The following is a 278729-nucleotide window of genomic DNA, read 5'->3' as shown; positions in this document are numbered from 1 at the left end:
CAAGACAGAAAGAAAGAAAGAAAGAAAGAAAGAAAGAAAGAAAGAAAGAAAGAAAGAAAGAAAGAAAGAAGATACAAAAAGAGGGAGAAACAAGAGAGGAAACATAAGGGTCAGAGAAAGGAGAACAAGGTTCCCCATGGCAGAGCAGATCCTTCCTGCAGCCTGCAGAGAGGAACACACCAGAGCAGATGGATGTTCCTAAAGGAAGTACCACCTGTGGAGAGTCTATGCTGGAGCAGATTTTCCTGACAGGACTGCTGTCTGTGGAGAAGCCCACACTAGAGCTGAGGAAAACTGAGGAGGAAGGAGATGTAAAGCAGATGGGTTTTGTATCCCCCCATTCCCATCCCTCCTGCAGTGCTCAGGAGGTGTGGGGGTAGGTAGAGGAGCCTGGAGTGAATTTGACCATGGGAACCAAGGCAGAAAAGATCCTTGTGCAATAGTTTTTTGTCTTTTTGCTTCCCATTACCTACATTAGTAATTATTTTAATTGGAAAAAAATTAGCCTTATCTTTCCCAAGTCAAGCCTACTCTACCCACAATAGTTGGTAAGCAAGGTTCTTATTTCCACCCAATCTTTCTTATTCCTGTTCTTCCTTTTTTCTCCCCATGTCCTGCTGAGGAGTGACTGAGCAAGCAGTTGTGTGGGAGTTTGGCTGTTGCCTAAGGCTAAAACACCACCTAGCTAAGCTTAAAATTCCCAACTGGGTATTTCTAAGCACTTAGAACTTCAAATGAAATTGCACGTGTGTTCAGTTATGCTTTTGAGTTATCATAACATTTAAAAAAAATGCAGGGTTTGAACACCCTGCCTTTGCAGAAACTAACTCTAAGCCCATTTTCCATCATTCTTTCATTTAGCTGTCTATTCCTTGCCTTTATTTTAGAAAAATCCATAACACTTCTGAACTAATCAAACTGATCTGCACATGGTCTCTCTCTGCATGTATCAGACACCCTGTTGAGAAGGTGGTGTCTGGTTAGATGAAAGAAATCTTTGGGTGAGCTCTCAAGTCAGCCTTACTTAGCCACAGTTTAACAAAAACTCTCACAGCCTCAAATTACGTGATGCCAAACTATGGATAAACCCAAAACATGACACAGACCTTCCAGATATGATCTGTGATAACCAAGGACAAGGCAGTCAGATTAGCTGTATATGCAGCAATTCTTATCAAAGAAATTCTTCTTCAGTACCCTTCTATGTCAGCATCCAAGTTGCTCTCAAATGAATTTCTCTGACAAAAAAACTAGTGACAGCACAGATGAGTTTGTGCCATCTGACAGGCTAAAGCTCAGCCTCTTTTAACTCGACTGCAGGCAGCTGAAAGTCATGCTGCCTGCACATTTCCCCTTTGACTTTTGCTAATCTTCTGTGTTCTTTAAAATGTCTCTCTTTCAAAAGTTTGCAAAACATAAATGTTAAGGATTCATACCTACACTCCCAGGCAGCTCCTTTGGCTAATAGTTGTACAGTATCTGATGTAAGGTAGTTTATTAAATTGGTTCTGATCTGTGTGGACAAATAGGGTCAAACTTACCAGAAAGGCCTGAAAAAGAATTAAATGCTTCAGGTACTTCATGCCACAGGATCTAGATCACAATAAACTATTAACATACTGAATTTAGAAGGAACACTGCTGCAGGCAAGTGATGCCATCTGCTGTTGACCATTCACAGGACACTAAAACAGATGTTCTCTTAAATTTATGACACTTCTTTTTTTCATGGCTCTAGTATCTTCTCTGAATACAAATTTCAATGTACATTTTTTTCTAAAAGGCATTTCATAAAGAATTTTTGTGATCTAGATACCTGTTACCTGTTTGTAACTTAGATTTCTAGTTTGCCATATATGAAAATGAGAAAACCACAGCAGATGTAAAGAGATGTTAGAATGAGAAATAGTAAGGAAGAATGTAATTGCTTTTCCTCAAAAAATGTTACATACCATGTCGGTATAGGGGATATTTAAGCTAAAGGGAAAATGTTCTGTAAGTTGTACTGGGATTTGGATAAGAATTTTATTGCACTAACCATTACATTTTTATAAACCTGGGGGGTTTTTCTGTTAGTCAAACACTGCTGCAATTCTAAACTGAAAGGGAAACAATCCACCAAGCAGATCATTAGTAGGATACTCAGAATAAGGTACTGTCTGGGATTCGGGATGTATCAAATGCTTCTAGGAGTGCTTTGAGTATGTCATTCTTATGCTCCAAACTATTTTTTACCTTTTTGAAAAACTTCTAATATCCAAATACCTCCACTTAGAAGTATTCCTGGTGAGAAAGAAATTGTGGTATAGAGCCAGTAGAAGCTCCATCAGATACTTCACAGATTCAATCTGTATGAGTAGTTAAGTTAAAAATCACAGCTGCGAGACTGTGAGAAAATGTGAATGTGTAAAAAAAAAAATAGCTTCCTGAATTTGAATTCATATAAGGAGAAAGACTTTATTTTAAACCATATGTTGATAAAATGTGTTCAGGAAGCAGTATTCTACCATAAAGAGCTTGGCATTTTTTTCACTTCAGATTTTTGAAACCTGCTTTAGTCTTCCCTTGACTTTGTGAACTGGTATTGCTTTTGGTCTTTGGCTCTTAAATGCTCTTTTTCTGCTTGGGAAACAAGGATTCCTCCACAAAGTCTTCCTTGGGTATCCAGTATCCTGTATTAGCAGCTGCACAGACATGCTACTCATTTCTGAGTCTTGATAGATGTGAAACGAATACGAAGGCTGTACTCATGCAGCTTCGAGTAGGTCTGCAGCTAAATTATATTCCCAGACTTTGGAATATCTACTTTGACTTTGGGGCACTGGTGCTCTTCATCCTGCATGAAGGGACTGCTTCCTCAGGACAGAGCCTCACATCACTCGGCCCCATGTACTGTGGTTCAGTTGTCATCCTACTCCAAAACACCAGTCTCTGCTTTGTTGGTGCTTTTTCGGGGAAGACGTATAAGTGCATATGGCTGGATAGTTGTGTTTCACCCCAGTAACAGCTCCAGAACTGTTGGAAATAATTGAAGGCTGTGGTATAATCACAACATGTTTAAATACTTTGCCACTTAACCATTTGCTGTGCTGCCTAGGTTACTAACAGTACATTCGCAACAATGGTCCTGCTGACATAATAAATGTTGTTTTCTTCTACAATGGGAAAGCAGTTTCTTCAACAACTTTGAGCACATAATTTCATATAACATGGAAGTATTAGAATTCTTACACCAAATCTGCTGACAGGAAATGTTCATGCAGAAAGTATTCATATTAAAGATAAGAACAGCAAGTTAAAAAATTGAGAGAAAAGAATGACCTTCCATGAATAATTGCTTACATACAAATAACTAAGTATTTCTCTGAGAGTTAAAAATGTAGATGTGCAAAGGTATACAGCAGGAGAAAATGCTATTCAATAACAGTCAGTACTTCAGGATATGTTTAATTTTCAAACATGAATTTAAACATAAACTAACTTATAATACTGAAAGAATTCTGGATTAAGGAATGTTTGATTTAATGCTTTGTTCAGATGAGACCTTAATGCACAGATAATGTCTACAAATATTTAATTAGTTGTTCTGAAACAGAACTATAAAGAAGGTAGAAACATTACAAGAGATTTTGTACATCTTAACTGATTTGGTTGAAATTTTCCCTGTGTAAGCCTGACAGAACTGGTATCTCCCTTGGCTGGGAACTGATCTTGCAAGTTACTGATGATGCTGTTGGGAGGAGTTACCATTTGGTACTTAATATCTTACTATAGCAAACCTCTGTCTACCACAGCTCATGATAAATGTGAAGTCTTTGATTGTGCAGGAAGTCTTACCACTTGGAGAAGGATAAGAGAATGAGACGTGAGAAGGACATGCACTTAAATTGCGTGGCCCTGCACAATTAACTTGGCCCACAGGCTGATTTCATGAGGGACATAGAATCAAAATGGTTCCTTTCTAACTCGAGAGAGTGTTTCAGAATGTTCAGAAATACCGAGAATTAGTAAAAATATTTCCATTAGCAGCCAATTTTCAGTCTAAAACTTTAAAAGGAGTTAAGAAATCAGAATCAAAATCCCAGTATATGCGGAATTGCAAGAGCCCATGTTGAAATACTTTTCCAATGCGTAACATCATTATATAACATTTTTACTTCTCCTAAGAAATATGAACATATTGCTAACACAGTCTGGATTTGTAAGATTCAGAGAGAATCAGAAACAATTTTCTGACAACAATAAAAGCAAAGCTAAACAGAAGCAAGACAGAATGTTGAGCATGAAAAATTGCACCCACATGATATTTCTTAATTAAACAGTATTTAGGAAAATGATCAGGAAAGAAGCACTTAAAACACATGAGTAAATTCTCAGCTTTGGCCTCAGCAGTAAGCTTCAGCAGAAACCTGCAGAAGAAAATTACTGAAATATGCTGTTGAAACTGATGTCAAAGCAATGGGTCTACTGGAGACACAAAGATGCTCTTCTTGCCCATCTTGACTGTAGATAGCACAACTGCAACTTTAATTATTTCAAAGGAAATATTTTAGGAAAGTAACATGATAAAAATGTAATATTCACATGCTTTATTTAGGAAACACTATAGCAATAACAAAATAGAATATTTGAAACTGTGCTTTCCCTTGAAAGACTGAAATATTATGTAAAATCACTAAATATTTTTCAGAGATAATAAGTACTGGTACACCTGTTTAATGACTGATTCACCTGAAACATCTGTCAGAGGTTAAATGAGATTTTCAAGACTTTTGAAAGTTTGAAAAAATTATTATTTTTGGTAATCATGTGTACTACACTAATGCTGCAGAATTAAAGATAAGTGGATTCCAGTTACAGGTACATTCAGGACTCTGCCTTGAAGAGATCCCAAATAGTTAATGTGACAGCAGTAAATTAGATGTTAATTTCATTACTGTTTGGAGATGGCCTATGAGGATAAAAAGCCAGAAATAGAAACACATTTTTAAAGAAAAGGGATGACAAGGGAAAAAAGGGTATGAGAAGATCTGGAGTTAAGTGAAGGTAACAGCAACTGTCAAAACAGAGTTCACACTTGCGTTCTGGGGGCTTTTCGAAATCCCTACAGTTCCTGCTTCTAGAGATGCCTAACTGCTGGATCCTCTGGCTGGTTTCTCCTGGAGAAAATTCTTTCTTAGAAAAAATGTGAAAAAATCTTTCTGTACAAAAGTGAGATCAGGTCTTTCGAAACTAAGACAAAATGGGGCAAGGGCATGAAATTATAAGAACACCTGCAGAAACGCTGAATTTTCTGAACAGGGTCAGCTCTGATTCTGCAGCATTTCTAAAGTGGCCCTGCCCATCTAATTCCATCCCCAGATCTCTCTGGCTACATATGTTCTTAATTCACTTCCTCAAGTAAAGGTTTGTATACTTCAAACTAGGAGTGTAAAGCAGTGTTTACTTCAGCTATTGCTAAACAGGCTCACTCATGGCTGGAATACTCCATTATTCACAAGATAGCTTTAGACAAATAGCCCCTCTAAACTCTAATTGTAGTAGAATGCTGCTTGTGCATAGCAGAGAAGAGTATTCCATTGAAGGACTTGATATACACCAAGACCTCACTTTTTGGTATACTCTTCCAGGCTGCAGTGTGGGACCCACACTGAAGTGATGAATGCAGAACACATGTCAAATGGAAAGCCAATCCACTCTTAATCTGCAGGCTACTCCAACTCTACAACAAGGTACTGTGTAGATGGATTCACAGTGCACCAGGCTAAAGATGCAGAATACTGGAGAATATTCAGCATTTATATGAGTTCTGACTCTCTGCTTCCCTAGGTCTTTATGTGTTTTATCTGCTTAAGAAATAGAAAAAAATACAGAAGGAAGGATTACAATACCACAAAGGAAGATCCTTAACAGTTTTTAATGTTAACCTGCAACGACACTGTTTGAAACACAAGTACAGCTTAGACCTTGACACCATTTTGCTCCCCTGAGCACAGCAGTCTTTCCACTGGGTCAGATGATGGGAATGTGCTCCTTACTTCCCCAGTCACCTCACAGCTTCAGATCACACCACAGAGGAAAAGCTACACTGCTTTATGCCTGCCAGAGAGAATATTACTGTTTGTGGTGATTCACAAGCGTGGGCAATGTCCCTGGATGCTGGGCTGCCACACAGCTTCTCTTCTGTTGGAGGACCCTTCATCCAAGTGGCAGGCTTACCTGTCTGGCTTACACTGCATGTGCATTTCAGTGTCTCAGCAGTGGCAGCACTGCACTGGAAGGGGCTGTGAATGTGCTAGTTGGGTGTGAGATGGAAAAAAGGAGCAAATAAGTGACTGACACACATAATATCCATTCTACTTTAGCACCCACTTCCCCCTTTTCTCCCTTTCCTCCCTTTTCTGGGAAGTAGGTGCAAGCGGTCTAGAAATTAAGTTGACTCACCTTCAGCTTTCACAAAAAGAAAGTGGCAGGTGACACTGTATTCTGTGAGGAGTCCAAAACTGTCAGTATGTGTCAGGCTCTGAGGATGCTCTGACAGCACCTCTGGGATCATGCTTGACAGAGCATGGACAAGCAAAAATGCTTGTCCTTCTGCCTGCTGATGAGGTTTACCATTAAGCAAAGGTGCTAAGCTCTTCCACTTTGTCAAAACTAAGCTATGCTGTGTTACTGCAGATGTAGAGCTTCTAGGATTTTCAGAATTGCTGTTTTTAACATAGACGGACAAATTCACTTTCAGGTATGTTTGCACTTTACTCTGGCCTCCAGTTATGAAAGACAGATCTATAAAAGGAGACATTAATGCCTTGTATCTTCAAGTCCCAAACACCTATTAAAGCACAGTTCCAAACACAATGGTGCAAAGAAAAAGTCAGTCTGTAGAGGTCAGCTATTATGAGAATTAGCCTTAGTAAATAACCTTGTTTTCTCCTCCATTATTTGCTTTCTGAATTCATGTATCACAACTTGAGGTATCTGATTTAAACAATTTTTTAACTTGCAACTTAAATTTAGTAAACAGATTTTATTCTTAACAAGAGAACCCATTTCAACTGACTTCTCCAGAAAACAGTCTTATCTTTTCAATGTCCCTTTCCATCATTTTGGATATACGTGACTTTATAATTAAGAGAATTTTTTTCCAAAGAAATCTACTGAGAACCATGTAAGTGCATCTTACACTCTTGTGAAAGCAGTAAGCTATAGTATACTTTCTGCATTATTATACACTCGTTGGTCTTTATTAAGTCTGGAGTCACTTCATGACTTAGAAATCAGTGAAGATAATCCAAAAAAGTAAAACAAACACTCTCAGAATTCACCCCTAGATTGTGATATGCTAGAAATCACATGAAAATTCTAAGCATTTAAGAAAGTTACAGTAAATGTTTACAGAAGCTGAATGTAAAGACTGAGGGGAAATGCACTATGACAAGAATACTTAAAATGAACATCCTGAAAGCTCTTTAGAGGGAGACAAAGATCTCCCTGACTTTACTCATTTTGGACAGTCACAGTTAAATCATCAGGACAACTTGCTGAGTAACGTACTATTAAATGACCGTAAGAATTGTGGGATCTAGTCTGCCACATTGAAGTAACTTACTGAGATGATTTTAGGAAGGAAAGTTTTGTATTTCCAACGGTTTTCAGAAGTGGAGAATCTCAACATTTTCTACTTTATAGAATTCTCAAGGTGTTACTGTTTAAAATATCTGTAACATTTTAGCAAAAAACCTGAAAACTCTTGTATGGATTCAGAGGGGATTATAATGTGTAGCAGTATTGATTCTTGCAGTGAATATTGACTGTTTTTAATTTTCTTACACGTCATAACATTATTTTTGATATTTAATTATAATTTTTCCAGGCCACCTTCTGGTTATCAAGACACAATCTCTGTGAAGCACTTACCTTAGTTCCTAACTTTCATCTGGCACTTGGAAATATGCTAACTCTAACAGAGGCAGGATCCAGCGGCAGTGCCTGAGATTCAGAACTCCAGGACTAACATTCATATCACTCTCCCCGCCTCAGACACATACACCTAGAGGAGCACCATGGCAGTGACTGCAAAGACATCTAGGGAGGACAGAGACCAGCATAAATGCTGCTCAACTGGGCAGCTGTGCTGGGGCACAGCTCTAGTTTGTTGCTCTATCTGCTGGCGTAACACTGGTTTTGAATCATGGTTATAAAAATTCTTCCCTGTTGAACTGAGCGTTGCTGTGTTTTGTCTCTGCTCAGCTATACAGACTCCCAACAGTGTTTCATTTAATATCTGAAGTTAAATAGTTAATATGGTTTGTCTTATACCCATCTTAGTGCAGCTTTCATTAACTTGTAAGATTGAAGTCTCCTTTTTGCTTAAGTCAGAAAATATTTTGAAGAAGACTTTTTTTGGTTGTTCGTGTGCTTCTGAAAGCAGGTAATAATTTTCAAGGGTCATAATTCCGGGAAAATTCAGATAGTTCAATAAAAAGTTGGCCATGACTGGGTGTCAATAGAATGGTTTAACACAACCTTAGAAAAAGATCTAATATTAATTAGCCTCTAGTGCTTATTAAAAACAGCAGAAATCCTATTATAGACAGCAAAGGAAAACAAAATTAGAAATTATATAAAATTTAAAAAGCAACATGATGGTAACATTTTTGTGCATAAGGAATGCAATCAGGATGTGATTCTGAGGTCTACTTCCTCAACTTGAACTCAAGGGAACTTAAATGAACTATCTTATAAAAGTAACAGATGCACATCAGTGTCAAATAAAGAAACTTTAACTTTGAATTTTCCCAAGAAGATTTACAGTGACTTTTGTCACAAGCTGGAAAGGACATCTAGAACTAATCTAGTCCAAACCTCTGGCTCAAAGCAGAGTCAGCTAGAGAAGGTTACTGAGGGCCTTTTCCAATTGAGTTCTGAGTATCTCCAAGGTTGGACACTCCGTAATCTCTCAGTGCTCCTGTTCCAATATTCTCCCAGTCTCACAGTAAAAATGCAGTTTGAAAAATGCTTAAATCAATTTTTTCTTCTATTTCAGTTTGTACCTGCTGTTCTATCAGTGGATACCATCCAAGTCTTTTCTTCACCAGGTCAAACAATTTCACTTCTGTCAGCCTCTCCTTATATGCCGATGCTCCTTGTTCCTAACCAACCACTATTAGTGGTGCCTCTTAGTACAAGGGCACAGCACTGGCTCATGTTCAACTTGATGCTCACCAGAACCCCTGAGGTCCTTTTCTGCAAAGATGCTTTCCAACTGTCTGGCCCCAGCCTGTACTGGTGTAGGGGGTTAGGGGTTTTATTCCTCCTTAGATTCCAAACCTTGCAACACCAGAATGAACCACAGAGAAAAATAATTTTCAAAGTTATGCTCACACAGATGTACATTGCTATGCACCCTTGAGCTCTTCACACAGTTTTGTTTCATGCAAAAAAGCCACTGCCAACATATATATCAGACTGTCACAGAGACACTGCCAGTTCTGCTTTCAGTGTGCCAAGTGCACACATTATGTAACCATATCAAGTGCTTGGGAATTTGAAAGGACATTTATAAAAGTGTGTGCACAGTTGTGCAGACTTGTATCTTAAAATACAGTTCTGAGTTATCTTTCTGTTGACAACCCAGGCTTAGCAGACTTTACCTAAAAAGGTGGCTCTCTATTTGATGAATTCTAAAATATTACCACTCTTTATCATACTATAAAGCAGATCCTCTTACAGCTTTGCAACTTTTCTCCATCCCATCATCTTGTTGTTACAAGGACCTTCCCTTTCTTTTCTCTTAGGAAAAATCATGCTGATTAATTTTCTTGCTGCTGTACTTTCTCCAGTTTTGACCATGAAAACTAATACTGCAAGAGTGCACAGTGTAGATAATTTGAGATATTTAATTTTAGATACATTGATACAGCAGAAAACGTGATAAAAGGACAAAACCTTACTCACCTTCTTCAGAAGACAATTCATTAAAAATCACTACGACATTTTACAATGAGAGCAGGAACTGACCTGAAGTCCTGAGAAAACTAACACCGAAAGAGGAGTTTACTTTGATTTGTCTTCCTAAAAGAACATGAACTAAAATAGAGTATTTCAATTTAGATTATTTTTATTTCTAATCTTTATTTGCCTTTGATACAATTTCACTATTTCTATCAGAAAAATATACGAGAGTGCAAGTTAAGAAGAGGATATAGTAATTATGAGGCCTTATTCACTTGGAGAGTTAATTTTAAGTTTCCTTTATAATGAAATCTCTGATATGGGCAGCTGTCAGATTTGAGCTAGATGGGGGTGATCCAGTGTGGACTTTCTAAGGTTTTACATTTCCTTGCTACTTTCTGATCTTTTTCATAATCTCCTTTATTTCTCTGCTTTTAAAATATAAGTGTGGCTTTCATATCCTCCACTTCTGCAGCTGAGTCTTCTTTTGTGGGATATGTGTGTATACGTTTTCTACAGGTACATCTGCAACTTTCTCTTCTTGTTCAGTGTCCTACTCTCATGTCTGCCAAATATCCCAGAACTGATATGCCTATGATCAAAGGTTTTTTTCCTCATGACATCTATCCTGTTCTGTTTCTAAGGCATTATCTCTACCTCAGCAATTCTTTCCTTTCCCACAATTCCCAAATTTTTCCTCAGAGCTGCCCTTCTCAGCACTAGTGGAATCTGTTCTTTTTACTTTCTTTCGAAGTCTTTGCACCTTTACTCTTTGCTACTTTCCGTAGCCTAGTAGAACAGGTGAGGTAGGAAGGGAAATAAGTGCCTCTTCTAACTGCCTGAGTCAGTAGCGCATTTAAGAGTCTCAAATGCACTAGTCCCTATAGTGGTTAGACAAGGTGATCTCCAAATCATCTCCAGAGGTCTTCTCCAAGCCTAAGGATTCTGGGATTCTGTGAAGCCCTAATATGTTCAAACAGAAATTCAGCTGTCCACTCAGGTAGGTAACTTGAAGACTAACTGAACATTACTGATTACCTTAACAGTGCTGTTATGCCATGAAATGTTATGGTCTAGTAGCATAAACAGCTATTTGCTATTACTCTCTTGGAAAGCAATAGGCGTTCTATAAAAACTTTTGAAAGACAGAATTGGTTGTGCTACCCAGAAGTTTGCACAGTGCAGGGCTGTGCATTTTGAATGAAAGCAGTGACCTAAATGAGCTTTTGTTTCATCTGCTGACTACCAGTGGTTTCTGAGAAATACACTACCCTCCTGACTATTTAATACCGAGGATGATTTAATACATTCCTCTCCCTAAGCATTTTTCTTCCTGATACTTTTTCTTCCTATCCAATTAGGTTCCCATTTCAGATCCTGTGCCATATGCACTACATCACTCTTCCTGCTGAATTAAAGACTGAATCTCTGAGACTATTTATTACCCCTCTTCTATTTCTTTTCTACACTGAATCCTTGCTGTACCTTCATCTCCCACCTTTCCTCATAAATATACCAAAAAAGTTGTCTCAAATGGCTTTCCTCAGCTGCAGGAGGGTGGGGATGCGAAGCACATCTTGTAAAATGTCTGTCAAGCCAAACAAATAATTTCCAGGGAGTTTCTAACACCTACCAGTTGTTATGAATATCACATTATTATCACAGTTATTTAGAACAGTTTTAGATTAGCTAAATGTCAATCTCACAGCAACTGCACAACCTTCAGGACATCTTTGTGTATATGGCAGACTCCCAGCTGCAAAATGATTATTTAAAAAAGCTCTGTACTTCTAAATAAGCATGAATCAGTTGTTTTCTTTATGGGGAAAAAAAAGATTAAAAAATTACAAAATAGGTTAAGCTTCTCAGATGTATTACTTTGGTTTGTATTAGTTTTTCTTTTAAGTCTGAAAGCACACAAGATAAATTTTCAGTGCATGGGGTAAAAGGAACCATGTCTACACTTTGGTGTTTTTTAAAAAAATTCTTACAAACTTTAGTATTTTAAAAGTATGCATTTTGTTTGAGGAACAAATTAGAGGTGACAAGAACAACTTCAAAGAGTTTGCACAAAGTTTTACTCGAAAATATTGACAGTTCTACTAAAACAATTGACTAGTACCTTCTTCTGTTTAGTTTGTCAGTGTGGTCTTCCCTTATATACTAAACTTACGACAGATTTCTCATATATGTATTAAAGTGATGAAAGACATTCAGCAGGGGGTTAGGTAGAGGTGCAAAAAAGAGTCTTTTTTCCAGTAGTACACAATGGCTTATGGTTGAAAAGGCAGATGCAGAAAGTTCTGAAAAAGTGTAGTCAGAAAAACACGACTCAGGAGGTACATGTGTAAATACAAATGCCCCAGTCACCATACTGTGAAGAACCCACATGTAATTAGCAGCACAAATTCCCACTTTATAACACACAGCTATTTATGCTGGTTTACCTTGTACTGAGGCATAGTCTCAAGTATGTGATAATATATTCTGTCACCATGGAAAGGCATGTATATAATGTAATACCAAAGAATAAATTAAAATATTATATGCCAGCAAAGCTTCCATTCTTATTTCAACACAAATAAGAATTTAAAAATGTACATGTAGAATGTAAACACAGGTTTTCAGACTAGTATTTGTATTCCCCTCACTCAATTTTGACATAATTATTTTTGGGCTCATTTTGTTCAGTCTCTAGTAGAGCTAGCCGGTTGTCTCTAATGTTCAATTAGGTACACTCAATGCAAGATTGGGCAGAAAGGTATTGCTCTTTCACCCTTGAAAGGCATGGTTTCTGCCCTGATCTTTATAAACTGTGCAGTGTTACACAGTTAAATCCTTTTCACCTTACACAGAAGCATCCAATGAAATCAGTGGAATACCATCTTGGTAAGGGGACCAGGATTTGATCCAAAATGGTGCTATCACAAGGATATGAGTATTCTGTAGAATTTGTGGTCATACACCTCTCTGCCTAAAACAGAAACACAAGTCAACGCTTCTGCTGAAAGTTTCCATAACGCAATACCTAACAAAAATTTGCACACGAATACAGCTATAATTAAACAGAAGTTGATTCCTACCCAGAAATTGCTGCTAGTTTTTGATGGGCCTGATAGGCCATCTCACATCCCCGTGTTCGAGTTTTGTGCAATTCCGCATGCAGAGACGGACAGGTCACTGCGACATCCCCAATAGAAATGACAAGCTCCCGATAGAGAGCCACCTGGGTATTGAACTCCTGGACAAGCTGAAAAACAAAGAGGATTTACAGACATGAGAATTTTTAACTATGCTGGCAAAAACAATCAAGTTTTTTAAAAACATGACCAGTCTAGGGCTTGTTCTTCCTGCTCACAAATTTCAGGGCATACACAATGAAGAAGCTAAGATTTCGTAAGTGACTAGGCCTCCATGGCAGCTGTTTTACTGTGAGCTATAAGTGTTCATCTGTAGGAAAGTAGCATTTCTGCTTTTAATATCTTAAAGTATTTAAGCTATTGGTATTAAATATTAAGCAGACAAAAAAACATGTTTCACTAGTAGCATGAGTTTATTTTTTGCTACCATAAAAGACAAAAATATCTGCAGCAATTATTGCCTTTGCTCCTCCTGCTTCCTGATTAACAGCACATTTAGGGATTGGAATGTAGCATTTGCTTTTACATTGGCAATTTTGCTAATTTATTTTGTAATGATTTCTATTCTGTCACTTGCATCCAACCCAGATTTCAGATTAAAACTGATCTGCAGTTATTAGCTGAGAAGGTGTACCATACGAGCACTTCCCTGTTAAAATTCCAGACAGCACTCTTTCTAAAAGTGTGTGTGGGAAAAAGAAACAAGTAAATAAACACTTCAGCCTTTACAGAAATCCAGTATCCAGCAGATACATATAGAAGCTCCTGGATAAATGGGTAAATTCACATTGATGGAAGACCATTACTGTTTAGTTTCACTGATCACGTACACAGGATTGTATTTTAAGGAAATGAAGCATTTGCTGTCTTCTGAAAGAAAGCACATAAGAGCATTTGCTCCACATGGTGGCGGGGGTGGAAGGCATGGAGTAATAGAACAGAATATTTATTTATCTGTGTTTTGACCTCAATTTCCAAACTACATAAAAACAGACAAGAGTAATTGCTCATAATTCTGCAGTCATCATTACTATCGTAAGTTCAACTTACCCCAATCTACAAGCATGCTAAGAACCTGGAGTCTCTGAGAGCTACCAATATTTACAGTCAAAACCTCAAATTCTTATGCTCAGGAAATAAGTCGCTTCTCCTGCAGTATTACATTCTGACTCTTCTTGTATCCCATGGCAATTACCCTATATAGCTGAGAACTGGTATCAGGACATGGTCTCGGCGATGCTCTCTTAAATGTCATTGTAAGAATAGCAAATAGGTTTCTCTGCTTCTGAAGTAAAAAAATCAATCCAAGGTCACTTCAGTACACCTGCCCCCAGACCCTAAACAAACACCTAGGCAAATATCTGCTGAAGAGGTTTTCGACTCTCTCATTCCATAGCTTAAGAGTGCATAAAGGCAATGGAGAGGAAAAAAACTTTACCAAGTTGTACTATGTTATATCATAGCGTGATTATTCTCCATGAGGAAAAGCAGAAAAGCATTGCACCCTGCAACTGGTAACTGGTTGCATGTCTTATATTCTCACCTTACATCCCTTGTCTACACAGATTCATTCAGCAACCTCAGCATTGCCCAGGAAAAGAAAACCACACAGATGTTGCTGAATCAAGACAGAGAACAAGAAAGAAACATACTGCTTTTTACCTCCTGAATCTTACTGCAACTCGACAACTCATCTGTAAATAGTTTTTTATTGTATATTCTACAAAGGTAGCACTTCTCTGTAACTAACCAGATTATGCTGTCGGGAATGAGAAAAAAGGCAGAACCCAGTAAGATCCACTTGTTGGGTGTATTTATAGAGCTACTGTGGCAGCTTTTGTTCTGTGCACTGGGAATTGCTCCCAATTTTGAAGTATCAGAGTGGATAATCTGCCAGCACATTTTTCAGTACTAGAGGAAAAATATTGGCAGAATCCTGCAGAACAGAAGCAGCAGCTCCATTTCCAATGCTACTGGACAGAGCTTTAGCAAGGTCCAGATTTTTCAAATAAAGTAACAGCAACTTCAATTATTTTCTACTTCTGTCACTGGTAGAGAGGAGCAATTTTGGCGTCACATGTCATGCCAACTGTAGCTCAAGGAGCCATAAAGGGTGCTGGTTTGGAGGAAAGTGTGAAGATCCAAGAATTTTAACACGAATGGGGAAAAATCCCATATCGTAACGTGACAGTCCAAAGTAACATGGATGCAGGTGTTTGATGTGAGGTTTTACAATTGCAACCACCTATTTCGGGAAGACCAGTAACAGGTATCACGGATGTCAGGGGCAGAATTTCAGGGCCTCAAATTCTGAATCCTATTTTAGAAGGATTTTAGGGCGGGAGTGTAGTTGCTGAATAAGACCGCAAGCAGAGGGCAGTGATTCACTGGAGGCAAGTATTTACCAATTTAGGCTTCAGTGAGCGCAAGTCTGGGGGACAGATTTGGACGGTTCTAGCAAAAAGCAACTCCAGCTGCTTTGCAGTGTGTGTACCGAGGCTGGGGTTCCAAGGCTCCCGGCTCCGGCCCCGCACCGCCCGTCCCGCCGCACCCAGACCGATTCCGCAGGTCTCGCCCTCCCTCGCGGCTCCCGCCTCCGAACCGACGCGAGCTGAGGTGCACGGCAGCACCCGCCGGGGATTGCGGCTTTCCAATCAGTGCAACTGCACGTGATGGGAATAGTCAAGGTGGCGGCAGGAGGGGCACCGCCGCCCGCGCCGGGGGAGCTAGGAAAAGGTAAAGCTACGGCGAGCCCTGCGCTGCGGTACCCACCATCTTACAGTCGTCCAGGGCTCTCTGGGTCTGGTAGGCGCTTTCGGAGCCGCTGCCGCGGCGGTCGCTGTTGCGGCCGTGCGGCGAGGTCTTGCTGCCCTGGAAGATGGAGGCGGCGGAGCGGGGGCGCTTCCTGCGCCCGCTCGCTGCAGCGCTCATGCACACGCATCCGCCGCGCGGAGCCGCCCGCGGGTGCGGGCAGCGCCTTCCCTACCGCTACCGCCGCCGCCGCCGCCGCCGCCGCCGCCCCGCGCACGGAGCGAGTCCGCGCCGGTCGTCGCCAGACCCGGCCGGAGCTCACGGCAGCGAGCGCAGCCGCTGTGGGCGATAGCCTGGCGCCTGCGGGAGAGCCCGGGAAGCGCCCTGCAGCATCGCCTCCGCTACCGGGCGGAGAGGCGGAGGGGCTGGCGCCTGCCCTCCTTCAGCGGCATGTCAGTCCCCGCGGAACCGCCCCGCCGGTGGCATGCTCCGCCGTCCTCCTTCCCGCAGCCGGCGTGGGAGGGCGAGCGCGGCAGTGCCCGGCGGGGAAGGGCTCCCATCCAGCGGCCGCCGACACGCGCCCGGTGCTCCCGGCGGGAAGCCCGACCCGGCGCGCGGAGTCTCGCCGGCGGCCGCCGGGAGCCGCTCGGAGGGGCCGGTGCGGCCCGGAGGGTGACGCCCGCACAGTGCCCGCCCCGCGGGGCCGCAGCGCCGCCCCCAGCCCGCCCGGAGCCGCGTGGGGAGGGACGGCGGAGCTGGAGTCGGGGGGAGCCGCGGCCCCCGGGGGGAGCCGGAGATATGGGGCTGCCGGAGCCGGGGGACAGCCGCAGCCGGAGATTTGGGGGCCGCAGCCTTGCCTGGCTGGACCTGCCCCAGGGCGCGGTGGGGCACCGCTCTTCCAGCTGATAGTGATCTTCTGTGCTTAGAAATCACTTACCTGTTTAACAAAGGCTTGGTTCGCTGCTCAAATTTTATCAAATTTAATCAACTGCTAGAGAGTGTCCAAAGGAGGGCCACGGGGATGGTGAAGGGTCCGGAGATAAAGCCATATGAGGAGCGGCTGAGGGCACTTGGTCAGTTCAGCCTGGAGAGGAGGATACTGAGAGGAGACCTCATCGCAGTTACAACTTCGTGTGACGGGAAGACAATGAGTAGGCACTGATCTCTTCATTCCTGTGATCAATGACAGGACTTGAGGAGACGGCATGAAGTTGCGTGGGGAGAGGTTTAGGTTGGGTGTCAGGAAAAAGTTATTCCCCCAGAAGCTGGTTGTGCACTGGAACAGGCTTACCAGGAAATGGTCACAGCACTGAGCCTGTCTGAGTTCCAGAAGTGTTTGGACATCGCTCTCAGGCACATGGTGTGATTCTTGGGGGTGTCCAGATCCCGATGAGTCCCTTCCAGTTCAGCATATTCTGTGGTGCCATGATTTACTTTCTGTCATTAAAAATCATCATATTTTGGGACTATACGAAAATGTTTGGTGTATGTGTGTGTGATAGGACAAGATTGTATTTCTTCATTGTAGAAAAGATTAAATTATAATCAAGTGGATAAATGGTTTCCTCTGTGCGCCAGCATGACAGAGTCGTTGCAGTTCACCAGGCTGGTGCTCTCTGTCTGCCCAGATCTTGAGCACCAGTCCTGATGCAGAGGGCTGGGGGGCTGTGCCCATGCTGTGACTACAGCTCCCTTCCCTAGGGTCATGCAGGGACCGCACTGCCGAGGAGCGAGCTACTGCCTGAGCCAGTTTCAGCTCCAGGCCTGGTCCTCTTCCTCTCTACAGCCAGGTACCTATATAGCTGCTTAGCCAGCTTCTGGTAAAATTATGTTCCTCCAGGCCATTGAAAAAAACGGGGGTTGTGTTTTGTCATTGTTTTTGAATACAAACCCACATAAAATGCATCACACAGGGTAACCTAGTCTTGCCAAGAAGCTTGAATATGCCAGTGATGGTATTCTGGCAGGTTGAGGGACTCTTTTCAGGCTATGCTGAGAATTATGGTAACATAAATAGCCTTGTAGCTACCTTAGTCAGGACATTGCCTATTAATCTACTTTGAAATTCTTTTTAGACATTTCCTGCTATTTTCACAGACATGGAAGCTACTGGATGTGAGGTAATGTTGATGGATTTACATCACTTACAAGCACTGTTAAAATTTTAGTTAAAACTAAAATGACCTAATTGTAGTGTTACCTTTGTAAACATATTACTAGATTTTCAGCATTCAGAGCAGCAAGAACTAGTACTTTGGAAGTGCTATTTCAAGGACATCACTTTTTTTTTCATAGTTAACTTAATTCTATTCCTCACAGGAAATAAATTTGTGAGCACAAGCTTTGAGCCAGGACATCACATTGCTACAATATTCAGAAAAACTATTTGCCAGTGACAAGAAAAATATTTTTAATACTGCTGAAAACCAAAATGAACACATCCTCTCCTAATATCTATAAGAACATATATATTTGTAAATGGAAATTAAACTGTAGTACTATGCCATATCAATGCTAGTGTTTTTATTCATGTTCATGTACCATTTTAGTCATATGTTCTAGACTTATTTTATTCTCTTTCTAGTCTTATTAAGAGCTACTGCAATAGTAATAAGGAAATAATGCTAATACTAAACCCAACAACAATAATAATAAATCTACCTAAGAGTGCAGCATGTTTGCAGTTACATTACCCACCTTGGCTGAAGTTCTTGTCCCTCAAAGTCAATGCCAAAGTCCCACTGGCCTTTAAAAAAGATTAGAAATTAGTTGCTGGTGATATAGCTGGCCTGTATGAAGCTGAGTCACAGCTCAGTTTTGCCCTGCTGCCAACATCTGGAGCAATTTTGAAGTCCCAGTTCACTCCCCATTGTTTGTATATTCAGTATGCCCACATCTGGAAGTGGAGCTGGTGATTCAGTAATTTGCAAGACTGCACATTTTCATAATTGTTCAAGCTGGCCTCTGAAGTCATTATGGAACGTGGTTAATTTGATGGCACCCCAGGACTATATTGGAGAAGTGGGAATGATAGGGAGCAACTCTGTCTGAGATGCATAAGAAACAATGATTTTTGTAGGCATCCCTATTCTTGGGATGGGGAAAAGAGCTCCAGGCTAAGGCACCACATGCTGTTGCTGGGTGGGCAGTGGAAGTAATAAGACTTTGCTTGAAAATATTTATTACCACAAAACAACTACTCTCTTGAGAAAACAGAGGTATGTAGTTGCAACACTTTCTTGAAAACAGAGAGACATGTAGAGTTTCTGTCAGCTTTTCTTTATTTTAACCTCATCTCCTGGTGTTTATTGTGTTGCTAGAAACAGGGGCTTGTTGCTCCCTCCCATGGCATCCTCTCAAGGCAGAAGGTAAGTTCAGAAAGTACATGACCCATTACATAGTCAAATTCTTTGCAACTCTACAACTCATAATGAACTAAAACCGTGCATGTAGGCTTTCCTCTGCCTAGCCTATATAATAATTCTAAAAAATGAACTCAGATGAACTTATTTTTTTCACTTGTGAGTTTGTCTTGTTTCATTTTGTTGTAAACTTTGTCTAATCCATTTATTGCTGTGGTTGTTGACTTCTGGTAATATTTCCCAAGGGTGAGTAGACTGTAACAGACTAGATAAGTTATGAAAGAGACATTGATTATCTGAGAAATGTGAAGAGATGCCTTTTGTGGGGAGGAGACAAAAGGGAAAAAGGCATAAAATATAGGAGGAAAAAAGGCCATTTCTGTAGACAGAGAGAAGAGGAAACTGAGAAAACAGGTGCTGAAGAAAATAAAGTTATTCTGCACAATCTCCTTGGAACATGCAATAAAATATAAGTTTAAAAGTTATAATTAAAAACAACACAGACTTTTTCACATATCTTTAAAATATTTTTTAATGGAAATCAACTGACTGTCCTTCTAAGTAGGGTGCATTTTAAACAGAGCACAGATTTATTCCCTGGAAATGTCGTGTCAGATCAGCATCTGAAGGTAAAGTACTTGATTTTTGTACCAGTGGAGTAAAACTGTTTTGTACCAGTGATTTTTTTCCTGTGGAGTAAAACTGTTTAACTATCACAAATAACAACATATAATGCATCTGAGAATCACAGCTTTAATGACCATTTCTTTTTTATTAATAATTTCTTATAGGCTGGGAAGTTAGGGAAAGGAGTGCCATAGGAGGAACTATTCTGTATGGATTCCTTAAATAAGTATTCCCATATCCAAAGTGTTAGCCTTCCTGGCTTCAGAGATCCTCCAGTGGTGACAGCTCTCTTCATCATGTGCTACTTGCACAGCTTACCACGTCAAATTACTTGTAACAAAGATTTGACATTAATGTATTTTAAGTGTCTACCAGTCTAATACCACAGCATAGAAAAATATCATATTTAGTTTCTTTAAACTTCAATACAGGTTTTTTACCTCAAGTACTCTTCAAATGTCTAAAAATACATAGATACCCTTCAAATAAAAAAAGACATATCTGTCCTGTGAAATATGTAGCCACAGTTTAACAAACACAGGCACTACATTAGCTGAGATTGTACAGAAAACAGAAACATGTTCCCAAGTTCTGTTCCCTTGGAAGTCTCAATAATTTACAAGTTCACTTAGGAAACTAATGTCCAGGCAGTGTGTTAGAAGAGGAGATGCTGAGGAAGAGGGTTATTTTGCTTGTCATCACTGGAAGTTTTTTTCAATGCAGTCATTAGGGAGTCTGTAACTGTCAGCCCGGGGCAGACATGTAGCTCTTGGTTCTGAATGCATGAAGCAACATGCTTAAGCTAGCAAAAAATGTAAAAATGGCCAAGTCTGCTTTACTTGCCTTTCTGTAAGTATTGCAAAAAATTGTTTGTGACATTTAAGTCATGTCTTGAGGATTCTAGAAGTTACTATTATAAGATTTTTTGCCTTTAAAAACTATTGTGTTTGTTAAATCAGAGAATGAAAGAAATTCTAAATGAGATAGTCCAGGATACATTCCCACCTCCTATATTTCTTTTATGACATATATTACATATGCAAGTTCAACAGGAATTTATATGGAAATACCCATGGGAGTATTTAGGTAGCTAACCAGCTCACTGTTTGAAATTTAGCTGGATTTTCCCAACATAATATAAGATTTAATGACAAGGAAGTCCAAGAATATGCTCCTCAGCACCAGATATTTTTTGCTTTCACCTCTGTAATTTTTAAAAACATAATATCATTACTAATATAATGTTAATGCCATCAGCACTTCTGTTATTAAGACAAAAAAAGGCCTACTTCAAAAAGCCAAACATTAGCAAAACAAATCCTTAAACTGAAGAAATTAAGAATTATTTCTGAAATGAACAAGTCTAATATGAGTTTCTCATTATGAAAGTATCAATAGGATAATTTACTTTTAGCTCTAGTGTAGTCAATACAACAGAAAATGAATGCAATGAATAATATAAATTTCCCTTAATATTGTATTTGTTTTACTATCATTTTAGAAAATCTAGCATAAAATTAAGTAATCCAAGAAATAGAAGATAAAAAAGATCACTGATAAATCTTCCTGTAAATGTCTGTAAAAAAGTCAAGAAAAATACCTTTAAGGTCATAAACCACAAAGCCCAAAATGATTAAACCCCCGCTCATAATAACTAATAATTAAAAGCTAAGTTTTATGATATTATTTTCCTATGAAAATTTAATCATGATTCCCATGACAAATCTAATAAATGACTGTGTAGTAAAATATTAGAATAAAGTCTTAAAATAAATCTGTACATTATTGATGCACTGATGAAGATTAAGCTCTCAAAGATTGCTGTTTTTCAAGTAGAATAGGAACAACCGTGAAAAAAAGCCTCTCATGGATTTGTGAGGAGCTGTTAGACAGAGGACTAAGAGAATAGAGCTCTAGCCAAATGGATGTTTAAGTACTTAAAGTCTATAGATGTATTAATGCTTTGCTACTTTAAAAATGTAATGTTCAGCATATAGTGGTTCAGAGACTGCTTGATGGCTGCATAAGAGAAATACGTGGGGTTTGTGTCCTTATATTAAATATATAAATTGCAGCAATTTATGTATCCAAGGAACATATATTTAATTCAAAAAAACAGGGGTTTTTTTTTGAGACTCTGAGAGTGATGCATAAATGCAAGCCCAAGTACTCTCTATCCTATTTTTTTTTCTACAGGAGAAAAACCTGAACTTATACAGATGCACTTCACTACATCTTCAGGAACATTTTAAAAAGTCATGTCCTTTAGAGAACTGGAAGAGATGGCAAAATTTGCAGTCACTGTCAAGTTGATGGCTGTTTTGTAGTGGTTATTAGAAATAAAGGGCCTATACAAAATCTATGGTTTATTCAGTATGGTTTATTGCTGTCTATGCTGTCTCCTGGTCACACAGTCCCAGTGCTCAGAAATGGAATAGCAAGCAGCATAAATTATACCAACAAGAGGAATCTTGCTGGTCGGCAACATGTTCACATTTTTAACATGAATAGTATTTTTATAAAATTTTGACTGTTCTCTTTCAAGATTTTACAAAGCAAAAGTCAAATAAAATTTAAAGAAGCACAAATATTTTCAGATGACAAAGGCAAGTGAAGGATAGTAAACCTTCAGTGCTCTATCTAATGTAAATATAGCACAAGAATTATGTTACAAGGAATAATCCAAATTTATGTCTCAGAGCAAGTGACCTTATTAAAGTCTGGAAATTAAAATCAGACTGGACATTCAGGCTTAGTCTGTGTTATAAGAAGATGAAAATACAACTCAAAATTAGTAAACTCTTTGGAAGCATCAGTTCTCTGAAACTGCTATTTGCCATCTGAATTTGGCCTTGGAAAATACGCCTTTACTGGCTACTTCCTATCTCTGCTTCACTGCTGCCCCTGATAACCTAATTCACTAGCTTTGTGTTTGAAAGACATATTGTAGCCCTAGAAAGTGATTTTTGACATCACTTTCAGTTATTCTTTTGCACGTATCTCTTAACTGGTGGAAGAGATTTTTGAAATTATCATTACTCCACTTATGCATTAATGTTCTATTGAAATGAACAAAAATGGATCACATCCTCTTAAGAACTATCATATGGTCTGTTGCATTGCATGTTAAATACATTTTACTGTTGAAAGATTATTTTTAATAAGCACATTTTCCTATTTTCTTTAAATTAAAGCTTAAATCTCATGGGAAATGATGTGGTTTCCATGTCGGTGTCATTACATCACACCACAGTGGCTTAATCTACTTTTGGTACATGGTAAGTGAGCAAAATTCATTTTTGTATTAAACAGCAGTTTGCGTTGAATCAAATGATCAGTTGGGATTTCAGGGAGAAACCTGAGCACTTATTTTACCATTCATGATTTTCAGCTGTGTTGCTCTGAGTAACTGCACTGAAATCACGACATTCTTCATAGAGACAAATACTGCCAAGTGCCTTTGTTGTACTTGTCCTTAATCAGTTATCACCCTGCTTTCATTAACATCATCAACCTACTAAATTCCCTTTTTGGTTTTTATTTGTTGTTGGGTTTGGGTTTGGTTTTTTGTTTGTTTGTTTTGTTTTGTTTTAATTTTGTGGGTATATTTTTCAACTCAAAACAGGCAGACAAAATCTGTAATTGTTCTTGATGAACACTGTGTACTTCTGAGAATCTGGCTGTACATGTATGATATACAAGGACAGTAATGAAGACCTTCCCTTTTTTTTTGCATAACTTTTAAGTATTACATTATCCTTTTAAAAATCTAGAAAAAAAATTGAAAGAGAATGATGGTACTGCTTGGTGTTTTTCCAAGAACATTCACTGAAAGCAAGGAGAGTTTTAAGGAAACTAGAAATGGAATAAACTAGGGCATTTCAGAATATGATCAACCAAAAAAAAAAAACAACCAACAACAAACAACCTTCAAAAAGACCTCAAATCCCCCCCCCCAAAAAAAAAAAAACAAACAAAAAAACCCCAAAAAATCCAAACCCCAAAATAAACAACCAACAACAACAAAAGCCCAAACAAAACATGCTTATTATCCAGGTGAAAGCAAGTGAAAGTTTCCCCCCGTTGTCCCTCCCCTGTGTTATTTTAGAATGGTAGAATAGTGGCTCCTCAGATGATAACTCTACACAATTTCTAGGTTTGTTGTTTTATTATATGCACAATTCTGAAAACTATAGTGAGTTGAAGAGTGCCCTAATTTTATCTCTTTATCTGTGTGGAAAGTTTGGTAATCATAATTACCATGTGAGTTTCCTGGTTTGTTGCTGTAGGCTTCCAGTTTTACCTTGTTGGTTGGTTATTGAGGTAATGGAGAAATTCATAACAAAAGAAGTGTCATTCCACTTAGGATGACAACTGCATTGCTTGCAACCTGAGGAAACATTCAGATGAAGGCTCTGCCTGGCAACTTTCTTCTCCTCCAGTTCTTTCTCCTTGTTTCTTCTTTGTGGGTGACAGAAACAATAATCCTTTCTTTATATTTCTTCCTTGAGCTTTGTATGATAATGAAATAAATAGCTCTGTAACAGTCAAAAATGATTAAACACAACCATGAATTCTGAAGAGGAAGGATTTAGGGAGACATATTCACTGAGATCAGTGTTTCTGACAATGTATTTCAAAGGAAAAACAAAAAAAGAAAATCATCTCAAGTTTTAATGACTCTTATTTAGATTGAGAAAAGGACACATCATGTGGGAGGACCTGAAGAGATCCAGAAAGACATAGCACATCCTTGCCTTGAGATATGTTTTTAAAATCCTAAATGAGGCTATTGTGCTGCCAGTAAAGATCTAAAGATCTGAGAATGTATGACTACTCACCTAAAAATACAGGACTGAATTATTTTATAGAGGCAAAGAAATAATTGCTTGGTTTCAGTGTTGGTTTATGGATTTGCATTTTTGTTCTTGTCTTATTTTATTTTTCTTTTTAACTTTGTTCTATTGTTTCTTTGCTTTACATTCTTCACAGTTTATGCCATATGTTTTTAATTGGCCTGTTTTCATCCTCTGTTTGTTCTTTCAGTCTCATATTATCCTTCTACTCAATATTTTGCCCTTATTTTTCCTGTTTTCCTTCTCACTCATTTCTCTGTTGTCCACAGTCCCATCTGTTTTTCCTGTGTGATCAAAGAACAGTTTTGTATTTCGTTCCTCTAAATGACAAGTGAAATTACAGTTTTGAGGTTTAGCATCTCAAACCTCCAAATATGAGCAAAAATCAAAGCTTACCCTGCATGGGCTAAAACTCCTAAGGGATGAAGATTTATTATACAAAGAGGCTTTAAAAATTACATAAAAATTCATATATAGACACCAACTACACTACATGACAGACTTACAGGACCAGAGTCCTGATCCTGTTCTTTGTTCACAAGTAACCACAGGGGACTGGAGAAATCCTATGGAATATATGTTACATATACATAGGAGATATATACTGTGGATTAGTATTTGCTTATAATCCATTTCTTCCCCTTCTCTCTGGGGAGTGCCAAAGTTAAGGGAGGACTTAAAAGTTTGAACAATAACTCCATATTTAATCAATGGGTTACTCTTAACACTGGGCTAATGTGAATGGGACTCAGCAGATGCCTCAGAGTCCAGCCCTATTCAGTGTTTTTCATGTTCCCCAGAAGGTGGTATTGGGAACATGATTATTAATTTAGATGGCACAAATAGGAAAGGAACAGCTGCTGGGACTCAGTTGAGAATTCTTTGTGGTCCTCACAAATTGTAGATACCGTCTTTAAAAATGTTGTGAAATCATATAAGGAAATTGCAAAATACTGCACTTTGGTAGAAGTTATCCACCATATGAGCATTTAAAGTGCTGCAGAACAGGAGCTAGGCATTTTCATTGCTGACATGAAGATGAAGCTATTAAAAAAGAAAAAAAACCCAACCAACCATCCAACGAAAAAACCAGAAAGCAAATAAGCAAAACCTACAAACAACAACCCTATTATACCACGAGGTAGAATTAGTGTTACCACTAGCAAGATATGTCAAAAAATAATTCCACTTAACACTTACTCAATTTTGGGTTAGCAGTTAGTAAAGACCTATACAGTCTGATACCTTGCACTTCAAGCAGGATGTGGGCTGCTTGGAGAGAAGGGGGTTGGAGAATAAACTGTAAGCTGTGATGAAAAAGATGAACTCAGTAGAGACTGAAAAACTGGAGCTAGAGGACTGAAGGGAAACAGCAGTTCCCAAGTACACAAACTGCTACAGGATAAGGGCAGGAATAATATTTATTTTTCTTTCCTGGCATCATAGAAATATATAATAAATTTCAGGAAGTTAAATTGAAAATTCTTTTTAATGTTAAGGTAAGTGAACAGCTAGATTAATTTTCCAAGAAGAATTTAATTGACGGGTTTTAAGAAAAGTATGGTCAGTTTTATTCTAGAAGAACATATTTTTAGACAACTCCCTGTTCTTCTAGGATTTTAGAATTACAAAGTAACACAATAACTTTTTAAGAAATATTAACTTATAAATGTTCCTACAGAAGGCAAAAACTCCTACTTCCCCATCCTTTCCTGGTGTTATGAAAGGTTTTGTCAATTCCTGGATGTTTATTTGTCAATTCATGAGACAGAGACTTTATTCCACTGTGTTTGCCACTACTTCAGCATCTTTTCCATTTCTCAAAGTCAGTGTTGCTGGAAGCAAAATTTCTTAACATTCAGCTACTGGAGATAGTCTTCCCAATAGATCACTAGGGAAGTAATTTAATGATGGCAGTATCAGTGCTGTTTAGTATTCCATAAGTTTGTACAGCTTTTAAAGACAAGGGTAAAGAAGAAATGGGGAAGAAATAAGGGACCGAAAGGGAGAAACATAATGAAGAAACATGGTAATAAAAGCTCAACAGCAACAGGGAATGCTCATGAATTGTTGAAATAAAACAAAGTGGAAAGCAGTAAGAGAGCAGTTATTTAGGAGTGAAGGTCGAGTGACAAAACACTAGTTCATGGGACAAAGAAGAAAAGCAAATCCACATTTTACCTGTAGCCTTCGTGTATTTCTTCTTCCTTTTCTATTCAGAGAAACCTGCTATTCACATTTGAAATAATGTAGCATTCTAAACATGGTTTATCTGTCTTATTGTAAATATTTTTAGTTATTTTGAGGAAATGCCTCTATCAAAACACCAGTGCAAAGGAACCTACAAATATGGATGAAGAGCATGATAAGTAAGACAGTTCAGCCTGTGGCTTTTCCTATTTTTTCCTTTGTTTTTTTTCTTGTAGACTTGCAAGAGATATAAGAAGTTTGATTCCCTGAATCCACTTACTGTTTTCAGACGACACTGCTTAAATCCATCAGCTTTATGTGTAGCAATAGCACATGATTCCTAAAGATGTGCTGCCCATTTGAAATCTTTGATAAAGAAATCTAAGATAAGTTGAATTTCATAATACCTGTGGTTTGCTGGTTTATTACAGCTGCATGTGTTTATCTGTGGCTTTCTGATTATAAATTATCTCAGGCAGGACTTTGTGTTCTTACCTTTAATGCAGTCTGAGGTATTTGCATTGTCAATGCTGCATAAATTCTGAATGTGATGGGTAGAAACATACTGTTTTGATCCAGTGGTTAAAGTAGTGCTTTACAAGCCTCAGAATAGCCCTTGTCACAGCAGGCAAGTTTTTATAGTGACAGCATGTTTATGGCTCTTTCAGTCCCCAGTAACCATTACTTTGAGGGAAAAGTAAATCCAAGACCATTTAAGGCTATGTAAGATTTTTGGTTGCCCTACAATCAGCTTCAAAACTATCATGTAAACCATATAAAGTACATTTTTTAAAGAAATCTTTTTTAATAAACAAAGTAATTGAATCTAAGTTGAAACAGACTTTGTTTTGTTGTGGGTAGCAAGCGTTCAGATTCCCAAATGAGATTGTGACAAATAGTTTCAGAACTAGTAGACAACAAAACTGGCTATTGAGAACAGCAGTGCAGTAACCCAGGGACTGATAAAGCACAAGTTAATTAATTTGGCAACTACTCATAAAAGTAAAGCAAAGGTTTGCTAAACCAGCACAAAACTTCTTATGAGCCAAAAAGGGAAAGCAGAAATGTGTCAAGTATTTGTCTTATTGGGTTATTTTGTTTGTTTCTCTTTGTCTCCAAACGTATTTGTCCTTTCACCTATGAATTTAGTTGGGTGGAAGAATGACATCAGTTAGTCGTTTTTCAGTCCCTACTATTTCTGGTTACTCTTTTTCAAAGCTCAGAGGAAAGTTAATTTTTAGGATGTAAATTTAATTCCTCATAATACATTTGTTTTTGTATTCTTGTTTTACCCATACTCCAAAGCAATGGTGTATATGCATGATACAGAAAAACATATTTTTCAAAGAAAAGTACCGTAGGTGGTTGTGTCCATAAAAATCTGCCTGTATACTTACTAATAGTCACTTTCATCTTACATAGACCTTCTGCTAATACTAGTGCTGTTGCAAATTTAATATGTATGTTGGATTTTTGCCCTTATATCCTCTACTGAAGCAGCTTAGCATCCAGAATCCTCTGGGAAAATACACCAAAGAGGGGCCTTTTCAGGTGCTACACCAGTACCTTAGTATTTGAGTCAAAAAGCCCCTTAGTGCTGTCTTAATGTAGGATTCTGTAACATACACAGATCTGAGAATATTGTGGCCAGTATTGTTATGCCTACTGATGTCCAGTTTTATGGGGTTTTTGTAGGTTGCTGAGAATGATTTTTCTTCTCCATATTATTTAATGCTCAGTGCAGAAAATAAGAACATACTAGGCTGGTTTTTTTACCTCAGTTATCTGTCTGAGCATTAAATATAAGCTTTTTTCTTAATTTCTTAATAAAAAACGCTCCCATAAAGATGATTTATGAATGTTTTAACTTAGATAACTTGTGAATTAAAATAGATGCAGTTGTGTGTCTAGAATAGATGCAAAAATGTATTAAATTGATCCAGCTTTTTTTGTTTGTTTGTTTGTTTGTAATGGATAGATTGACTAAACCTTCCTATCGAGTTTATTTTAAGGACAAAGTGAAGTGTATGTTTCCTCAATCGCTATCTCATGGTAAATGATACATAAATATAACATTTGGCTAAAATGTACAGTTACTGTCTGAACTTAAATTTAGGAAGCCATGAATTTGGTTTCAGCATTGGATATTCTGGAAGAATATGTACAACAAATGCAGTTTTCCAGGCTTTCTCTGCAATTCATGCAACAGATTAACTTTGAAACTATTAGGTCATGGTACAGTTGGAAAAAACCAACTCAAACCTCAAACATAAATGGAATTCTACAAAAACTGGGTTAACAGGTTAGATACCATTGCTACTATAAAAAAATTAACCTAGACTACACAGAAGATAACAAAGATATCTTCAAAATTTAAAGCAAAAGGGATAAACCATATCACAGTTTATGACACAAACACTGTCAGACTTGCGAATATCTGAGGAATTGATCTGATGCTAGTTGGCTATGAAAATGATAATGAAATAAAAATAATTAATGGGGCATGCATTATGGAAATAGTCTGTGTTTAGAAATTTAGAAGAAACCCCCCAAAAACAAAAACAAAAAAACCCCAACCAAAAAAACCTCAACCCCCAAAAAAACCCTCAACCCAACTATGCTTCATTCTTTCAGTATGATTTTCAAATTACTGGGATTCTGGAAAATTCAGAAAAAGATAAAGATTTATGTATAAAATCAGTGATCACTGAGTATACTCTCAACCTTCAAGAGGCTGTGATTTTCTTAATAATTTGTTCAAAAAATGAACAGCTAATAAGAATTAGATTAAAATTATTAAACCCAGCTGTTTTCAATGTGCATATCAATAATACTGGAACAGGCTCCCCGGGGAAGTGATTATAGCACCAAGCATTTCGGTAACACTCAGACACATAGTGTAGTTCTTGGAGTGTCCTGTGCAGGGCCAGGATATGCATTCAATGATCCTTGTGCGTCCCTTCCAACTTAGCATATTCTGTGATTCTGTATTCCTGGATGTATAGTTCTACTATGACTGCATTGTGACTTCAAATCTGAGTAAGAATTTAGGTTGTGGGAAGCTCTAAGTACCCTGTGTCCTACATTCTGTATTATTCTAGATGTGATTAACTATATTGTGTTTACATTGCAGCCATGGGATGTTCATGCTTTTGTAAATGCAGTCTAGATTAATTTTCAGTAAGCATTTTTCAATTAGTTTGCTTTTCTATCTTGAAATGAGATCCATACTTTTTCCTGACCCATCTTGACTTCAAACTTAAGATTACACAGGGATATGGACTATTTTTTATATATTTGTTTTGGTTTATTTTTTAATGGAATTGATCACTATTAAAAAACATAGAATCATATAATATTTTGAGTTGTAAGGGACCCACGAGGTCCCACAGGGATTATCAAGTCCAGCTCCTGGCCCTGTGCAGGATACACCAAGAATCACACCGTGTGTGACCATACCTGGGAGCATTGTCCAAGTGCTTCTTCCACTCTGTCAGGCTTGGTGTTGTTACCACTGCCCTGGGGACGCTGTTCCAGTGCCCAACCACCCTCTGGGTGAAGAACCCTTTTCTAATATCCACGTTAAACCTCCCCTGACGCAACTTCAGGCCATTCCCTCGAGCCCTGTCACTGGTCACCACAGAGAAGAGGTCATTGTCTGCCTCTCCTCTTCCTCTCACAAGGAAGTTGTAACTGCAATGAGGTCTCTCCTCAATCTCCTCTTCTCCAGGCTGAACAGACCAAGTGCCCTCAGCTGCTCCTCATATGGCTTCCCCTCAAGGCCCTTCACCCTCTTCATTGCCATCCTTTGGACACTCTCTAACAGCTTAGTATCTTTCTTATATTGTGGCACCCCAAACTGCACACAATATTCAAGGTGAGGCTGCCCCAGTGCAGAGCAGAGCAGGATAATCCTCTCCCTTGACCAGCTGGTGATGCTGTGCCTGATGTCCCCCAGGACACAGTTACCCTCCCGGCTGCCAGGGCACTGCTGACTGTTAGAAACAATGGGAGAGTGAAAGACTGCAGCATTTAATAACATTCTGTTTTATGGATGCTGGGACATTCTAACTGAAAGATGACTATTTGTAAGGATTTCCTTTATTATAGTTATGTATCAGTGATACATACTCCAATGCCTAGAACTTTATATTTAGATCTCCTATGTGGTTATTGCTACACTGTGCATTCTTACTGTGAGTAAAATATTTCTTACATAGTATTACATTTAAGTAAGCTTTTTTCTCTGATATGCAGCACTCAAACACACGTACGCTCCCATAAAGCAGTCTTTAACATGCTGTAGAGGCCCCTGCTATAGTCTCTGCTCCTGAGGGAACTCTGGAGAACACAAGATGATTTTAACTAGATAACTGTTATTCACAAGAGATGCTAAAAACCAGCAAGCATTACAGTAAAACTTTGAGATCCTTAGATTGACTGTGAAGTTGTTTCCAGTCCCTGATCTTAAACCCAGATCTTGTTGACCGCAGATGAATTTGTTTTGAACATTTCGCTGAGAGAATTGTTAAGAAAATTGCTCACGAAATGCTGATTGGCAATGGTGGTTCTAAGAACAGATTTAAGCACCCAGCTACAGCCTGTTGATTTGATGCACATGGTTATCAGCTGTTTTCATGTATTCTAAAGTTCTGTCTAAATTCTTCTCCATCTTTTTCTAGGATTTATTACCGTAATTTGAATTCTTTTACCTTTCTTTTGAAGAGGGAACATTAAATAAAAAAAGGGTAATTTTGACTTTTCAAAATTCACAAGTAAAATTCCTGATATACTTTGTGTTGCAGAACTGATTCTCTGCATGAGAATAAACTCTTCTGGTTCACTCACCTGTAGAGTCATCTCTTGCTGTCCAAACAAGCTTCCTTCCTAAGAACAATGATGGATAGAACTGTATTTATTACTCTTGTGGAAATGTCTTGGGTTTAGCAACTTACAGCAGGTCTCAATCACTTCTACTACCCATTATTTTTATCTGCAAATCGTTTATATCAGATACAGTAAGAAGAAATGCTAGACTGGAATTCCCCCTGGTTAGATAAACTTGAGTGATGTATTTTGTAGTTTTGTTGCTATTCATAAACTTCTCATAAGCATGGGCATAGAGCATAAGTTAGATGCATTCAGAAGTGTTGGTATTAATTAATGACAAAAATTGTGCTTTATAGCTTAAATTAGATTTATAGGACTGAAGGGATAATACAGATTCTTCCTATTTTTCTGCTGAAACTTATAAAACAAATTTGGGTTTTGAAACGGATTTTTATAATTAAGGAATGTTCATAGTAAATAACTATATTAGAAATATTATTCAGCATCTTTTGGAAGTAGTTCATTGCCTAGTTGATAGAGAACTAGATGGTTTTATAAATGCTGTAGGAGGAGAAAGCAGTCTAGGAAATTCTCTAGCCGATGCAATACTAGAAGCTGCTTATGCTGATGTAGAAGTAGCTGCTTCAAGTCATCATTTAAAATGTTTTTGGAAACTCAGAATCTTCTGAATATAATAATATTTAACCTTAGAAATGTGTTTTAATTATTTCGTTTGGAGTAGTCCTTCCAAAATATCTGAGTAAGAATAATTCCAGAAGTTGGGGGTTTGTCATACAAAAGGAAGGATTCAAATATATTAAAAGGAAAGAAAGCTCTGAAGAAATTAGGAACTTAAAATTAGCAGAAAAAAAAATACACCTTAACTCTTCATGTATCAATAGACATACTGAATATTAACACGTGAACTAAACACATAAGGTAAGTCCTTAGATATTGTCCTTGTAGAGCAAATAGGGTCAGAGTGAATAATAATACTGTGTTAAAGTACAGCAGTACTGTGTGGGGAACAAACTGGACGATGAAATATGGAAAGAACAAGTTCTGATGCAGACCCACATGGAGAAGAGCACTGGCAAAACAGCCCAGACTGTACTAGCTGCAAATATGAAAGAATTTGGTGGTGGCAGTTTGAAAGTTATGCACTTTACTTGTACGGGTTTTAGTTCAAAAGGTTTTATTGTCACACTCCACCTTGCATGGTTGCCACCTCTTCTGTGTGTTCCCCCTGAGGCTTTGTTTCCAATGAATCATGCACCAATTAGGCGCGGGATTGTCTTCCAGGTCGTGACTGCCCCATCTGGGGGGCCTTCCTGCCCCGGCCTGCGTTGCCAATGCAGTGATCCCACATTGACAGAGCTCACAGGTCCAGGCCAGGGTGGCCCCATCTTTGCGACAGCTCTGCCTTGAGATGCCAGTGTAGCTGCAGGCAGCGCAGCACCCGCCCCTCCTGTCAGTTTCCACCTCTATCCTAACCCCATTGGTTATCTCACTCGTCTATCCCCAGTCCCCAGCTTCTTACTGGGTTTGATTCTTCCCTTTCCCCTATTGGCTAGCCAAGTGCCCAAGTGATTCCTTTCCCCTGAGCCCTTCCCCAGTCCTGTCCAAGTTCCAGCGCCTTCCCCTCAGAAGGCTATAAAAGCCGCGTGATTGTGCAATAAACGGATTTTCGCCGCATGTCCCTCCAAGTGAACACATCTCTCTCTCTCTCTCTCTTGCATGCTCCCCGGCTCAGAGACCTGCAGGAACCATCTCCTCCCCACCCCTGTCCTCCCCCAATGCCCCCGCCAATGCTGCAGAGTACTGTAATGAGACAAAATATCTTGGGTGAAATCCTGGTTCTAGTGTTGCAAGTAAGGTTTTCACTATTAGTTCAATTCCTCAATAAAATAAGAAGTATTTTAAGAACAATTTTCCCACATATAAAATCTTGACATGAACATACACAGCAATTACTTTTGCCAAATATGCAACCAAATTATTTAAAAAGTGAAAGATTCAACAAGTCTTCATATACAATCCATTTTCATGGTACTGCTACCTCTGCTTCCCTCTTCTTCTTAGATAATTACTCTCTTTATACTGTTTTTACTGGGGAAGGGATTGTGATGATTGAGTTTTGGCTTCTCTATCTATCCATCTGTGCAACATTTCAGCAAAACAAAGAACCTTTAAATACAGAAGTCAGTATATCAATATGTTTACCTAGTTTTCCAAGACTCTGTACTGCAAATGAAGTTAAATATGTGTATACATCTTTTCTGTGTTGACTACCACATCATTATTCTTTGAACAACTTTGTAATACACAATGATAACCTTAAACCACAGCTAACTTCAGATCTTTCAACATGATAATGTATTATTTAGCCAAATGTCTATGGAAGAAAAATTTCATTAGCAATTTCATTATTCTCTGTTTTGATTTTGTGTATACCCTTTGTTTAAACTGAGTATACCTTGCAGAAGATTTTACTATGGATGTTCTTTTTGCTATCTTTCATTACTAGATTCGCTGCTAGTAGTTGAAAATCCAGTGAAACAACTACTGAATGTTTTTAAAAAGAATTCTACAGATACCCAGCTTTTGATGAAAAGTCTGTAGTGTGTTCATTCAGTTTGGTCTACCTGTGTATAAAAAAAGTCAGTTGTATTAGATACTTAAAATATTCCTGTAGTTTCAGTTAATGCTGATAATGCTATCAAAAAACTTGTGATACACTTTTACAAAGTATGATGATTACTTCTCTGTAATAAACGTTTCTGTTTCTATATAATGCATATATCAAAACTGTGGTAAAAATGTAGTCATCTTTCATTTAGTAGTGCCTTAACATAAATGATCAGTTCTGGACAGCTGGCAAAAAAAGTAACAGCTGCTGCTTCAAATATCCTTATAATTGTAGGATATCTGGTGCAAGTATGATCATTAATCTTATTTTAAGAGCAATGTCTTTTTTGCTCTGAGTCTGCATTGTTCTGAATGGTTCATTGATTTGACTTATTCCCTTTTCTATCCAGTATTTGTCTTCTTAACTTCCAGATTTCCTCAGGTAGCAGGAATAGAATTTGTATTCCATCCAGACACAGAACCAGGGCACAGAACTGTAGGAGACTCAGTAAAAAATAAAGGACTGGATCTGAAGGAAAACAAGGTCTACCAACTTGCCATTATGAAATATTTGGCTAATGTAAGTTGTGATATGTTTATAGTTACTATTTGTGCTCATGAAGCAAATATAGTCAGATTGAATGTTGAATTATGACAATATATTGGATTATAATTTTTTCTTTGTTTTTCCTCTATGAGTTTCTAAATTTGTTAATTTCCTGATACTCATATGTGCCTTTAGTTTGTTAAATATGCCTGTCATCCTGCAGAAGATCAGAAAACACAAGGTTGTTTTTAAAACTCATACTTGTCTTCTAGTAAAATTCACACATGCAAATACTATTTTTGCATATTCAAATTAAGTATAGCTATTTGTAGTCCCAGTCTATCTTATTTGCATGCAAAATGTACATGTTCAGTCTGGAAGTTATTTAAGAAGGTAGCTCCAAGCAATTTCAACTCATTATTCAAACGAATAAAAAAATTCATATTAAAAATTGAATAGTTTTATTCCTAATGCTTCTGGAACCTTGCAATTCTAAATAATTTTGAAAAGGGCACTTAAATGAGTACATTTAGAAAACTGTCATATATGAGAATGTGACAATCATATTTCTCTCAGAGACTTGGTTCTTATGGTCCTCTTTTAATCATCCAGTGTACTGGGAATTTGAATACAGTAAATAATGCTATATAATACAGAAAGTAGAAAATATTTGGGCATCAGTCTGTGGGAACTTGACACACTCTTCTGGAGTATAGCTGAGAAAAGATCTGTGACAACTTTCAAGTACTTGACTCGCTAATCCACAGATCTGCTACTTTATGAATATGGTAAAAATTCCTCAGAAAAAATCTTCTTCATGGGCTTTTCACAGTTGATCATTTTGGGGTAATCACTCCTGCAGGCATGTAGGGATGGGTTTCTGAAGGGACATTGTAGTGTGACAGACCCATTCAAGGCCTGATGGGTTACGGGAAACGCTCTGGGCACCTGGAGGGGGTGTTCCCAGAAACCACTGTCAGAAGACATTGACTACACAAGAAGGGACAAAGAAACCCCAGTGACTTCCCGTGCTCAAAATGTGCTCAAGACAGATGGATAGGATTAAGGAGAACAAAGTGTTATGGAGATAGCATGGCCTTTCTTTGCCACATCTTATGGAGACACTGGGAGCCAACACTTAGGTCTATGTCATCTGTCTATCACCTCCAAAATTATAATTTACTATAGTCACTCAAACTGCCTAACAAAAAAAAGGTATAAAAAAGGATCAGACATGAGCAAAACTGGGGGAGAAATGCCATCATCTCTGTGGGGGTAACCAATGAGCTGCCCTGTTTCCTCCCACCATATAGGGGTGAGCAACCACGTATTCTGTTTCCCTAAACCTTTATAACTTAGACTCTTACAATGCCCATTACCTTATACTTTACTTTATACCTCTATACCTTATACACTTATAATACCTTATACCTTATGGTTTACTGTCTTTCACTTTTACCCTATAAGCTACCTTATTTACTATTTAATAATCTTACCTTGCTATATCTTTATTTCATAGACACCTTATTTAGTAACTGTCAGTCAGTCAGTCAGTCATGGCTAGGCTTCGCGAACGAAGATTTGAGAAGGGCACTACCCACGCTTGCTGCAAGCGTGCTGGTGGCTAAAAAGGCCGATATGGGATGGGCAGGTCCGGTCACAGAAGGCACAGCGGAACGTCTCCCTAGGTGATATTTGCAAGGAACAGTTCTTTCTGCGTTGTCTTTTCTCCTCAAGACTGACTCTCCGTGCATTCTCAAAGGAAGCAGCAGTGTCGTGACTGGTGTGTCTCCATGAATCCCGACTGGAGGCCAGAGTGGACCATTGGTGGCAGTCAATATGGCCAAGGCTAAGGTGTTGTTTCAGGGAGGCCTTGTATCTCTTCTTTGGGGCTCCTCTCTTGTGGCAGCCGGTGGCGAGTTCACCATAGAGCACAATCTTTGGGAGGTGGTGATCCTCCATCCTGGAGATGTGCCCTGCCCAGCGCAGCTGTGTTCTCATCAGCATGGCCTCGATACTGCTGACCCCTGCCTGTTTAAGAACAGACACATTGGTCACGTAATCAGACCAGTGGATGTTTAGGATTGAACGAAGACAGCGTTAATGGAAGCTTTCGAGAAGCCGCAGGTGGTGGCGGTAGATGACCCATGATTCAGACCCATATAGAAGAGTAGACAGTACAATGGCTCTGTAGACACTGATTAGTAACTGTACTTTTGCTACTAATTTTACCTTTCCTTACACCTTGTAACTCACCAGGTATCCTTATATACCTTATACCTTATGCTTTATAATAGATTAACATCTTTCACCTTTACCCCAAAGAAACATTCTTGACTAATACTTTGCCATTTTGGTAATTATACTTTGACTTATTTTACTTTGCCCTACACTTGGTAACTTTCTGGGTATATATCTCTTACTTTTTATTCATCGTTTTGTTTTTTTACACTGTACTTGTTGTCAGTGGTTTGCTCTAAGGTGTGCAGTCCCTTACCTTAGTGAGTTAAAATGTGTGTTAGTGGGAGCAGCTGTATTCTTTCTTTTTGGTTTTTGCTTTGTGTCATCCAGTGTGTTTAGATTTTGTTCTAGGTTGTTGTGCTTCCAGTTGTTGAATTTTTGTTGTTAGTTTAGTCTGTCATGGGGGTGGTGATGTTAAGCTTGAGTTTTGTATTGAGGTTTAGATTGTTATGCTGTTGTTTCTGAAGCTTGTTTCTGGTTTTTGGGGTTTTGTTATTAGTTCAGTGCAATCATGCAGTAAAATGTTATCACCAACAATGCAACCCATATGGTAATTGTCACACACTTGTATTAATAAAAGTTATTTCGAGAACTGCTAGAGTTAGTTTGTTTGTGGTGCTGGCAGCAACATAACTTGTAAGAGAACTTTACAGAGAAGGTTCTCTTTTGCTATTAAGTGGAGTCACATATCAGAGTATCAAAAGTCCTTCCAGACAGTGAATCTGTCTAGCAAAGAGTCTCTTTAAGTGAGACACAGGCAGATTCATTTGGGCTTTAAAGGGCTTTGATGTTCTGGGGACACTTATAGCTAATAACTTTGCATTTCTGCCCCTCTTTTTCACATGACAGACATGAAAATGGAAGAGGTCAAAAAGGCTCTTAAGGAGGTCAAACCTGGTTTCAAATTTCTAGTCCCCTTGAAGGGAGGTGGGTTAGACGTACAGGTAGGCTTTGGATTCCACACATAAGGCTTTCAAAGGACACAACCTTTCTGACAAAGTTGCCTCTTTACCCTCACAAAGAACCTGTGGTAATTATCCAGGATATGAGTCTATTGATACAGCGTAGCACTGTCACCATCTATCTCTTTTCTTTATTAGCCTCTCAAAAACATTTCATAAACATTCATGAACAACTGCAGAGAGCAAAGATTTATTGCTCTATCTCCTGCAGACACCAGTGGCAGTTTATTATATGGGTTTTCCATGGTTACAAAAGTTGTAATCAATTTAAAATAACTTCAATACCAAAAAGAAGTTTTTAAAAAGGACCAGGACCTTATTGTTATTGGAAGAACTCCTTCAGCTTTGATATACATTAAAGTGGGATATGTAGATTTTAAGGCCTGACTTATTTTGGCAGGTCGAAAAAATCCCACCAAAGATTTTATCCTTTACAGTCATAAATATGATTCTAAAGGATTTTTTTATGTTCTTCTTAGTGATGCTTGAATGAAGTTGATTCTTTCCAAGCACCATTTAATTACAAGAAGGGATTAATATTGATCTAAGGAATTCTTTAGATGACTGCAATACTAACTTAAGAGGTCTTCTCTGTAACAGACATCTATTCATGAGTCTTACAGACTGAAATACTTTCTTCTTCTTATCTACCAATAAACGATGCCTTAGTCTCAAGTTTGACATGCAGAAGCAAAAGCTGAAAAATGGAATTTACTTACAAGCAGTTTAAGGCAATGAGTGAAATACTTTCAATTGTCCATTAAGCATTTCTTTTTCGGTCAAAGACAGATGAAATTTTCAAGAAGTGAGACATTATTCCTTGTTATCTACATTTTTGAATTTAAGTGAACAGTTTATGGCATGTACTAACACTGGCTATTTTACATCTTGATCAATTTTTACCACACAAAAAGTACTGTGAATAAAATGTCATATATCACCTTGCAAATTTGCAGTGATGGCTTTTACTTGGAATATTTTTTGCTTCATTGAGAGAAAATACAGAATATGGTGGTTTTAAAACCTTCTACACACTGTAGAGAGGAACAGAGACATCACTTAGTAGCAGAAGCAATATCAAATCTGTTTTGATCTGTTCTGGAACAGGATGGGGAAGTCTATCAGATACTGTGATAAGTACCTGTTACATAGTTTTGATCCAAAGAAAGGTGTGAAAATTGAGACAGTTGAAATAATTTTCATAGATCTAAATTATTAAGCCAGATGAAAGGTCACATACTCCTATGAATGGTGCTGGAAAACACCATAAAGTCCATCTCAAAGCATTCAAATTAGTTAAAAATTTCTATTTTTAATTTTGCCCAAGTAATGTATAACCCCCATGTCTGTAAATGTTTCAAAACTCCTTTTGGGAGTAGGTGGCTTTGTTTTGAGAAAGTATGATGGAAATCAGGTCAAAGTCACAGAACAAAATCTAGAAACACTATGACAATTTCACAAGTGACAACTGTAGATAATGTAATGATAAATTAATTTCTAATTAAAGTACTTGTCTCAAAACTCAGTGAGAAACTGACATTGCTAATTTTCCTCCTAAACATTTTCTTTTTGCTGCTTTCCCTTAGATTCATTGGCTGTGCATCCTTCTCTGTGTGGTTGTGTGAATTTCTTCATTCTCATCTTTTTTCCCTTTGAAAAGCTAATGAAAGGAATGCTGTAATTTTTTCTGTTGTACATACTTTTAGCAGAAGGATCTTTTGATGGATAATGAGAGTAGCCTTACTTTTCCATACTGATCCTGTTGCAGCAGACATTTTGTGTGCAGGAAAGTCATCCTATTCACAGCCAGTCCAAAGCTAACACAGCCCACATGCAACTTTAAATAGCTCACGAGAACAGTGGGCCTAGTCTCTCTAATGGATGTCCTGATACATGAATACAGAGCAAGCCAGGTTATTTTCTCACTCTGCATCCCATATTGGCTTCCCCCTTACCCCCCCCCCCCCCATAATATTTAAACTCTTTTTCCTGAGACAGAAAATTAAGTAACTTTTTCGCAATCTCTCTCTTGTTGTCAATACTGTTTAAACTCACTGATGACTTTCTTCCATGAAAATAATTGATCACCATATTCACTTTTCACAAGATGTGGACTGTATTCAATCTGTGGATCAGCAGTTTTTAAACTTTGAAAAGCTCCTGGCCACAACATGCTCCTGTCCACCCTATGCATTAGACTTAGCAGGTACCCAGTTCTCTAGTGCACTCACTGCATGGTCTGTTAATGGTATTTCTGAAATATCTTCTTCCAAGCTGTGCATTTGAGGTCCAAAGTCTTAAAACAGCACTGTGTGCAACTGGTTTGTAAGAAAAGCCTAGCAAAAAGTAATAATACTTATGATTAACTTTTAGCTGAAACTCATAGAATGATAGATCCATAGAATGGTTTGGACTGGAATAGACCTTAAAGATCACCTATTTTCAACCCCCCTGCCATGGCCAGGGACACTTTCCACTAGGATCAGGTTGCTCAGAGCTCCATCCAGCCTGGACTTGAACACTTCCAGGGATGGGACACCTGCAACTTCTCTGGGCAACTTTAGTGCCTCACCACCTGCATAGTACCACTTTTTGCCTGTTAGGTCTGGTCCTATCACAACAGGCCCTGCTAAACAGTTTGTCACCATCTTTATATGCTCCTATCAAGTACAGAAAGGCCACAATAAGTCTCTCTGGAGCCTTCTCTACTCCAGGCTGAATAGCCCAGCTCTCTCAGCCTTTCCTCATAGGAGACCTGTTCTATCCATCTGATCATTTATGTGTCCCTCCCCTGGACCTGCTCCAACAGATCAATGTCTTTCCTGTTCTGGAAACTCCACAGCTGGATGCAGCACTCCAGGTGGGGTCTCACCAGAGCAGAGTAGGGGGCAAAATCCCCTCCCTCACCCTGCTGGCCATGCTGCTTCTGATGAAGCCCAGGATAGAACTGGCTTTCTGGGCTGTGACTGCACATTGCTGGGCCATGTCCAATCCAGCCTCTCATCCACCAGCACACCCAAGTCCTTCTTGGCACGGTTGCTCTCAATTCATTTATCTCATCAATATTTTTCCTTATGACAATTTAAAAGAGAAGTATCTCCAGGATTTTAATCAGGTGTTCTATTCAATGTACTCTGGTTTTGAAATGCTTAGTACTGTAACTATACGTTCCTGCTATATACAGCAACATATACATAGACCTAGTAAGCACCTCATATATAATATTGCAATAATTAAATATTATGAGGTTTTAAATAGACAGTGTATTAGCTGCATTTATTTAATTTTTAAAGCACCTCAGAATATACTGAAAGTAATCTCATCAAATTGTTACTGCTTTTTGAACAAGGAAAAGTTTTTCCTAAGAAGTCCTAATAGTTTTCTAGGAGCTGGATTCATAGAGGATCATCATTAAACCAGCTGAAAACATACTCAGATCTTCAGGTTTTTTGAGGGAACTGAAATTCAAAATAGGATTTACCTTCTACCCAGAAGAAAGAAAATGACATGGGGAAGAATGGAATTCACAATAGGCTACGGTGACTTTGGGAAACAGCCCCTGGAATGTAAAAGAGTATCATTTACCTCTTTTCCCCTTCTGTCATATACCCCTGAGTAAAGCATGTAACTTCAGATTAAATTTCTGTGAAACTGGAACTTAGAAACTCCAGCTTTTGCACTTAATAATGTATTTAAATTCTGAGGTTGGAAATGACCCTTGAGGTCATGAAGTCTAACGATAATACAGAACCTTTCCTTCACCTGACAAAGAAAATGTTGCTGCTCTCTGACATGCCTAAGTATTTATCTAGTGCTTAGAGCATTTGCTATGGACAATGGAAATTTTGATTGTAGGAGGATATGTTTAAACCCTTTTCCTGAAAGTGCTCTGGCCACTAAACTGCAAAAAAACGATTACTGTTACCAGTGAATAGTACATACATCATTATTCATCATTATTCATCACAGATAGTGCTATTCTTAGGCGTCCATTATCTTTGGAACATACAGACCTTGTTCACTGTATGTTACAGTTCTTTCCTGGGAGTAAATGAGAAATATTTAGAGAGATGCAGACAGTCAGTATCTACTTTTTAGCAGCCGCCTAGAGCCTGTTCTGGCAGTGCATGGGCAGTTTGCATTGTCATCTGACCATGCTGCCAGCCATCTGTATGATTTCCTAATGCCAAGTGCTACTGCACACAGCCAGCTATGCTGGCTCTAGTCCATGTGAGGATTCCTGCACCAAAAGTGGGGAAATGCACAGCAATTTCAGGGCTAGTGTGTCTGTTGCAGAAGTACAGAAAATGGACTAGTGAGATACTAGATTTTTCTGTAACCGTAGGTTAAAAGCAAGGGGCTAGCAGACAGTGTTCATTGCTGAATCAGGACTTCATTCATATCTGTTTGGAAGACTCTTTCCTAGGACTTGACATTTTCTCTTTCAAGTCCTTGATTCTGTCCTTTCACTCTGACTTGGTTATTGTGCACTGGTTCAACATACTGCTTTAAATTTTAGGAGAAAATATAAATTAATCATAGTTGTTGCATTTTGAAGATTAAAAAAAATATAACACAATTCATTATGCTTGAAATATTACTTGGCTTTTGAAACTTACCCGTTTTTAATGTCTAAAAAGCAAATAATTTCAATCCATTTAAAAATATTATTTTTGTATTTGCCATATATAACAATTGCAAAGTTTTTCTAATATAATGCTGAATTAATGCTTCCAATGTTTTTCAAAGAGACAGCTTAACAGTCTTTACAAATGTCCTTTTGAACAAAAGAAGTATAACTGCTACGATCACATTTCTGATCACTGATGATGCTAACAATGGAAATATTTTTTTCACTCTTAGGTTTGTGCAGTAACTACTGGATTGCTTTACTTGTGTTTTTAAAAAGCTTAGATGCAAAATAAACTCATCCTTCTTGCAAGCAAAAACCCAGAAATGTTTACCAAATCTCACTGTGATTTATATTTCCCTGTCTGAAGCAATTTGCTATCTGGACTATTTAAAGGTTTAGACATTTTCTCCTTTTCCTGCTTAAGGGACTCAACTAAGCAGTATGTGTAGGCTAGTTCCTTTCCATTCCATTCCAGAAATGCCTGTTCAACCAGTGGGTCACATGCAATCCTGAAAACCTTTTAATGTTAAACTTTCTGTAAAGCACTAAATGCTAAACCAATTCTAATTTTTTAAGTTAATAAAGAATTTAGTTAGTATCTACATAAGTCATGCATATATAATTTGGCTGTCGTTTGATTTAAATTATGGTAATATGGTAATTTAGTTACTGTTGCCAAAAAAAGGTGTTAACCTGTTACATTCATGCTGTAATACTTGCATTAGGTATCACCTTGTATTTTTAGAAGTGCTTTTCACTTGAGAAGCTCCACATTCTTTGCGCACTGAGCATTGTTGCTATTAGGCTCCACATGAAAAATGAAAGTTCTGAGTGACTTGGTTTTAGATATTAAAAAAATTGAGATTTGACCTGTAAAGCACTCTGAAAATAAAGCATTTCAAGAATAACAGTTAAGGAAAAAGAAGAGTATCTTGATTTATGCTATAGTCACCATTACATTACATTCCTGTTTTAAGCAGAATTAAAGAAAAGATACCAGTACAGCTTGGTAATTTAATACTATTATGTCATTTTTGTAATTTAGAATATACATGACAAATAAAAATGAGTTTATGAGCCTTAATACCTAGGTGTGTATAACAGAAAACTATCAGACAATTTTGTAGGTCCTAGCAATGGCAGTCCATGTAAAATTGCAGTCTATGCAGTCAAAAAATCTGTGACCACACCAGCTAATTATTAACTTCTATGCTCATTTAATTCTCATATCTTAAAAAACATAAAAATGGAGTCCAGTTCTATAAGATGGAACCAGATAGAGCTATAAAGTTACTGAAACATTAAATTCTTGCAAATGTTGTCTACTTGATAGGATGTAGGAGAAAATTAGTATATTCTTCCTTCCCTGAAGTCTAATTACTCTAGAACTATTTTAACTTCTTACAGCTGCAAAGCAGACATCAGCTATCTGAAGCCATCTGCAAGGCAAATACATTCTTTCCTCCTATGTTTCTGGTTGGAATGTGTTGTCTTCAGGCACCATCAGAGGCCATGCTATAACTGGGAATGAATTCTGGAATCATGTACCTCCACAAGAATTTATACTGCATGGATTAAGGACAAGCTTTTGTGAATTTGTTATTTTCACACTAATTGAAAGTCTAAACAATATTTCTTGGCAGCAATCTGATTATACGAAGAGTTAATACCACCAAACCAGTGATTATTTAGGTAGATTGGGATTACATAGGATTTCTTAAAGTATTACTTTTCAATTTTAATTCATCAGGATGGTCAACTAGATTTTTATATCAACATCCTTTATTTCATACAGGTAATACGGTAAGGCTACATGAGATTTCCCATCTGCTCAGTCTGAATTTCATTCTCCAGCTCAGAAACAGTGGAGTACATTACATAATTAGCATTTTAATGCTCATTTTTCAAATGACAGAGTAAAAAGATCTAAATTAATTAATTTTTAATGCTTGCCTCAGCATCAAACTACTTACCACAACCCTTTTATTGGTGGAATTTACATTCTCTGCTTCACTGTCTTGTTTGAGGGTAAAAGATTACATATGGAATATTTTTAAGTGATTGCCTGATTACATTTTAATGCTTTAATGAAAATGTAGAAGTACTTCAACTGAATGTTGAAAATGTGTGATGCAAAATAAAGAAGATATTAATAAGTGATAACTAATAAATTAGCATAAGGATATATATAACTTGTATAACATCAATCTAGAAATCATGGGAACATGTTTTTTTTTCACTTGTAAATTAGTATTGAGGTGTCAAGGGCATGAGGATGAAGGAGTCCTTCCAGATTTTGCAAAGTAGAATGGACAATAAAAATGTGGCTGTGGAAAGGCGTTGCTGCTGAGTACTAGAGAAGTATCTGTAGTTTTACGATCTAGAATATTTTTTAAACTCAAGAACTACTTGGATAAATGCACACAGAACCCTGATTGCTGCTATGATATTAAAGAAGTGCTAACATATATATTTTAAATTTCAAACAATCCTGTGGGGCTCTTTCAGTACTAACATTTTCATGTATCATGAAGAATTATGAATGGAGCAGCATGTTTTCCTGACCAAGGATCAATGTCTAAAGCGCCCTTAGAAGATCATGTCAACGCATGTTGAGCCAGGACTTTGAGCACTTTCATCTTCATTGATTAGATGAACAAACAGATTCATAAGCCAGTCTTCTGTTCCTGTTCCATTTTCTACCAATCTCGAGCAGAGCTGGAGGAACAGTCAGCTGTTTTCTAGGCAGTGGTCAGTAAAATAGCACAAAGCTATTTTACTGTCTTGCTTTCACTAAGCCAGGCTGAAGGGCATCCATCCAGTACCTGCCACTGCTACCCATTACCTCCCTGGAAGAAGCTGCTTTGCTGTCCTTTGCTTATCTGCTACTTTACACCTTCACAGTTGCTTTCTTGCAAGAACCAACCATTCTCTGGCTCCTGATATTGGTTATACAGGGACCCAGAAATCTCTTTGAAAAGACCTTCAGGTTTTGTTTAAATGTAGTACAATAAAGTGTTTTGTTCCTTTGTCATGAGTATATATTTCCCTTCTGTTTATATATACCACAATTTTCATTAAAGGCTGTAGAATAAATTAGGTCACAGGTTCTTACCTGGGTATCAGTTCAGAGTTTCAGAAGTAGGGTTTGTCATGTCATCATGCCTTAGCAAAGTAACTGATTGAAATGGAGGAGCAGCCCCAAAGGGCAAAAAGCAATGAAAATTAATAACACGTCACCTTGCCTTCTCTGGGCAGAGTTCAGCAGTGAACCAAGTACCTTAAGAAAACAGAGAATATTTGGGAATCTTCTAATGAAGCAGAAAGGGAAAAATCAATGTCTGCTATCATATGCCCTATGTAACTCCCAAGGACTTCTATAGGACACCTGTGCAATAGAGGACAGAAGTCAACCCGAAAATGCCAGGGGAGAGACTGTATCTGTAGAGAGTGCCCTGCACAGCATTCAAATGGCAAGAAAAGCCATTTCGTCTCCTTTATAACTGTGTGCTTAATAGAGCCTTTCCTTAAGAACCGAGCACTGAGCTTTTTTCTTTTTTACAGTGTCAATCTGCTGACTTGTCCAGGGAGCATTCCTCTGATCAAATTTGTCAGCTTATTCAGTACATTTTCTGCACTGTACATCAGAGATGACGTTTGTCCTGTAGGATTTGTCTGTAATAAAAGAATTTTGGTGAAATAAAAATATGGGATTATACATACCTTCAGTCTTCTTTTAGGAACATTTTTTTAAAATAAAAAATCTGTAAAGATAACATAGTGAAAAGTGAAATGTCCCAAATTATAGATTACATTTGATGGTTAAACTTCCAGAGTATCACAGTAGAAAGTACTTTCAAATAGGATAACATTTTAATGCCCTACCAGAAAAGCAGAAGTATTTCAACTAAAGAAAATGTTTGGTGCAAAATTAAATGGATAAAGTTATTTTTAACTAAATAATGTTATTAAGCTAATTTTTATGGTATTTATTTTCCAGCTTTATATCACAGCATTAATGAAATCCTAACATATTTAAGGTTCTGTTTGAGCTTCACTTTCAGTCAGAAGTTAATCAAATGTAAGGAAATATAAAATTTAAACTTGCCTATTTCACATGAAATTCTGAAAACTCCAGAAATCCCATCAGAATATGTTGTACAGCAATAGAAAATGTTTGTAAGACAAAAATCCACTTGCAGATATGTATGAGAAACTAGACATTATGATGATGACTCTCATTGATTCTGCCAAGATCTAGATCGCTACTGAAGTCCATCATAAATAGCTATATTTAAGGCTTTGGATCCCAACATAAGAAATCCTAAAGACCCATTTTGGAGAAAGGTGACCTTCAATTCTGTATGAGGTCACTTTAAAAGGAAGGCCTCATTTGGGAATGACAAACTGAGGCAGTTAAAATTAGGAAGTTTGAAACTTGAGTTCAAACCCTGACCTGTAAAAAATCAGATTTTAGACTTCAAAATTTAAATAATAAGTTTAGATTATAAATTATACGTATCTGACAGTAAGATGATTCATACTGGAATATTACAATTAGACTTCCTGTGATTCTTTTCTCGGTACTCTTCTGAACTTTACTATCACAACCACAGATTTCAGCAAGTAGGAAGAAACATAACCCCTTGAAGTCTGAAATAGTTTCCCAGAGAGATTTGTTGTATTGACTCAAGAAAACAGTGAGAGAAAACTACAGTGAATTGTTCCAGTCAGAGAATTACAGTTATGTATAGAAAAGAAATGGACATAAATGAGGGCCAAGTTCTTCCAGCATTGTATTGCCTTTTGTTATTAAGGGAAAACATGATGTTCTGCTCAGACATTTCTGTTTTATTTACCCATTACTGAAGGATCCACTTATTCTAGTCTTCAACCTAACAATTCTTGTGTGATGGCTTCACAGAATTACCCATATAAGAGATTTTTTTCATGTCCTTTGCTGGATTCTCATTAGTAGCTCTGGATCTCTGTTGTACAGTGCAGCCCAGAACTGGACACAGCACTCCAGGTGTGGCCTCCTCAGTGCTGAGCAGAATGGCAGCATCATCTCCTATTATTTGCTGGCCACATTCTGCCTAATACAGCACAGGACACCACTAGCCTTCTGGCCTTCAGTATGCATTGCTGGCCCATACTCAATTTGAAGTCTACCAGGAACCACTAGTTCTTTTCTGTACAGTTGCTTTGCATGGTGATCTCCAGCTTTGCAGTTGCTTTGCTGGTGATCTCCAGCATGTATTGGAGCATGGGGCTCTTTCCAGGTGCAAGACTTTGCACTTCTCCATGTTTAACAGCATGAGGCTCCTTTTAGTCCACTTCTCCAGCCAGCCAAGGTTCCACTGGATGGCAGCACAACCTTCTGGTGTATTAGCCACTCCTTCCATTTTTGTCCTCTGCAAGTTTCTAAGCGTATGCTGTGCTCCAAAATCCAGGTGAACATGATAAACAGCATAGAACTCAGTTTTGATCTCTGGGATACACCACTAGTTAGCTGCCTCCAGCTAGACTTAGTGCCACTGATCAATGCACTCTGAGCTTGTGAACCAGTTTTAAATCCACCTCACTATTACTGTCTGTCTTAGCACTTTCTGCTAAATAAAGAGCATCTCTAAGGAGAGTCTGGTGTCTTGCTCCACACCAGAGCAACCCATGGCATATTTTACCTCCTTGCACTCAGCACCTGCCTGGGTGTGGGGCTGAACACTAGCAGTTTATTTTGATGTCCTACCTTTTCTGTTTGTCTGTGACTACCCTTGTACAAACCTGGAATTCCCTAGAGGACACTGTGCAACGCATAATTATGATGTTGTCAGCATTGCCAAGGAAAAAAAAAGCTGAAAACACATCCACAAAAGTAACACTACACATCATCAAGACAGTTACGTGTCACATGGTAGCTATTCTTATTCCCAAAAGCCAAACTTAAGTCTTGTCCTGGATTTCTGCTGTCTTCAACAGTTAATAGTTCTTGACCAACAACACCAGTACTGAGTATTCTTCTTTATCAGAATGTGTAAAGATCCAGACCTTACCCCAAGATGATTTTTGACAAAAACTACCTGCTTCCTGGAAAGTACTGAAAAAAGTAAGAGGCTGCTAGTATGAAAAGAGTTAGTAACAGTAACTAAACAGTCAACAAATATTAGCTGCATCCCAAGAAGAAACAGAATAGAGAACACACCAAACAAGACAATGATTGAAAAAGAAAGTAAAATTTAATTGCACCAAGCAAAATCTAGGGAAATGACTGCAAAATATTACAAATAACTCAATTTTTATTGCAAACATTTTAATAGTATTGTAGATAAGAAATCCAAACTTGCAGATCAGGATCCATTTAACCAGAAAAGTGCCTACAAAGGGTTTGCTGTTGCTGCCAAAGATATCAACAGCATTTTACAGTAGATTTCAAGGAAAATAAAATTCAAGCCTTTGAATTGTTATTGCATTTTTACAAAAAGTATCTCAAAAAACAAAAAGAGACAAGAAAAGCACCTCCACTCTATACTTTTTAGGTGTTTTCCAATGGAGGATGTCTCTCAAGAGTTAGAGCAGTCTTCATTATGTACATTTTAAAGTTAATTATCCCCTGGAGTTAATAAAAACTTGTATAAAGTAAAATAATATAGCTCAAAACCCAGTTTATTGTTTAGGCCTTGAAGAAAGGTAAAGAGCTAGAAATGCCATATAAAATTGTGCACCCTACTAAATTTAGAAAAAGTAGCCACTCTGTCATCATTTTTCCTGAAAACTTGCAGAAGGGGCCCATATTAGTTTGGATTTTTACTCTGTTGCCTTTTTCAAATAAAAGGATGGCAGCATGTTATTAAAAATGATGTAACTCTTTCTTATATAATTGGTTAGTATTATCTGTATTATGCTTATTTCTCAATATATTTTGGAATACCCATTGAGGGATACTACTTTATCAGACATCCTGGTTAAATAATTTAAAATTACATTACTGCTGAAATTTTAGACTATGTAAGCTAAGTTAAAGTAGTTTTTCATGACATTTTTTCATTTTATTTTTTTTCTGAGATCAAAGGGTAGAAGTAATTTTTTCTTTACAGGTGAATCATTCCCTCTCTTTGCTCAGATATGAGCAGTAATTTCATAAACTTAGAGAAGCAAACAAAAATTGCAGTTAGAATCCCTGTCCTGGAATGGGTGAATAATGTTTAAAATTATTGATAATATTTGAGTATACAGACCTACACATACTACTATACATCTGCATGTAGCAGACTTAACCTTTTAAAAGACTTTCACCAAGTGCTCTACTACAACCTTAAAGCTTTTAAAATATTATGCTTAATGCCACTAGCAATAGGGCCAATTACCTTTAGGTAGAGACAAAGTAACGGGGTAGACTGTTATTATAAAACTGCATTTCTATCACAACCATGACTACATGGTGATGCTGAATTTCAATTATTACAGCTCTTTAAATTTGCATATATTAAAAAAGATGGCAAAACTTATTTAGTCTAACCAGTGTAGTTAGACTTGTAATTTTTATTTCTGTACATATATTCCCAAAGAGATTCTCTTATGCAGCCTGTAAGAAAACTAATTATTAGTAGCTGATTTACTATTGTTGTTCAGATTAAGTGATAGTTTCTGGTCCTGATCACTTTATAGCCTGTAAGAGATTGACCATGTTGTAGCTGTGCCCATAAAGAAATAGAAGCACATGCTTAATAAAACCCCTGACTTCATTCCGTCACATTTGGCAGATGGCACCTTCCACAGCACATTTCTCCTTGTTCTCTGCTAGAATAGGGGAGTACACCACCTACTGTAAAACCACAGGTCTCCCACACAAACCCAGATACTAGAGGGACTACATACCTACACTTACATGCTTTTCTAGATGAAATCATAGTGTGCTTTGCAGAGTCATTTATTGAGAAATAAAAACTTCCTTGTACCTTCCTGAAAAGTAAGACCCTGAACTATCTTGTGTCATTCATTGGCACTTCATACTCACTTTAATTTATAGTATTTTTTTTATAATTTAATAAATGTTCTTTCACTTTTACTTGAAAATACTGTGTAAAGCAGCAAGTCTAGAATGATGGCTGAACTGGCTGCGGTTTGGTACTGTCACTCAGCTATCTATATATAGAATAACTATAAAGTGCTTTAGAATTGTTTCACATGAAACATGCAATTAAACACTGTGTCCTCTTATGTGCTCTCCCTGGAGACATATCCCTCAAATTGTTACAGCAATTTAATAATGATACTGATTTCTTACACTGGAGGACGCTTCCTTCTCCAGTATTTATTTGTGTTGGTATGTCACTACATCAGAGACAGCAGACCTGCTGCTTGCCCTCCTTTACCTGTCCTGCTGGATGCAAACACATTCATCTGGATGGATAAAAAATGTACAGTGCCATGCTGGGAACCTGCACAAAAATGGTCCTCTTATTATGCAGAACTCATGTTTGTTAGTTGATTCCTTTTGATTGCTATTTGCTGAAAAAACAAACCATCAGCACACTGTGCAGTGTACTTCTTTTTTGTTAAAAGGCTCCAAATATCCAGAGTGGAGTGCTGATAGGTCTATCAGTTGTCAAAATTTTCCAGAATTTGGATTATAGCATTGAAATAGCTCTGATGAATGTCTTTATAATGCATGGTGCAGCGCTGCAGTGCTTATAGTCTCCTGTTCCCATAAGATCCGAGTATAAATGGGAAGCATCTTTATTGCTTTTATGCATGAGGAATTGAAGCACCAATGAATGAGCAAAGTATGTGAACATAGTCAAACACCAAAATGACTCTATGGACCATATTCTGTTGTAGTACACAGAAACACCCTAAAATCAAATCATACTATTTATGCAGAATAATTATTTTATAAATTAGGGGTAAATTCCCACCAAAATCAAGGCAAAATTCCCACTGTATGAAGCATGATCTGGACTTCACATATTTGTAACCAAACTCAAGTACTTTGTCACACATATCAGAAGTATCAAATAGTCTCACAGCATGCCTGACACAGTCTATTACGAATGATAAAAACTCAGTAAGAAACATTTTGCCTTTTTCATTTTTTTTTCTATTCACATTACCGTGGTTCACATGACTGTCATTTTCCTTCACTGTGACTTCTACAGCTTAGAAAGGGAAAAAGAAATAACAGAGAAAACAGAAAATAATAAATCCTATTATCCAGTTGACTGAATAAATGTAGACTATCACCATGTCCATATCAATCCTCCATCCACGGCTATCATCCTCGAAGTCTATATAGTCCATCCTGTGAGCAGCATGTGGGAAATGCCTCCTTGTAACAGTATCAGAGCGACTTTGAAAATCTGCTGAAAAACAGACTAGGAGGTAAAAATCTTTTTAAAAGCAAACAGATTGACTAAAAAAAAGTTAACACACTTTTACCCAGTTATCTAAAGGACAAATACAAGCAGGAATCTCACACCTCCTTGCTAAGGTTTCTTACCTTGTTGGACTCAGAGAAGTGCTGGGTGGAATTGATTTTGTAAGTTTTAAAAAGTGACTTTGTGTTCCTTGAAAAGTAACTCTGTATTCCACGTCTAGTAAATAATATATTTGTTTGTTTGAGTTTGGCATTCTCTGCTATAGTAAAATATGGCTATCTGCTAATGCTACCCAGGTCTATGAACACTTCTCTTTGGGTGCCTTCTTCCATTGAGTTTGACTCAGTGATCTAGAAGTGAAAGACTCCATATACTCTAAGCAGTCTCTCCAGTAACCGACAATCTCTAGATTCTCTAAATCTACTCATCTGAATTCTTCAGTAATGAAGATACATCAGATTTGTACGTACATAGTTCAATAACTGAAACACACTTGTATTCCTATTTTTAGAATTTGAGTTTGTTTTCAAAATAGTCTTCAAAATAAATTCTGCTTGCTTTAATGTTATATGCCTGTATGATACATATCAGGTTAAAATTCAGTTTTTAAATCACTATTTGTATGCTGATAACACCTTAAAAATATACAGCCACGTGCAAACACAGCCAACTGGCTGTATATATGTATACACACACACATATATATACATATATATATGTATATATGTATGTATATATATACATGTATGTATATATATGTATATATATGTATATATGTATGTATATATATACGTATGTATATATGTGTATATATATATATACACATATATATGTATACATTTTTATATAGTTCTTATATTTGTATATTTTTGAATAGCTGTGTAAGTTTCTTACATTTAGGAACTAGCCATCTCTACTTTTGTGGTACATTCCTGAATTTCTGTGTTAAGGGCAAGATCTGCCAGAACATCACATTTGGGACCCATGTACTTGGATTACAGTAATAACATACTGTTTTAGTCAAAACAAGGTAGATGAATCGGGGACCTTGGAAAAGCTCCAATGAGGGAAAGTGGCACGAAGATGGTGATGATGGATGAGGAAGGGGTCATGAGACCTCCAACTCAATTCCACGGAGGCGTGCCAAGGGGCAGATCTGGAGGAGGTTCTGGGGGTGGCACCAAGAGGGTTTGAGGGTGGACATTCCTGGGTTGGATGTGGACTTTAGTTATGATAATTAAGTAGTGTTAAAATTAGTAAGCATTCCTATACTGGTGCGTGTCTATAAACTTTGTAAACCTGAAGCGCTTTTCAGTAAAGAGCTATTATCTACCTTATCCAGATAATACTGTTTCAGAAAGGTTTTTTTTTTCCCCGATTTTAGACAACACTGTGACTCTGCGAATGGCCAGTATGGGATCCTGCCAAAAGGTCTTTCCTCTTCATTGCTCCTCTGACTTCTGCTTCCCCAGAAGTGTAGCCAGAGAAGTACTACAGGAGCATAGCTCTTCCATGTGTCAAGACATGAGGTTAGAGAAGTATCCATGCAGCTGTGTTAGACAGCACCTTGTAGCACAGAAAGAGCCTGGGAGTTGTGCTGCAAAGGCAGAAAATCTATCCCGTTCTGATGAAACACAAGGAGAGAATACAGTTGGATTCTAGATTTTTGCTTTGTTTTCATGTAACTAACTCTCAATTGTTATGATGCATTCTGTGATTCTTTAATAAATTCTGACATGAAAAATACCTTCCGATGTCTGTATCTCCAACTAGACTGCAAATAAGTCATGTCTCTGCATCTGATTTTAGTCATCTGCAGATAAAAACTGAGAGCTGTAGAGTTCCTCAAAAACTGTACAGCAACATGGAGTAGGGGTTTGAATTATGAAACTAAAGACCTGAGTCCCCAAATAATGCAATCCTCAAATAATTTCTGCACAGGCATGTATTTGTGAAAAAAAATGTATTTTATTTAACTTCCTTGTGCATGCCTGTTTTGCTATAGTCTGAACAAGAACTTCCACTCAAATCACATGAAATATGCATGTACAGTGCCAGCAGAGTCTGGCAGACTGTTAGTGGGAACCTGTTACTTGATAACAAAAACAATGTTTCATGCAAATCACACTTTTATATGCACCAAACTGTGCAAACAAAAAGGATTTTCACCAGGGCATCAGTAGGCACATCTCTTGCATGTATTTTTGCAACCTCCCATTAAGGTACAAGCAAAACACAAAATAAGACTATAAACTATTTAAAATATTCTCCCAATTTTATAAATTGATTCACCTGATTTTTGTATTAAGTACGAGTAGAAGATATGAGATGGAAAATTTTACTCTAAAATGTGCTCAAATGAATAATATGCAAGTTACAATAAACATTAACATTCCAAGTACTCATGTAAAATTAAATTACGTATGAACAAGGGTTCTTAGGTAATCAGATGTACCAAGGTGCATCATTTTGGCATAGTCCCTTCTTTCCGATTACAAGCTGCAGCAGAGAAGATTAGAGCTATTGAAAGACTGTGAGAAAACAATCCAAGTGCAGACTGACACCTTCCCATATGGGTCCTTGCAGCAACTGGCAGCTTAGGACCTTAGTGCTTGGAAGCAGTTTTCAGAACAACGTGTTAAAACAGCACCAATAGGCTTTTCTTTCCGTACATGTGACTCTGCATGCTTTTGAACAAGATCTCATATCGCCTCCATTTACCGCACTTTGGGTCCCTTGGTGGAGCAAATAAATTGATATCCCTTCAGGTGAAACTAAACCAGAAGATGAGCTCTAAGAGCTCTGATGTGTTCCAGTAATATATTTCAACCACTAATCAGCATTTAGCCCTTGGGATAGCAAGTAAGTTGGCCCACATGCAAATGTGGACATCTGACCCCACAGCACCAATTGCTGTGATCTATGATGACTGTTACAATTGCTAATGCAAGAATGCCTCTGAAAGACAGCGAACAATCTTTCCTAAAAGATCTTTTTGTCATTCATAATTGTACAGATCTCTTGTATCTGTATTCTGTAATATCCTTTCCAAACAAAAGAACGTCTAATTTCCATTCTGTGGAAAAGCTTCTATACTTCATCCTTTCCACATTATGCTTCACACTGCTTTATCCCTCTCTGAGATGATGTAATCTATAATTATATGCAAAAGTGGAGATGTGGGATCACCACAAATTTAGACAATGACATAAGGCTTTCCATTTTGCTATGATTCTAAAAAATCCTGCTTACCTTTGGACTATGGCGGTGCATGGAATGCTTTCAGAAAACTAATCACAGAATTATCCAGATGTCTTTTCTTAAAGGGCAATAGCTAACTGACAGCTTATCATAGTGAATATTATCCATCATGGAGATGCAGAGCCCCTGTAAGCAACTGCCCCACCATCTGACTGTCTTCACAGTGCAAGTCTTTTCCTTACTTGCAATCTGAACTTTTCATATCCAGTAATGCTCATCATCCTGCCATGCACCACTGTGAACAGCTTAGTGGTCTCCTTATAGGTATGATAAGGCTGACTGGAGATCCTCCCCAAAGCCTACCCTTCTCCAGAATGAACAAGCCAGTTTTGTCAGCCTCTTCTTATAAGTCAGGTTCTCCAGGCCCCTAGGCATCCTGATGTCCCTCTGCTAAACCTGCTCCAATCTACTGGCATCTTACCTGCCTGAGGGTGGGAGGCAAACTGCAATGTTTTACATGTATTTTAGTTATGGTGTGCTGAGTAGTAGGGGATAAAAGCTTCATCTACTGCTGTTCATACATCATGCTGCTATTCATAAGGCCAGGATGCTGCTGGCCCTCTTCACTGCCAGGGCACACTTCCAGCTCATGTGCAACTTGCTCTCCATCAGGAGGCCCAGGTCCTTTCCGGAGAGCTGCTCCCCAGGTTGTCGGTGCCCAGCCTGTCTCATTGCCAGGTGCTCTTGCTCTTCCTTCCCAGGTGCAGGTCTCAGCATTTGTGCTTGTTGAATTTCACAAAGTTCCTTTCAGCACATTTCTGCAGCTTGTCTAGGTCTCTCTGAATGGCAGCCCTGTGGTGAGTCTGTCAATCTGTCCCTGACTTTGCTGTCCTCTGCAGGCCTGATGAAAATGTACTCTGTTGCCTCCCTGAGGTCACTGATCAAGAGAACTGTTAGCTGTCAACTTCCTATTTATTATTATCTGTGAAGTGAGTAATTTAATATCAACTAACAAACTTTATCAGCTGAATACGTATCACTTTCCTAAAACACATACGAATGTTCTGAACTATACAGACTGCTGTGGCATTCCAATAACGCAGTTTAGCTTGCTACATGCTCCTTTACATTATATTTTTTATAATTTACTTTGGTCTAGTTTTCTCTTTAGATGGCTGGCAAAAGGGTCTTTGTCTACTGAAGCATGTGCATTTCTGCCACCTGTCTTGTTCTCTCTGAATAGCAGCCCCACCACTGAATCTATCAATGCGTTGTAATCTGCAGACCTGTTGACAGCATGGACAAAACCATCAAAATGTCTCAGCATTCTACAATTTTTCAGGGATACAGGTACTTTTACATTGTTTTCACAAATAAGGTATCATCCCAAACTTCTTGCACAAATGCTAACCTTCTTCCATATGGAAATCAAGCTGCATCATATTCTGATTATGCTAACATAATAGCTAAATTGCAAGATTTGCCAGTTAAAATGAACTATTACATTTGTATTCCCAACTAAGAAAAATCATGTATTGCCAGAGAATTTTATAAGAGGATAATACCCTCTCTGAAGGCCTACAATGATGTCCCATTGACTCCTGATGTCCTCTCCCAAGCTCTTAGTCTCAAGCTCTTCAGTGAACTCAAGTTCTCAAAGCATCCAGTTCCTTTCCCAGATCAAGGCCACTCAAGGTGACCTCTGTACTTCACAGAACCACAGTTTTAGCTTTTCCCCTTCTCCTGCATGAAAAGCTTGAATCTCCCCATTCTCTTGCCTCAGTATTTCAGCTCCACACACTTACTGTCTCAGAAGTCTCTTTTTTCTCAAGAGATAATTTCCAAACACTTCCTGATCCAGGATGCACCCCAGAACCACCAGCTTTCCTATGTTAAAACTTCTACCATCACCTTTCAAGGCCTTTTCCACTGCAAAATCAGCTTTCAAACTTCCCTTCCTATCCTACCCTTACCCTCCTCTCACCTTCTCTCTGCTGTCTTTGAACATTCTCTGCTCTTGCCCTTCTGATTTCACCCATGCGCCTCTCACTGGCTGCCAGCATCTTATATCCATGTGTGACTAAAATGACATGATAGCCTAAACAACTCTCCATTTCTTTTCCATCCCCAAAACCCAAGTCCTACTTTCTGCTAGTATTTGCACTTTAGAAAACCTAGATGTAAAATGTACTTAAAGTGGACATTGATGACAAAATCCACAAAGCTACATTAAATGCAAGAATATTCATTTTCAATTGAGTGGTTTGCATAAGTAAAAATTTCATGTATTTATTAAATATGAAACATATTTAGCAATTGTATGAGAAATATTCAATGACTACTATGTCCAGTCCTTCTCGCAAAATCAAAAAAAAGTAGAACAACTCTCTCTTGGGCTGTTTATTTTCCTGGAAATAAAGGAAACAAGAAACAAGAGGACTGTGGGAGGGCAGAATGAGCTTGGAAAACATAGTCTGTCATTATTATCACAGAAAACATAATCATCTGTGATTAAGCTATAATTATCAATACCCACAAATACAAGCTAATTGGCTAGCTTAATCTAGGATGAATACTAAAACAGGAGTAATTAGTCCACATGTCACAATGTAAAAGTCACTTGACTTTGGAAGACTTGAAGAAATTTTGAAAGCCAGTCTGCAAGCAGATCTGTATTTTAAGTAACTTAGGTGAATTATCTGTTGCTTCTTCTTTCTTCCCCTAACTATAATCCACTAAATACCAAACAGGCAGGAGATATTATTGTTGTAGTTTGGAATTATTATGTAAATTCTCTCCCCTGCCACTAACTGCCCAGGCCATTAGTTAACAGAAAGAGGTAGTTAACTGTGACTTCTACCGTCTTCCTCTTGATTGCTTGGGTGGGGCCAGGTTGTCTCTTTTGTTTTTTGGGGACATTTTTCCATTCTTAGCTCGGGGGAATGCAGGAGGTGGGGGTGTGTGTACTTCGGAGAAGGGAAGCTTCTTCTCCTGCTCCTCGTTGCTACTGCTGCTGCTGCTTCTTGCTGAGCCGTTTCTTTTTCTCCTCGCCACAGCTGTTCTCCTGGTTCCTGCATCTGGGGTCCCGACCTCTGCTCCAGTCTCACCGCTACTTGCAGCATCACGGCCTGCCTGCCCTGGCTGGGGCAGCGACCTGGGAGAGAGAAGTTTGCAGGTGCTTTTCCAGGACATGCAGCAGTTCGTCGCTTACAGTTTTCCTTCTTCATTTGGGACAAGAGACACAGAGAGAGAAACAGAGTTCATCTGGGAGCTCAACCTGCCACCAGCTGGGCTGTGACACTGATACTGCCTCATAAGTATAACTCTTCTCCCAGAGGAAACTTGCCGGTGTGGGGGTTGTTGTTGTGGTTGTTGTTGTTTCTTTTCTGTGGCATTGGGGAAGCGATTTTGCTTCTTGTATCCATTGTCTGATTAAAGTTCCTTTTCTTAAATTTGATAAAGAATGGCGTGATTATTGTGGAGGAAAACCCCCTCCTCCACTTGTGAGTAAACATTTTGGTTTTTGCCCCTCGAACTCAGACAATTATATAGCACCTTTTTAAAATGGTTTATAGAAAAACTCACTCTTCCCCTTTAAAAACACTTCATTTCAAATTTCAGGTAAGCGAGATGAACTAAAATACACAGATTAAATAAAAATAAGAAACAGTAATTGAAATGCACATCCTTGTTTTTCAGGATGCAAACTAGCTCTGTGAACAAATGAAACATTGGCTTCTTTATCTGCCTTCCCCTTCCCCATGCCTGCTCTGATTTCAATCCATGTTGTCTTGATGACTGATATCAGAGGATGAAGCTGCATGGTCTCTGTGTGAGATTATGTCATAGTTCTAAACACACAGTTTGCATACATTTTAGACTATAAAATGCCTTCTTTTCATTGAAAAGGTAAGTTTTGTACATCATTGTCATGGTTAGGCTTCATGAACAAGGATTTGGGAAGGGCTCTACCCATGCTTGCTGCAAGCGTGCTGGTGGCTAAAAAGGCCAATGTGGGAAAGGCAAGCCCAGTTGCAAAAGGCACAGTGGAAAGTTTCCTTCTCCTTAGGCGATATTGGCAAGGAACGGTTCTTTCAGGATTGTCTTTTTTCCTTGAGGCTGATTCTGTGTGCATTCTCAAAGGAAGCAGCAGCGTCGTGAATGGTGTGTCTCCACGAATCCCAACTGGAGGCCAGAGAGGACCATTGATGGCAGTCAGTATGGACAAGGCTGAGGTGTTGTTTCAGGGAGTCATTGTATCTCCTCTTCGGGGCTCCTCTCTTGCGGCAGTCAGTGGTGAGTTTACCACAGAGCACAATCTTCGGAAGGCGGTGATCCTCCATCCTGGAGATGTGCCCTGCCCAGCACAGATGCGTTTTCATCAGCATGGCCTTGATACTGGTGATCCCTGCCTGTTTAAGAACAGACACATTGGTCACGTAATCAGACCAGTGGATGTTTAGGATTGTATGGAGGCAGCGCTGAAGGAAGGGTTCGAGGAGCTGCAGGTGGTGGCGGTAGATGACCCATGATTCAGACCCATATAAAAGAGTAGACAGTACAATGGCTCTGTAGACACTGATCTTTGTACTTTTCTTCAGGTGTTTATTGGACCAGACTCTTTTATGGAGTTTTCTGAAGGCTCTGTATGCCTTTGCTAGTCTGTTGTATCTCTTTGTCAATCTTACTGTCTGAGGAAATGATACTTCCCAGATGGGTGAACTGCTGGACTGACTTAAGCTCTGATTCACCTGTGGTGATGTGGGGATGATGGAAGACTTCCTGAGGTGCAGGTTGGTAGAGAACTTCTGTCTTCTTCAAGATGACTTCCAGCCCGAAAAGCTCAGCAGCCTCTGCAAAGCAGGATGTTAAGTGTTGCAGAGCTGCTTCTGTGTGAGCAACGAGGGCGACATCATCAGCAAAAAGCAGCTCGCGGACAAGGTGATTCAGGGTCTTGTTGTGGGCCTTCAGTCACCTTAGGTTGAAGAGGCTTTCATTGGTACGACATCAGATGTAGATGCCATTTTTTTCATCGAGGTCTGCCGTGGCCCTTTGGAGCATCATGCTGAAGAAGACTGTGAATAGAGTTGGTGCAAGAACGCAACCTTGTTTCACACCATTGGTTATTGGAAAGGGCTCAGAGAGTGCATCGCCATATCTGACTTGCCCGCACTGATCTTCATGTAGCAGGATGATCATTTTGAGGAACTTGGGGGGACATCCTAAATGTTCCAAGATCTGCCACAGGCCTTTTCTGCTCACAGTGTCAAAAGCTTTGGTGAGGTCAACGAAGGTTACATAGAGACCTTTGTTCTGTTCCCTACACTTCTCTTGCAGTTGTCTGAGAACAAACACCATGTCTGTGGTGCTCCTATTGGCTCTGAAACCACACTGGCTTTCAGGTAGAAGTTTTTCTGCAATAGCACATACTAATCTGTTCAAAAGTACTCTTTCAAGGATTTTACCAGCAGTGGAGAGCAAAGTAATAACTCGATTATTTGAACAGTCTGATTTTTCTCCTTTCTTCTTGTACAGGGTAACAATGACTGCATTGTGGAGATCTGGTGGTAGTTTGCCTTGTTCCCAGCAATGCACAACAAGCTTGTGAAATTTAGCATGGAGTGCTTGGCAAATATTCAAGTTTGGAGGCAATGGAGTTTTCAATCATGAAGCCAGCTCTGGAAAGGTGACTCTTGGTTTTGGGTTTGCCTGACCTGTAGAGTGTGTAGCCAGCACCATGTTCTTTAAGGCTGCCTTCCTCATGAAGACGAACTTCACTGAGAGCAGCAATGTCAATGTTGGTCATGACAGTTCGTGCTCAATTAAAGCAGAACTATGCTCAGGACGTCCACAGTATCAAGCATGGTTCTGATGTTCTAACATGCGAGTGTCAATTTGAACACCTTTGTCCCTTTGTCTTTTTGTCTTTGTTTGGCCGCAGCAGAAGACGCCCACTGGACACAGTTAGCCAACCAGGTGAGGGGTGGAGATGAGCTTTGTTTAGGCCACCTTTTCTAGGCCCCTGTCTCGGTTTGAGGGGAAAAAACCAAAATGTTTTACCCACAAGCAGGGGAGGGGCCTCCTCCACGATAATCACACCACTCTTTATCAAATTTAAGAAAAGGAATTTTAATACAAGGATAACTGATATATATATATATATATATATATATATATATATATATATATATATAAACAGACTAGTGCAACCCACTTCCCCAACACCACAAGAGAAAGAAAAAAAACCAAAACAACAACAAAACCCAGCAGGTTTTCCTCCGGGAGGAAAGGTTATACTTAAGTGTCCATGTCACAGCCCGGCTGGCTGCAGAGTGAGTTTCAGTCCCTCTCCAGCAAGACAGACGAGCAGTGAGCTTTCAGATGGACTCAGTCTCTTCCCCCTGTGTTCCCCGTCCAAGAAGCAGAAAGGTACAAGCAACCAGAAGCAAATCCAAGGCAGGCAGCAGCAGCAGCGCGGCACAAAAAGTAGTCCGGGGTAGGCAGCAGCGAGACAGCCAGGAAAACCCCAGCAGTAACCAGCAGGGCAGCCTGCCTCCTTGGAGCCCCCACTCCCGCGTTCCGCCGAGCCAAGACTGGGAAGAATATCCAAAAAAAACCCCAAAAGAGACAAACCTGCCCCCACCCAAGCGATCAACAGTTAACTGCTTCTTTTGTTAACCTGGGCAGTTAAGTGGCAGGGGAGAGAATTTACATAATAATCCCAAACTACAACAGCCCCTGTCCATGTGGAGTAAGCAGTGCTGTCCTTAGAAAAGGCTGCTTCGTCGTTCAGGATGCTGCCTCATGAGACTGTCATCTCCGGAGTCAAGTCTTGAATGACCAGTATCCTGAACCGCCTGCATGCAGGGTTGGGTCTGCGGCTTCCAGGTACCACCTGCCGTTTTGACCCTCACCTGTCACTACAGGGCTTTGCAAGGTGGGTAAACCCTTCCAGCCTGCGCAATGGATTTTTTAGGTGAGGCACAGTGTGTGTGGAACTGGCCCCACCCCTTACTCCTAAGGTTCATCTGCCAGGGCCTAGCAAGCTTCTGCAGTGGCAGCAAAGTCCTCAGGATGTGGGTTTGGTTAGAGTATCCTTCTCTTAGATGGATTGCCTTACAGGGCTAAGTGAGCTCCATCTGCCCAAGTTTGGAGTTAGAGTTGTCCTTCTCCTAGGATGGCTGCCAGAGGGCTAGCGAGCCCATCCTACCTGTGGACACACTTTGACCCTTGAGCTGAGACCTATCTGGCATGGCAGACTCCACTGGAGGCACAAACCACTGCCAGCATAGCACACAACCTCATGAGGACATGCAAGCTTCTTTGCCATGACACGGGGGTGTCCCCGGAGAAAAAGTTTTATACATATAAATTGATAACATACATATTACAGTTAGAGTAATTTTCATAATTTGCCTTTAAGATAGGGAATTGTAATCACTTTTGTTCATGTTTGCATGTATGTAAACTGTATCTTAACAGTGAATTTAACTTGTGGACAACTTCTCTTCTTGCCATGAGAGCACAGACAATGGAAACCAGGAAATCTTAAAAACCAGCAACATGAAGTATTTAACTTTCTGTGGTATCAAATTAATTTTAAGGAGTATTCAGAACATTCTACATCTAGAAATTGTCTTATGTTTTAAAATTTATTTTCTATTTCTCTTCAACTGTCTCTTCATCTAATCTCTACTCATCATGTCTTTGAGCTCACCATTATCAACACTCACCCCTCTTCCGCTGTTCCTAGTTTTATCACTGAACATTTCTAAGCACCAAGTTGCAGGTTTGTGTTTCCTTTGTGTTTGTCATCTCTCTAAGGTGAGCAAATACTACATTTCAGTTGCCAGTAACTCTCACTAAGTTATAATCACAAAAGCCTTTAACCTTTTGTATCATATTGCTGTAATGTCATCTCCTTCCTCTAGTTTCATTCTCCCCTACAACTCCTCCCTACCTACTTACATTCCTTTAGGCTCCATGTGTACAGACTGCTACTATACAATATAAAGAAAGGGAGAAGCTATTGATACTTATTGATACAAGATGACTCAGTAAGTATAAAATAGCATTAAAAATATGATACTGATTCTCATCTCTAATGTGAATGCTCATTGGCATACTGCTTATTTCTCTCTAGATCTTATTTCTTGGCCTGCATGATTGCTGTATTTTGACAAAATTATTAATTTAGTACTAAGGATGATTTAACCAAAACTTTGCAGAGTTTTGTTACAAACTGCTGTTACAACCCTTTCACTGCTTAAGGCTTCAATATTTTAAGCCAGTTTTAGTGAAATATCATAAGGTTACAGTAACATAAATAATTTCTTTAAAATAAATTAATGAATTGGCCCTACTTGTCTTAAGACGGGGACAGTGTGACAACAAAGCTCAGAGAGAATACACAAGGCAGGCATGCCAGGGTCTCACCACACTCCTCTGTAAGACAAGGCTGTGTATATCTACACAAAATATTTATTTCACAAAACATTTAATTTATTTGAAAATCTGGCAACATGCCTCCCTTAATTTCTCCAGAGAAACTGGTGAATGACCTACCTTGGAGCCATACCATTGTCTTTGAATAAAGTCATATTCAGCTATAGTTAATGCCAATGCCCAAAATTCCTATTTCCCATCTGAGCAAACAAAAGAAACATTAATTCCTGCAGAGAATGAAAAATACAAAGCACAAGACTGTATCTTGTGAAAGCTGGCACAGTTTTTCTAAACTGAAAGTTTTCTAATGCTGACAGTACTTAACCAGTTTTTAGGAAATTATCCAAGGTGTTACAGAAAGCGCTGTCTAAAAAGCCTTAAGAGATATTCAACAGAAAATTGAAAATAAATTTTAACAAAGCAGAGTTACTCAAAAAGTTAACAAGAAAGAAGCTATTTGAAATTTAAAAAATGATTATAAACAGTTAAAAAATCATTCCTTTAATCCTTCATTAGATGTGTAATGGTTGCTACTCTGACTTTTTTGTTGCCATTTCAAACATTCATCTTTATCTACTCAGCTAGGATATTCACAAAATGTCTCCTGAATTTAGTCTGTTGTTTGCTTATCTCTTGCTTCTTTGAGAAGGTATGCTCAGTCTGACTCTGATCTAATAAAAATGACATCACCTCTTCTTGCTTATTTTCACACATCACCTTGAGTGCTTTCATGCTTCCTCTTTAGTCCTCAATCCAATTAAAATTTCCACTTTTATTTTCACTTTTAAGGGTCTCCACAACTCTGTGTTGCCCTCAGAAACGTCGCCTAACTTTTCACAATTATGCTATGCAAGCACCATATTCCTCCAGAAATTCTGGCACGCTTCTGCCCAATCGATGCTCCAGGATCAAACTGAACTTGTATTCATGATCAATTTTCATTCTTGAATAGAATTTTCATTTTATCATTAACCTATCCTTGACCATATAGAGCATACTATATACAGAACAATGCCATAAGTAATGTTTATGAAAAAAAAAAAGGGAATTCTGTTAATGACTTTAATTGGGAAAAAATACAGTGTAGTATAAGGACAAACTATTCCAGAACAATTTTCATCAGCCTGAAAGCCCCAAACTGCTCCAGTGCTGAGGTTTCTTACTGTTGGGGTAAGAACTCAAATTTGGAATGGCAGAGATATCTGTGTCACCGGCACAGATATATGAAACAGAAATCACAGACATGTTAAGAAGCAGAAACAATACTTTTGTCCTCCTTTCTTCTCTATTAACTTGTTAATAGTGATGAAGCCAACCAATTCCTCTACAGTCTATTATCAGTCAAAAATTCTATGTTATTCCTATAGTAATCAGGATTTCTGTGAGACATTGAATCAAAGGACTGAATACCAGGCAAGCTTAATTTTCAAGTTAAGATGTGTTTACACCAGCAGAGTTGAGACTCTTTATGGGCTACTTCAGTACAAACTGCTCTCCTAGGCAATGCATTTCAGTGCTAAGTAGATCTGGGGAATGTCCTAGGGAAGAATCTCTAACAGAAACATTACTAAACATAATAGTTCACAGCTAATTAAGAACATAACCAATTTTACTTCATGTTGCTTGGTGACCTCAAATTATCTTTTTGCCATTCTACTTGGCATAGCTGGAAAGGATCATTCCCCACTTCCACTAAAATGCATAAAAAACACTTGCTAATTCCTGCCAGTGATGAAGACAGGTGACATCTTTGCTTCTACTTGTTCACAGAGACCTATCATAACCTGACCTAGCCACAGGAGAATTTTACATAAAGCATAAAAAATTAAGACCAAGGGATATTTTATGCTCTAAACAAATTTTGTGATAAAACTGTCTCAAAAAGCTAGTAATTTAAAATTTACCTGTGGTGGTTTTACTAGGATTATGCATTATTCTCAACTGTCTTTAAAGAACAAATAGTAAATATTTGTGTGATCTTATCTGATAAATAAATAAAATAAAATCCTTTTATGATGCCTAAATTAAAATTGTAATGGAAGACACCATTATCATCAAATTGTAGGACATCGACTAAAGGTATTCCTACCCTATCATTCTTTCTCTGACAAGTCAAATTAAGAGGAACTGGTGAATGACAATGAAAAAAAGTAGGAATACAGCAAGCATATTGCAATACTTTTTCCTATCAGTCCCAGGGACTGGCAGTTCCAGGATCTCTGCAGACAAATGTGGTATCTTTCAGTTTAGTACATTTTACTACATTTTTCTTCCAAGAATCTGTCATTATTTGAACCCATGATTTGGGGTAATGATAATTTTATTTAATGTTCTCTAGTTCTTCTATTATGAGACAGTGAATAACAGCAGCCCATACACTTCTGTCATGCTTTTCATGACTTTAATTACTGCAATCATCCTCCCTCCTTAGTAATTTGCTTTGTGTGAGGCATTCTAGTCTATTTACATATTCCTCATCAGGAAACAATTTAAAACTCACTTCCTCATTTATCTTCTCTGTACCCTTCCAGTTAACTGCCTCATTTTGTGATGAAAGGGAAACAATATTAACATTACTGAAGATCACTCTGTACCAAGACAGTCTTCTGCCTCTGCTTCCACTTGGTTTTATTTTTATTATCCTAAATATTTCAGTACTGTTAGCAAATGTTATCACCTCCATATCTTGTAAAAATTACGCTGGATAGTACAAACAAGTAATATAGACCCATATAGGACCCATAAAATGTCCCTCCAGTGAGAAAAATGAATCATTAATTTCAATTCTTTGTTTGGTACCTTTTAAATGGCTATTAATGCTTGAGAGGACTTTCCTTCTTAACCTGATCACAGCTAGGTTTTCTCAAGTATCTTCAGAACAGGACTTTCTTAAAAGACTTTAGAAATTGTAAGCTGCAGGTTTAAAAACACGATACCTCTAAGTCCTCTACAAGTTCACTTAGGTCCCTCTGGTACAGCTGTTGGACCATGACTGCATAAGAGGTTCAATGTAGCCTTAGTTTGTCTTACTATTTGAACACTTGGTTCTCAAAGCAGAACTAAAGATGCCAATCTAATATCCATTCAGGGACATGTCAAGAAACATACAAGGAAAAGCTTCACTGTGCTTTTTTGCCATGGCCATTCTATCACAAGTCTTGGTGTTGCATAATTACAGTATCAATATCCCTGGTACAGCAATCTTAAGAGTATCACAGCTTAGTGGAAGTAAGCAATCCTGACGACACATACAGATTAGGTAGAGTTTAATTCTTTTCAGTGCACAGATGATACAATACAGACAAATGAGCAACCCTAATTTCTGAGCAGTAAATTACTCTCCTATAAGGCTAGTGCTTCAAGACTGAAAAAACGTTATGGAACATCCTTTCCAATGGGAGTGTGGCTCTGAAGAAATTTCTAAAGAACAATCTCTGCAAAACAGCTTAAAAGATACATCAGGTTATGAATACTTACACAATGATTAGCACTAGCACTGTTGGAAAATAGCAGGGACAGAAAGTGGTAGTCCTGAAGCTGAAGCTTAAGACAGCTCTGTGGCACTGACCTTTGTACCTTAAAGTTCCCTTTCCATTTTATTTTCTTTTCCTTTCAGATTGACTCCTGCTTGGTAAGTGTATCAGGAATTAAAAGTGTTGATATTTTGGTCTGTGCTTTTGCTTATGCCACCTGTGAAAAGATTTATTCTTTTCCTGCCAAGTTCTAGGGAACAAAACTGATAGAGTGAAGGCTTCGTCCTTGAAGACAGAGTTTGCATAAACTCAAGTTATTTGGGTCTCTTCTATTGGTTGACAGCCTTTGGAGGAGAGCTGAAGGAGAGAGAGCAAGGAGGAAGAAAGAGGGCAGAACTGAGACCTCTACCTGGTGGTCCTGGCCACACCTCCGCATCACCAGCAGGCTGAATAAAGGTGAGAGGACTTGTGCTCTGGTGGTTTTTATCCTAAAAAGACAGTGGGGACACCTGCTGTATGCCAACGCCTAGAGGATGTAGTCCCTGCCTTCAGGGGAGTATCCTGAGTTAGTAAGACAACCTTACGTGAGTAACCCCTTGGTGAGTGGGGTGCTTACACGTTTGGGCTTATTGCCTTAGTATCCCTCCTTCTCTCTCCCTCGTTCCTTTACTCAAAACACCCGTTACTTAGCTGCTTCTGGTAATAAAGATACTATTTTGCTAACCTCTCAACAGCGCTTTTGTCTCACTTCCTGGCACCTCTCAGAACCCACCCAGTTACAGTGAGGTGCAGAAGGAAAGGCATAAATGCTATTTACAGCACAGCTGTTCCATGGGACCGAAGAGGGACTTTGGAATCAAGCAACCAGACTTGCATTTCTTACCAGATGGAGCTGAAAGGACTTGCTGGCAAGGAAAATGGGTGCAAAAGTTAGAGACCAAGTGCTGACAAATCACCAAAGTAACAAAGTTGTCATCAGTGCAGCTGACCTACGACACATGGAAACAGCAGTGCTTTTTATTAAGTCCCTGAACAGATGAGATCAGTAAAGAACCCACACAGATTTCATTGTATGCAACACTGGAGAAATGTTTTCTAGATTAAACATGAAGAAAAAAGATAGAAATAATTATTCTATTTTTAAATAGGCTTTCAATTTAATCACCATATGTGAAATAAAAAACTGTAGCAACAATAAAAGTTAGAGGGAATCTCCTATTAGCCTACGAATAATAATAACCTTAAATGGTTACCAATGGTTATACCTCAGAGGTTTCATAACTACCTTTTCCCATTCTGAACACTTATCTATTTACTTATCTTGAGCCATATCTACAATCTTTATATATGGGCAGTCAGGACCCTTCTAGAATGCTACCATCACCAGCTTGACTACTGAATCTTGTAGCTCTTCAATGTATTTGTACATCAGATTTATGCAAAAACTTTTAAAATAACACTTTTAGGCCCACCGCACTGTCTCTGAACTGATTACATCAAAGTCATTGTCAAATTAAGTATTGCCTTTTCAATTTAAATTATATTAATCACTTCTTTTATTCCACATTTCTGGTATTGAATTACTTTTGGAGACTTACCCTTAGTTTGTGAACTTTCTGTGACTGTACAGTGCTTATAGAATGCAATTCCACTTAATGGCACTTATGACGTTATTACACTATGGATATATGGCAACAGGATCCAGTTGAGTGTATTTCCTATTTAACTCACCTATTCAAACTACACTACTCATCTATCTTAAAATCTATATAAGGAAACCATTACTTGAGACGTTATTTCTATTGTGCAATTACGTTGTTGTTGTTTTTTTTTTAATTACCAGTAGTCTAAAGAAAAATATAGTATCTTTGTTTATCTCTCATGAAACAGAAAACATTTAGGAAGAAGAGCCAAAATGAGCTTGTTAACTTTCACATATATTAAAAATCTGAATGGTAAGAGAATAATTGCTTTCATTCTTGAATAGAATTTTCATTTTATCATTAACCTATTTTTGACCAAACAGAACATAATATATACAGAGCAGTGCCACAAATAATGTTTATAAAAAAAAATGAGAATTCTGTTAATGATTTTAATTGGAAAAATAGATAGTGTGGTATAAGGACAAACTATTCCAGAACAATTTTCATCAGCTTGAAAGCCCCAAAATGCTCCAGTCTGAGGCTTATTACTGTTGGTGTAAGAACTCAAAGCTATGGTTCACTGTGTTTTTTATTAGTTAAAAGATAATTTTACATTCCTTGTGGAAAATCTCATAAAAAAGAAGGCTCACATATAGACTGCCAAATACATTTGGCTTAGTGAACCAGTTCAGGAAAAAAAGTAAGAAAAAAGAAAAGATGTTTAATTTATGGAGCAGTCCTAGGATGTTCTGAAAGCCTAAAATAGGTAAACTGATATATCTTGTAAATAATCTAGACTTCTCAAGAGCCATCCTTCTCTCCTCACATCCAGTCTAATTCTGTGCTCTGATTTTATGTATCATCTCTAATGAGTGATTTACTGTTCAAAATTGACATTTTATGTCTAGAGTATTGAGGAAGAGGTTTTGTCACATGGGAAACTGGAATCATATGAAGTTTGGAAAGAGCTGCTGGATTGCCTGTGAACACTGAACCTACTGTATATGAAGGCAAAAGACCCTATGCATTTCTAACAGGGATACAGAATTTCTTCTTTGACAATGCAATATTGTCTTATATAGAGGCAGTTATTTTCACATTCAAACCTGCATGTTTTCAATGCTTTATAAGGACTGTAATATTTTCCCTTTTTAAACCTAGTCCCTCTACTCTATCCCTCTATTCTTCTTTTCATTGTTTATATTTGGACTTCTGCAACTGTAGTATCTTATTAGGCTGTTACCTTTCTAAATAAAAGAAAAGTAATCTAAGTACCCTCTTTATCCTTTCTGCTTTTCAGTGATATTAGAGTTTGCATTTGCAATTGAATCTAATATGATGTCAGAAGATCTTTGCTGACAATGGTGGCACTGTTAGTCTTTTACGCCTGTAAAGTCCCACTCTGAGTAATACCAAAGTTCATCTGCCAGTCCCCAAACTTCTCAAGTTTGCTCCTTTTTATAGACAGGAGCATTTCTTTTTATTTTCAGTGTCAATTCATGACCTTACATGACATAGTTTTATAACTGGGGTACCAGAACTTACTCAACTTCACCTCTAATAAAGGCCAGGGTAGACTCATAAGAGGAATATAAAAATGGATGTTCTGTTTTATTTTTAACACATACTTTTAAAAGCGATCTATATCATTCTTACAGGAAAAATACACCTGCTCAGAAGACTCAGCACCACAGAAATTAACTATGTGAGTAAATGTAGACAAGGCTTGGTGAAGAAAGGCCATTAGACTGAAAACATAGAAATAATGTCAGACAGTGAATCCCAAATTTCAGTGGTCTAACTTAAATGTTTTTCAATTAACAACCAGTTACTAAAAGTATTAAAGTAGCAACAAGAGAACTAAGCTTTCTTCATACAATAAGGAGAAAACAAAATGAAAACACCCATACCATTTATTCCATTTCAAATGTATTAAATAAACCATATGGAACAACTGGTTCTGAGTTTTTTTGAGAGGTCTTTATTGACCACACTAAAAACTAGCAATGTTTTTCCTAGAGTAATTTTCTCTATTCCACTACACAGATACAAATTCTAAACAGGAAGCTACATCCAATTATCCTGAAAATGAGCAAAAAAATAAAGATTTAAGAGTAAATGAAAAGGTACATACACATATTGCCTTTTCACAATTTGTGGTTCACCTTTAGTTTCAGAGTACTCTGTAAGAATCACCAAGGAGAATTAAGCTCAGCTCTACTTTAAGAATCATCCATCTGTTTTCCCATGGCAGGTATTAGCCAGAGACTTATTTCCAAATATTATACTTAAGACTGAATGATATTTAGTCAAAAAACTAAAAAACTTACCTTCAAAAACTCTGAAGGCTTTCTTACAGCTTGGTAGAGGCCATTTTGCAGAATTTGATTTTTGAAAATTTTCTTTTAGCTTCAGATATTCCATAGGGAAAAAAGACCTGGTAGAGGTATTCAGTTCTACAATAATTAAGGGGAAAGAATTTATACATCAATGCTGAAAACAGAGCAAGAATTTGCATAAATTTATACTACAAAATAAAAATGCCTTCTCTACTGTGGAGTCCTTTTCCTGATTATAAATTCTCTCTCTTTTTTTTTTTAATCATATTAATCCATACATTCCCAGATATAGCAAGAGCAAGTCTTTAGCATTCTTTTTTGATTCTGTTACTCTGGGAAAAAAAACCTTTAGAAAAGATGATTTCAAATTCTGGCAAAATAACATATATAATAAATAAAGTTATTTCATTTACAAAAATATGATGACCTCTATGAATAAAAACTACATCTATCAAACTGACTGTAGTATTAATTCTCAGTTCATATTGTTTTATGTTTAACACCACCACTAAGTAACAGTAAGTAATGGAAAAAAAAGGTAAGAGTCAGAAATATTTTTTAAAGATTTTAAAAATGCCCTGGATTAACAGGAATTAAGAACAAATTTGTAGAATGATTCAGGACACATTGCAAGAGTTGACATAATTCACTATTTTCAAAATCAACACCTTCTCAGGATATAATCTGGGGAAATATCCACATGGATTGCAATTCACAACTGCCAAACTAACAATGGAAAACAATTTAAAAATAACAGTATTTTTCTACCATAGAATTGATCTGCTGATAACAAATAGGATTCCTAAGCTAGTAATTAACAGGAATAACTTCAACACCCTGCCCAATTTGGTCATTCAAATCAACAGGACTCCAGATAAATACCAACAGCAGCTGCTACTGTAATCCTTTCAGTATCTTCAAAGAAGAAAAGACATTCAATGGTTTTTGAGAAGCCTTATGTATGACTACTTCATGTGGTCCATTGCAATGCTACATACTTTTTTAATAATAAATATTTGATGAAAGGATAAAATTTTTTCTCCGGCAAATTTGAAAAGGCTACGCTTTTTCTGAGCAGAAAAAGAAGAAAAAATTCAAAATACCCTTTAATTCCATTAGCTTTTTCTATATCAGAGGAAGACATTTGTAGATTTGAAGAAAACCACCTAAAACTATCCTTTATTTCACCGTGTCAAAATGCAGGTGGAATGAGGCTACACAATACAGGAAGAGCACTGAAATCTCAAAATCCTTCTCTCTCATTATGTGAGAACAGAGCTACCACAGACATAAACTGAAGGAAAGAAGACCACTTTTTCTCCTAAATGTAGACGGAACAAACGGTGCATTTTTCACTAGTGTTTTTAGAATTTTTATGTAAGAGCTATGTTACTGATCATATTTGGATTAAGTACTATTCAGATTCAAGCTTCTGATGAGACCCTGCCTCTCACAGCATCGACAGAGAGTATTTTAATTTCCTTCTACAGTCCATAAAAATCAACATACTTCTTTCAACTTTATTGCCGAAATTTAAACCCTGAAACTTCTGATGAAGTATCTAATTCATGTTTTTCGGAAAAGGCAGTGGTGACAACTCTTACTGGCTTTTAGACAGTCAGGCTCTTAATGAAGAATCCCCTTAGGCTGCCCAAGTCACCTGTCCTTCTGTACGTATCTCACCCTTGCCCTGCCACATGCCTGGATGTCCCGTGAACAACCACTACCCTGAATCTGCATTTTGCGAAACCTGTGGATTTATTGTACATGAGTGCCAGATCTGGCCCTTGTTGAAAACAACATAAATTAAACTTTATATGAATGGAAGTGTAGAAGCTCACTCCTCTGATATGAGAGGCATTTTAAAAAGACAGTTATTTGAAATGGGTTGGTGCAATAAGCTCAAAAGCTTCTGTCTTGGGTGTATTCTGGGGACCCTATCATCTGATCAGATGTGAGTTTATCCTGGTGGGAGAAGGGCTTATAAAAAAGTCTTTAAGAAATATGCATTGCGGACACCATCAGAACAACCTCTCTGGACTGGAACTCGTGCTCAAGGGAATTGGTAAAAAGGCTCAGATGATCAAGGCAACAGGCCAGAGGAAGTATACTTGTGGGTCAAATCTGGCTTTGTAGCTCTCAGTTAAACAGTCTCTTTCTTCATAATTGATTGATAATTGACCTGTTAGCCTTCATCTTTTTTTGACATGTTACATACATGGTTCTGTTGCTGTTATGTTCAGTTTGCAAAACTGTACAAGCAAAAAAGTGAAATTCTGAATATGTCCTTGATTTCTTTTTCTTTTTGACATATCCTTGTAAAATGAATGGCAGATATACAAATGGAAAGCTGCAGCAAGTATCCAAAATTTATTAGTGAGGGAAATTAGTCATCTCGACTGAAGCATTAGAGAAATGTGTAAAGAGTACTAGCAACTTTACTGCCTGCACAAACCTATAGCAGCTGTGACTTCAGCACAACTTTTAAAAGCCTTAACAAATCTTTTGCATGAAAAAAATACTACCCTTTACACTGCTGTGGCACCATCCATCTTCTTAATGGTTTGATTTCACTAATTTCTCTGAGGATATGATATCATCATCAATATTTCTTGGTTCATTATGTTCAGTATGTTATGCACTGGGAAGTTTCCAAATATTTTTTTTAGTATAATATACACATAAAATAAAGTTAGTGTATCTATTTGTAAATATATTGCTAAGTAAAACATATACTGCTATATACTGAATCACAATATACAAAGAACTGATTTCTTTCCTCTGAAGCTGTTAATACTAAACATCTCATATACTGTTATGGTTCTCTATTTACAGTAGACTCTATTTACATATTTACAATGCCATAGTTCCTCTTCAGTCACATAAATCCTTTTCCTCAAAAAAACTACATACCTATTTAGTATTTTAACTGAATGGGTTAGTTTGGAAGGGTTGTCTTGAGAACTAGTCCAACCTGCCCTGTTCAAGCAGGGTCAGTGCAGCAAGTTGCCCAGAACCCTCTTTGGTTTGGTTTTGTACCCACTGCCTCTTGTGCTGGCAGTGAGCATCACTCAAGAGTTTGGCTCCCTCTTCTTCATTTGCTATCACCAGGCATTTTTACACACTGTATATTAATTACTTAGGGGTCAAAAATGGTCCTGGTAATAGTTCATTTAAATGTCTGCACTTTAAATGTGTTGAGAAGTTTTGCAAATACATTTTAGGAAGCATCTTTATTGTGCCTTTGTGCTCTCCTGGTAGCATTTTTCTGCAGCAAAACTGTTAGGTATTTTTCTTTAAATTTCAATTACCATAAAACTCCCTAACAGGAACTCTCAATTGGTGAAACACACTTCATCTGTGCATGAATTCCAAAGGGGCATCAAACATTAAGGAAGTGAAATGAGAACAGTTTGAAATCCCTACACACCAGCCAGGCAGCATGCTGAGAGTGCTCAGGCTGCAGCTTTCCATTCATTTGCTCTGCTGCAGTGCAGTCAGTGCAGGGCAGGAAGTCCCTATCCCTCCCCACCAGCAGCTGCCCAGTGAATCTCCTTGTCTGATAAATGCCTCCTTCCCACAAAATGTGGTTTTACATATCCCAGTCATTTCCTCAAACTGGCCTGCCATCAAATTATACAAAGTTATGCCTATGCAGAGAAAGAGTCCATACACAAAGAGAAGGTGGGCAGCTCTGATGAGCAATGTGAAATCATACTTTAGCCTGTATCTCTAACCTGCCATCACCATAGCACTGATAGCAGTTTAGAGAGGACTGCTGTAAGATCTCTGCAGCATGTAAAATGAAACAAACACTCCTCCATGTCTGAGTCATTTCTATCACTTTGTGACCTGTCTATGCACAGTTTTAGGAGCTGTAAATTACCAAGCTCCAGATACCATAGTGCAATTTTATCAATGGTACTTGAATCTACCATTTAAGCTCTGGACATACTGACTCATACTGTTCCAGATATTTCATCTGCAGCACTACTTACCCTCTTCTATTCCTATACCCCATCTGACATGAAACACCCTCTACCCACCATGTCTTCCAGTGCTAAATGTCAGGAGCACTAGAGAAGAGGCCAGAAAGGGAGATTAGTCAAGAGGATTTTGTAATTCTACCAGCCTTTATTTTCATTTTTGTCTAAACTGAAGCTGTAAAATCAAAAAAAGAGCATTTTTTGTGTGCCATTAAGTTAATAACTTAAAAAATACTTTTCTGATAGGGTAATTTGAGAAATGTTTGCTGTGTTTGGAGTTTGTTTAGGAAGAGGAATCCAAAGAAATACAAAATACTAGAATATCACTTTTTAAAATCAAAAGTTTAAAAGTATATATCCCACATAGTTTCTTGCCATTGAAGAGGGCCTGCATAGAATGGACCTAGAAGGAGTTACATGAAGATAAAATCTTACAGTGGATTAACATCAGTAAATTTGCTCTGCATGTACACAGCAACAAAAGCTACAAATATTTTTCTATGTTATATAAAGTTAATTTTTATACCTGTTTGCAAAAAGACTGTGGCAATCACAGTGCGACACAGTGGACATGGAGTGCTGGCTGGATTATCTTTGGCAAGCATCCTTAAGCAAGGTTCACAAAAGATGTGGTGACATGGATAGCACATGTAAGGATTGAAATAAACATCCAGGCACACTGCACAGAGATAGCTTTCTTTATCTCCTCTGAGTTCATGCTCATCATCTGTGTGCAAGTTATCATTTGCAGTCTGCAAGAAAAAAGAGAAAACATCTTTTCACGCTCAGCTTGTAACTATTTTTGATAAATCAATGGGCAGTAAGGTGACTTTAAATAATGCTTAAGAAGTTGCTACACACAAGTGGTATTTTTAAATTTTAATACAGCCTACTTTTAGCAAGATGATGAAACATACTGATAATACAGGAATGTCAGAACAAGTTCTGTGTAGGAAAGGAGAACAAAAATCCTATGAGACAGTAAAAGAAGGAAATAACAAAACCAAAATGGATGAGTAAGACTGTACTATGATCAGATTTCTCTTTTAAAACTAATTTCAACAATTTATATATAACTGTATTACCAAAATCATAAAACCATACAATGGTTTGGGTTAGAAGTGACTATGCTGGAAGATCATCCAGTTGCAACCCCATGTGCACGGACATCTTTCACTAGATCAGGTTGCTCAAAGCTCCATCCAATCTGGCCTTACACACTTCCAGACATGGGGCATCCACAGCTTCTGCGGGCAACCTGCTTCAGTATCTTAGCCACTCTCACAGTAAAGAGTGTTTTCCTAGTATCTAATCTAAACCTGTCCTCTTTCAGCTTGAAGCCATTCCCTTTTGTTCTGTCACTACATGCTCTTGTAAAAAGTCTCTCTCCTTCTTGTAGGCCTCCTCGGGTACTGGAAGGCTGCAAGTACGTCACCCCTAAGCCTTCTCTTTTCCAGTCTGAACAAACTCAGTTCTCTCAGCCTCTCCTTGTAGGAGAAGTGTTCCATCCTTCTGATAATTTTTCTGGCTCTCCTCTCAACTTGCTCGAACAGGTCAATGTCCTTCCTGTGCTGGAGACCCCAGAGCTGGATGCAGCACTCCAAGTGGGGTCCCACCAGAGCAGATTAGCGGAGCAGAATCACCTCCCTTGACCTCCTGGTCATGCTCTTTTGAAGTAGCCCAGGATACATTGTTTCTCAGCTGTTTCTCCTCGGGGCTGAAAAGGCCCAGCTGCCTCAGCCTTTCCTCATAAGGTGCTCCAGTCCCTTTATCATCTTTGTCGCACTCCTGGACCAGCTTCATGAGCTCCATGTCTCTCTTGTCCTGAGGAGCCCAGAACTGAACACAGCCTCCAAGTGAGGCCTTGACAGGGCTGAGTAGAGGGGCAGAATCAGCTTTGTAAACCTGCTGGCAATGCTCTTCCTAATGCACCTCAGGATACCACTGACCCTCCTGGCAACAAGGACACACTGCTAGCTCATTCAGACCCTTTCTGCTTCACTTGGGATCATTAAGTTGCTCAAGGGGAAACAGTCAAAAGACATTTTCTTTATTATTCTTCTAGACAACTTTCTTTTTAGAGCTAACAAACAACAATAAAGAGTGGCAGTTGTTACTTGGATGCTTGGTTATTTGTGTTGGGGATTTTTAATAGGTTTTGTTTGCTTGTTTGATTTTTATTTGATATCATTTATAAGTTGCTTTAGGCAGTGGAGCTCTTCATCAAGTAAAATATAGTTTGGATGGAGCTTTAAGTAACATAGTAACATCACCGCTCATGGACGAGGGATTGGAACTACAAGATCTTTAATGTCTCTTCTAACCCAAAGCATTCTATGATCTTGTGTGACTAAGTTCATTGTAGACCAAGGCTTCTAAGTCAACTACCTATAGGACACCCATACTAGAATACTTTAAGAAAAATAAATTTATATAAAAGGCCTTGATAGATGGCAAGTTAACCAATTTGTCTCACTCAAATATTTTTACTTTATTTGTCAGAAGATAATGGTTTACTTTGTGGAAGAAATGAAAAAGAAAACTCAGAAAAACAGACAAAAGAGACAAAAAGTTTGAATAAATTTCCTTTTATTTCTGTCCACAGTTCACAGAACAATGCCTATTTTAATGTATTGCTTATTCAGGTTGAAACAAACAGTCCACAGAGAACTGAATATCCCTTGTGCTAGATGTTGTACATGAGCATTATGCACTTAGCCCCTTTCTTTCCAAGTATCTTATATAATATACATTTCAATTTCTTATTATGATGGATTTGAAACTATTTAAGCATATTTTGTTATGCAACTTGGTTAACCTCTGCAGTTCTTCCTTCTCTGGAGTAAATGAGAGCCTTTAGGCTTTTGGAATACACATCCAAACTGGCAGCTCTAGATATTATTACTCTCTTTGAAATTTCTCTTAGAAGAATCATATTTATTGTTAATGAACATCTGTAAACACAGCTTTTATGAAAATCTCTTAAAGACCATGGCAACATTCACTTATTGTAAGGTTTTATTACTATTAAAATAATTCATTTATAAAGATGAATTCAGAGACAGGTGTGATAGAATGAAACATTAATGTCTTAAACATTGTCAAGGACTTTTTGTCAAACTGCAAGGAAGCAACTCCCTGTCTATGACCACTGAAGCACACCCTCCCTGCCCCCACCCTGCCCCTATCAATATGCCTCCTGACGAGAATTTGGACTGTGATAGGAACTTGAGATCCAAGACTATTGTCTAATCATCTTGGGTGTGAGAAGAAGTAAACAAGGCTCAGTGGGTGATGGAAGAGAATGGTTTTGGGGGTGTGGTGGTGAAATCTCTCCACACCAAACCAAAGGAGCAAAGCCCCTGCTCTGGAAGACCACATATACAGGGGACATTCATGCAAGAGGCAGCTGAGAAGGGTCATAAGCCATCAAAGAGCCCCAAAGCATCCCCCAGAGTAATTTCTGAGGCCTTTCACCACCAGAGGACTGCACATGATATGATTGATATGATGCGTCAAAGACAGATAAAAGGTTCTGTTGGCCCTTCTGGTGTGAATTCCATGCAGACAAAACATTTTCTTTCTTTTCACAAACTTTTTGGGTTTTCTTAAAGAGAGATTGTAGGGAGAATATTCTTCCTCTTTTTGGTATTACAGATCTCCTTTGCACTTTGGAAACTGAAACAACATACAGCTTGCAGTAACATATGCTAAACATGAGTCTTCCAGACATATTTGAACTAAAGTATTAAATTATAGTCCTGAAGAAGTAAACAAACTGCAAGCACAATTGTTGCTTTTTGTAAGCTAGAGCAAAACAGTTGCTATCTACAGCTGAAGAGTCCTCTCTAGTACAGTGAGAGTACAACTCTCTAGTAGAACCAGGTAGTGGTTCTGGTTCATGGGAAAAAGATAAAGTCCTGTTAATTTACACACATAAAGAAATATAGAATCAATAATATATTTTGGCTTAAATATTAGTGTTATACCTGCAAAACCAGCATATTTTTTAATTTTAGCAAAGAGATTTGCAGCACTGAAATAACAGACAATTGCATGTGTTTCTTTTTCCATTTTGCTTCTTTACATGAATGTAGACACTATTATATTTAGAGAAAATGTGCATAACAAATGTCTGTACAAGAATGTCTGGAACAGTGCTGCTATATTTTGGCAGCTTGGCATAAATACAGTATAGGAAAGAATGCATCTCAAATCCTTCATGTCACTTAGTATAAATCTAAGGCAAATTACAGTGATGCATGACAGTCTGAGTTCATCATCATCATGGCTAGGCTTCACAAACGAAGATTTGAGAAGGGCACTACCCACGCTTGCTGCAAGCGTGCTGGTGGCTAAAAAGGCCGATACGGGATAGGCAGGTCCGGTCACAAAAGGCACAGCGGAACGTCTCTCTAGGGGATATTGGCAAGGAATGTTTCTTTCTGCGTTGTCTTTTCTCCTCCAGACTGACTCTCCGTGCATTCTCAAAGGAAGCAGCAGCGTCGTGAACGGTGTGTCTCCATGAATCCCGATTGGAGGCCAGAGTGGACCATTGGTGGCAGTCAATATGGCCAAGGCTGAGGTGTTGTTTCAGGGAGTCCTTGTCTCTCTTCTTCGGGGCTCCTCTCTTGCGGCAGCCGGTGGCAAGTTCACCATAGAGCACAATCTTTGGAAGGCAGTGATCCTCCATCCTGGAGACATGCCCTGCCCAGCGCAGCTGTGTTCTCATCAGCATGGCCTCGATACTGCTGACCCCTGCCTGTTCAAGAACAGACACATTGGTCACGTAATCAGACCAGTGGATGTTTAGGATTGAACGGAGGCAGCGCTGATGGAAGCGTTCGAGAAGCCGCAGGTTGTGGCGGTAGATGACCCATGATTCAGACCCATATAAAAGAGTAGACAGTACAATGGCTCTGTAGACACTAATCTTTGTACTTTTCTTCAGGAGTTTATTGGGCCAGACTCTTTTATGGAGTTAACATCATGAAAAAGAACATGCACTCATCATTAACACAGGTCTTTTCCTCAGCACTACAGAGCAGAAAGTGGAGCAGACAACTGCTGTCTGGTAGAAGATGGAGGTCCACTCCTGTTCTGAACAGTATTTACACATTGTAACTAAACGTATCTTCACTTGTGGAACACAGCTTTCTAAAATAATGATTGTTGTATAGACTTTAACTTTCTTACCGGTCTTACTGCTCCACGGATTTTCCAGCTCCAGGTTACAGTTCTCTCATACAGTCTATAGAAACTGCAAAGATTTGTCTGCTAACAATTAGCAAAAGATCAACACAGTGAGAATTACACAGAATTTTTGATTGCTAGGTTAGTGTCCTAGTTCAGCAGGAGGGACCAGCTAACCCTGTGTGGGGGTGATCAAAGCTGTGTATTCTACCCCCTCTATTCATTCCCCAAGGTCAATGGGCCATTAACAGCAGCTGCCCAGGGAGCCATTATCACTTCACACCCAGCCTGAGGGGGGCGGAGCTGCTAATGGGCCATCAACAGCTCAACACCCCCTGGCTCCCAGAGTTAATCACCCATTGTGTGAGTCCCCGCCCAGGGGGAGGGACTGAGAGCTCCCTGAGGGTACATAAGGGGTGGGTAAGAAGACCTCGGGAACCTCTCGTCGGATCCGGAGCAGCAGCAGGACCTTGACAGGAGGAGATCACCGCTCTCGCCCAGACCACAGCCCTCGCCTGCACCAACAGGTTTTTCTTTTCCTTTTGCTCTGGACTTGGGGGAACCACAGGGGTCTCAGCACAAGGGCAAACAAACCCCCTTGGGTTTGTGCCCCAGGACACTGGGTTTTACTGCTGAGGTTTTGTGAGTTGAGAGCAATTTCCCTTGTGTGTCAGTGTTGCTATTGTAATATTATTATTAAATTTTAGGTCTGACTTATAATCTCTCTCGTGGTGAGTTCATTTCCCCTGCTGGTTCACCTTCAAACCAGCACATCTTTTGGCGCCCAACGTCGGGCCACGAGAGAGAAGTCAGAATTACAATTTCATTTTGTGTATTTGGATACAGAAACTCCCTGACTACCATGTTGCTTGATGTATTCATGTGGATGGTGTATCTGGGCCTGTTCATATTTCGACACATGGGGAACCATGTGCCTATTTTGATGCTCTCTTTAATACCAGGGAGAAGGATCAAAATTGCTTTATTAATATACTATGTTTATGTTGTCATAACATCAGAAGCAATGAATTTCATTATGAATGTATATTCAGTCTGGTGTGCCTGTCCTGGTTTGGGTTGATACCTCTGGGGTCTCATTAAAAATAGCACCCAGACTGTGGGGAAAACAGGCAGAGATGGTTACTTCCACCTTTTCACCTCTGCTACAACAATCATTGAAAATATTGAGCTTCCTTTTGATGTTAGGGACAGCATAATCCTACTGTTAGTGCTGTTAGTGTTGCTTTGTCTCCTCTGTACTGTATACACCATGTTTAGGGTCAGAACTGGGCTCTCTAAGGAGACTTGCTGGAGGCCTGCCCTGGGAGCGGATGATGTTGAGTGGCACGGGAAGTGGGAAGATATGGGCCAGTATTTGGAGACCTTCTCTCCCCAAATGATCTGGAAATTCACCCCAGAACAACTGCAGGACCCTGCCAAAATGCTAAGCTATGTGAAAGGGAGATGCTCTGGTAGTCCCAGAGATGTGCAGCTCACAGCAACCTGCTGGGCCCTGGCCACTGCCTACCGCACACTGCTTGGTGTGGTACAGCATCATCAGGAGGAGGAGAAAAGGAGCAAATCCACAGGTACCATGTCCACCCAAACCACGGCTGAGCCAGAGAGGAAGAGACACATCAACCAGCATCATGCCCACACAAACCACAGCTGAGCCAGAGAGAAAGGGAAACAAATCAACCAGCACCATGTCCACACAAACCATGGAGGAGCCAGAAGGACAACAGAAACCGAAAGCAGTTGCCCCTGTCCAGAAAAGAAAATCAAAGACCAAATCAGTTCGTATAGCGCATGATGAGGAAGAGTCAGGACCTTCATCTCAAGCAGAAGAAATGGAGCCAGAAATAATCACCCGGTCCCTATCCCTGGGAGAGCTGCGTGAGCTCCGGAGAGAGTTCACACGACAGGCAAATGAGTCCATCTTGACCTGGCTACTTCGAATCTGGGATGCTGCAGCCAATGACACAATTCTAGATGGGAGTGAGGCGAGGCAGCTGGGATCCCTTTCTCGAGATGTTGTCATTGATCAGGGCATTGGAAAGAGACAGGAAACTCTCAGCCTCTGCCAGCGACTGTTGTCAAGCGTGAGGGAGAGATATCTTTGTAAGGAGGACCTCCACGTACAGCAAGGACAGTGGAACACGATGGAACAAGGTATCCGGTGCTTAAGGGAATTAGCTGTACTGGAGATAATCTTTTCAGAGGATGAGAGATTCCCTAAAAATCCAGATGGTGTCCAGTGCACATCCCAGATGTGGTTAAAATTTGCACGACTTGGGCCAGAAATGTATTCTCGCTACCTTGCAACATTGCAGTGGAGAGAGGGAGAAGACAAGGTGGGTGCACTGGTCAGCAAACTCAAGATTTATGAAGACACTGTCACTGCTCCATTACGAGCCCACGTCTCAGCTGTGGAAACAAAACTGGCTGAACTGGAAGAGAAGATTAAGGAAGGACTCTTTCATATCTCTCCAGAACAAACGAGAGTCTCTGCCATCAGAAGCAGGCATCTTCCAGCTAAGGAGAAAGGGTACACTCCACGCGGCAATCTGTGGTTTTACCTCCATGAGCATGGAGAAGATATGAGGAAGTGGGATGGGAAACCCACCTCTTCCTTAGCAGCTCGGGTACGTGAATTGCAAAGAGGCACAACTAACACAGGGAATTCTTCAAGGTTGAAGGCTGCTCCGGTCTCTCGTGGGCAAGGCTCCAGACAGTACAGGAACGATGATTTTATGTCCGATCCTCTTGAAGGAACCTCCCGGTCATATTCACAGGGAGAGCGCAGTGAATACCATGACCAGAACTAGGGGGGCCCTGCCTCTAGCCAGGTAGAGGAGAGGGACAATCGGGTTTATTGGACTGTGTGGATTCGGTGGCCTGGCTCATCAGACCCACAGAAATATAAAGCTTTAGTGGACACTGGTGCACAATGCACATTGATGCCATCAGGACACGTTGGGGCAGAATCCATCTCTATTTCTAGGGTGACAGGGGGATCCCAACAGCTGACTGTACTGGAAGCTGAAGTCAGCTTGACTGGAAAGGAATGGCATAGACACCCCATTGTGACTGGTCCAGAAGCCCCATGTATCCTTGGCATAGACTACCTGAGGAATGGATATTTCAAAGACCCAAAGGGACTGCGTTGGGCCTTTGGCATAGCTGCTGTGGAGACAGAGGAAATCAGACAGCTGAGCACCTTGCCTGGCCTCTCAGAGGACCCTTCTGCTGTGGGACTGCTGAAAGTTGAAGAACAATTGGTACCGCTGGCCACAGCCACAGTGCACCGTCGGCAATACCGTACTGACCGAGACTCTGTGACCCCCGTACACAAGATGATTCGTGAGCTGGAGAGCCAAGGGGTGGTCAGCAAGACTCACTCACCCTTTAATAGCCCCATATGGCCAGTACGAAAGTCCAGTGGAGAGTGGAGGCTGACGGTGGATTACCGTGGCCTCAATGAGGTCACACCCCCCCTGAGTGCCGCTGTGCCGGACATGCTGGAGCTTCAGTATGAGCTGGAGTCCAAGGCAGCCAAGTGGTATGCCACCATCGACATTGCCAATGCCTTTTTCTCCATTCCGTTGGCAGCAGAGTGCAGGCCGCAGTTCGCTTTCACCTGGAAGGGGATGCAGTACACCTGGAATCGACTGCCCCAGGGGTGGAAACACAGTCCCACCATTTGCCATGGACTGATCCAGACTGCATTGGAAAAGGGTGAGGCTCCAGAACATCTACAGTACATCGATGACATCATTGTATGGGGGAACACAGCAGGGGAGGTTTTTGAGAAAGGAAAGAAGATAATCCAGATTCTCCTAAGAGCTGGTTTTGCCATTAAACGAAGTAAGGTCAAGGGACCCGCTCAGGAAATTCAGTTCCTAGGAGTGAAGTGGCAAGACGGGCGTTGTCAGATTCCAACAGAGGTGATCAACAAAATAGCAGCTATGTCCCCACCGACCAGCAAGAAGGAAACTCAGGCTTTCCTAGGTGCCGTGGGCTTTTGGAGGATGCATATCCCTGAGTACAGTCAGATTGTAAGCCCTCTCTACCTTGTGACACGGAAGAAAAATAATTTCCAGTGGGGCCCTGAACAACAACAAGCCTTTGAGCAGATTAAAGAGGAGATTACCCATGCAGTAGCCCTTGGGCCAGTCAGGACAGGACAGGATGTGAAGAATGTGCTCTACACTGCAGCCGGGGAGAATGGCCCATCCTGGAGCCTCTGGCAGAAAGTACCTGAGGAGACTCGAGGACGACCGCTGGGATTCTGGAGTCGAGGATACAAAGGATCTGAGGCCAGCTACACCCCAACTGAGAAAGAGATCCTGGCAGCTTATGAAGGAGTTTGAGCCACCTCAGAAGTGATTGGCACTGAGGCACAGCTCATCCTGGCACCCCGACTACCAGTGTTGGGCTGGATGTTCAAAGGAAAAGCTCCTTCTACCCATCACGCCACTGATGCCACATGGAGTAAGTGGATCGCTCTGATCACGCAGCGAACCCGGATAGGGAATCCTAATCGCCCTGGGATTTTGGAAATCATCACTAACTGGCCGGAAGGTGAGAGTTTCGGATTGTCCTTTGAAGAAGAAGAGGAGCAGGTGACACGAGCTGAGGAGGCCCCACCATATAACCAGCTACCAGAAGAGGAGAAGCGATATGCTCTCTTCACAGATGGCTCTTGCCGCATTGTAGGGACAAGCCGGAAATGGAAAGCAGCTGTATGGAGTCCTACACGTCGAGTTGCAGAAGCGACTGAAGGACAAGGTGGATCAAGTCAGGTTGCAGAGCTGAAAGCTGTTCAGCTGGCTTTGGATATCGCCGAACGAGAGAAGTGGCCAAGACTCTACCTTTACACTGACTCGTGGATGGTGGCCAATGCTCTGTGGGGATGGCTGGAGCGTTGGAGAAAGGCCGGCTGGCAGCGCAAAGGGAAACCCATCTGGGCGGCTGAGATGTGGCAGGACATCGCTGCCCGGGTAGAGAAGCTGAGTGTGAAGGTCCGTCATGTAGATGCTCATGTACCCAAGAGCCGGGCTAATGAGGAGCATCGTAACAACGAGCAGGTGGACCGAGCTGCCAGGATCGAAGTTTCTCAGGTAGATCTGGATTGGCAGCATAAAGGTGAATTGTTTCTAGCCCGATGGGCCCATGATGCCTCTGGTCATCAGGGCAGAGATGCGACATACAGATGGGCTCGTGACCGAGGGGTGGATCTAACCATGGACAGTGTCTCACAGGTTATCCATGACTGTGACACATGTGCTGCCATCAAGCAGGCCAAGCGGGTGAAGCCTCTATGGTATGGTGGACGGTGGTCGAAATACAGGTATGGGGAAGCCTGGCAAGTTGACTACATCACACTTCCCCAAACACGCCAAGGCAAGCGCTATGTGCTGACCATGGTAGAGGCAACCACTGGATGGCTGGAGACATACCCCGTATCTCACGCCACTGCCCGGAATACCATCCTGGGCCTTGAGAAACATGTCCTGTGGAGACACGGCACCCCAGAGAGAATAGAGTCTGACAACGGCACCCACTTCAAGAACGGCCTCATAGACACCTGGGCCAGAGAGCACGGCATTGAGTGGGTGTATCATATCCCCTACCATGCTCCAGCTGCCAGGAAAGTTGAGCGATGTAATGGACTGCTGAAAACAACCTTGAAGGCGTTGGGTGGGGGAACTTTCAAACACTGGGAGCTGCATTTGGCAAAGGCCACCTGGTTGGTCAACACCCGGGGCTCCATCAATCGAGCTGGCCCTGCCCAATCAGAACTCTTGAATACTGTAGATGGAGATAAAGTCCCTGTGGTCCATATGAGAGGTATGTTAGGAAAGACTGTTTGGGTGAGTCCCACCTCAAACAAAGGCAAACCCATCCGAGGGATTGTCTTTGCTCAAGGACCTGGTTGCACTTGGTGGGTAATGCAAAAAGATGGAGAAACACGATGTGTACCACAAGGGGACCTAATTTTGAGCGAGAAGAGTTTGTAATGTTTCATCGTATATATGTGTATATATATGTATAGGTAAAAAGGGGATTAATTTGGGAATGACTAGATGGAGTAGAATAAGGGGTGGATAATGTCCTAGTTCAGCAGGAGGGACCAGCTAACCCTGTGTGGGGGTGATCAAAGCTGTGTATTCTACCCCCTCTATTCATTCCCCAAGGTCAATGGACCATTAACAGCAGCTGCCCAGGGAGCCATTATCACTTCACACCCAGCCTGAGGGGGGCGGAGCTGCTAATGGGCCATCAACAGCTCAACACCCCCTGGCTCCCAGAGTTAATCACCCATTGTGTGAGTCCCCGCCCAGGGGGAGGGACTGAGAGCTCCCTGAGGGTACATAAGGGGTGGGTAAGAAGACCTCGGGAACCTCTCGTCGGATCCGGAGTAGCAGCAGGACCTTGACAGGAGGAGATCACCGCTCTTGCCCAGACCACAGCCCTCGCCTGCACCAACAGGTTTTTCTTTTCCTTTTGCTCTGGACTTGGGGGAACCACAGGGGTCTCAGCACAAGGGCAAACAAACCCCCTTGGGTTTGTGCCCCAGGACACTGGGTTTTACTGCTGGGGTTTTGTGAGTTGAGAGCAATTTCCCTTGTGTGTCAGTGTTGCTATTGTAATATTATTATTAAATTTTAGGTCTGACTTATAATCTCTCTCGTGGTGAGTTCATTTCCCCTGCTGGTTCACCTTCAAACCAGCACAGTTAGTTACAGAAGACTTCTTTCTCTTTTGGACAGAAAGATTAGTTTGCTGAACTGAACTCTCAGAACAGACTTCTTAAAAAATGTCTTTAAATAATTTTAACACAAATTTCTCAGCAGTATTATGTCATCATGACCTTCCATTTAGTCACTAGCTGTGGTGGAAACATCACACAAATTTTAATACCACAATAACACAGGTTTCTAACACAGGCTGGGACAGGAGTCACAAGGTCCTTGCCTTTTGTTCATCAGACAGAAGAGAATTTACTTAGGATTCATAACAACTGACACAAAGGAGGTATTTAATCCAGAGAAATTAACTCTGCCTTTATCTGTATTCACCAGGATGCACATTGTGGTATGCCCAACTACACCTCTTCTGCTGGACACACCTGTGCAATGTGATATCCTTCCGTCAGGCTGGGTGCCCACTGTGTCCCTGACATTGTGCCTATCTCTCACCCCAAAATCAAGTGTTATGAATCTGAAAGTGTCCTATGTTTCCACAAGTCACGTATAGTTTGTGAGATATTACAGTAAAATAAAGATTTACATAGTAAAATGAATTGTTTTAAAATAAGGTGCCCTAAAATTAGGAATCTAGAGCTATATTTAGACTGTCCCAGTTTTCAGAAGTTCCCTGATCTAGATGGAGCAACTGGGTGATCATCTTGCGTAGAACAATCAGGCCACCTATTTAAAGTGTATTGGCTGAATTTCTTAAAATCAATTTAAATATTGATTATTTAAATAGACTCCATCAATAACAGTGTTTAGCATACAGCATTCACTGGCACTGATGTAAAATAAGGAGAAGCAAAAGATTGCAAAGAAGAATATATCTCAGAAACGTAGGATAAGTAATCGGATTGCATCACTGTAACTTAATTTGTCTACTAAGATCACTATAGCTGTACAAAATCAAACTTTTAATTCACTTCTTATGCAGTTCAGGATGACTTGAAAAAATCAAATACAGTTTTTCCTTAAAATGCCAACAAACAAATCATCAAAATACATAAATATCTGCTTCCACTTAAAAAAATCAGGAAAATTATGTTAGATCTTCCATTACTACAAACTTTCAAGGAATCCAGATCTGATTTCCTACAGAACTTGTGTTACCTTCCTGGAGATTTTCTCTAAGTTGTAAATGATACTTTTAAAAGTAAAAAAACTATTGAAGGTTAAGATTCTAGGAGCCATCAACAACAAGAAAAAGCAAGACCTTTGACTCCATTTTGAGAATGTAATTATCTGACTCATTAAAACTTGCAGTTTGTAACCCATCTGTAGTAGATATTGTAATACAATACATTTAAATTAAAACAATAAAACCCCAAAATACAAAAGTGTTTCAGATGTCTTCATGCAGCAATAGAAAAACGTCCTTTTTTTTCTTCTTTTCATGCAAACTTCAGAGACTGACATTAAAATTGGAACCTGAACTGTTTATAATCCAAGTGGACCTGCAATAACAAAATGCAGTCCAAGTGTTCTGTGTATTATTTTTTTCTGACAAATTATATCTAGATGCTTAATTTGATTAACCAATCTCTCCTCAACTCTTTTTCTTTATGCTACTTTATTGAAAATTTATCAGAAATTTTATTATAAAACTATGGTTCTGTATTGGCAGCTGTCAGCAATAAGCACTACATCCTTTCCTTGGTATTTTATTCAGTCATCTTCAAAGTCAACCAAATTGTGTAAAAGTTTTTTTCCTCAAATTTGACTGTTCGATGCCTCAGTCCAGCAAAATCAAACATGGATGGATTCATGCACCTAGTATAACAGTGAAAGAAAAAATGAAAACACTATAAAAACAATCCTACTAGACTTCAGTAAAGAACAGAACTCACATAAGAGCATCCCTCATAATCCAAGGACTCTCAAGTGAGGTCTTGGAAACTTTCTGATGTTAGGTACTAATTTTGATCTCCTTAATGTGGGCAGCTTCCCATGTCCTAGTTCAGCAGAACAAAAAAAGTCTTTTCTAATGAGTAAACATAACAGGCAAAGACAAAAGACTCAGTTCAGTGAAGCTCACAAAGGAAACCAATGCCATTTAATTTGATTTTGCTGGGTTGGTTGCCTCCTTAATGTAAGTTTGTAAGCTGATAAACTGTGAGCATTTTTGGATGTATTATTTATGTCAGTTCTTCAGGCAAAAGCAGGGCATGTTTGGAGCAGCAAAGCTCACTTTTACACCGTTCAAAGACCTGCCTATCTCAAAAAGAATAAACTTGTTTGGCCACAAACTTTTTGTTTTATGACTTACACAATGCACTAAGCAGGAGGCTAGTACTTAATTTTGGACCTTAAAGGACACAAGTTAAAGCCCTCAAGCACAAGATCTGACATAGAGCTTTTGTGAAGAGTACAACCAGCACAAACTCTCAGAGCACACATGACAAATTCAAATCTTCTAGAACCCAGCATTTGATTACTAAAAAGAAGTCTTAGTTCTCATTCTGCAGGTAAACATTCAAAGTTAATAAAATCTAACAGATGCAGGCAATCTAAAAGAAAAACTCAGTGATGCAAACTCTGCCCTGCTTAGCTCTGAAGTCCATCACTGTCAACTTTAGTCACTTAACCACGGATCGCTTAGTGGATATATGGGCATGAAACAGCAATGAAACAGACTCACATGGGAACTGGAGAGGCTGATGGGAAGCAAATGCAAAGAAAAGTAGGAAGGTGTGTCAAAAAACTATGACCAATGCCAGAAATAGGAAAATGTCTTCATACACAGTATGAAGACACATGGCATAGATACACGGCTTCAGTTTTTATTTGCAGCCAAACCAACGTGGGTAACACACCACTGTTTTGTCTGAACAGTCCTTCCTTCCTTCCTTCCTTCCAATGCTTCCTTCCAATGCTTCCTTTCCTACTTCACATAAGCAGGGACTGGGCTTGAGGCTGGGAGCTGATACAGTCAGCAGGACAGGTGACTCACACTACAGGATGTCACACTCAGCAATAAAACCCCAGGGAGATGAGAACCAAGGGATGTTTGTGATTACATTTCTCTATGCAACCAACATGTGCATAGGCACTTCTTCCCAGGAAGCAGTTGGACATCTGCCTGCTGATAGAAAAGAATTAATAAAGTTCTCTTTTTGCTCTGCCTGCACACAGAGCTTTTACCTTCCCTGTTAAACTGTCTCTATCTTGATCCATGAGTGTTCTCACCTTCTATTTCCCCTCCAAACCTGACAGAGAGAGGAGCAAGGGGCTTGGTGGGTGTTTGGCTGCTGTCTGGGCAGCCCATCACAGCCCTGAAGGTATTGAGCAGATATTCCTAAGTAAGTGTTTAATTATTCTTCCAAAGACAGCACCTTGTCAGGAACAAAGAGGCATTCATAAATAATTTTATTTTTAAAATACAGAAAAAAATCTTTAGAGAATACAGTAATTACCTCTGCTCCCCCAGGTTTTGTATACCTGTTTTAACTTCAGTTTTCAGTACAGCAAAACAAATGTATGTTACTATCAGAAACTGTGCTTATAGACAGCTAGTGTTAGGTGTGAATCCATTTTACCCACTAGACAAAGGTTATTTGCCAGTTAAGCCTTCAAATATAATTACTTATTCCAAAGTAATTTGCAAGAGCTAGCCAGCAAACAACTCATCTCTTGAAACTCAAAATCTATTACCTGAACTAGAGCCTCTTAAGCATTTCTGATAGCATGTGTTGTTAGTTTCAGATTATACTTTGTTATTGAGCATACTAATTTATTCATACTCAATATTAGATATTCACTGATGTCTTTCGAAAGCAGGTAATAGCTCTGTTAAAGCATGTATCATTTCTAGCACAATCAATTAAAAAACATTTTACCTGCCAAATGAAACTAAATTAAAAACTCAAACTGCTCCATATTACTGCAATCATTGCAGCACCTTTTAATGCAGCTGAGAAAAACACTACATAAAATTATGATCTTTGAAATCACACATGATTTGTGATTGGCACCAGGCATACATTTTCATATATACATACATATTTATATACATTAGAAAATTCTTGCAACTGGGTAAGATGGTCATGTAAGAAAACAAAAATACTCCAATATATGGGGTTTTCATCATTTTCATTCGATAACACTCCCCTCCCATGCCCCCAGATTCCTAGCTCTCTAGATGAAGTACCTACGCTGTATTCAGTACTCTCAAAATAAAAACTGGAATATGTGGCATGCCTAGTTATGCACTAATTCAAAATTAAATTTGAATTGGCACACCTATTTACATTATCTCACAGCCCCTGGTCTGCCAGTGTTTCTAGCCTCAACACAGCACATTACTTTTCTTACACAAGTCTCTAAAAACTTTTTCTCCCACTGTAACCTCAATAAACTCTCTAGCTAGTGGTCTCCATAGCATCTATTTCAGACACAGTGAGTAAAATACACACCATTTAGTTCTAATTTTTTAAACTAAATTCACTTTGTCATACACTTCTTCATGTGCACAGTATTTTTGAGCACTTAATTTTATTTCTCTAGCTTTTTTGCTTTACTTCATCTGATTTTCACCATTCTGGCTGGTTGTTCTCTCCCACTGAATCATTACTGAAAGTAGACTGCATGGCCCTCAGGCACGGATTATTGACTTCACCTACACTGAAAAATCATCTAACACTTCTTAAGTTCTCTGAAACAAATAAAGAGGCCAGAATACTCACTCACCTAAAGCTTTCACTGGCAATGCTGCAAATTACTTCTACAGAAAAGCTACACATTAAAGTTGTTGCTTACAAATCAAATGGTTTAGTAAAAATTTAGCAATATTTTAAACAAACAGTATTGCAGTTTTTATGCTCTTAAGCACCAGCATTGTGTATTTACTGTGACTGCACACTATACACTGGTACAGTTCTGTATTTAATGTCATTCTGTCCTTCCAGTATGTGATGTTCTTCCTTCCAATTTGTCACTAGCATAAGCAAATTCATGTGTCTCAAGAAGAAATAATATTAGGCTGCAAATAATCTGTGATGATGGCTACTGCTTAGATAGAGATCAGCCTTCTCCAAAACAATACTACCGAAAAAAAAGAGAGACGGTTTTTAAATGCTTTTTAAGGACTGTCTAATGCTGTATCATAAAACTCCTCCTCACAGAGACAATGAATCAAGTGAAAAAATGAACCTGCATGTAATGGCATACCTTTTTGCTTTCATTTGTGCAATTTCTGGTACCCATATATTTGGAATAATTATAGTCATTATTGTTAGAGCAATATTTTATGGCAACTCTGCAGCATGGAAATAAGTTTGCTGTAAAGTTTTTGCTAATTTAGCAGTGTGTTTACTGCATATTTCTGAAATCTATTCCTCAGAAAACAACAGCAGGATAAACACTCTTGTTGCTTGACAGAACTCAGCTAATACGAAATAGAATTTTTACTAATGAGGCAGTGAAATAGTTACATCTATGCTAGACTAGCCTGGAGTATGGTTTTCAGCTCTGGGGTCCCCAGCTTAAGAAGTACATGGATCAGCTGAAGCGACTCTAGAGCTGGGTCGCTGAGATGATCAGAAGGCTGAAGCACTTCTCCTTTAAGAACAGGCTGAGAGGGGTTAGAGTTGTTTAGCCTCAAGAAGATTCCAAGTGGACCTTATAGCACTTTCCGCCTAATGAGGGCCTACAAAAAAGATGGAGAGGCACATTTTACAAGAGCATGTAGTGATAGGGCAAGGGAGAATGGCTTTAAATTGAAAGTAGATCTGGATTAGATATTTGGCAGAAATTTGGCAGTTTGGCCCTGGAATAGTTGCCCAGAGAAGCTGTGGCTGCCCCATCCCTGAAGTGTTCAAGGCCAGGTTGGACAGGGTTCTGAGCAACCTGGTCTAATGGAAGGTGTCCCTGGCCATGGCAAAGGGTTTAGAAACATATAATCTTTAAAGTCTTTTCCAAGCCAAACCCATGATCCCCAGAACACATTCTCTTTTTCAGGGTATATTTTTAATTTTTAGAAATTCAGACATGACATAGAACATTTTTTACAGAGACAAAATTAAAATGTCACTGACTCTTAAGTCATTTAAGTTCTCTAAAATATGGCTGGACAATTTTTCTGCTATCAAGTGATAAAAATATAATAACTCCTGTAATTTCAGTTCAGTTTTAAAATACTTGTAGAAAGTAGTTAATTCTGTAGTTAATATTCTTATGACACGCTGTCAAGTTCACTCGGGCCTAATTTAGTACAAAAGCAAGGAGTCAAACATGAGACTAAAAAACTCTTTCCCAGGAGCAACAGAGGACTAAGTTCAATCTTAAAGTACATCTTCAGACTTTGGTATCCAGTGTTATCAGCATGGAGGTCACCCAGGCACACCTACTAGCTAGGATGCTCCTTTACATTGTTCTTGCACTACTGAGTGGAAATTAAAATGTACCCTGCCTTGACCCTCCGCTTCAGGGTTTCTTAGGAAACACTGGATTCACCAGATACATAGTATGCATTATACTTTTGCCATGTGTTACCATGTCCATTTTTTAACCCAAGAATATGCTCAGTGCCTTGTGGAAGGGGGTTAGTGCATGCCCAAGATAGGCAGGCTGTTCTTGTTGCCTAAGAAGTGCTCTCTAATACAATCACTGTCAATTACCTTTCAAGGTAAAAGTGGAACAAACAGTTGGAACTGGCGTTTCTTTCCACAGTATTAGTCCTCCCCACCCCAGCCTTCCCTGACCTCTCCCCGCACAACCCAGTATTTTAAGATTTCTTATGCAATTTAGGAGGAAATTTACTGTCAGAGTTCTTAATTTTTTTAATAGTGTTTCAAATTCTGTTACTGAAAAGGCAGCTCTTCTTGAGCTACCCCCCTCCCTCTCCAGTAATCCCAGTCATTTCTATAGCAGTATAAAAATGCTATAGAGCCAAAACACAACACTGCAAAACGATGTATTAGTGCACATGCTAGATTAGGATAATTAATGAGTTAAGTATTGCTTATTAAATACATGAAATATGTAAGGCTGCAAAAGCTCAAAAGCAGACACATAGGTCCATCTTCAAAATCTATGGAGTTAAAGTTGGATCAGTTTTTACATTCACACTATAAAGTCAGGGTATCAATACATGGTGATTATGATCTAGCCTGCAACTTAATTCTATTTTCAGCAAATTAGTTCTTGATAATGTGAGAATAATTACATTTTTAAAGCCATCATGAGAAACATCCATCAAGTCAAGATGATTTGCTGAAAGGAAACACTATGACTGCAAATGACCTAAAGTCTAACATAATAACATTTTCCAGTAGGATTGTTAGATATGGAACAAACTAGTAGTTAGCAAAAATTGTAAGTATAAAGCTATGTTTTCATATTATAGCTCAGTCAATCTATCAGCTATTTGTTTACCTCCAATCACACAGTTCTAACTATAATCTTATGCTGGGTACAGCAAACTAGTGAATCCAGCATGATCTAATATGAAAGCATTAGAGAAGTATTTAGTTGTAATTTTTTCTTCCTTTCTGAATTAGGGCACTGCGTAGTCAGATGAGACAAGGCAAGTAGACAGTTCTGACCAGAACTGTATGGGGATTCCTTTTCACCCACTATAAGATGAAACCACCATCTATGTTGCCTACTCATACAGTCATTTAAACAAAAAAAGTAATCAGATACTGGCGTATATTGGCACTGCCATGTGGTTCTGACTATGTGGTATTTTGAACAAAGAACTGTGCAAATTGCCCACTTTTTAATTTTAATTTTAATTCATAAAACTAAGTTGAAATAGTGTATCACTGACACGCTGAGTAATACACTTTTCCTGGATGTTCATTTTTGGCAAATGCAAAACGTAATTCCTGAAAAGTTCTGTTTCAGCCACACTGTGCCCATCCACCATTCTGACAGCTCATGCTGTTCAGTCTAAACAAAGTCACTAGAAGGAACTCTGCAGAAAGACACACAATTCAGCATAGTACAAGTATCATACTTTTTGCTATTTCTTGTGTCAAAAATCTAGTTTCATTGGTAAGCTTTTCAAAAGGACTACCCCATATAGTAGCAGATACCTTGAACTCCTAGTGAGTGGATCATGGAAGACTAATCTTGCACCAACAGACTCTAAATCAGGAAAGGTGAGCTACTGATATTGATAAGAGGGTTGCACTTCAGCCCAAATTTTTGTTGAAACAAAATTTAAACAAAGCACTGGGTTTTTCTGAATAAGTTTGCCACTAACTACAAAAAAATTCATAAACACAAAGAAATTAAACATTATTGCTGTACACTAAATTAGGGAGGTGGGTCCTTAGAAAAACTCTTTAGCTCAAGTTAAAAACAGGTGAAGTTCTTTAGCAAATGATGGAAATGGCAAGACTTTGTTTTTACTAATATGTCTTAACTCACTTCTTTCTTTAAAGTAAAACCAGAGCCAAATGAATAAAAGATCCTCTCCATCCTGTGTATTCTACATACACGCACAAGTCCTGATCTCTTACTTCAACATTGAAATATGTGTAGGTTAACCGTCACCACTCTGTTTTCCACTTAGATCTCACTTGTACGTGTAAAAAGTCATAGCATCCAGAGAGCCTGCTCTATTTCACCCCAGTCCCTTTTCTTCTTTGTATTCCAGGTTAAACCAAAGCACAGTAGAAGCAGGTAAGGTACACGTATTTGCACTCCATTACCCTTTGTTCTTCAACCTTAGCTGTAGTCCTATGCAACACAGTGGGAGCATGTAAAGAGGCAGATAAAGACAAAAACCTGTATTTACATTCTTAGGCTAAATGGTCTCACTCTTGAACTCGAAATGTCGCTGTTTGTCAATCAACTTCCAGGCAATTCTGTCTGTGCTAGGTTTTCTCCCTTTCCACACATAAAGGGCCTCTTACAAACTAGTGCCTGGGACACAAAGGAGAGCAGAAGGTGACATGAGCTATGTTTGGGCGCTAGTTGAGGAATCTTACCTAACCAGATCACTGGAGCTGTTGAGATTCAAAATGCCGAACAAAAAGTGTGCTAAAAGCAAGAGAAAAATCTATCTTTGTATCAGAAAATGATGAAACCAGTGGTATAGATAAAGAGAAACAGAGAATACAGATGCACTGCTAGAGACAAACTTCTGTAAGATATTACATTGCTACTGCCTCAAACATGTTTTACGGAGGTTTCATCTAGAGAAAATCCAGAGAACAACTGGAAGCTCATCTCCACGCTTTGGCTGAGCAACTACTGTCTATTGTATTTCTCCATCATAAAGTAAGATTATAGTTTACTAATAGTTGCTCAAGTTAAGCCCAGGAGATCCTCAAAACATTTCATTCCCACTATGGTGGGTCACATACTGCACTTTTCAGCATATATCCCAAAAATTCAGTACTGCTCACACATTTGCATTAAAACACTTTCCCTGCACTAATCAATGCTACATTTACACTTGAGCTAAAGGGAACTGGGTTACTTTCAGAACAAAACGAATCAAAAAGACAGACATCCTCACAATGGTTAATACCATCCTAAAGATGAGTATATTCCACAGATTAACAGATGTAAATTCAGAAAGATTTACATCTGAAATACTACTAGATTTATCTAATAGTAATTCTAATGCATTATTTGTATCCTAATACAGCTTACTTTTCAAAACCAGATCAGTCAGTTGTGCTGCCCTGCAGATGCAAACAGCAGCATATTGCCCCAGCAAATATAAAAATGGTGTTCCGCCTCTCAGTTTAGTAGTTCCTAGATGAAGTTCTTTACGTATCTATTCCTATAACCTTGTCTGTCTTGTAGAAAGTGAGATGGAGCACCAAACTCAATTAACAACTGAAAAAAATGCTAATAATAAAAACCATATACAATTGTTCATATGCAATGTTACATTTTTCTCTTTACTGTTCTAGAATCCTATTTTCTAATGTTGTCATTAAAATAAACAAAGTTCTCTAAACCATAGGTAAGTGTATTTGGTATGCATCAGACTTGAAGAATAAAAGCAAATCTATCTGACTGAAGAACAGTAGGTCCTATCTAGGACATGCTCTTCTGGATGTGCCAGTGCTGGCTGGTCTGCTGTGGTGTGGCTTAGTTTCTACAAATTGTTGCACTATGACTGATATCTTTTCCTTTTGCAAAGTTCATGTACAGCATTTCACACATTTTTTCCCCTAAAAATTAGCAGTTACCTTAATAAAACTTACCACATCATAAATTGTGGCTCAAATTAACAAAGAGGATTGAAAACATTGAGGAGACACAAAAAGGAAGATTGTAAATTGTTGTAGTTTGGAATTATTATGTAAATTCTCTCCCCTGCCACTAACTGCCCATGCCAGTAGTTAACAAAAAGTAGTTAACTGCTGATCACTTGGGTGGGGACAGGTTGTCTCTTTTGTTTTTGGGTACATTTTTCCATTCTTAGCTCAGCGGAACTCAGGAGTGGTGTGCTTGCTGCTGAGGAGGGAAGCTGTTCTTTTTTTATCTCCTGCTCCTGCTGCTGGCACTGCTGGGGCTTCTTGCTGAGCCGCTGCTTTTCTCCTCACCACGGCTGTTTCTCCTGGTTCCTGCATCTGGGATCCCAGCCTCTGCTCCAGTCTCACCACCACCTGCAGTGTCACGGCCTGCCTGCCCCTGCTGGGGCAGTGACCCGGGAGAGAGAGGTTTGCAGGTGCTTTCCAGGACACACGGCGGTTCCCCAGTTTCAGCTTCCATTTCTTCATTTGGGACAAGAGACACAGAGTTCATCTGGGAACTCACCCTGCTGCCAGCCAGGCTGTGACAGTGATACTGCCATAAGTATAACTCTTCTCCCGAAGGAAACTTGTTGTTGTGGGGGTTGTTGTTGTGGGGTTGTTGTTTTGTTTGTTTTTTCTCCGTGGTGTTGGGGAAGTGGTTTGCTCTGTTCTGTTTATAGTTATACCTAATACCTACATATATATATATATATATATATATATATATATATATATATATATATTCATAGTAGTTAGGGGACAGTTATCCTTCTTGTATTAAAATTCCTTTTCTTAAATTTGATAAAGAGTGGTGTGATTATTGTGGAGAAGGCCCCCTCCCCCGCTTGTGGGTAAACATTTTGTTTTTTCCCCCTCAAACCAAGACATAAATTTATTTCCTTATGAATGACTGGCAGAGAGTTTTTAGTTTTTTTCCAGAATCATACATGCAATGTTTCACTCTATTCATACATGTTTGTTTGTATTTTTTCACAAACATTCTGCTACATACAATTGGAGCACAGTCAGAATGCTTCAAAATCATCTACTCTTACCAATTTAAGGAGCCAACTGAATGTCACACTCGACACTGCATGGTTTCTTTCACTGTTTCATGTGTTTTTCTTCCTTCACCAAGTCACAGCTTTTTAGTGTTTTATGAATGTTCTTTGCTCTGTTTCTTATTAGTTAAATGCTTTCTATGACTTATTTTCTTAATCCATAGATTGTTTGGCATGAAAACTAATATGATAACAAAAACAGCAGAGTAAGCGCACACATGAAGTGTTCTTTTTCCAGTAAGGTGCATTTCACAGTTGCACTGTAATTCTAACTCTCCTCTTCCTGATACATACTAATTTTAACCTCAAAATTGAAGCTGAGATATTCTAAATTGCATCTATTTTCATCTTTGACTTTTAAAAAAGTCCATGGAACTCTCTTTTCTTATTCTTTTTTTGGTTGGACATTTCATTTTCTATACAGCTTTTACCAAAACATAAATTAAAATTTTTGCATTTGTGGACAGAATTGAGAATCATCTTTCTTCACCAGCTGCTTTCTCTTAATCTCCCTTAGGTAAAATCACATTCTAGTTCCTAATCTGCCAGTTAATTATTTGCAATTTGCTTCAGAATTGGTACTAGGAAAGCACTTTAGCAAAAATTCTCAATCAGAATCATAACTCAAAATAGCTTTTAAAAGCTATTGAAGACAATAGAAATGAAATAAGTAATGTAATTAAAAGTTGGGAGAAGCATAAAATTACTTATTTCTTTGAGTGTTCATAACATCGTTTGATTCTATATACTTTATTAATCATACAAAATTGATTAGTCTAAGTAGTGCAAACTCTCCTCACTCTGTACACACACAAAAAAAAGAGATATACAAAACATGAAAAAAGACCACTTAAAAATCAAATTTTTGAGCTGCAAAATATTAGGATTAGATTAACCTTTTGTCAAACTGCTGCATTTCTTTTATAAAGACTATGGGGAGAAAGCAAAGTGTAATGAATATGTTTCTTCTGACAGCATTTTCAAAAATTACTGATAATGGGAACTGACAGATTTCTATCATTCTCACATAAAGCAGACATACTCTTGAAAGCAAATGAAAAAATGAAATGAAAAAAACAACAACAAAACCAACCCCACATTCTATCCCACATACTTCTGAATTGTGGGATTGTGAAGCATATTTTTAGCTAAGTCATCCATAAAGGAAACCTTTCCCTTCTGATGTGTAATCATTTCAATTTAGGTGTTGATATAAAGCATTTGGAAATCATGATATCAGAAAAAGCACTGTACCAAATAAAGTCTTGGCAGTAAATAGCTTTAAAAAATTACGTTGCCACAGCTTGACAGTCACAAGGGTGTTAGGTCATAGCATAGGAATCTTTTGCTTTACCTAACTTACTGGAATAAATTTGTACTTTGAACGTGAAAAAGACATTCACATGCCCAAAAGACTGCCAGTGTCTTCAGCTGTAATAGTAGGTGCTATCTTTCCTTGCTTTTGAAATAATTTCCTTAATTCAGAAACAAAATTACCATTCGTCTCCTCAGTATTTTGCAGTACTTTATACAATAATTCATTTCATTAATCTGCAACTTTAACTTTGCCATTTCCTAACAGAATCACTGATTGCTCATCAACTTCAAAAATAGTAAGTTTGTAGGAAATCTAATCTGTTCTATTTGTGTGACATCTTTTGAATGTGTACAGTGACTTCCCAGTGACTGCCTGCAGTTTTACCTACTATAGTGAAAGAAAATAAAATTCTTTTCAGATAGTATTTTTTTTCTCTCAAAAACAGACGTGAGGAAAAAATGCTGAAGAGTTAGATACCATAAAAGTTAATAGGGGGGTCATAAATACATTGACTACTAGAAAGCCTGATGTTCAAGGCCAGGTTGGATGGGGCTTTGAGCAACCTGGTCTAGTGGAAGGTGTCCCTGCCGGTGACCATGGGGTTGGAACTAGATCATCCTTACTTAAGGTCCCTTCCAATCCCAACCATCCAATAATTGTGATTCTATGAAATAGTAGAGAGCTTTAATTCTCTCAGCTGTTAGGAATTTTATTTTCCTGGAAAAAATGATTTTTTTTAATTTTAAGAACCAAGATCAACACTCAAACTTCCATGCAAGACACACATAATTTATTTCAGTTTATAGGTATTCAGAAAGTTTAGTTCTACAAAAACCAAGCAGAAACACAAAACTTACTCAAATTCTTAGTTACTGAGTCAGTAACAATTTGTAGAAATGAAGAATTAGGGGCACAAAATTTTGTCAAATTTATAACAATGCATTGTTTTCTTTCCTACTATTCTACCTTAAATTCTCTCCTTAATGTGTTTTTGATGTTATTCTTTTGATAATACACAGTAATATGCATAAATATGAAAGTACTCTTGTATTCTTGTTCATACCATTGTTTAACTTTGATTTTCAACTGCCACAAGGTATCTTTACAACTACAATTTACTTGCTCTTCACTCTACCTGTATAATAAAAATCCCTGTTGAAATTATGGGATTCACCTAACTGCACAATACTGCAATGTATCTCCATGAACAGGACATTGTCTTTCTCAGCTAAGGGACTGCAAGTCTCACAAATTCTTATGATCTAATTGTCTGTGAGCTTCTAGAAAACGAAAATAATAGGTTCTAAACCTAACATTTCATAAAAAAGCTTGCTCGGCCGTGGCAAATGGACCTTACGACTTAAACCGTAGGGCCAGTTCTGCACACACTGTGCCTCACCTAAAAAATCCACTGCGCAGGCTGGAAGGGCACACCCATGTTGGGAGAGCCCTTCCCAAATCTGCATTTGTGAAGTGTGGCCATATAGATACACAGTATGGTGCAGCCACTGACAGCAGTTATCCCATGTATAATAAGGTAGTTACATCTCTAATGTAATGACACATTGCAAAGAAATGCAGGTCTGCTGAAGATAGCAGAAGTCTAGAGAAACGGAGACCCAGGATGCAACACAGAGTGTACAAGGATGGGATCACATGAAAAGGGGCACTGGGTTGGCACTGGAGAGTACAACAGCTATGAGAAACTTACCAGAGTGTGTGGGTGACAGTGTGTGTGTGTATCTCTTAAGGTCTGAGGTGATTGATGAATACATCCTTAGGGACCAGAGAAGCACCTGTAGAATGTGGAAGCCTTGTAACCAGTAGAATCTTTCCATGTATGTTAGGTGAACTACTGACCAATAGTGTGCTGCCATGTTATATACAGGAGTAGATAAAAGTGAAGCTGTTACTAAAAATAAAGTCCTTTGTCTTTGGTGAGCCTTCTGATCCCACTGCAGCCTGAGTTGTCTCTGCCTCCTCTGACTGCCGCTAAGCTAATCTACATTACTAAAGGGTGACTCCATTACCAGAGGTCTGTTAAAGAAATGCATACTTGGCCCTGCACACAATTGGTTTTAGGGATAACCAACAGAACAAAGTAACTGTGTCTCACACACATAAATGCTACCACATACAGTAACTGGGATTTAGCATGAAGCTGGAGATCAGTGAACCCACAGTGCAGGTACAGAAGTTTACTACAAAACACACAAAAATGACCACAAATAGATTGTGGAGGAAAAAAAACCAAAACCAACCATCAAATGATCCTGGTGAAGGATTTAAACATAAGAGTGTTCTAAATGTTAAGAGCAGGAGTGTTTTTCAAACACTATTTCTTGTTTTCTTACTAAAGGCAGTTTCTCCAGGTCCTCATATTTCCCTAACAGGTTCTCAATTGAAACTTCATAGTTACTGCTTGCCTACTCTGTGATTTCATTTCAGATTCTTATCTACCTGATCTACTTTCGTGCCAACACTAAACAATGCTTTTAGCCCTTCAGCAGCCAGCTGAGAAAACCATAAGCAGTGTGAGGATAATTCTTGCGAGGAGTATCATCATAGAAGGAGTGACTGAAATCCAAGTGCATAAATGCAAAACTAAACACTTGAGGGATTGACAGTTTCAATACGAACATGACAATGCAAGACAAAGAACTGTAAACCAATTTATACATAAGAAGAGATTTGCACAGATTAAGGGAACTCTGGTCACAAGTTAAACCTTTGAAGCCTAGAACTTTCACTACAAGGCTGTCAGTTGGTAGAAGACATGATTATGGACTGGTGAGGTAGGGGTGAGATAACAGAATCTGACAGTTGTCAATAAACTATGCAGTATCTCACCCATCTTCTGAGTTCAGATTAACACTGGAAGCATGAAAGACAACTCCGTTCTTGGCATCTGAGAGTTTCCAAGAAACCATTAGTCACCTTTGTAAGATAAAACACTGATGTTTTCAAAAAGATACTGGTGAAGTGTCATTAGGATGTGACGCAAAAAAAGGCCAATATTTTTTTCACCCAATGAATCAGGATTATTTCCAGGACGATAACTGCAGTTTTGAAGATGACTACATAGCTTTCCTCTATGTAAAATGACTGTGAGGAGAAAGGAAATATAACTGGAGGAGCCACAAATGCTGTTTCTGTCTGAGATCTTAATTAATTAATACAAGCCTCATGCATTAGCAAACAATGTAAACATGTAACTAGATATACACAAAAAGGAATTTTTAGAATAAATACTTCATCTTCTTAGCTATAGAAACAACAAGAACCATTACTAATACTACCTAGACTCAAGTAACTATTCTCATACCCCAAGAATTTATATAATAATAATGCATTAACAATATAGTTATATCCTAACAGAAACCAAAAAAAATCCACCATGAACACAGAGATGTGCACACACACACAAAATGCAAGCATCCCCTGTAGAACAGACAGAGGAAACTTGGAGCCCTCTGCTGTTAGCTAGCTCAGAGACCTCAGAGACTGCACTAGAGCAAGCCTCTGGAGGCAAATGCAGGTCAGGAGCTCACAGTACTGCTCCTATTTACAATGCAAAGTTTATCTATGTCAATTTAATAACAGAGTGCATTTTGCCACATTTGTAGCCACACTCTGGCTTTCTGAAAGACAGAAAAAACTCCTTTGACAGATAAACTATCTCAAAAAATAAACTTAGAAAAGCAGCCCTCACATTTGCAAAGAAATTCCAAGGTCTGAACAGGTCTGCTTTCTCAGACTGCTCTCCAGAAAAGCTTTAATTAAAGACAGAAATTATTTGCACAATACTTTTAATAGCTTAGAATATATTCACCTCACATCAGTACTTCTTTAAAAAGTGCTTCAACTATATACTTCCATTGTCATTGACCAAAATTCTTTCACTCCGTCCACTCAGAGGTTTACGTTCTTGCCTCTTTGTGAAGTTTTACTGTATTTCTTAAGCATACATGGGTAAGCATGGAGATATCATGGTTACCAAGCACCACAATCAGTTTCCTACTGAAAGTACCACAGCAACAAAATGCACATTTTGACAAGGAGGATTATTAGAATGCTGAATAAAAAGAATGGCAAGTAAAACTTCCAAGAAAAGGGAGGATACCTAGACTGACACCAGAAGCGAGCCACCATAAAACAGAATGTGTGGCAGAGGACCATCCCTGTTAGTGGCATGTCAGACTATACAAAGGATGTGATTTTCTAGATTCATATATTCCTGGGAAGATACTTCAGCAATAGGAAACACAGCTGCACTTATCACACATGCTGCTTGACACAGTCTGAGAAGCAAACCCACTTAAATATTCCATGCCATGATTGCAGACTCTCACCAAGGTTAAAAAAAATCAATGCAAACCCAAAATATGCTCTCAAAACTATTATGAAAAACCAGATCATTTAGTTTACATACTAATTTCAAATTTTTTGGTACTTTTTTGTATGCTTACTGATGAGACTTAATAGATATAACAACTGTTGTAACATGATGTAATATCATGTGAGTAACTAAAATAATGTAGGAATTGGTTAAGCATGTTTTAAAAAGAAAAAGATCTGAAAGTATTTTCTTTCTAAGATATCACAAATTTGGAAATTTGGTATAACATTTTACTCCTGAAAGTAACATCTAACAAAGCTTCAGAGATGCACTCTACAAAATAAGAAGTTTTGTTCAAAAGGCCACAATGCCAATGTAAGTGAGCAAAACAAAACCCCTTCTCAGATAAAGATGAACACCTTTCAGTATGCGCACCATATTGAAAAGTCTAATGGAATGTCCCAGACCCAGTACATTTTCAAGCTGGTTCTTGCATTTAATTGAGAGAGACAGCCTTTAAGTTTATCCGTCTCAATCTTGAATTCACAATGATAAACCTACTCAAACTAGGAATAATTTCTTGAGTAGGTTCAACTTATCTGATTAGAGTTAGTATGTTTGTTCTTGCTGACCATATAGTACTCTGCAGCAGGAAGTCTATGATGAGAAATTTTCTTTTAAAGACATATATATCATTAGTCTTTCTACTAAATTTCAGAGCAAACAACAACGTTAACCATTTGAAAAAATTCCCGGCATTTCTCTCCTGCCCTCCACCAAAAATTGAATGACTATGTACAGCTTCTAATTTTGTTCTGCATTAGATGGTTTGATGAAGGAAACCATGGTTGTATAATTGGTAAGGTAATACTGTACCTTAGATTTTAGACAAAATACTTACCTACTAAACACTAATAATTTTAAACAGTAACAATAAATTTTTTACTCACAGAAAAATATTTGTGCTATGATAAATAATAAATGCAAACATCTTTCAAAACATTCTTAGATATAAAAGTAACTCAAAATGCCGTTAGTTTGAAATTTGGAAACACTGAAATGCTGGGGTTTCTCAATTAGAAGATTTAAATATTTAGGGGTTTTTTAATCACTTAATCTGATTAGATTTCACTGTATTTTTTCCCACTTCAAATTTATTATTACATCATAAACCAGTAAGGCGGCCAACTCACCACTGTTTGACTTTGCACAACAAAAAGGCTGATTGGGTTGAATTAGCAAAAAAAATACATGTAGGAAAAGGTCATAAATCTCTGCAAGATACCTAACTCTAGACAGTTCCATATTATACCAATATTAAGAGACAAAATAAAAAGCATGATTTATAAAAGTGAGTCAAACTTTACCAAAAAAGTAGCATAATTAATTTCAATCACCTACTTGCTTCTGTAGCCATCGTTCTCGCCTTCTTTGTTTTCTCCTCAAGCTTTTCAACTTGTTTATTTCCCTCTTACTCATCTTTTCATTGAAAGAAATACTTGTAGGCTGCACAAGACCAACAGGTGTGACGTACTGTTTGTCTTCAACAGCCCTGCTAGGTGAAGAAAGGTTCATTACAAATGGCGATCCATCAGCAATGACACTCCCAGAAGACTGCCCAGGAGCTCCAAAATCACACTCGCTTTCTGTTCCTCTGTGTAGGAATGTGGTAAAGGAAGGAACTTGAAATCGGTTCTGCAGTTTGTCAGCACTGGAACTATATAGGTCCTGAAAAGAACTATCATCTTTGCTACCAAATTCTAATTGCAAGCCACTTTGTGCGTAAATAGGTGGATTTTCATTTTGGCCATGGTAAATTGTTCCCATACTGCAAGCCTCATATAACACAGGCGACAAAACAAGACTCTCTCTGATATTTAAATCCAAACTATGTGATCTTCTGTGAAAAGGTTTTACAGTCCATGCATCATTCATAGGATAGAGAGAAGAAAGATTTCTGGTTTGATTTAATGCCTTTATGGGAAGTTTTTTACTTTTCATCTCATATCTGGGAGCTCTAACTTCTAGAAAAAGTGCTTCTGTTAATCTTCCAGTACTGTTATTACTTCTGGCCATGTAGGAAGGCCCTTGATTTTTGATTTCCAAAGTTGCAGTCACCACTTCATGGCAGGTGTCCTTGCTAAAACCAAACTGAATTTTGAGGACAGGCAAATGTTTTCCTGATGATTCTGACAACTTAACACAGAAAGATGGTTGATAGTCAGTCCAAGATTTGCAGAAATATACATTTACTAACTGTCCGCAGGAACATTTTTTGTTGCAAACAAAGTTTAAGCCCCCTAAACAGGCTTCACAGAACGGACAGTGCAGCTTTCCAATTGTCCATTGTGCCTATTGACAAGAAAAGAAGAAAAAACACAACACGTTCACTGAAAATAAATAAGAAATAAATATTAGAGTTGTTTTCTCTTGTCAAAGGGTTTACTTCTTGTTTTTCAAACAGAATGAGACAATTCACTGGAGAAAGAAGATCCACCATAATAATGTTCTGATCAAAACTCTGCTGCTACTGTGACAACTAATTCTAAGAAATCTAGAACACACATTTTAAAATACAGGAGCTTGGAAGTATGTTTAAAAAAATTGTCCATAGATAGCATAATGCTGCAGTACTAATGAAAATATTAGATCCTTAAAGCAGTGAAATCAATTTGCCATGTTAATCTGGAATTGGCAAGCACAGTTTCCTAGTTGAGTGTGCTGAGTGCTGATATATTTCTTGCACACTAAGTACAGTGGAAGTAGATTTCTTACATATACAGCTTTTCACTTTGCTCATTCCACAAAAGCTTGAAATGGTACTTGTATTTTGGTGTATGTAGCTTGACAACACAATCTCTGAGCAGAGACCAACACAAATCCTTAATTCTCTATAGGGATATAGTTATTTCCATTATTTGTAATTTTATGAATTGAATTTGTATCCTGAAGCCACTTTTTCAAAAGGAAATATATATCAAAGATCTTTAAACACCTACATAATTACCCAACTATTAGTACTCCCACATATTTACACAACTATTAGTATTTTCAGTAAATACCGTCATCTGTCAGGAGAAACACTGTTGATGAATAAAGTTATGCAAGTGCTTGTAGGACCAAAAACCAGGTAAGAAATATTATCAACTCCAGTCACAGTTTACTCAATAATGTGCCTAAAATGGGGTTGAACCATGAATACAGAAGCTGCCCAGCATTTCTAGTTGAAGCATTGCTTTCAGTTGCAAATGTCTTCCAAGGTAATTTGGGAAGCTGTATCCATGACTGATACTTGCCTGATCGAAAGCTACTGAAAATTTCAGTAAAACCAATTGTGTAGTTTCAGAAAAAAACCCTAATCAACTTATGTGCTAAAAAAAGGTTATTTTTCATACACAATGCTAGAAAAAGTTCTGGAAACACTTATCTGAGAAACTTACTCCTGTCTTGTGGGTTAAAACCTCAAAATTACATAAGGTACCAAAGATACTTATGAGAATCTGTTTAAATCTGGACAGGTCTTTAACTTGGAGAAAAAAAAAATTAGTTTACATATAACCAAAGGCCAGTTTACATACAAACAAAAGCTTTCAAATTCTTGCATATTCCTTGAGCATGCACAATCTCTCAGTTTATGAGGGTGACCAATGTGTGCATAGGCCATCCCCAAAGAAGAACTAAGTTCATTCAGAGATTTAGTCTCAGACTCCCACTCTCCATTTTGAGATCACAGATCGCAGAATCACAGAACATGCTGATTTGGAAGGGACCCACAAGGATTATCGAGTCCAGCCCCCAGCCCTGCACAGGACTATCCCTAAGAGTTGCACCATGTGCCTGAGAGCATCACCCAAACACTTCTTGAACTCTGTCAGGCTTGGTGCTGTGCCCACTGCCCTGGGGATCCTGTTTCAGTGCCCAGCCACCCTCTGGGTGATGCCACAGGCAAGGCACTAAAATTAAGGGGAAAGCAATTCCTGGTGACTTTATTGAGTCTTTCTGACATGGAATAGTATTCTGGATCTCCAAACGGAGAAGAAAAGTGATTCATGAAGATAAGAGAGAAAGGCTAGGAGCCTGGCAAAAATGGGAATGCAAGAGACCGTAGAGAAGAAGAAGGATATGTCTATGATCCATATGCACAGAGACTGAGAGATGAAGTGTAGTACAAAGGAACTTGAGACCAATTTAGCCTGAGTTTGGCAATGGACTGTGGAAGCATTGACTCAGTAAAAGAAGTAACAGCCTACTAGTGGAGGAGGTGGTAGGGGAAAAATTAGCAAGATCTGAAAAGGAACTGAGGGTACACAGATTTAATGATGGACTGCATAAAGAGAAAAAATTCAGAATGGTTACAAAAAGAACCCAAAATAAATGGTAAGTAATGGAGAAAAGAAAATGTGGGTCAATAACAGTCACCAGCAGCACTAGATAGACATATATATAATTATTGAAGATTATCTATACACTAATACGTGCATGAAATTAGAGGAAATTGGTTAAGAACAGGGACAGATGGCAAAAAAGAAACGGCTGGGAAGTAGTGGGTTTTTACAGCCTGCAAATACAGACTTTGCACTTATGTAAAATGATTTAGCCTTTGATTCAGGAGTCACACAGGAGAAAATAACACATGATCACAAAATTATTCAGAGCCCAGAAGGATCTGGAGATAAGTCAGAATTGTTTAAAAACTCTACACATTGATCCATAAAATCATAGGATCTTCCTAGAGAAGCTAGAGTGAATGAGGCAAGAGTTCCCAGGATATTAAATGACAAAATGAACAAAAGACGTTGAAGGTGTTCATAGAGAATTGCATTCTCTGCCTAGTGCACCAGAGGAGCACTGCTCCTCTGCAACCTTGAGCAAATACATCAATCCTTTTCTGGGCAGTCTATAAGTTTTGTATTTCCCAGGACTCCAATCTGACCCTCTAAGTTTTCAAATGAAGAAGCTAGAGGTGAAAAGAATACCTTTACAGCTAAGGATGAGAAGAATAATGTTACTATCAAAACTGAATCCTCTTTTACTGAAATAACAGGTAAAGGACTGTAAAAAACTGCGTACTGATGATTATGGATTCATGATTAGTCAATTTTGTAAAGTGAGGAAATACCTCACAACCCAAAATTTTCACATACACAAATCTCCAATTTAAAGTTTCTAAAACAGATACGCTATTCGGTTATGCTTCTTAGAAGAAAAAAGAATTTAATGAATGTTTAAAGGAATAAAATGTAGACTAATACAATGAAAGAAGCTGAAACAACTTTTAAAAAAAATTTTGAATGCTTAATTGTAAAGTCGTAACATTTCCTTTTTCTTCGTGCACCATTTTCAGTGTGGATTTGCTTAGAACAGAAGTTACTTGCAATATAGTAAAACCTAGACACAAGTCTAAGCAGAAAAGAATGAAGTTATCATTTACTTATCAATATAAATACTTATCAAAGAAAATCTGTAGGGGAAAAGAAAAGCACTGTTTCTGCTTATTACTATCTAAGCAAAAACATTACCTTCTAGACTTAAAACAACTTACAGAAAATACTCAAGTGAAACAATGAGTACAACAGGAAAGTTGAGATGGTCTGTAATTTCAAATGAATGGTTAAAACTCAAAAGCAGTGACACTGACTCATCATCACAACTTTTTCTTTGTATGACAACAGAACATTAAGTATAAAAGACAACATATGACAATGCAAAAATTGATCTTTTAACAAACCCCCAGTCCAGTTTTACGAGGAAACATGCTTCTTGCTGTCCCCGTCAAGATACACATTAGCACTACAATATATATTGAGCAAGACAAAGCAAAACCCAAACCCTAGATATTAAGTATAATATTAAGCATTGACAAGCATGAAGAGGCGCCCATGACAGTTTTTGGACAAATACACTCATCTATAAAAGAGTAGGAAATAGAATTTATCTCTTAAATGTATGCACAATAATGTATGCATTTCTGCATACATTAAAAACAAAACAAAAAACATTTAAGAGGAGAAAACAAGCACCTGTAAATGTTAATGATAGAAGTTAGAGAAGAATTCCCTCAGTTACAAGGTCTCTACAACACATATGGACCTTGGCATAGAAATGCTCTTGAAACTTGTTCCCCTTACTTAATTCACATTTTGACTGAAAAAAATTCAAGAAAAAAAAATCTACCTTTTCAATGACACATTTCACCCACTCTGGAATGGCTTCTAAATTCACATGCCATATGTTGCAAGACTCCTGAGCAGCAGCTGAAGGTTGTGATGTCTGATTTTAAAAAAATTATTGCATTGATATTTAACATTCATGCAAAAACATTTTCTTTGAATATACCCAGAAGGCAGCCTCACAGATTCAGTAAATATTAACAAACGATAAAGCTCAAATATGTTTACAGATTCTTTAAGCTAAAAATCAGGTAGATGCTGTCAATAATTCTCTGTTTCTGAATCTAAGGACATTGTACAGACTCCACGGTGGAGATGTAGGCGTTTGGAGGTGGTTTTGTTTTGTTTAAAAGAACAGAAAGCATGCAATGGCACCCCTTCCAAGAATATTTATACATTGATTTTCAGAAGCACCATCAGCTGGCACAATTATCCAGTAAAGAAATGTAACTTACAATTTATATGAAAACTGTGATCAGTACTGCACAAATGCAACACAGTTTCAAATAATTTTCTAATGCTTTTTAGAAAATTTAGCTGAGAAACCAGATAGTTCTTAGCAGCTTTAATTTTTACTGCAATGATGTGTTCAACTGAAGACAAAAATAAAATCTAAACCCCTGCAGCATTTCACTAACTGATAGTAAAAGAAAAACAATTACTGAACTAAAGTTATAAAGGTGACTAAAAACATAAGGAAACCGGTGAGAAAGGCCTAAAATCAGTTGTTACAATTTATGAATATGGAAAATTGTGGACTCCTATGTTATGAAAGTCAATGAAATCTAAGTTTCATTCTGTTGAAAACTGAAAGTGGGACTATACAAAGAAGATAAAAGCATTTTGAAGTTCTCCAAATATTGACAGCAAACAGATAGGTCAATTTGTCATGTCTATGCTGTTGTTTTTCTCCTATCTGTATAGATTATCTGTACTTCAATTTGGATCTAACTCTAATTTAAAGTGTTTATACTATATTTGTAACTTCCAACATTGGTGTTAAAATTTGTTCTACAATTCCCCTTTTTTACTCATATATTTCAGGTCCATCTTTGAGTGAAGGTCTAAAATTAATCAGGTAAAGTCAACATATTGAAAACATCACTCTTCTCATCAGAGGACTATTTTTGCCTCCCAACTTCTTCAGAGATAGCATTAAAATACACTTTTATCTTCTATCTACATAGCCAGAGAAGGAGATACTTCAGTCTTGTGCACAGTGATGGTGAATCTCCCCTCTAAAAGCTTCACCATGGGGCATGGTCAAAGATATCTCCTTCTTTTCACTACTCATTTTTCATGAAAGGAGTTTAAATTCCCACATCACCCCCTAAAAATCCCTTCAAAACCATTCGCAAATAACACTCTCCAGTACAAAGCATGAAAATTACTCCAGGACCTCAAGCTCTGTAAGCAGAATGATTCAAATGGGGTTTATAAATAATACTAATCTATATCATGATCTTAAAAATGTTTGTTCCTACAGCTGTTGGTTATATCCCTCTACAGTACCAAAAATAATGTTGTCATATTACAAATGTGTTAATAAGAAACATAAATACCTTCCCTTCTACATTGTTTTTCACTGTGATTCAAGATCACAGATGTAAGCACAGCCTTATTGGCATATTTGGAAAGATTCCAGCACTTTATTTTTACTAACTTCCATTATAAAAGAGTAGGAAATACTCTGTCAATTTTATTTTGTATAATTATCTTTCTGTGCATTTTAATAAAAATATAAAAATTACTAAATGGTATTTCAGCCTGGTAGGGCATCTCCCTGCTCAGGGCAGTCTAATCTTCTCAAGTATTTTTGTGCACAGTCTATGGCCCATTTTTTAAACAAGAGGAGCAAAAGTTTCTGATGTAGGAATACTGGACACACAGTTAACTACTGCAGTGGAAATTAGCACCAGTCTTTAAAACATACCTTAGATACAAAGGGGTCTCTGTTAAGTTATATTAAAGCAAAAAAAATACTGCTTTAAAACTCTCAAAAGCAAACTCCATTTTTACATTAAAAATGGTAATGCAACATACTCTACAGAGGCTAGGAGTCCAGTGTCCATGTGTCCTAGTTCAGCAGGTGGGACCAGTTAATCACTGTGTAGGTGTGACCAAATCTGTGTATTCTACATCCTCTATGCATTTCCCAAAGAACTGTTAACAATGGACCATTTGCAGCAGCTGCCTAAGGCACACCTGACCCCTCAGACTGCAAGCTGGGTGTTAAAGAAGACTGAGATAAGAGCTGTGATAACTCCCCTCCAGGAAGTCGTTAGCACCTTCACACCCAGCCTGAGGGGTCATGTCTGCTAATGGGCCATCAACGATTCCAAAAGTACCCCATGACTCACAGGGTCAGATCACCTATTGCGGAACTCCCTGCCCTGGGGGAAGTGCTGGGTGTTCCCATCTGGACCTGAGGGTATATAATCTTGGGGTTTGAAGACCTTGGGAACCACTCATCATCAGATCCAGAGGAGCACCAGAACCTCAACAGGACCATGACCACCACTCTTCACCAGACTGCGACTGCCATCTGCACCAACAGGTTTTTCCCTTCCTTTTACTTTGGACTTGGGGAAACTATGTGGGTCTCAGCAAAGGGGCTAATAAACACTATTGTGCTTGTGCCCCACAGTGCTGGGTTATATTTCTGGGGTTTGTGGGTTAAAATCAATTTCTCTTTGTATCATTGCATTTTTTGTAATACTTTTTACTAAACTGTAACTCTGACTTATAATCTCTCTTGAGCTGGGTTCATTTCTCCTGCTGGTTTACCTTTAAACCAGCACACCATCAGAACATCAGCCTTCATGGAAAACACAAAGATGATAACTTTCTCCTCGGCTTCACTAGCATTACTACTTACACTACTGTCTATGGAATTGTCCATAGACAGGACAAAGGATATTAATTACAAAGTGAGGCTTAGTCTAATACTTCTTCAACTAAAATGTGAGGCACTAGAAGAACTTACAAACATACTTCAGATAGTTCTTTTCCATTACATTTAGCAAGGCAAACAGAATTTGCTATATATTTTCTACATTTCCAGCAACGCAGAATATCAACCTCTTGGTTATTCACTATTTCAGGTTGTGATATTTTGGCTCTGTATGTCAATCTGTAAAGACCGAAAAACATACCATTTGGTGACCTGCTGACACCACTGCTTTTCTCTTGTGACTTTGAAATCTTTAAGATTGTCATCACTGTAGAGGAGACTAATATTTTATTTACAAACTTTCTCTGATCTTGTATAGCATGCCACATAGATATCTTAAATAGTAAAGTGAAACAGTTGGTTTTCTTTCCAGGTTGCATAAAAGAACTAGCAAGCAACAATAAAAACAACTAAAACCAAATGAAACAAACACAAACAAGCAAAAAACTTGTCCAGTATTCAGACAAAAGACAAGGAATCCTCATTTTCTCATAATATGTCCATACAAACAAGTCACTGCTATCCTAAACATTATGTAAACATACACACATATAATACCACGTAACAAAAGTGAATGCCAACATAAACCCATGTAAGACAAAGACTCTTTACAATATGCCCCTGGAGGCTTGTTTGTTTAAATTATTCTGTGTGGAAGGATCAACACCACTGATGCAACAGGGCTTTTCACGGACCTGGATTGACCTTCTTCTGAAACACGGCCGTGAATTCATAGAATCACAGAACCACGGAATATGCCAAGTTGGAAGGGGCCCACAAGTATCATAGAGGACATAACAGATTCTACTTTGTGTCTGGCTGTGTTCTGATGTCTCTCTGGTCTTCTCTAACCTGTTTCCAAAGCTTTTGCTTTTTGTTATGATTTTTTTCAAAGTTCCTTCAATTCTTCTTTCTACCTGCTTCTATTTTTATCCCCTTATTCTGGCTACATTAAAAAAATAAGAAAATCGTTTTTCATCTACATCTCAGCTCAAGCCCTATACTAGAGTCACGCCTATTCACCATGCTAAACTGCATCGTGCTCACTGATGGGGAAGTCAGAGTATAAAACTAAAAATCAGTCTCAAAAGAATCTCTGTTCTTCCACAGTCCAAATATCTGATTTTGCAACTATTTTAATATTTAATTTTTATTTAATTTTCACTAAGGAAGGAAACTTTCAGGTCTTCACTATAGGCTGTCTGAAGAACAGCTTGCCCTATTGAGCCATACAGATTTTTGCACTTTCCTCATTTCTACATTTCCCTTTTCTGTTTTGTTTTCTGAATTAATCAAAGACTATAAAACAAAGAGACAAGTTATTCATTATCTTTCATTTACATCTGAGGTCTACATTCAGCAGATTTTCTACTTTTTCTACAAATGTAAAGAGTCTGGAACACAGTTTGACAAAGATGAACAGAAATGTGTGCATACAATAGACTCCTAGTTCAAGTGTACATGCAGTTTTTAACAACCAGATTCATCCTAGGCTTAAAAAGTGAAATTAAGGCAAACATTAAATATTTTCTTGCAATATCGCAATAAATTACAATGAATTTTTGTTTATAGTCCATTAAGGTATTTTAACATAAGATGGCCAAGCAGATGATCATGGAAGAGACACTTACATAAAAGGTAAGAATTTTTACTAGTAACCCATCTTGCTTATGAAATGTCATGATTCAAATGCCTTAACTTAAGCAGAATCTCTCTCAAGCTTTTACTAACCTACTTATGTCAGGGCTGCTACTTTCTGTACCACATACATTTCAAAAGTGGAATATATAAAATAATTAACATTAACATTAATAATATTAAGGATTTTTTTAAAAGTAAATTCACACTGAAAAATTTTTACAAGTTCTTTGTATCACTTTGGTATGATAACATTAGGCATCATAGGGTAGTAAAAGAATGATTATCAGTTATAAATTTCTTTCTATCACTCAAACATCTTACATCAGTTCTAATTAATTCTTCACAGCTTCTTAAGACACTTCTAGAAATAATTTAATTTTACAATAGCTCAGTGAGATCCTCAAATCTAAGTTCAGCCAGGAAGGACCAAAAGACTTTTTGCACAAGACTAGTTCAGACATTCTTTTTGGGTACAGCTACACCCTCATCTACACAAATACATTCTTGAAATGTACTACAGTTAATGATACACACCTTGCATGTCTTTATATGCTGTATTTGTGTATTGAAATGGTATATTTAAGTCTCTATATGCATTCTGTTCCTCTTAGAGAAAAAGAGGTTTTCCTATGTGTTGAACAGTTGCTTCATTTGAGGCTGATGATGCTCACTGGAGCAGAGTAAAAACCACTTGATGATAGACCTCTCAACATTCAGACAAAGGACTGATGAATAAATGTCCTTGCTATATATAAAAGACCAGGTTAAAGTCATGCAAACAAACGCTGTCTAAGAATGACTGTCATTGCAGTGATCAAAATAAAAGCCTTCGCCCCCCCCGTAATTTATTTATGCACTTTGAAACCTTCTTAGTTCAGCATGTACCTTTTATTTAAAACTACACTTGCATATGGGAAATGAGCGTAAGTGTAATAACACAGCACGAGTTTCATTTTGTGTTAACCAAACATGCCAATAGTGAACTGTATGGAAAAAAAAAACCCACCTCAAGTGGATACTTTTTTAAAAACCCTGTTACAGTAGGCTACAGTGTTTTTCAGGCCTACGAGTATTTCAAAAGGAAACTCCTGCAGGTATATTAAAAGTCTCCATGCATGTGCCTTTTGCAGTTCTTACAAAGGACAGAAGAAACACTACAAATGCACATTAACACATTGCAGAGATTTCTACATGTAAGATGTTAGAAAACAGCAAATGAGATGTTTCTGACTTATCACATCAGCATTCACTTGTATTTTTATTTGCACATAAGTTCAATTGGAAGTCAAATAAAAGCATACAAACAGGATTTTGAAGAGGTTTTGTAGTGAAATCCAGTTTAATTACAGTATTCTGGATATATTTTCCTAAGTTTCATTTGTCTTCGTTTGCATCTATAACTATTAAAGGGCATCTCTTCAGGTTGATTTGCCTTTCAGCAAAAAGTGCCAACATAAAGATAAAACTTTTCAATTTGGAACTCCGAACATAGTGTCATCCTGAGCAGGCTTTTCAGCTTGGCACTGGGGTATGTGTGTGGTTGTACTGCTTTCAGGTCAGTTGATTTGTGCAAGTTCATGTTTGCCTCCAAAATAGAATGCAGTCATACGCGAGTGTTAAAAAGACTGTGCTCCTCCATGGCTTTTGTTTAATGACCTTCAAACTCTTTCCTATGATTCAGTCCCAGTAAAACCAACAGCAGAGTCCTTAGACTTCCTTTCCAAGTTAGTCTCAGTTTCCTTTTTTGAAACTCATTTGTCTAACCTTCTCTTAGAGACCTTTGATGAAGATTTTACAACCTTCCAATATTATCTCATTACTTTATCTTTTATTATTTTAACTTTTTCCCTAGCACCTAAACTGAATTTTCTTGTAATTTCCATTATTTTCTCTGAGTACAGAGAACAAAATTACTTTTTCTTTTGTGCAAGAAAATTTTAAAGCTTTAAATACTTCTTATAAATCTCCCCTTCAAACTTGTCGTTGAGCTAAATAAAAGTTTCTGTCTTTCCTCACAGATCATGCTTTCTTGGTCTCCAACTGTCACTGCTGTTTTGTGAACTCTTTCAAATGGGTCAGCTATTCTGTCTGAATACAAGTTCTGGATGCAGAACTGAGTGAAGCTTTATTAGGAAAGGTGATCAGACAGATTATATAAATTTTCAAGGGTATAAAAGGATGAAGGATGCCTATTTATATCTAAATTTCCTGTAAAATTCAAATTGTACAATGTAATAAGCATTGGTCATCTCTTCTTAAAAAGATTGCTAAAAATCATGGACTAAAAACAAAGTAATTTTTTTTCTGAATGTTCAAACTGAAGAATTAAGAACAAACCCCTAAATTTCTGTTGAGATTTGACCTGGAATTTCAACTAACTTGCCCTTCATTCCCAAACACATGGAAATGAGAAAAGGAGTACAGCAGCACAGGCGGTTCTTTCTGTTCAGCAATCACCTGTGAACCCTTCAGAATACTGCAGCCTTGAAAATTACAATAATAATCAGGTTGCAGCAAGAAATTAGGACACAGAAACTTAAGTATTAATTACTAAGAGTCTTGAAAAAATACTAGATGAGCATCATCTTTGAAGGAGAATGACAGAGAAAAGCTAGTTGAATTGTCCTAGACAACAAGAGACCATACCAGAAGTTCCTGCTCCCAGAAAAGGAGGAGCTGACACTTCACAGGACAGAGAAACAATCATGGAAGATACTAAGGTACACATAAAAATTTGCTTCTAGTCTCTGGTCTCCAAAGTACTTCTGCTTAAAGAAGCACTTAAAAAAATCTACTTAAGCAGTATTTCTCAATGAAGTAGCACTTAGATGGGAAGACAGAAAAGAATATTTAAAAGAACTGTCTCCAGGATGCCAAAGAAGTAAAACAGCAAGATGCAAGAAGAGCTGTGCCATCTGCTTCTGCTCCAGCTACTTCTCAACTGTGAACAGTTCTACCAGTTCAGCTGTTGTTCGGTGATCAGCTTCCACAAGATGGTCCAGTAGTTCATGACAGAGGGTGGCCAGCACCTGATACTCTTGTAGCAAGACTTAATGAAGTTAGGCTGTTAATAAAAACATGGGAAAGAATGGTACTTGAACGTGTTGCTTAACTTGCTAAAGCCGCCTACTGCATGCGACTGGAGTCAGCAGGTCTTCCCAGCATAGGTGGGGTGTGAAGCGTGTAAGTGGCTTTGACAGGGAACAGACTCAGCCGGTCTAGAGACCCACGGGATGGGCGCGTAGCCTCTTTCTTCCTTGAGATGCCAAGAACAGTACCGCCTGTACCATGGTCTTGTACAAACATGAGCTGTTGCACAAAATACAGGACGAAACAAACAGGAATACTGTGCCCTTGCCCCAGTGTAAGGCGAGCTCCTGGCCCAGACCACCGGAGGGCAGCGCCGCAGCTGCTCGAACACCCGCTCGGGGGCCGGCGGTGCCGCGGGGTGGGGCCGGCGGTGCCGCGGAGGTCGGGCGGTGCCGCGGGGCTCTGGGCGCCCTTCGGCCAGGCGCTGCGCACAGCCCGGTACAGGCTCTGCGGGCAGGTGTCTGCACGTCCGCGCTCACCCCGCGGCCCCCGCCCGCCCAGCCGGCGCCCGGCTCAGCCCCACGGGCGGTGGCCGCGCCTCCCGACCCCCGACCCCGCTCAGCTCACCGGGCAGCGAGGAGGAGGCGACGGCGCTGGAGCGGGCGGGGAAGGGGTTGCGCAGCAGCAGCTGCTCCTGCGAACGGGAAGAGACGGGAGACAAACGGCGGCGGAAAGCGCTCCGGCAGCGCGGGCCCGGCCCTGCCCGCCCCCCGGCCTTTGTGCGCCCCCCGGCTCCGGAGGAGCCCGAACCCTCCGGCCCGGCCCGGCCCGGCCCTGCTGCTGCGGCGTGGAGCGCACAGTCCACGCCGGGCCGAGCCCTGAGGGGCACGTTCTCTCGGCTGCTGACTGGCAGAGGCGCAGCCGGGGGTGGGGTCAGCCCGGGCTGCGGGCTACGACCGGGGAGAAGTGGGGAATGGGGGGAATGAACGAAAACTTTTCAACAGATGCTGAGACAAAAAATGCATTCCCTCAGGCCCGAGATCATACAGTCAAAAGAGAGGGACCTGAGAGTGCGAGCCAGCCGTCAGTGCTGGGCTGGGTATCGCCAGTGGCCCCTGACTGTTCCATTTCAATAGGCAGCAAGAGAAAGGAGGAAGCTTCAAATGAAAAGGGGTGCGGGGACGAAGGAAACTTAGGAATCATTGTAGGGAATTGCTGCACATCACGCGAGGCCACTGCGAAGGGGAAGGGGAATAAGCCGGAGAGCCCCAGGGGCCGTGTTTGGTCCTCGTGTTTGGTCCTCGGTGGGGTTTTGGCCTCCTGCCGGCTATTACCCTGGAACTTGACCGGGAGCAAACGGGCTCGTAGCTGGCAGTCAGCTGATGGTGGCTGCGGTTCAAACTCAAGATGGGACCAGGTATCAGAGCAATGTGAGAGTAAGAAGGGCTGGAAGATGCAAGTTATTTTGTCTTTCAAGGTTAAATGTCCTGCAGGCACACAGTGGGATCATCCCATCCCCTCTTCAGGGGTCACCATCTCTTTCAGAGGGGTTTTCACAATAGCAAGCATACTTTTCACAGTCGTGGATAGCCTTAGAAATAGTGTCTGTGGTTAAATCCACTCTTCAGCCCTACTCACCTACAGGTGGCCTGAGGCATCATGGGCCCATCAAGCCAGGAACAGCTATACTATCCTTTAAAGCTGAATTATAAAAGTGTAATTTGCAATAATAAAAAGAAGAAAGAAAGTGCTTCTGTACTATACTGAAAAGAGGGATTAATTTAAAACAGAAGGCAAAATAATGTCCTCAAAGCATCTACAGAAATGACTACAAGTAAATAAAGTTAGAAAGTCCTTTGTGCTCTTCATGGTCTCACAGCCAGGCAACATGTTAAAGAAGCTAATCAGTGGATGAAAGAATCACATTCCCCACTTGGATTATTGCTTTTGTCAAGTTGTCAGTGAGAGTGTATTGGAGCTAGTGCTTGCAGTGCTCAAGGAGGACATCCAGAGAAATTTGTGGACTGGAGTTCTCCCTCCTGGGCACATATGCACCCAAAAGTTTTCTGTTTCTGATTAGTCACTATGTGTGGGCAGCACATCTGAACCACTCTGGTATGGGGAGAATAAATACAATGGCACAAAGAGAAATTGGTTTTAACCCACAAAACCCAGTATGACCCAGCACCCTGGGGTGCAAACCCCACGTGCTTCCCCCATGTCCAAAACAGAAGGAAGCGAGAAACCTGTTGGTGCAGATGACAGTCCCAGTCTGGTCGAGAGTGGTGGTTGCAAGCTGGTTGAAAGTGATGGTCTCCTCCTGTTAAGGTTCTGCTGCTCCTCTGGATCCAAGGAGTGGTCCCTGAGGTCTTCTTACCCCCTGCTTATGTACCCTCAGGGAGCGCCCAGTCCCTCCCCCAGGGCAGGGAGTCACACAATGGGTGATTAACTCTGTGAGTCATGGGGTATTCTGAAACCATTGATGGCCCATTAGCAGACATGCCCCCTCAGGCTGGATGTGATGGTGCTAATGACCCCTGGAGAGGAGAGTTATCACAGCTCTTATCTCACAGATGTCTTTCACACCCAGCTCACACCCTGAGCGGTCAGGTGTGCCCTGGGCTGCTGAAAATGGTCCACTGTTCTTGGGAATGAATAGAGGGGTAGAATAGATAGCTTTGATCACACCCCACCCCACCCCCCCCCCCCAGTGATAAACTGGTCCCATCTGCTGAACTAAGACACCCCCTGTCTCTGTCCCTGTCCCCCCTTGCACTGATTCTCCTCCTCGATGCATCGGTCCTGCCCGGGACAGGCACAGGCCCGGATCTTGAGACAGTGGTGGCCCAGGACCTGCCCCTTGGCCCATCAAGGGTGAGGATGGTGAGGATGGGGCGCTGGTTAATGCCCCCCATGCGCAAGCTGTTGCACATGAAGATGTAGAGGACGGTGGTACAATCGGAGCCCACCTCTCTTGGCTCTGCCCCCAGCAGGGCCTGACCCTGCCCCACAGATCCCACAGAAACATCCAGGCATTCTCTCTCCAGCTTTACAGTGGATTGCTGCAACATGATTGTCATCTTCACTCAGCCACTGCTCAAGATCCTCACAGAAAGGTTTGATGAGCTCCAGTGGGTTATGGTTTTCAAAAGGGTACTGTGCAACTCTGCAGTTAAATGTGGTGGTGTCATGATGTCTTTCAGCACATCTTCTTGTCTGTGGTCCTGACTTCTCTCCAGCAGGATCTGTCGGCATTTTTCCAGCTCCATATTTCCTTTCCCATAGTTGGCTTTCCTTTTGTCCTCAAATGTAACTGGCTGTTTTTTCAGTGGTTCCTCCTCCTGCACATGCTGGTAGGAGGGCAGAGTTACTTTTATATTTTCAGTGTATTTTCCACTCCTGAAAGTAGGTGATACCAGCTTGAGGGGGCACAGTCAATGGCAGTGGTTGCCCAGCTTTGGCCATGGTAGTGAGGTGCATGGCCAGAACAAACTTGTTGGCCTTCAGCTGCCCATCTCTATCAATGTCACCTAGTGACCACATAGTAGCCAGCCGAATCTATGAAAGGGTTGATTGCAGAAGGGCATTCCTTGCTTGAAATCCTGATAAATATCCACTCATACTTTTATGAAGACTGTTAAATTTTTGTCTGTATTTTACTCTGGTGGCCTGATGAACTGCTCAATCTGAGAACGTAATCTTTGGTGAATTCCCAGCTAGTGATGCACTAGAGGAAGAATTTGAACTGCTAGATCCTGTAATCTCTTCCATTTTTCTTCCTTCTGCCCTTGAAAATACTATCCCCTGTGGGGGTGAGTGTAAGTGCATCCCTTAAGGAAAGCTGTTTTGGAGTTCTACCTTAAAGAGAACAGAGCTACTTGGAGTATGTGTGGTGGCTTATGACCAGTGAGAGGCTGTGGTGTATGCAAGGTGAATTGACTAACCAATTGTGTGGTGGTATGTTGAATGTGAGAGTGCAGAAAAGGTGTGGATATTACTGTGTGAGAGTTAGATCTACTAGGATGTGAGATGATGTAATAGGAACTTCTAGGAACGAACTACTTCTACTATGAGCTGTGAAGAACTGTCTGTTAACCTATCTTGAATAAACTCTCCAAGTTGTGAGCCTTCTGATCAAGCCTTCTGATGACTGCTGTGCCTGAGCTCTTCTGACTGTCAGTCCACAGCCCAGCTAAGTATAAGGGGCTCCCCCTGTAATCCCCGCCTGTAACATATGGATCTGCTTTAAACTGCTGCTGACAGAACTACTTGATTTGAACATTCCCTTGAGCAAAATTAAGACTCTGTAAATACCAATAACGGATTTTATTAATTGCTAAAGAGATGCAAAAGAAAACATGGAAAAATAAGAAAAGGTCAGAGAAATGCTTAAGGTTACTTTTTAGAAGCAGAGAAAAGGTTACCACCTAGAGAAAAAGCTACCTTTTGCTGTATCAGTGGGAGGGAGGGAGGGAGGGAGGGAGGGAGGGAGGGAGGGAGGGAGAGGAGGAAAGCAGTTTCTGCCCTTTTTCCTTTCTTTGTCTCTTTCTCTCTCTGCCATGTCCTGATGTTATTTCTTAGCAGCAGAGGGGATAGTCTGTCAGGAATGCTGGTTCCATTTCCTGCTGTGACACAGGGCTGGACTGGTCTCCGGTTCAGCTGCAAAAAGCTGCTGTTCTGTAGCTTTCAAAAAATATACAGTGAAGAAAATATAACACACACAGAGCAGGGTCAGTCCTTTCCCAGGCTGACAGAGGTGTTGTCCTGAGGTCGGTAAGCTGGTGGTAGTAGAAGAGAGTTGAAGAAAGTTGAGAGGAGAGAACAAAAGAGATTCCTAGGTAAGGTTCCCCAGTCTTGTCTTTCTCTCTTTGTTCCTCTGATTTTCTAATCCATCTTCAGGTCTTTATAGTGTCTTGCAATGGCTGTACATGATTTTCTGGCACGTGTCCAGTCCAGCTGCTTGGAAAGCTATAACAATGGGAGGATTTTTTGGCAGGAAACATTTCCTTGAGAAGGTTTTTGTGGTAAGCTGACAGAAGGATTTTCGTAGCATGTATTGATAAGCAGAAAACAACGGAGAAACATATTTTTGGCATTTCTATGTTATCTGTATGTTACACTGCCACCTTTCATTGTTCTGGTCTTCAAGTCCTTTTACTTTTTCACCTTGATTTTGTATAATCTATGCTCATTTAGAAAATTAAACAGGTGGAGATGTGGGAGAATACCCAGGATTTAGTGCTGGTCCTGTGAGAATGTGGACTCCCTGATTTTGACTGCCCCTAATATTGTTGGGTTAACTTCGGCTGTATAATAAAATTGCGTTATAAACATGTCTTCCCTATTGCATTTTCCCTTAGTCATTCCTGTCCAGGTTTCTTTTTCCCATAACCCCCTGGGGTTCCTTTCCCGCCATTCTTTCCTATTGGTTAAAGTTCCGTGACCCCATTGGTCTTTATCCCTGTTCTATGGTTGGTCATTATCCCTGTTCTGTTATTGGTCATTAAGAAGTTCCACCTCTGCTCCCCATTGGTCCATTTGTCAATCCTTCCCTCACCCAATGCGAAGCTCGACTCCACCCCTTTTTCCAGAACCTTCCATGCCTAACCCTATATAAATGAGGCATTTCCAGTAAAGTTGCTTCTTCTGTTGCCGCCGAACCTGGTGTCTGGACCTCTCTTCAGTGTGCGGCAAGGGATCAATGTGGAGGGAGCCTTCCTGGGCTTTGAGGGGCTAGAGCTGAATCACTTGAGGCTGATGCGCTAGAGCTGATTACTCACTCAGAACTGAGCCCCTCAGAGCTGCTTCCTTCAGCAATATTTGGTGGATGATCATCCACTGTTACTCTGGATGCTTCTGAATGATCCCGGGACACAAGCATCTCCTGAAGCCATGTCGCTGTGCCAAGGCTCTCAAGTATCACATCCTTGACCAAAATTGCTAAAGATGCCATTTCTGCATCTGGGTGAAGGAACACATAGATGTCATTGTCTGACTTATGCCCATAACCATGTTTACACATCTTCTGAGCTGAGAAATCACATGTGTGCTTAGGCATCTTTTCAACATTATATTTTTAAAATAAAGTAGAAATTTCAGGAAAATTGGATTTTCACCTAGCCATGATCCTCCCAGAGTTTGAATTGTCAATGACTTTGAGCAGTACAGCCCTGATGTAAGCTGATGGTCCTGCACAGTTACAGTCCTACCCTACAGGGGTACATGCATTTCTCACATTTCCTTGCAGAAAGCACATGCTTGGGATAGTCATGGAACCACATGATGACTTGGATTGGAAGGGATATTAAAGAACATCTCTTTCCAATTCCTCTACCACAGGCAGGGACACCTTCCACTAGATCAGGTTGCTCAAAGCTCCATCCAACGCTGCCTTGAACACTTCCAGGGACAAGACATCAACAGCTCTTCTGGGCGAACTGTTCCACTGTCTCACCTCCCTCAGAAAGAAGAATTCCTTCCTAATGTCTAAGTTCAACCTACTCTTTTCACTTCAGAGACATTCCCCCTTGCCATGTCACTACTTGCCCTTGTAAAAAGTCTCTCTCCAACTTTCTTGTTGTCCCCTTTAGATACTAGAAGTCTGATGTCCAGCTGTAAATATCTGGGTTTTGGAGGTTTTTTTTTTGTATTTTCCATGTTTCTCCTAATTGCATTTTTTAGCCACTTTTGACACCTTCTTGGCTTCTGTATGCCTTCTGTTGTAATTGATTTAAAACATTTTCTTTGTTCCATTTACACATATATGTCTTATCTTCTCAAGGTACTAGTATTCTTTTGTTCTGTTTGGTTTTTTTTGGTTTTGGTTTGTTTTTTTTTTTATGTACCTTTCTCTTGTTTGGATTCAGGTTTTCATTTTTGATTTGTTTGCTTTTTTTGTTTCTTAAATCTATCGTTGTTCTTTTCTGTATTATTTTACAAAGTATCTTCTCTTTCCAGTAAACCTTTCTCTGTGTCTTAATTTCTGAGCTCAGCAGAAACATGTGGACAGTATGTTTGGCTCATGTAGATGTTTTAAATGACCTCTGGCTGCAGTTTCAGGCAGTGGACCACCAACAGATAGGAAAATACTGGGTTAAGATTACAGTAAGGACAAGAGGTTCGAATATCCAGCAGAGGGAGTGATTTCCTCAGCCAATACTCCCTCTGTTGAGGATGCCCTTCCTCCAGCCCCAAGGATGCATCAGCATGCCAGCAGAGGCACCGGCGTAAAGCTTGTGAGATGTCACTAAAAGAGCTAGCTAAAGCATGATTTGTAAACTACCTAAACAGAAGCACTGTCTTGAAATGGCTGTAATTCTTATTTAACTAGTAAAATGTTTGTAGAATTTAGGAGGTAAGATGCAGAAGTAAATGTTAGCTGCTATCATGGTTTAACTTCAGTGGGTAATCTCCCCTCTCCCCCTTACCCTGCTGAGGAGGAAAATCAGCATAAAAAAGTAAAACTCATGGGATGAGATAAGAACTGTTTAATAATTGAAACAAAATAAAATTATATTACAATATCACTACTGCTTCTAATAATGAGGAAAAGGAAAGAGAGAGAGAGACTGAGAGGAATAAAACACAAAAGAAACAAGTGATGCTCAATACACTCACTCACCACCCACTGACCAATGCCCAGCCTGGACCCCAGCAGCGATGAGTTCCTCCCAGCCAACTTCCCCCAGTTTATATGCTGACCATGATGTTCTGTGGTATGGAATAACCTTTTGGCCTGTTTGGGTCAGCTCTACTGACTCTGCACCCTCCCAGCATCTTGCGCACCTCCATGCTGGCAGAGCATGAGAAATTGAAAACATAGAGCAAGCACTGCTCAGCAACAACTATACCATCAGTGTGTTATCAGCATTATTCTCCTACTAAATCCAAAATGCATCACTGTACAAGCTACTAGGAAGAAAACTAATTCTATCTCAACCAAAACCCAGCTGACTAGAAGTGTGAGACATTATGGAGGAAATAATTTTAACCAGTGGTGGTGATATTTGTCTTCATACTTACCACAAATGAAGTATGGATAGAGTGAAATTAAGTTTGTAATAGGGCAATTTATTTAATAACTGGAACATGTACTCTTTCTTATCAACTCATTAAAGTGTAAACTGAAATGATACATTATCTTGCTGACATGCTTGCTGACTAACAAAAATTTCACCAGTAACTATAAAAATTACATAAAAGAATGATAAAAACAGAAAACTCACTAAAGCTTACCTATGTAATGAGTAATTAATTTGCTGGTAGTGCCTAGAACATTCTGAATCTCAATTTGATCATTATGTTCTGAGCAAGTTACTAGGTAGAAATCTCTAGATGTTTTTGCAGAAGGTTTGTTAATGATTCCAAAGATTTTCCCGAGTTATGTTCCTGGAAATGAATGGGAGAGTCAAGTTGATTTGTCCATAGGCTGCCAATGTTTTGAAAGCAGTCATTGATCTCTAGGTATAATGAGCACTAAGAAAGTTGTTGACCATACTGAAGTATTTAGCTATTGGTTTCTCTTAGTTTTTACTGGAAGCAGAGAAGGGTGAAGAGAGATGAGACATGAAGTGGACTGACCTGAATAACAGCACAACAATTAAAATTACTGAAACCTGCTTTTGATTATGTTTGGTATACTCCATTCCATCCATAATACACTGAAATTAGTTTTCAGTTCTATTGAAAACCAGGCTGCTGGGCAATGATGCTTTATTACCTCTAGATTGGAAGCAAAATTAATGGACTTGCTTATTATGAGCTAAAGAGTATTTATTCAAACAAGTTTTGGGGATCTAAGTGTCAGAATTAAAAAAAGTCGGTATTAAGAACAATACCATTCCATGTGCCCTGTTAATGATTCAAGTAACATTTTAATTTATGGATTGGCAATGTTTTAACACGCCATCTTAGATCAAAACACAAGATAAAAGGAAATTATAGAATAGTGCTGCTTTTGGAAAGCATACTGTGTAGCCAAGTTTATTAACAATAGAGAATTAATAAATCACCTAAAACACACCTAGTGGAGTTCTGGGTAAGTAATCCAATCTCTAATATGTACAGACTGGTTGAAACTTGGGTGAAGTATGGAGGCTTGCTCTTGCTGATCTTAGGTCATGCCAAATGCCAAAGTAATATTTACCTAGACTGTTGTCACTGGAGTGGATAGTGAAAGAATATTTTATTTTGCTGAAGAAATGTTTATTTTGTTTTGACAGCATTTTCTCTCTTTATCAAGACCATATTATATAGCGTACACAACAACTGCTCATTTAATGGAAATATTTCTAGAATTTAACTCAAAGTAGATGAACTCCCCAGCAAATCCATATGAAAATTATCAACATTGTTTAATTATTTGTTATTTATTTGTTCAACATCTGTCACTGTAGAATTTAGTATGCCTTGGGTCACTAGGAGTTACTTTAAGGATGTCCAGTAATAAAATCCAAAGAGAGAATATAGAAGCATCTTGCTCACCATAATTAATTGCAAAATATTGTAGTAATTTCAAGTAGCCACAGTTGAGACAGGGAGACCTATTGTGCTTCATGCCATATTGAGGCGGAATTCTTGTCTTAAAAATTGCATCTCAAACTGGGAACCATCAGTAATCAGTACAGGTATTGTCATCTCATAAAATAGAAACATTATATCAAGTGATGAACACCTGTGACTTATTTTCACAGTCTGCTGAAGTCTGAAAATAAGGCTCAGAATAAGTGGTTTGATAACATTAGCCAGATTTGTATTCTCCTCAGAAAAGGAGGTGATACTAGGCAATGGTTTCCTTCTAATTTATTTTGTTGACTAGAATATATGTAATTTAGATCTAATCAGAAAATCAACATTTCAAAAGATAAAGGAAATCAAAGTTGTTAGTAGTGAAAAAAATTATAACTGAAATACTACGGAATGGCAAAGATTGTATGCACTGGCACTCTCAACCATGAAGATTAACATAAGGATTTCTACATTATACCATTGGGTCTGAATAACATGTAACATCCACTAGAGCAAACGGAAATATTGACAGAAAGATAACTGGTGGGTGATCCACTAGCTACTTTTAGCTCTAGCTGCTGCAATTATTTTGATATAGAACTAAGAAAAGCAATTCATGTGAATCTTTTTTATATAGATATCAGGCTTGAAAGAGATAATATGCTATAAATATATGAAGGAATATTCTGACAGACTGAGTGTTCAGAAATATTTTAGCAGCAAATGTCATTCTTAGGATATTTTTTGAATTTGAGATACTTTTTTTTCCTCCCATGAGTTGAACTGTTTTCTGGGGATGGTTGATAGCTTATCTTAGGCTAAATGATATGATCAGAAAAAAAATCAAACAGTGTTTAGAAGGCTGACCTGCTTTAAAAATAGACATAATCAGACTGCAGACAGCATCCTAATATCATGATATAAATGGCTTAAGTATTTAGGAGAACTAGACCAAGACAGAAACTTCATTCATTTTGTAGCTATGCTTCCTTGCTTCACCTTCACCTGCAGGAATATTTTCATTACCTGTATGAATTTTCACTGATTTTCGGGAATCACAAAACATATTCTGCAGTGTCACCCCAAGGTTAGTGTTATGTAATTGTGTAATGAAATATTGGGTTTTGAAGTGTGAGCTCTGCCAGGGGAAATTTAAGTTGGATATCAGAAAAAAATTCTTTCCAGAGAGAGTAATCAGGCATTGGAATGGGCTGCCCAGAGAGGTGGTGGATTCACCATCCCTAGAGATTTTTAAATGCAGATTGGACGTGGCACTGAGTGCCATGATCTGGTAAATGGACTGGAGTTGGACCAAGGGTTGGACTTGATGATCTCGCAGGTCTTTTCCAACCCAATCGATTCTATGATTCTATGATTCTATGCTATGTCAATGACACTTTAATCTTGTATGTTAACTACCATTGCCTTACCATCAAACTCTCCCCACAATATCCTCCAAAATACAGAGTGCACTTGGCACTGTTTGTATTCTGGGAATACTTTTTTGAAGGAAATTAGTATATCATGGAAGAGGCTTCTAATGCAAATTGACTCAAAAGCCTGTATTCAACTTCTTTTATATTTTCAAGATGAAATAAAAATGTGTGGGTTTTTTTTTCTGGGAATTAATAACTTAATGCTTGTTAAATGCTTTTGGCAGGCTTCAAAGGAGAGTAGAACCTACTGAAAGAAATGGGAAAACTTAGTGTTTATAATTAGATCTTCCTGAGTGCAACAACTACTAGTAAAAATTGGTGTTTTCAGCGGTGTTACTTCCCCATTAGATGTCTTCAAAGAAGTTTTCTTGCTCTGTTGTGCATTGTTCTAGATGGTCACCTAAAGTATCTTTAGTGGCTTAGGTTACAGTTTCTGTATTGAGCATTTTTATTTGCTATAATTAGCTGTCAGCTTAATACTTGTAGTAGCTTAAAATGGAGAAGATTAGTGTTATTGCTTGTTTTGTGTCATAGTCATCAAATCATCAAGGTTAGAAAATCTTTGACCGAACACCCCCATATCAACTAAACCATAGCACTAAGTGCCATGTGGACTCATCTCTTCTACTCCTACAGGAAGAGTGACTCCCACTTCACTGGGCAGTCAATTTCAAGGCTTGACAAATCTTTCAGTGAAAAAATTATTCCTAAAATGAGGAGTTTGACTTTTATGCTGATTTAAAACAATTATTTGTTGTCCATCAGCACACAGTTAGTAGGAGTATCATGTGGTAGCAGTAATTGTGTAGTTTCTAAGAGCACTAGGGGTAAAGTGTTCAAGAAAGAAAGGTCCAATAATAAACAATGAAAAAAATGAGTGTATGAATATGTGCCTAATAAGTATTTGCATCAATTACACAAAAATCTTACATTCCAATGAAAAGATATGATAAGGTTTGGCGCTTCTTTTCACAACTGGTTCAAAATGTCACTTGTCCCCTCTTGTAGATCAGGCAACATCTTTCGCTCAGTATACTTTCCAGGTCATACTGGGTTCTTTTCTGCAGTCTGTTAAAGATTATGACCTAAACTGCATAAGTATACCAACCCTGGGCTGAGAATCAAGAGCTGTCCGCTCCCATCAGCATTGAGTAAAGAATGGTATTTACCAGGGTAAATTTATCTTCTGCTGAGCTTGACTGTAGCTAGACTGTCAAAGGTTCTTGAGGTAGTTTTTTTACATTATGATGATTGCTAGCACTCATGCTGAATGGTGATGAGTATGCACAGACATGTATACTCAAGGGTTTCTCAATCATCATTGTAGTAGGCTGTCACTTTAAAATGTCTCATTAGTTTAAAAGTTATATTTATATAGTGCATTGGTAGGAAGTAGTGCATTTACTGTGTCTCGTGCATTTAGGTGAGGCCTTGTGTTTCTAACTTCTGTCAGAATTGACCTTGTGGCATGGCAAGTGCTTTCAGATGTTAGACTTCAAAAATATGAAATACTTGAACAATAACCCTTCTGACACTTCTTTGTATCAAGTATGTCTCTTTAAGTACAAACTGTAATGTGTCTTGGCACTTATACTCCAAGTGTGGATTTACTAACTTTTACTGGCTCTGACTGGTTTCCAGTGTAAAGTGTATATGGATTTTAGTGGACTGTGATTGCCCACCTCCAGCATGTCTGCCATAACTTTGGAATTTATAGCACAGTAAACTAGCAGATCAAATAAACACACACCACTTTGATTATTAGCTGTCCTATACTGCCCAGAAGTCACAGATTTTTCTGTTTATAGAAAAAGACCATGATGAGACATCAATAGTGTTCACTGAACTGCTTTCATTCCAGACTATTGCTGGGGGAAAAAAATCCCAAAACAGACCCGTGAAAAGGTGGGTTCTCCTTTTCCTCAACAGAACTAAACCAAATGACAATGAGGAAAGATGATGGGTTTTATGGGTCAGCCTAGAGAACTTCAATGCATAACACAGGTAGCACCACAACCATAGTTGTTTTTTATGGGCTAGACAGAGGCCATCCTTTTCCTCATTTTAAAGGCATGTAGGAGAATGCTAAGCCATAAATTGTCAAACAGAACCCCTTCTCAGACTTCTAGGGTTGTTACGGAAAACACGTATATCTTTTGGCTGGTACTCAGGTCTATTTTGGCTGGTATTCCCCCACTGGTAGAAGTCAACTACCTGAAATGAAGAAGATGGACAAGAAGCAGATGAGGGAATGGAGAAAGAATAGGACTAACAGTACTGCAGCTTGGAATGAAGAGGCACAAAGGAGACACCTGTCTTACAATGCACCCAAGAGGGCTTCCAGAAGTTGCCAGCTGCCTTATGGATTTGAGTATGTAGCTAAATGCTGGTACTAATGCTAATTAATGTTAATTTAACATGGATTTTCTTAAAAGCTTATGATGGCCTCTACCCACTTCTTTGGAGAATTCAAATTCCAGGGCACAGCATATAAAAGACTAGAAAACCAACTCAATTTGTTAATATCTTTCTTACGTAGTTTTAACTTTTAATCTGGTACTGTCTTCATGTTAAGGATGAATGCACTTTTTGTTGCTCTTTTGGAACCTGTTTTGGGTTCATTACACTGAGCCCTAGCCCTTCTTGCATTCAAATAGAGTTTTATCAGTAATCAAAACAGAAGAATCATAAAATAGAAGCAGCACATATGGTAACAAATCCCTTAAAAAGAACACAGACTCTAGCATAAATCTACCATCTGCTCGAAGATTTACAGACTCCCTTTTTCCTTACTAGATGACAAATTACCCACCCTATTAACCCACTCTGAAAGGGATTTTTCTACTGTCCTGTAATAAAACTAGCTGGTCTGAAATGTGCCTCATTACTGGTCTTGCACATCTGAACCTCCTCAGTGGAAGGAAGAAGTCTAAGGTGTTAATTCTAGAAAACAGTCTCCCCTCCCACCATCAGAGGTGCTACTCAAGTCATTGTAACAGCTAGTGGCTCTCAAAGCATGGTGAAAGGGAGGGACAAAAGTTTCTACTAATTAGGTGTCACGTGAAAGGGAGGAGGGAGACAGAAATGCAAAGATTTCTAGTCTTAACTGTATTAATAAAACTTACTAGCTATAAGTGTTTCTAGACAATCAGAGCCTTATGTCCCCAACACTGTCTGTCGACTACGGACAGCCCACAGGTTGGAAGGGTTTCTGACCTCTAATATGAAGCCACGCTTAAGCCAGAAAAGAACTCTTCCCACAACCGCTCCTGAAATAACATTTATTAATAAAAATATTTGACAGTTATTGTGGGTTCTGCTTTGCAGGTGATAACTTTCAGCTGCAAGATTGTACTTAATTGATAATAAAAGACCCCAAAAGAAACCAGCAGAAAAGACATTCTACAGAGACAAACACACTAAACTCAAGTTACAATACAGCAATGTATCCCATTTTCACAAAAGACAGAAACTAGCAACAATGAACTACTAACTAAAAACACAGCCACCTAAAACACTTATCTATACACTCTCTCAATAACATAGGACAATAAAATATCTTGCACACCACTGTCTCTGTAACACAAAACAAAAGGAAAGAACAGAACTGCTTCTTATCAGCACACATGTTGAAAAAGAAACTGCACATTGAAAGTAAAGCAAGTTACTGCAGTTGGAAAACAGAGCTGGTCTTATAAAGTAAGAATAGCAAAAAGCAATAACCAATATAAAGTAGCAAAGAGTAAAGCATGTTACTGTTATTAGTATTAAGTCAGGAAAACACAGGAAAGAAGATGCTTATAAAACAAGAATCAAAGTAGCTGTTAGCATAAGATGTAAGATAGAATGTATGAAGAAATAAGCTTTGTAAGAAAGTAGAGTTAAGAAAGTAAAGGGTAGAAAAATAGAAAGCACATGGTCTTCTTTCCCCTTCATTGTTCCAGGAGGTAGGAGGAGACAGGACAAGCTGCAGCAGTTACCCTCACAGAGACACTGGCATTTCTCCCTTTCTCTGCTGGACTTTAAACTTCACACTTTTTACCTTTTTTTTCTCCTTCATGTAGTTTTATGAGTAATAGTCAATCTATTGGGGGGGTTATGGTGATGCGAATGCCTGAGGCAAGGTGGGCCTTCGAGCAGTCATAGAAGATACCACAAAGGAAGACGGTGCTATTTCTTAACACTCCATCCTTATCAGTTTGCCTCACTTTTGTCTTCTGTGGGGAGCACCCCTCCAGGGGGCTGAGGCGTCTCCCTCAACCCATCAGGCCTTATCAGGGACCATCACCCCGAATAAGGCAAATCAGCTGTAAGCCCACATATACAATTTAGAAATGCAACAGAATGAGAGTACATACTTTAGGTAGTACTTCCTTGTCATGGCTACTTTTTTGCAACTGGGATGACTGTACAGTGGAGCCCTTTTGTTCCAGGTGTTACCCAGCAATGTAACATGGCTGCTTCTATGCACAAGTAAGATTTAACTCTGTGCAAAAAGAAATCATTTCAGTGCTTGCTACTTTTCAAAACTGCAGTTAAAATTCCTTATTTCTTTTAGGTAGAGTTGCATGCAGCACAGCAAGACTAGAAGAAAGCTATTTCCCATGTCTCCAGAAGTGGGTTGTGATTTGCTTGCCTTTCACAGAAACCTGTTCCATGCAACATGCATTTGCTGCCAGGACTGTTGGAAATATGTCCAATAATCTCAGTTATTGTGGAAGGAATTTGAATCACTGTCTCCAAAATTTAACTCCTCTGTTTCTCCTCTATGTTACTTGTTACCAATTAACTGGAGGACAGGAGTGCCTAGTGGTGAGCAAATACAATATTGCTTGAGGTCTAGAGCTGGCAGTAGTGCTCTTAGTGAAGCATAGAACCTTCAAGGCCTAAAGCTTTGCTATTCCCCTGGAAAGTCCTTTCAGATTAATTTTTCACATCTGAATAGAAATAATCGACAGTACTGGTGTTTCAAACATCTACATTTGACTCCAGAGTTAAGATCTCACACATAAACAAGGCACTTCAAGTCTTTTCTCTGAACTCTTGTTGCATGTCACTGATATGTGCTCTCATTTGGATCACACAGAACTGCAGCTGCATATAGAGAAAATAGACTCTGAAAGAGATGATGTGCAAAACTGCTAAGCATCCAAAATTTAAGCAAGTCCTGATAGAAATCTCTGCTAATTAGAAAACATAGGGAAATATTTCATCTTCAGTAAAAAACCAAACTGAATAAAAACAAATCAAGAAAAAGAAAAACCCAAACAACAGAAAAATTGAAGTGAGAAAGTTTAGGTACTGGGTAGAATTTTAAGAGAAACTAAAAATGATAGATAGACAATTGAACTGTTTAATTGAACTGGGTTTTCATAACATTTGACACTTATCTCTCAAAGTATTTTCTCAGTGGAAGCATCATAAGTAGGATTATTTATTCTTCTGTCTCCTTGAAGGTTTCTGCTGGAAAGCTCATTAGGTCTTCTTTTTCCTGATTTGAGAATCCTTAGGCTCATATGAAAATAGGAGATGGTCTAGAAGGTAGATGAGAATAAAAAAATTCATACTAAGTACATCCTTTTCATCTCTACGATGCTTTTGCTCTTTAAATGCAGCTTTAAGAGTAATACCTGAAATACTTTTAACTTTCAGATAAGCAGCAAGGGCTTGGATCATAAAGGCATTCTTAAGTCAGTTAAAAGTTAAACTTCTCTAATATTAACCATTTTCTTTTGGTCAGTATACCTTTGAGAATTCAGGCTGCTTGAGGCTAGGCTTTTTTTCCTTTCTTCTGCTAATTTTGGGAAACTCTGGAGAACTGTTGCTGCATCAGAAACTATCTGGCTCTCTGGAGCTCTCCCTGAGTGTGAATGTTGCTAGAAAAAAAATCTCTTGATACCTTTTACTATGTAGCTACTAGTTGTCTTGCCCAGAAATAGCAGTGAATTGCTCATGCAAGGGTGAAATTATATGTATCACTTCCTTGCAGAGAAACACAACAAACAACTTTTTTATTTTTCTTTTTTTTTTTTTTTCAGTGTGATAACTACCTAACACACCCCTTGTCTTAATGATTGTTATTAAGGTAGTAGGTGTAGCCATTACTCTTCATATAGAGAGACATTTGCATCACTGTCTAGATTATGTCAATGCTTAACTGAATAAACTATCTCAAGCAGTTCAAAGGGCCTAAAGTACTTCACTGTTATTATGAATTGTCTTTCTAAAACCTGCTAGTAAATTGAACTGTACCAGGGAGTGCTCCTGAGAGCTGAAATTCAATTGTACATTCTGTGAAATTTTTACTGTGGTTCTGATGTGGTTTAACCCCAGTTGGCAACCAAGTACCACAAAGACGCTCACTCTGCCACCAGTGCAACTGGTGTGAGAAGTGAAAGAGTAAAAGCTGGAAAACTGGTGAGTACAGATAAAGGCAGTTTAATAGGGACAGCAAAAGCCCTGCACACAAGCAAAGCCAAATAAGGAATTTATTCACTGCTTCCCATGGGCAGGCAGCTGTTCAGCCATCTCCAGAACAGTGCCCCATCATGTGTAACAATTACTTGGGAAGACAAAAATTATGACTCTGAATATCTCTGCCTTCCTCTTTCTTTCTCCCTCTTTATATACTAAGTATGATGCCATATGGTCTGGAATATCCCTTTGGTCAGTTTGGGTCACCTGTCCCAGCTATGTCCCCTTCCAACCTCACAAGAGCCCCCAACTTCCTCATCAGCATGGCAGTGTGAAAACCAGAAAAGGTCTTGGCTCTGTGTAATCACTTCTCAGCAATAACAAAAAGATATCTTTCTTATCTACCTTGTGTTCAGGAAAACTTAGACCCATACTAGGCACTGTGAATAAAATTAACTCTACCCAGGCCAAAACCAGCACAGGCTGTTCCTAGAATATTTTTGTCACAAGTGAGATTACATTGTTCCAGTTTCCATGCTCAGTTTGTGATACACAATGGGCCATTTCTACTAGTCACTTTGTGTGTGCCCAAGCTGCTTTATAGGCTAAGGTAATTTAGCAGTGTAGAAGTGAGCTGTTCTCTGCTGGCTGGCATCAGCAACCTGTATGCAGGCACACTTTGTGAGAAAAATCTCGGCTCGAAGAATTTTTAGAGAGATGAGAGTAAGGAGCAAAGCAAAATAGGGTTTAATGGCCAAACTGCGCGCACAGGGTGCCTCGCCACAGCGAAGTCACCGGGGAGCACACGGGGGAGGGGGAGGTCACCCCCATTTATTTCCTTCACACCACGCCCTCTTCCCTCCCCTCCAGGAGTCCATCCCTCCATAGTCCATGTATGGTGGTACCGTGCACGCTGATTCAAGGTTACTCCATCACTTCACTTCTTCACTGCCTTCTTTGGGCAATTTGTTGCTGCATCATCAACGCTGATTGGCCCATCCAGTCGCCCTATCAGGCCCTACCACCGTCAGCAGGCCCTGACAACAGCCCCCCTTGCTGAGGCTGCTGCCTCACAGATTGCCCACCAAATTCACCTGTCTAACCTGCATGTGGAGAAATCCCTCCCTTAAAGGGCCATTCTGCTTTCCAAAAAGCAATTAACACAGAACCTTTTAATTCAACTGTACAAATCAACCAAAACCCTTTCCTTCCACACCTCCCACAATGAACTCTCTCTTTTTATTTCCCACAACTTAACTAAACTTTCAGTATACCAAGTGATTCAAGAGTGACTACATAGTTTTGTTCTTTGGCATAATGAAGATTAGTAACAACCCCACTTTGTAAGGCTCATTTATTCCCCCTTTCAGAGTAGCCATCCAGAATGACATTGTCTCCTTGACATCCACCTGAGCACCCTAAGACCAGCTTATACACAAATCTTACCTGCTTTCCTCAAATCTCAATCAGAAGTGAGGATGCTCATTTTAAAAACTCTTGCATTCTAAGGCACAAAAAATGTGTTGCCAGCTCTCAGTCACAGGATTTACTAGTTTGAAAACAGTGATCCTGCTTCATAAATTGCATCTGAGGGTGCATTTTCTCACTCAAAGTAAGCAATAAAAAAACAAGCTAAAAGCACAAATGCACACTAAAAATCACAGACAGTATACATTACTGCAGGAAACGTTGTTTGGTGTTATAAGAGAGAAATCCCAGAGACATAAACCAGGTAGCATAAAAATTGTTTTTCTGAATATCCCTCTAAAACAGGTTCCCATTTGTTCTGTGTGGACCCATCCAAATTAGGACAGAGCATCAGCAGAGATGCTCAAAGTGCAAACTACACTGACTTAAGGTCCTCTGGGGAGATAAATTAGCTCTACTTTAAAACAATTGCTAATACAGTGATGTAACGGATGAAAATAATTAACTCATATTCTAAAGGGCAATTTCCTACTTGCTTAAATACAAAGATATAAAAGAAATTCTTAAACACATAGAAAGGAAGAGTTTTGAATGTTAATCATACCTGTCAAAGTTAAATAGATTCTGCAGAAGTCTAGGATGAGTAGTCAAACATTTCATATCCTCACTAGTAATAGTAATGGAATTCTTTTTTAAAGACAAGTTTCATACTCTAATTGCTAATTCTTAAGGCATTCTTTATCCATTATCTTGATGTCTTCTAATATTCTGGAGCAGTGTTATTCTTCCTCCTGGATGGCACAGTAATCTGTTTTTCATCTACTACGTGTGTGGTGATGCAGATTCTAGGTAAAAAAAAAAAAAAAAAAAAAAAAAAAAAAAAAAAAAAAAAAAGGTACAGAATTAAAAGTAGCTGGAATTTTATTGCCATAAACATGGGAAAATCCAGAAGTATTTCTAAGCAATATTTCTTACTCTTGTATGGAAAACAGGTTTGAAGACCAGTAATTTCAATGATTATGTGTTTGAAGAGATCAGTTTCAAAGATTTCTTTCCTTTTCTCTAAAAGTAGTTCATATAAGGTGTAGTTTAATAAAACTTCAGTAGGATATGCACATTAGTGTGGTGTCTGTTCATTGACAATATCTGTATTGGCTTTTAATCTAGTTACTATTTTTAAAGTTGAGTGTATTTCCTTCATGCATCTTGTAACTAAAGTCATGCTAATATTGCATAAGGATGAGATATTAAAACCAGCTGTGAAATACAATTAATTACTTCTGGATTTGATAGAAGGGGAAGCAAAAAATGCTGTAGTTCTTCTGACTGCAAGTCATATATTCCACAAATAATACTGACCACCCAGAAAAAGTGCACAACCACTTCTGTTATGCAGCTGTGCTCGCTGCAATCTCATCTCAGTTATATTTTTTCATCATTCCCAGGCAACTGTAGCCTGAATAGAAGCTATGAGAAAAAGCAGTTGGAGTCACAGATATGAAAGATTTGGAGGAAAAGAGGAGCTTTGTTGATCATTCTTCTCATGCAAGGTGGCCTTTGTAACTCTGGAGAGATGCAAAGGAAGCTGACTGATCACCAGTGGTTCAAAGCATGAGTAAGAAACGTGAGAATCCCCAGATTAAGAACTTTCAGTCTGAACATAAAGAAAAGGCAGTGTGTGAAGAAAGGGAATGCAGTGTCTAGTTAGTAGGTACTCACAAATGCTATTTTCACATATGGCTATATGGATTTTGAATTATAATAAGGCAGCTATCAAGTTTGTCTCATGGCTGATTTTCACTAAACTCTTGACAGACTGGTATGTCCATTATGGCTTTTTTATTACCGACATCCATGGGAGTCAGACTTTCTATGTAGTCTATGAACTCTAATGAATACAAAAGCAAATATCCTTCCTTGCTTTTTAAATAAGAAAGCACTAGCTTTGCAGAATACTAATAAGTGATTTAGTCCACTGTTACCCAGAGCTGCAAGAACTTTTGCAACTGTAGTGTTTTGATGACTCTCTTGGATTTGAGCTGTGACTTTGTAAACGAACTTTGATATTTTTGATTTTTTTAATATCAGTTTTCCAGATTGGACCTTTCAAGTAATTAAATCAAGGCACTATGTTATGGCCATAAAACATGCTTAGCAATAGAGATTCAGGCAAAACGTTCTTATGAGATCACTCTTCGGAAAAACAATATGCCTCATTTTGTATTATAGCCTACAGTCCTGTACATTGTCCAAATGCTTCTTGAACTCTGGCAGGCTTGGTGACATGGCCACTTCCCTGGAAAGCCTGTTCCAGTGCCTGGCCACCCTCCAGGTGAAAAGCCTTTTCCTAATATCCAATTTAACCCCACCTACACAGTTTCATGCAGTTCCCTTTGGTTGCACACCACTGGTCATCACAGAAGAGAAAGCAGTGCCTGCCCCTCCCCTTCACAACAAACTTGTAACTGTAATGAGGCCTCCCCTCAGGCTTCCTCTTCTCCAGGCTGAACAGCCCAAGTGATCTCAGCTGCTCCTCATACAGCTTCCCCTCAAGGCCCTTCATCTTCATTGCCCTCCTTTGGACACTCTCTAGCAGCTTTGTCCTTCTTATACTGAGGCACCCAAAACCCCACACAGTACTCAAGGTGAGGCAGCACCATTGCAGAGTGGGATAATCTCCTCCCTTGACCATCCAACAACCGTACCCCAAGGATTTTCCACATATGGGAGAGCATGTAGCAATAGGTTTGACTGACTGGCTTATTTATATGTTTGCAAGTATATTTCAATTTCATCTTTGTGCCTATCCCTTAAAACCATTGCAGTTTGAGCCAATGCTTAGCTCAAACTGCATCAGCCCTGATTCTTCCAGTTACAGAAGTTCCCTCTTTTGTCCTTTTGTGTTGAACATCAGACAGCCTTTACAAACAGATCCTTTTGGGCTTCACCCATTTGCAAAATGTTCCAGTAGGGTGAACTGAAGCAACATATACAGAGCAGTTCAAAGGCCTTATAAGAACCTATTCATCTATTTTAATTTTCATTTAACTGAACTAACTTGATTCCGTAAGTTACCGGTGAAAAACAGGCATCAACAAATGCTTAACTAATTCAAATATCTCTACATTAATGGTCTTTTTATAGTTCGGTGAACAGTGTGGGAAAATGTGAAAATGCTCATCTTCAGAGGCTCAGAAAACAGGAGGCCAGTAAACATGCTTTGTACTTAATTTTAGAAATGCAGTCTTGTTTGGACTATTCAACATAAGTACACAGGAGCAAAATATTTTCCAATGAAAAATGCTATCCTTGTTATTTTGCAGTTTGGTATCTAAAGATTACATGGCTGTGTTTAAAATTTAGAGATAGAATTAAGATTTCCCTGAGCTGATATAATAGGTTGCACTCTGATAAATCATATAAATCACAGCTTCTCTCGTCTCTTACAGGCTACCAGTTAAGTTCTGTGCAATTCACCTATAACACCTGCTGCAAACTGTTTTATTATTGCATTTGTCTTTGGTAGAATAGGACCACAGAGATTTTTATGTTGGTTGTCTATATTGTTTTTTCATTGGTTCTCTTCTCTCTTTACCAGCAAATAAGACTAGGCTTTTTTGTTTTGGTTTGGTTTTTAATACATGTTGACTAATGTACTTAAAATAGCATTTTAAATATCTAGCACAGATATATTATATTTTGAATGTACTATGTAGTCAAGATAAAGTTGTATCTCAAGAATTTGATTTTGCCAGAGTTCCTTTTGACATTATATGTTTGGTTATAATTTACCTCTAAAAAGCAACAGATTTAAGAAGTTTTAGCCAGAACCCCAGTAAAGAAGCACAGCCATGACTATTGTGCTTTGAGGTAGTTATTTCATGGTTGCTTGCAGCCATATGTTCATAGTCCTTTTCATCTGCAGATCCGAGTGTTGAGGTCAGTGAGCTCAGTCAGGAAGTGATCCAGCTGGAAACAGCAAAAGAAACAAATACCTTAAAAGGTTAATTTTCAGCTGGATCAGTTTCCTATTCTGATCCTTTAAGTGACAAATATTCATGTGCTCTGTGAGTGCTGATGTGAGTTATGTGGATGCTCCTTCAGTAGCAAAATGCATTTATGTTGTGGTTAAAGCAATATGTAACCATATTCTAAATGTACACAGGAGTGGTCTTCACCAGTGGTGATGGACATCCAAGCCCCAGTTTTTCAGAAATGATCCTACTTACCGACCGTCTTATAGTACTTTCAAGATTGTTCAATAGGTCTGAAAGTATGTCTTAAGCAAATCCATCTGCATTATACTCAGTCTTAACAAAGTTTTAACAGAATAATAACAACTGCATTTCAGTTGCTGAACTCGTAAGATAATCAGGAAAGAAAACCAGATTGTGAGAATAAGCAGTAAGAAATACTGAAAATGCTGTCCATCAGTACATATAATACTTTTTAAAGACTTCATTTGCCATAAACAGGGACAAATTTTAAGTGCAGCAGTACCAAATAATATATATGCTTCTGGGTTTTAGGTTTCCTTGTGAAAGAAGAAATGTTACAGTCATTTGAAACATGACTTCCATCTAGCTTCAGAAAAAAATCCGATTAATGATTTTCCCACAGCAACTTTTATTTATTTGAAGGGGGAGAAAAAGGTATCAAAATCTATCAATGTTGGAAAGAGAATAATTCCCTTTCTTCTGTAGGTAGGAAAATCTAAAATACAGAAAACTGTTAATCAAACTTACGGATTTTTTCAAATGCTGCTGGTGGAATTTGTACTCTATTTAGTATCAGCTAGTGCATTACCATCAAGATCATATTTTACTGCATTGGACAAATTCAATTGTATACAGAAAGAAGAATTTACACCTTTCTTGTCTTCCTGGTAAATGTCTTTTAATCAGGCACAGCTTAATTCAAATGTAATGGTTTGAAGGTTGCTCGTCACTACCTGTTTTAGGCATGTATAACTAGTATAATTGTATCAGATGCAGTATGATTGTATCAGATCCATATAATCAGACTTCTGTCAGAAGCAACCCTTGCCCACTTGCTACACTAACAAGATCTGAGTGGATCTGGGTTATTTGCTTTATGCTTTGTAAGAAACTTTTCCAGACTCTCTTTCTCTTCAGAAAGAGAGGCACTACCTTATAATTCAACTTGAATAAGGGTTTTTGAAATTTAATTTTTTTCTTATGCTGCATACAAAAGTTGCCTGGTAAAATTACCAAACTGTATGTATAGCACTTTAAAATGATTGCATTGGATTTGCTGGTTCCTTGATGTTTCAATATTTCTTGGTATTTTGGGACCTGCTAAAAAGAAGCAGGCCCAGGCCAAAGTTTAGTCTGTGATACATATAGCACAAGGCATGCCACCAGAGTCTGCAAATCACATGAACATTGTATAATGTGACAAAAGTGGCTCTTCAGCTTCCCTTCTCTGTTCTCGACTTTTTTCCAGCACTACATCTGCGTTTCTTCTATATGTCACTTTGATTGAGTCAATGAGCATTTTTTTTTTGCATGTAAATCACTCTCTTTGGGTATACTTTTGTTATTAGTATTGTTGCTGTTCATTTTCTTACCTCATTGTTGTTTCCAATACATTTTTTTTAATCTCAACCCATTATCTTTACCTTTGTCTCTGACTGGAAGAGGGGAGGGGAGTGAGCAAGCAGTGTCTGGTTTTGAACAGTCTTGTTTGGGGTCAGGGACACTAGACCGAGGAGTGCCATATCTAAACCATGACACCCGTGGATCTCCGTGGACTGCAGGGGTACAGTGTGTTTCACCCTGGTCTCTCTATAGGTTGTAGGGAAACCTCTGCACTGGCATCCTAAGCACCTCCTTCCCCTCCTGCTTTACTGACCCCGGTGTCTGAAGAGCTGTTTCTCTCACATATGCTCAGTCCTCTCTTCTGGATGCAATTGCACATATTTTTTTCCTCCCTTTCTTAAATATGTTATCCCAGAGGTGCTACCGCTATTGCTGGTGGGCTCAGCCTCAGCCAGTGATGAGTTCATTTTGGGGCTGGCTGGCACAGGCTCTCTCAAACACAGAGGATGCTTTCACAGAAGCCACTCCCGTAGTCCTCTGCTACCAGAACCTGGCCATGCAAACCTAATACACATTCTTTCAGTAAAAATTAGCTTTATGTAAAACTGTTTTTCCAGATTCATGTTTTTGTGAGATAATTTGTCCTTGGTAGATAGCACTTTTGATTTTTTTTTTTTTAACAGTGAAGTATCTTAAGCAATAGACTGTCAGTGGAACTTTTCTGAATGAAAAAGTGAAAATGAAATATTTATAATAAAATAGAGGCATAAAGTCTCTGAAAGTTTGGGCAATGTAGTTGTGTTAGTGCTGTTATCATCATATTATTATGTGCTTTCTTCTCAAGTATTCTTGGCCCCTGAGTTTCATCATCTTCTTCTATCTATTAAGGCACAGATATTCTAGTACCTCTCAATCTGTTCACAAGTCTAAAACTGAGGCCATGTTTTCTAGTACATGTGAAACCTGAGGTATGAAAATTTTATAATATTGCAATAATACAGGGTTTTTTTGTTTCCCAGTGTTAAGGAAGATAATGACCTTTCTGCTGGTATTTGTTAGTTCCAACTCTTGAGGTGTGCATTTAAACTATTCCTATTTCTCTTTTAAAAATTTTTATATCAAATTAACTTATGCTAATTTTAGATTCTCTTCACTTTTTCAGAAGTAACATATATCTGCAGAACTTGATACAAAATTGATTGCAACATAGAGGTTTTTAATAATCATACAAGGGCATACAATTATTTGATTAAAGTAATTTTGGAGCGATACCTTCCTGAGGTATAAATCATAGCCTGTTCAGCAAATTTATGCAATCTGAAATTGTAATTTCTTCTTTCTTTTGTTCACTTTTCATTCCATAGGAGTTTTCCCATGGAGTTGATATATAATCTAATAATTCCTGGCATCCTGAATAATAACAGAAATCTCAATATTGAAAACCTTTTTTTAAAATTATGAGATGACTATTTCTTGGGTTTAGAAGACTGTACAACTTTATCTAGGCTTAATGCCAAGGTGAGATTTCTTTTTTTTTTCTTAAGCTGAAAACAGAAAATACTTAACATTATTTTAGACATTGTGGACTCTGTATTTTCTAATTGTGTGAATAGTCAGGTTAAATCTACAAAACCCCTCTATTCATAAAGATCTTTGCTACATTATATTTGTTAAGGGGATTTATGAGCAAGAAAATAAACCAATACTTTTGAGGAAATAAGTTGATTTAGATTTTTCCAAAAGAAAGTTTTCTAAAGGTGACTGGACTTTGAATGTAACAAAACTGAGGTAAATGCTCAAAGCAGAAAGACTGGAAAAAGTTGGAGTAACAAAGCGGAGGCAAATAAAAAGATGTGTTTTCAAAAGACAACCCAATCTTACTCTCAGATTTTATGACTTTATGCCAGTGAACTGCATAGGAGAAATCGAGTTGGACAAAACAGAGGTGAAGAAAACATCAATGTGCATCAGCCAGGAATTTCAGTCAAATAAAGGAAAAATGTGCAGAATCATATTTCTAGTAGTGCATATAAGAAGTTCTGTAATGATGGGAAAGTTTACTCTACTGTGATCTAAAGTGAATAAAATTTGATACTGTGGATGCAGACAAAAGCATACAAATACACAATAATTTCATTGCTAGGACTGTAAGTCCTACTTTGAGAAGAAAATACTTAATTTTTCCATGGCTGGGAGCTGCATAGAAAAAGAATGCATGTGCTCCTTTTACAAATGTCATTTTAATACTTTGTCTTCTATCTTTATGTATGCTTAACTGTCCAAGTTTCAGTGCCATTTAATGTGTTTTCTGTATCCTCTTTAAAGCTCTGAGTAATTATTACCTATATATATTTCAATGTGATCTCTGTCCATCTTCATGCCAGACCCTTGCCTTGTTTTCTCTTGGTGGCATAAAAATATATTAGTTAGCGTTTGCTGATGTTACAAAATTCAGGTAGCTCAGTGGCACACATTGAGAAGGAGGTATCCTGACTGAAGGAAAAACAGACTCAAGTTCTCATGGGAAGATGAGATGAAACACATTAGCATGCAGGCATTAACTTGCTTCTTACAGTTAATACTAAAAGTTTTATTCCTAGAAGATTATGCCACAAATATGCCTGTGTAGGTAATTTTTACTTGGGTGTTCAAAGCCAGTTACTTTCCTTGAGTTATAATTGTAAAAAAGTTGACTGTGTTCAATGTCAAGGACACAGGCAGAAGAATGAAAGAACTGAACAGTGCAGACTAGGTCTGGGACTGTCGGCTGACTTGAACTGGGCTGAACTAGCTGACATCTGACTTCTTTGAGCCAATAGTATTCCATACCATATTCCAACATCATCTCGAAGTGTAGGAGCCAGTGTGGGAGTGGCTTGGTCAGTTCCTTCATAGCTGTAGTCCCAGGAGTAACGGAGGGAGGCGGGTTTGTGACCTGCAGAGACGACTTCACAGAAGTTAGCAGCAACAGGCAACTTTATTCATCCGCTCACAAACTCTTATACACTTCAAAAGCTGAATCCCTCCGCAGCTCTGCCACCTTGGCACTGATAATTGGTTAACAATGCTGTTTACATGACAATGCCCGCTCTAATTGGCCGATTACACACATCTGTTGAGAGGGTGGCAGGAGCTGCTGACCTCATTAATTAGTCCTTGAAACTACAACACGCTAAGCACAGAAACAAGTTCAATACACAACTCACACTTTAGATCTAAGAGCATATAAAATCCCAACACAGGAGGACACACTGTGCTGTCCCAAGAGGGACGGGAGGCCCAGAGCACTGGCTTGCCACCATGTTATCTTAGGGAAGTAGAATGTCTGTTCTTAATCTTTCTCTCTGCTTAAGTCTGTCTCTGGAGAATTGAGTTCTCTGGAATGACTTGTAGTTAAAATAGTAAGATTTGTGTTCACTGGGGAGTAGGAAGTTATTTCGTGTTATTTTTAACTTGTGTAATTATGTATTATATTGTAGTTTGCTTTTAATTTTCTCTTTTCTGTATAAATATATATATATATATATATAGTTAGTTTAAGTTTCAGCCTAGTTTGAGTAGTTTTTTTTCCCTTCCTCCCATTTCTCAGCTGGGAAGGGGAGTGTAGCAGGTTTGGCCTAGCTGTTGCGCAGCGGGAGCATGCTGGGCCCATAACCCAGAGGTTGATGGATCGAAACCATCCTCTGATTTATCTGTCCTGGGTTGAGCTGGCAAAACGCCAACTGTCCAGGACAAGGTGAAAAGGGTTCCTCCTCCCCCCAACCAGCTATGGGAAAAAGAAGAGGGAGAGAAAAAAACCCCTCAGAACCAAGTTTATGCTGAAACTAACTACATGTATTTATACAGAGAAAACTATGAGAGAACTACAATATAACACACACTTACACAAGTTACATACATATAACAAGGAATAACTCCCCACTCCCCAATTAATACAAAGCCCATTACTCTAAATTCATAAGCACTCCAAAAGACACTCAGCAAGGAAGAGAAAGTATAACAACAAAATATTTCTACTTCCCTGAATGCAAACAAAATGCAAGCACAGGCAACAGGAGCAGGGCCTAGCATAGTAGAGGAGCTGCTAGATGTCCTCCTCTTAGTGCAGCCATGATGGAACTAACTAAGCCACTCCCACACACTGGATTTTACACCCTTTGAGATGATGTAGTATGGTATGGAATACCAGTTATCTCAAGTTATACAAGAGAAACCATCTAGATTGAATATAATAAACTGTGATGAACATTTAGGTGTTTAGGAACAAGCAGTCAAGCATAATCACATATCATAGAATTATAGAATCACAGAATATGCTGAGTTGGAAGAGACCCATCAGGATCATTGAGCCCAACTCCTGGACATGTGTATATAAGGTATGTGGTGAAAAATCACTGAATTAGTTAGTCTGAGGGCAGATACTAATGGAACATAATGGGAAGGGAACAGAAAGGATAGAATGTATTATTATAGAACTACAGTTGAAAAACAAATTTAAAAGAACAGCTAATGTATTGTGCACAACAGGCCATATTGTTAATGCTAGGGAGAGGATACATAAACACACCATCAGGCTGTATAAACTGGCATCATAAGTTTGTACATATGGAGAATAATTTTATCAGAGCAAAAAAGATATTCCTGATAACTGTTTTTCCTTTTTGGCTTTCTTCGGTGGAAAAGAACTCCTGAAATGGGCTGTGAACTCTCCCCAGCTGTGTTTGGTATTGCAGTTTGCTGACTCCTGTTGTGGTCCCCCAGTGTAATTGCATTAGGGTATTTGGAAATGCATCAGTGGAGACTCAGGCATGTCTGACCACCTGCCATTTGGTGTGAAATGGAGAAATACAGTCTGCAGTGATGTTTCATGAGGTATTCACACCAGACATTTTTGTTGTAATAAATAGGGATCTGGAGCTCTCTTTAACATTTCTATTTTTTTTCTGTGTGGGCTGAAGGGACAAGATACTGGAGGAACCTTAAGTACTTTCCTTATTTAAGGCATTAGATTAGTAGTATTCTTGGTCCAGTTTTCCTTTGAGGCCTGGGAAGAGAGTGACTGGAGACCAGGGAAGTTGTGTGGACAGAAACTTTCCTTTCACCATTGCTTGCGACCCCTCTTCTGTGTACGGTGTGAACAATAGTTATCAGAAAAAGATTACAGAATTTTTTATCACAGGATACAAAGAATCTGTTATTTGAATTCATGCTAAGAAAGGATAAAAGAGTGGAACAGAACATTGTCCTGCCTACACAATCCCTAGCTCAAAGTAAAATTCCAGTTTATTGCATCCAATTTGTGCTTGAGTAGAAAAAGGAGTGGGTATTGGAAGTATCTGTATGTGTATATAGGAGAAAAAGTGACTTGGTCCCTTCCATACAATCCTAAACTCTGTATAATGGGAAATTTTCCCAGCTTTTCATGGAAATTCACACCAGATGTCAAGAATTTTAAAAATATATATATATAATTGTATACTACATCTCTTTAACGGCTGTTGTTTTAGACTGTACCAATTCAGAGTGAGGCCATAGTTTCACAATCGTCAATATCCAAACAGCCCCCCACATTATTGAATCACTCACTTACAAGAAATGAATCCAAATCAAACATGTGATATCTGTGTTTTTACTGCTTTAGCTGAAGCACCCTGTGAAATTCATGACTGGTTTTATGCCAAAAGCCAGATACAGGAGGTCAGATGATACAGGTCTTATGGTACAAAACCCATCAAAAGGTATGGAAATATCTCAATCTGCCAATAATTTGTGCTGTATCAGTAGTTTTGTGTCATGTAAGGGTACTGATTTTGATCTAGTAATGGGAGCCATAAAGCCAGACTCAGTGTGTCATGAAACTATAGACTGATGCCATAGTTGCAGGTATTTTTGCAAGTACATTCCAGCTGGTATAAAAAACCTCCTCCCTGCTTTACTTCTGGATGTGTCATGGTTTAACCCCAGACCTAAGTACCATGCAGCTCCTTGCTCACTTCCACACTGCCTGCTTCCCCCTCAGTGGGGAGGAAAGTCTGGAAAAAATAGTGAAACTCATGGATTAAGATAGGAACACTTATATAATTGAAGCAAACACCATTAATGGTGATAACAACAACAACAACAACAACAACAACAAAACAACAACAACAACAATAATAATAATAATAATAATAATAATAATAATAATAATAATAATAATAATAATAATAATAATAATAATAACAACTGTAATGAAAAGGAGAGAGAGATTGAGAGGATTGTAATCCAAGAGAAACAAGTGATGCACAATACAATCTCTCACCACCCACTGACCAATGCCCATGCCCAGCCCACAGATGTGATCAGCCTCTCCTGGCTAGAACCTTCCCCTACTCCAGTTTATATACTGGGCACGACATTCTGTTGTATGGAACGTCCCTTTGGCTAGTTTGGGTCAGCTCCCCTGGCCATGTTTCTTCCCAGTTTTTTGTGCGCTTTCTCACAGGCAGACCCTGAGAAACTGAAAAGTGCTTAATTTAAGGTAAGTGCAATTTAGCAACAACCAAAACATCAATGTGTTATTGTTAACAACATTATTCTCATACAGAATGCAGCACTGTACCAGTTAGTAGGAAGAAAATTACCTCTATCCTAGCCAAACCCACAACAGGATATATACTCTTATTTCTGTATTGCAGTTTGTTATCACCTCACTTTCAGCAGTGCCAAAATGCATGAGCTGTGCTGCACCCTGGGCCATGGGAAGTATCTGAAGTAAGCATCTCCCCAAATGGTATTACTTGTTTATTCCTTTTAGACTGGGCATTCTCAATGATTCAGTGATAAATTTTCAGATTCCACTAAGCTGTTCAAAACCAACTGAGAAGTGATGCCTTGTGGCATGAAGTAGGAATAGGCATGAGTATTCACAGCCAGAAGTCACTTGGGTTACCTTTGTCACTTGAGGAAATGTACATCGCACATCATTTACTAAGAAGCTCTTCTGGACAAAAAGAAATTTATTCTAGAAGAAGAGGGTAAAACCACATATGACAGCTAAAGTTACCATGCAAAGAAAAAGGGAAGGGACAGTGAAATATACTGTAAATTCTGACTGCAGCCAAATCCTCAGCTTTGCCCTGTACCTACCACTTCTCAAATTGCCTCAAATGGCTTGTACTCTGCAAATGACCCCAATGCCTCTACTTTGCAGTAGAATCAGCATAAATGAGTTACTGAACATTACAAACAGACCTTTTCTTTTTTTTTTCTTTCTTTTTTTTTTAATATTCAGAGAAGTACATGTATTAAATACCCATTTATCATGCCCAGCCAGTGTGAGTATAATTTGAGTGCTTGTAAATTCACAGACTGGAAAAGGCTTTGTTAAGGATGAATATTTACTAAGCCTAGATTTTCCTTGAAAATACAGGTGATTTTGAATGTTTTTGCTTCCAAAATGAGTGAGTAGTGTTTAAGCAATGAATCAGGGGAAGCAGCTCAGTGCTTATGAACAGATGTAGAAATACCTCCACTGATGGTGAATATGACTCTTTATGGAGAAGTATAGTGTAAAAATGTATCACAAACTTTTAAAAAACTTTTCAAAACTGGCACAGATGATTACTCTGAATGTTCCTCTAACCTTTTAATTTTCTTCTGTAGACTATCCTACTGCTAAAAACTTTCTCCTCTGTCTGTAAAGAAAAAGGCATTAGAATTCTAATTGATGAATATTAGAACTGGAAACTGAAAGGAACTAATTCAAACTGGATCTTAAGCATGTGCTTTTAACAAAAGAAGTGTGAAATATTGGACCAAACTATTGAAGTTTTGGCTTTTGGGTTTTTTTTAAATGGCCTTCAAATGAAAATTTGATACTACATTATTTGAGTAATTATTGGGGTAATTGGCAGAAATAAAATAGCCTGTGCCATGTAAAAGACCATGCTAAATGACCTTCAGGACTTAATTATATCAATGCCAACCTGTTCTTTCCCTTTCTGAGGATCCTGCATAACCACCTGTTGTACATTTTCTCATTTTATGGATATTGCTAATTTCAGAAATACCCCATTTCAGCAATGCTATTCTAAGACTGCAGCCTCATTTGGTGTCAATATGAAACAAAATGAAAAGAAGAAAATCTGGGTGTGGAAACAAAGTAGACTAACAAAATTTAGAAGTATATGAAATCTGTATCTGTTTAGAGGAGTAATTCTTCTAGAGTCTGGGAAGTTTTATCACAGAAGATTCTTGAATTGTGCAATTGTTCAGATTTGCATATAGGGGAGTGTGTGTGACACATCAGACATCAAATTAAAAGTGTAACAATACACTTGAATTATCTACTACTGCAGTTAACAGCTTCCAGATTACTAAACAGTAGCCAAAATTGGCCCATGCACTTTAATCTACTTTCCCTGGGATGTACTTTCCCTGGGATGCCTTCATCTCTGGTCCTTTGCACTTCCAGTCTATTCCTGCTTCTCTGCTGTTACCATTACTAAAAGACGTACTGTATCAACTACCACCTTCTGGGTGCAAAGAGAGTTTGTCAACATAGCTGTGGGCCTTTTCACACATTTCATTTCAGTGCCCAGAATTGACTGGAACAATGTAAGCTGCCTGCCTTGGTCTATATCGTATGGGACTACAGAACTGGGTGCTGTCAATGGCTGGTGCTTCCCAAACTGTTTAAATCATTAATAGAAACTAATAACTGAAGTAGTAATGAAATACATTAAAATGCACACTTTTTCGGTTACTACTTTCTTTCCATTAGGTAAACATTTAAAAATATACTCAACCTAATTCTTAGTCCTGATGTCCATGAAATTCCCAGCCCATTAATGTGCAGCATTTACAAAAATACGTGTTTTACTTTATATCAAGTATGACCTTGTAACTCAGAGTGATAAGTAGTGGATATGTGTAGCTAAAAATTGATCAGGCATATTTTTGCCCAATGTCTCATTACCTTTTATTTGTTCATTTATTCTTTTTCAGTATTTCCACTCTGTGTATATGAGAAACATTTGGCAGGTTCCCAGCTAAAGGGGTTATGTATTATATGTTCTGAGGCTTCTTTTATTCTATCTATTAATTGATTTCTAATCACAGATGGCTGAAAGAAAACATCAATACCTGTCTGGAGTGCCATCACATGTTGTTTCATTCCAGCCATTGAATATATAAATATATAAATAAATATATATGTTTTTACATATATATTTAAAGGGCATTCTCATGTACTTATATTTCAAGACCGTATGCTCTAGTAATTCCCTCTTGTGTCCATATCCCCATTTAATGTGTTGATCTGATTTGGAGATTTGACAGATTTATCTGCTTTCCACTGAATTGGGTAGAGTACTGATCTGTAACCTCAAGCAAACATGAAGCTATGTGATTTCATTCATAGCTCTGAAAAAATGCAAATGCCTGCCAATTTCAACACTTTTATAAGTATTTTGCTGACTCAGGAGTTATCTCTAAGCTTTCACATAGTCCCACTGAGGTCTCTGGAATCACTAGAAGTTAAAAGATGAGTGTTGCTACTGTATTTGTGGGCTTTAAACGCTTTACAAAAAGACTTTCCAAAAGCAGAAGATTTATCATCCCACTTTAATCTGCACATTATACATTTTTAAAGAGAACTGGCATAGCTTTTGCTGCTTCTTTGGTCTTCTTCATAGCTATTAGCTGATTTCTAAATGGAATTCCCAAAATTTGGATTGCCTTCTTACAGCTGGCATATATTTAAAAATTAGGCAAGCTGGCAGTTTCTGTTTGTCAGCTAAAATACATGTTAGCACATTTTCATTCAACTTCAAAAGATGAATTATTTTCTTCCAGCTTGCTACCTAATGCATTCCACCAGTCCAGTTTCTTTCCAACAAATAAAATGTATTTTAGCTTTCTAAAGATAAGCATTGATCTAGCTTACAGTGTTCATATTTGAAATCTTGCCTAACTCTGATTAAAGAGAGCTGATCATAGTCTATATTTGATGCAGAATTTTAACCTGGTGAAAATATATGAGAACTTTGAATTTTGGTGGAACCAGGATCACAGGTTTCATACTCTTATCCTTGAGATTATTTTCTGTCCTTTTCTGGTTCCTATCTCTGACTTTTACAGATACTTTGTGTCATGTGTGGCATCTAAAGTGACATCTGTGTTTTCATATGCAATGGTGTGGTGGCAATTGTCATATGACATCTTCACAAAAATAATAGCTCTACATGTTTGTCCTGGGTAACAAGATATTTAGTCTTAACTACAAAAAGCTTGATGGCAGAGCTGGCAGGCCTTGCTCCATTATTATTTTACACTTCAAACTGCGTAATGCTTCCTGCCAGTTAAACCATAATGTAGGAAAACATTGTCATTGATAGTGACTTGTAAATTACAAAGGGTTAGTCTTTGCTTAGGGAAAGAAATAGCGATGGCAGAAGTTTAGGACTGTGGCCTTCAAACTGCTGTGTGCACCCCAGAGTATGCACAAGAAAATCTGCTGGAGTATGGAAAGTGCCATTAATAAATAATAATTAAAAATATTTGAAACTGTATTTTAATATTTTTTATTTTATATTTTTATGTGCATTTTGTAATATGCAGAATATACTAGTAGGTAACAAATAAACAAACAAACAAACAGAAAACCAACATATATTCAGGCTGCACAGTAAAAAAAAAATGTTTGGAGATGACTACTTTAAGACAGAATCCTAGAAAGAAGCAAATGCGTAGTCACTCTATGGCTAAAAGCTTCTAGAAGCTTGACAGAGTCTGTGCTCCTAGGAATTAATTTTTGAGACTAGGAATTTATAAGACAAGCTATGGGTTGCAGCTTGATTTTTTGAAAAATATGTATCCAAGTACAGTTAGTATCCAGAGAACAAATAAAGAGCCATAACCATGTATCTGCACTTAGGAATTATTAGACATTTAGTGCAGTTAAGGATCCTGTTGTGAAACAAGAAGATCCAGCCTACAGATATCCAAAACTTCTGGTCTCTCACACAACTCATGGTTTGCAAGTCTAAAATCATAAGTATAGAGACAAGTGCACATTCCTGGCCTTTGAAACCAGGCCATTACCTGAAAAATTGAGAGAAAAAATGTTATATTACTGAATCTGATGTGCCAGGAAGAAAATGCCTGCAGAGTTTAGATTATTCTAAATTATGGGGAAAACCCTCTCCTAATGCAAAAAGGCAATTTACTGATTGCAAGATATGGACTTGTTGAAAGGAGTCCAGAGAAGAAGCACAAAGTTGACCAGAGGACTGGAACAACTTTCCCATGAAGACAGACTGAGAGAGTCGAGGTTGTTCAGCCTGGGGAAGAGATGGCTCCAGTAGACCTTACAGCATCTTCCAGTACCTAAGGGAGACTACAGGAGAGCTGTAGCCTAAAGATAGGACAAAAGGTAATGGCTTTAAATGGAAAGAAGTCAAGATTAGATTAGGTATAGAGAAGAAATTTTTCCCTTTGAGGGTAGTCAGGAACTGGCACAAGTTGCCCAGAGAAGCTGTGGGCATCCCATCCCTGGAAGAGTTGAAGGCCAAGTTGGATGCAGCAACTTGGTCTAGTGGAAGGAACCTTGCTTGTGAATTGTTCTCCTGCTGGACTAGTGGATATTTGCTTATTTACAGGAATTAACTTTAATCAAGAGAGAATCAGCAAGACAAATTCTGACTCCACACTTTTTTTACTGTTCTCCATTTAGGACATGAGCAATCAGTTAACGTCACTAAAATTGACAAACATGAAAATATTAATGAAAAGTCTCCTGTTCTTACTGAAGATGGTGGAAAGAGCTTCAGTACAAAAACATCTTGCTTTTAAAATGATCAGAGCTTAATCTGTAGGTTCTGTCTGAATTTTGAGTATTTTTGTGGAGTTGGCTTGCCAGTATATCAGTGGGACATAACCATGCAAGTAGAATATGTTTGTTGAGCACTACATATGTGCTTAAAATGCATTGCAAAACTCATCTCTCACTAACTGAAAAAAATACCAGTTGTGAACAGAAGAAAATAATTTGTTGTTTGACAATTCCAGGAGTCCATTATGAATCGACTTTTGCTTGCCTTAATCTTTGTTTTCATGTAGTTCAAGGAAAAATGGTATTGGGAAGCTGTTTATATATACTTGGTAATCCTGTTGCTCTTGTAACTGTAGAACTTACACTAAAAGCTGTTTAACTGCTTTAACTTATGACTAACTGCATTCATCCCATGAATGTCATCCTAAGGAATTGAAAGCTCCACCTCGGGTATGAAGGAAAACAGTACCCAGAATAGAAGAATTAAACTGATAAAGATTCACCTTCAGTGAACCTCAACAGAAGACAAATGAAAAATGGAAAAATAAGTAAGAAAATGTAACATTTACATAGCAGAACTTCGAGATATTCTTCATTACAATGGCTCCCAAAACAGCATGCAAACAGAGCTGCTATATAAGTAACAACAATTAGAGACATTTGTTAAACTATCGTGAGAATGACATGATAAACATTACAACAAAATTTGGTATCTGCAAAAGTCAGGCATGCAGCTCTAACAGAGGTGATTCTGAGTTCAGGGTTATAAGAAGATGTGCCATTATTGTCTCACAGAACAGTGTGACATTATTTTAATGATCTTGGATGTATGCCTTTTTATACTGCCTGTGCTTTGAAGGAATTACACATTTGCATCCAGCATCTTGCATCTGATGATGTCACCTTCATTTGCATCTGTATTGGGTCTGGCTGACCTGGAGTTCATTTCCACATAGCAGCCCTCACAGTGATGTGCATTGGTAGCTAGAAATATGTTGATAATGCATCGATTTTTTGGCTACTGCTGGGCAGCACTGGCACAGCATCAGCACTGTAAAATCCCTCCCCCAAGGTGAGGGCAAGATCCTGCTAGGGAACACAACCAGACCAGCTGAGCCCAAATAACCAAGCTGATACTCCTTACCATATAATATCAGCTCAGATGAGCTGAGGAAAGGAGAAGGAATGAGGGGACATTCATTGTTTACAATGTTTGCCTGCTGAGGAACCCCTATGTGTGCTAAAAGCCCTGCTTCCTGGGACAGGGCCACCCATCACTTGCTGAAGAGAAGTAGAGAATAAACTTTGTTATTTTCCTCTTCGCGTGTGTACACACGTACTTTCACTTTTGTTTTAGTGAAATGCCCAATCTCAACTTACAAGTTGTTTTCCATCTTGTTATCTCTCCCCTGTCTGGCTGGGGAGTGATAGAGAAGCTTGGTGGGCACTTGGTGTTTAGCCAAGGTCAACCACCTACAGCATCTTGTTAAGAAAGGTGTGACATGCTTTCTTATGTGAAAAAGATGCAATTATTATTGTGGTACAGAGTAAACAGAAACAACTTTTTCAGCCTGCTTTCTTTTCCCCATTTTACCAGCTTAGAACATGGAATAATAGTTATTATGTACAGCAGCCAAGATCTTCATCCTACACTCAGTGACCAGCTTCAGTGGAAATGAGTATTACGTTTTTGCCTGTGCCTGTGTGACTGAGGATATTATATTTTAGCTGTCACCGACTCCATTGAATCTTACTGTGTTCTCTAGTTTGTTATAGTTTGTGGCCATTGATAATTACATTTTGATTTAACTATCCTGATTTACAGCAGGTAGGAAACCAAACTCACATCTCTTAATAGTTTGATGTATTCCAACCAAATTTCACTGTTCTTAATCCGAAAATTTTTGGGTTTTTAAAAATAAATTTTAGATTTTTAAAAAACTTTTAAATTTAAAGTTTAATTTAAATACTGATATTAATTTCTTGGACTAGGAACAGTAAGTAAATTCTTCCTCAGGTGAAAATTCCACATTTGTGAAAGTGAATCCTCTCAGGAAAAATAACTTCACAGGTTCTCTTCTAGAGAGACAATGTTCCAAGAGTCCCAACAGAGAAAGTTCAGAGAGCTTCCCTATGATGTAGAGGGCCTGAAGTACTTCTGTTCATACAGAAACTTATTAGAAAGAAATATAAGAGGCAGAAAAATAAGGATAAAGAGGTTATTTCAGGAATTTCTTAATGTATGAACAGAAGGCTTGCTATTAAAAATTAAAAAAAAACAAACATTTATAATCCTTTACACAACATATGATTAAACTAGTCAAACTTTGACCAATGTTAAGTAAGGGCCAAGAGCAAAATATACTTTCTTTTTGAACCTGACATCTTAATGACTTTAATTACATTAGGGTAAAAACTGTGTATATGAAGAGATTATGTCATGTTTTTGAACATGTATTTATCATTAACTGTGTGGGACTGCAAAATCTTTCAGTAATTTCTCCAGTAGGTATATTTTGCATAATTGCCCGGTCCGGAGTTATGCCTGCCTCTTAAACTCCAGTTTGTGGCCACGGATTCATCTCAATGAGTGGAGTTTCTCACAGCTGCAGTAATTTCAATACAACTGACTTGACCTTTTGTAGAGTAATAGAAAAAAGTGCACTAAAGTGTTGGGAAGAGGGTGTCCTGATCCCACAAGACTAAAAAGAAAATATTTCTGGTGATAAAAGTGCAGGGCAGGCATTTCTCCCATTTTGAATTTTATGTACTTGTCTAACACTCAATAAATGATCAGATAGAATCATAGAATCATCAGGGTTGGAAGAGACCTTTAAGTTAAGCAAATCCAACCATCCACCTAGCCCCATCATGGTAACCCCTAAACCCTATCAACCTGCGCCAGATCCAGATGCCTCTAGCAGTGGTGACTCCACCATCTCTCTCAGCTATATATTCCAATATCTGACCACCCTAACAGTGAAAAAATGTTTTCTAATATCTAATCTGAATCTCCCTTGTCTCAGCTTAAGGCAATTTCCTCTTGTCCTCTCACTTACAGGCATGATAGAAAAGACTGGTCCCAACCCACTACAACCTTCTTTCAGGTAGTTGTAGAGAGAGATGAGGCTCCTTTTCTCAAGACTAAACAATTTCAGCTCACTCAGCCATTCCTCTGAAGTCACATTCTCTATTCCTTTCATGGGCCTTACTGCCCTTCACTGGACACACTCCAGCACCCCAATGTCCTTTCTGAAGTGAGGGATCCAGAAGTGAACACAATAATGAAGGTGCAGGCTCACCAATGCCGAGCACAGGGTGACAGTCACTGGCCTGGTCCTGCTGCCCACACTATTCTTGATATGGGCCAAGATGCCTTTGGCTTTCTTGGTCACCTGGGCACACTGCTGGCTCATGTCCACCTGGCTGTCAACCACCACTCCCAAATCCCTTTCTGCCAAACAGCAGTGAAGCTACTTCTTCCCCAGCCTATAGCACTGCTTGGGGTTGCTCTGACCCAGTTGCAGGACCCAGCACTTGGTGATATTGAGCCTCATGCAGTTGACTTTAGCTCATTGATTGAGTCTGTCCAGGTCTTCCTGTAGAGCCTTCCTACCCTTAAGCAGACCAATACTCTGACCCATCTTGGTGTCATCTGCAAATTTACTGATAGTGCACTCAGCCCCCATGTTCAGATCATCAATAAAGATGTGAAACAAGACTGGCCCCAAAACTGAGCCCCAGAGAACACCAAGCGCGACCAGCCATCAACTGGATTTAACTCCATTCACCAAAACTCTCTAGTCTGGCCATTGAGGCAGTTTTTACCCAAGGAGGAGTCCATATATCCAAGCCATGAGCAGCCAGGTTTGCTAGCAATATGCTGTGGGAGAAGGTGTCAAACGCTTCACTGAAGTCTGGAGAGACTACATCCAGAACATTCCTCTCACCTACTAAACAGGTCACTGTGTTGTAGAAGGAGATCAGGTTGGTCACTGTGTTGTAGAAGGAGATCAGGACACGCAGGACCTGTCTTTCATTAATCCCTGCTGATTGGGCTTGATCCCTCAGTTATCCTATGTGTGTCATGTATGGCACTCAGGATGATCTCTTCTATAATGTTGCCCAGAACCGAGTTTAGGCTGACAGGCTTGTAGCTCCATGGATCATCCTTACAACACTGTAGATAGGTGTTACATTTGCTAATTTCCAGTCAGCTGGAACTTCTCTGGTTAACCAAGACTTCTGGTAGTTCATTGAGTTGGTGGGTTCTTTTGCCAGTTCCCTCAATATTCTTGGGTAGATCCCATCAGGGCTTGTAGACTTGTGTCTAATTAGCATAGCAGGTCACTAACCATCTCCTCCTGGATTACGGGGGCTTCACTCATCTCCCCATAACCAACTTCCAGCTCAGGGAGCTGGGTGTTCTGAGGACAAGTGGTCTTGATATTGAAGGCAGAGGCAAAGAAGGCATTATGGACCTCTGCCTTCTCCTCATCCCCTGTCACTACACTACCCTCTGCATTCAACAAATGATGGAGTCTCTCCTTTTGCTGACAATGTATTTACAGAAACTTTTTTTGTTGTCTTTAACGGCCAAATCAAGTCCTAGTTGGGCTTTGACCCTTTGTATCTTCTTTATACATGACCTTGTGACATCCTTGTAGTCCTCTCAAGTTACTGAACCTCCTTTCTGAGGTGATAGATTCTCTATTTTCCCGTAAGTTCCAGCCTAAGTTCTCTGTTTAACCAGGCCAGTCTTTTTCCCTGGCAGCTTGTCTTCCACCAGATGGGGACAGTCTGAGGCTGCACATTGAAAAATTCCTTTTTAAAGCACATCCAGCCTTCCTGGACTCTTTTGTTCTTCAGGAGGGACTCCAAGGGGCTCTGTTAATCGATCATTTAAGTAGGCCACGCCTGCCCTGCAGAAGTCCAAGGTGAAAGTTCTGCTGGTCCTCCTCCTTACTTCACTCAGCATAGAAGACAGTAATATATCATGGCCACTATGCCCAAGATAATGACTGACCATCACATCATCCATTATTCCTTCTCTGTTCACAAAGAGCAGGTCTAGCAGCCCTTCCTCTGGTAGGCTCATTTACCGAGTGTATTAGGAGGTTGTCTTACACACACTCTAGGAACCTCCTAGGCTGCTTCCTCTCTGCTGTGTTATATTTCCAGTAAACACCTGGCAAGCTGAAGTTGCCCATGACTACAATGGTTGGTGATGGTGAGACTTCTGACAAGTATTTTGTATGATGTTTCATCAGCCTGTTCATCTGGTAAAGTGTTGCATAACAGACTCCCACCATCATGTCTGCTCTGCTGACCTTTCCCCTAATCTTTACCCATAGCACTCAACCTTGTCATCTTCATCATCATCAGTTTCCATAGAATCAAAACACTCCCTAAGCACAGTGCTACCCCATCACCCCTCCTGCTTCATCTATCTCTTCTAAAGAGCTTGTAGCCATCCACTGCGGCACTCCAGTTATGAGAGTTGTCCCATCAGGTTTCATGATAGAAGTCACCACAGAGGAGAATACAGCCACAGTATAAAACATGAATCCACAAATGAACATCCAGGACTTGAATTGTGTAAGGAATAGAATGGGTAATTATTTTTTCCTGTAGTCATCTGTTGTGTGGTTTAAAGCCAGATATATTATTAACTTGAATGATACTGTAGACACAGAGTCATAAATGTCACCTTCCTTAGCTCTAGTATCTCTTATTGACTTGCAATAATTAAATACAAACAAATTTATCTCCATGATTGTAATGTTACTCTGACATCAAGAAAAACAAAAACAACATGTGCATTTATGCAGAAAAAAAAATTACTCACTTTTTTGTTTGAAAAGCCTTAGCCAACATAATTACTCACAAAGGTCTTGCAGAAACAAAAATGGAGAATAAGCAAAATGCAATTGAACTGAAGGGTGATTTCATGATATTGATTTCTTACTAAAATGGAATATTGTGCAAAAAAGAACTGATAAAAGTAAACAGTAGATATGTGGCTGTAGTGCTAATTTACATGAGACTGTCTGTACAAAACCTAAGAATAATTTTGTTCAGTTAGTGAATAAATGTTGTTTCTTGGTTCACATTATGAAGGTGTTGAATGAGGGAAAACAGGTATTCAGAGCGGAAGGAATAAAAAGGCTTTTGCTACACTCCTTTTTCTTCTAAAAGAGATGGACAGAAACAGGTAAGAACTGGCATTTTACTCTCCCCCTGTAGATGTGGAAAGAAGGAAATTAATTACTCCTCTCATGGAAACAATTCTACTCTTCTTTACAGGAATTCAATTGCATATTGCAACAGAGTACAGGTGAAAAAAAAGCTTATCCAACCTTTCATGACTAACATAAAATATGTCTTATCAAGAAAAACTGTAATGACCTAGAGGTATGCATGGGGTACTAGATGCATAAAACATATTTGACTCTTGATGAACGGTCATTAAGATAAAATTATTGGAGAGGATGGAAAGGAAGAGTCTAGATAGTTAGAATCTTCATAACACCTTGTTTCAAATGTTTTATTTTTTATAGTGGCAAAGACATGGGTGCTACAGTGATGAACTCTTGGATGTAAGTAATTGTAGACAGCCTATAACAAAACTAGTAAGCTTCCAGCTTTGACGCTAAGTTCATTACAACAATATGTGCCTATGGGCAAAATTTTGATGCTCACAAAACCTGCTTGTAGTTGAGGACTCCTAAAAGTTTTTGCAGGACACTCTGCACTACAATTACACAGTTGTAATGTGCCATTCAGATAGTTTTGAGGACCTCAAAAGCTGATACTACCTGCTCAGATGAGATTAAAAACAAGGAACTGCTTAGTCTGAGGTGATCTCAGCCAAAAAAAATAAAAAAAAATCTGTTTTTCCTTATTTGGGAAAATATCGATAAACTTATTTGGATTGGTCTAATAGTTAAAGATGAGGCCTGAAGCAGTCTAGTTAGAGAATAGAGATGTTTTTCATAATGTGCTGTTCTTATAGAATAATTTGTCTCTCTCTCTGAAGTGAAATACTGTAGGTATATAAAAATGGCAAAAATGATGCTTACAATAAAAATCTTTTGAGCATAAATCTCCTCAAGCTAAAATTTATTTGAAAGTCTTTCAATGCTCATTGTATTAAATTCCTTCTCATCTTGAAGCTGATTTTTTTTTGTTTGGTTTGGTTTGGTTTTGTTGTTGTTGTTGTTTTGGTAGGGAAATGTGATGTTCCAGAGGTAGGAGAAAACAAAACAAAAAATCTCAAATGTATCCACTAGGATGTACCCATAAATAAAGTAACTAATAAGATTAAAACTAAAAATTAATGCAAAGCTTGGAATATATTTGCACTCCTTGTTTAAACAGTCAGGTAAATATTGTATAAAACCTGGAAAAATTGTTTAAGATCTAGAATACATCTGGAATCTGGTGTGTATTGTCACGTTTTGCTACGAGATGAATTGGAGTGTTAAGTAAATAGACAAAATAATCTTAATTACCTACAAGAAAAAGCCTGTTTTAACTGAGAATCTCCTCAGTGCTAATCAGCAATTTTAGAATTGTATATTAGATGTTATTAGGATGATTTATTTTGCAAATTTTGGTTGAGAAAAACTGACTTGTGAGGTAGTGTTAATCATTAAATTACAAATATCAGACTATAGTTTTAAAAGATCCATTCAGGCATATTGTGGATTCTTGGGACTGCATTGCACCACACAGGTGATTCTTAACCAGCTATGAAATCTTTCTTCATAGAGACCAGCTTCTAATGCACCAGTTATGTGTATTGCTCTCCCTTGTCTCTGACACAGATGGGCTGATAAAAACCTCAGCAGAGATGGAACATTGCTCTGTTCCTCACAGTATGATTAGAGTCGACTAAGTAGATTTTCCCAGAGTTTCTCTGGAGTCAAATCCAGGCTTTACAGCTTCAGTATGGAGAAAATAAAAGACAAGCTCTCTCTTCATCAGACCTACACTGTGTTACAGAAGGGACAACACAGAAGATGTAAGTTAAAGTCAACTTTGTCCAGAATGCCAAAATTTCAGCAAACTTATGAAAACTTACATTTGACAAATATGCTTGAAAGTCTCTAGACTTCACAGAGGAAGAATATGAAAGCAACCCTTTTTCAAAGTTAACCTTCTAGACTTGCATATAAGCTGTCCCTTGATTTTGATAGCAAGCAACACTAGTACAGTTTCATTTCAGTGATGTTGCTTGAATAAACACTTACTAATTTTGGGTGAAATTGTTCACCTACTCTTCTATTACTTCTAAGACTGTGAGGTAGAATGAATTATCCCCTTTTGTGAGTTGTGATGAGTTATGTTCTGATTTTAGTTATTACTGTAAGCCCTTGACAGAGAAAGACAGAAGTTGCAAACAAATATGTGTGCGTGTTATAAATAGTTTCTGTCCTTAATAAAAATAATGAATGTAACATTTGGAGTAAGACAACTGAATGGAATGAAAATAGGACACTGGAACTTGCGATCAGCTCACTGTTTTCTAGGATGATAGTGTCACCTGGGGTATGTCAGGCAATGGAAACATGGTTAATCCCATGGAAAACATAATAGACAGGCATTCCAGTGTTCTGAGACAGTGGTTATTCCTGTTTCTTCCAGGTTATTCCTCTGGGTTATCAGGCCCAGATTACTGATCTGTTTCTAAACAAGCAATGAAGAGAAAACAGAAATCTGACTGGTTTAGGTGCAGAACCACCAGAAGCTGAATTATGGATGTGTGAACCCAGCTTTACCATTCCCATGCTTTTAAAGCACTGCTACTTTGGCATGTCTAGCATGGAGCTGACAGATCTTTCCAGGCCTGACGTTGGGGGCCATTGTTCTGTGTCTGCAGAACTGAGAGTGTTAAGGAGCAGCTTGAGAGATATCTCAGTACCTTGCAGGACATAACTCAGCCCTAAAGCTGAATGATGTGCACATGTTGTAGCATCTGGAGTTGTTAGACCCCAGATGATTCTTGCAGAACTACAGGAATGTCTCAGTGCTGCACACTGAGGGCTACAGCTAGATAGCCCTTGGCTGCCTAGATAGGACTGCATGGAGAACTACCACCCCACCTCTATGCCCCAAAAGGGGAAAAAATCATTGAAAATATTGAAATGGCATAAAGGTGATCCAGAGGTTGGAAATTTAGGCTTCTTTGTCATGGAGTTGCATGGGATTTGTAGTGTGTTTATTCTGGGTAGACTACTCGTAGGATTCAATAGGGATTTTTTTCCCCTCTTCTTAGGTATGAGTTGGATGTCCAGGATTTCACAAACTGGCCATACCTAGAGGTAGGACATGGGGAACAATTCTGCTACTGGTACTGCAAGTCACTTAGTTTCCTGGCTAGTTCATCTTGTCCACAAAGTCGAGACGAAACCTTTTGCCAAATTTTGACTCATTTTGATCCAGAACAGTTTGCTGAGACTTATGCAACTACAACATTAACAATGACCTTACACTTTTCTGTTGCCTTCTTACATCTTTCAGTCATTTACAGGATAAAGCTTAAATTTGTTAAAGTGCTAGGAAACATTTTGTGCTTTATGTAAAGTGGGAGCAGATATCCTAAAGTGGATCTCATGGCGAAATCCATGTACTTGTGTGAAAGCAATAGGTTTCAATGATACAGTCACTTCAGCCATGAAATTCTTGTTTACTTTCCTGCATTTATTTTTTTTAAATTTGTTTTTCAGAAGGTTTCAAACAGTGTGAAGTAGTGCTAATTCCTGTTGACTGTATTTCCAAGAGGCATAATGAGAAAATTCAAGCAGGCAGTAGTTGGTAGGTTTTCTCCTGCCATATCTTTCCTTTCACCTCTTTGGAACTTCTTTCACAGAAAACTGTACATACTCTGTTAGTTTCAGTAAGCTAACTCATTTTCTTAACTCCCATGTCTCTTAACTCATTAGTTTTGAAACCATTACTGGAATATAATTTCTTGAATATCACAAATGATGTATCTTATGGTGATGAATAACAAAAAAAGCCCAAGACTTAATTCCTTTTCAAACCAGAGTGTAATATGCAACTGCATTAACAAAATTCTGTGATCAAATTGTAACATTTCAGTTTACTTTGACAAAGAGATAATAGTCATAAGCTGAGAACATCAAGAGTATGTACCTCTCCTTTTCTTTTTTTGAAATGTGTGGAATGAAATTGCCCAGAAAAGTATTTTCTGACACAGTTGTTAATGCTTTTCCTTTTTGTACTTACTGAGGAGCCTCGTTTGCTGTAGCTGTATCAAAACTGAATAATATGAATATTTTATTTTCACTTTTTAAGGTTGTGTGGTATTAAGGTTTAATTTACTCTCAAGTCAGATTGGATTTTATGACGGTATGGTTTTCCTTAAGAATTTTGCTAAGTGCTTCACCTAGGTTATCTAGAGACATTAGCGCATCATTTAGCTGCTTGAAAGTTTAATCGGCATTTTGGTGTTTAAATGCTTAGTAGGATTAAAGATACTATCACATCAAGAGAGTGAATTTCCCCTTCGTCTATATTTTCCACCTCCTACTCCCTCCCCTTCCTCCATGGTTGCCTAAACTGCTTTTCAATTTAATTTAAAGTGTAATGGCTTTCAATCTCTGAACCAAAACCAACCCCCCCCCCCCCTAAAACCAAAAAAGCCGATTTAAAAGATTTCGGTTGAAAAAGGGCCCTGTCGACTTTTCCCTGTTGGACATCTTGGCAAAGAATGTCTGGAATTGACTTCACTTGGCCGTGTCAGTACAAAACATCTCTGGAAACGATGTCGCCAAGAACTCTTTGTGGACTTCTAAAACCTCCATTCTCCGTGGCTTTGAAATGCTAATTTCAGGTTAATTTAATTAGGCTAATGACTTGCCCACCACCACGCAAGAAAGCTAGGACAATCTCCTTGAGATCTTCCCTGCCTCCCAGAGTTGTACTTTTTTTTTCCTTTAGGCTGGTTCTAAACAATAAGAAACTGCACTGAAGAAAAACCACCTTTAAGGAGGCAGATGCTTAGAAGTCAACTGTGCCATGCATTCGAGGAGACATTAAATAGAAATAGAAAGTAGATGTTAGTAGTGAAGACGTCATACATCCTTAAATATCGATTACATTTCTTCTGTGTCTCAACAGCACTGTCTTCATCCAGTAGCATGCAAATGTTAGTGCGATCGGCTGAGACAACGGGCATGCAGGGATGAAGCTCTGATCTGCTTATCTAGCGTATGTCTCCGTCTTGATCAGATAGAGGAGATCTCAAGCTTGGGGTTGGAGAAGTGCAGTCTGGACCAGTCGTAAAGAGGAACTCGCCGAAATCTGTCCAAACGGTTTGAAGCTATGAACTCAACTTTATTTTAACTGTTGACTGAGAGAGGATGGGGAAAACCTGAGAGTCTGGAAACCTCATCTCAAGTTTGATTAAGTTAGAATCAGCAAATCTTCCTGTTAAGCAATTACTTATTTGGCTTTCTGCATTTTCTGAGATTGCTTGATAGAATTACGGAGTAGAATGAAAGAACGCACATGGTTCAAAATACTGAACCGCAGGGCAGTAGGAAACCTGCCACAGAAGTTGTGTCGGAGGACTTTCTTTTGCCTTTCACGGAGAGATGGAGCCTGTAAATAAACAATGCCATTTGGTTTTGTTTTATTTTTAATGACAGATTCTTCCCAGGTTTGTGATTGTTAGTTCTATTTACTGGATTATGCTGTGTCAATCTGACACTTTTTTTTATTCTAGATTGTTCCCAGTGATATTTTTCTCATTTCACTTTCAGGCACAGCCTTTCCCCCTCCCCCTCCTATCGGAAGGAATCTGCCTTTTTGTTCTTTTTTTTTTTTTGGTCTTTTTTGTGTTTTTAAGCACTTTTTTTGTTGCTGTCCCTGTTGATATTGTCGTAAGAGGAGTGATTTCAATAGCTGCTGCACTTTAATTCCCGTCTTGGAGGGGCCGGGGGTAATGCCTCTTTTCTGCGGGGAACAGCGGGGGCGAGGATCCGCGCGCTGGAGCGGAGCCCTCGACGGCAGGACGCTGGGCCGAGGGCATGAATCATCATGAATTGGCCTTTCAATCGCTACAGCACTTCGCAGCAGCTGAGCAGGAGCTCTCTCCGTCTGTACAGCACTCCGTGAGACACCTACGGACGCTGCTGTCCGTCATCCCACTATCTCTGCACCCGCGACATCGTGGCTGGTATTACTCCCCGGGCAACCCCGGCAGCGCCCTGCGGCGGCGCGGGTGCCAATACGCGAAGTCAGTCCGGTCCCGTGCCCGCGGTGCTCGGCCGAGCCCCACGGCCGCCGCGCCCTCGGGCGGCCGCCGCCTGCCTGCAGGTGGCGATAGGCACCTCCGGAGACACCCGCCTGGACACCTCCAGCCCGCGGGCAGCCCAGGGGGGTGCAGTACCCTCCTGCCCCAGCCGGCAGTGTCTGCTAACAAAATGATCCCCCCTTGCCTCCCTTCTCCTCTGTCCTGGCTGCCAGTTTCGAGGGGCAGCCCGGAGCCACCGCTACTGGGGCAAAGCTGCGGAGGGATTTGAAGGGGGCGGGGGTGGGAGAGGAGTAGTGGAGGGTTTATCTGCGGTGTCCCCCCAAAGGGAGTGGGCGAGGGGAGTGACGGACACCTTCCCCGCCTGACGATGGCGAGCCAGCGAGACCCCCTACAGAGGAGCGGGAGGGAGGGGGACGGAAGGGGAGGGGAAGGAGGGAGGGATGGATGGGAGGGAGAAAGCTAAGGGAGCGCGGAAAGGCAGAGCAGGGAGAAACGGCAGAGCGAGGGGCAGCAGCGCGGCGAGCGGCGGCGGGAGGGCCGCCCTCACCGCCCGGGGCTGCGCGCTGGGCAGAGGCGGCGGGGATGGGCGGGCGCGGGGCGGCTCCGCCAGCCGCCGTCCTCCGAGTCTCAGCCGCCTCCCGCCGCGCTATATAGGGGAGGGAGGGGTGGTTGAGCGGGGGTCGCCCGGCGTGGCCAAAGCGCACGGTGCGGCGATGCCTCTTGCCACGGAAGCACACAAGTGACCGGCGCCTCTTCCCATGCCTGTCTCGTGAAGGGACCCCCCCCTGCCCGGCATGGATGTGGCCAACAACACTACCTCCCCAGCGCGCTCCCCCGAGGGGACAGGCGGTTCCGGACTCACCGAGGTGACTCTGGGCTATCAGGTACTCACCTCCCTGCTCCTGGGCACGCTTATCCTGTGCGCCGTGAGCGGCAACGCCTGCGTGATCGCGGCCATCGCCCTGGAGCGCTCCCTGCAAACCGTGGCCAACTATTTGATCGGCTCACTGGCCGTCACCGATCTCATGGTGTCGGTGCTGGTGCTGCCCATGGCGGCCCTCTACCAGGTGCTGAACAAGTGGACACTGGGGCAGGTCACCTGCGACATCTTCATCTCGCTGGATGTGCTTTGCTGTACCTCTTCCATCCTGCACCTGTGCGCCATCGCCTTGGACAGGTATTGGGCCATCACGGACCCCATTGACTATGTCAACAAGCGGACTCCCCGACGAGCGGCCATGCTTATCAGCTTGACCTGGCTTATCGGCTTCTTGATATCCATCCCTCCCATGCTGGGCTGGAGGACGCCGGAGGACCGCTCGAACCCCGACGCCTGCACCATCAGTAAGGACCACGGGTACACCATCTACTCCACCTTCGGCGCCTTCTATATCCCGCTTCTCCTCATGCTGGTGCTCTACGGTCGCATCTTCAAGGCGGCCCGCTTTAGAATCCGCAAGACAGTCAAGAAAACGGAGAAGAAGAAAATCGCCGATACCTGCCTCACCCTCTCTCCGGCCACCGGGCAGAAGAAAGGCAATGGGGAGCCCGGCAAGGGCTGGCGGCGAACTGTAGAGCCCCAGCTGGGTGCCTGCGTTAACGGCGCGGTGCGGCAGGGCCAGGATGGGACCGCCTTGGAGATCATCGAGGTCCAGCGCTGCAACAGTTCCTCCAAGACTCACCTGCCGCTGCCCAGCGAGGCGTGCGGCTCCCCACCGCCCTCCTCCTTCGGGAAACGCAATGAGAAGAACACGGAGGCCAAACGGAGAATGGCTCTGTCCCGGGAGAGGAAGACTGTCAAGACCCTGGGCATCATTATGGGCACCTTCATCCTCTGTTGGCTGCCGTTCTTCATTGTGGCCCTGGTCCTGCCCTTTTGTGACAGTAAGTGCTACATGCCCGCGTGGTTAGGGGCAGTCATCAACTGGCTGGGCTACTCCAACTCCCTTCTCAACCCCATTATCTATGCCTATTTCAACAAAGACTTCCAAAGTGCTTTTAAGAAAATTATCAAGTGCAAATTTTGCCGGCAGTGAAGCCCGCCGCTCCGGGACGGGGCAAGCAGGGTCCTGCTACTCGCTTCACCTGCCTGCCCCGCGCCGCAGTGTGCCCCCTTCCAGCCCCTCTACAGCGCCGTCCGAAGCGGGGAGGACCCCGGCATTCCCCTCTCTGCGCCGCACGCTGGAGTCGCTCACTCCTACGCCCGCCGGACGACCCCGCGGGGCCGGACTGGGCTCCGCTGGGAGCGGCGTGGAACGCCCGGCGCGGGAGGGCTCTGCTGCCGCCCTCAACTTGCACGGCCTCCGCTGCCGGGTGCCGGCGCTCCCGGCTCCCTCCCACCCCTCCATCGTTCTGGGCAGACTTAGGGTTTGCAGGTCGTTGCTTGTGGTGGCTGTAAACCACAGTGTCTGCCCAAGTAGCATCGGTAAAAACAAACCACCCTATGCAGGAAACCGCCGTGTCGGGGATTATTCTTGGATTTACGAGGCGACGGCGGTGGACTCAAGAGTCCGACCTCGGTCTGGCAGTAGTGTCAGTATGGAGGCTAGAGGCAGAGGAAGGAGCTTTGGGCGCGTTGCTTCCCGGGCTGTGAAACCTTTACGTGGGTGTTCTTGGGAAAACCGATCGTATTTTGTAAGCTTGCAAGGTACTTACAGCAACGTCCCCGTCTGCGTTACGTGTGCCTGACAGCTGTACTGCTATGCTAGGACCTTCCAGTTCATCGGGCTTCCCTTTGTTGCAGCACAGGGAAATGATGGGACTTAAACCCCAACCGCACGCCTCATTATATGGAGATTTATGGGGATTATTGTTTTTTAAATGCCTTTGACCGAGTGTTTCCCAGCAAGGAAAGGCTTGGCGCTCTGCGACTATTGAGTACACCGCCTACGCAACACCACAGGGAGTTTAAGCACCCTGTGAAGTAGCTCTTCTTTCTTTTTTTAAAAATTATTTTCCCCCCTCTTCGTTAAGCCACTTGGAAGTGTCTCCCGAGATGTTGCGGTAGCGTCGGAGGCAGCCAGACAAGGCACATTTTGCAAAGGGGGGAGGGGGGCGGGGAGGGGGAAGAAAAAGAAAAAAAACAAATACAGTATAGCGATCCAAACCGATCAACCAAAACATTGCCATGTGCTCCGTGGCAGCGGGGGAAGGGCCGAAAGCATCCGCTGGCGGCAGTCGCAGGTGGGGAAAGCAGGCTCTCCCCTACCCCCAGGCCAGCCCCGGCGTGGGTAAGCACGACCCTCTCCGCAAGCTGAAAGTCAGGCCAGAAGCAGGCAGTGGCCCTGCAAGGAGAGCCAGGCCGGGTCCGGCCGGTCCTCGGGGCGGCTCCGGAAGCCTCCACCCGCAGAGAGACCCCGCTCTGCCACTAGCCCAGCTGCTTGGCCCCGGGAAACCCGGTGTACTTCTTCCTCGCCTGGCCCGGGGGTGGGGCAGGACTGCTCTATCCGCCGCACAGCCCCTCTGTCCGTCCAGCTCCCTGCCTCTCCCTTGCCATGCCCTTGCTTTGCCCGCCGTCTATGGCCGGGACCTGTGGCCGCTCATGGCGCGAGGAGGGGAAGGAGCCGGGCCGGATACCGGCACTGGCCCGGCAGCTGCGTACCCCTATGAATGCTTGACCAAATATATATATACACATATATATATTTTTCCTGTTTATTTTTGTGTAATCTGTGTTACTTGTAAGTAAAAGAGAATGTGAAATATGTGAGTCACGTGAATGTAAGTGTCCAGTAATTTCTGAACTTCAGCCTCTTACATTAAACAAAAATAGTACTTTTAACAACTTCGGATATGTAGCTGATTTTCTGGAAATCCTGTTTGGCCTTATTTTCGCAATTAAAATGATCTTTTGATCTTATCTCTTCTTTGATCACTCCTAACCACATGTGTCCTAGATATTCCTTAAGTGGCGCCAGAGTGTCAGAGGAATAAGCCTGGAGCGATTAGGGAGCCAAAACTTCTGAGCGCTCGGGTATCCGATGGTTTTGGGAGCGCCACGAGTGCCGCTGGGTATAGCTGACGGGTACCCCGGGGCGGGGACGGGAGGTCCCGGATACGGCAGCGGTGCGGCGGGATTGGTGCTATGCAGAGAGGTTTGTTCTCAGTTTCTCCATCCCCGACTCCCGCCGACTCCGGCGAGTGCCTTTCTGCGCGTTTTGTCTTTTTCCAATTAGTTTTTTTTCTTTGTAAACGTTCCTGTAAATGATCCCAGCTGGGAAAGCGTGGTCGCCCTCTGGTCCTGCACCACTCACCAGGCGGGTTTCCCCCGCTGCGCCCCGGGGATTGGCGCCTGGCATCGGAGTGGGACGGGACAGGGGCCACCCGGCTCCTCCGAAAGCCCCAAGAGCTCGAAGTAGGTAACACACCCCGAACCGCATTAAGGCAAGGCTCCCTGCATCCATTTCAAACCCCTCCCCCACCCCCCCCTCCCCCACCCCCCCCCCCCCCGTAGGCAGAAGCGCGAGAGCAGTCCTCGAACTCGCTCCGCAGGCTGCGACGCCGCAGGCCGGCTGGTGCGGAGTTGCTCCGGAGCCTGGAATTGCAAATCCCACCGTCTGGCATCGGAAGGCGAGACGCGCCGTTTCCCGTCCACCTCTGTCGCCTGTGTCCCTGCGCGGGTGTCCGCCCTCTCCTTCCAATGGCAGGACGCATGCCATCGTCCTCGGCAGGGCATCCGCCGGAGCAGAACCCGCAACCACCAGCCTCTTTCCTCTCCTCGGCAGGGAAAGCAGCTTTCGGTCACTTTCCGCCCCCCGCCGTGGCCACACGGGCCGGACCCCGGAGCCACCGACGCCGGGGCACAGCCGCGATGCCACCGGCGGCTCGCAACGTACCCCTCTCCTTCATCCCGGCTTCACGGCTCTGCACCGGCCACGACAGAAATACCGGACCAGACCTCCGTGGGACAGTTTTACGTTTATCACTCCCTCTGTTGTCTCTTTTACCTTTTTTTTCTACTTTGTAATAAATTCTGTAAAGTGGAGGAAATTGCCTGCTTTAAAAGATGGGCCTTTTTGTTACTGTAGTTCTCAAATTCATTTGATTTCCACCAAGGTTAGAAACCCCTTCTCAAAACAAAGCACCCTCTCTCTCCAACCAACTAACATTTTTTTTAAGGAGATATAAATTCTGTATTAATCCGTATTTGTGATTAGTTGCAGTATTGTATTTTCTCCACTAACAAGCAACCTCCTCACAGTGTAGACGGCTTCATTTCAGTTTTAAAGGTCCAGTGAAAGTTCACGCAATAAATAAAGAAAATTCCAAATAGAAAGCAAGAGAATTTTTGTTTTAAACAGAGCCACAGAAAATTAAGTTTTAACAACTTGGATCAGTTGTAACTATCAAAGATGGGCATAGACATAAAGGCTTTAACCTTATAGTCCTTTAAAAGTGCCTCTTTAGACTACTGTAAAATGAGAAGAAAGTTTCTTAACTTTGAATTTTCTCTTATCTGTGCTCCAGTCCAGGCTGAACTTGTGACTCAATCACACATCTGATGAGAAGTGCTGACAGAGCAATTGAAGTATACTTACACTGGCCCATTGTACTTATGGCTGGGGATAGGGGGATGAAGGGGTTGGAAAAAGGGAAAGAATTGCAGGCTTAAGCTATATTGGTCCAAACTGCAAAACAGATTTTGTGACCATACAATTCTATCTATCTAAATAGAAATCTTCCACATAAAATGCTTAAGACTACCTTTTCTTTCCCCTTCAGTCCCATCCTGACAGAAACATGCCGTAGGTCTGGTAGAAAAAACCAATCCCTGCAAACCAATACTCCCCAGTCACCTCATAGTTAAGAATCTGTTCTCTAGAATCTGCAGTTTCAAACATTTCTCAGGACAACATTGTGAATCTTTCACTGAAACACAAAGCCAAGAAATTCATCCCTCAGAGAGAAGAAATAAAATGATGATGTGAGCGAATTTCTATTTCATAGCTGCTCCGAGAGGCAGTTTTAACTGTGGAGAAGACTATGATCCCTTTGAACCTGGCTGTAGAAGACGCAAAATGGATATCATGTAGCATGCAGACAGTCGTGGTGGGGCACTGCAAAAATCTAGAAATGATCACACCCCACACAGTGTCAGAAAATACTGTATCTACTGTATTTCTGGATCTCAGTCCAGGCCTCCGTGTTTGGGTATGGGCTTCTGCAAGCCTCACCTTATCTTGCTGCCCACAGCTGAGCTTCTGTTCTCTCTGAGTAACCAATGACTTCAGGGGAATTCCACAGCATGGAATACCTTCTGTTGGACTGAAAGCAAAAAACCTTTGGTGAATAATCCTTTCCACAACAAGAACATAGTGTAAACTGTAGGACTTAATTGGGTGGATTCTTGATTTAGGCAGTGAGTGACAGAAGATTCATTAGTTTTCTCTTACCTCTCTCAAATAAAAGATGCTCAAGCACACTGAGAGATTCAACCCATACAAATACTTTTATGTGGCTACAAATTCCAGCCTTGCAAATGTCTGCCCCAATTAGTTTGGCAGACTGTCAGCATTGTCCAGAAGAATGAAGATGAGTGATGGGAAACAGATGGATTATAAATACTTTAAAAATTACTAAACCTGACCAAAACTTGAGAGGGCTACCAAAGGAAAAAGACACATGATCCTCCAGATGGTTTCTGCAATCTTCACAGACCTTTTGAAAAGAGTGAAAGTCTTAGAAAGGAAAAAAACCCATTTCTTACAAACAAACTGGCAGAAAAATTAAAAAGGCATAGGGTCATGTATTGAAAATGGTGGCCATCACAAGCAAAGGTCAGTGTCATCTCCTGTTGTAACATTTTATTGCTTGTACTAAACAGCACTTGTAGCATCTTTTGCTATTAAACAGAGTCAATATAATCCTTTAAGCTGATATTCACATTTCACAGCTATTTACACCCACTCTGCTGAACTGTAATTTATGTATAGGAGCAATGAGAATCATATAAGCTAAAGGGTTATCTATGGCCTATTTTAACTTGTACCTTCTTCCTACTTTTTGGCATTTCTGCTGTGGTTGGTTTGGAGGGCAAATGTATGCCAAACAGATTTTGTAAACAACGGAGTGAAATGAATATCATATAGCATATGCTATACCACTTCAGGCATCTCCTCACTAGTGAACGCCCTGTGCAATCCAGTCTTTAAAGTGAAATCTGCTTGGTAGGATGGAGGTTTGTAAGGCAGTCTTTTGTTCAAGTGGCTCTGTGCTGGTTTAAAGATAAACCAGCAGGAGAAATGGACCCACCACAAAAGAGATTAAAAGTCAGAGTTACAATTTATTGAAAGATGTTACCATAAATACACTGATACAAGAGAAATTGCTTTCAAGTCACAAAACCCAGCAGTATAACCCAGTGTCCTGGGGCACAAACCCAAAGGGGTTTGTTAGCTGTTCTGCTGAGACCCGCGTGGTTCCCCCCAAGTCCAAAGCAAAAAGAAGTGAGAAACCTGTTGGTGCAGGCGATGGCTGTAGTCTGGTTGAGAGTGGCAGTCATAGTCTAGTCAAGAGTAGTGGCCTCCTCCTGTCTAGGTCCTGCTGCTCCTCTGGATCCAACAAATGATTCCTGAGGTCTTACTCACCACTTATGTACCCTCAGGGAGCACCCTGTCCCTCCCCCAGGGCAGGACAGGATGATTAACTCTGGGAGTCATAGGGTATTGTTGAACCATTGATGGCCCATTAGCAGCTACGTGCTCCCAGACTGGGTGTGAAGGTGCCAATGACTCCTTGGGCAGCTGCTGCTAATGGCCCATTGTCCTTGGGGAATGAAGAGAGGGGGTAGAATACACAGCTTTGATCACACCCCCACAGTGATAGCTGGTCCCACCTGCTGAACTAGGACAGGCTCAGAAGGAAAATATCCTTTTTCAGTTTGATATCGTTGTGACTGATTATGAATTTTAATGATCCAGTGCCAAAAGAAAATATATATAATGGTCCTCTATTTGAACTGCTATGGTCCAAGCGCAAGTCTTCTGAGACAGAGTGAGTTGTGAAATATTTGGGAAGCTGTTAAATTTGTTAAATGTAAATGCTATGTCTTTGAAGTAAAGATTCCAGTAGATGTCAGTCTCTGGTTGGCATTTGGAAAAATTATTCCAGCTGAAGTAAAGGTGGCTTGGATTTGAAGACACCCAAACCATCAGAAACAACATCTAGACCACACCCAGAGGTGTTGCCTGTACTCAAGTTTTACTCGTTGCCTGTCATCCAGACACCAGTCTCAGGCAGAGACTGTAGAAAAGTCAGGTCTCATGCAGACAAAGTGCATGGCTAGGTATTGCCTTCAAATTCATGGGTCTTCAGTTTCCATCATTTTCCAGCCTCTTTGTCTATCTTTCCATAGGAGTGAAAAATATGGGTAAAGTGCAGGGAAAGTCCCTGCTGTTAATAGTCTTTGATGTTCGTCCTATAGGGCACTTTCCATTTCTAGAAAGCAAGAAAGGAGCAGCCAGAAAGGCATTTAGGACAGAGAATCATCTCAGCTTTCTTCCATGGAGGATTGACACTGAAAAACAGTCTCAGAAAGTTCTGCTTCTGGAATGAAAATGGTTGCTTTCTCCTACTAGGCAAGTTATTGTAAAGCTCAGGCCAGGCCAGTACGAAGCCAAAGAGGGTCTGATCTGGTTGAACTGCCCATTGAAAATTGCCTCCAGCACACTTTTCTTGTGGTCTTTACTGTACCCTTTGCTAAGAGCTACTGCCAGCTTAGTGCAAGCCAGGCAGGGGTGCTTTTCCACTCGTCTCTGAATACTTGTTCATGGTCTTTCTCCCAGGCTGGAGAAAAAAAATATTAACAAAACTCTCTGGATTGAATATGTTCCTTGAAGAATACAGTTGTCTTCAGAAGAATTGCAGATAGCATGAATTTAGTTTATTATTTCTTGAGTTGAGCCAGCTGACATGCTACCTTATTTTTACATGGTTCAGTGCATGTGCATTTCATCAAAACACTATACAGGTCAAAGAGGCAATTTTCCCCACTATACTTCAATTCCAGACAATTTTGTGAAAATCCTTGGGCTAGTTGCCTGAAAATGTCATTTTCAGTAGCCCTCAGAATTTATTTCCCCCCATTTCCTGTGGGCAAGTCAGTCAATTGCTCAAAAATGCCAGGTAAGAGGTCTCTAGATTTCTAAATGACTGCTGTTAAATTACTGTGAGATCTGTCTTTGTAGCCTCATTTTCATCTGCACTTCTATAGAATTTCTAAAAAAAAAATCAGATTTGCACAGATTTCTAGTCTGGCTTCAGCAAGGGACACAGAAGGCAACAAGCTCTCTCTTCATCAATCCCATTACTACTAACTAAAAAGCAGTGACTTTTTTAGCAGAGACAGGCAAAACAATGCTTCCTGATGGAATTCAAGTAAATGAGTGTGAAATATTTTTGGGCACATTGCAAGTTTTCACAGCATCAAAACAGAATGTGATTTCTTGTAAAAGATTACTGTAACAATATGAAATGAATATTTAAGTTATTAAAATGAAAGACAGGTAACATCTGCTCTTACCTAGATTTAATAATCTCCTTTATGAGCCACTCAGTAGAGAAAAATATTTCACGCAATACAGAGTGGAAGCTGTGTTTAATGACTTATGACAAAGACATAGTATACATCCTATAAAACACTGCTAATATTGACATCATGAAATTATGTGAAAATAGCCATGTAGAAGGCACTAGCCATGTTTATAATTGAAATAATTTACCAATGTTATTGAATTTTGCAGAATCTTATTAAAAATTTCATGTATTTTATACAAAAGTTGTGTTTTGGCTGAACTGTTTTCTCTCAATCAAATTACTGCCCAGGCACAGTTGTTTCTGAGGCAGCAGTGTTATTTACAGGGGAGATAAGCACTTTTAGATGTGCTTCTCCATTGCCAACCCTGAAGAGCACAGGGGCTCCAGCCCTGCCTTTTCAGGGATACCACCTTTGGTGTCAGTGGATTTGTAAGGGACCTGCTCTGAGAACACAATTTCTTGAGTGGGTTCCAACTTCCAGTGTGACACTGCAGTACCTACCCACAGCTAAGCATTGGTGTTGTGATGCTGTCCACAGAAAAATGTATCACTTCCACTGAAAAATAAGAGATTTACATATCTGGACATGTACTTCAACAGTATTTATGGGAAAAATTGTCAAACATTTGAATAGGAAATAGATAAATTACATGTGGGATTGAAGCCTTTTGTAAATACAAAGCTGTTTTTAGAAGATTTGGATTTACTTACAACATCCTAATCAGTCCAGTGTTGTCCTAGGAAACTTTATTGTGCTCCTGAAGACATAAGTGATAAATTGCTAAGAGAAAACTAGCAGTGGTCTATGAGGTAATCATAAATGCACCTGCATATCAACAAGCAGAGAGCTTCAATGGCCTTCTGACATATCACATAGACTCCTTTTCATTTCTCTTTAATACCTAAAGTTCCAGTCATGAGTTATGTTTTTGGTTTGGAAACATTTTAATTTTACGTGTCTGTATTTACTAAAACATGAAAAAACAAAGGATAGTGACATATACCTTAGAAGGAGAAACAACCACATTTTATTCTAAGAACTCCATTCTTATTTTGATACATAAAGGAAATAAAAAAGGGACATAATTTCATTCACATAATTCAATCAACTTTTACCACTGTGCATCAACTAGTAAAGATGGTTATGGTCAGCATTGTCCTTGAGTGGAAAGCTTCCTGTTTGTGGAGCAGTTGAATATTTTCTTTCCTTTTCTTGGTGGATTGAAGGATTTTTGTATGCAGAAAATTAGTAGCAGTAATAGTAAAGTGAAATAATGTAACACACAGTAGATTACAATAAAGATCAAAGCAATTCACATATATAATCTCTAGTAGTCTTTACAGCCAGAATAAAGGTTTGCATGTTTTTTTTCTGTTTGTTATCTTTGTATAAAGCATTTGTAGAGTTTTACCATTTTAGTCTTGTAACACTAAGTATACTAGTAAATCTACAGTTTTAAAGCCAATTGTTATTATTCTGAAAGGCTACTGGGTTTTGGCATCACTGTTTATGAATAGGGACTGTCATGCGAAAACAGATTTCCTTGACCCTTTGTGTTTGATTTGTCTGACAGTGCTCCAGGAAAGCTGAGACCCTTTTACCTGACCAGTCTGATGGCATCCCGTTATGGGAACCCTTCACTGAACAGTCCTGCTGGATTGGAGGGCAGACCAACCTAGAAAACAAGTAAATTCAGCAACTCTATCTTTAGCAGTCTGTCTTTTACTGCATGCCTCTCACACCAACAATAAGCCCCTGTGGCAGGTGCAGCAAGAACTAAATGGAGCAAGCACCTGAGAATACCTGGTCAGAGTTACTCTTTGTCTAAATGTTTGTGCTGCTCTCCTTGAGCCTGTGATATCTCCTGGCACTCAACAGCCTTCATGAACCAAAAGACAACCTAAGACTTTTAAAAAAATCACCTGAGATGCTGTTATTATTTTGAAAATAACCCACATTCTTTTTTTCCAATGGCCACATAGTATTGTTCATTTTCAACCAAATATAAGTTGACACATTTTCAATTTTATTATTTTTCATCTTCCCTAATTTTATTTCCTTCCCATTCCTGGGGAAGTTTGTGTGTTTTCATAATGTTCTGCAGTTGTAGCATTTCATAATTTATGGTCCACTAGTGATTCACTGTGCACAGATTGATGAATTGTGTCTTGGTTGTTTGGTGGGGTTTTTTTGGCTTTTGTTGTGGTGTTTTTGTGTTTGGTTGGGTTTTTTTGGTTTTGTTTTGGTTTGGGTTTTTTTTTTGGGTTGGCTTGTGAATGTATTACTTTGGCTTTCAGAAATGTGTGGCCGTAAGGATTAATTATTTAAAAAACTAATAGCATATTCTCTCTCTGTAGATTTCTGAGTACAGAATAGAGAAGTATTTTGATTTGTTTTTCCTGAACAAAGTCAACTGCTTTCTGCCATAAGTATTAGCTGATAAAATGAAGCAATTTCTCTGACATGAAAGAAAGCATGGAATAAATAGGAAAATCAGTGGTGTTTAATATAGCAGAATAAACTCATCTAGCAGGATAGTTTCAGTCTCTGATTTCAGAGGAGATCATTGTTGATATGAAGACAATGGGGCTTATTTAATTGTGCCAGTCTACTTTCCATTTGCTGTAAGAAGGTTATGTACAGTGTGGAAGCTTACTCACTTTGTATAATAAAAACAAAATAAGCTTTTGTCATGAAAAATCTGACAAAAATTGTACTTCTCACAGCATGAGTATATGGGGATGTGAGCAAACATGTTAGTTTCACATACTAGCTGCAGCTGCTGTAAAATTGGTGACCAAGATGATTGATGATTGTTAAAGAAATTGTTCAGGAAAAATTACCTGGTTTCACTCTTCTTACTTATTATCCTTTTAGAAGAGCTTTGTGCAATGACAGCAGTGTATGGGCTGACTCTGTGTGACCTCAGGCATCTGCTGGCTGTTCCCCAGCAACTGGTGTTCCTTTCTGTGGCTGCTTGGGTCAGTGGATGGGCTGTTTTTGGGAAAGGTAGATGGCCTGGTTTTCAACAGTTGTGTTGATATGCACTGCTGTAAGTCAACTAACATGAGACAACATTAAAACAATGTTGCAAATGTACAACATTTAGAGATAGACATTTCTCTTGCCTTGTGTCGGCATGGGTTACTGTTACATAATTTTGTTTTTCAAATGGAAACAAAATGGTGTGCAAATGTTGTCTAGATGAGTTAGACTCTCCTATAGCTGGTTAGAAATGGCCATGTCACTGCTGTGAACCACATTAACCTACTTGAACCAAAACACCACTATAAATGGCCATTTGCATCCATGCCTGTTATTTGATACTGTTAGCATTTGTATTTTCAGGTACCTCATACACTATAAAATATCAGCAAATCTTGCATGAGTCCAATGGGAGAAGTAGGAACTTTCCCCCAGGCTTTCTGACCCAGAAATTAAACAAATTTTCCAAAACACTGAGGTTTTATGGCATGATTTCTCTGTTTACTGAAAACACAGCTTATGGAAGTAAAGCAAAGATCTGCTGTCTACATATCTGGTATTTTAAAAAGAGAAATGTTTATTTCAAAATGTCCTGTCTGAAATGTTTTTACTTACATCTACTACTGCTTATCTCCTTCAATATTGTCTATGGAAGAATTAGCTTAATTATTTTATTCCCTTGTTACTCCTTTTTCTCTTGCCCAAAATATGAATTCTGTTGTTCGGATGCAGGCCAATAGACCAGGTTAAAGAGAACTTTTGCAAAGCATTTAACAGAACCTTGGCAAGTGCAGTCACAGGTTTGCTCTCCATCTGGGTATTCTTTGCACAGCCACATTTGGTGTACTACTTTGAATATATATTGTATTTATAAAATCACAGAATGGGTCAGGTTAGAAAGAACCCCAGTGGGTTATCTGGTCCATCCTTCCTGCTCACGCAGGGCCATCCTAAAGCACAGTGCACAGGATTGCATCCAGAGGATTCTTGAACATCTCTAGTGAGGGAGGTTCCACACCTTCTCTGGATGATCTGTTCCAGTGCCTGGTCACTCACACTGCAAAGTCCTCACATTAAGATAGAACTTCTTGTGCTCCAGTTTCTGCCCGTTGCCTCTCAAGGTGGTCTTATATGCTTGCCTGCTCACTGTAACCAGCAAGCTAGACTTTATCAGTTACAAGTTTCAATAGATAAACTTCTGAACAATGCAATAAATTCGAGCTGTATTTTGGATATAGATATCTAGCAGACTCCTATTAATTTTTTTTCATAAAACTGTTAGCTTTTTCCAACTCTCCCAGTGAATCTATAAATGCTATAGATTATATAAAAATAAATTGAAAATTCTCTCTGGTTAAAAGCTATGGCAGCATGTTCTGTGCTAGGTTTTGGCAAGCCAGTTACAAAGCATAATTGTACCTGCAGGAGTGGGACTAGATAGAAGCAAATCTTGATTTAGGTTAGCAGCTTTCATTTGCTTATATTGAAAAGGGAGGACATGCATATTATTAAATGGCTATAACTGACACCTCCAATTATATCTGTTTTAAATACCTATGGATGCTTTAGTACCATTGAAGTAATTTAGAAAAGATCTTTGCAGTAGATGAATAATGAATCACGAAATGGATATGAATACATAGGTCATTTTGGTTTTGCTTTGAAAGGTTGAAATAAAGAAGGGAGAGATTCAGCTGAAAGTTAAAAAAAAAAAAAGAGACCAAGATTAGAAGTATAAGGACAATTTGTGGTTAACAACCATCCACTCCCAGGGGATTAGGGACATAGTACAGTAGCTTTTGAGATAAAACTAAAAAAAAAATCAAGCAGAATAATTATACAATGCCTCCTTTTTCCTTTTAAAAATCATATTCTTAGCAATCTGCTTTGTGTTGCAGAAACAGCACACTGCAAACCATTTTTTGCTCAAAAAAATGAAGAACCTCTTAGGAAGTTCAGAGTTGTGGTGGAGCTTTGGTGGCAAAGATTTAAAAAAGGAGTGTCCTCTCACTTGCCCTTTCAGTCTGAAAGCCAGAGTTCTGCTGTTGACTCATCTTGCCTAGATAAAAGTTCCTGAGGTCCTTGAAGAAGGTAATGGCTTCTCCCCTAATCAGATATTATTGGAAACAGAGCAAGATGCTGCATGCTACAGTACTTAAGATTCTTGTCCATTATCTCTGCTCAATAGTCTCTGTGCAGGTAACTTTAGTTTTTGAACTTTAATGACTCTTCAGAACATTTACTTAGCATTTACTCGTTCTCTTGCAACTCTGTAATACTGATACTTTTTAATCCCTTTGACTGCAAATGTGGCTAAGATAATTTTTTTTATTCTTTGCAATAGAATAAATGGTTGAACATATGAAGTTGTGTCTTGGTTTGAGATAAGCAACTGCCAACCCCCCCAAGCACAGAGAGAAAAGCCTCCCTCCTAACACCAGGGAAAGGGAGGAAAAGAGAGGGGAAAGGAAAAAAAAAACACTTCAAACTGCATTTATACTAAATCTACATATATTTTTCACAGAAAGAAAGAAACAATTAGAAGAGAGTACAAATATACACTCACACAAGTCTGCAACAACAAGTTCCTCACCTCAACTTCTTAACGAACACACAAATTCTACTGTCTTAACTACACATTACTTAAGAAGAAGCTTATTCCCCAGGGAGACAAACCCAAGCAGAAAGGAGAGACCCAGAACAACACATTTTACTTTCCTGAGGTACCCTGTGAGCCAGTGGTGGGCCTGGTCCTCTCCATCCCCCCTGGGACAGCATCGTGCGTCCTCCCAAGAGGAGGGCTGAGAAGTGACTGCCTTAACCACTCCTACACTGGTTCCTACTTCCCTGGAGATGATGTCATAATGTGGTATGGAATACAAAATTACTGACTAGAAGAGGTCAGCTGTTAACTCAGCCCAGCTCAAGTCAGCTGACAGCTTCGGCCTAGTCCAGACTTCATAGCCCAAATTTAGGCCCACCTAGGTGAACCCATAACAAGTTGTCTCGGTTTTAAAGAAAGCTAAGATGTCTATCTGAACAAGGAAGGGGGCCTCTTCCCAAAAACCACCACAATCTTTGAAATTAAGACTTGAATCAGAAAATGTATAGAAAAGGATAAAAATTCTTTACTACATATATATATATAACAACCCCCCCAACAAACAAACTAACAAACCCCAGAACAGAAGAAACAGCATCATTGTAACCAAAAACTTTCAAACAAATCAAGTCCTCTCTGCCCTCTCAGTGCAGTTACATTTACAGACAGCAGGAGGTGATGCTGCACCTTGGAATGCAGTGGACACGAAAGTCACTCATGGGCTCTGGTAAGGCAAAGGCGGCAACCAGGGAGAGGTGCTTGTTCCAAAAAACTCATGTGAGAATGGTGGCCACAGGGATGGGATGAAACCTTTCCCAAAGACTCTGTCCCCATCCTTTGTCCAAAAGCATTGTGGGGGTTTTTAGCAACTACTCTACAGATGGTGTTGACCCTCAAGGAGTCTGTAGCAGATCCAGGTAGTGGCGGCTCTTCTCTTCTCTGGAGAATGGCACAGGGTGTGTGGAGTTGGGGAGCCTAGCCAAGGGAGCTCCCTCCAAGTGCTTCCACCAGCCCAGCTAACGGTGGCCGGCACACACACAGCAGCTGGAGAAGAAAAGTGTGACAAAAAAACCTGGAAAAACCTCTCTCCACCTGCCCCACCTCTCTCAGTCCTCTCCAGCCATTAAGTTGGAATGCAAAGCTATCAGCCACCCTTTTGTTAGCTGGTTCTAGGAGGAGGTAGTGGGGCCTAGGCTTCAAGTCCCAAGCCTCTATGTTGGTAAGGGAAAGAAAAAAATTCCATGAAAGATTTTTAAACTATAACAGAAGTGTATCTGCTTTTCAGAGCAAAGAAATCCAAAATAAGCATAACCCTGCTCTCTGAAACATTTCCATGTATGTTTATTTTTCAAGGTTCTTAGCCCACTGTGTGAAACAAAGATGAGAATATTAGAACTTTAAGTATCAGTTACCTGTGAGCTTCACTTTGTGTTTTGGAATTTTTCATACTTGCAGATATTCAAACTGGAATGTTCCTTAATGCAGTTCTTAAGTTTAAATGTAAAAGTCATGGTTTTAGGCTGACACACAAACATGAGATGTTCTGCAAATTAAAAAACATCCCCAAACCCCAGAAAAACAGGGATAGATGCTTTGGTTCAAATTTTTCAGTTTCTTTCAAAAGAAAAGTAATCAGTCTTAAATAGTTATGAAAAATGTCTCATATTCAAATTGTCCTGCTCTGCTCTGCACTGGGGCAGTCTCACCTTGAATATTCTGCGCAGTTTTTTGCACTGCAGTATAAGAAAGATATTAAGCTGTTAGAGAGTGTCCAAACGATGGCCATGAAGATGGTGAAGGGCCTTGAGAGCTGTATGAGAAGTGGCTGAAGTCACTTGGTGAGTTCAGCCTGGAGAAGAGGAACCTGAGGGGAGACCTCATTGCAGTTACAACTTCCTCGTGAGGTTAAGAGGAGGGGCAGACAACAATCTCTGTGGTGACCAGTGACAAGTTTGAGGGAATGGTCTGAAGTTGTGTCAGGGGAGGTTTAAGTTGGATATTAGAAAAAGGTTCTTCACCTAGTGGGTGACTGGGCACTGGAACAGGCTCTCCAGGGAAGTGGTCACAGCATCAAGACTGGCAGAGTGCAAGAAGTGTTTGGACACTGCTCTCAGGCACGTGGTGTGACTCTTAGGGATGGTCCTGTGCAAAGTTAAGGGTTGGACTCAGTGATCATTGTGAGTCCCTTCCAACTCACATATTCCGTTATTCTGTGATTCCTGAATATTAGGTGGGTTACCCATGAAGGAAAGGACTTAACGTTAAATGGATTAATAACAATTTTTAAGGTACAAACATGTTCAAAAGGAAACAAATAGAAGCAGGTCCTCTCAGAAATGATTCCACTAAGTGAGATTTTTCTGGAAGAAAAGTGGTTGAAGAGAAGAGGAATTTTATAAAATTTTTTCTGCCATAACTGGTTCACTTTTCATGTGTGTATACATTTCCAAAGTGTAGGTTCAGACATAAGCCAGTTAAAAGCAAATAGGCAGGACATTTAGGATGACTCAATTCAATTCAATTAAGCTATACCTAAAAAATAAGCAAGTTTACACCCTAAAATTGATATAATAATTTTTCATCTTACAAATACATATTACAATATTTTTATTTAATTAATAAATAAAAATTTTGTGCAAATAATCCTTTTAAATGCATTTACTTAATGCAATTTATGTGCAGTTTGACCTTTTTTGAAGTAATCAAAATATTTTGCTTTTAAAATTAATCAACTTATTCTGCAAGTAAAATTACATATGTGAACCAAGAAATTCCCATCATTCAAGATTTTAGATTGGAAAATATACTCCTTATTATCTTATTCCTGCAGCATAGGAGTGTTGTATTTTCTTTCCTCAGCTCCTAAACTCTCAATTTTAAATGACTGAGCTCTCGAAATGGACTTTGAAACAAATAAAATCAAGAAAACATCTGCTTTGAACTAAGTGTTGATGCCCTCAAAACCATAGGATGTAGCACTTCAAAAACCTGTGGCCATAGACTGCTGGCGAGACATTTCCATCAGTCTAGTAATACTGAATTTTTCAAGCCTTCTTTGATAATGCTTTTTAATTAGGTTTACCGAGATGTAGGTGGTTTACAGCTCATAGTAGGAGATCAATATTTTTAATTTAAACTATGAATAGAGTGCAGGAAATGACTTTTTCAAAGCCAACAGGGCACTGTTACTGGAATGTGTTATCAAAGTGCTCAGAGGTTTGTCTGGAACATGACATAAACTGTAAAAAAAGAGAATCCTTTCTATATTCAAGGCAAAATAAGGAAATAATGGAAATCGTGCTATTCTGGTTACAATGTCAGATCCATCATTATTGCCTGTGAGATACCCAAACCAAAAGACTGCAAGGCCTTTGTAGCCTGTGAACCCAAGTGGAGTAAATAAGAAATCAGAGAGGTCATACAGGCAGGAGAATAAAGCACTGACTTCACAGGGGACTTCAAAGAAGAAGTGGATTTAAACACACAAAAAGGAAGTGATACAAGGTGAGTTTCCACATGAGGGTTAAGGAAGGGTAAGATGGGAGAAAGTGAAAGAACTAGGATCTCTGTGCACCATGGCTTTCAAACCCCAGCAGACTGAAAGGTGTTCATTGTAGAGCATCATTTTTGTCAAGCAGCCAAAACTGTCCTTCTCAAGATCTGTGTATTTCTGCTTGTGCCTTTTTGTATCTTGCAGGTTTAGGCACAAAAGGCAGACCATATCATTTCACAGAGATAATTCTGGGCCATGGAGTTGGGCACAGCTCTGTGATTGCCACATAGCCCTTTACAGTCTATGCTAAGCTCTGTGCTAAACACAGAGAGCTACCAACTCCTGGAGAAGAGTAACTCACCATGCCTTGAAAGATTACTAGAGGGAAGGTTCCTGGACTTCCCTGGTCTTGCTTGGTGCATCCCACTGAGCCTGATGAGCTATGGTCATCTCCTTGTGCCTGCCCAGAAGAGAATCCCTTCTTTCCCCATCAGACCAGTCAGCATGGACTGCACTTCCTAAGGCAGCTTTGCTTTTTGAAAAACCTGTATCTGCTATTTTTGATGCAACAGTTATATTTTTAGGTTCTTCAAAAGCAGAATATTCCCCGGCCTTTGAACTCAATTTGGGACTTTTCTAAGTGCTTCTCTAAATACAATTCTCATGGACTGCGAAGGGTCAGAATGGATGCAAAATACAATCTGACCTTTCAAAAGTCAAGGGCACTCTTGCTATGAGGTTCTGTGGTGTGCATGGCTTCCCTGACGTTTGTAAATGTACCATGAAATGGAGCACGCACAGGTACTGTTAGTTGCCATGCAGTAAGCAGTGCACATTCCTTTCCAGCACCATTGCCAAGGAAGGTTTTAAAGCCTCTTCTATATATTGGTGTTGTTTTTTCCTCAGTCAGAAGTGAAAAGCATGCAGTTCAAAATTAGTTATGTTTTTGATCTGTGTGATCAATGAGGTATTGCTGTTGCATTGTTGTGGCAGTTTTCATTTAACTGCAGCTGCAATCATTATGCTAGCAAATCAGCTCTCTGCTCTTATTGAATTTGCTCTCTACAGCCCCACAGTTCAGAGAGAATTTTACCAAAATATGTGTAACACTCAAAAGCAAGAAGCCATTTAGAACAGAAACAGCAACAGAAAAGAATCACCAGAGCCAGCAAAGCTCTGTATTAAATTACCAGTGATAGATCAAAGGACAACTGCACAGCTTTGAGTAATGGAGCTTTGCATCTTTCTCTGATATTCAGACCAAGATTTGATTTAAAAACTGAGGTGTCCAATCCCTGCTAATGGCACCTTTGAAAAACTCCAGCTGCATTAACTCTCTAGTCCAAGGGAATCAACTCTCTTCTTTTTCCTAAAAAACAATGGAAGTCAGAAGTTAGCATGAGCATTAACATGGAAAATTCAAAATATCCAGTCTTTATCTTGCTGAGTATTGCAGGATGAATGAAATCCCATTTGCTCTTTGCTACAATAATGAAAAATAGGGAAAAAAAGAAGCCAGAGAGAAACTTACAGTAATCTCAGATGTCTCACCTCTCTACCATCCAGTGGGGGGTTTCAGTATCTTTTAGGATGCAACAGGGCAAATCCTCATGAGAGTCAAAGGGAGGGGTGTCCAACTGGCAGGTTTTTATTTTAAGAAGAAAATTCAGATCACTCCCTGGGTTCCACCTTCTACAGTTCGTCTGAGCCACATCCATCATGGCTCTCTCTGCATGGCTGGGAGCTTCAAAGTGCTGGAAGGAGCCTGCTACTCCCTTTGCGACTAGAGGAAAGGTTAGGAAATACCTGTGTCAAGGACAGTACAGCATTTTTTCCTCTAAGCCTGAGGGAGGAGCAGGAAGATATATGGAGAAGAAGTTCCAATGGATGGTCAGTGAGCATAGTCTGCACCTAGAAAAGGAATTAAGTATTACTAGGAAAAAGTTAGTCCATTCGTGCAACCATGCCTACTCTCAGAAAAAGTATACAATACTAACTTGACATAGTCCTACAACTGAAAGTTGCTAGTTTTAGCTCCTCATTTTCCTTACATCAAAACCCAGAAGAGATCCTTGGGCTGGTGGAATTTGGCACAGTTCCATTAACTTCAGTGGAGTTGTGACAGTTTATGCCAGAGGAAGTCCTGTGCTCAGGACTAATAAATGCTGCTATCATTGCTGCAGGATTTGGATGCTGAAGCTTCCTCCTGACCCATCAGATGCTGAACAGTGCAGAATGTAGAGAATGTGTGTACCAACACCCTTCCTGGGATCCTGGCTTTTGCTTGAGGACTGATAGATAGCCCATGACATTAAATACCTGTGCTTACAAGACTACCTATCAGTGAACACTTCAGCTGGGACTATTTTTATTTATATTCTAGATATTCTTTGTTTCTAGAAAAATTGCAGCCATTATGGTCACAAAATCAAAGAATGGTTGAGGTTGAGAAGGTTGGCATTATTAATCATTGGAAGCTTCTTTCTTGAACTTAGACAAGTTCAGATGCTGTAGTGAACTTTAAGTCACTGAACTAATTCCTTTCCTGTTTTAGTAAGTGGAGAAAGGAATTTAGTTTATTTAGGGCAGCAAAACATTTTTAGAGAAATATTCATCAAAGTAGATAGATACACTTGATGTCTGAGTTCACAATGTATTCAAGAGAAAAGTTTTGCTGTGTCAAGTTTCACCTTTCCACAGGATCACAGAGCATGCTGAGTTGGAAGGGACCCACAAGGATCATCATGTCCAGCTCCTGGCCCTGCATAGGACCATCTCCAGGAGCCACACCAGGTACCTGAGAGTATTGTCCAAACACCTCTTGCACTCTGCCAGGCTTGGTGCTGTGACCACTTCCCTGGAGATCCTGTTCCAGTGCCCAATGACCCTCTGGGTGAACAATCTCTTTCTCATATCCAGCCTAAACCTCCCCTGACACAACATCAGGCCATTCCCTTGGGTCCTGTCACTGGTCACTTCAGGGAAGAGATCAGTGTCTGCCTCTCCTTTTCCCCTCATAAGGAAGTTGTAGAATGTGATGAGTTTTAGCCAAATCTGGAAGGGTTTAACTTTCAGAATATGACAGATTCATCACAGAATAACTGATCTATCAAAGGAAATAAGTTAGGTAAATCCTTCAATAAAGCTAAAAGAATGAAGCTTCAATTTTTGCATGAAACTGAAAATAAAACAACAAACAACATATTTCCCATTGTCTGGATATTTTGATTTTTTTTCGCCTTTAAAGAAAACTGTCATCATTAAAAAAAGCAGACAGATTATACAGATAAACTGCTCCAAGGGAGCTAAATACCAAGGGCTATTTATTAGATATGGAGCACAAGACTCATATGGCTGTATGCATAGAGTTCCAATTGTAATGAAACTAACTTCTGATGTGCTCTCTTGCTGATAAACTGTAATTGGGGGCTGATTGAATATGAGGAGACTGTCATTCTTTTCTACCCAGTCTGACCTAACAGCCCTGGTCATTTCCTGCCAGAGACTGGAACAGGCTTTCTCAATCACCAGCAAAATGCATTTAGCTTGCTGAGTAAAAGCACTTGAGAAGTATCCTGAAACACTTCTCATTTATTAAGCAAAATGGAATGCAGCACACAAGGGAAGCATTTGAAAGGTGGACCAGCATTTTAAACAGGGATTCAGCAGCAGATCATCAGCTAATCAGTGCAGCTTATTTGATTATTTTTCCAATCTCATGTGCAAATGCTCTCCCGAAGTCCTCCAACACCATCGATGGATCCCTCACCACCATGTCTCCCACTGTCAAGGCATACCAAACAGCTCTGCACAGGCTTCTTGTATCATGTAAATAAAGATGAAGCAAACAAGCAGTAAAAAGGTAGGGTTTGTGTTGGATTTGCTTCTAGTCTTTGCTCCCATCTTGTTTTAACAGCTGATGGAGAATTTCAGCTTTGAGTCACCAGGACTGATTTTTCAGGAAGGCCCCTGCAGAAGGTCCCAGTGCCTGAGGGTGGCCCTGGACAGGTTACAGGCACAACACCAATATGGCTTGCCAGCTGGCTGTACTGTGGAAGCAGTGTTTTAAACCCTGTTGGAAACTACACAGAGTCCTCCTGTGACATTCAGTTTAGCACAAAAAATGACATGTTGAAGACAAGAGAGTCAAGTGGCATTGAGGTCTCAGGACACATAGCAGTGTGCATTAGCAGAAGCAAGAAAGGTAACTGTGGGGACCTTTATCTACAACTCTGGAGAATGCAGCTGACCTCAAGATCTCCCATGCTGTTTTGCAATTCCTAAGACCTTATACAGCAGTTTAACTTTTACTGTCCAAAGAATCTGTCTCTCCACATAGACAGGGTTGGATGAAAAAAGGTCTCCTGCTTCTTCTTCACTCTCCTTTATTTGTTTTTTTGAGCCTATTCTAATACCTGGTAAACCCATGGCACTATTTCTTTTTACTTCACATAACTTTGCATCAAACCTTTTCTGAGCTCTTAACTGCCTCACTCATGCCTTTATTGTGGCTGAGACTTCCTGCCATGTAAAACACCCTGCTGTTCCATCAAAAACACTTGTGAAAATCCAATCTTTCTGTAAAGAAACACATTATCATTAAACACTGCACTGTCTTGCTCTACCCTATTATTTGAGAGACTGTAGTATATGAGGTTTATCCTTAAATCAAAGGAAAAGGCTTACTGTATTTAGCTTCCATTTTCTATCTACAGCAAAGCATCATGTGTGCTTACGATGCCCATAAATAATATGTAATACAGTGTTCTTTAGCAGTACATTATAGTGACTTATTGGTAAAATAATTAGCCAAACTTAATGAGAGGAGGTTGAGCTGTGGGAATTTATTTGCATTTTTAAGCATAGCAGATAATACTTGAGCTTCCATTAGCTGCAGAAACACAAAGAATTTTAGAAACTCAGTGTTCTGTGTGTTGTTCACTCAGACTTGAAGCTGAATAATAAAAATATAAATTTTGAAGAGGGTGTATCCTGTTAGAGTTGGAGGGATGTTTTGTATGTTTAATCAACCTGTTCAATGCTAATGAATTTCATGTTGTAGTGTACAATAATGTGTAAATTTTATTCAAAGATGGAAGCAAGCTGCAATAGATGAACCTAGATTCCCTTATTATTGATAGGTGTGGAGTTTAGGATTAAGACTGTATTTAGATGCATCAAAAGAAAACAGGATAAATATGTACTGACACTGAGTATGGTATGGTCTGTTAGAGCTGATGATCCATGGTATGGATGGAGTGATGGAGTGGGGGAAGAGAAAAAGGGCACCAGGTGCTTGTCTCCTAATTTGTGTTTTAAAATTCAGACAGATCAAGCTATTTCCTAGAGATATCTGATATGGAGAACATTTACCGTTTGACAACATTGTTGTGCAATGAAAACTTGATATGAAAATTTTGTCCTCTTAAAATTGCAAGCTTGCTCTTTTACACATGCTAAGATGTGCATGTTAAAAACATAGCATAGTTCAAACATGACCTTCAAGTTACAAACAAAAATATATATCTGTAATTAAAAGTTGTGTATGCATACGACTGTTTGGTCCCTGAAGTCTGCCTGATTGTCTCTGTGCTGCTCTTTCAATAATTAACACTTGATAATGTTATCTTCTGTGAGTGAACAATTTTGATAGGGAAACATGCAGGGGCAGCAAAATCAGAAGTAATTAAAATGTTCATTTTTTACTATCAGTAGCTCCATGGGACATCAAGCTGCAGGTTGATCTCATCACTTCTGAAGTTTTCACTAACTTCAGCAGAAACCTATGTATTTACCCACTTTGAATTATCTTTATATGAAAACTCCCAAGGCTTTATCACACACACAAAATTCAAGACAAAAAACTAAAAAAGACCATAAAACCACTACCAACAAAAAAACAAAACAAAGAAACCACAAAACAACCCTCCTCGACCCCTACAAACAAGTAAGGAAACAAAAACCACTCCCCCTCTCCTCCCCCACATCCCTCCCCGCCCCCCCCCCCACCCCCCCCCCCCCACCTCCACTCCTTCCTCATCAATACTTTGTTTGGGCAAAATATGCATTGAAAAAAAGGATAAAAGATGTGTAGCTGCCATGTAAGTACACCAGTATGTGAAGAAAGAAAACTGAAAAGAGGAGTAAAGAGAAAGGCTGCGTATACTTGGTAACTGCAGAAGGTGGTGGTGCTGATAATTATGTACATAGAACTAAGACTGTCTCCCAAAGCAGCACGACTACTGAAGAGTAAGCACAATACCAATTAAACAAAATTGCCTGTATAGGTAACAAAGCAAGATTAAAACCACAGCTCCTCTCTAGACAACAAAGTGAATGAACATATATCTCAGGTGGCCAGGTTTGTGAATAAAACACAGTCTCTCCTCAAGACACGCTTCAGATCCACTTAGCTCCAACCATAAGCCTTTTTCTGAGTGGCTCCTCCCTTCTCCTGATGCCCTTTTCTTCCAAGATCATCCTTTAGCCCTGGAAATATATGTTCTAATCTAAGAAGCTGATCTTACTTGTTGTCCTGACAGTGAATTGTGAGCATTGGGTTTTCATACAAAGACTGTGAGGTACCTTGCTGTTTAAGACTTTTATCTCATTTTCCATTAAGGGATTAATTCCTGTTCTAACCCAGCAGCTTCTTGGTGGTTTACTGCCCTTTCCCGTGGTTGAACAATAGATCAAGACAGTCACATATCTACAATTGAATTTTTTCAACCAAATAGTGTCAGCTTATAAAAAATGATACCACTGATATTTAATGCCTCATACCCCTTCATTTAAAACATTTTGTGCAGCTGTCAGAGTTTTGGTCTAAAACAGATTAACAACAGCAAAAATATTTTGAGTTCTCACTTTTCTTGCTATAGTAACCTGACTTTGAGGTGGAAGTTTTTGGTATATGCAAAATGCCATTTTTAGCTAGTTATTTTCCATTTGGTAAAACTTCAGTGTATGGTATGCTCTACCATATAATTATTTTTTAACTTTTAATTTCACACACTACCAGAGAGAAAGGCACCACTAAAACTTAGGTTAACCTAAATGTCAGTTGTTACTACTATACTGCTTAGCTGAAACAAAATATTTGGTTTTTATGTATTTCCTGCTGTTGAATCTTGTTATCCAAGGAACCTCTGGCCCATCATTCATGGATCATACTCATGTTTCTGCTTAACCAGGAATGCAGTGTAACAAACTACAGTCAAGTTCTGAGATTTATGTTGGATTCTCCTTGCTATAGTCAGCCTAGATAGGTCCACAAGCCTATTACTCTAATATATGTGTGCTGCTTTACCAGACTGATGGATGATTCTTCAGAAATATGTTTCATAATATATGGGAGGAGTTTTGTATATACAGCATATGTTACTGTACATAAGAAGTTTTTTTGGTTGGAAGAGTATGATGGAAAAATAAGCGCACATTAATCATCATTTCAGAATAAGTCTAGAAAATAATCCCTTAAACCTCCAATGATATCTTTCTGACAGGCTTATAATGTCCTCAAATTGTTGATATAAGCAGTGGCCAAACTTGTCAGGAATTCTAGCTCTCACAGCTCTAATTTGAAGAAACATGCAACATGCAGCAGGAAGCGAGGAAGCTGCAAGTAACTTGTTAAGCACAGCCAAAAAATTCAGACGGTAGGGATGCACAACACTGCCTGTGACAGAGAAGGTTAGACAATTTTGCTGCAATAAGTCCCTCACTGTCTTACAAAAACTGAAAGTCATTACAGAAAGAATGGAGGACCTGTGTGAAAAACAGCAACCCATGCTGCTGACCTTTGAGCTCTGACAAATTCTCTTGGTCCCACTATTTGAAGGGGCAGTGATAGCATGTTGCTATGGATGGGGCTCTACTGTGTATGAGAGCTTCTCTGCACCTAAAGCTCTGCTGTGTGCTGTGCTTCTTGCCTCCCCAGTGAAAGTACTATCTGTTAGATGCTGTCCTTTTCTGGCCATGGCCATGGTCCCTGGTAGGACTTCACATCAGTGAAGCAAGGTAACTGGAGATGTCTTGTGGAACCCTAGATGAAGGTTACTGCACTGCATTAAAGGTCTGAGAGATGCAGTTGTCCTTGCATGGGACCAAGTAATCAAGACAAAATCAAATACAGGAGATCTGACAGGCCCACAGTATTCTACTTAGCAGTCATAAGAAATCTGTCCGTTTAATACCTCTGTGTAGGACTGAAAATTTAGAGAAGCCTAAAATATATTTTTATAGTATGAGGGTTTTCAAGGCATTTGTTTGAAAAGATTGATAGGACAAAACCTAATATTCTTTTGAAGCTCCATATAAGCATAAGGAATGGGCAGGTTGTAATGCCTGGGACCAGAGGGTTCCAGTATGTTCTACTGGCCATGAGTGAAGTCTCACCTGAGTCTCCATCATGGAGCTTGCTCCATGTCCCAGCATGTGGGAGTCCAATCTGGGCTTGATCCTGCGCTCAGTCTGTGCATGAGTCAAGTTAGGGCTATCCCTGTCTTGAGCTCTGTCTCCTGCATGGATCTTGGACACGCTTGTGGTTTTTGTGTATTTCCTGGGTGCATCCCAGGCACATATTGCATTGTCTCCAGACCTGCCTCTAGCCATGTTAGCAGGATGGACTGTAGACCCATGTTACACTTTTGCCTTCAGCTGTACCTAGGAATTAATCTTTTTTGCTCCTGAGCTCCATGTTGTGTCTGGGACTGTTGAAGGACTCTGTCACTAAGACCTAGGTCTGCATGATGCGCTCATTTGTCCCATGGATGAAGGTTATGTGTTATGCTGGGGGTGCCCTTGGCTCCTTGCTTGCCTGCAGCAGCCCTTACTATTCCTTGCCATGCAGCATCAAAGCTTTGTGAACCATTTAAGTGGTCCTGAATTTTCATACACATCTAGTCTGACAGCACAGGCACATTATGTTTTTGGTATCCAAACATCCAGTTAGAAATGTAAGCCAGACATTTGAGTGCCCTTAACCAGTACCATTGTAAGCAACATTCAATAGTTTGCAGGAGATTTTCCAATGTACTTTAGACTTGAACAGTGGAGGCAGGGACTGCCATCTCTGATGAACATGGAAGATGTAAAACATACATTCAGTAGTGACTTTTTTCTTCTTGAAGTGTTTCATCCTGTGATTAGTTCTGCATTGGAACACTGTAAGGCCTCGTGTACTAGCTGCAGTTCCCACAATATCCAAGATCTACCTCTTTCTCATGGTGCTACTCTGATATTTGCAATTTGCAGGCATTATTATAATCAGCTGAGCTGTTTGAACTAAAAGGCTTCTGATAAAACAGAGTGAGCTTGTCTGCTGCTTAAGTCAGTCATGGGCTCCAGACTGTGTCAGGATTTATTCATGCAAATTAAGAGATCACACCACAGCAGGTAGTAGAAAACATGAGAATAGTCTATACTTTGAACACCAAAACTGAGCAAGGAAGGGCTGTAGAAAGAAACTACAAAAAGATTTATAGGAATAAAACTATTTTCTTTAACTTTGTGTTTTCTCTAATTTCAGGCCAAAGTGACATTGCCTGCAGCTTCTTGGCACCCTTGCATGACAATGTTTGAGTGTTTGGTATTTCAGTAACCAAAGGAGGCCTTAAAGAAGTACATGGTATGTGTGGAAATTTCTCTCAGAAAATTAAGTTTCTAACTGTGTTTTTTTCCTTCTGTAAGCCTCCAGTCTGGAAAATTTCAGTGCTGTCAACAGTTTCAACTTTATATTATAAAACTGTTTCTATCATAAAACTATTGAAACAAAGCTCAGTTTTGAGAAAATTTTGGTTTGCATCAAAATATTTTCCTGCAGAAGATCCCTGTTTGGGCTTAGTCTGTAACCACCACTTCCAATGCAGCCTCCATCTTGGTGCAGCAGGGCTCTAGGTTGCCAAATTTACACAACATCTTCTCAGTGGTCCTTGTCTTTCTCTGTCCCTTTGTGAGTGGAGTTCCTCAAATCCCCACTCTGACTAGGTTATCTACTGCAGCCCCATGGACCAGCTCCCATACTGGCTTGGAAGGACAGCCCCACCTTGACTGGACAAAGGTAAATAGTTCATCTGCAGTGTCCTGCCTGGAGGTGATCCTTCACAGGTACATGAGACCAGACTGGGTCTTAGATCAGACAAACTTTGGCAACTCTTTCAAAAAATCCATATAAACCTTTCATCCTGCCAAAAAATAACAGGAAGAAAAAGTTAATAAATACATGAAATCCACATGCTCTGTTTGTCTGTACTTCACCAGTTTCCAGAGACTGAATCCAGCAAGCTAGTTACCTTCAGTATCTCTAGGCATAATACCACTGAAGAACATTTTTTCTTAGGTATGTAGTGACACATTGTTATTTTAAGCAGTTAGATGTGGAAAATTTGGAGCAAGTGTTACCTCTCTTTTTCTCGTGTCTCAACTCATCACTGCAGAAATGAGAAGTGAATTGGGGAAATCCAATTTATGAACCCTCAGAGACTGATTTCAAAGGATTCATGAAGAATCACTACTCATGAGGTATTATCACTTACCTTCATTCTTTTTCACCAGCCATCTTTTTCAGCAGACAGACCTCTGTTTGTAAGAAGACTCAGAGCAATGCTGAAGCAAGTCAACATGAAGGAGCCAGTATTCTGCAGTAATCTATTTCTTTTGTGTGGAGAAAATTCCCTTGCTATAGCACATTATTGATTTTATCAAAGCAAGATCCACTTCCTGTCTTCCTTACCACTTCCCTTTTGATATTATTTGAAGGATTTATAAAGTTTCTTTTATAAAATTTCTCATTAAGAAAGGAGGCAGGGACACCAAGTCAAGCTAAAGATGAAATTAAATTGTCCCTGTTAAGTCTTGGAAAGCCATTGTTTGTGTCTAGGCCCTAAGTTGCAAGCCAGTTATGCAGGAAGCCAGTTATGTAGGAATATCAGTTCTACTCTCCTGTAAAACTCTGACACTAACATTGATGTCTGCAGAGTAATACAGCTGAGAGACTGTGACATGCTCTGGAAATGAAAGCTAATCAATGGAAATTTGTTTCTTATCCAGGTTGGACTTTAGTACTGAATAGTTATCCCACTATTAAAAATGATATTATCAGAGGAAAAATTATTAATTAATTTCTTTAAAGACAAGGTTTTCTTGTTTTTCTGAGAAATGCAGAAATCCTTAGCAAGGGGATTTTTTTAGTTAGCAGTCACTTTCCTGATCTGGTGTTTGTGGTAACACTCAAGTAGCAACTGACTTTGGTGGCCTTCAGAGGGCCTTAACATATTCTGCTATACAACAGTTTTAAAAGGAGCTTACTTCATCTCTTCAGTGGAAGGCAGTCAGTCTTGTTTCCTGCACCATCCCACCTGTCTCCCTCACACATCTCATGTCACGTGTTTTCATAGAATCATAGAATGATTTTAGTTGGAAGGGACCTTTAAAAGACATTTAGTTGAATCACCCTGAAATGAACAGGGACATCTTCAGAATCACAAAATCACAGTATGGGTAAAGGTAGAAGGGACCACCGTGGGTTGTCTGGTCCAACCTCCCTGGTCATGCAGAGTCATCTTAGAGCATATTGCACAGGATTGCATTCAGATGGTTATTGAATATCTCCAATGAGGGAGACTCTACAACCTCTCTGGACAATCTGTTCCAGTGTGCAATCACCCACACTGTAAAGTTCTTCCTCATGTTTCAGTGGAACTTTCTCTGCTCCAGGTTCTGCCTGTTACCTCTTGCCCTATTGCTCAGTACCACCAAGGAGAGCCTGTCTCCATCCTCTTAGCACTTTCCCTTCAGAGGCACATTGTTCTGGTTCCATCCAGAAAAGGGTTAATTTTGATGTAGCTGGGAGAAGGCATGACTAGGACACAGAGGTTATTCTATACCATCTCACATCATTGACAGGGGCAGGGAAAACAGACTCTTGCTTCCAAGGAGAAGGTTCCTTCTGGTCGAGAAAATGTGGCAGACAAAGCCATCAGCTATTGTTTATTGTTGGGGGCTTTCTGTATAAGATGCTTCTTTCTCTTATGCCTTTTGTTAATAATATTGTTGCTGTTACAGTTTGTTTTCTTATCTTATTGCTGTTTCCAGTAAGTTGTTCTTACCTTAGCCTGTGATTTTTTGCCTTTGTGCCTCCAGCTGGAGAAGAAATGTATGGTTTTAGCAGAAGTGCCAAATTGGAGAATGCCATTCCTAAACTGCAATACTTACATATATTGATGAGGTCCCTTCTCAGTTGTCTCTTCTTTAGGTTGAACAGGACTAGATGCCTCAGTCTTATAAGTGAGATATCCAGTCCCCTCATCAACTTTATTGCCATCTGCTGGACTTGCTCCAGGAACTTCCTGTTTCTCTTGTCCTGAGGAGCCCAGATGCAGCCTCACTAGGGCTGAGTAGACGGGCAGGATCACCTCCCTTGACCTGATGACAATACTCTTCCCAAGATAAGCTGCCCAAGATAACACTGACATTCATAGAATAACAGAATCACAGAATTATTTGGGTTAGAAAAGGACTATAGGATAATGGAGTCCAACCTTTGGTCAATCACCACCTTGTCAACTACACCGCAGCACTGAGTGCCACATCCAGTTGTTTCTTGAACACCTTCAGGGATGGTGACTCCAACAGCTCCCTGGGTGGCCCATTCCAATGCTGAAAGGCCTTCTCATGAAGAAATAATCCCAGATGTCCAGCCTGAACCTCACCTGGCCCAGCTTGAAGCCATTTGCTCTTGTGCTGTTACTAGCTGCCTGTGAGAAGAGGTCAACCCCTACCTACCTACCACCTCCTTTCAGATAGTTGTAGAGACCAATAAGGCCTCCAATTAGTCTCCTTTTCTCCAGGATAAAGAATCCCAGATACATCAGCGGCTTCTAATAGGACTTACCCTTTAGACCTTTCAGTTTTGTTGCTTTTCTCTGAACTCTCTCCAGCACCTAAATGTCTTTAATAAGTGACAGACTTTGAGGTGCAGCCTCACCAGTGTCAAGTATTGTGGACAATTACTGCACTGGTCCTGCTGGCCACATTATTGCTGGTACAGGCTGATTTGCCATTGGCCTTCTTTGCCACCTGGACACACAACTGTCTCATATTCAGCTGCTGTTAACCAGCACCCACAGGTCCCTCTCTTCCAACAGCCTTTAGTGCTATCTGGGGTTGTTGTGACCCAGCTGCAGGACCCAGCACTTGGCCTTGTTGAACCTCATACAATTGACCTCAACCCATTGATCCAGCCTGTACAGATCCCTCTGTAGAGCCTTCCTCCCCTCCAGCAGAACACTCCCACCTAACTTAGCATCATCTGCGTGCTTTCTGAGGGTACATTTGATCCCTTCCTCCAGATAATTGATAAAGACATTAAATAGGACTAACTCCACAGCTTTGCTGTCCACCAGCACTCCTAGGTCATTCTCTGCAGAGCTATCAGGGTGGTCAGAGCCCAGTCCAGTCTGACCTTGAATGTTCCCAGGGATGAGACATCTATGACTGATGGCTGTTGATTGAGGGGAGAAACCGAAAGAAAAGGAATTCCAGCACACTGCACCCATGAAGGCACCAAAAGCATTTATTAGGGCAAACTCGGGTTTATAAAGGGATCTAGGGGGAGGGTTCTGGAACTTGCATGGGATTGGGTGAAAGCAGGGGCGGACTTTGTAACTAGGGAAACCAGATGGCCAATGGAACAATGGTCACCAAAGGTCAATAGGAAAACAGGGTCTTGGGCAAAGGCAGGAAATGGGGGTCCAGGGATCAGGGCAAGGGCGGGAAAAGGGTATAGAGGGAAGAAGACAACATGGAGGACAAACTGGGATAAGGACTAAAGGGGAAAAACATGGGAGAGATAGCATGAGGGGAAAACCATAAAGGGGGGGGGGGGCTAACAATAAACTTGTAAAACTGGAAACCGTACATTTAATGCAATGAACTAAAGGTAAAACTCCTCAGTCTCACTGGGGTTTCTTGTGCAGTTTGTTCCACAGGTGGTGCTGCTGTCAGTTGCATTCTCCCATTTATCACCTCTATGAGTAATGTCTTACAGTCTTTCACCACCCTCATAATAAAAATATGTCTTCTTTATATCTTGGCTGAATCTGCCCACTTTTACTTTTAAAACCTTACTCCTTGTCCTATCACAACAGGCCATACTAAAAGGTCTGACTCCCCTCATTTGTCTCAATAAGTCCCCTTCAAGTATTGGGGAATAATGTCTCCCTGGAGCCTTGTCGTCTCCAGGATGAACAACCCCAACTGCCTGTCTGCCCTCACAAGAGAGGAGTTTCATGTGTTTGATCACGTTTGTGATAGTTCTCTGGAGCCACTCCAGTAGGTCCATGTGTTCCCTGTGCTGCAGACCCCAGATCTGGACCTAGTGCTCACAGTGGGGTCTCACCAGAGCTGAAGGGATGGGCAGAATCACTTGCATCTACCTGCTGGCCTCTTGATGGACCCCAGGACATAGATGGATTTCTGGGCTGCAAACACACATTGTTGGATCATGTCTGGCTTTTCATCTGCCAGTACCCCAAGTGCCTCTCAGCAGGGCTGTTCTCAATCCCTTCAACCCCCAGCTGCTTGTTACCAGGGATTGCTGTGATCCAGGTGCCATACCTTGCAGTTGTCCTTGTTAGACCTCCTGAAGTTCACATGTCTCCACTTCTTAGGCTTGTCTTGGTCCCTCTGAGTGGTGTCCTGTTCTTCAACTGTGTTAGTCACAATGCTTAGCTTGGTGTCATCTTCAAACTTTCTGAGGGTATACTTGATCCCACTAACTGTTAAACAGTACTGATCCCAGTATGAACCCCTGAGGGACCACACTTGTCACTGATCTTCAACTGGACATTGAACCATTGATGACTGTTCTCTGGATGTGATCATCCAACCAATTTCTCAACCACCAAACAGTACACTCACCAAATCCAAATCTAATTTAAAGAGAAGGATGTTGGGGGCTGTGTGTGTGTGTGTGTGTGTGTGTGTGTGTGTGTGTGTGTGTGCTGTATCAAAGGCTTTGTAGAAGTTGAGATAAATGACATCTGTAACCCTTCCCTTGTCTACTCAGGTTATCACTCCACTGTAGAGGGCCACTGACTGCTTAGTCAGAACTTGCCCTCAGTGAAGCTGTGCTGCATGTCACAAATCACCTTCCTGTCCCCCATGTGTCTTAGCATGGCTTCTAGGAGGATCTGTTCTATGACCTTCCCAGGCACAGGGCTGAGTGAGGCTGGTTGCTCCTAGGGTCCTCTTTTTCAAACATTGGTACAGTATTTCCCTTTTTCCAGTCCCTAGGGACTTCATCTGACTGCCATGACTTTTCTGTTGGTATCAAGATGCTTGCTTACATAATGCACTTGGTGCAGTTTTGCAACCTCCCTTCTGTGGTGAAATTTCACTTACCCATGGCAATTTTACCCATATCTTAATGACAGCTTCATCTTCCCTCTCAAATAGCTCTTCTCTTTCACTTTGTTTTTTTTTTCAATCTATTCACAGACATTAGTTGCCTTTTTCCTCAGCCTTCAGTCTAGCAGATCAAGTGGTCCAGACAAATTTGGTTTTATCTGCATGCCGACAGCCTTTCACATTAGATTTTGTAGCTTGAGTTAATCTTCACATTCATGACAATACTATAGGCAGAATTCAAGAAGTACTGCAGCTCATTTCTTCTACAATGGCACTAACGATTCTGTCACAAAATATTTCCTGTTGTATCCTAGGAGAGCATTTACTTTGCTTTATGGCTGTGTTTCACTGATAGTATTACAGAGTCTGGCATTAGCTAACATACAAATTCCAAATGATCTTCTGCGAGGTTGCAGAGGTTCTAGACATTTCTTACATTTACATTATTTTGCATCTTGTATGAATTCATTTAATCAGCCTGAATTATCGCTGATCTTGAGGTCATGTAGTAATTTCTGCGTGATATTTCAATCTCCCTGCATTGATAATGACTCGTAATATTATACCATGTGTATATTTCATTAGCAAATCTATGTTCTCAGATGAGTTCTATGAAGACCTTATATTTTCTAGTTGTTTTCACTAATTTTCTGTGGAGTATTTCTTGCAAACATCTTTCTGAACACGTTTTTTTCATCTCATTTCCAACATGTGCCTTTCTCCTTTCTATTTCCAAACAAACTACCTTTATATCCCTCTCTGACTGGCTACCAGCTATTCAGATGTGCCCTCCAGACAATTTCCAATGAAAGAAATAGTTCTAAGAGAGGAGAACAGTTGAAAAACCAAGAAGCATGCTTCCTTTCCTATTCTTCCACTCAAACAACAGCCAAGCAAGAAGTACTAAAATGTCAGTCAGTTTTGTTGTCGCACACTCATGTATGCTTAGAATCCTGTTTGAGAACCAAAAAGAAAGAATGGCATAAAATAAAAACTGACGCTGCTGAGCTGCTGGTCTGTTTTCCTGCTTATTTGCTGTGTCCCTGTTCTCCAACACTCATCCTAAGCGATACGATTCACAGGCTTCCTGAGATATGAACAACCTTAGTGTTTGTGTTTTTGTATTTATTTAGCATGGTCTTGAGAGCTGCCTTTTGAAGATCCCCACCCCTCAATTTAAAAAAAAAACAACCACATCTTCCTTAGAGCTGGTTGCAGCATTTGTAGTAGCTGCAGAGTGTTTGGAGCAGGAAACCTGGTTTGGTTCTGGTACTTAGCCTGAAGTCAGTCCTCTGGAGTCAGCATGTCTAGAATGTTGTGTAGGGAGGTCCTCTCCTCTCTTAGGGTCTAACTATGGCTAAGAGATGAAGACATGAATCTGGTTTAAATTTGCGGATCCTCTTGTGTCTATTGAAATTAAACTATTTCAGAGAATGAATTATTAGTTTTATTTTAGCATTTCAGTGAGATAAAACAGACAAGTAAAACAATGACTAAAATGCACACCCTCTACACTGACACCAAATTGCTTTGGATTTTTGCTTGTTTGCCATAGAAATGCTCAGGTTGCAAGGGAAAGTCTGAATACAAATGTTGCATATGACTTGCAAAGCCATATACACATCATATATGTGGGCATGCTAGCATCAAAATGTGTCAATTGCCTTGTACAGATGGAAATTAATTGCTTGACAGAAGCTAGAAACAATGGACTTTCCCCCCTGTTTATTGATAGAAGAACTTCTAGAAGCACTGTAGCATTGACAAATAGTAGGCTAAATCAGAATACCGAGATGTGTCACGTGGCAATTTATGTACTTATAGGAAACCTTTCATCCTGAAACTCCTGTGTTCTATCTGGCACATTCACATTGTAAATTTATGTAAATTTCATCTTTATGGATGAAATATATCTTCTTTTTTATTAGGATGGAATCTTTTGCTGCAAGGATATCTGAGGAAACTGATGCTAAACTTCTTGATTTTGGTTCTGTAGAAAGGGAACATCACTGGTGACATGAAAGTCAGTCCTGTAAGTTTAAGACTGGAGCTATCATGTTAAATAGTTCAATGAAAGAACATGGGTTCTATCAGACTTCTGCAGGGAATGGCTTTGTGAAACATGCCTCCTGCTATTTGAAATATTGTGAAGGTCATCTCTGCCTGCTGCCTTGGGAGGAGGGGAGAGCACTGAGTCCAGGGCAAGAAAAACAAGGCTGTCTATGAACTTCTCTACGCCTTACAAACCTAGACCAGTCCCACTGTACCCTTGCTGAGCTTTTGTCACTTTGGAAGCACTGCTCACTGCTTCCCCATCAGCAGGATGGCACAGGGAACTTAACAAGGAGCTGAACTTGTATATAGTCCAAGTGAAGCATGGCTACCATGCAGCCATACCACGAGCTTCTTCCTAAAGGTGAAAAGAGGGTGTTTGTTTCCACTGTACCGGCCAGTGAAAGAAAATCACTACTTTTCCATGTACATCTGTTCCATGCCAGTTCTCATACCTGAAGTGTATTACTCACTGATAGCTGATACAACCTGCTGTCTCTAGTTACACACCTCTTTTTTTTCCTAGTTTGTTATGTAGACTGGAAGCTGTTGACCTTTACCATGTTGAGCGGTACTTGTGGTTTATTGACAGGACTGAATTTCTTTGAAATTATTCAAATCTTGCAGGATTCAGCTCTTAAAAATTTGTGTAAATATAGATCTAATGTAGAGGACCTAGATCAGCTAGAGGACTTACAGGGAGATGTGGAGTACTGTGGGGAATCATGAAATGGCATAACTGATGGGGCAGTTCCCACTGCTTCATCCAAGATGTCTAACACTATGTGTTTCCTGATTTGTAGAACAGAAGGTTTTAGTGCTCCTACCCAGGTACTTGCTGAGCAAGCTTTTCTCAAAGGCTGAAGGGTGATGCTGTACTGGTAAACATTTAGGAGCCTGGACCCTATGGAGAGTTGTCCTAGTTCAGCACGTAGGACCAGCTTATCACTGTGTGGGTGTGACTAGAGCTATATGTTCTACACCTTCTATCCATTTCCGATGAACTGTTAACATTTGCAGCAGCTGCCCAGGGCACGCCCAACCCTTCAGACTGTGAGCTAGGTGTGAAAGACACCTGTGAGATAAGAGCTGTGATAACTCCCTTCCAGCAAGTTGTTAGCACCTCCACACCCAGCCTGAGGTGCCATGTCTGCTAATGGGCCATCAGTGTTTCCAAATACCCTATGACTCACAGAGTTAGATCACTCATTGTGGAACTCCTTGCCCTGGAAGAGGTACTGGGCACTGCCACCTGGACCTGAGGGTAAATAATCTTGGGGTCTGGGACTTAGAACCACTTGTTGGATTCAGAGGAGGACCAGAACCTTGCTAGGAGGAGACAACCACTCTTCACCAGATTGCAACAGTCATCTGCACTAACAGGTTCTTCACTTCCTTTTGCTTTGGACTCGGAGGAACCATGTGGGGTTTCACACAGGGGTCAACAAACACCATTGTGTTTGTGCCCCAGGGTGTGGGGTTGTACTTCTGGGATTTGTGGGTTAAAACCAATATCTTTGTGCCATTGCATTGATTGTAATATTGTTATTAAATTGTAACTCTGACTTATAGTCTCTTTTGTGTTGGGTTCATTTCTCCTGCCGGTTTACCTTTAAACCAGCACAAGAATCTCTATGGTGGGCTGCAGCTATGCCACATCCACTGTTTCTGGAAAATTCTTATGTATATTCTTCCATTTCATTAACTCAAGACACAGAAGAGTGATGTAACTGTTGTGATTTGTTTTAAAGAGGAGTGTTATCCTAAGATGAGTGTAATTACAAGTTTTCCCTCCAGCTACTCATGTGAAGGCAATTTGGATAAAGCTTTGAGAAAAGAGAAAGCTGTGTAGCACAGAATGAACAGAGGAAGGTTATAGACATGAACACTAAAAAGTTCAGATTAAAATTTCAAGGAGGTTAATGCATTTAGTCAAAGCCAATCTGCTATCCTCCATGTTTTCTTCCAGTGCTGATGACTGGAGTACAGGGTGAATTCAGAATTCAGGTGAGATGAACCTTATTATACTAACTTTGTAACTAAACATGGCTTAATGGATAAAACTACTTTGAGGAACTAATGTGTATTTGTATGGATAATTCATACACTATAAAATTATTCATCTGACTAACAGAATTTACAATTTAAAATATGAAGGACCTCATCCTATTTGTATTAAATCAATTATAAAGCTGTCCTGAATTTCAGTGGGAACAGGATCAGGGCATAAGTCATGAATATCACTGTTTAAAATGGAAGGTTTTGAAAATAAGGAATGAGGCAGCACAAGGCAGGCAACTGGCAGCTCATACCCTGTGGCTTGGGCCATAAAACACGTTGCTCTGCATCATTCTCATCCAAAGGTGACAGGCTTTGTGCTGGGAAGTGGAGCTTGCACTACGCCTCATAACCAGTGTCCTAGTTCAGCAGGTGGGACCAGTTAACACTGTGTGGGGGTGATCAAAGCTGTGTATTCTACCCCCTCTATTCATTTCCCAAGAACAATGGACCATTAGCAGCAGCTACCAAGGGAGTCATTATCACCTTCACACCCAGCCTGAGGGGCGGAGCTGCTATGGGCCATCAACAGTTCAGGGATACCTTATGACTCCCGGAGTTAATCACCCATTGTGTGAGTCCCTGCCCTGGGGAAGGGACTGGGTGCTCCCTGAGGGTACATAAGTGGTGGGTAAGAAGACCTTGGGAACCTCTCGTCAGATCCAGAGGAGCAGCAGGACCTTGACAGGAGGAGACCACCACTCTAGACTAGACTACGACCACCACTCTCAACCAGACTACAGCCATCACCTTCACCAACAGGTTTTTTCACTTCCTTTTGCTTTGGACTTGGGGGAACCACGCAGGTCTCAGCACAAGGGCCAACAAACCCCTTTGGGTTTGTGACCCAGGACACTGGGTTATACTGCTGGGTTTTGTGAATTGAAAGCAATTTCTCTTTGTGTCAGTGTATTTATTGTAATATTATTATTATATTTTAGCCTCGGACTTATAATCTCTCTCGTGGTCAGTTCATTTCCCCTGCTGGTTCACCTTTAAACCAACACAATCAGCTTTTCTGAAGGGTGGGATTTCTTCTATGAAGTGTTAAAGAACGAGTTTATGCCCTGACCTCTAAGGGGTCACTGAGCTTTTAGGAGAAAGGTGAAGCAGGTTAAAAGAGTGTCTTTCTGAATTTAAATCCAGAAGTATATACTTTGTAAAGATATTTTTAGAAGTATGTATTTCAGACAGGGAATTACTGTGTCTTCAGGGCACAAATTGGTAACTTATATCCAGTTAAAAGAGCTGACAGACACTTGCTGCAAAATACGCCAGCACTTCTATCAGATGCAAAGAGGTGCACAAGTGTGTGTGCTTGTTAGGGATGTGAGCCCTGCATATGGCCCTCTAAACTTGCAGACTTGTTCATCTCCATGAGGTTGACTAACAAGTCTGCAAACTGGTTGTTATTTGATTCTCTTGTTTTGTCTGTGAGCCATTCCTTAGAGAAAAGAAGACAACTTTTATACACCTGGAATAGAAACTCCTGTGTTTAGCAACTATTTTCTCTGTTTCTCTAATTGTTTTATTTAAAGCCTTCCCTGGACCAAGAATGCTTTCAAAAAGTCTCAAATTCCCTATCAAAATTAGATTTCTCAGGGCACTGTCTGAGCAGGACAATGGAAAAGTGCCAGCAGAAATAACTGTAGTCTTGACTTTCAGACAGCTGAAGGCAAAAAAATCCCAATGAAATTTGTTTAAAAATATTTTCAAAAAATAATGAGAAATAGTAAAAGTGCACCAAAAGATAGAGTTCTAATTACTTTGATAGTTTTTTGCAAACTTAATCTACAGTAAATAGCACTTGCATGCTAAGAACTGCTCAGAGGCATTGCTTGCTTCAAAGTAAAGAGAAAGTGACTCTAAAGCCTCTGTGTTTCAGAAGAGTGAATGGTCCAGGAGTTTACATCTCTCACCAAAGTTGACAGAGAAGGAAAACCAAGGTGGTTTTACTTATAAATTATCTTGAATTAGAGGGGCAATTAAAAGAATAATTAGGAGCCATTGAAAATGCAATCTAAAACTTAAGTACTCCTTCTGTAACCTGGGTTTTTAAAAATGTTTTCAGTCAACTAGTGCTAAAGGGAAAAGTCAATTACATCAACAATGTAAAAGATTGTCAAAGAATAAGTTTCTATAGGAAAGAAGTGACCAGAATATGTAAATTTTTCATGCAGGTCCCAGGGACACACCATAACAGCTTAGAGTAAATGAATCATCTCTCAACTGTTGTATTGAGTAATATTTGAAAGTTTCATGTCTAAAAAACAGGAAAAAACCCCTGCAGTGAAACAAACTCCTACAGGATACTACTAGAAAAATCCCTGGAAAACAAGCACAGAAGTTCAATGCCATATGTTAGGAAAATAAGACAACTTTATGGCCAGTTTTGGAGGAATTTCTGGGAGAAAGAAAAAGCACAGAGAAAGCTCAATGCTACACTGTTCAAAAGACCCAGCTTATTTTGTAACATGAAAATCTCTGAAGATGGAAACATTTCAGATCGAACCATCTGTGTTTTGTTTTGGGACAGGGATTCTTTATGCCAGGAGGAAAGGATTTGACAGAACAGTGCAGAACAGGTCCAGGTCCTCTCTCTCCCATGGTCTGTGCTCAGGGGAGGAATTCAGGATCAAATGTAGGGGAGGCAGCACTGTGAATCCTTGCATTTAGCTTTTGTCTCACCTTAAATGCCGTGTTCTATTATGAGTACTGTAAGATTAGAGCACAATTTGAATTTTCTGACTAGAATGAAAATGGGGTAGGTAATGGCATTTACGAATATAGATGAACAATGTCAACATGCATGAATTTGAATTGTTGTTGTCAATTCATCTGAATATCTGACTGCCCCACAGTACTACTGAGAAATAGTGACACATAACCACTTTAAAAATATTTTTTGTATGAAGTAGCTATTCCATTTTTTCAGTGTGAATGTCTGTTAAATTTTTTTTGCAAATTTTGTGTCTTGGTGCAATAGCAGGTTGAGAAGAGTTAACCTCCTACATACAGATCAGAGGTCTCATTCAGCTCTACAATAGAAATGTTTATAGAAACATAGAAACATATAGAAAGTATAGCAGCCAGAGAAATTTAAATCCCTAGGCTAAATACTTCTATGTCTCTCCAAATGGTTTAACCTATTTGTTAGTTCTTAGTTCTGTGTGATTTCAATAACCAATGTTGTGAAACAAGGTTGCATCCTTGCATCAACTCTATTCACAATCTTCTTCAGCATGATGCTCCAAAGAGCCACAGCAGACCTCAGTGAAGGAGGTAGGCTTCCATCGTACCGATGGAAGTCTATTCAACCTAAGGCGACTGAAGGCCTGCACCAAGGCCCTAAATCACCTTGTCCATGAGCTGCTTTTTGCTGATGCTGCTGCCCTCATTCTTCACACAGAAGCAGCTCTGCAACACTTAACATCCTGCTTTGCAGAGGCTGCTGAGCTTTTGGGCTGGAAGTCAGCTTGAAGAAGACAGAAGTTCTTTACCAACCTGCACCTCAGGAATTCTTCCGTCATCCCCACATCACCACAGGTGAATCAGAGCTTAAGTCAGTCCAGCAGTTCACCCATCTGGGAAGTATCCTTTGACAGTAAGATTGACAAAGAGATAGACAACAGGTTAGCAAAGGCATACAGAGCCTTCGGAAAACTCCATAAAAGAGTCTAGTCTAGTAAACACCTGAAGAAAAGTATAAAAATAGTGTCTACAGAGCCATTGTACTGTCTACTCTTTTATATGGGTCTGAATCATGGGTCATGTACTGCCACCACCTGCGACTCCTCGAATGCTTCCATCAGCACTGCCTCCGTTCATTCCTAAACATCCCCTGGTCTGATTACGTGACTAATGTGTCTGTTCTTGAACAGGATCACCAGTATCAAGGCCATGCTGATGAGAATGCAGCTGTGCTGGGCAGGGCACATCTCCAGGATGAAGGATCACCACCTCCCGAAGATTGTGCTCTGTGGTGAACTCGCCACTGGCTGCCACAAGAGAGGAGCCCCCAAGAAGAGATACAAGGCCTCCCTGAAACAACACCTCAGCCTTGGCCATGTTGACTGCCATCAATGGTCCACTCTGGCCTCCAATTGGGATTCATGGATACACACCATTCATGCTGCTGCTGCTTCCTTTGAAAATGTATGTAGTCACTCTCGAGGAGAAAAGACAATGCAGAAAGAACCATTCCTCACCAATATTGCCTAAGGAGACTTCCTAATGTGCCTTTTGTGACCAGACTTGCCTATCCTGTATTGGCCTTTTTAGCCACCAGCACGCTTGCAGCAAGTGTGGATAATGCCCTTCCCAAATCTTTGTTTGTGAAGCCTAGCCATGATGATGATGTGTGTGATTTACTGGGTCAGCCCCCAGAATTCTTGTAATTTTTTGGTAGGATAGCAGGTTATTAAAATTTCTTTCTGCTTATTGGCATTTGAAATATTTTCTTTTTTATTGCAAAATCAACAAAAAATTGCAAAAAGCTTTAACATGTTATTACACTTAGAAGGGACTTAAAAGTCCCGCAGTGATTTTACATGTAGCTTCCAGAAACAACAACTGTAGCTGTGTTGGCAAGGGTTACAATGCACTCTTCTGTTCATTTGACCTAATTTTATTATGTATTTTAATAGATTATATTATGTAAATTTAAGATAATCAAAAGGAACCAATTAAGTACAACAGAGCATAAAGTTGTCAATCACAGTGTATATTGCCCAAGAGAGAAAATTACAAGCTACAAAGAAATCCTTTATGACAATTGTACTATACAGAAAGATAGAAAACCTGATTACAGTCTTGGTTTTTCTAGTAGAGTAATAATATCCCTGAGTCTGAAAAAGACATGATACTAATGCAAGACTACAATCACATCAAAAGGGCTGATCAATATGTACTGTTAACAGAACCAAAAACAAGTCAGAGAAAGTAATATGAAGTGATTATCACATACAGCTGATTATTTAATTTTTGTTCATGATCTTATTTTTTTCTATACAAAAAGCACGGACTCAAACATTTCAATTAAAAAAAAAAAAAGAGAGAGACTCTAATTCTATAGAACACTTCCAGTGAAGCTGGACCTTATTTTAAGGTTATGTCTACTGAAACTATTATGTTCTTCAGTAAAACAACGTTTTACCTCAAGGGAATATTTTCTTTTGCAAGGTGTTATCTTGGAGACCAAAAGCAGTCAAATGCACCTATCTGAAAGTATATGAATGGGATAGAAACTACTGCTGTTAAATGCCTTGTAGAGCCTCACCCATTGCCATGTCCCATAGCACCCTCCTGCTCAGAAGTGAGATGGCAGATGAGGGCTTGGAGATACTTAGCTCTGAGCTGAATTTCCTATGTTCTATGTGAGTAATCGTTGTGGGCATCCAGTTCCCTGTTATTGACTGTGTAAAACCACTCCAAAATGACACTACAGAGCCCCTCATTGTCCAAAATGTGTTCCATAGGCTCAGGATAGGGAAAGGTGAGTGATGATGTTCTGGAATGGAGGGAAAACTGGCCAGGAGGAAAAGGCATTTTAGTCCCTCATTGTAAATTAGCTGTTGGTGTTAAGGATTTCAGGACATACATTTCAGGTCTGAAAGACAACAGAAAAAATACCTCTGCTTATATTTGCTCAGGTAAAGCCATAGTTCTTCATGTTAAAACATAATTTTTTATTGTAGGCTCATAATTACGGTGGAGTTTGGCCCTTCCTTGGTTTTATGACTGTGTGACACATTTGTGTTGTCATAATCATACAAAGAACTTTGAAATGAACAATTTTCACTTGTTTTCTTTTCTATTACTGGACTACCAATCTATGGCCAAGAGAGTAAATCTACCTGTAGTATACAATGCAAGCAAATGTATTGAAATTTATAGAAGGAGAATGCCAATCAATTCAACAGCCTCTGGCTTTCCACACATCAGTTCTACTTAGATGTAGTATAGAAGTTATAATATCCTCTTTTGGAATAAGCCAACCTGATTATTTGTGGGAGGAAGATTCAGCACAATGTTATCATCACCTTCATTTTCAGACTTGTGTAATCTGTACAGAAATCTTTGCTTCACACCTTGTCTTGATTTCTGGTTAAAATATTGTATTGTAGGATGTACTAATTGTTTCTACAGTCTAGTTAAAAGTTAGTTATCATACTCAAATGGCAAGATACCACTGAAAATATTTTCAAGAGTTTCGGCAGGCCAGACTGCTCTGTGATGCCTGACTCATTTCCTGATAGGGTTTGTTTGCTGCTCCTCCAGCTGTTAAATGAGTCTGAGGTGTGGCTTGCTCGTTAGCAAGGAGGAAGGCTTTAGAAACATCTCTGAGGAGCACGAGGAACAGGAGCGGGCAAACAGGGGCGTGCCACGGCAGTGAGGGCGTGGCACGGCAGTTTGCACAGCAGTTCACACAGGCAGGGTGAGCAGGCCAGGCACAAGCCTAGTTGTTTAGTGGGCTTTTTTCTTTTTCTTTTTTTTTCTTTTTCTTTCTGCCTTTTTTTTTTCTCCTTTCCCCACAACTCAAGGCAGTCATGCCTTCCAAAAAACTAAAAGCTGTTGTTCCTGTTACCAGTAGAGGTGTGTGAACACAGACAAAATCCTCTAAAACAGATGCAGCCAACTCAGACCTCTGGCTGCATGGAGTGTTTGAGACTGGAACTGCTACCGGAGGACAGTGTGAGAAGCACCTGCATGTGATGTGAGCAGGTGAACAATTTGCTGTGTCTGGTGGCAGAGCTAAAGGGAAAGGTGGAAAGGCTCAGAAGCATAAGGGAGAGTGAAAGGGAAATTGACTGGTGGAGTCACACCCTTTCCACTCCTAAGGAAGCCCAGCCCCTCCTGCCATCAGGCAGCTAGAACAGATCATATGGATGGGGAGGAATGGAAACAGGTGCCTGGTCACAGAGGCAAAAACACCCCCTCTCAACCCCTTTCACCCACTGGGGTGCCCTTAAAAAACAGGTATATGGCCCTGGACTCAGAAAGTCTGGTGGAGGACAGTCAGGAGGAAGATCTGTGTACAAGGTCTTCTGGTTACCCCCAGTCTGCCAGATGGATTACAACTACAAATACGAGGAAAAAGAGAAGGGTTGTTGTAATTGGTGACTCCCTTTTGAGTGGAACTGGAGGCCCTATATGTCGACCCAACCAATCCTATCCGACAGGGAGGTTTGCTGCCTTCCCGGGGACAGGGTGAGGGATATTACTAAGAGACTTCCTAAGCTAATTCAACAGTCAGACTATTACCTGCTGTTGGTTGTCCAGGTTGGAAGTGATGACATCAATGAAAGAAGTACCAGGGTAATTAAAAAAGATTTTAGGACACTGGCCCGATCACTTCATGAGACAGGGGCACAGGTACTAATTGCTTCAGATCCTGTGCTAGCCAGGAGGAATGAGGAGATAAATGAGGAGAGGTATAGGAAGGTCCAGTTTACCAATAGGTGGCTTAGGGACTGGGATGCCATCAAAATTGTGGGTTTTATGATCATGGGGCAAACTTCATGCTGCCTACTCTCCTCAAACCAGATAGGCTTTATTTCGCTAGGAAGGGCAAAAGAACTGTAACCCATAAGTTGGCAGGGTTGGTTAGCAGGCCTTTAAACTAGGTTTGAAGGGGGAAGAGACTGAAAACGGGCTCTCCAAAGATAAGCCTAAGTGTGTAGAGCCTGAGTAGAGACTAAAATCATTGGCCCAGCTGAAGTGCATGTACACCAATGCACAAAGTATGGAAAACCACCAAGAGGAGCTGGAAGCCATCGTGCAACAGGAAAACTATGACGTAGTTGCTGTCACAGAAACATGGTGGATGGCTTGCATAACTGGAGTGCTGCTATGGGGGGCTACAAGCTCTTCAGAAAGGACAGGCAGGGTAGGAGAGGTAGAGGGGTGACTTTATATGTTAGAGAGTCTCTTGACTCTGTTGAATTGAGATCAGCAGTGACAAGGTTGAGTGCCTGTGGACCAGAATCAGGGGAAGGCCAACAAGGCTGACATTCTTGTGGGTGTCTGTTACAGACTGCCCAACAGGGATGATGAAGGGGATGAATTATTCTACAAGCAGCTGGCAGACGTGTCAAAATCTCCAGCCCTTGTTCTTGTGGGTGACTTTAACCTGCCAGATATCTGCTAGGAGCTTAATACTGCAGAGAAGAGGCAGTCTAGGAGGTTCCTGGAGTGTATAGAGGACAATTTCCTTCATCAACTGGTAAATGAGCCTACCATGGGTAAGGCCCCGTTAGACTTACTGTTTACAAACAGAGAGGGGCTGGTGGATGATGTAGTGGTTGGAGGCCACCTGGGGCACAGCGACCATGGAATAATAGAATTTTCAATCCTCAGGGATGTAAGGAGAGCCATCATTAAAACCTCTACACTGGACTTCTGGAGGGTAGATTTTGTCCTATTCTAAAAACTGATTCAGAGCATACCCTGGGAAACAACCCTTAAAGGCAAGGGGGTCCAGGAGGGATGGATGTGTTTCAAGCAGGAAATTTTGAGTGCACAGGAACTGGCTATACCAGTGTGCCAAAAAGGCCAGCCGGAGGGGAGGACGGCCAGCTTGGTTAAATAGGGAGATTCTGCAAGAAATCAGGGATAAAAAGAAAGTTTACTGACTGTGAAAAAAGGGCTGGTTACTTATGCAGAATTTATGAAGACAACTAGGTGATGTAGAAAAAATATCAGGGAAAGAAAAGTGGAATTTGAAGTTAATTTGGCTAATTCTGTTGGGGATAACAAAAAGTCCTTCTGTAAATACATTAATAACAAAAGGAGGGGCAAGGAAAACCTCCATTCTCTGTTGGACTTGGAGGGAAATACAGTTAATGAAGATGAGGAGAAGGCTGAGGTACTTAACACCTACTTTGCCTCAGTTTTCACCAGTAAGACAGGTGGCCGTCAAGACAACTGGCCTCTGGAGCTGGTAGACAGGGAGAGGGAGCTGAATAGCCCCCCTGTATTCCAGGAGGAAATAGTGACTTACTGAGCCAGCTGGATCCCAGCAAGTCTATGGGACCAGACGGTATCCATCCCAGGGTGATGAGGGAGCTGGCAGAAGAGCTTGCCAAGACGCTCTCTATCACCTTCCAACAGTCCTGGCTCTCTGGGGAGGTCCCAGATGATTGGAGGTTGGCCAATGTCACCCCAATCCACAAAAAGGGCTGCAAGCAGGACCCTGGCAACTACAGGCCTGTCAGCCTGACCTCTGTGCCTGGCAGGGTTATGGAGCAGTTCATCCTGAGTGCAATCACACAGCACCTTCAGGGTGGACAAGGGATTAGACCCAGCCAGCATGGGTTTAGGAGGGGCAGGTCCTGTCTGACCAACCTGATCTCTTTTTAGGATCAGGTGATCCACCTGGTGGATAAGGGTAACTCTGTGGATGTGTCTATCTGGACTTCAGCAAGGCCTTTGACACTGTCTCCCATAATATACTCCTGGAAAAGCTGGTAGTCCATGGCTTGGACAAGTGTACCCTCTGCTGGATTAGGAGCTGGCTGGAGGGTCGGGCCCAGAGAGTGCTGGTGAACGGAGCTGCATCCAGCTGGCGGCCAGTCACCAGTGGTGTTCCCCAGGGGTCTGTGTTGGGTCCAGTCCTGTTTAACATCTTTATTGATGATTTAGATGAGGGGATTGAGTCCAACATCAGCAAATTTGCTGATGACACTAAGCTGGGAGGGAGTGTCGATCTGCTGGAAGGCAGGAGGGCTCTGCAGAGGGATCTGGATAGACTTGAGAGATGGGCTGATTCCAATGGGATGAAGTTCAATAAGTCCAAGTTCTGGGTCCTGCACTTTGGCCAAAACAACCCCCTGCAGTGCTATACGCTGGGCACAGAATGGCTGCAGAGCAGCCAGGCAGAAAGGGACCTTGGAGTACTAATTGACAGGAAGCTCAATATGAGCCACCAGTGGGCCCAGGTGGCCAAGAAGGCCAATGGGATCCTGTCCTGTATCAAAAATAGCGTGGCCAGCAGGACCAGGGAAGTGATCCTTCCCCTGTACTCTGTATTGGTGAGGCCATACCTTGAGTATTGTGTTCAGTTCTGGGCCCCACAGTTCAGGAAAGATCTTGTGGTACTGGAGCGGGTCCGGAGAAGAGCAACAAGGCTGATGAAGGGACTGGAGCACGAGTCCTATGGGGAGAGGCTGAGGGAGCTGGGGTTGTTTAGCCTGGAGAAGAGGAGGCTCAGAGGTGACCTCATCACTGTCTAGAACTACCGGAAAGGGAAGTTCTAACCAGGTGGGGGTTGGTCTCTTCTCCCAGGCACTCAGGAACAGGACAAGGGGGCACGGGCTCAAGCTCTGCCAGGGGAAATTCAAGTTGGATATCAGAAAAAATTCTTTCCAGAGAGAGTAATCAGGCATTGGAATGGGCTGCCCAGAGAGGTGGTGGATTCACCATCCCTGGAGGTTTTTAAACTGAGATTGGACGTGGCACAGAGTGCCATGATGTGGTAAAGGGGCTGGAGTTGGATCAAGGATTGGACTCGATGATCTCAGAGGTCTTGTCCAACACAATCAATTCTATGATTCTATGATTCTATGCTCCCTGTAGGCCATCAATGAAGTGAGGTAACAAACTGCATAACAGTGCACACACTTCTGAAGGAGTGTGCCTTTAAACATATTCTCTGAAAGGGCCAAACAAGCAACTTCTGAAAAGCTATTGCAATGAGAAAACTTTTCAGAGAAGAGAGTATCCTTTTAATCATGGAAAGCCTCCCCTTGCCTCCTAAGAAGAAATGGGAAAATACTTTGCCTGGAATAATTTTTCCGAATAAAGTATCTTTTCCTGCATACAAAAAGCTATGTTACAATCTGCAATGCCTGTCTTTTATTCATTTACTGCATTTTAGACTACTTGTATTTTTGTTTTTATGTCACTGTGGCTCTTTTTCTGTGGGTATCATTTTAATATAGAAAACTAAACCAATTATTTAACAGTATTAAAGAAAAAACCCCACATTTTTCTGTCAAAAAGAAGGAAGGTGACTGAGATGAACTGGATCTTTGAGAACAGACCAAGAAAATAAATCTTAAAGTAAAAGAAAAGGTGCCTTTACCAGCTGGCTATCTCAGATTAGCTGTACTATTTGCTGTGGTAATCAATGGTGTTTTCCTCCTTGGTTATCCTCCCTGTGCCTCTGAGGCAGAAGGAGGTGCACACTCTCATCTTACCTCCTCCGCAAATCAGTCTGATGTTCCTGTACTGACTCATTTTTATCATCGGTTTAAGCTAAGAAAGAAGGCTAAAATACTCTGCCCCTGTTCACCAATGGTGTAGCCCTGTCATAGAAGGTGAACAGAATTGTCAGGCATGATTTACCCTTAGTTAAGCCATGTTGGCTGTTACCAATCAGCTACTTGTTTTCCATATGTGTCAGTATAGTTTCCAGGAGAATCTGTTCCATGATCTTGCCTGACACAGAGGTGAGACTAACTGGTCTGTAATTCCCAAGATGTTATGAAGATGTTATGATATTACTAAAAGCTAGCAAGACAATGTCAGGACACTGCAGTTCTAAAGGAAATTAATTTAAAGAATTTTAGTTGTTATCTGCAATTGATAGCTCTGGTTAAGAACATCACTGCCTCACACTGACACCAGCTCATTAGACTGGGGCCTTGATTCTTTTAGGGTAAGGATTTTCCACTGGCAATGCATTGTGTTACCAGAAGTGCATAAGACATTCCAAATTTCACAGGAATCAACACAGAGAGGGAAAACAGGCATGATGAATAAAGGTAACAATCAACACCTTTGGTGCTGCTGGTAGCACCACTGATACAATAAAGAGGGTGAGAAAAAAAGTGAGTTCAAGTCTAAAGATAATACTGTCACTGTAAATATTACTTGGGCAAACACCCTGGCCTTACAATGTGATCCTCAAGTACAAAATACAGCCTTTCATGTGAAGTCCCACTGCACTAGGTGAAAAAGTGGTTTTGAAATACATTAATTTCATTTCAATATTCATTCCAAATATGTTAAAGCAGCTTCCTTTAGCATCTCTTTAGTAAAACACTCTTGAAAATCTGCATCTCATCCCTTTGAGGTTTTCAGTTTTTATTGTTTCATTTTATTTTGTCTGTCTTCTCTGGGGACACCCCCTTGCCGCGGGGGAGAAGCTTGCATGCCCTCATGAGGTTGAGAGCTATGCTGGAGGTGGTTTGTGCCGCCGGTAGGGTCTCCCATGCCAGACAGGTCTCAGCTGAAGGGTCAGACAAAGTGTGACCACGGGCAGGATGGGCTCGCTAGCCGTCTGGCAACCATCCTAGGAGAAGGACAACTCCAACCCCAAACCTGGGCAGATGGAGCTCATTTAGCCCTGTAAGGCCACCCATCTAAGAGAAGGATACTCTAACCAAACCTACGTCATGAGGTATTCGCTGTCACCGTCCAGGCTCGCTAGGCCGTGGCAGATGAACCTTAGGAGTAAAGGGTGGGGCCAGTTCTGCGCACGCTGTGCCTCACCTAAAAAATCCATTGCACAGGCTTAAAGGGTTCACCCACATTGCAAAGCCCTGTAGTGACAGGTGAGGGTCAAAAACGGCAGGTGATAGGAAGCAGCTGGAAGCCGCAGACCCAACCCTGCATGCAGGTGGTTCAGGATATGGGTCATTAGAGACTTGACCACGGAGATGACAGTCTCTTGCGGCAGCATCCTGAATGACCAAGCAGCCTTTTCTAGGGACAGCACTGCTTGCTCCACACGGAGAGGGGCTTAGCAAAGGTGGCCTAAACAAAGCTCATCTCCACATCCGGTTGGATAACTGCAGCCAACTGGCATCTTCCATGCGGTCAAACAAAAACAGACATTTCAAAGGCATACACTTGCCTGCAAAGGTGTACTCTAACACTCGCATGTTGGAACATCAGAACCATGCTTGATACTGGGGATAGTGGACGTCTGAGCGTCATTCTGCTCTAATTGCCCATGAACTGTCACGGCTCAACATTGACATTGCTGCTCTCAGTGAAGTTCGTCTTCATGAGGAAGGCAGCCTTAAAGAACATGGTGCTGGCTACACACTCTACTGGTCAGGCAAACCCAAAACCAAAAGACACCTTTCAGGAGTTGGCTTCATGATTAAAAACTCCATTGCCTCTAAAACTGAAAATCTGCTGACAGGTCATTCCCATCGCATTATGTCCTTACGCCTCCCTCTACACAACAAGCAACATGTTGTTCTTTTTAGCGTATATGCCCCAACTCTCCAAGCTGACCCAGTGGAAAAATTCTGCACAGACCTGCACCGCCTCACCCAAAATGTTCCTGCAGATGATAAGATCATAATCCTTGGTGACTTCAATGCCAGAGTAGGTAAGAATTCTGAAGCCTGGAAAGCAGTCCTGGGCAAGCATGGCATTGGAAACTGCAACGACAACAGACGCCTCCTGCTAGAGTTTTGCGCAGAATGGCAACTCACCATCACCAACACTATCTTTCAACAGAAAGACAGCTTGAAGACAACCTGGATGCATCCTCGATCCAAGCACTGGCACCTCATTGACTATATCTTAGTACAACAGAGAAATGTCAGTGATGTCCGTCATACTCGAGTGATGCCGAGTGCAGAATGTCAAACAGACCACTGCCTTGTGCGTTGCAAACTTAACCTCCACTTCAAGCCCAAACCTAAGAGGGGCGGCATTCCAAGGAGGAGGCTCCAAGTCAGCAATCTTCAAACAGCCACAGTGAGAGACAGCTTCCAGGGAAACCTTCAAACTAGACTTAAAGATAATCCCATAGATCCCTCTCCTGAAGCGCTTTGGCAACATATTAAAAGTTGCATCCTGCAGTCCTCGGAAGAGTTCCTAGGGTTCTCCTCCAAGAAAAGCAAAGTCTGGTTTGATGAGAACAATCAAGAGATCCAGGAATTGCTGAAGAAGAAGAGAACTGCTCACCAAGCACACCTTGCTCAGCCATCTTGCCATATAAAAAAAGCCGCCTTTTGTCTTGCATGCAGTAAGCTCCAACAGAAACTTCGAGACATCCAGAACAAATGGTGGCTCGACCTAGCAGAAAAGACACAACTATGCGCAGATTTGGGTGACCAAATGGGATTCTATGAGGCCCTGAAAGCAGTGTACGGACCTACACACCAGGTTCAAAGCCCCCTATGCAGTGCAGATGGTCAACTGCTTCTAACAGGTAAAACCTCCATCCTGAACTGATGGTCTGAGCACTTTCAGACTCTCTTCAGTGCCAACCGTGTAGTCCAAGGCTCAGCAATTCAGCACATTACACAACAACCGGTGAAACATGAATTGGATGCAGCCCCTACTATGGGAGAGATACTCAAGGCCATACAACAGGTGAAAACTGGCAAGGCAGCTGGGGTTGATGGAATTCCACCTGAAATCTGGAAGCATGGAGGTCAAGCACTCCATGCCAAATTCCACGAGCTTGTTGTGCGTTGCTGGGAACAAGGGGAACTACCACCAGATCTCTGTGATGCAGTCATCATCACCCTGTACAAGAAGAAAGGAGAAAAGTCAGACTGCTCAAATTACCGAGGTATTACTTTGCTCTCCATTGCTGGTAAAATCCTTGCAAGAATACTTCTGAACAGATTAGTACCCACTACTGCAGAAGATCTTCTACCTGAAAGCCAGTGTGGTTTCAGAGCCAATAGGAGGACCACAGACATGGTGTTTGTTCTCAGACAACTGCAAGAGAAGTGTAGGGAACAGAACAAAGGCCTCTATGTAACCTTCGTTGACCTCACTAAAGCTTTTGACACTGTGAGCAGAAAAGGCCTGTGGCAGATCTTGGAACGTTTAGGATGTCCCCCCAAGTTCCTCAAAATGATCATCCTGCTACATGAAGATCAGCATCGACAAGTCAGATATGGCAATGCACTCTCTGAGCCCTTTCCAATAACCAATGGTGTGAAACAAGGTTGTGTTCTTGCACCAGCTCTATTCACAATCTTCTTCAGCATGATGCTCCAAAGAGCCACAGCAGACCTCGATGAAGAAAACGGCATCTACATCCGATATCGTACCGATGGAAGCCTATTCAACCTAAGGTGACTGAAGGCCCACAACAAGACCCTGAATCACCTTGTCCATGAGCTGCTTTTTGCTGATGATGCTGCCCCCGTTGCTCACACAGAAGCAGCTCTGCAACACTTAACATCCTGCTTTGCAGAGGCTGCTGAGCTTTTTGGGCTGGAAGTCAGCCTGAAGAAGACGGAAGTTCTCTACCAACCTACACTTCAAGAAGTCTTCCATCATCCCCACATCACCATAGGCAATTCAGAGCTTAAGTCAGTCCAGCAGTTCACCTATCTGGGAAGTATCATTTCCTCAGATGGTAAGATTGACAAAGAGATAGACAACAGGCTAGCAAAGGCATACAGAGCCTTCGGAAAACTCCATAAAAGAGTCTGGTCCAATAAACACTTGAAGAAAAGTACAAAGATTAGTGTCTACAGAGCCATTGTACTGTCTACTCTTTTATATGGGTCTGAATCCTGGGTCATCTACCGCCACCACCCCTACCACCTGCAGCTTCTCAAACGCTTCCATCAGCGCTGCCTTCGTTCAATCCTAAACATCCACTGGTCTGATTATGGGACCAATGCGTCTGTTCTTGAACAGGCAGGGGTCAGCAGTATCGAGGCCATGGTGATGAGAACACAGCTCCGCTGGGCAGGGCATGTCTCCAGGATGGAGGATCACCGCCTTCCAAAGATTGTGCTCTATGGTGAACTTGCCACTGGCTGCCGCAAGAGAGGAGCCCCCAAGAAGAGATACAAGGACTCCCTGAAACAACACTTCAGCCTTGGCCATATTGACTGCCATCAGTGGTCCACTCTGGCCTCCAATCGGGATTCATGGAGACACATCATTCACGACGAAGCTACTTCCTTTGAGAATGCACAGAGAGTCAGTCTTGAGGAGAAAAGACAACGTAGAAAGAACTGTTCCTTGCCAATGTCACCTAGAGAGACGTTTCACTGTGCCTTTTGTGACTGGACTCGCCTATCCCGTATCGGCCTTTTTAGCCACCAGCACGCTTGCAGCAAGCGTGGGTAGTGCCCTTCTCAAATCTTCGTTCACGAAGACTAGCCATGATGATGATTATTTTGTCTGTATGGTTAATACAACTATTTTTGTGGATTTGTTTGTTTGTTTTGGTTTTTTTGAATAGTGAGAATAACTTGAACTTCTTATCTACAAATCACCTGCCCTCTGTCTTCAGCTCATTAACTCTTTGCTGAACTCAAAAATCAGATCTATAAACAACTGATTTCCAATTCTTATCCATTGCTGCTTTCACAAGAATCAGGAAATAAATAGCATTACTAGTACAATCTCCTTCCACATAATTTTTGCTGAAAATAATTAATAGCTTTGCACTTCCACTGTTTCCGGTGTCTTTGGAACAACTAGACATTCTCTTTTTTAACTCACATTTTTGTATGAAAAGTATTAAGTGTTTCTCTAGTAACCAGAGCTTCTTCCTGTAGTATTAAGGCTTTTCTTCATATTTTTAGTCAGATGTTTTGAAGATATTCAAATAATTCTCTTATCCCTATATTACAAATCTGATTTCACTATATTTGTGTTGTGTAGTAGGAAAGTTGAGGCTCTGAAAGTCCCTGCATTTAGGCTTTCTTCCTTCATTTTATATAATCTTGTTTCAGCTTTTGGTTCAGAGCTTTGACTGGAGAATTTTCTTCAGCCACTGTCTGTCCTTCCCACAGCCAGTTCCAGTTCTAAAGTAAGAAAATCTCACTAGTTTGTACCCTCTCTCCGATTCATCTGCAAAGAAAACTTAACAGATGTATAATTGAGAAAGCACCTGTGTATTTTATAAAAACAGTTACATAATGATAGGGAATATTTATTGTTCTGTTACAATATGTTATAACTCAAAATTAATTAAAACTATCTAATTTACAGTCAGTGTGCTCCCTCAGGCAGCATCCTTGTCTTTGTACTATCTTAACTATCTACTGTGGGTTTCCTGATCAGTCAGTTAATTTCTTTTTTCCCTCCAGAGCTACTTGTTAAACTATGGCCTTATAGTAAGGATTTCCAAAGTGAGGGACTTTATTCCACCCGCAGGATGTGACCCTGTGCGTGAACAGGCACTATTACTACTGCTGGAAGAGCATACAGTATTTCAATTCATGACAGCAAGTACTAGTGAGCCTGGTCCTCTGAAATTCTAAATAGGATTCCTTGAATCACCCTACAAATTAGAGATCTCCAGTTTCCTCCTGCAACATAGCAGGTGTTGAGTCAGCTCACAGAGCTGCTCTTCATGCACCAGGGAGGAGAGGGGATCTAGTTGGGAAGTACCAGGCACATAAACCAGAAGGCAGAAGTCACCTCCCACTGAGTGCTCTTTAAGACAGGATAGCATAAGGTTGTTCCAGCATTGACCCTTAGGCATGGTAAGCCTTCCATGCTGGCTGAAAGCCCCCACACTGAACTTTTTGACACAAAGGGGATAAATGCCCTGCTGCCCTTAGGCACCAACTCATATGAGCAACAAAGAACACATAGGAGGCAGCTATTCTGCAGGGATGTTGTCAAGGGATAGGTTCTCCTACTCATTCATAACAGGTGAACTGCTGTAAATTCTCTGTTCTCAAGGCCCCAACTCATCAGCTCTTTCTTGTCATCACATCTGGTACCTGTGAGAAACTATGTGTATTTGGAGGCTGAGGGGAAGAGAGGAACTCTCCTTGTTACTAACTTCCTGTTTTTTGATGATGGCTATAAGTGGAGGGGTTGTTGCCATGCTCCATGGTTCTCATCAGTTTAGTCAGAGTGAGACTGCTTTCTGCTTTCTTTTTCCAAGGCAAGGTATTAAGACTTTTAACTTTTATTAATCTGTAATGCTATTGTACTGAATGAGGCAGCAGGAGAATTGTTTCACAAAGTGCTTGGTTTCTGTCACCTATTAGGTCCTTTTCAGGTAAATGTTGCCATTCCTTAAGGAAATCTCTCACACAATCCAAAATTTGTTCAAAATTGTAAACAAAGAAAAAGACAAAAGGTGAGAGAGGAGGGAAGTACCCTCTTAAGTAAGTCAGTCTTGCTAACAAAGTTTGATTCCTCTGAATAATAGTTATTCTATTGTTACAGATGTGGATGTTTTTCTCCCTTGTGGAGAAGGAAAGGGTCATCTGTAAGCCAAACTGCTCAATCTGTACAGAGTCTTGCCTATAAAATATAGTCTGCCAGTTTTTTTCTTTTCTGTGTCTGTGAATCAATATATCTGCATTGATTAATAGTATTTTTATATGTCTCAACCAGCTGTCTCTATAAAGAGTAGTTCCTCTGAATTATGTCTTAGAGTATAAATTACTTTGCTTATCTCTGTATATTATCTTATGGTTAGCTCCTTTGTAGCTAATATCACAAATGTTAAATGGAGGATTTTCCAAGTATTTGTTTTTACTCCCTCCCCACTACTATGTTCGTATTTACAATGTAATAAAGGTGATGGCATAAATATTGAGGAATTAATTTTACTGTGGCATTTGTCTGTTTACTTAGTATTTTTTAAAATGCTTGCCCACCTGGCTTCAGTTTATACATAGTCATTTTGGCTGATTATTTCATTCACTGTACTACATTTAGGAAAACTTACCTGTAACCATAGTAACTATTTTTGATTAGGCACAGTTGAGCACATGGGCTTATTTTAATATAACTGGAAAAAAATAGAAAAATTATCTTGAACGTTCCTGAAGTAATTTCAGTTATTATTTACTTTCATTTTAGATTCAACAGAGAAAGAATTGCTCATAGCCTCTTTCTTGTTGTTGTTGTTTTGTTTTTTTTTTTAAACTTACTAGATGTGGGCTGTAAAGGATTTATATAAAAGTTTTTGCAGATTTTCCATTGGCAGCTTGTCTTCCTGAAGATAAAGATCTATGTAGGATAAGATTTGCCTAACCAGAAGCAACATTTCAACATTCTTGTCTTCTCTATTATACCAGACAGACTGAGGCCCTCTTTAATACAATTTTCCTTATACCCTGTTAGAGCCTGGCCCAAAATCTTTCCAAGCCAGATGGAATTGGGCTGTAATAACTGGAAGAAGGGCAAAGATGGCCAGAGGAAGAAACACTGGTCCAACTTACCTATCCTTTTACCTTTACAGAGACTTTGAAGCATATTTCCTTGTGTCCATTTGTGCAAAGGGTTTTGTAGGACAAGCATATTCAGAAAGCAGCCCCAAAAGGACTTTGCAGATATCTCTGTATTGCTGATACTGAGGTAACTCAGCCATCCTAGTTATCAGGCATAGAACAGAAAATACCTACTTCCTTCTGAAACTATTGATTCAGCATGCATCCTGACATGATCTTATCCTGATCTGAAGTCCACAAAAAACTCTGTGGAAGTGAGAGAAAACTGAATCCCAAAGATTTTTCTGCAGGAGAGTAAGGGCTATCTCCTGGTAACATCCTTGGTAGTCCTGTGCGCATGTCCAGCAGTCTAGGAGTAATTCAGGACAAAGCTCAGGACTTTATGGTACAGCTCACAAGCACAATTGGTTTTTTTCCTGTGAATCAGAGGCCACAGTGCAAGCTAGTCCACATCCAACTAACCATAGCCTGCCAGCTGGGCTGGTAACTACAGCAAAGTAATCTGAAATGATGTGACTCCTTATGCAGATGGTTGTATAACACACTTTACAAATCTCTTCGAGTTTTTTCAGTTGTTTTTTTTTTTTTATCTGCCAGAGCATTATTTATTCAACCAGTTTCTCAATGCAATTATTATTTCAAGAGTTTATAACAATTTCTGTTTCTTGCTGTCTGTTGCAAAGGACAGTGCTCCACATCAAACTCTATGATGCCTAATGCTGAACTTTTCACATCAACAGAAGCTTTATTGTAGAGAAAACTGCACTTTCCGTCAGAAAGATGGTGTCTCAAGACAGCCCAAGGGTAATGTGCCTCATGATGTGATTAGCAGTGACAATGTTGGCCTCTAATCAGTAATCCTGAATTTCTGTGTTCCTGTAAGGGCCCAGCTGTGTGAGAGAAGTCCTCCCTCTTGCTATTGTAATACTTCTAATAGTTCCTGTTCTGAAGGGTTGGAAAGAAATCAAAACCCCTTGACTCAGCTGTGACTGCTTTTCTTCTGGTGAGTGAAAAGTGATTGATTTGCTTCATCTCCCACTCAAAGGCAGCCACAACATCTTTATTCACACTGTAGTAAAGTAAAAGTAGAATGAAAAATACCATATAAGAGGCAAATATAAGGGTAAGAGTAAATCTGCATAGTTCTTTTCTTGAATTGGCTGATGCTTTAATCAGGTGCAGGGTCCTCCAGGGGCTGTAGGAAGACAGTATGTCCAACCATGGTCTTCACCATGGGCTGCAATGGAATATTGGCTCTGGCAGCTGGAGCGCGTTCTCCCCCTCCTTCTTCACTGGCCTTGATGTGTGCAGAGTTGTTGCTCTTACATATTTCTCACTCCTCTTCTCTCTGTCTGCAGTTGCTTCTGTGCAATAACATTTTCCTAGTCTTAAATATTTTATTTCAGAGGTGTTACCATCGTCATTGATGGTCTTGGCCATGGCCATCAGCAGGTCTGTCTTGGAGCCAGCTGGGACTGGCTCTGATCGTGTGGTGGTGTATGCCCTGTCCCTGTTCTTCTCTGCCCCCACAAGCTGCACTATGATCTCAGAAATGCTCATTAGTCCTCAGCTTTGAGGAGCAGCACCTGGGCTAAATACCTCTTGAGCTTATCAGAAACATTGTCTGTTCCCAGGAACTAGTCCTGTCTAACAAACTTCTGTGTTTTAATGAACAGCCTTCTAAACTTATTCCCCTTGCCCAAATAACACCCCAAGAGGAGTAATATTTTTTATCAAATTTTCAAAGAAAGTTATTGACCTGAATTGCAGCCAGGATAGAAAATAAGTATGACTAAAGCCCACTCTCTTGTGACTGTATAAACAGCGGTCCAAAGTGAGACCCTCTGAGCTCTCCTGGATTGCAACAGGCTGGGACCAGCAGTCTCCCTCTGAGTTGGATGCCTCTCAGACCTAGAGAACTTGTTTGTCATACTTGGAGGATCGCCAAGTGATGATGACAGATCCTGAGGTGAAACACCCAACTCCTCGAGGCTCAACTTTCACCTGCTGCAAAGATGTAGAGGCATCTTAACTGAGTATTTAACTGAATTTGAGGAGAACTTTAATAGGTGTATATCTGATACAGTGTCCTTGTCTGTGTGCATGCAAGTGTGAACATGCTGAAACAGATGTACTAAGAATATTCTCTTAGATTCTTCAGTATTTTAAATTTGTAGTAAGAGAAGTCTGTGAGTTGCTGTTGTGATATAATAAATTCTATATGAATCCTTTGCTAAATAGTTTAACTTATTAAGTATAATTCATTTTAAGTGTAGTAAAGTGCTGTTGGGCCTTTAGGCATAAAACTGTTGCTAAAGTCTGTGCTCAGTTTAGCATGGTAGTCTCCTCTGAAACTTATTATTCAATCGGAGTGTCTTCCATATTACTTTTTATTCTTCCCCTCTTCCATCCCTATCCTTTTCTCTACCTTCTACCCCCTTTTCCAGATAATTTGGGGTTCATTTTGGCTTAGATTGATTGATTTTAATTTTTGTTGGCATTTTCTCTGTGTTTTAACCATCTAGGAAGTAGTAGAGTGAACCTTGCCAACAAATTTTTGTTGTGCTTTCACTTTCATATTAATTTTTTTTTGCTGATACCCTTATTAATGACTCTTTAAGCTACCTTAAAGCACTAATTTATGACAGTTGAATGTAGGCAAAGCTTCTAGTAGCTTCTCACAAAGGCATCAAAAAGGACTGTTGGTGGTTGACCCTGGCTGACGCTTGGTGTCCACCAAGCTGCTCTGTCACTCCCCTTCTCAGCAGAATGGAGGGAAAAATTAAATGGAAAAAACCCTAATGAGTCAAGGTAAAGGCAGTTTACTAAAGCTAAGTGTTGAATGTATATAGGCAAAGGAAAAAACAAAAAGATTTTATTCTCTGCTTCCCATCAGCAAGCATTGTCCAGGCACTTTCTGGGAAACAGGGCTTCAGCTTGTGTAACAGTCGCTCCAGAAGCCAAGTGTAACAAATACAGAATATCCACTTCCCCCCATACCTCCTTTCTCTCAGTTTTTATATCTGAGTGTCCATCAAGTGAAATGGAATAACCCTTTGGTCAGTCTGGGTCAGCTGCCTTGGCTGTGTCTCCATTCAAGGTCTTGCCCATCGACAGCCTAATGGTGTTGGGACTGAATGTTGGGGAGGCAGTGTTGATTGATGATGGGGGAGCAATGCTCCGCAGTAGACAAAACATGGATATGTTACTGACAGCTTTTTAGCTACCAATGCAAAGTACAGCACTGTGAGGACTGTTATGGTGGAAACTAATTCCATCTCAACCAGATCCAATACAATGTCTAAGGAGCTATTAGGGAACGCAACCTCGTACTGTTAGTTACTGAGCTTTGTCACCAGGTATTTACTTTATCAGTGCTGAAATGTGTTTCTGTGCTTTTATCAAGGACTATAACTCCACTGAAAGGATTCACAGATGATTTTATATTAGTCATTGGAATCTTTCCATTCTTTAGCTCAAAAGAACAAGGTAATCGTCAACACACTTGAGAGAAAGAGGGACTTTCCTGAAAATGGAGAGGTAATATAAAAACTTATCTTGATGAAAAAGTACGGGATAAAAATGAAAACTATGTATGTACTGTATATGCTACATATTGTGCTTGTAGAAAGTTGTGTTTTGCTTATTTTAATACTGCGTGGTGGAGTTTTTTGTAATCTAATTGAACAGTTGAATAAAGTGTTGTTATTAGGAATATACAGAAGAACAAATAGAGATAATCTTTTGCCTGGGTCTAAAAAGACAGAAAAAATATTTACAGGTTGAAGAACTGCTTAATCAGTTTATTATTATAGTTTACCAGAGACTGATGTTGCCCATAAAAATAATAGCAACTTTTGGTACTTATTTTTAGTATTCTAACACTGTCTGTCTCTATAATGGTGGGTATTTTAAGAAAAGGGAGGTTAAATCTGCTAATATGGTTCTAGGTACTAAGGCAGAAAATAAATTAAACCCCTGCCAACTTAGTAGCAGAACTGAAAACCAGGATATTTTTATATTCTGAAAGAATCAAAAGGGACTATAAAAAGTCAGATGCAAAAACTGAGATTATATTAGTTTTCATTAAGACTCTAAAGAGTCAATATATAATTTTCTGGGAAGTGAAACTTTCCTAAACAAAACAGTATAATTTTGTTAGAGATGATTGGGCTATTCATAATTATGTACAGTGAATCAGTTACTAGAATATTTTTAGAGTTATCTTAAATTGTTTGTTAATAGAGTACAACTGGAGAAACTTTGAAGTATACTAATTTTAGGTTAAGATTTTTCTTGTGTGGTGTTCAAATGAATTTCAGCACTGTATTTTTATGGACATAGCTGTTGATAGCTAGTGTTTTAAGCAGAGAAATAGTCTTCAACATAGGTGTATGCAAAAAGGAAGGGTCACTAAATTCACTGTAGTCTTCTGTAATTCTTTTGCACTTTCTATTCCATAAGTAGAGATACATGTGTTGTTCCTGTCCCTACTTGCCTCTCATCTAAACTGCCATGCTCACATTGACCAGGATCTGAGGATGCTGCTAGTAATAACCAAGGGACATATGAGAGGCCTTCCGCTGTTCAGGAATGAATTATCAGCATGGCCTTTCTGATTTCAGCTCCCCTCTTAGGTCTGTGTGGGTTAAGGCCCTAATGTACAGGATACACAGGGACAGTGTTGTCCAGACCTGTCTCCCTGTGTTTGTCATGGGGTAAGGGTTTGGCCTTAGCAATGATCCTTCCATCTGCCTGATTGCTCTGTGAGGCCCTAGGTAGCTTTGGGTGGTGCAGAACTTTCTTTAATTGTGACATAAAACACTGCTTTTGCTTTCTTGCTTTAGGCAGCCTGACGTTTTCTGCAGATTGGGCTGAGACAAGGATATATCAGCAAACAGTTCTAAATATGCTCCACAGAAACTGTTCCAGCCCACCTCCAGCAAAAAGCAGTAAAGTGAAAGCATACATTTCATGTAAAGGTGTTTGTGAATAGGTTCTTGTGTTACACAGTTGTCTCTGCAGGCCATAAAATAGAAGCAGTACAGACTGAGAGTAAGAATGATGGAAATACCAGCCTAGCATTTGCAAGATGATTTTGTTTACTTGTTTGCCCATGGGCTTCATCACTCTATCTTCCTGCCTTCAAATTCTCATTGCTTCTAGTCTTTGGAAGAATATCGTGAGAATAAGTACTCTGCAATATTTTCAGTGCCTAAATTGGAAAGTAAAATTCACAACATGAATATTATTTAATGCCTGAAGGACATTATTATTTACTTCTGATTTTTTTTTAAATAATCATCATGTTGATGTGAGTGGTGGTGTGAATTTTAAGAGGGTGGAAAAGAATTCCACAGGAATTCAACAGTAATTTATTAGTCTCTGGGACTGCTTTTCAAAAGTTACCATTTAGATGTTTGGGTAGGCTTCCTGGGATTTGACTTGTTTAATTGCAGTGGAAACCACTCTTTCAACATCCTACTGAAAAATTTCCTAATTCAATATGACTAATTCTTTTGTTTAGAGGGATAAATGAAATAGGCCTTTGGGAAGAGATGCCAGGTCTTATTAAGTGTTAATATTGAAAACTTTTATTTATCAGGGGTGAATTTTACAAATGCATAATGGTAATGAATAAGATCAATATGGGAAGCTGGTTGTTTCAGTCTGTACTGATAAGCTGTGTGGCCAAAATGCTACCTCCAACCTCTTCTCCTCACCCCAGGTGGGCTTACAGCAGCCCACAGAGAATGCAACAGCATGGGTAACAATACCTGCTGGCATTGTCCTGACTCCTCCACCTGCAAAATCATCTGCTGAGCCAGAAAGGTAAATTAAATTAAACTTGGCTAGAATCAGCTGCTAATTGTTACTGCCTTTGGCTCTTCTCCTATTTCTCTTGAAAATTCAGTAGTTTTTAATCCCATGGCCCACAGAGACCATCAGATTCCTGAAGCACTGCTAATGAGGCAGGGAAAAGCAATTAAAGAAAGAGTCTGTTGGCATTGCCTGTGTGAGCTCCTGGCACTTGCTAAGTGGTGGCCTCCATCTGACAGGAAAATTTTAAGGTGTCATCAATAGATGTTGGAAACACTGGCAGAGCCCCCACAGACCACAGCCTGCTGTGTCAGGTTCTCTCTCTGCTGAGCCAGAACATTACTTTTTTTGTATTCTACAAAATTTCTTCTGCTGTAACAGAAAGCCCCTGACAGTGCTCAAAGTCAAAATGGGGAGCCAGCTACCAGCTTGCTGTGATCTTAAAGAGTGTTCACAGACTTGGAACTGGTTTCTCCCTTTGATTTGCCTCTGTATGGGCACATGTTTTTGGTCAAGCTGACACACCAAAAAGCTGTATACTTAGGCACTCTGCACTAGTGGATTGGATTCCATTTAATTCATCCCCCTAGTCTTTATTCCAGTTTATGCTGTAACAGCTGGGACTATAAAACTATGTTTCTGATGCTGCATGTATTTTATGAATATTTAATAATGAAATTAATCCCCTTCTTGTCAGCACAAATAAGGAAACTAGCATGTGGACTCATAAAATATGGTCTTCTTTTTGAGAAGTAGGTTTTCTGAGGGCTAGTTTAAATTCCATCTACTTTGTAAAGTACTGCTCAAAGGCAACAGTCAGCAGTTTAACATTACATATAAAATAAAGGGGAGAGTATCTTCATGTTGAATTAGTATAGCTATCCATCTAACAACTTTTAAAAAATCATGGTTTGATGTGACAACAGACATATTACAAGGAAGGCAAATTGAAGAATTTAAGATCATGGAACTGTGAGTATTTGCTTGGATCATGACAGTGCATATTTATTTCAGAAGTCTTACATTTGAAACATGGAGAAACAGTCTTTGGCAATTCCCATCAGTGTCAGGTTAAGGCTGCCTATGTAATAAAAATTTGCTGTTTGAGGCTTTGTGTTGGACTTTCTTTCCTGAGTGATAAGCTAAGGAACTTCCTCTGAAAAATGTCTACTTTTCCTGCAAACACGCATCTCAGAAAAGAACTGGCAAAACTTTTTTAGTTTGTCATCAGAAAAGATATTGCTCTGCTTCAGAAATTTCTCTCTCTGGTTGAATTGTAGCTGGGGTAAGCAGTGAACACAGTAATTTCATTAGGAGCTGACCACATCAGAGACTGCAATGAGACTGCAATGCAGCTGAGCTGGAGCAAAGTAAAATTTTAAAAGGTCTGTTTGTAGGTCTTAGACTTTCCTAAAGAAATACAAGAATGTGAAAAGGTTGGTTTTTTCCTTTCTCATAGAATTGTTTTTGTTTTACAATGCAAGGATAACACAGACACTTTCAGATGAAACAACATGTCTCCTTTTCAACAATGTCTCACCCTGACTCTTAAGGAGGAAAAACCCCCACCCTTATTGCATATTTATAGTGCAACATTTACAGTGATGAGGTAATGAAAAAGTATTTTCTTCTCATTGAAACACATACATTAGCAGCATGTATATCGTAAATTGGTGTCCATTAAGCATATGCTAAATATCTAATGATGAACACTTGAATTTAATGTAAAGAATTTTAAGAGAGTGACCTGAGTTCTGGTACGCAGACTTTGGCCAGGTACTCTGTGTGCTGGTGCAGATCTGATTTATTATGCTTAACCTTTCAATTAATTATGTTCGGATAAATGGCTGTCATGGTTTAGGAATGGTATTCCCCAATTTAGTGTTCCCACTGAAATGCTCCAAGTCAAATGCTGCTCACTCCCTCCCCCTCTCCCCCCAGGGGGGTGGAGAGGAGACTTGTGGGCTCAAAAGATAACGAACAAAGATTGAGGTAAGAACACTTTACTAGAAACAGCATGGGTAACAGCAACAATATTAATAACAGAGTGTACAAGAGGGGCGAACAATTCACATGTGAGTGCTCACTACACAAAGCCTGGCACTACCACAATTGCTTGCAGTGCCACTAGACTGAGCAGAAGGGACCTCTCCCTCTCCCAACTTCTGTGTATGGTCTGCAGTGGTATCTAACAAACTTAGGGGCCTGACCATGCCCTTCCTGGCTACTGCAAAAATTAACCGTGTCCTGGCTGGAACCAGGACAATGGGATATCACTAACATCTTGCTTATAAGTACTCTAGGTATCTAGGAACAAGTAATTATTAGACTATATTTAGTAGTAGTAGTTCCTTCAGATATGGCCTCGCTTTTTCTCTGAGCTGCAAGCAAAATTGTCTCAACGTGTGTGATGTACTTCTGAACTATGCCACAGCTAACTCCCAGACACATTCAAAGTTCAGCTGAGATGTCTCAACCCAAACAGCCTGGATGAATCTGAGGAGCCAAGACTACACTGGCTGGCTGGATTTGGATGTCAATGTGCTCTGCACAACTTTTCCAACAGTGGTTCTGGCACCTGTGCCAAATTTGGAAACAGCAGGGTAACAGTGGGTCTTAAAACATCTGCAAATTCTTGCCTTTCTCAGAGATCTCTCCTTGAGTGTATTTGAGGGGTTAGGGAAAGAAGCACTACTTTTCTGAAATATGTTCCAGCAGATGTATTGAGGAATAATGTTAGTTGTACAGCAGGCATTTTGAAGTACAGGCACAGAGAACACATAAAGCCTCTTTGCTTTCCAACCACCTGTCTAAAAGCTCATTTATAAGATTTTTTTTTCACCCTTGACTTATTGTTTCCATTATGCAGACCCTAGCCTGTATTTGAAGTGTTCTGATAGCAGAAAAATGATCAATGTCAAAAATTAACAATGCCCAGTTCTTTTTTTTTTTTTTTTTTGGTGTAGTTGTTCACGTGCATGCATATGTACACACACATTGCAAAGAATGATTTTAGAGTAACCTCCTAATCTAGCACCCACATTTCATATTAGCAACTTTGTAATGGGAGACAGTAATGGGTCATATGCTAAGGCAGACAAGATGCTGTGAACCATGACAGCTGTTTCCAGAAAGCTTGAAAAAGAATAATGTAGCTCTTGTTCCTTCCCAGCTCAGTGTGGGATGTTCCTCCAAAACCTTCCCCTCAAGGCGGTCTGTGTGCTTGTGGGACAGAAGAGAGTGTTGACTGACTCAGTGGTGAGCATGTTGTTTCTTTCTCTGACAGGTGACATCTGGAGCTCTTTATGTACACTTTGGGAAGGTGAAAGACAGGAGTCAAATGGAGAAGCAGCAATAGCATCCAGCTCAGATGAGCACATTGCTAAAATCCTGGCAGCTTTGGTCTGGTAGTGCCAAAACTGAAGGCATGTGTACTGAAGAGGATCCCACAGAGGAGAAGCAGACCAGAATACCCAGGGTCAGTGATGTGGAAGGAAGAAAATAAGTTGAATTAGAGGGAGGAGAGAGCACGAGCAGCAGAATTCACATCTTGTGGGAGAATTGGTAAAAGGGAATGACAGAAAGAAGTGTGAATGTATCAGCAAGAGAGAGAGGTATGTCCTCCCATTTTAGCCTGTTCCCGTCCTTCTCCAGTCTCAGTCACATGATTTTCTGCACCCAGACACTAAAAGTTGACTGTTCAGTGATTTTTTAATTATAATTACCTATTTTATATCTTTCATGCCTGGACTGATTTGTTTGTATTTACTAAAATATTTGCTGCCCCTACTCTAGGATGTTCACACACAGAGAGCTTTAAATAATTTCAAGTCCTTAGTGAAATAACAGTACAGTGCTCTGAGAACTTCAGTGGTGAATAATGCTGAGGAAATATTTCACAATGAATAATTTATCCATCAGAAAAACGTAATGCTCCTAGCAAGTTTGTGAACAGACCATGAAATTATTTTTTATTTAAAATTATTCATTACTCATTATTTTTTGCAGAAAATGGTTCTCTGGTACATCACCAGTTTCTTTCAATAATTCTGATATGTGTTTTTTGGCTCCACTGGGAGTTTTGTAAAATACTTACTGCTTTTTCTGATTCCAGTCAATTCTGTTGTTTAGTTACTGCCTTGAAATACACTGGACTGTGAACCTGTCTACATTATATGGCCAGCTGAAAGGAAGATTAGATGGTTATATCTAAAAAGAGGAAATTAAAGAAAAACCCACAATATAAATTGTGAGAGTACTTCCTAAAATACTACGTAAGCATGATTTTTAAAACAGATTTTCTTTTCATAACATACTGTGTAAGAACAATCTCTAGTTCCTAGTCTTTTCAAAATGAGGAGCATTTTAAAACCAGATTATTATTTATTAAGACAGATTATCTCAGTTTCCAGAAAAGTACTTGATAGGTTCAAAGGAATGCTATGCAAGTCTGGCTTTGTAAGGGAAATCTATTCAGAGTTAAAAACTTATTTCAAAGTAAGTCTCCCAGGAGGATGGTTTGTATTCTAAAAGTAATATTCTATTTTAATGACTACAACAGTAGTAATCTGTTAACTTCTAAGGCATCATGGCAGTAGGGTCTCATAAATAAAGCTGCAAAAATTGATGAAAGCATAAAAAAATAATAAAACCTCACACACACTGCTGAAGAATTTGTTCAGGAAATGGAAAGCTCTTTTCAAGGTTTGTGAAGAGGCAGATATGAAGATTGAGGTTTTTGTATAAATATAGAATAAAACCATGCATTGAAAAGGAATAAGTGAAAGCTATAAACCAACACATCCTAAGTGATATCTGGGAGTATGTTTTAGTAATCCTTGGCAACTTTAGTTTGCCTTAGTTACAGAATCTGTCAGATTACTCATGAAGACCAAAGTGTGTACTTTTGCAGCGACTTCTTGTCACTTCATCTCACTCTCTTATTTACATGGTGCTGTAATAAATGGCATGTTCCATCACGCAAATCCATCAGCTGTGATACTAGTATACAACTATTGGAGCTTGTTTCAGATTTTAATCACAGCTGCTAAGCTTCAAGTGCTAATGTAGTGGGTCTGGCTGATCTTCTTTTAAGGTAGGTTGTATTCCTCCATTGGTCTCAGACAGTCCCCCAGAGGACAACTCCCGCAGCACAGAAAGGCTGTTAGTAAAAAAGCAGGGCTCAAAGCCATTGCTTATATTAGTATGTTCCCAAGACTACCAAAATAAAGCGATAAGTGATGCAATGCAATGCAATGTGTATATATAAGTACTTCTGCACCCAGATAAGTTGTTCCTTAAAGAATGTCCCTTAAAGTCAATGTTTCTTACAGAGAATTTGTTCCAACTTGCTGGTGGAAACTGAGACCTCCTAGTTGATGCCAAAATGAGTCTTGAGTTTGGTTGTGGTGGTGAGAATTTACCAGCTATTTTCCACTTATTCAGCTGCTGTTTCCAGCTAGAAACAAGCTTTGTCAGCTGAGGAAAATCCCAGTCAAATGGTGATGGCATCAACAGACACATTTATATTCAGAATGCAAAGGATGCTCTTTAAAAGAAGCATGTAAGCCTCATGATGGATGATAGTCACGTCTAGAACATGGAGGCCAAATTGTTTTCTCAACTGTCTTCTTACAAAGATTTTAATAAGGTAGAATTAAGAGAGGGCCCTAGCCAATTACTGTCTTTTCTAGCCATATTGCAGGTATGAAAGGTTATAATTTGAAAATTGTTCCGTGGAGAACATTTCCAAAGTAAACCAGTCAAATTTAGTAATGTTTGTTTAGTAATGTTTTCACCCATTGTGAAACTCCTCACTCTGGGGGAGGTACTGGGCATTCCCATCTGAACCTGAGCACGTATAATCTTTGGGGTTTGGGACTTCTAGTACTACTTGTCAGATCCAGAGAAGGGCCAGCACCTCAACAGGAGTGTGACTGCCACTCTTGACAAGACTGTGACCATCATCCTCACCAGCAAGTCTTTTTTCCTTTTACTTTGCACTTAGGGGGACCACATGACACTCAACATAGGTGCTAATGAACACCATTCTGTTTGTGTCCTAGGGTGCTGGGTTAGGCATCTGGAGGTTTTGAGTGTTAAACCCAGTTTCCCTCTGTATCATTGTATTTATTGTAATCTTTTTTAGCAAATTGTAACTGACTTGTAATCTCTCTTGAGTTGCATTCATTTCTCTGTCCAGTTTAGCTTTAAACTAGCACAGGTGTCATCTGCAAATTTGCTGTAGGTGCACTCAATCCCTCTGTCTGTGTCATTAATGAAGATCTTAAATAACACTGGTCCCAGAATGGACCCCTGAAGCACACCACTTGTCACTGATCTCCACTGTGTCTCTGAGCTGTTAACTGCTACCCTTTGGACACGACCATCTAATCAATTCCTAATCTACCTAACAGTAAATCCATCAAATCCAATTTGCAGAGAAGGATGTTGTAGGGGACTGTGTCAAAGGTTTTACAGAAGTCAAGATAAATGACATCTGTAGCTCTTCCCTTATCTACTGATGTCATTACTTCATCATAGAAGGCCACTAGGTTGGTCAGACAAGATTTCCCCTTGGTAAAGCTGTGCTGGCTGTCTTCACTCACATCCTTGTCCTCCATCTGTCTTAGCACAGTTTCTAGGATGATCTGTTCCATGGTCTTCCAAGGCACAGAGGTGAGGCTGACAGGTCTGTAGTTCCCAGGATCCTCCCTCCTTTCCTTTATGAAGATGGGTACAATGCTTCCCTTTTTTCAGTCACTTTGGACTTCCCTTGACTGCCACAATTTTCAAGGGAGATCATTTGTTTAAATTACTGTTCTATGATGAATAAGGAATGTATATGATCATTGCAGAGCCAGAAACAAAAATTATAACACCACATAAAATGCTGCATAAAGTTGGAACATGTTCTACAAAAGCAGAGAAGGAAATCATTATTTACAAGGAAGTCATTAAGTTACTTCCTACTTCAAAAATACTTTTTAATTACTCACAAATTTGTGATACACCTATAAAGCACCTGGTCTTAGTGTTGACTATAGCATATCAAAGAATGTAATGGAATAGCTTCAGGCTTGCTGCAAAGTTAACTTTCCCCCCTGTACTTAGGAATAACAGGTAAAAATAAAAGAGCTCTAATGAATTATTTTTCCACAAATTCTCTGTCTTCATTGACCTTGAGTTGTCACCTACTTGCAACAATAGCAGCCAAGCTCCTATTTTGATTTAGCATCCAAAATTCTGTACTCTTCTGTTTTTCGTCCAACCTCTACAGTCACTCCTGTGACATGTTATTCAGAGGGTCCTCTTCATCTCTTTTTGGCTTCCTGTGAAAGATCTGACCTTACCACCTTTCTCTACTCTATGTGTATCTCAGAAATGCTCTCATTTCAAGCACAGACAGCTCACAGAGCTACCTCTCTTCTCCTTATCCATTCTCTTCAGGGCAGATTGAAATCCTAGTTTGCCTCTCTGACAGTTTACATGGATACCTGGATTCCAGTTTAAACAGCACAAGGCAAAGAGGCAGTGTTTAATACCTTTTTCAATCCACACTGATGCTCCAGGACAATGCTGCAATCCCACTTGTCACCAGGTGACATAAATTGTGTCTCCCTTATCTCAGACCTCCCTACATATTGCTCTCATTTCCCAGATATCTAGAAGTCTTCTGTTTTATTTCTGCGTATGCCTTTTCTCCTTACCCACAGAGATATAACTGCTGCAAGCTGACAGTTGATACTAAATGCCTTCACAGTACTGCACCAGTTTTCTGGGACCTAGACAGATGTACTTTTGCTTTGCTCATGTCTACTCTGAGCACTATTGTGAATGTCACTTGCCTTGACTGTACCATTCCCATCTTTGCATCTCTCGCTTAGTCTTTCTCCCTTTTTTTGTCCAATTAATTTCTCTTTTGTGTTCAAGTCCTTTTTTAGTTAGTTAATCACTTTACTACCTCCTCTTTGATAACACAATGTCTTCTCTCTCCTCATTTCTACTCCAGGGTTGAAAATATCACTTCTATGTGTCTATTCTATGGTTTCAGGAGTCCTTTGTGTTTTCTCCAACACTGCTGCATGTATGTAGAAGAATTTTCTATAAACAGATGTTAACATTAACTCATTAATCTTCTTCACACATAGACATTCTTTTCCATTATTTCCACACAAAAACGCTTTAATGATTAGGCTGTTTATCATGATTCCTATATTTTTTCTTACATCCACAACTATCTGGTCTCCATTTGTAACTCATCTGCTGTATCAACTGCAAACTTCTGGGGTCCAAGAGAAACAGAATTGTCTTCTTCATTTCTATAACACACCAAGTTTTTGTTCCAGAATTGTTGCTCAAAAACACTGCCAAAATAGAACAAATATTAAACTGTAAAATGAAATATGTGTTCTAGGTGAGAAGCTGCGCCTGTTCTGAGGAAACTGGAGCTGTACATGAGGTCAAACCTGATTCTGTCTGTAACTCATTCTGCTGGTCATACGTAAATGCTGTAAAACCTGTGGAGCCTTTTAGTTCTGTCAGTCTGTCAGTAGTCCAGATGTAGAAATAGAAACCCTAAAAACATGTCCACTTCTTTCATCTCTTTACAAGCAATTGTACAGTGTCCGTGAAAATGAAAGTACTAACTCAGAAATTACAGAAATCTCACTGAACCATGACAGGGTTCATGACAGTGTTATGAAATCATCTTGTCTGACTTTTTTCTTTCCCATTTTGAGGAACTGTAGAAACAGCTGCCTTCAGGAAGCACTAAGCACTTACTGCTATAAATCAGGCCCTGGTAATGATTTTTCCCTTGCCAGATGGGGACTTGGCTCCCCACAGAGGATGTGCATATTCCTCACTTTGCTCTTCTGTCAAAATCCTTCTGCCTCTGTGGATGAGGCCTCAGGATACAGAGCCTAGTAAACCCTGCACTATGCAGCCTCATGCCCAAAGTTATGTGTACCCAGGAAAAGTGAGCTGCCTGTACTACATTTCTGTGCCAGATTAATCTCAGTGGCATAGGTAAATGTTGCAGTGAAGGCAAAGAGAAAAAACTTTCCCATGCTAGCAATATAGATCCCTAGACAGAATATGTGCTGTCTGGGCAAATCTGTGAGAGACTGGCTAGGACCTTCTTGTGGGGAGCCATATAAAGAAGAGAGGATTATCAGGCTGAGGAGGATATTGCTGTTCTCTTGGGACTTCAGACGGGCCACTAGAAGGCAGTGATTTTCTCAAAAGGAGAGCTGTCAGGTATTTAAAGCTCATTCATTCTGTGGGTTGACTTAGCACATGCAGGTATTTCAAAGGTTCAGATTTGCTCCAATCACTTACCTGAATAGCTGTTTGTGCTAGTGGGTTTATATGTGTGATAAATAAATCTGCCATCTATCTGGACACCTTAAAGACAGTAAAAGATGGCGATAAATAAAATCTGTTTTCCTAGCCAGGAACATACATGTGTTATTTACAGAGGCCAAGAGAAGCATGTCCCTCCCGCTTGCAGAAGGTTAAAAGTCAAAGTCTCTTGCAGGTCGAAAGGCATAACTGCACACAATATTCAAGGTGAGACCGCCCTAGTGCAGAGCAGAGCAGGACAATCCCCTCCCTTGACTGGGTGGCGATGCTGTGCTTGATGCCCCCCAGGACACAGTTGGCCCTCCTGGCTGCCAGGGCACTGCTGACTCACATTCAACTTGCCATCCACCAGGACCCCCAGGTGCCTTTCCATGGCACTGCTTTCCAGCCTCTCATTCCCCAGTCTGTACAAACATCCAGGGTTGCCCCACCCCAGGTGCAGAATCCAGCACTTTTCCTTACTGAACTTCATATGGTTAGTGATTGCCCAGCCTTCTAATTTGCCCAGGCCTCCCTGCAGGGCCTCTCTGCCTTTAAAGGAGTCCCCATTTTGTGTCACCTGCAAACTTGCTCAGTATCCTTTCCAGTCCTGTGTCCAGGTCATTTATGAAGATGTTGAAGAGCACAGGGCGCAGAATGGAGCCCTGTAGAACCCCACTAGTGACAGGTCACTAGTCTGATGTCACTTCACTCACTGTTACCCTTTGCACTTGACCTGTGAGCCTGTTGCTCACCCCCCACATGATGTGTTTAACCAGCTGTGTGCTGGACATTTGCTCCAGAAGGATCCTGTGAGAGACAGTATTGAAAGCTTTACTGAAATTCAAAAAGGTTACATCAACTGGCTTCCCTTGATTAACCAGGTGGGTTACCTTGTCATAAAAGGTTTAATAAGCAGGAATTTCCTGTAGTGAAGCTGTGCTGCATGTGTCCACTGACTGCGTTGCCTTTCAGGGGTATTTTAATAACCTTACCAGGCACTGAAGCGAGACTGACAAGCCTGTAGTGCCCAGAGTCATCTTTCTTGCCCTTCTTGGAAATTGAAACAACGTTCACCAGCTTCCAGTCAGCTAGGACTTTTTGGACTTTCAAGACCACTCAAAACTCACCGGGAGGGGTGTGCATTGACATCAGCCACCTCTTTGAAGATTCTGGAAAAAATCCCATCAGGCCCTATAGATTTGTAGGCATCCAGCTGGAGCAGCAGATCGTGCACAATTGCACGGCTGACTGGGAGATGATCATTCTCGCAGTCACAGTCCACCAGCTCAGGGCACTGAAACCCCCTTGTTCCATCACCTGTGTTGAAGTCAGAGGAAAAGAAAGCATTAAACACCTCTGCCTTGTCTCTGTCCCTGTTTCTGAGGTGACCATCCTCATCCTGTACCAGGTTGATCTTACTTCTACACTGCTTATGGCCATAAACATATTTGAAAAAACTTTTTATTGTTCCCCACATTTCGGGCAGCTTCAGCTCCATCTGACCATTGTCCACACAGATTTTGTCCTTACAATGGCAAGCAGCATCTCCGTGTTCTTCCCATGTCACCTGACCTTGATTTCACTGAGCATGCATCTTCCTTTCCTGCTTTATTTCCAAGATAAGATCCCTGTTCAGCCATGCTGGCTTTCTGCCAAACCTCCTTGGCTTCCAACATTTGGAAATTACCTGCTTTTGTTCCCTTAGGAGGTGATGTTTAAAAACAGACTAGCATTGACAGATCTCAGCATCAGCAAAAACATTTTTCCAGGGGACCTTACTCACTAAATCCCTGAGCAACCTGAAATCTGCTCTCCTCATGTCCAGAATTAAGGTTTTCATGGTACTTTTCCTCCTGTTAACAGAGATTTTGAACTCCATCAGATCATAGTCGCTGTGGTCAAGACAACCTCCAAACTCCACTTTGCTCATGAGATCCACTCTACTGGCAAGCAGCAGACCGAGGAGGGCATCTTTGTGAGTTGGCTCCCATAGGACCTGTTCCATAAAGTTGTCATCCAGGTTTTTTAGGACTCTTCTGGCTTGGGTTGTACCAGCTGTTATGGTACCCAGATAATTTCCCAGGACACTCCAATAACAGGTCTTATCCCACTAGGTTTCACTCAGGCCATTGATGTCAGATCTTTGGGACTGGGACAAAGCTTTGACCTCCTCCTGTTTGTTCCTCAAGCTGGTGTATTAGTGTAGAAACATTGCAGATGTGTTACTTTGTAGCCAAACTTCCTTAAGCAGATTGAGGGACATAGTGGGGCTCACTGATAGAGCTTTAAACTAGCTTGGATGGGGGAAAGATAGAAACAAACTTACCAGTGGTGAGCAATGGGGTGGTGTGTCAAAATATGGGTAAACCAGCATTAAGGGGATCCCTCAATCTGTGAAGGAAAAAAATGCAGCAATAACTAAACAGGCTCAAACAAAACTCCAGTCAGTCCAAGTTCAGACAAAGCCTGACAAGTTTTGTGGCCTTGCTGGGTGAGCTTAACCTGCTGTCTCTTTACTAGTGATAGCAATTCCATATTTACCAGGCTATAAGGCTACAATTAAGCCAATCCTGGAGTGCAGCTGTATGACCAGATGTGTACACATGTAATGTTCCTCATCCAGAGAGTGGAATCAGCTCTAAATTCCAAAGACTATAGGGTTATTACCTCTTGCATACAGTTATGTCCCATGTCATACGAGGGATGAAATGCCAATTTCTTTCTAATGTGCTTGTGGTTGTTCCTTGCTCGGCTTTCAAATAGACCAGAGCTCATCAGTGTTGTAAAAAATCAAAGTTGAACTGCCTCATGGGAAGTGCAAATGTTGATCTCCCCAAATTAAAACTACTATTTTCTTTTGTTGTCCTGTGTAGTTTCTGATCTACTCCATTTATGACCATTTTGTACTCAGCACTGTTGTTTTCTACTTTAAAATCAATTTCAAACCACCCGGGAACTGCCTTACCTTTTTTTCCCTTTTCTAAGGGTATCTCCTCCTACCCCCTTATATCAAAATCAGACACACAGATCTGGATGCTTTGAACTATGACTTACTGCTCCAGTCTACTATACATTTTTTCTTCACATTTCTCAAAGACAAGCTTCCCCAGGAATTGTCTTTAATAAATCTAGCCAAAAAAAATGCATGTTCAGAAGCACAAAGAAGCAAGTAGATGACATTTTGCATGAGAATTTGAGGGTTTTCTTCCAAAAATTTTGGGGAGGGGAAGATCAGAATTAAGGCTTCTTTGCAACTTTCCAGGTCCAGTACTTTTGAAACAGAATAAACTGAAAAACTCAAAACTGAAATGATTTCTAAAAAAATTTTTTTCTCTTACCTATTAAATTTCAATCCATTTAATTAGAAATAGTTGTGATACTGTGTTTATAAATCTGGAAGTGCATTGACGTCTATTGACATCTATGGCTCTTTAGTACTTCTTAAGATGAGATCAGAAAGTTTCTTTCCAAAACACAGAAAAAGCAGAATCCAAGCTGCAATGGATTCTTGATCAGACATTCTTCCCTTTTATGTCTAGTGAAACCTCTTGGACACCCAGGAATTTCTGGACCAGCATCTGCAATCAAGGACAGAACAGCTGACTTCCTGAAAAATTGTCTACAAAGAGATTCGTTTGAAGATGGAGTTACTGGCACAAGCTGTGCTGTGTGCATAGGCTTTCGTTGTGAATCTGATTAAAGTGCTGGGTTGCTAAATTCATCATTCTAAAGAGGAAAATATTGGTTTTTTACTCTACATAATGCATATTTAGAGACTGACTCTCTGGACAGTTACTTTCGATATGGTGATTTCTGAGTTTAGTTGAATCTTGTAGGACTTTGCATCATGGTCGTAGAAAAGTCTATGGAGGTAATGACGCACTACAGAGGGCAAGGGAGAACAGAATCTGAGTCTTTCATAGAATCAATATGCCACAGACAGAAATAATGTTTTGTTAGGGCTGTGATTACTTATGAACTCTGCTCCTGATTTGGCCTGGAAACAGTATTCTGGGTGCATTTATGCTAGGATGCTATTTTTTTTAAATCATGTCTCAGTTTTGACTTATCAGATTTCCTCATGGTAAATTAATATTACAAACTAAAAATTTAAGGTTATGCTCATTTATCTAAATGTCTTCAGATCAGTATTATTTCAATGGAATTATTTGTGTATTTCAGTGAAAAGTTAACACAAGAGAGGGAAGGAAGAGGTATGTTAGTAAATTGAATCAAAAAATACCTTAGTAACTCTGGTCTACTACTGAAACTTAGAAAAGTATGTATCATTTTGATTAATACTTCAAAAGTCCTTGCTTCATGTAGTGAAATCTGCCTTTACATTTTGGAAAACATTTAGTATATTTTTGTAGACAAGTTTTTTATTAAGTAAAGCGTACTCAACAAGTATTAAAATTTAAAACAAGCTCATTAAAATTTAAAACACCAGAAAGAGAACACCGAACATTTTCAAAGCCTTGAATCTTGGTGAGTTTATGATCTTTCATTAGAGCACTGATGCTCAGACTGTTGCACTGTTGCACTTCTGATTTATATGTAGGTAATAAGACAATCAGTATGTGTCCCAAAGTGTTACAGCCTCAACTTCTGCAGTGACCATCAAACAGAGTCTAATCTGGGGCTTTACACCTATGTGATTCAGGCAAATCAAGTAAGTCAACAAAGGCAAGTGCAGGTCCTGCACCTGCAAAAATATTACTTCATGCACCAGTACAGGCTGGGGCTGACCTGCTGCAAAGTATCTGTGTGAAGGACCTGGGTGTCCTCGTGGACAACAAGCTGTCCATGAGCCAGCAGTGAGGCCTCGTGGCCAGGGAAGCCAATGGAATCCTGGGGTGCATTAGGACTAGCACAGCCAGCAGTTCAAAGGAGGTGATCCTGCCTCTCTACTGAGCCCTGGTGAGGCCACATCTGGAGTGCAGTGTCCAGTTCTGGGCACTCCAGGATAAGAGAAACATGAAGTTCACAGAGAAAGTCCAATAGAGAGGATGAAAAAATGAGATTTAAGGGACAGGAACATCTTTCTTATTAGGAAAGACTGAGGGACCTAAGCCTGTTCAGCCTTGAGAAGAGATGACTGAGAGCAGACCTCATCAATGTCTGTGAGTATCTGAAGGGAGGGTGCCAAGAGGATGGAGCTAGGCTTGACTTGGTAATGCCAAGCAATAGGATAAGAGGCAATGCATACAAACTGAAGGACAGGATGTTCCACCTGAACATGAGGAAGAACCTGTTTATTGTGAGAGTGACTGAGCACTGGAATAGGCTGCTCAGGGAGGTTGTGAACTCTACTTCCCTGGAGACATTAGGAATCCACCTGGACAACTTCCTGAGTATTGTGCTGCAATGGACCCTACTTGAGCAGTAAGGTAGACTGAATGTCTTCCAGTGGTCCCTTCCAGCCTTACCCATCTGTGATTCTGTGAGTAAGCCATTCTGGCACTGAAGTGCTATACTGTCTGTGAAGGGCTCATGGAGTGGCACCAGGTTCAGTCAACATCTCACAGGAAAAGTCCTTTTTATAAGTTAAATCAAGACAATGCAAATAACCCTCCCCCCCCAAAAAAAAATGTTGTGTTGAAATTAGGCAAACTCTTAAATTAAGGGCTTGGGAACTCAAACCCAGAGCTTTTGTGGGTCTGACTGGGGTTACATTATGGCATAATAGTCTGAAATCATGGCAAATACCCCAAAATTCTGTTTAGTTCAAAGCAAAACTACTCCTGATAGCCATCTAGTGAAACAGACCAGTACACTCTTATTTTATTACCACTCTGATTATTTCCTGCTATACAAATCTGAAGGGATAAAATGCATCTCCACCTCTCTCTGCAGTCAAAATAATCAAGGCAGATGAGCCTCAGACTTCTTGTCAGAACTAGGGTCGTGACCTTCTGCATTACTTATGAACAAAACCACAGAGCAAACATCTAATTGTGTAGATATATGTGGTGTGGAGCATATTTCCCTTTGTCCAGAACTACTTTTAAGGAGCACTGCCTGAAACTTTTTCACTTTGTGTGAACACTATTTACTTTTAATGAGTAACTGCCTTTTTATAGCTGAAAGCGCTATGACCCCTAATGATTCCTTTTCCAGAGAATTACTTTTTTTCTTTTGCAGTACGCTCCTAAGGAAAGCATATTTTTTCACAGAAATTTTCAGGTCAGTCTTACACCTTCAAAACTCCTTTGCTGGTCTTGCTCACAGTCAATCATTTCCTTTTACTGCTGGTTTCAGACATTGCACAGTCTAGGAAAGATTATTCCCTTTTATGCATCCATCTCCAGGGTTCCTAATCCATTCATTGAATCATACCATGAGCTTAGAATAATGAAGATTTAAAAGCATTTTTAAAACTTGTTTCTGTGTGACACGGAGACCAACCTATCATTATTGTATAGTTTAGGTCACATTAGTCAGAAACAAGGGGTACAATCAGCTTTTTCAAAGTAATGATTCTTAGTTTGCGCAGCAGCTGAAGACAATCCACATGCTGTGACTTGTGTGCTCAGTTATTAGGTTGTCCTGAAACACTGTGCTTCAAGGTAACTCACCAGAAATAACAGATAATATTTTATAGTTTGAATAATTTTATAGTGTTTTCTTTTTTAGCTCTCCAAAGAGATTAAACAATATGATATGCAAAAAATTATTCTAGCTTTATACAAAGTAACCTCTGTCCTCTAGAATCTGGGCTGATTTTTGAGGCTCTTTTCTACCTTTTGTTTGACATTACTGAAGTATTTTGTTACTCAAATTTTCCCAGCATGCTTGCCATGGTGTTCCTGCCCATGTTTGTTGTTGTCTTGAGACCGAAATAGTCATGGCGCTACTTAGTCTGAATAATAGTTTCAAGGAGGGAAACTGTGATTCAACTTATATAATGGTGTTAGTTTATAAGATAATAGAATTAATTAAGATAGGTAAACTTTACTAATCTGTTACTTTTAACCATAAATAATTAAGCAGCAAGTAGCATTTAAAGTAGCAGGGCCCTGGTCTTTTTTGAGAATGAGTGAATTCTGTTTTTCTGCAAGTCAACGTTAACAGTGTCAGTTGTGGTAAAGTTGTCCTGACTCATAAAAGGTAAAGATCTGCTCAGAGTGCTGCAAAACTCTCAGTAACAGGAATGGATCCAAAACCCACCTGACACCAAAACTGAGTCACCTCAATGTCTTGAAGAAAGTGTAAAGAGTAAGCAGGCAGAAACTGAGATGCAGAATAGTTAGGAATAGAATAACAAAAAAGTTGACAATCTTGAAAATATATGTGCCTTGCCACATATAAGCACTGACACAACAGGGGAATGTTGAACTGCCAAGTAATAGCAGTATGACCTGCGACCTTGCCAGAGATTCAAATGGACACTTGCTGCTGTCCCTACCAGCAAAGGGAGAGAAACTAAGTCTCTTTCTGTGTATGTATTTAAGAAAGACAGCTTTACCAGTAGTCCTGGGCAGATACAAGGTGACTGTTCAGCTTTTTCTAAAGACAGCTGACTCCTTTTTAAAGCAAGGGCTTAATTTGAAGGGGTGTGGTCCACCCTGCTTCTGGATGAGCCTAAAAATCTTGGATAGATTTCAGGACAGAAATAGGAAGAAACAGGCATTTGATGAATGCCTTAAAATAAATAAAATATATCTTCAGCTCTGGTTAGTCAGGGTTAGAGAGGCAAAGGGTAATTAGTTCTAACAGCTTGTGCTAGAGGCCAACAAAAAGTACATATAACTAGCAAATGGCCTTTGGGATGAGGCTGTTACTGAAATTACTCATGAGCACTTCCAGAGACTGATTTAGATTATCTTTTGGCCAAAGATTTCAGACCTGGAAGTGCTACTCAGACTTTTGCAGTGTTTCAGTCTGATGTATATGCCTCTGGGCGTGAACTAAGCCATTTCTGGTCTGTACTCTGGTCAGAAAGAAAGGGGACTCGCAAAAAGGCACCTTGGGAAGAGGTTGGGTTTGATGTGCCCCAGGTCAGGCATTGGTAGTTTAACTGTCTTTATAAGAAAGATGAGGATTAGCTATGCAAGGCAAAACCTGCCTTAGCCACTTACAGAGTCACAAACAGTGGCTGTTATTTGTGCCTCTTGAATTTTCAATTAGCAGCCAATCTATGAATCAATTTGTTGTATAGGCAAAAAGTTGGATAGTCCATTTTTGAGTACAGCTTCTCAGCCCAAGGAAAAGAAAAAAAACTGACTGTGCTTTCCAGAAAAATAGGAGAAAGGACCTCTCTTTAAACATGTGAACAAGGAGGAAGCCAAATGTTCACAAGGGAAAGCAGAGGGAAAGGACCTGACTGTTACTCTGCATCTTCTGCTTGAAGCCTGGTGAAAGAAACACAGCTGCTCAGCAGGTGTAAGCAGCATTATCCTGTTCTCTTCAGGGCAGGTAGAGCCATTTTTCACAATCTCAAAGTGAAAATATATTTGAGCTTTTTCTTCCTGACTGGTATTTTACTTGCAGTCATGCTAACTTTGATGTAGTTAGCACCTTCTTTCTCTCACAGTACTGGGAAAATGCCTGCTCTGGTCCTAATGATTCATTCACGCCCACAGCTGAGAGGAGAGCTGATTTCTATTGTAAATTGGTAATGTGTATGTGTGTGTGTGACAGATTCTACTGGGGTATGATATGATATTACTTGATAAAATAAGGAAAATTTTCAAAGACTGGGAATTGATTCATGTCAGAATAGTTTGGATAATGTTCCTTCTTCTCCACATTATTGTAAGTGTTTTTGGTTTAGAATATAAACAGAAGACCTGTATGCTAAAAATTTGAAGCGTTTCCTTTGTTGAAGGAAGTGCTGCACTTACTCAAAGTAAACCTCAGTGTTTCTCTTGTAAATATGCTTTTGGAGGGTTTTAATGCAATTAGGATTCTTTTATTCATAATAATCTTATGACTTGTAGTGCAAAAGCAGTTGCCTACTCTAAATGAGGAAGAGAATCACATAAATCACTTACAAATGAAATAAAGTCAGATTCTGTTTCCAAGACTTGCTCAATTGATAGCAGAGGCACTCCAGACCTCTCAGGATTAAACAGTTTCTCAGGCTAGGCTAGATAATTTCTCATTCTTTTTTTTATGTAAATGAAAGTACTGGAAATCATAGAGTTTATCAGTAAAATGAACTGTCAGTTTTCCCAGACTTTTGCTTTTTGCCCTGTGATTTCCCACTTGCAAGAGTGGCAGCTCTCTTCACATCATCTCCAGCTTTTCTATTGCAGCTCTTCTTTGTTCTCTCTACATCCCCAACTTCGTGTCTTCTTCAGTACCTTGAAGAGTCCCTTTCCTTCACACAGATCCCTGATTTTCACAAACCTCCAGTGAACATAATGTCACAGAGACTTTACCTCTCTCCTTCAAACTTGAATTAAGTTGGTCAACAGACTGAAAAGCTGTTGGGGAGGACTGGCAAACAGAGTGATTATATAAGCCTCCTTTTCTTAGGACAAGCTAGAAAGTACTAATATATTAAAGACAGAAAGTTGGTCTAAATGTGAAACCACAGTAAATTATTAGAAACGTTGCAAATAAATCAGCAGAGATTTATACTTAAGAACATGGGCCAGTAAAGGGAAACATGACTTTATATAGCTAAACGTGCTTGAAGGAAAATCAAGGTGGATTAGAGAGAATGTAGGTTACAATTATAGGAAAAAACTCACTTTGTAATGTATATCACAGAATGTCATCTACAATACTGCTCTTCCTAAAGGTGGGGCTATCATATCAATACAGGCTTTTAGGACATTCCTTGCAAAAGAAGGTTAAACACATAAAAGTTGGGCATGAAACTTTTCTATAATGAAAGGTACACTCTGAGCAATCCAACTAGGCATGAAAGTGGAAATATAATAACAAAGTAATGTATAAATATTAGTAACTTCTTATTTAGTAGTTCTACTCCCTAAGGGTCAAGTGCTGGTATGATGGTTAAGTTAGAAAATCCAGTCCTATGGTCAATCTCTTCTGAGTGCTTCCATACTGCTTGAACAAGTTATCAAATTTTACTCAATAATTCCTGCAGAGAATGCTATTATTTTCCATGCTGTTTATTCGAAAACTATAAGCTTCAATAATTTGTGGCAGAGCCTGTCTTTCAGCAGGACATTCAATTTAAAAATCATGACAAATGAATCACTTCTGCTTCAGAAAATACTAGCATACTCAAGAAGTGCTGTGCAAATGCTGGAAAAATGTGTAATTTTTTAAAAGCAGAAATATGTCAATATTTGCTGAAAGCAAATATTAACAAGAACATTGCACTGTGAAGTTCTAGATTCAGGTAGTACTGTTTAATTACAGAATTTGCTTAGGTAATACTCTTTAAAAAAGAAGGGCATATTTGTAAGGCAACAACAAAACAGAAAACAGATTGCTCACTGCATTTTCATTTTAATATACACTGTAGCTAGATGTCCCAAGTATAATTAAACCTTAAATGAAAATTGTGACTCCAAGGATCAGAATCACCAGGGAGCTGAGGTAAAGGCTATCTGCTTGGGTTTTGTTCTTGTGGAGCTAAGGATGTCATCACATAGTGTGAAGTAAGAAAAGGTGTAATTAAAACAGATCTAGCTAAGATATTTTATCCTACTTCTGATTCTGGAAGGCAAAGAGTTAATTTCTCTGTGACATGTAAGAGTTAGTGGTTTTGTGTCAGTCAGTCTTAGGAAACTCAAGTGCTTTTAAAAGCCATAAACAAAAATGTTGCAGACTTTTATGGAATTTTATTTTTTCAACATAAAAGAAGAGATTCATTAGGTCAATCAAAACTCTTTTCTGAGATTCTCAGATTCATCCTGACCTAGTTAGAGTTCACACAGTTAATCAAAACACCTCTTTCATGTAGTGAAAGAAGTTAAACCAGAAAGTAAAAAAAACCATCTCTTTGGGAGAATAAAGTGGCAAATCTGTACAGTTCATGATGAAATGGAAAGTGTGATAAAACTAGTGAGCTTCAAATCTTATCCTTCATGAAAGTGTATCTGCAATGTGCATCTTGATTGTGGGGTTTTTTTCAGAGCAAATCTTGTGACATCTTGATTGTGGGTTTTTTTTCAGAGCAAATCTTGTGACATAGATGTTTTAAAAAGTGGAGGTATAAAGTCTTTTGCAAAAATATAGTTATATAGCAAACCATTCTTTGTGCAGAAAACCTATCTTCTGTGAATTGCACTGCAAATCAGAGGAAAAATAAAAATACTAGTGACTAGAGTAATAGACCCCTCCTACTATTAAGATGTTTAATACAATGCTAAACTTCTTTCAAACATTGTACTACTGAGGGCTAAGAGCCATAAAAATAATAAAAACAAATTAAAACCCCCACAGAACAAACATGTGAAAATCAAGTAAATACGCTAACCAACAACAAAATGATAAAAAACTATCATCAGTCAGTCTCACCTCCATGCCTAGCAAGATCATGGAGCAGATCCTCCTGGAAACTATGCTAAGGTACATGGACAATGTGATTAGGGACAGCCAACACAACTTCGATAAAGGCAAATTGTGGCTGACAAATTTGTGGCCTTGTATGACAGGGTTATATTGGGGTGCATAAGCGAAGAGTGACTGGCATCAGCTGTCTGGACTCATGCAAAGCCTTTGACACTGTCCTGCATGACATTCTTTTCTCTAAATTGAAGAAACACAAATTTGATGGATGAACCACTCAGCGAATAAGGATTTGGCTGAATAGTCACCCTCAAAAATTTCTGTGAAATGGGAAGGTTGTACCCTGAATGCTCTTACATTTCCTAGCATTATTCCAGACATGCTTGTATTGCTGGTACCATTTAGAAAGACATTGTGAAGGCAAAAAACCTATAAATTACTTCCAAGACCTTTGTAAAAAAAATTTAATGGCAACTTCTGCATCTAAAATACTTGGCATTTCATTTGATTTCTGTTTAAAGCACGCTAATATAATTGACATAATCAGACCTTGAACTGTATACATTCACAGTTAGAAGTAATATTCTTTTCTGAGACAAATACTGTTGCTTCTCTGTTTTGTGTCATCCTAAGAACAATAAACATTCATTCAGACTGTTTTCTAGAATAGAATTTTCTGAAAAAATGACTATGTTAATTTTTGTTTTAATTATAAAGCTACTGTTTTTCATAACAAAGGAGAACTGTTGTTTCTGTTTTTTTCTTTCTATAAGGAAGAAAATAGCAGAACCTAGTTCCTAAAATGTAAGCCTCATTTTCCTTGCACTTTCTTTTCCAGTGCCTGGTTCCCATTACAGCTGTGGGGGGATGTGGGAAGGTGGGCTGATGAACCAGACAAAACTTATTAGTTGAGTCGTCATCAGCTTCTGCCAAGTGTGTGCCACTGCTTGTTTTACAATGTTTGCCATTCTGAAAAACAGGCTTGGATTTTTCTTTTCTGTGCAGGTACTGTTTTTCACACAGAATAAATGTGAAGTCCATAATTTTTGAAATTTCACTCTAGTCTCAAATTAACTTGAAAGGGTCAATTACTGCAGAAAAGAGCAAAGAGTATGTCATCTAAAGCCATACATGAAGGGTGGTTACACACAGTGAATTTATTTAAAAACCAGATTGAAAACTGCCAAGCTGTATATCACTGGCATCATTATTGCTTTTGTTTATACTTTTCCTTTTCTTCAGCTTTCATAGCATTGTATCTTAGTTGATACACAATGAGGAATTAACTTGTAGAATATTTTAATCAACTAGTGTTTAATTTTTATCCCATGAGCTACACAAGTCTTTCTGAACCTTTTAGAGCTTTATCAGTTTTCAGCTAGTAACAACATTTTCCATTATTGTTCTTAATAAAAACTCTTCATTTCTCCTTTTTTTTTGTTGTTGTTGTTGTACTGATGTTAAGATTTTTTTCCTCATGCTTCTGGTAATAAAAGCTGTGTTTTACTCTTTGGATCCCTGAAACAGAGGAGAGTGGAGCTGATGTATTTGGGGAAGAGGATAACAATTTCTGCAGCGTGATCTGTATCAATCACAAAAGAGGCCATTCTTTCCTCCTATAACCTGGCAGCATGTCACTGAATATTTTTTTTCTTTTCTCAGGATGTGAATGTTGTGTTTGTAGGTGCAGCAATTTTTAAGTCCCTGGGAGATATGTGCTTGGCTAATCATGTTGGTATTCTACCCTGTTTAGATGACAGAAAAATGTTACCCTGATACTCAAGCTGAAAATACTTTTAGAGTGTCAGATTCAGGTATAAATGAATGAAGGGAAAAATGAACAAGTCTGTCATCCATCTTGAAATGAGGAACAGTTGTGATGTGGACAGTGCACTTTATGAGCCTTGAAGCTCACAAGACACTTCCAAGCAGTGCAGAAGCAACAATAACATATTTTTCTCTTGTGCTGTCTTAACAAGCTATGTTTGGTAAAGTTGATGTATACTAATTGTGTAAGTTACTTGTGCCAGTAACTTACACATATTAGTGGAAGCATACCTCCTACTTCTTAATGTTTGAAATGTGAACTCAAAGAAACTTGGTTCATATAAAAGGGACTCAATCAAACAGCTTTCCAGAGCATGCCATGAGTTGGGTCCTTAACATTGCTGGAGGGCTATTTTATGATTTTCTTTGGGAAGCTATCCCAACAAGCTATGACTGGGCTGTCAACGCCAAGACCATCCTTTGTTTAGTGCTGAACCTGGAGTTTGGTTGTGTAGTGGGCACTTCAACTTGTTCTCCAAACATCTTGATGACACAGGTATACTATCTCTGTTTGACTGAACAGCATTTAGAACTGGATGCTAGTAGTTAAGATTAACCACTGGTATGGACATTTTATTTTTAATTACAGGAAAGTAATATAATATTTTAAAGACTCAAACTGAGTCTTTCCGGGCATTTAGCTTGAAATGTCCATGTTGAATATACAGTATGTAGAAATACCAGCTGTCATTCAAAGTTTTTTTGGTTAAACTCACTTTCAGTTTTGGAAGCACCAATTACTCCATTGCACCTGAGAAAATATCATTAAAACAGAGCTGTAAGTACGAGTAAATGAGGTTTTATTGCATAACATTTTATTTGAAAGACCACTTACTCATGGTGACTTCTAGCAAGTGTATTACTAAAATAGTAGAGTAATGTGGCATGAAGTTTTGAGACTGGATTGTCCTTAACTACTACCCTAGTGCAGCTTTAACACAGCAAAAATCACAGTGATGTTAAAGCAGAATTAAAATGGTATGAGCTGAAAAGCTTTTCTTTACTCTATTTGATGAAGCAGGTCTCTTCTATCTGTGCAACACAGGAACAGAACTCCTGTGGGCACAACAGAAAGCAAAGAGTGTGTTTCCAATAGAAAGAACTTTGAAAAGCTTTTCGACATAGTAGTGTGTATAAAAAAGCTGCGGCTTGAAAGCTTTTCTGGGTTTACTTTTACTTTTTCAAATTCTCTCTTGTTCTGTGTTTCTTCACGAGATGACTCACCCACTGTTCTCACACAGGGACAAATCTTTAGACTTGCTGAATCAGGTGGGCTGTGCATCAAGACCGAGGTGACAGCGTGACTGGGGTGACAGAGTCAGCCACTTGCGGAGTGTAATTGTACATTGTTTTTCTGAGTTCTGCATTCTTCTCAACAGTACCACCTTATTTCCTTCATTGTCCTGTGCTGAGGTCTATATCCTCAGTGGGGATTGATTTCAGGAGATGAAGACCTTGCATATATTAAATGCAAACACATGGGATGTATATCTACAAGCATGCTAGTGGGTGTACAGATGTGTAGATGTGTCTAGTACGGAGAGTAGGTATTTCTACAGGAATACAGGTGGATTGCATGTTGAAGGAAACAAGGTAAGGTTGGTTGGATCCTATCGGTAGAGAATAGGGAACTGAAACTGGTTGTTTTCCTTTGAAAGAGTTTATCTGATTAGTTTCCATTGGTAGTTTGCAAGCAAGCGAGCAACTTGATGAACCCAAATGTATGTAGTCCCTCTTTAGCTTTACTTTTCAGAAGTGTGGACTATTTCGTGCCTCTGTACTTTGCCAGCTGTTCTCAGTGAATAACTGAGCCCTAGGGTGCTAAAGGCATGGATGAGTGGAGGAGATTGGCTCGCCTAAATTAAATTTCTTTCTGTAGGGTGGGATTATATGTGGATGAGGTTTTGCAGTGGAGCTGCCACTTTCAGCCAGATAGGTTATTAATCAGCTCCCCACTGCATAAGGCTTTGTCTGAGCATTGCTGCCAAACCAGCCTCTTAGCCTGAGGGAAGACTTGACACGAGCAAGCCTCTGCCAAGCCACTGTGCCACTGTGCCAAGTTGCTGTGACAGATACTCTGAATCTGCCCCATGAAAACACCATCTTTTTTGATTTCTATCTCACTGAGAATAAATGGATCACAAATGCTTAAAACATGCTTGCTGATGTTCTGAGTGACTGGCTGTAATCTTTGAGGCAGGAACTATTCACACTTGGCTGGCTGCTATCTAAAAACTGCAAAATGTCAAGCAGAAGCTGTAAAGACACTGCATAGGGATCAGCTGCTTGCTACAGCTTTGATCTTGTATCAACTGGTAAATGTTTGGCATGCCTACAGTAGCTAAGTATAGGGAAGTACTTCATTAAGTTAAAAGCTGTGGAACTTAGCTGCCTATGCAGTTTTGTAATTAATTAAAGAATCCCTCAACTATCATTCTAATAGTTCTGCCCTTGTCTAACAGACTACCCTTTGCTCTGAAGATCATCTACACTGAGGTACAGTGTGCTGGCAGGTTTGGCTGAAGACTCAAACAACCCACATCTCTGACGGTCTGTCACCAGGCCCACTCAAAGCTGGACCATGAAGGAAAGATGCTACCTCACACTATGCTGTCAGAAAAGATCCAATGACAACATTCATGATACAGATCAAAGTAAAGGGATCAGTGCTTTCCTTCTGTCCCTTTCTCTTCTCTCTCCTGGTTCCACATTTCAATTGCTATTCCTTTCTTGCAGCTTCCTTTAGTAACATTCTTATGCTTTCATCAGCACAGTAATCCTTCAGCTGCATGGAAGTGCTGTTTTCTATGAAAGATGATTTTCCTCTTGGGCAGAGTCACCAGTGAGCTAAGCATTATGCTGGTGGTTGCATGATGGGTGCATGAGGTGAAGTGAGGGAAGTATGTCACCTGGGATTTCCAGTGGAGGTTTCAAGGTACTGCCTTCCAATTCCAGCATGAGATTAAAACAGACACTATAGCAGAAAACTTTCTGTGGTCAAAAGCAACTTCATGAAAACCAGAATTCTGACTTCTCTGAAAAAAACAAAAGAAACTGAACCAAAATCCAACTGAAAAGAACAAAATTCCCTATAAAGATGGCAGAGACAATAAAAAGCATGGAAGGAAAAAACACTTATCCCAGTCACTTTGGGATGCTGTAGTATACATTTATTTTATATTTATGACCTACATCACATTTCATTAATATAATTTTTTGTGCACACACTGAGCTAATTTCTTCTTAAAATTTCTCAAAGAAAGGGTTATAACCTAATTTATTCCTCAATTCATTATTGACATGGATGGAAAAAAAATAGCTTTGAATTTTTGTGTGAAAGACTTGCTGAGCTGAGATCAGGTTTGCTCTCCTGCCACCCTCCCATTTTTGCAGATTTGCCCTAGATGCTGCTTGTTCTTCATGCTTGTGTTAGGCACCAGTTAACACTGGTGTGGTGTATCTCTAGTTATTTTCCTGGATTGTTTGTTCCTTCGAGTTTAGACTGTTATTTTAGCATGAAACAGGAACATGTAAGCTTTCGATCTGAGCTATCTGAATCAAAGTACTAATGCTCTGAGCACAATGTAAGCCAATCAACCAGAATATAGTACACAAATACCGATGACTAACATAATTTTGAGTGGTTTCAAATTTCATGTAAGGAAGTGACTGGTCACCATTACATCCAAAGGCAATACATATGAACCAAACAGTATGCAGAGGCATGAACCACAGCTGTCAGTGAACACAGAAAATGTGTGTTGCTTCACAGCCTTTAATTTTTCTTGTATTACTGTCTGGACTGATGTCTACCACCATGTTTGAGCTGACTGAGGTCAGGAGAAAGCTTCCAGACTTCAGACTAGTGATGTCTCTTATAATGTTATTTTTGATGATCCTTTTCAGGAAGATGCTGTAGCCTGATTCTCACTGTGCAGATGGGTCCCAGCTGTTCTGCAAAAAGTGCCTGTCTATGATCTGGCTCTACTGGAGAAGCCTCTCCTTGTCACAGTCATCAACTTGGTAATCAGTTCCAGAAACTTATTTGTTGCTTTTTTATCTTTCCTTTAGCCCTCCAAGGCTTTCACAAAATAATTCTGAGAGTTTATATAAATGCTTTCCATCAAAACCTGGCTATATTCTGACAGTAAAACACACTTTAACAGAAACAATATCACAGCACTTGTAAGGAAGTAATTTGTGATTCTGATTTCCTAGTTGTACTAGGAAATGCTCTGGATCTTTATGTGCTGCATCTTTTGAAGAGTCAGCTTCAAAGATGTTCTTGAATCAGGGACTGTTTTAAAAGTAAATAGTTGGTGGGAGTTAATGATAAGTTCATTTAAAAACATTTTATTTCTGCTACAGTACTGTGGGAATAGAGTTTCTGTGTTGGCATTAACACTCATAATAAGGAAGACTGAGAGCCAGCATAATCCTTGGCATTTCTTAGGCACATTTGAGTGATCAAAAGGGATTTGCAGAGATTATGGTTTCATTGTGTCATGCAAATCATGTAAATTAAATGAATTAGGAATCAGAGCAAGTCAAGTAAGGCTAGGAGTGCATCTGTGAACTTTACATCAGATATTCAGAGGAGCATCAGGACATGTGCCTGCTGCAAAAATAGTGCTATTATGAGGAGGATTAAGTTCCTGATTATTGATTCAGACTACTCTGGACCAGAATGTGGTCCCTGTATGCCTGTAAGTCAGGACATACTAATATTAGTGAATGTTTGCAGTCAGGGACTTATTTCAGTGGCAACTACTTACCAGTGAAGCTTCAAATAGATGTTCACTTCCAGTCAGAAACAAGGAGATATTATTCTGTCCCCAGTGAGGACCCAAGATAATCCTCCTACTCTGTAAGCACCATGTCCTTTCATGATGCTTAACTGCAACCACTATGACATGGGACATTTAAACACTGCATAATAATTTAATTTCTAACACCTGCAGACCTCACCTCCACACTCCTCCCCCAGTTATCCAAATGTTAGTGGCCTTTAATTTGCCATCTGAATTAACAAGAAAAATCATGGATCTGGTTTTGAATCCAAACCCTTTGGGAGTTCTGACCTTTTGAACAATCTGGATTCCGTTACCAGCATCATAGTTTGCAGAAACCATGTAATTAATCTATGACTAATGTGTTTCTCTACATTTATACTTAATCGCAACTTACAAAATAATCTTCGAATGATAAAAATTAAAGTAATTAACTTTCATTTCAAAGCTTCATGGTCTCAAAAGATAAAAGACTAGGGATGCAAGACATGGCTAGGCTTTGCAAATGAAGATTTGGGAAGGGCTCTACCCATGCAGGTGTGTCCTTTGAGCCTGCACAGTGGATTTTTTAGGTGAGGTTCTGCATGCACAGAACTGGCCCCACCGTTTAAGTCGTAAGGTTCATCTGCCATAGCCAAGCGAGCTTGGACAGTGATAGTGAAGTCCTCAGGACTAGAACTTACAGCCCCTGGTATTCCCAGGAGGTCTCCCATTCAAGTACTAACCGGGCCTGACCCTGCTCACCTTCTGAGATCAGATGTGATCAGGTGTCAGGGCGGCATGGCCATAGTTGTAGGAATGTATTACAGTAAAAGGATATCATGTGGGTGAGATTTGCTGGTTTTCACACCTTGCTACAACAGATATTACTCTACATGGTCCTTTACATATCTTTTTTGTAGGCATATCATTCAGGTTTTTCACCTAGAATATTACCATATCCTGGCTTTGTCTGAGATAGTTTCTTTCCTAGTACCTGGTACGCTGATGCATTTTGGATTTAGTATGAGAATGATACTGTAAAACACTTATGGTTTAGTCATTACTAATTAGTGCTTACTCTAAATCAAGGACTTTTCAGTTTCTCATTCTCTGTCAGTGAGAAGGTGCACAAAATTCTGAGAGGGAGCATGGCTAGGAGTGCTGACACAAATTGGGTAAAGGGAAATTCTATACTATAGAAAGTCACATCCAGTATACAAATTGGGAGCAGTTGTCAGAGAACTGCTGATTGCCCTGAGATCTGGGGCAGTCATCAGTTGGCTGGTAGTAAGCAAATGTATTGTACATCATTTATTTCTCTTGGGTTTTATTCATCTCTCTCTCAATCCTTCTGATTGTTATTAATATGGTATTATCTATTATTGGTCTATTCACAACACTGGTTCAGAAAGTCCCCTGGAAAACAGTTCTTTATAACAAAAGAGTCCAGGATGTCTGCACATACTTTAAAAAGGAGATCTTAAAGGCACAGGAGCAGGCCATTTCTATGTGCCAAAAGGCGAGCATCAAGGAAGAAAATCAGCCTGGCAGAATGGTGATATTTTGCAGAAACTCAGGAAAAAACCCCAGAAGATTTATGACCTTTGGAAGAAGGGGCAGGCAAGTTAGGAAGAGTGTGCTGTTAGTGTAAACCAGCAGGAGAAATGAACCCAACACAAAAGAGATTATGAATCAGAGTTACAACTTAATAACAATATTACAATCAATGCAATGGCACAAAGAGATACTGGTTTTAACCCACAAAACCCAGACGTATAACCCAGCACCCTGGAGCACAAAAACAATGGTGTTTGTTGGCCCCTGTGCTGAGACCCACGTGGTTCTCCCAAGTCCAAAGAAAAGGAAGTGAAGAACCTGTTAGTGCAGATGACAGTTGCAGTCTGGCAAAGAGCGGTGGTCGCAGTCTGGTCTCTCCTCCTGTCAAGGTTCTGGTCCTCCTCTGGATCCGACAAGTGGTCCCCCAGGTGCCCAAATCCCCCAAAATTGTATCCTCTCAGGTCCAGGTGGGAGCACCCAGTACCTCCCCCAGGGCAGGGAGTTCCACAATGGGTGATCTAACTCTGTGAGTCATGGGATGTTTTTGGAATCATTGATGGCCCATTAGCAGACATGACCCCTCAAGCTGGGTGTGGAGGTGCTAACAACTTGCTGGAAGGGAGTTAGCAACTTGATAACTTGCTCTTATCTCACAGGTGTCTTTCACACCTAGCTCACAGTCTGAAGGGTTGGGTGTGCCCTGGGCAGCTGCTGCAAATGGGCCATTGTTAACAGTTCATGGGAAATGAATAGAGGGTGTAGGATACATAGTTTTAGTCACACCCACACGGTGATAAACTGGTCCCACCTGTGAACTAGGACACTTAGGCCACGTAGAGAGAAAATTAGAAAGGCAAAAAGTCAGCTAGCACTCAATCTGGTCACTGCTGTGGAAGATAATAAACTACTTTTCTAAATACTTCAACAGCAAAAGGAGGGACAAGGAAAATCTCCAATCTGTATTAAAGGTATGGGGGAACACAGTCACCAAGGATGAGGCAGAGACTGAAGTACTTCATGTCTTCCTTGCCTCAGTTGATAACAATATGACTGGTCGTCCTCAGGGCAACCAGTCCTCTAGAGGTGGTGGACAGGGATGAGGAACAGAAAAGACCCTCTGCAATCCAGAAGAAAGTAGCTATTAGCCTGCTGAGCCATTTAGACACTCATAAGCATATGCGTCCAGATGGAGTTCATTCCAGGGTACTGAGGGAGGTGGTGGAAGAGCTTGCCAAACCACTCTCCATCATTCATGGATGAACAAGGGAGGTCCCAGGTGACTGGAGTTTAGCCAGTGGTCACATCCAGAAGAAGGGTCAAAAGGAGGATCCAGGGAAGCACAGGCCTCTCAGCCTAACCTTGGTGCCAGGGAAGAGCATGGAACAGATCATGTTGAATGTGATCACATGGGACATACAGGACAACCAAGCCAGCACAAGTTCATGAAAGGCGAGTCCTGCCTGAGAATCCTGATCTCCATTTATGACTAGGTGACCTGCCCAGTGGATGGAAGGATAGGCTGTGGATGTTGTCTACCTGGACTTCAGCAGAGCATTTAATATAGTCTCCCATGGCATTCTGCTGGAAAAGATGACAGGCCACAGCTTGAAGACGTGCACTCTTCCCTGGGTTAAAAACTGACAGTGTGTTTGGGCCCAGAGAGTGGTGGTGAATGGTACCACATCCAGCTAGTTAATGGTTACTAATGGAGTTTCCCAGAGTTCAACATTGAGATCAGTCCTATATAATATCTTTATTGATGACCTGGATCGAGTGTATCCTCAGTAAGTTTGCAGACAGCACTAAGTTGGGTGGTCATATTTATTGATCTGCTGGAGAACAGGAAGGCTTTGCAGAGGGATTTGGATGAGCTGGATAGATGGCTTGAGGTCAGTTGTATGAAGTTCAAAAAGGTCAAATGCTGGGTCCTGCACTTGGGTCACAGCAACTCCAGACAGTGCAACAGACACAGGGAAGAGTGCCTGGAAATCTGCCCAACAGAAAAGGACCTGGGAGTGCTTGTCAACAACAGCTGAACATGAGCCAGCTGTATGTCCAGGTGGCCAAGAAGGCAAATCATATCCTGGCTTGTACCAAAACCAGTGTGGTCAGCAGGACCAGAGCAGTGATTGCCCTCCTGTACTCACCACTGGTGAGGCTGTACTTCAAGTCCTGTGTCCGGTTTTAGGCTTCTCCCTTCATGAAAGACATTGAGGTGCTGGAGCATGTCCAGCAAAGGACAGTGAAGCTGGTGAAAGGGCATAGAGGGTAAGTCCTGGGAGGAATAACTGAAGGAGATGAAGTTGCTTAGACTGAAGAAAAGGAGGCTCAGGGAAGACCTTGTTGTTCCCTACAAGTACGTGAAAGGAGGTTATAGCCAGATGGGGTTATGGTTCTTCTCCCAGACAACTAGTGACAGGATGAGAGGACATAGCTAAGAATTTCTTCATGTAAAGGGCTGGCAAGCATTTCAACAGACTTCTCAGTGAGGTGTTGAAGTAACCATCTCTGAAGTTGTTCAAGAAATGGCTGGATGTGGCACATGATCCTATGGTCTAGTTGACAGGGTGGTGATGGCTGAAACTTGATGATCTTTCATGTCTTTTGAAACGTAATTTTATGATTTTATGATTATCATCAGTATTTTTATGATACTGTTTAATTTTTTCCCCAGTTATTAAACTGTTCTTATCTCAAGATAAGAGAGTTTGCTGGCTGGAGTTAAAACATGACCGTTGTTTTTGGCTCACTAGTGATGAGGAGAGCTGAAACAAAAATTAAAACTGGTAAATTGAGATACAAAGAGTTTAATAAATGAGACAATGATAGTAATCACAATAATTGTAGTGAAAAGGAGACAGAGAGCAGAATAAAACCCAAGATAAACAGGTGATACAATGTAAGGTCCCCAGCAGTGATTGGCCCCTACTGGCCAACTTCCACCAGTTTATACACTGAACATCCTAGACAGCACTGTGATAGATGAAATTTATTAATTTGCTAAACTCAAATTGAAATTGTATTTGATGATTTTTATTTGAATGTAGAAGTGTATATATATGTTTAAAAATCTGTTGAAACCCAGCGCAGGACAGTTTTTTTTGCAGGAGCCACAAAGATAAGAAACCATGATTAAGGAGACAAAAGAATCGAAACTACAACCTTCCAGACCCCCACCGCAGGGGGTTGGGAGAAGCCTACCTCTGGCTCGGCTGCATTCCCGTAAGCCCCCTCCTCCCTCCCCCTCCTTCAGTCCATCCTGGCTTCAGTACTTCTCAGCCCGGCGTCTACCCCTTCTCCCCCCCAGTTTTTTTTTCCCTTATCAAGCCTCCCCCACCCTCGGACTCGAGTTTCGCTATAGTGACCTTTCCCCCCAATCCCAAGCCAGTGCCTGGACAAGCCCCCCGACCCTGTGCTCTGTCACAATCCTGCGGGTCCCCCCCCAAAATTTGGCAAAGCCCTTCTCCAAACCTAGGCTGCCCCCCCCATCTCCCCAAACGATCCCTGCACCGGATCTGTGCAGCCCCACGCAGGCTAAAACACCCTCCACACCCCATAACCCCGCTCCGAAGTTTTGTCGCCAGCCGCCCCACTGGGAACCAAATCCCGTAACCCCAGCCTGGTTTTGCTAGCCCGCTGGTCCCCCGTTCCCCCCTCCTTTTTTCCTCCCCCAGCCCCGTCCCGGTTTCTTCACCCAGCCGGCACCGCCGCCGGTGCTGACCTCAGCTCCAAGGCTGCTCGTGCCAGCCACCGGCTTTTGCCTGCCCGGCTCTGCCCATGGCTGCCAAACCATGCAGGGCCAAAGCTCCCTCCCGGTCTCCGTCCCCCTTCCCACCTCGGTCCATCTCGGGACCCCCCCCCGCCCTTCTCCCTTGGAACAGACGCTGCATCCACTCTCCCTGTCCCGAGTTATCCACACTCCAGTTCACTGGTTTTTTTTAATAAATAATATTTCGATCTCCTGTCAAGCCCACCACTGGTTCAGCATATAAGACAGGTCAGCCACCGCCTGGAGTGGCCGCCGTACCTGTGGCTGCCACCACCCACTTCACTCCCGGAGCCACCTCAGCCCTGCGGCCGCATCAGGGTGAACCACCACCGCAGTGCTGTGACCAGACCCCTACGTGGAGTAGCCCAGTCATCTTAGAAACTCTATTACCGCCATCTTCATCCAGCCGCATGGAAAGTCACGGGACCAGCCCAGCGTCCGCTGAACGGCAACTACTACGCAATACCTCAAGTCTACACAACGCAGAATGTTGCACCACAGAACTGGGCATGCGCAGAAGAGACACAGTTTGCGTAACTCTTACGAAATGCATGAACTGCGTCTGCGCAAGGGGGCGTGGCCTATGCAAAAAAGTGAATATAAACGAGGTTTTGGCTCAGGTCCAGCACGAACTTTTTGGGAGCTGGTCTAGTAGGTCGTCCAGTGTTCTGCCACGCTGCAAGCACTGTATTGCTCCTCTCTTGCCTTCACAAAGAGCTGAAATCACTGAGGCTGGGGCTAACTGAGCTGGACACTGATATCACTTATTAAAATCAATTTCTGTTTGTTTTTTTTCCTTAATAAATATTACTTATTTTTCCTTATTAAATAAAATAAATACTAATATTCTAGCCAACGTCTAGCTGCCTATAACAGCACCATGCATGCTAACACCCCTCTTTCATTTGGATGCTAAGGTTGTAACTAACCTGAACCTATGCATTACAGATGTCTGCATGAATATGTGCCCTCATCACCCGTAGGAGAAAAATTGGTATTTTTGAATATAATTTATTGCATGGTAAATTAACATCAATACTAAGATAAAGGATATGATTATGACCTAGACAAGAAGCTCAAACATAACTATTTATATTTGACCAGAAGATGTTCTTCTATGGCCATTAGTTTCTTTTGCATCACAAGTGTTTATATTCTGAAGACAGGAAGAATTATTTTAAAGAAAATGAATGTTTTCCTAAAAATCTTACACTACTTTTCTTTGCCTTACTGTTATGACTTGCACTATTTTGATTGAGTCATATATTCAACAGCATCTGACATTTGGAAAACAAACGACAGAATATTTTTACAAGCCAGAAAAGTTCTCCACGGGTTTCACCAGAGTATTTTAGACGCTTCCTATCTTAACACAGCTAAGCTTTAAGACACAACTGAGCTATTGGATTGCAGGGAGGACTGTTCTGAGGAAGATTACAATTTTAAGTTTGTCCAAATTCAAGAGTCAAAAAGGAAATAGAAAAAAAGAGACAGGATACAGCAAAGCACAAGAAAGTCAGTATGTTAAATGCAGAGTAAAAATGTTCTTATAGGAAATCAAAATGGAATTGTGCATTTGACTTTAGTAGAGTGACAATATATCAATATAGTAGTTATGCAAAGTGATTGTTTAGATTTCTTAGCACAGTAAGTGCTCTGAGAACTTGAAACTCATAACTTTTTTATTTAGGCTGGAAAACAGTATACTAAAAATACATAGGTAAAAATAGTGCTTTAAAATAAAACATTTAAAAAGGCAGATCACAAAATCTTTGAACTAGAAAGTGATTATGCTTAAGCCTCTTGTCAATTTTGCATATTGGAAAAGCTATAACAAAAGCAATTTTTAAAATTTCAGATTTTTTATCTTTATTAATCCCTTTTAAAATATTTCCTAATCAAATGTACAAAGGAGTTTCAAATGAAAGTGAAAGAATAATTTTTATTCTATAAATACATATTGAATAAAAATCACTAACAATTGTGATACCCATATGTGGGGTAATAGTCCTGATAAGCTCTTGATGAATTGAGGGAAGTGCCTCAGACTCCTGGAGGGGTGCTCCCAGAACCATTGTCAGAGGACAAAGAAAACCTCAGTGATTTTCCAAAAGTGCTAAAGCCAGACTGATAAGATTAACAAAGGGTGGAGTGTTGTGGAGATGACATGGCTGCCCTTTGCCACATCTTCTGGGAACACAGAGAGCCAACCCTCAGGCCTGCCTATGTCATTTGTCTATTACCCCCAAACCAATTATTTATTAAAGACACTCAAACCAACTAAGAAAAAAAAGTATAAAAGCTATTTGGCATGAGTAAAAGTAGGGGAGAAATGCCATAGTCTCGGGAGGCAGGGGGAGGGGAGGGAGTTGTTGCTGAGAGGAGCTGCCTTGTCTCTTCTCACCTCTTCGGACAATGTAGGCGTGAGAAAACCATATACTCTCTACACTTTATATTTTATATCTTATGCTTTACACTCTAACAATGCCTATTATTTTATACATTCTATCTTATACTATGTCTGTTATGTTATACCTTATACGGTATCTTATACCCTTATAATATGCTTTCTTTTTTACCTCGCCGCTACTTTGATGCTAATTTCACTGGGCTATATCTTTACTCTATAGGCACCTTATTTACTAACTGTGTTTTGCTATTTTAATACTAGTAATTATAACTTGCCTTACACCTTGTAACTTGCTAGATATATATCTTACTTTCTATTGGTTCTTGGGTTCCTTTAAGGTGTGTAGTTATTTTTTAACATGTGTTAATGGGACACAGCTGTATTCTTTCCTTTTTCTTTGTGTTACAGACAATGTTGTGTGCCGTTCATTTTGTTGCTCTGTGTCACTGAGGAGGTTCTAGATTTGTGTTTTGAATTGTGTTTCTAGTTAGTAGTTTTCTGTTGTTGGTTAAGTCTATTGTACAGGACAAACTGCTTGAACTTAAGTTTGGTGTGCTTGTCTGTAGAATGTGTTTTGCCCTGGTTTCTTTTGTTTTTCTTTTATCATCAATTAAATACAATCATGCAGCTAAAGGTTATAACTGGCATCGTGAAGCCCACAATAACTGTCACATACTTGTATTAATAAAAATTATTTTGGCAACTGCTATAGAGAAAGTTCTTGCTATTAAGTGTAGTTTCATAGGAGAGTATCAAAGACCCTTACAGTCTTTTTTCTGTCCAGTGTCAGGCAGGCAGGTTCATAAGACTTCGATGTTCTGGGGTCGCTTATAGCTAACATCTTCATAGAAAAAGTTCTCCCAGGCTAATGTGTGGTCCTCACAGGAAGGTTGATGACCCTTTCAGCCTGTGTTTTGCCCATGTCAGGCAAGCAGTGCTGATTTCATAAGCCTTTGATTTTTCTGGGACAAATTTATATTAATACAGGTGAAACAAGAAATCTTTGCATTTCTGCCCCTCCTTTTCACGTGACACCCATGGGAGTTAAGACACAGCCTATAAAGACATAGATAATACTTTTGGTGAACTCCCATTCCTTTGATGAATATTTGATTAAATTTTCTGCATGGAAATGCTAGCTTCTACTGTAACCTCTTAAAGAAGGACAGACCTGAGAAAGAGAATTTTTCCTTTGCCCTTTTTTTTTTTTCAACTGAATTTAATGTACATGAAAAGATCAAACTGTGAAACCAGTTAGCTGAAATCCTCTTTAGCAGAGAATCTCAGAAAGGAAGAAACCACTGGAGGTCAATCTAGTCCCACCTCTCTGGTCAAACAGGGCCCCTCAAAGCATATTGCTTAGGAATGTGTCCAGACAGCTTTTGAATACCTCCAGGAAAGGAAAATCCACAACCTCTCTGGGCAGTTCCAGTGCTCAGTCACTCTCAGTATAAAGACGTTCTTTCTGATGTTCAGGTGGAACTTCCTGTGTTTCAGTTTCTGCCTGTTGCCTTTTGTCCAACTGCTCGGCACCCCCAAGGAGAGCCTGGCTCCATCCTATTGGCATCCTTTCTTCAGATACAGACACTGATGGGGTCCTCATTCTCAGTCTCTTCTGAAGGCTGAACAGGCTTAGTTCCCTCGGCCTTTCCTCACAGGAGAGGTGCTTCAGTCCCCTCATCATGTTTGTCACTCTCTGCTGGACCTGCTCCAGGAGCTCCATGTCCCTCTTGTCCTGAGAAGCCCAGAAGTGGACACAGCACTCCAAGTGAAGCCTCACCAGTGCTGAGTAAAGGGGCAGGATCAACTCCCCCAACCTGCTGGCAATGCTCTTCCCAGTGCCATCCAGGATACCACTGGCCTTCTTGGCCACAAGGGCACCCTGCTGACTCAGGGACAGCTTGTTGTCAATGTTATGGGTCAAGTAAATAGATTTTCTCCTGCTGTGATTATCTAGTCTGCCTTTTGGAGCAGACAGGAACTATGTGTTAGGATGTATAGCCACCTACTTTTAGGACTTTGTATTAAGACTGATATCAAAGGTGCAAATTAGTGTTTACAGCCAGCAGATATCTAGATGTCAACAGCTAGCCTGAGACTATCTGATCTGAATGAAAAGAAACAGTAATTAAAAATCTAAGTATAAAAGCTTTCAGACCCTATTAGCAATTCCTTGTAATAACTTGTCTTTCTGACTTAGGATAGATATAATTCATTATAAGATATACTGTTTGAGTATTGTTAACCTGGAAAGGTTGGGCATCTGAATCTGCAAACCAGATGGCCTGTGTGTTCTAGATCTTGGTTCCTAAGTTAGGCCCTGAAATTTGGGAAGACTGGGACTAGGTTCTTTATTTTAGGGCAAATAGCTGATGCTGTTACACAAAGCACAATTTAGGACATAAACAGCTCATCACTGCAGTTGCTAATACAGACTGCATGTATTGCTCATCTAAAAAACATCTTAGGAGATAAAAGTATTCAGAGACATAAAGAGGCAGAAGTCTACACCAGTCAGCAGTCTGTCCTTTCCTTTCTTTCTATTTTTGACTAACTAGATTATTAATAATAATAATTTCTTTTTCTTTCCTTCTGACTCTGCAAGTTTCTCTTTTTTGCTCTGTCCCATTTCCCTCCACCTGCCATGCATTGCTCGATGCAGACACTTCACCTCATTTTATATTTACATGTCTTCTGCAGAAAAATCTGAATGCTGACTTGATGCAATTTCAAGTTTTTATTCTCTCTTTCCAATAATATTCAGTGGATGTCCTTCTTGGTGCCCCAGGATTCATTTGGCCTGTTAAACTGGCATGCCAGTACTGAAAGTATTCTGTTCCCTGGCTGCATAGCAGGAATAGGAAGGAGCCTATTACAATATCCTTTGACAGAAAAAGGTCTGACTAAATTAATAGCTCTGGCAGGGCTGTGGCAGTTCCTAGAGTTTTCAGCCCCACAGGACAATGCAGTTCATATAATGTCCTTTGTGTCTGACATTTGACTGTTCCTCAGAGATATTCTGGCTAGCAACAATGCTAATGCTTTTTACCTGTGCACTGTTTACAAGTATTGTGAAACTGGATGGTAGTTCTAGCTAGCAGGCGGAGCATATGTTCTGTAGCATTGCAGTCAGATAGCACTGTAGAAAGAACAAACAATGTATTAAATTCTCAGCTGGTGACAGCAAAGCACTTGCTCCCTATGTTATGAAACAAGAACTATGGAGAGTAAATGTAACACAAGAACTTTGCTGAAAATTATTGTGGATGTTGTATATGATTTGAAATAATCACACAAACTAGGTTTCTGTCACACTCAAACTGCTATCAAAGGTTCCTGACATATGAGGGAGACAGGGTTTTCCTTTTGGAGAGCTGAGATGTCCTATTTCTGAAGATTAACATTTTGTCAAGAACTGGTACTAGTAGGTATGGATACAGCATTGAAATATTAGAAGCTATGAAAGGAAAGAGGAAAACTCTTGGTGGATGAGTTTCCACTTAAAAGCTGATTGTATTTTGGTGAATAGAAAACTAACATTTCTGCAACATTTAGAGTTTTAAAGTTGTTGGGAAAGAACTGTTTGTTACCTTCTTCCTCCTGACATTAAATGTAGGGAGTTCAATACTTATGTATTGGTGTAAAGTGCCTCAGATTGCTTTCCATATTTTCTGCTGAAAAAGCACATTGTGCAGAAGTTAGGGAGATATTCTGGCTGTGCACAGCAATGTTTGGTCACAATGGTCGCTGTCTATTCTGTACAAGCCAAGAAGGGAAGAACTAATGGAGCTCTTGGGTCATGCAGCCAGCTGGCACCAACATTCCCAGTGTCTCTTCCTTTGCTTGCTCCTGCCATAGCAAGGTGACTGCTTCAGCATCTGTGATGTGTGTTAACATACAGCTCACAGAGCTGGCCAACTGCAAGAAGATTCTTGCACATCAACATTATTTTTGGCAAGGGAGCGTGTCCCACACACTTTTTTCAAGAGCTCTAAGTGCTAAGTCTAGAAAGTAACAATTTCTTAGGCAATGAAATGAGATACAGCCTACAATTTCAACCCTATAGAGACTGATACATGTGAATCATCCAATGTACATAAAAACTAGTTGCAATTTTTCTTCAGTTCATTATTTATGTTGAGAAATAAGTGTTTTTGCAATACATCTGTGCTGACACATTTTATTTAAATAGGTGTGAGAAAACAGTTATTGATTTCTTCTTCCCGAAACCTTTCAAACATTGTAAGAAGGTCTGTTTCTCCTTTCCAGATCCTTATTTTTTCCCAGTGAAAAGCATTTTCTTTTCTAAGCACCACGGACTGTAAGATCAACTGAATTTTTTTTCAAGTTTCCAACAAAATTTTTTTTATTGCCATGAAGGAAAACTGAGACTTTTAATAATAATGAAAAAGTCTATTTTTCAACTTTAAGGATTTTTATAACTTTCTTGGTGTGCTTGGTTTTGTTGGGGTAGAGTTGATTTTCTTCACAGGGGCTACTATGGGTCTGTGCTTTAGATTTGTGCTGAACACACATTTGATAATATAGAGATGTTTTTGTTATTGCTGAGCCAAGAGCCAAGGCCTTTTCTTCTTTTCGTACTGTTGACTGGCAAAGAGGTTGGAGTTGCATGGGAACCTGGGAGGAGACACAGCCAGGCCAGGTGATGCCAACTGACCAAATGGATACTCCAGACCATATGACATCATGCTCAGTATATAAAGCTGGAGGGACATTTGAAGTGGTGGTGTTTGACTTTTGAAGTCACCACTCTGCTTGAAGGGGCCTTTCTCTCCTGCAGATGGCTGAACACCTGCCTGCCCATGTGAAGCAGTGATTTAATTCCTTGTTTTGATTTGCTGGCATGAAGAGTTTTTACTTTCCCTATTAAACTGTCTTTATCTCAACCCATGAGTTTTCTGGATTTTACCCTTCTGATTTTTAGCTTGATTCTGCTGGTGTGGAAGTGAATGAGCAGCTGCTTGTTGCTTGGTGGCTACATGGAGTTAAACTATGACACTGGAATAATGATTGTGTTAGATATTGTAACTGAGAAAATCCTAATTTTGAAACAACAATAGTACTTAAAGGAGAGACTCACACAATTACTTTGCACTTTCTTTTAATTCACACAAAGAGTAAGGATAAAGGAGAAAAAGACAATACAAAATATGGCAGACGAGAGACTTCAAGAAAACCAGAACACCAGATAGGCAATACAGGCACTGGTGATAAAGGAACACCATTGAAACACAAGAAATCAAGATTTTGGAACTGTATTGGCATGAGATATAATTGACACTAGTGTTACAATCCAGAATATTTTTTCTTTTCCCCTCCACTTACTAATCCCTTTTTATCTCTACTTATGAGTTTTTCTCACTTTTGCCCTTCTGAATCCTTGCCTCCCACTTGACAGTTGGGTGCAGTCACTGCCTGGAGTCAACTCACCGTAGGAGCAAAATCAGTCAACCAACTCAAACTGTCAAGATTATATTATATTAATCCAGTAGTTCTTATTGAATTTGAAAAAACTAATACACTAAACTTTGTGTGAAACCTATTGCTCGTAAGCTTCACATTAAAGGAGAGAAGGGTTCTCAGAAAGGAACCTGAAAATTGCAAGTAACTTGCACTTACAGTGACTATATCCAGAAAAACATGAAAATTATAATAAAACTTTCATTAGTGCACAAACAAGTAAGTACACTGTATTGGTGCCAGACAGATTGCAGCACAAGGTGTGTTTATACTACTACAGTCAATGGCCAAAGAGTAAGACCCCTGCTCCCAAACCAAGTGATGGGAAATGGGACAGGTCTATATTTCTGTGATCTTCATGTAACCCTTGGGCCAGGAAGTTCCTATGGCTTCTACGGGAAGGTGTTGCAGGAGAGGATTAGTGTGTGTCCTGTTTCTTGAGTCATTCTACTAATCAATCACAATAGGTCTAAAGGGATGTGTTTACTGATTTGAAATGGCCAGTTGTTAGGTCCCCACACCTAGTACAGACCTATGTGTTCAATAATATAAAAACAGTGAGTATGAAAAAGACCAAATAATGCTTCTGGTAAATAAGAAGCCGTGTCATGACCTAAATCAGAGGCTGAGTGATCTCCAGTGTTCAGGAGAGAAAGAATTAAGTTAATGAAGGGCAACATTATACATTGATCACATACTGTCTGTAGGAAACAGGGTTGGCCCAGACAGATGTAAATGCCTTGGAAAGGCTGATGGGTAGCTGCTGAGCTCATACTGTCTCTTTGGATATTTTGGAACAGTTGATAACTGATATGACTTCTTTCACTCTTGCCCTGTGTAGTAGATTTTTGGCAGGGGTATATTACTTGTAAATATTAATAAAGACATAAAGGTAACTATGTTTTTACTTTCCAGGTAAAGATCAGGGAAAAAATTCTGTGAACAATGATTATTTAAACTAAATTTAAATAGAAAGACAGTTGCTAGAATACTTAAAACTTTTATAGCTGAAAATGCAAAGGTTTTGTGACATTTATATGGAATCTGTGAAGAGTTCCAAGTTTACATAAAAGATGACCACGGAAAAGATTTTAAGATAAGCAGATTTTCTAAAAGGAATACATTAATGGATTAGACAGTAAAGAAACTTATTCCAGAAAGTGTGGCATTGGTGTGAGAATTTCCTAGTTCATCTCTGTTTAAATCACGTGCAGTCAGCTACCCAGAGATCTAAGGAAGATATTCCCAATATTTCTTAAAATATTGGCTAATGAGTCACAGTTTATTTTTATGCATGATCATCTACCTTTCAAAACATTTCGCATTAGTTTTATTTTTATCATTTTTGCCTTAATATTCAGTTTTTACTAGTTATTTCTGACTGATTTTTTTTGTTTGCTGTACAATTGTTGTTGTATTTCTCTTTGTTTCTTCTAAGTGGCATTTCACTGAGAAAGAAAGTCTCTCTCCAAATGCTGCAGAAACAGATATTGTAAAGACAAGATGCACAGATCATAAAGTTTGAGTTTTTTCCCCCAGAAAATATTGCACTGGGGCATTGGGGCAGTGAGTATATTGGTATGGAGATAATTTTTATTAAGGCAATACCATGACTGACACAAGAACAAAACCTCTATATTGTTTACATGATTTTGAGAACTAACCTAATTTCTAAGGAAAAAAATATTTTGTTGTCTAAGAAAGCAATCTTGGGGCATGATTTCTTCTGTTTCAACCTTAATATGAAATAGTGTAGAAGATATAGGCTAAGCTATGCATATTATTAAACTGCAGATATTACCCCTTTACTCCCAACATGCAAGGATAAAAATACAGTAATATCTGTTTTGGATATGCACTGATTCTGGCCAGGACAGAGATAATTTTTTGCAGAAGTGTGGCTGAGGGGACATGACCAGGAGGTTATTCAATGCCACCCTATGTCATTGCCAGGGAAGGAGGTAAGGGAATCTCAGGCTTCTGAGAAGAGTCAGGTTTCTGGTGAGAAAATGTGGCAGAAGGACAAAGCCATCTACCATTGTTCATTGTCATACAGGTTCCACCATGAGTGTTTTGCATGTGAATTACTCTGTCTTTTTTCGTACTACTGTTATTGATATTGTTGCTGCTACTGTTTGTTTTCTTATCTCATTGCTGTTTTCAGTAACTTGTTCTTATCTGAGCCTCTGGTCTTCACCTTTTGTTCCTCTAATTCTCTACTCAATCTCTCTGCAGAAGGGAGCAGGAAGGGAAGGCATAGTGAGAGAGTGGTGTGTGGTTTGGGAAAGTCTTGATGAGGGCACTGAGTTAGGGAGTATCATTCCTAAACATGACATGTTTTCTTTAGCACAGTTTTTATAAAGGATATTTTCTTCCAAAGGTAAGAGATACAATTAGCAGTAAACTAAAGAGAAAATTGGGCTCCACACCACTGCAGCTATACTCATGTTTCTTATTGACATACAGGGAAAGCATGTCTGCAGAACCTGTAAATTTAAGGGCAAGTGTTCAAAGCAAAGATGTTGTCAGGATCTCTCTGAGAAGGACTCAAGGATAGAACTGGGACTGTGTTTGATTGGCACTACAAAATGTCCAACTCAGTGGTGCAGAAAGCTACAAGGCATTGACATAGATTATAACTGATATAACAGCCGAGTACCAGATGTCTGATATGAAAGATAACTAAATCAGATCAGTTTTGTTGACTCAAATAGTTCTTTCATCTACTGGCATCATAAGAAGTGACTAATTAGAATGACAGAGAAGTAATTAGATATAAATTGGTTGTGGCAAGTCTTTCTGCAGATGAATAATACAGGAAAGGTAAAAAAACAAACTCTCCCCTTACAGACTCATCTTCATCCTCAAAGAAGTCAATGGAAAAGACTCCTCAGAATCACAGGTCCTGTGAGTATTTTCTCAGGCAAAAGACTCTTCAACAAGTGGAGACAGGAGGAAGAGCAAAGTTGTCCATCATGATCATGAGTACTGCAGATTTGGGACTGATCCTCAATCTGTTGCAAATTATGCAATGAGGCTGGCATGATGTGGGGAGCATTTGAAAGGACAAGACAGGTAAGCCCACTCTGTATGTTTTGCAGGTTTGAAAGCTCTCCTCATGCTAGAGAGTTTCAGATCTTCAGAACTCTCAACACATACTTTAGCCTCTGACTGCTACTGTGATGAAAGGTTGCAGGAACACTAGAGCTGATTTTGAAGGCCTGACGGAGGTGTAAGAAGTGTACAATGCCATAGACTGTTGCTGCCTGTAGAGATGAGATTCTTAACATGGCAGCAGTGTAAACTCAGGACAAAAGCAGGTGTAAATCCAATAGGCACACTAAGTATATTCTGACATTCACCCTCAGTCTTATGTTCAGGATATTCAATAACAACAGTGATAATACACAGTTGGACACCCACACAATGGTGTTTTGTTGGGGTTGTTTGTTTTTTCCTTAATTGAAGCACTGTACATTTTCTGATTTTCTGTGTAAATTGGGAACTTTGAGTTGATTAGGAAATATCAGCATCCACCTGGTTCCAGAAATAGTACCAGTACAGCTCCTGAATAATATCAGCCACAAGAGCTTCAAAACTCAATGTGAATGTCACCCTCTGAACCCAGAGCTCCTGCTGTGGTTTTGAGCTCTGTTCACTCTGGAATGAAAAATAAAGAGCTGTCTCTACTACAGCGAGTCATGAAGAAGTTTTCTTTTACAGCCTTCAGGAATACTCTAGCTTAGCTGCTTGGACAGACAAGGTGACAGAGATTACTGCCAGGGTACTTGGAAGTCCCTGTGGCATTTAAAAATAAATAGTGACCACTATGCATGTGGTTATTAGTGCTTCATGGATGACTGTTGATAAAACTTCAAGTTGCCTCTTGATAGGAGGTTTTAAGAAGTATTTGAACTTTATTGTGGTGATGGTCCTTTGACAGATACTGCCCCCATAAATGCATACAGTTCTGTCTCATTGTTTCTATAAATGCTCCGTTGGCTTTGTAGAGCTTTTAGAACTTGAGCATACTCCGTATGAGATGCCCATCTAGAATCATAGAATCAATTGGGTTGGAAAAGACCTCCGAGATCATCGAGTCCAACCCGTGGTCCAACTCCAGTCCATTTACTAGATCATGGCACTCAGCACCACGTCCAATCTGCATATAAAAACCTCTAGGAATGGTGAATCCACCACCTTTCTGGGCAGCCCATTCCAGTGCCTGATTACTCTCTCTGGAAAGAATTTCTTTCTGATATCCAACTTAAATTTCCCCTGGCAGAGCTTAAGCCCGTGCCCCCTTGTTCTATTGCTGAGTGCCTGGGAGAAGAGATCAGCCCCCACCCGGCTAGAACTTCCCTTCAGGTAGTTCTAGACAGGGATGAGGTCACCTCTGAGCCTCCTCTTCTCCAGGATAAACAACCCCAGCTCCCTCAGCCTCTCCCCATAGGGCTTGTGCTCCAGTCCCTTCACTGGCCTTGTAGCTCTTCTCTGGACTCACTCCAGCACCTCAATATCCTTTCTGAACTGTGGGGCCCAGAACTGAACACAATACTCAAGGTGTGGCCTCACCAACACAGAGTACAGGGGAAGGATCACTTCCCTGGTCCTGCTGGCCATGCTATTTTTGATACAGGCCAGGATCCCATTGGCCTTCTTGGCCACCTGGGCACACTGTTAGCTCATGTTGAGCTTCCTGTCAATTAGTACTTCAAGATCCCTTTCTGCCTGGTTGCTTTCCAGCCACTCTGTGCCCAGCCTGTAGCGCTGCAGGGGGTTGTTGTGGCCAAATTGCAGGACCCAGCACTTGGCCTTATTGAACTTCATCCCATTGGAATCAGCCCATCTCTCAAGTCTATCCAGATCCCTCCGCAGAGCCCTCCTGCCTTCCAGCAGATTGACACTCCCTCCCAACTTGGTGTCATCAGCAAATTTGCTGATGATGGACTCAATCCCCTCATCTAAATCATCAATAAAGATGTTAAACAGGACTGGACCCCATACAGACCCCTGGGGAACACCACTGGTGACTGGCCGCCAGCTGGATGCAGCTCCGTTCACCAGCACTCTCTGGGCCCGACCCTCCAGCCAGCTCCTAATCCAGCAGAGGGTACACTTGTCCAAGCCATGGACTACCAGCTTTTCCAGGAGTATATTATGGGAGACAGTGTCAAAGGCCTTGCTGAAGTCCAGATAGACACATCCACAGAGTTACCCTTATCCACCAGGTGGATCACCTGATCCTAAAAAGAGATCAGGTTGGTCAGACAGGACCTGCCCCTCCTAAACCCATGCTGGCTGGGTCTAATCCCTTGTCCACCCTGAAGGTGCTGTGTGATTGCACTCAGGATGAACTGCTCCATAACCCTGCCAGGCACAGAGGTCAGGCTGACAGGCCTGTAGTTGCCAGGGTCCTGCTTGCAGCCCTTTTTGTGGATTGGGGTGACATTGGCCAACCTCCAATCATCTGGGACCTCCCCAGAGAGCCAGGACTGTTGGAAGATGATGGAGAGCGGTTTGGCAAGCTCTTCTGCCAGCTCCTTCATCACCCTGGGATGGATCCCGTTTGGTCCTATAGACTTGTTAGGATCCAGCTGGCTCAGTAAGTCACTAACTATATCCTCCTGGAATACAGGAGGGCTATTCAGCTCCCTCTCCCTGTCTACCAGCTCCAGAGGCCAGTTGTCTTGAGGGCCACCTGTCTTACTGGTAAAAACTGAGGCAAAGTAGGTGTTAAGTACCTCAGCCTTCTCCTCATCTTCCTTAACTATATTTCCCTCCAAGTCCAACAGAGAATGGAGGTTTTCCTTGCCCCTCCTTTTGTCATTAATGTATTTATAAAAGGACTTTTTGTTATCCCTAACTGAAATAGCCAAATTTACTTCAAATTCCAGTTTTCTTTTCCTAAGTATTTTCCTGCATGACCTAGCTCTATCTGTAAATTCTTCATAAGTAGCCAACCCTTTTTTCCATAGTCTGTAAACTTTCTTTTTATATTTTTATTCTTTCAGAATCTCCCTATTTAACCAAGCTGTCCGTCTTCCCCTCTGGCTGGCCTTTCGGCACACTGGGACAGACTGTTGCTGTGCATTCAAAATTTCCTTCTTAAAACATGTCCATTCCTTCTGGACCCCCTTGCCTTTAAGGGTTGTTTCCCAGGGTATGCTCTGAATCAGTTTTTTGAATAGGCCAAAATCTGCTCTCCGGACGTCCAAAGTTGAGGTTTTAATGGTGGCTCTCCTTACATCCCCGAGGACTGAAAATTCTATTATTTCATGGTCACTATGCCCCAGGCGGCCTCCAACCACTATATCATCTACCAGCCCCTCTCTGTTTGTAAACAGTAGGTCTAGCAGGGCCTTCCCCCTGGTAGGCTCATTTACCAGTTGATGAAGGAAATTGTCCTCTATACACTCCAGGAACCTCCTTGACTGCCTCTTCTCTGCAGTATGAAGCTCCCAGCAGATATCTGGCAGGTTAAAGTCACCCATAAGAACAAGGGCTGGAGATTTTGAGACATCCGCCAGCTGCTTGTAGAACAATTCATCTCCTTCATCATCCTGGTTGGGCGGTCTGTAACAGACTCCCACAAAGGTGTCAGCCTTGTTGGCCTTTCCCCTGATTCTGGCCCACAGGCACTCAACCTTGTCACTGCTGACCTCAAGTTCAACAGAGTCAAGAGACTCTCTAACATATAAAGCCACCCCTCCACCTCTCCTTCCCTGCCTGTCCTTTCTGAAGAGCTTGTAGCCCCCCATAGCAGCACTCCAGTCATGTGAGTCATCCCACCACATTTCTGTGACAGCAACTATGTCATAGTTTTCCTGTTGCACGATGGCTTCCAGCTCCTCTTGTTTGTTTCCCATACTGCGTGCATTGGTGTACATGCACTTCAGCTGGGCCATTGATTTCATTCTCAACTCGGGCTCTATGCCCTTAGGCCTATCTCTGGAGAGCCCAGTTGCCGTCCCATCCCCCTTCAAACCTAGTTTAAAGCCCTCCTAACCAACCCTGCCAACTTATGGGCTACTGTTTTTTGCCCTTCCTAGATACATGAAGCCCATCTGCTTTGACGACACTGGGCAACACGGAGTTTGCCCCATGATCAAAAACCCCAAAATTTTGATGATAGCACCATCCCCTAAGACACCTATTGGTAAGCTGGGCTTTCCTAAACCTCTTCTCATTCGTCCCAGCTAGCACAGGAAGTGAGGCAATTACTACCTGTGCTCCTGTCCCATGAAGAGATCGGGTCAGTGCCTTGAAATCTTTTTTAATGACTCTGGTACTCCTTTTATTAATGTCATCACTTCCAACCTGGACAACCAACAGCGGGTAATAATCTGAGGGTTGGATAAGCTTAGGAAGTCTTTTGGTAATATCCCTCACCCTGGCCTCGGGAAGGCAGCAAACTTCCCTGTGGGATGGGTCTGGCCGACATAGAGGGCCCTCAGTTCCCCTCAGATGGGAGTCACTGATTACAACAACCCTTCTCTTTTTCCTCTTACCTGTAGTTGTAACCTGTCTGGTAGACTGGGGGTAACCAGAAGACCTTGTAGACAGATCCTCCTCCTGACTGTCCTCCAACAGACTGTCCGAGTCCAGGGCCATATACCTGTTTTTTTAGGGCAGTTTGGCAGGTGAAAGGGGTCGAGAGGGGGTGTTTTTACCTCTATGACCAGGCACCTGTTTCCATTCGTCCCCATCCCTATGGTCCCTTCTGTCTGCCTGATGGCAGGAGAGGCTGGGCTTCACCACCTCCTGCTGGGCTTCCTTAGGAGTGGAAAGGGTGTGACTCCACCAGTCAATTTCCCTTTCACTCTCCCTTATGTTTCTGATCCTATCCAACTCTCTCTGCCACCAGACACAGCAAATCGTTCACCTGCTTACATCGTATGCAGGCGCTTCTCACACTGTCCTCTGGTAGTAGGTCCAGGCTCAAACAGTCTATGCAGCCAGAGGCCTGAGTGGCTGCATCCTTTTTAGAGGGTTCTGTCTGTACTGACACCCCTCTACTGGTAACAGGAGCAACAGCTTTCATTTTTTTGGGAGGCATGACTGCCTTGAGCTGTGGGGAAAGGTAGAAAAGAGAAACAAACAAACAAACAGAAAAAAAAATAAAAGGGCCGCAGAAATACCTAGGCTTCTGCCCTGCCTGTTCGCCCTGCCTGTGCGAACTGCCGTGCAAACTGACATGCCACGCCCTCACTGACGTGCCACGCCCCTGTTTGCCCGCTCCAGGTCGCTAGCGCTCCTTAGAGATGTTTTTAAAGGCTTCTCACTCTCCTGCTCCAAGCCACGCCTCCAACTCCCTTCTTAGTCACCTGCTGATAGCTGAAGGAGCAGCAAACGAAACCTGCCAGGGAATGAGCCAAGCAGCTCCCTTCCCTCCCTTTGAAGCCTCTCACTCTCCTGCTAATGAGCAAGCCACGCCTCCAACTCCCCTCTAAGTCACCTGCTGATAGCTGAAGCAGCAGCAAACAAAGCCCCATACAGTACTGTCATGCAGCATTTTTGCAAGTATTTTTTGTTTTATTGTGAGTAATTACTATTTGTGGAGCACTTGGAGACCTGGAGTGAAAATGTCCTGAAAGAAAATACCAGCAATAAATGGTTACGGGAGAAGGCATTTCAATGAATATGCATTTAGTGTTTAGGCAAATTTGATTTTTCAGTGTTCTTCCTGTTTCATGTTTGCTCTCCATTAAAATAGGAAGTGAATAAATGCCAAA

The 278729-nt window shown here is 40.1% G+C and overlaps 3 protein-coding genes and 1 pseudogene across 3 annotated transcripts in view; 1 reads left to right on the top strand and 3 right to left on the bottom strand.

Moving 5' to 3' along the window:
* Positions 1–16573, bottom strand: part of RGS7BP (regulator of G protein signaling 7 binding protein) — a 43205-nt gene extending 26632 nt beyond the window's left edge. Inside the window, exons 1-2 of the mRNA XM_071581273.1 lie at positions 15866–16573; positions 13037–13203 (exon numbers count right to left, since the gene is read on the bottom strand). Of these exons, the coding sequence (XP_071437374.1) occupies positions 13037–13203; positions 15866–16024 (326 nt within the window). The 5' untranslated portion in view covers positions 16025–16573. The remainder of the gene's footprint in view (positions 1–13036; positions 13204–15865) is intronic.
* Positions 16574–51270: 34697 nt separating this feature from the next.
* Positions 51271–159108, bottom strand: RNF180 (ring finger protein 180). The gene is given in 13 exon segments (XM_071581531.1): positions 51271–52079; positions 71190–71315; positions 75711–75936; positions 105457–106407; positions 110230–110325; positions 113220–113358; positions 118463–118755; positions 118897–119238; positions 120960–121248; positions 123630–123810; positions 130931–131006; positions 158366–158563; positions 159037–159108. Coding segments are annotated over 13 exon segments (3192 nt in total). The 3' UTR covers positions 51271–51876.
* A 7880-nt stretch (positions 159109–166988) lies between these two features.
* On the top strand, positions 166989–168358 carry HTR1A (5-hydroxytryptamine receptor 1A). Its single transcript, XM_071581272.1, has one exon. The coding sequence runs from the start codon at positions 167091–167093 to the stop codon at positions 168330–168332; it is 1242 nt and encodes a 413-aa protein (XP_071437373.1). The 5' UTR covers positions 166989–167090; the 3' UTR covers positions 168333–168358.
* Positions 168359–257471: 89113 nt separating this feature from the next.
* On the bottom strand, positions 257472–257587 carry LOC139685129 (5S ribosomal RNA; annotated as a pseudogene).
* Positions 257588–278729: the final 21142 nt, after the last annotated feature.

Source organism: Pithys albifrons, chromosome Z, assembly GCF_047495875.1.
Source record: "Pithys albifrons albifrons isolate INPA30051 chromosome Z, PitAlb_v1, whole genome shotgun sequence".
NCBI classification, from domain to species: Eukaryota; Metazoa; Chordata; class Aves; order Passeriformes; family Thamnophilidae; genus Pithys; species Pithys albifrons.
This window is presented reverse-complemented; position numbering and strand designations above follow the sequence as displayed.

What these genes read in the sequence shown, in the direction of transcription:
- HTR1A (XM_071581272.1), top strand. Translation starts at nt 167,091, where the DNA reads ATGGATGTGGCCAACAACACTACCTCCCCAGCGCGCTCCCCCGAGGGG.